This window comes from Leucoraja erinacea, chromosome 7 (assembly GCF_028641065.1).
Source record: "Leucoraja erinacea ecotype New England chromosome 7, Leri_hhj_1, whole genome shotgun sequence".
NCBI lineage: Eukaryota > Metazoa > Chordata > Chondrichthyes > Rajiformes > Rajidae > Leucoraja > Leucoraja erinaceus.
The window spans coordinates 5770782-6059139 of NC_073383.1; the positions used below are offsets into that span (position 1 = coordinate 5770782).

The following is a 288358-nucleotide window of genomic DNA, read 5'->3' on the forward strand; positions in this document are numbered from 1 at the left end:
GGTGGAGGCAGGTCATTGGTATCATTTAAAAATAAATTGGATAGGCATATGGATGAGAAGGGAATGGAGGGTCCACGAGTGCAGGCAGGTGGGACTAAGGGGAAAAAATGTTGTTCGGCATGGACATAGGGCCCCTGTTTCCATGCTGTGTTATATGGTTATATGGTCCACCATATCGTGACATGCTCCATGTGCCTATACACGCGGATCCTTAACACCACAATCATATCTGCCTCCACCACCACCCCTGGCAGCATGTTCCAGGCACCCACCACCCTCTGTGTAAAGTCCACTCGTGAGCTGTGCTGCTAAGATGCCAATGGTTTACAGGAATCTCCATCATAGAACAGTACTGCAGAGGCCCATGGGCCCACAATATCTGTGCCGAACATGATGTCAAGACCAACACTTATTTACCTGCACACAATCCCTGCGCTGCCGTTCTCTGCATTTGCATGTGCCTATCTAAAAATCTCTTCACTGTCGTATTTGGCAGCGCAATCCAGGCCACTAGGGTTGCCAACTTTCTCACTCCCAAATAAGGGACATAAGGTCAAAATAAGGGACAAATTCCCGACGGCAATTTGTTGACCGACTCGGCCGTGGCTGGTTGAATGATGAGTTTGACCCGGGTGCTGGACTGCACACAAAGCCCAGCCGGCGGGCCAGCTGAGGAGTTTTGGCCCGGGCCGCCACCCAACTCATGACCCGAGGATCGGCCATGAGAAGGAGGGGTGGTGGTGGTCTGCGGTAAACGAAGGTCCGAAGGTCGGACAGCTGGCCGGGCTGCCGACCGACGGGGCCACGGGCGAGGCGCTGCTGCTGCTGCTGCACTCCATGGGCTGCACTACGTCGGGACGGGTGGGGCTGGGGCCGGACGCAGCTTTCCGACCCGACAGTCCCCTCGAACCGAGTAGTGGCAGTCAAATACGGGACAAGGGCGGTCCCATATGGGACAAAGCAATTTAGCCCAATATACGGGATGTCCCGGCTAATACGGGACAGTTGGAAACCCTACTCATGCTTGCCTCCTCTGTGTAAAACAAAACTTGCCCCGTACATCCCCTGTAAACTCTGCCCTTCACACCTTAAATCTATGCCCACTAGTCTTTGATTATTCCACCCTGAGGATAAAGGTTCAGACTGTCTACCCTATCTGTGCCTCTCATAAACTGATATACTTCTATCAGGCCTCCCTACAACCTCTGGTGTTGCAGAGAAAACAATCCAAGTCTGTCCAACCTCTCCTTGGAGTTGAAAGCCTCCCAACCAGGCATCATCCACATAAACCTCCTCTGCACCCTCTCAGAAGCCTCCACCTTACTGTAATGGAGGAGCAGAACTGTATGCAATACTCCAAGTGTGGCCTTGGCAGCAGCAGGCAGAGTGTCAGCCTGCCTGATACTCAATGGAAACTGCAATGCAATCAATTCCCCGTATCCGGAGTATCACGGCTGCAGAACCTTGATTCCTCAGCAGATGGCAGTCCAGTGCCATCACTGGCCAGTGCACAGATGCAGCTGTGAGATGTGGACGCAAGGAACTGCAGATGCTGGCGTACGAAGAAAGACACAGAGTGCTGGAGTAACTCAGCGGGTGGGGCCTTACCTCTGGAGAACACGGATAATGCAATGTGCAAAACCTTGCCATCATTAAAGGGCAGAAAGGAGGAACTGCAGGTGCTGGTTTACAATTACAACAATAAAAAAGACAAAGTGCTGGAGTAACTCAGTGGGTCAGCCAGCATCTCTGGATGTTTCTGATCAGGACCCTTCTGCAGACTGGTTGTAGGCAGTGTGGGGATGGGGGATAAACCCTGGTGAGTAATAGATGACATCAAGTTCTAGTTTGCAATTATTGTCACTTCCAGCTCAGATACAGTGAAATTTGAGTTGACATACAGCCTCATCGAGTGAATACCATTTAACACAATTTAACATAGACATGCACCACAGTAGATGTCTCACTGTGATGGAAGGCAATAAAGTTCAGCCTTTGATCCCTCAGCAGTTTTCCGCTGCTAACGGTACGATGTCCGAAGCCCACACGTCGGGATCGATCAGAACACTCCGCGGCGTGGAGCTCCCGAGTCGGCAGCTTCTTACCGGAGACCGCGGTTTCACGGTGTTAAAGTTCACAGGCCCCGCGGTCGGAGCGCTTTCGCTGGTGATCCTCGGCAAAAGATCGCAGGCTCCGAGATGGTAAATCCGCGCCACGCCCACGGCATGAAGTTCCGGGCTGGTCTTCAGGAAAGGCAGCACCAATCCAAGTTGTTAAGCCGTAGGTGGGGACGGAGATGTCACACGGAAAAAAAATCACATCTCCGTCGAGGTAAGTGGCTGAAAACAGTTTCCCCCGATTCCCCCCCCCCCACACATAAAAAACATACCAAGAAACACTAAAACATGCCCTTAAGGCACACTCAAAATAACAAATACTGAGAAGGGACAGGACAGGCTGCTGGTGAGGCAGCCATTATAGGCACCACCCGGGCTATCAGGAACCAACTTGGCCTGAGAAGGGTCTCAAGCTAAAACACATCACCTATTCTTTTCTCCAGAGATGCTGTCTGACCCATCGAGTTACTCCAGCATTTTGTGTCCATGAGTGGATAGAGGTGAGGGGTGGGAGGGGGGTTTAGATCGACAGATAGCTGGACAAAGGCCAGCGCTGGAGAAGGTTTCTCCCTTTGGCTTCAGGCAACGTTTGTGGATGTTGCTCTTCACTGCCAGAGCCACACCTCCCACTAAGGAATGTGCTCCCTCCTCACCACCACCCCAGGGCCCTGCCTCACGCCCTCATGCCTCACCCACCTTCCACTGCTTCACCAGCCAATCTTCTTCCCATCAAGGAGCCGGAATTGTGGACTATGTTGGTATTCGTGTGATATCAGGATGCATCACACCATGGTTTGGGAACAGCTCCATCCACGGACCGCAAGAAATTGCATGAATTGTGGACGCAGCCCAGGCCATCACACAAACCAACCTCCCTTCCATTGACTCCATCTACACTTCACGCTGCCTCGGCAAGGCCAACAACATAATCAAGGACCAGTCTCACCCTGGCCACTCCCTCTCTCTCCCCTCTCCGATCAGGCAAGGATTACAGAAGTGTGAAAACGCACAGCTCCAGATTCAGGGATAGTTTCTTCCCAGCTGTTGTCAGGCAATTGAACTGTCCTATCAATGACAAGGGACCAGCCTGAGCTGCCATCTACCTCATGAGGGACTATCTTCAATTGGACTTAACTGGACTTTATCTTGCACGAAACATTATTCACGTTATCATGTAACTGTACACTGTGAACTGCTTGGTTGTAATCATGTGTTGTCTTTCTGCTGACTGGTTAGCACGCAACAAAAAGCTTTTCACTGTACCTCGGTACACGTGACAATAAACTAAATTAAGTTCTATAATAATAATAATAATAACTTTATTTATAAAGCACTTTAAACAACTGCAGTTGCCACAAAGTGCTGTACGTGAGAACTCATGAACAAGAAGTTATTACAAACCATTTAAAACTGTAAAACAAAGGACTATAAAACAGTAAAAATTAAAAGACATTACAAGCACTAAAAACAGGAGCAATGTCCCAGCCAGTGTCGAAAGCCAGAGAATAAAAATGAGTTATTAGGGTGGATTTGAAGATGGACAGTGAGGGGGCCTGTCTGATGTGCAACGGCAGGGTGTTCCAGAGTGCCGGAGCAGCAACAGAGAAGGCTCTATCCCCTCTGAGCTTCCGCTTAGACCTTGGTACCGGGCAGGAGCGTATGGGTGGAGCAGCTCAGAGAGGTAAGGCGGGGCGAGCCCATTCAACAATTTAAAAACAAATAAAATAATTTTAAAATGAACTCGAAAATGCACTGGGAGCCAGTGAAGGGAGGCCAAAATTGGCGTAATGTGCTCCCTCTTTCGAGTTCCGGTTAAGAAGCGAGCGGCCTCTTAGTTAGGGCAGCTCAGTAGCACAGTGGTAGAGTTGCTGCCTCACAGAGTCAGAGACCCCGGTTTGATCCTGACTACGGGTGCTGTCTGTGCGGAGTTTGTGCGTTCTCCCCGTGACCACGTGGGTTTTCTCCGGGTGCTCCGGTTTCCTCCCACACTCCAGTGATGTACAGGTTTGTAGGTTAATTAGCTTCTATAAATGACCCCTAGTGTGTAGGGAGTGGATGAAAAAGCGGGGCAACATAGAACTAGTGTGAACGGGTGATCGATGGCATCTCTTAACTAAACTAAAAACCATATTTCTGAAAATGGGACGTCCTTTCCTGATTGCATAGACAACCGCCAGCCTGACTGATGAACATAGAACATAGAACAGTGCAGCTCAGGTACAGGCCCTTCGGCCCACAATGTCTGTGCTGAACATGATGTCAAATTAAACTAATCTCCTCTGCCCACACATAAACCATATCCCTTCACCCATGTGATCAGTCTGAAGATGGGTCTCGACCCGAAACGTCACCCATTCCTTCTCTCCAGAGATGCTGCCGAATTACTCCAGCATTTTGTGTCTACCTTCGGTTTAAACCAGCATCTGCAGTTCCTTCCTACACTGCCCAGCACAACACTGTGTGTGTGTGTGTGTGTGTGTGTGTGTGTGTGTGTGTGTGTGTGTGTGTGTGTGTGTGTGTGTGTGTGTGTGTGTGTGTGTGTGTGTGTGTGTGTATGTGTGTGTGTGTGTGTGTGGGGGTGTGTGTGTGTGCGGGCGTGTGCGTGTGTGGGGGTGTGTGTGTGTGTGTGTGGGTGGGGGGGGGGGGGGTGTGTGTGTGTGTGTGTGTGTGTGTGTGGTGGGTTTGTTGTGGTGGGGGGGGGTGTGTGTGTGTGTGTGTGTGGGGTGTGTGTGTGGGGTGTGTGTGTGTGTGTGTGTGTGTGTGTGTGTGTGTGTGTGTGGGGGGGGGGGGGGGGTTGTTAGTGTGCATGTGACACCACAGGCTACCCTCCCCCCTCCCCCCCCACCGCAACCGCGCATTGAGGGGACGAGACCCAATGGGTCCCCTTGTTCTAGTCTCCTTTAAACTTTGCCTCTCTCACCTTAAAGGTATGATTTCCAGTATTGGACATTTCCACCCTGGGGAAAAAGGCTCTGCCTGTCCACTCCATCTATGCCCCTCATAATGTTATATACTTCTATCAGTTCTCCGGCCACCAGCATTCCAGAGAAAACAATCCCAGTTTCTCCAACCTCTCCCAGTGGTTGAATCCTTCTGATACAGGCAGTAATCCTCCTCTGCACTCTCTCCAAAATCTCCACATGCTTCCTGTAATGGGGGCACCCAGAACTCCACTCATGAGCACAAATACCTCTTCAAATTTATCCTCCAATACTTCACCGGGTAAAACAACTTCTTGTTTGTGGGCCGAAGGGCCTTCCCTGTGCTGTACGCTGTCGGGTAGGTTGTGGGGGTTTTGGAGGGAGGGTGCAGAAGGGTTTACCAGAATGATGCCTGGATGAGGGGGTATTAGCTACAGGGAGAGGTTGGACCAGGGGTTGCCAACTTTCTCACTCACAAATAAGGCTCAAAATAAGGGACAAATTCCCGACGGCAATTCGTTGACCGACTCGGCCGTGGCTGGGTGAATAATGAGTTGGCCCGGGTGCTGGACTGCACACAAAGCCCAGCCGGCGGGCCAGCTGAGGAGTTTTCACATCGCACGCAAAGTCAGGCACACCATCCAACTCATGAAAAAATGATCGGCCATGAGAAGGAGGGGTTGTGGTGTCGGCGGGAAGCGAAGGTCCGAAGGTCGGACAGCTGGCCGGGCTGCCGACCGACGGGCCCACGGGCGAGGCGCCTGCTGCTGCTGCTGCTGCACTCCATGGGTTGCACTACGTCGGGACGGGTGAGGCGGGGCCGGATGCGGCTCTCCGACCCGACAGTCCCCTCGACCCGAGTAGAAGCAGTCAAATATGGGACAAGGGCGATCCCGTATGGGGCAAACCAATTTAGCCCAATATACGGGATGTCCCGGCTAATGCGGGACAGTTGGCAACCCTAGGTTGGACAGACTGGGATTGTTTTCTCTTGAACGCTGCATGTTGATGGGAGACTGGATAGAAGTAGATAAAATTATATAGTATACTAGACAAAGTGGGACCCGTTGGGTCCCAGCATCACACAGGAGGCTGGTCATCCAACGCAATATTCCACCTCTCCAACAATTCTAATATTGGTGGCCAGTTGGGGGGGGGGGGGAGCTTTCTGGAGCGCTAGTATGGGTGTTGTGGGCTGAAGGGACTGGTTTCCAGAGGGCTAGTATGCAAATTGTGCGCCAAATAGATTCTTGGGTTGGCATCTCAGTCAATCAAGCCTGTTATGCTGGCATCTCACTCACTCACGGCTGGTGGGCTAGTAGTTGACTCACGGCTAATCCTTGAAATTCTATTTCAAGCAGGGTATAAGACCACCAAATTTAAGTGCAGTTTCTTACCACTTCTAGCAGGGTGCAAGGCCACCAAATTCAAGTGCAGTTTCATACCATTTGAAGTAGGGTGTAAAGCCACTAAAGACAGCGAGTCGTGACCTCTCCCTCCTCCATCTTGCAGAGACTGAGCCACATCCACATTTCCGGGTTTTATAACCCCTCCCCCCCCCCCCCCCCACCGGAAAAGGTGTGGCTTTCATGGAGTGATTGACAGGAGAGAGATTCTCAACATTTTTTTAAAAACTAATAACACTTTTATTTTTCATTAATGGGAAGAATTCTCTGCATCTGCTCAGCGGAGGGGGGCTGAGTAAGATGGCCAAAAATCACAGCCGTAAGTGGTAGCGTTTTATCTAAAATCAATATACAGTGCAAACAGGAAGTAAGTGCATTTACAGTAGTGCCTTTTAACTTCAAGCCAAAGCACCCAAGCCACCATTTGCAGTAAGTAGTGCCTTTTAACTTCAAGCCAAAGCACCCAAGTCACCATTTGCAGTAAGTGGTGCCTTTCAACTTCAAGCCAATGCACCCAAGCCACCATTTGCAGTAAGTAGTGCCTTTTAACTTCAAGCCATTGCATCCAAGCCACCATTTGCAGTAAGTGGTGTCTTACAACTTCAAACCACATACAAGCCACACCCAAGCCATCATTTGCAGTAAGTAGTGCCTTTCAACTTCAAACCAAAGCAACCAAGCCACCATTCGCAGTAATAGTGCCTCTCAACTTCAAGTCAAAGTTCCCAAGCCACCATTTGCAGTAAGTAGTGCCTTTCAACTTCATGCCACCGTTTGCAGTAATTGGTGTCTTTCAACTTCAAGCCACACCCATGCCACACCCATGCCACAACCAAGCCACCATTTGCAGTAAGTAGTGCCTTTCAACTTCAAGCCAAAGCAACCCACGCCCTTTCCTTCATGCCACCATTTGCAGTAAGTAGTGCCTTTCATGCCTTTCATCTTCAAGCCAAGCCACGCCCCCCATTTGCAGTAAGTAGTGCCTTTCAACTTTATGCCACCATTTGCAGTAAGTAGTGCCTTTCAACTTCAAGCCAATGCACCCACACCCCCCATTTGCCGTAAGTAGTGCCTTTCAACTTCAAGCCACACCCAAGCCACCATTTGCAATAAGTAGTGCCTTTCAACTTCATGCCACCATTTGCAGTAAGTGGTGTCTTTCAACTTCAAGCCAGCTTTAGAACCAATAGACATATTTTTGTAAGCTTAGAACCAATAGAGACATTTTTTTGCAAGCTTTAGAACCAATAGAGACATTTTTTTGCAAGCTTTAGAACCAACAGAGACACGTTTTGCAAGCTTTAGAACCAATAGACATTTTTTTGCAAGCTTTAGAACCAATGGACATTTTTTGCAAGCTTTAGAACCAATGGACATTTTTTGCAAGCTTTAGAACCAATGGACATTTTTTGCAAGCTTTCGAACCAACAATAGACAGACTTTTTTTGCAAGCTTTAGAACCAATAGACATTTTTTGCAAGCTTTAGAACCAATAGAGATACATTTTGCAAGCTTTAGAACCAATAGACATTTTTTGCAAGCTTCAGCACCAATAGACATTTTTTTTGCAAGCTTTAGAACCAATAGACATTTTTTTTTTGCAAGTTTTAGAACCAATAGACATTTTTTTGCAAGATTTAGAACCAATAGACACTTTTTGCAAGCTTTAGAACCAATAGACATTTTTTGCAAGCTTTAGAACCAATAGAGACTTTTTTTGCAAGCTTTAGAACCAATAGAGATTTTTTTGCAAGCTTTAGAACTAATAGAGATGCAAGCTTTAGAACCAACAGACACATTCTGCAGGCATTTTAGAACCACTAAGGGCACTTACATTTGAGTAGACATGTGTTCAGTGTTATTCACAACTCAGAGAAACGTGACCCTCTGCCTTTCCTCCATCTTGCTGGTTTTATAGTCCCTCCCCCCTGCCACCAGCGGGGGCAGCGGAGAGAATGGGGAATTTTGTAAAAACATTAATATCTCTGTCATTTTTAATCGACGGGAAAAATCCTCGGCACATATGCGGCGGAGGGGGGCTGTGAGCGAGGTGGCCAAAAATGACGGCCGTAAGTGGCGGCGTTCTCTCGGAAATCGCAGCACAGATGGCCAAAACCGGTCAAGAACAGACTTTTAGTAATATAGAAGATAGATAGATAGATAGATCGTGTTTTTGCATTTCGAACTGCATTTCATTGTCTCTGTACTGTACACTGCACAATGACAATAAAGTTGAATCTGAATCTGAGTGTTTAGTATAAAAGTATATAAAATTCTGAGAGGTATAACTAGGATAGATGGCCAAGAACTTTTGCCATGAAGAAAATATCAAAGATTTTACTTCGGAGTCACGTGAGTGACTATGCATGAAGAACCCGTCCAGCACGCATGCGCGACATGAGTGTTCACGCAGTGCAACAGCGACGAACGGGAGTACGGGCGCTCCCGCTACATGCTTGAAAGAACGGACCATCAGATAAGTGCTTACCCACAGGTTCGAATTCACAAACTTTGCTCCTCTTTGTGCACCAGAGGAAAGCTGAAAAGAGCAAAGCAGCACAGAGAAAAACCGCCCCCGTTCGACTCCAGGGAAGGAGCGTTCCATCAGTGGAGGGAACGAGAGGTGGCACCTGGAACACACACGCTGCGGTCCACAGTCACGGGTACCGAGCCCAGCCCAGCCCGCTAGCGCTGCCTGACCGACAGCAGCGGGCTGGAGGCAAATCAAGATACAGACCGGCCGGTAATCCCTGCACACTCCGCCAAGGAGACTCGCCGCGACAACGACAGAGGCAGCCGCCTGAGCAAAGTTGGTGACCAGTCGCAGCGGGCTGGAGACAGACACACGGAAGACGGACAGGCCGGCTCATTCAGAGAGCCGGCACTGCAAACTACCGCCCGAGAGTGAGAATGTGTCTGTTTTCAAGCCTTAGAGAAAGGTCATGGAGTAAAAACTCCAGCGAGACTTGCCTCGGTAGCTGGGGGAAGCTCACCAAGAGAGCACAAACACTCCCGCTCCAGTGCACTAACAGCACTGGCCATCGCATCTCCCTCATCAGAGGGGATCGATGGCGACCAGGGCTGGGCTGGTCAAGAAGAGGGGTCACTGGCTGAACAACATGGGGAGTATGCTTGAGGTACAGGACCAGGAAGAGCTGCTGGGTGTGAGATACCGCTACGTGGCTACACCACGAGCGAGATGGCCGTTACAACCTAATCTGGCGGCCAGCTTACTACCTGTCTTTTAAAAACCTCTCCAAGACAGGTAGTCATGAGGCGTTGGACTTTATCACGCCTCCCCAAAATTGCATTTGCTCAAAGTGCCTACCATTATTGGGGGTACATTGAGCAGGGCATTTAAAACCCAAAATCTTAATTTGCAATATTGATACCCCTGACGTCGGCTATCATTTTGCATGCTCATTCCAGAGGGGCAGGGTAGTATGGCAAAACACCTGACCCTACTGTTCAACACAGTATGTGATCCGCAACCTCTGGAAGGAAGTCATAAAACCTGCCCTCAACCTAAAAAATTCACAGGACTGTGAGAACGCCGACCTCACAACCACAGATCCTGCTATCTGGCAAAGTTACCAAATCAAGCCTATAAACTGGACGAAGTATCCAAGATAGTCGGCCTCATGAGGGCAGGACCTGGAATGAGCAAACCGCACAAAACCAGACAGCAGTACCTCCATGCATCCACCAGTAGGCGTCTACTTCATGGTACTGGTGAAAGCTCGGGGCCCGCATGCCATCCCCGCAAGTCTTTCAGGACAGGGCCCAGAGCGGGCCCCATGGAAAATGTGCCACCCCCCAACAACACCATCCCGAAGGACAAGGAACCAGAAACCGAATAAATGAACACACCACGAAACAACAGTGGAGGTAGGTGAGTACGGTTCCTACCATCACATAAAAGGTGAGGGGATTGCGCTAACAGAGAGGGGGGGGGGGGGGGGGGGGGGGGCACACCTGGTTTTGGAAGCATGAAGAACTATCACACTTGGTAGTTATATACCAAAAGTATTCAAGGATAAAAATTGAATTTAAGAAAAACTTGCCACCAGTTCAGCATGCACCCCAAAGGGGTTTTACCCTCTCACTAAAAAAGAAAACATGAGGGACAAGCTGAACTGGAGAAGACATACAAAGGGGTCATAAAGAAGTCTTTGGAACTGTTTTAATTTACCAAAAAAACAAAAAAGATGGTGAATGTCGCACCATCATTGACTTAACCACTTTGAATACTTTCACCAGGTATACACACTTTAATGGAAAACATTTGTAACTGCCAAACATGGATTTCCTAAAGATACTTTATGGTAGGCATCGACTTAAAAGATGCATACTATTCAGTACCCATTCATAAAGATCATCGGAGATACCTAAAATGTACCTGGATGGGGTAACTATGGCAGTATAAATTATTAACTAATGGGCTAAATATGAGCCAAAACTGTTTTCCAAGATGTTCAAACCTGCCCTGACACTATTAAGGAAACATATTGTCATGGCATATCTCGATGATATTTAACAACAGACAAAACCATGGAATTAGCTAAATCAGCAGCATTAGCTACTAAAAACTTATTTAGCCTGGGCTTTGTCATACAATCCAGATAAATCTACATTGACACCATCCACAACTATGGACTAACTGGTAAATTAACTCAGTCCACATGTCTATTACGTTGCCAAAAGGGAAATCAGCATAATTGGCACCAACCTGTAACAAATTAATGGTTAACAATCGACCAACCATTCGACTAAGTGGCAAGAGTAATTGGGAAATTAGTAGCAGCATTACCAGCTACTTAACTTGGACCTTTCCATTAGAGCTAAGGTGCTAGCGTTTATACAAAATAACCCATATCTAGAACAGGTGGTAAATGGACTAATCTAGAGTATATCACCAATACAGACACTGGACATAAAATCTAGTTGGAAATGTTGGGTGCGTTCTATGGGTTAAAACCATATTGTTCAATAGTGCACCATTTTGCATGTTTGTTTATAATTTGACAATGTCACAGTGGTGGCCTATACTAAACCACATGGGCGGAATAAAATCGATATCATGTGACAATTTGATTAACACAATTTGGTAATGGTATGTCGTCAAACATACCTACTTACCTACCAGGCAATTTACCTACCAGGTAAGCTAAATACTGTGGCAGACATGTTAAACCAAAGTATTTGCTGAAATTACAAAGCAATATGGAACATCAGATATCGATTTCTTTGCATTCCGACTGATTCACCACGTACCGATATATGTCGCATGGGAACCAGACCTTGAGGCAGCGGCGATGGATACATTCTCGCTGAACTGGGGGGGGGGGGGGGGGGGACTAATCTCTATGTTTTCTCCCCTTTTCTGCCTCATCAGTCAGGTACTACGCAAAATACAGATGAATTTTGCTTCGGACTTTTGGTAGTACCCAACTGGCCTACACAGCCATGGTTCCCAGTGATCCTTGAGGTCACTGAAACCCATGACCATTCCCCACGGACCAGATCTACTGATCCACCCTGTATCAGGCGAAAGTCACCCATGCCATGACAGAATAAGTCTACTGGGTTGCAGATTCCAAAAAGACCTTTTGATGGACCTGGGATTGTCAAATAGGACCTTGGACACGATGACAGCATCTCACCGACTTCACCAAGAAACAATATCTCTCCAGTATAAGAAAATGGGAAACTTACTGCTCGAGAACAGGGACAACCTACTAATCAACCACCATACCTATGTACCAGAGTTCCTGGCCAGCCTTCGCCACGGTGAAGGTCTGAGCTATAGCACTATCAAATGAGCTAGAAGTGTACTATCAGCCTATCTAAGACAGGCACCAAGGGAAACAGGCCATAGGTCTCGTCCACTGGTGGCCAAATTAATGAGAGTTAATTCATGAGAGTTTAAGTCTATTCAAAACCCCATAGACCTAGATATACCAAGATCTGGGATGTCAGCGTTGTCCTGACATACCTAAGGGATGGCCACCAGCCAGATTCCTTACTCTGAAAACAGCTACCCTGTATACGGCCATGCTGATTACTTATTCTCAGCATAAGGGTCCAGTCTTTTTACCTACTCAGACTGGACAATATGGTCGTAACATCAGACCAAATAACATTCACCGTTCAGGAGCTGGTAAAACAGAGTAGACCAGGAACTTCAGGACTCATTATGGAATTCCGGGCGTACCCACCTGACCACCGTTATGTGTCGTGACTCACCTTCTACAATGTATCAACACAACCTAAAATTCCCGAGGGAGACAAAATGGGTCAGTCATAAAAAAGCCACTGGGTCAGGGTACCGAGTCAAACCTTCTCTAGATAGCTCAAACAGCTATTGGGAGCTGCTGGAGTGGATACCGATGTTTACACATCTCACTCCACCAGAGCAGCATCCACGTCAGCGGCTAACAGTATGGATGTGCCACTGGACCTAACCTGATAACAGCGGGGTGGTCCATGGGAAGAACTTTCAAACATTTTACAACAAGCCATTAAAACCTGTTTCATTTGCAGAGAGAATTTTAGACGCTGCAAACAATATATAATTTAGCCCGGGGGAGCATTAATTTATTTGTTATTATTTTCAAATAATACCATTGTTGTTTTACAAACAGATTCAGGTTTGATTACGATAACATACTTCCTCCCTTGGATGGCTTCGGCAGCGAGTGAAGTATGGACTGTTACACGGTTTGAAATCACAAAGCATTAAAATCTTCACGTAGTCACTCACGTGACTCCGAAGTAAAATAGTAAGATTAAACGAGAACTTACCAGTTTGAAGTTTGATCTGTATTTTTATGAGGGGTTACGATGAGGGATTACGTGCCCTCCGCTCCCACCCTCAATTATAGAGATCAACTGGTATTTTAGTTCTTCTTTTCTTTATTATGTTTATTTCAATTATTGTGTTTAACTGTGATTCCACACCGCTGCTTTGAAGTATGTCGCGCATGCATGCTGGACGGGTTCTTCACGTAATCCCTCATCGTAACTCCTCATAAAATACAGATCAAACTTCAAACTGGTAAATTCTCGCTTAATCTTACTATTTGAAGGCAGAGGCTTTAAGGTGAGAGGAGTAAAGTTCAAAGGAGACGTTTGCAAGGTTTTATACACTGAGCGCTCATGCCTGGAATGCCTGCCAGGGGTGCGTAGTGGAGGAAGATGTTTCCCTCTGCACCCCGCTGTTACAGGTATCAAAGTCTTCGCTACATTGTTTGACCAAGCGCAGGCTCGGCAATCGTGTGATTCCACACCTCTGCTCAGTCCAGTATCCGCGCCAACCTGCTCCCGATGGCTCTTCACGTAATCCCTCATCGTAACTCCCATAAAATTCCCATCAAACTCTCTGTCCTGGGCCTCCTCCATGGCCAGAGTGAGGCCCAGCGCAAATGGGAGGAACAGCACCTCATATTTTGCTTGGGTAGTTTACACCCCAGCGGTATGAACATTGACTTCTCCAATGTCAGATAGACCTTGCTTCCTCCATCCTTCCCCTCCCCCTTCCCAGTTCTCCTTCAAGTCCCACTGTCTCCGCCTACTTTCTAAATTTTTCCCGTCCTCCCCCCCTCTTCCCCGACATCAGTCTGAAGAAGGGTCTCAACCCCAAAACATAGAAACATAGAAATTAGGTGCAGGAGTAGGCCATTTGGCCCTTCGAGCCTGCACCGCCATTCAATATGATCATGGTTGATCATCCAACTCAGTATCCCGTTCCTGCCTTCTCTCCATACCCCCTGATCCCCTTAGCCACAAGGCCACATCTCTACTCCCTCTCTAAAATATAGCCATGAACTGGCCTCAGATAGACCTTGCTCTCCCTCCTTGGCAGAGAGTTCCAGATTCACCACTCTCTGTGTGAAAAAGTTCCCACTGTCTCGTTTTAAAGGATTTCCCCTTTTCCTTAAGCTGTGACCCCTTGTCCTGGACTTCCCTAACATCGGGAACAATCTTCCTGCATCTAGCCAGTCCAACCCCAAAAAGGTCACCTATTCCTTCTCTCCATAGATGCTGCCTCACCCGCTGCATTACTCCAGCATATAGTGTCTACCTCTTTTAGATAAGCATTTGGGTGTGCAGGGAATCGCAGGATATGGATAGCGGTAGGCAGAAGATAGCAGTTTATCTTGGCCTCATGTTTTGTGACGGACATTATGGGATGGAGGGCCCTGTTCCAGTGCTGTACCGTTCTATGTTCCAGTTTCATTTTGTTAATGATGCCTTCGGAGTCTACACTGAGTAAAAGGTCTCAGTTCAAGAGGTGTCATTCTAATGTTATTTTATGCAGCAATCATAGTTTGTTGGCTCATAGGCTAAATGCATCATAAACTACAAATAAACTTCAATTAGCACTTATCAAGCTTTGATCATCAGGGAACCATAAATATCTGGTTATAATGATGTATGAATATATATATTCCACATGTAATCTCTTCAGACTGTTTATTAGAATATAATCTGTGCTTGGAGCAAAGGCAGGATTCAACACGATTGCTAACATGTCAGTGAATGTTGGCTTAATCGAGAATAAATGTAACAATGATGGCTTAAAATAGTACCGCACTAAATAGATTCTCCTCCGAACCTTTGTGTTCAGATTATCTCAGCCACTTTCTAAAAATACACACGCACACAGTTCCAGACGTGGCAGATGAATATTCATCAGAATTACTAATCTTAACACTTGCGTGCTGACTACTGATGAGTATCGTACAGGAAGGAACTGCAGACGCCGGTTTAAACCGAAGATAGGCACAAAATGCTGGAGTAACTCAGAGGGACTGGCAACATCTCTGGAGAAAGGAATGGGTGACGTTTCGAGTCGAGACCCTTCTTTAGACCTGAAGGTCTCCTATTCTTTTTCTCTGGAGATGCTGTATGACTCGCTGAGATAATCCTGCTTTTTACAATCCTATCTTTAGTAATGAGTATTGTTGCCTAGTAGAAACAAGGAACTACAGAGACTGGTCTCCAAATGAAAAGACAAAGTGCTGGAGTAACTCAGCGGGTCAGGCAGCATCTCCGGAGAACATGGATAGGTGACATTTTGGGTCGGGTCCCTTCAACATCAAAGGGTGATGTTTCGGGTCGAGACCCTTCTTCAGGCCTATTTTAAGGGGGGGGTGGGGGGGAGCATAAGACACAGAGAGTCAGACTATGTGGTGTTGGAGTCTGGAGTGGTTTGATTGAATTATCTGAGAAGGGCTGGGAGAAGACGTGTAGTGTACACACCATCATGGACTGATTGTGTTGAATGGCCTGTTTCAGAACGATATCATTCAAAGTTTAGTTTAGTTTAGAGATACAGCGTGGAAACAGGCCTTTTCGGTCCACCGGGTCCGTGCCGCCCAGCGATCCCCGCACATTAACACTATCCTACAACCAATAGGGACAATTTTTACATTTACCAAGACAATTAACCTACAAACCTGTACGACTTTGGAGTGTGGAAGGAAACCGAAGATCTCGGAGAAAACCCACGCAGGACACGGGGAGAACGCACAAACTCCGTACAGACGGCACCTGTAGTCGGGATCACTCTCGAGCATGCAGGAGAGTTACAAAGACCTCCTATGACCTCGTGTCGACAATTCTGTGAATATGAGTCGAGGGCAAACTCGCCAGAACTCGCGGATCAGATCGCCCAAGTGGGACAGCCTCTTTAAGATAGTTTAAGCACAGGATTAAATTATAAAACCATGAAACTCCCATTCTTTGCTCACTTCTTTACTCATAGCTGGCCCAGGACTCTGCAGCTAAGCACAATTCACAGACGACACCACTGTGTTGGGCCGGATATCAAATAATGAAGAACACTGTACAGCTACTGCACGCTGGCTTAACAGCTGCGGCCCACCTGCAGTCCGTCTGTTTTTTTTCTTTCGTTTTGTTCCTTGTCATGTTTTAGTTAATTTTGTTTTATTAAGTTGTGTATGTGTGTGGGTGGGGTGGGAGAAACATGCTTTGGTCTCTTCCTTCGGGGGATGCGACTTTTTCTTCGGTCGTATCCCCCGTCTCCGTCTGCGCCGAGGCCTAATGGCGGAGCTGGCGGCAACGGAGCTGTGGCGGCGGCAGCAGCAGCAGCGGAGACCTGACTCGGCCCCGAAGCTGTAGCGGCGGCAGCGGCAGCAGCAGCGGAGACCCGACTCGGCCTCTGAGCTGTGGCGAGGCAGCGACCACCCGCGGAGTTTGAACCGTCACCTCGGCGCAGAGCGAGAACAAAGAGGGAAGAGCCAGAGACTTTAAGATTTTGCCTTCCACCACAGTGAGGAGGTGTTTGGTGAACTCACTGTGGTGGATGTTAAATTTGTGTTGACTATGTGTTTTGTCATTTTTTTAATTATATGTATGACTGCAGGGAAACAAAATTTCGTTCAGACCGAAAGGTCTGAATGACAATAAACGAATCTAATCTAATCTAATCTAATCTAATACATTCTGCATTCTGGTATTTTTCTGCTTGCACTACCTGTTGAAGCTGTGTATCACTTGATTGTACTCATGTACTTTTAGTTTAGTTCAGAGATACATTGCGGAAACAGGCCCTTCGGCCCACTGAGTCCATACCGACCAGTGATCCCCGCACACTAACACTATCCTCCACACACTCGGGACAATTTTACATTTATACCAAGCCAATTGACCTACAAATCTATACATCTTTGGAGTGTGGGAGGAAACCGGTGTACCCGGAGAAAACCCACGCAGGTCACGGGGAGAACGTACAAACTCCGTACAGACAGCACCTGTAGTCAGGATCGAACCCGGGTCTCCAGCGCTGTAAGCGCTGTAACGCAGCAACTCTACCGCTGCGCCACCAATTGTAGGGGGGCTATGATTTGATTTATTTGGATAGCATGCAGACAAAAGCTTTTCACTGTACCTGGGTACACATAACAATGACAAGCCACTACACCGGGCCAGTTTCTGTGGCCAACTTGAACAGACAGCCGCTGACCAGACTCCTGATATTTCATGGCCTGCTGTAGTCATCCAATGACTGAAAAACTGCAAATCCTTTCTGAGTGACTTTAAATCTCCAGCATCTGCAGTTCTTTCTTAAACATTCCATCTCCACTGAAACTTTAGAACTTTTACTTTAGACTTTGGAGAGGCAGCGCGGAAACAGGCCCTTCGGCCCACCTTGTCCGTGCCGACCAGCGATCACCCCCTACACTAGCACTATCCTACACTCACCAGGGACAATTTCCAATTTACAGAAGCCAATTAGCCTACAAACCTGCACGTCTTTGGAGTGTGAGAGGAAACCGGAGCGCCTGGAGAAAACCCACGTGGTCACGGGGAGAGCGTATAAACTCCGTACAGACAGCACCTGTAGTCGGGATCAAAGCCGGGTCTGTGGCCCTGTGAGGCAGCAACTCTACCATTGCTCCACTGTGCCACCCTGTGCAAACTTTTAACCAATTGGACTGAAGACTCATTGATCACCACTGCGTCAGCTACTATCATCTCAAGTGTTCAAGTTCAAGTGAGTTTATTGTCATGTGTCCCTGTATAGGACAATGAAATTCTTGCTTTGCTTAAGCACACAGAAAATAGTAGGCATTTACTACAAAACAGATAAATGTGTCCATATACCATGATATAAATATATACACACATGAATAAATAAACTGATAAAGTGCAAATAGCAGAAAGTGGTTATTAATAATCAGAGTTTTGTCCGAGCCAGGTTTAATAGCCTGATGGCTGTGGGGAAGTAGCTATTCCTGAACCTGGTTGTTGCAGTCTTCAGGCTCCTGTATCTTCTACCTGAAGGTAGCAGGGAGATGAGTGTGTGGCCAGGATGGTGTGGGTCTTTGATGATACTGCCAGCCTTTTTGAGGCAGCGGCTGCGATAAATCTTCCACAGTCTTCCACAGACTGTGTCTTTGGTTGTACTGTAGACTTCGGTTTGTGAACCATTATGGTCACCTAGTATTACGGATATTAATTTACTGTATTATTGATTATTATATATTGATCTGTGTATTATTGTGTATTTACAGGCTTGTCGATTTGCAGCAAGCTTTTTTGTTCCGTTCTCAGAACATCCCAGCACTTACCGACTGTAAAGGGCCTGTCCCACTTGGGCATCATTTGCGCGTAATTTACGCGACATCATTTACGTGTCACGACTCACGACGCGCGCATTGTGACGCGCACATAATGCGCACATGGTGCGTGCGTGACTCGCAAATGACGCCCAAGTGGGGCAGGCCCTTAAGGATTTGCACTCTTGCTGCTCCACTATCTACCACGATGCTCCACGATCTATACGCTGCACCTTATGTTGTAGAGTCACAGTCATACAGCATGGAAACATGCCCTTCGGCCCAACTCGCCCACGTTGACCAACATGTCCGTTCTACACTAATCCCGTATCCGTTTGGCCCATATCCCTCTAAACCTATACTATCCATGAACCTGAGCAAATGACTTTTAAATGCTGGCACAGTATATGCCTCAATTACCTCCTGTGGCAGCTTGTTCCGTGCACCTACCACCCTCTATGTAAAAAAGTTGCCCCTCGGGATCCCATTAAATCTTTCCCCCCCCCTCACCTTAAACCTGTGCCCTCTGGTTCTTGATTCCTCTACCCTGGGTAACATAGAAAATAGGTGCAGGAGTGGGCCATTCGGCAGTCCAGGACAGCACCGCCATTCAATATGATCATGGCTGATCATCCAGAATCAGTCACCCATTCCTGCTTTTCCCCCATATCCCTTGATTCCATTAGCCCTAAGAGCTATATCCAGTTCTCCTTTGAAAACATCCAGTGAATTTGCCTCCACTGCCTTCTGTGACAGAGAATTCCACAGATTGACAACTCTCTGGGTGAGAAAGTTTTTCCTCATCTCAGTCCTAAATGGCCTACCCCTTATTCTTCAACTGTGACCCCTGGTTCTGGATTCCCCCAACATGGGGAACATTTTTCCTGCATCTAGCCTGTCCAATCCCCTTTTGTATGAATTTTGTATGTTTCTATAAAATACCCTCTCATCCCTCTAAATTCCAGTGAATGTAAGCCCAGTCGATCCTTTCTGTGCACTCACCCTGTCTATGCCCAGTCCCATTGCCTTCCTGGTGTGATCAATATGCAGTTTCCATTTGTATCTACAAGCCGTGTCTTACAGCTCAGCCTAAATGATCTGTCGATGGCCTTCATTGATCATCATGCGTTGGAGTGACCTGTAAACAAGATACACATCCAACTCAGGACTCAGTGACCCATGGCTGCCTTGGTATTCACTGCTGACTCCCACAAGCACATTTTGTACAGTGGCATGCTGTTGAGGGCAGTGTGGGGAAGTTACCATCAACAAAGAGGTTATGAGTGAGTAGGAAGGAACTGTAGATGCTGGTCTACTGTATACCGAAGATAAACACAAAATGGTGGAGTAACTCAGCGGGACAGGTAGATTCTCTGGAGAGAAGGAACAGGTCAACAAAATAGAGAGAGTACAGAGGAGATTTACTAGATTGTTGCCTGGGTTTCAGCAACTAAGTTACAGAGAAAGGTTGAACAAGTTAGGGCTTTATTCTTTGGAGCGCAGAAGGTTAAGGGGGGGACTTGATAGAGGTTTTTAAAATGATGAGAGGGATAGACAGAGTTGACGTGGAAAAGCTTTTCCCACTGAGAGTAGGGAAGATTCAAACAAGGGTACATGACTTGAGAATTAAGGGACTGAAGTTTAGGGGTAACATGAGGGGGAACTTCTTTACTCAGAGAGTGGTGGCTGTGTGGAATGAGCTTCCAGTGAAGGTGGTGGAGGCAGGTTCGTTTTTATCATTTAAAAATAAATTGGTTAGTTATATGGACGGGAAGGGAATGGAAGGTTATTGTCTGAGCGCAGGTATATGGGACTAGGGGAGAATATGTGTTCGGCACGGACTAGAAGGGTCGAGATGGCCTGTTTCCGTGCTGTAATTGTTATATGGTTATATGGTTATAAGGTGAGGTGTCTGAAGAAGGGTTCCAACCAAAAACATCACCTATTCCTTTTCTCCAGACACTCTGTCTGTCCCACTGAGTTACTCCAGCACTTTGCGCAGGAAGGAACTACGGATGCTGGATTACACTGAAGATAGACTCAAAATGCTAGAGTAACTCAACGGGACAGGCAACATCTCTGGAGAAAAGGAATAGGTGACGTTTCTAGTCGAGACCCTTCTTCAGACATGAAGGTCTCCTATTCCTTTTCTCCAGAGATGCTGTCTGACACCTCCAGCTTTTTGTGTCTATCTTTTGTATTGTTGCCTAGTATAAACAAGGAACTGCAGTTGCAGGTCTGCAAATGAAAACACAAAGTGCTGGAGTAACTCAGCGGGTCAGGCAGCATCTGTGGAGAACATGGATAGGCGATGTTTCGGGTTGGGACCCTTCTTCATCAAAGACCCACACCATCCTGGCCACGCTCTCATCTCCTTGCAACCGTTGGAGGAAGATGTAGTCTAAAGAAGGGTCCCGACCCAAAACGTCACCTATCCTGGCCACGCTCCTTGCAACCGTTGGAGGAAGATGTAGTCTGAAGAAGGGTCCCGACCCAAAACATCACCTACGCATGTTCTCCAGAGATGCTGCCTGAGACCCTTCTTCAGCACATGTACATTTGATGTGAATGCTGAATGAGATCCAGGGTGAGGGGAAGGACTTATCAAGGCAGCGCAGTCTCAGAATGATCTCAAGCCTTTCACAATGGCAATGTTGCAGCACCATGCCGTGCACAGGTCCAACGCCACCATCGCAGAGTGTCTGAAACATCTTGGTTCTCCACCGCATACTGCCAGACAACGGGGCCTCCATGGAGGCAACAGTGAATAGCAAGGCATGCAACAACCTTCTCAATAAGCTTGTGGTTGCAAAGGCCTCCAACCTACACTGAATATCTGAAGTCCAAAGCAAAATCTAAACCTCTGGAATCATCGTCTTAGTGCATAGCATGCAACGTATCAGTCTTGATGCTGCATTAAGAGTTGCAGGATTGCGATACAGCATCAGATGACTTTTGAATTTGGAAGCTGAATAAATTAAAAACTAGGACATTGAATGGTACTGTGGAATAGAAGAATGATCTTGGAGTATGACACAGAATGCTGGAGTAACTCAGCGGGACAGGCAGCATCTCTGGAGAGAAGGAATGGGTGATGTTTCAGGTCGAGACCCTTCTTCAGACCTGGTCTTGACCTGAAACGTCACCTATTCCTTCTCTCCAGTGATGCTGCCTGTCCCCTCTGAGTTACTCCAGCTTTCTGTGTGTATCTTCGGTGTAAACCAGCATCAGCGGTTCCTTCCTACACATTCGGTCTTGGAAGATCTTTAAAGATAGCAGGTCAGAATAATAAAGTTTGTTAAGACAAAAAAAGATGCCTTAGGGTTAGGGTTAGGGTGACGGTTGGATTAAGATGCTGTGCCTTATCAGGCAAGGCAATGAGCATGACTGTAGGGAGGTTATACTGGAACAGTTACAACACCAGTTAGGTGACTGAGTATGGGTCTGGTCACCATATATGATTCTACAATGAAGTGTGCAGTGTAGATGACCAAATGACCAGGAGTGGAGGAGTGTACCTGTGACTGAGGAAGGGTTGTTTTCTTTGGAATAGGGGAGATTGAGGGAAGATTTGGGACTTGAGGCCAAGTGGTTGGGTATTGTTCAAGCGGAGGTTGACAGATTCTGGATTAGCACGGGTGTCAGAGAAAAGGCGAGAGAATGGGGTTGAGAAGGAAAGGTAGATCAGCAGAGTAGACTTGATGGGCTGAATGGCCAAATTTTGCTCCTATATCTACTCAACCTATGAAGATAACAGGTGTGTGAATCTTCGAAGAATCTTCAAATGTGTGAAAAGGCCTTTGTGGAGTAAATAGGAAGGACTTCATCCTTCTGCAGTTGTACAGGGCCCTAGTGAGACCACACCTGGAGTATTGTGTGCAGTTTTGGTCCCCTAATTTGAGGAAGGACATTCTTGCTATTGAGGGAGTGCAGCGTAGGTTTACAAGGTTAATTCCCGGGATGGCGGGACTGTCATATGCTGAGAGAATGGAGCAGCTGGGCTTGTATACTCTGGAGTTTAGAAGGATGAGAGGGCATCTCATTGAAACATGTAAGATTGTTAAGGGCTTGGCCACACTAGAGGCAGGAAACATGTTCCCGATGTCACATCTCGTATGTGTATGCGACAAATAAACTTGACTTGACGATGTTGGGGGAGTCCAGAACCAGGGGCCACAGTTTAAGAATAAGGAGTAAGCCATTTAGAACGGAGACGAGGAAACACTTTTTCTAACAGACAGTGGTGAGTCTGTGGAATTCTCTGCCTCAGAGCGGTGGAGGCAGGTTCTCTGGATGTTTTCAAGAGAGAGCTGGATAGGACTCTTAAAAATAGCGGAGTCAGGGGATATGGGGAGAAGGCAGGAACGGGGTACTGATTGGGGATGATCAGCCATGATCACATTGAATGGCGGTGCTGGCTCGAAGGGCCGAATGGCCTACTCCTGCACCTATTGTCTATTGTCTCTTGTCTATTCACAAGTCAAATCCATGACTTCTTAATATTCCTCATATTTCTCTTTTGCATTGAGGCATTTCATCACTCAGTGAACCAGCGTCCCTTGTTTCCATGGTGATGTTCTTCTGACCAGCCTCTGAGCTGTTGACTTTTGTAACTTTGTCCTGAGCCAACTCTTTGCCTGCTTTCTGCATTGTATACAGAGTCAAGGAGTCTCACTGTGCCTAGGAACATGTGACAATAATGTATCATTAAATTGTACCAAATGAGAGCATAGAGAGTGCAGAATATAGATCTCAGGATTGTAGCGCATCAGTTCCATAGACAATGCCCAATGTCAACAGTGGGGTAGAGGTGACTCAGACAGTACCCTAGCTTACCATATAACCATATAACCATATAACAATTACAGCACGGAAACAGGCCATCTCGACCCTTCTAGTCCGTGCCGAACACATATTCTCCCCTAGTCCCATATACCTGCGCTCAGACCATAACCTTCCATTCCTTTCCCGTCCATATAACTATCCAATTTATTTTTAAATGATAAAAACGAACCTGCCTCCACCACCTTCACTGGAAGCTCAACCCACACAGCCACCACTCTCTGAGTAAAGAAGTTCCCCCTCATGTTACCCCTAAACTTCAGTCCCTTAATTCTCAAGTCATGTCCCCTTGTTTGAATCTTCCCTACTCTCAGTGGGAAAAGCTTTTCCACATCAACTCTGTCTATCCCTCTCATCATTTTAAAAACCTCTATCAAGTCCCCCTTTACCTTCTGCGCTCCAAAGAATAAAGCCCTAACTTGTTCAACCTTTCTCTGTAACTTAGTTGCTGAAACCCAGGCAACATTCTAGTAAATCTCCTCTGTACTCTCTCTATTTTGTTGACATCCTTCCTATAATTAGGCGACCAAAATTGTACACCATACTCCAGAATTGGCCTCACCAATGCCTTGTACAATTTTAACATTACATCCCAACTTCTATACTCAATGCTCTGATTTATAAAGGCCAGCACACCAAAAGCTTTCTTTACCATCCTATCTACATGAGATTCCACTTTCAGGGAACTATGCACTGTTATTCCCAGATCCCTCTGTTCACTTACGGAAGGACGGTTCAGAATTCTGTTATCAGAGGGGAAGAAGCTGCTCCTCATTCTGACGGTGCATGCTTATCGGTTCCACAGACAAAGTCCAATGTCTTCAATGGGGTCGAGGTGACAACTCCTCTGAACCAGCCCTCTTGCTGGTGTACTCTGCAAAAAAAGAGATTGCTGGTGCTGGAATCTTGAACCAATTGTTGGAGGAACTCAGCGGGTCAGGCAGCATCTGTGAAGGGAATGGACAGATGGCATTTTGGGTCAGGACCTCTTCTCAGACTGTTGTCTTGCATGTCAATACTGGATGTCAATACTCAAACAACAAATTCTAAAACTACCAATTTGGAGCACAGGAGAAAGAGTGGGTGATCTTACAGAGGTATATGAAAAATCGATGGCCAGAGTCTCTTGGCCAGAGTAGGTGAATCAAGGAACAGAGGACATAGGTTTGAGGTGAAGGGGAAAAGGAATCTGAGGGGTAACTTTTTCACACAAAGGGTGGTGGGTGTATGGAACAAGCTGCCAGAGGAGGTACTTGTGGCTGGGACAGTTCAGAAACAGTTAGACAGGTGCATGGATCGGATAGGTTTGGAAGGAGATGGACAAAACGCAGGCAGGTGAGACTAGTGTAGCTGGGACATGTTGGCCAGTGTGGGCAAGTTGGGCTGGGGTCTGTTTCCACTCTGTGACTATGACTTGAACTGAATTGAATTTCATGCAATCTCTAAACCCCCTCCCTCACTAGCATCCAGGTCGGTGTCAGAGACTCCAAACCATAGGCTTCATTGTGTGAAAATGTTCTGTTCTTTAGCTTATCCTCTGTCTTGCTTGCCACAAGGCACCTGTACTTGGTAAAGTCACCAACAATACACATGATGCGGTGCTGGCTCGAAGGGCTGAATGGCCTCCTCCTGCACCTATTGTCTATGATACGTTATGTTTCCTGACTATTAATAATCACATGATAGAGCTTCGAGTCATACAGCACGGAAACAGGCCCTTTGGTCCAACTTGCCCATACTGACCAAGGCACGTCATCTACTCTGGTCCCACCCGCCCACATTGGGCCAATATCACTCCAAACCTTTCCTGTCCATGTACCTGTCCAAATGTCTTTGAATGTTGTTATAGTCCCTGCCTCAACTACTTCCTCGATCCATATACCCACCACCCACTAAGTGAAAAGGTTGCCCCTCAGGGTCCTATTAAATCTCCCCCCTCACCTTAAACATGTGCCCTCTGGTTCTTGACTCCCCAACCAACAAGGGGAAAAGTAATCACCTTATCAAGTCCACTCATAATGTTACATACTTCTGAAAAACCACCTCTCAGCCTCCTGTGCTTCAAGCAATAAAGCCCTAGTCTGCCTTGAACAAGGCACGGTGGTGCATCGGTAAGAACAAGGCACGGTGGTGCTCGACCCTGTCTGTACGGAGTTTGCACGTTCTCCCTGTGACCGCGTGGGCTTTCTCCGGGTGCTCCGGTTTTCTCCCACACTCCAAAGACGTGCAAGTTTATGTTAATTGGCTTCAGTAAAATGTCCCCAGTGTGTAGGATAGTGTTAGTGTATGGGGTGATCGCTGGCCGACACGGCCTCAGTGTGCTAAGGACCTGTTTCCGCGCTGCATCTCTAAAGTAAATGTAGTCTGAGGACCTAAGGAACTGCAGATGCTGGAATCTTGTGAGAAACACCAAGTGCTGGAGGAACTCAGCGGGTCAGGCAACACCATTGGAAGAAATGGACAGATGACTTTTCAAGTCATTTTCCTTCTTCAAACTGTGTAGGAAGGAACAGCAGACACTGGTTTAAACCGAAGATAGACATAAAAAGCTGGAGTAACTCTGGGTCAGACAGGAATACTGGAGAAAAAGAATAGATGCGGTTTCGGTTCGAGACCCGAGTCTGAAGAAGGGTCTCAACCTGAAATGTCACCTGTTCCTTTTCCCCAGAGATGCAGTCTGACCCGCTGAGCTACTCCAGCCCTTCATCAAACTGATGGGAGTAGGGGGAAGAAAGCAGCAGGAAAAATCGTGAAATGACCAGAATAAAACAAAATACCAGAAATTTGAATAGATTGGGTAAATGCATAGGTATAGAAATAGGACGTGCAAAGAGTCTTTGCGCCTTAGGGGGATCAAGAACCTGCGGATTTAGGTTTATGATGAGGGGGGAAAGATTTATAATGCCCCTGTCCCACTGTACGAGGTAATTCACGAGTTCTCCCGACTTTTCCCCTGATTCGAACTCGGAGAATGTCCGTAGCGGGTCCGTAGGAGTTAGTGGATGTCTCGTAGCGGCTCGTACGAGTAACGGTAGGTAGTCGGGAAATCCCGTAAACTCGTGAAGTTTTTTCAACACTGTAAAAAATGTCCACGAGTAAAAAAATACTCGTGTTGAAAAAAATAGTTACTTTTTACTCGTACGAGCCGCTACGAGACATCCACGAACTCCTACGGACCCGCGACGGACATTCTCCGAGTTCGAATCAGGGGAAAACTCGGGAGAACTCGTGAATTACCTCGTACAGTGGGACAGGGGCTTTGGGAATTTGAGAGGCAACTTTTTCACACAATGAGTGGTGGGTGAATGGAACAATCTGCCGTAGGAGGTAGTTGAAGTAGGTACTATCACAACGTTTAAACAATGAGGGGTGATCTAATGGAGGTGTATGAGCTCATGAGAGCAATAGATATGGCGAATGCACAGAGATTTAACCCAGAGACTTTTACCTCGAGCACCAGAGGACATAGGTTGATGGCGAAGATTTAATGGGAACCTGAAGGGCAACTTTTGTACACAATAGGCGGTGGCTGTATGGAAGGAGCTGCCAGAGGGGGTAGGTGTGGCAGTAACACACGTACAAGAAACATTTAGACAGGTACATGGATAGATAGGATGGGTTTAGAGAGATGTGGGCCAAACACAGGCAGGTGGGACTAGTATAGATGGGGCATATTGGACGGTGTGGGCAGGTTGGGCCAAAGGGCCTGTTTCCACAGTGTAAAACTCTAAATTAATCTTTCTGGAATAATAAACCTGAAACAGAAAGGTTTTAATTTTTTTTTTAAATTTCAAAAACAAACAAAAAAATCAATATCTGGAAATAGAAAAATGTAATCCAGTTGTATTTAATCGGTCAAAACATGCCCCACTGTTACGATTTGGGCATTATGGTGATGAAAAAGATGTTGGCATCGTAAATAGAGTAACATCATTGAATGAATACAAAGGTGGAGACGGCAGGGTGCTGTTCTAAGCATATTTTACCATCGCTATTATATCTGCAGCTGGTGAACAGAAAGGTCATATTTTGTTATAAATATGCATTGGAATATCTTTTCATGGTCCGACTTGGAGGTGGAGCAGCGACGTGTGTGTGTGTGTGTGACAGTTCTAGCGACCAATCTCTTGGTCTTGGCTGGATGGTGTGTGACACTTCCCGGTCGAGGGAGGGAGGGAGGCTGTGTGTGTGTGTGAGAGAGAGGGAAGCAGCCATCCGCCGGCTGCTCGGCCAAGCAATCAGGGCAAGAGCATCCAGAGAGAAGCGAGAGGGGGTGTGGGAGACACAGAGAGTGGGAGAGACAGAGAGGGGCAGAGAGAGACAGAGGAGGTGAGATACAGAGAGCAGTAGAGTAAGAGAGGAGTAGAGAGGGGGGTGAGCTACAGAGAGCAGTAGAGAGAGGGGCAGAGAGTGAGGGGGTGAGACACAGAGCAATAGAGAGAGAGAGTGTGAGAGGGGCAGAGAGGGGGGGGTGAGGGAGATACAGAGAGCAGGAGAGAGAGGGGCAGAGAGACAGACAGAGAGAGAGGGGGCAGAGACAGAGAGGGGGAGAGAGACAGAGGGGGGGGGGAGAGACAGAGAGCAGGGGAGAGAGAGAGGCACAGAGAGTGGGGGAGACAGAGAGAGGGAGAGAGAGACATAGAGAGATACAGAGAGAAGCGAGAGGGGGAGAGACTGAGAGATACAGGAAGCAGCGAGGGAGCAACTGTGCGACTTGCAGAGAGAGAGAGAAAGAGAGAGAGGGGGAGGGAAGGTAAGGGGAGAAGAGAGGAAGGTTCGGGAGCTGCAGGGAGGTGTGGAGAGACTCGGGGACAGGAGAGAAGGAAGGGGAGGTGTGGAAACCACAGGGAGAGGGCAGAAGGGAGGCTGGGCAGCACTGGGGAGTGCGGAAGAGAAGTGGGGAGAGGAGGTGTGGCAGCTAGAGAGAGAGGGAAGGAGAGAGAGAGGGATAGAGAGAGAGGGAGGGAAGGTGGGAGAGAATGAGATAGATAGAGAGAGAGAGAGAGGGAAGGAGGCAGAGAGAGGAGAGGAGGTGTGGTAGCTAGAGAGAGAGGGAAGGAGGGAGGAGAGGAGAGGAGGTGTGGAAGCTAGAGAGGAGGGGAGGTGGGGGAGCTAGAGAGAGAGGGAAGGAGGCAGGAGGGGAGAGGAGGTGTGGTAGCTAGAGAGAGAGGGAAGGAGACAGGAGAGGAGAGGAAGTGTGTGGTAGCTAGAGAGAGAGGGAAGGAGGACAGGAGAGGAGAGGAAGTGTGGAAGCTAGAGAGGAGGGAAGGAGGCAGGAGAGGAGAAGAGGTGTGGAGCTAGAGAGAGAGGGAAGGAGGGAGGAGAGGAGGTGTGGAAGCTGGAGAGAGGGAAGGAGGCAGGAGAGGAGAGGAGGTGTGGTAGCTAGAGAGAGAGAGGGAAGGAGACAGGAGAGGAGGTGTGGTAGCTAGAGAGAGAGGGAAGGAGGCAGGAGAGGAGAGGAGGTGTGGTAGCTAGAGAGAGAGGGAAGGAGGCAGGAGAGGAGGGGAAGGAGGGACGGGCCGGAGATGGCGGGCATCCTGGCCTGGTTCTGGAACGAGCGCTTCTGGCTGCCCCATAACGTGACCTGGGCAGATCTGAAGAGCACGTCGGAGGGCAGCTTCCCTCAAGCCCAGGACCTGTACCTCGCCTTGCCCCTCGCCCTCTGCATCGTCCTCGCACGCCTCGTCTTCCAAAGGTAGGCGGCTGACACCCCCTATCCCTCTCCCCCTGCTCACTCTCTCCCCTTCTATCTCTCACCCCTGCTTTCTCTCTCTCTCATTCTCTCTCCCCCGCTCCCTCCTTCTTCTTCTCTCTCTCCCCCTTTCTCTCTCTCTCTCTGTCTGTCTCCGTCTCACCCTGCTCCCTCTCCCTTTCTCCCCTGCTCTCTCTGTATCCCCCTGCTCTCTCCCTCTCTCTCTCTGTCTCCCCTGCTCTCTGTCTCTCTCTCTGTCTCTCTCTCTGTCTCTCCTCTCTCTCTCTCTCTCTCTCTCTCTCTCTCTCCCTCTCTGTCTCTCTCTCTCTCTCTCTCTCTCTCTCTCTCTCTCTCTCTCTCTCTCTCTCCCTCTCTCTGTCTCCCTCTCTCTCTCTCTCTCTCTGAGTCTCCCTCTCTCTCTCTCTCTCTCTCTCTGTCTCTCTCTCTCTCTCTCTCTGTCTCTCTCTCTCTCTCTCTCTCTCTCTCTCTCTCTCTCTCTCTCTCTCTCTGTCTGTCTGTCTCTCTGTCTGTCTCTCTCTGTCTCTCTGTCTCTCTGTCTCTCTCTCTCTCTCTCTCTCTCTCTCTCTCTGTCTCTCTCTCTCTCTGTGTCTCTCTCTGTCTCTCTCTCTGTCTCTCTGTCTGTCTCTCTCTCTCTGTCTCTCTCTCTCTCTGTCTGTCTGTCTCTCTCTCTGTGTCTCTCTCTCTCTCTCTCTCTCTCTCTCTCTCTCTGTCTCTCTGTGTCTCTCTCTCTCTCTCTCTCTGTCTCTCTCTCTCTCTCTCTCCTTAGAGAGGAGGTGGTTGGGGGGGGGGGGGGGGGTGGGGGTGAGGTGGGGGAAGGGGGGGGGGGAGGTAGGTCTAAGATATGGGGAGTGGGGGTCTGTGATATCGGGGGGGGGGGGGGGGGGGGGGTCTGAGGTTTCCACTCATGGGAGAGTCTAGGACCAGAGACCGTAGCCTCAGAATTAAAGGACACACCTTTGGTGAGTGTGGAATTCATTGCCACAGATGGCTGTGGAGACTAAGTGAGTGGATAATTTTAAGGCGGAAATGGATAGATTTGACTAGTACGGATGTCAGAGGTTATGGGGAGAAGGCAGGAGAATGGGGTTAGTAGGAGATAGATCAGCCATGATTGAATGTGTAGGAAAGAACTGTAGCTGCTGGTTTAAATCGAAGGTAGACACAAAATGTTGGAGTAACTCAGCGGGCCAGGCAGCATCTCTGGAGAGAAGGAATGGGTGACGTTTCGGGTCGAGACCCATCTTCAGACCTCTCCCTTATCTCCAGAGCTGCTGCCTGTCCCGCTGAGTTACTCCAACATTTTGTGTCTGGCCATGATTGAATGGTGCAGTAGACTTAATGGGCCGAATGGCCTAATTCTGCTCCTATCACATGAGCTTGGGGGTTGAGATGTGGGGGAGGGGAGTGAGTTGGGGGAATGCAAGAGAGGGGGTCTGAGGTTCGGAGGGGAGGGGAATGAGATGTGGAGGGGTATGAGATGCGAGGAGGCTTCCAGCCAGCACCCCAAACCACTCCCCCCCCTCCCCAGCCTTGGCCAGTATGTGTGCCTGGGCATTCTAGTTTCATAAAGGCTACCAAGGAACGTCAGTCCCCAGCAGCAAGCAGTTTTAGTTCAGTTTATTATCACATGTGTAAGAGAGAACTGCAGATGCTGGACAAATCGAAGGTAGACAAAAATGCTGGAGAAACTCAGCGGGTGAGGCAGCATCTCTGGAGAAAAGGAATAGGAGATGAGGAGCGAAGGAAATAGGTGACGTTTTGGGTCGAGACCCTTCTTCAGACTGAAGTTTATTGTCATGTGTACCGAGGTACAGTGAAAAGCTTTTGGTGTGTGATACATCCAGTCAGCAGGAAGACAATGCATGATGAGCATCCAGCTATTTACATTGTACCGATACACGATAAGGGGAATAACACGTCGGTAATAATGTGTTGATGCAGATGCTGGTTTAAACTGAAGATAGACACAAAAAGCTGGAGTAACTCAGCGTGGCAGGCAGGAACTGTGGAGAGAAGGAATGGGAGATGTTCTGGGTGGAGGTTCTTCTTCAGACTGATCTCCCGGTTGCCAAACACTTTGGCAAATGCTTTGTTCTGTGTCTTTGGCAAAGTGTCACGGGTCGCAATGCAAGGGCAGTGGCGAGATTGTGCGGAAAACCGTGCCATTGGCAATTCACCCTGCCCTGCGCTACCAAATGGTGCACGTTTTCCAAATCAGGCTGAGTCTCTCCTGCTTGTGGCCTCTTGATGATGTAGCTAAGAAATGCCTTCAACGTTGTCAAAGGGAAGTGATGTCCCACCTAATAAATCAACCTGCAGCTGACGTCTGACATGCAGCTGCTGTTTAAACAACCCCTTCCATCTTTAGACTTGAGATGCAGAGTGGAAACGGGTCCAGCAAATCCGCGCAGACCATAGATCACCAGCGCTCTCCTAAACACTCGCAGCAGCTTTACAATTTTACAGAAGCTCATTAACCTACAAGCCTGTACGTCTTTGGAATGTGGGGTGGGAAACCCAAGCACCTGGAGAGAACCCACATGGTCACGGGGAGATGGTACAAACTTCGCACAGACAGCACCTGTAGTCCGGATCGAACCTGGGTCTCTGGCGCTGTAAGGCAGCAACTCTACCAGTCAACTTCTGTGGGTCCCTCATGTATTATGTTCCTCAGCCTTGTGTCAATTGTCACTGGGTAGTTCGGAGAGGAAAATCATTGTTCAATTTTCCCTTCTCATGCCTGGAACACATAGGTGATATTGTGCATGATAACTATACCATGAGAGATTTTTAGCTTTCATGAATCAAGAGTGTTTAATTGTCCTATGTACCAACATGGGAACAATGAAATTCCTATTTGTTGCAGTTTGCAGGCCTGCAAAGGCAAGAACCTAGAGATGAATGCATAATAATAAATTAATATCCATAATACTGGGTAAGCATAATAGTACAAACACTGTCTGTAATGCAACCCATCAAAGATCACAGTTGCTGAGGTTAGTGTTGTGCAGCGTTCAACAGCCCGAGGGTTGCAGGTAAGAAGCTGGTCTTGAACCAGGAGGTTGCGGCTTTCAGCATCCTATACCTTCTTCCTGAAAGTAGCAGCGAGATGAGAGAGTGGCCAAGGATGGTGTGGGCCTGTGATGATGCTGGCTGTCTTTTTGAGGCAGTGCCTCCTATAGATCCTTTCGATGGTGGGGATGTCAGTACCCGTGATGGACCGGGCAGTGCCCACCTCTCTCCCGTAGCCTCCATCATTCCTGGGCATTCGAGTTGCCGAACCAGGCCATGATGCAACCAGTCAATATGCTCTCTACTGTACACCAGTCGACGGTCAATAGGGCATTCGTTAACATGTCGAGCCTCCTCCATCTTCTAAGGAAGTTGACATTTTATGTTGACAGATATATTTTCTTAAACTAAGGACTGAATTTTTAAGAGGCTGTTTGCAGTCTTTAATTAGACTACATATACCAATAACTTAATGCAAACATTATAGACAATAGACAATAGGTGCAGGAGTAGGCCATTCGGCCCTTCGAGCTAGAACCGCCATTCAATGTGATCATGGCTGATCATCCCCAATCAGTACCCCGTTCCTGCCTTCTCCCCATATCCCCTGACTCCGCTATCTTTAAGAGCCCTATCTAGCTCTCTCTTGAAAGTATCCAAAGAACCGGCCTCCACTGCCCTCTGAGGCAGAGAATTCCACAGATTCACAACTCTCTGTGAGAAAAAGTGTTTCCTCATCTCCGTTCTAAATGGCTTATCCCTTATTCTTAAACTGTGGCCCCTGGTTCTGGACTCCCCCAACATTGGGAACATGTTTCCTGCCTCTAGCGTGTCCAAACCCTTAACAATCTTATATGTTTCAATAAGATTCCCCCTCATCCTTCTAAACTTCAGAGTGTAAAAGCCCAGCTGCTCCATTCTCTCAGCATATGACAGCCCTGCCATCCCGGCAATTAACCTTTTAAACCTACGCTGCACTCCCTCAATAGCAAGAAAGTCCTTCCTCAAATTAGGGGACCAAAACTGCACACAATACTCCAGGTGTGGTCTCGCTAGGACCCTGTACAACTGCAGAAGGACCTCTTTGCTCATATACTCAACTCCTCTTGTTATAAAGGCCAACATGCCTTTCGCTTTCTTCACTGCCTGCTGTACCTGCATGCTTACTTTCATAGACTGATGAACAAGGACCCCCAGATCCCTTTGTACTTCCCCTTTTCCCAACTTGACGCCATTTACATAGTAATCTGCTTTCCTGTTTTTTATACCAAAGTGGATAACCTCACATTTATCCACATTAAACTGCATCTGCCATGCATCTGCCCACTCCCCCAACCTGTCCAAGTCACCCTGCATTCTCAAAGCAATGCTGTGAACTATCTTCAATTTGCAAATTAATTCTATTGTAACATAAATGGTTTAGGTTTATTATTGTCGTGTATACTGAAGTTGAGTGAAAAGCTTTGTTTTGCATGCTATCCAAATAGATCAGACATACCATACGTTTAAGAAGGAACTGCAGATGCTGGAAAATGGAAGGTGGACAAAAATGCTGGAGAAACTCAGCGGTTGAGGCAGCATCTATGGAGCGAAGAGAATAGGCGACGTTTCGGGTCGAGACCTACCATACAATCTGGTCAAACTCAAGTACAATAGATGGGGCAAAGGAGAAGATACAGAGTGCAGAATATAGTTCTCAGCATGGTAGTGCATCAGTTTCAGTATCCACAATGGGTTAGAGGTGAATCAGACCAACGTATGGATGGACCATTCGCAAGCCTGATTACAGAGAGGAAGGAGCTGTGTGAGAGAGAACTGCAGATGCTGGATAAAATCAAAGGGAGACACAAACTGCTGGAGTAACTCAACGGGACAGGCAGCATCTATGGAGTGAGGGAATGGGTGACGTTTCAGGTCGAGACCCTTCTTCAGTCTGAAGAAGGGTCTCGACCTGAAACGTCACCCATTCCTTCTCTCCATAGATGCTGCCTGTTCCGCTGAGTTACTCCAGCAGTTTGTGTCTACCCTGGGAGGAAGTTGTTCCCGAGGGTGGTGGTGGGAGCTTGCAAGCTTCGGCACTTTCTTTCTGGACGGGAACAGGTAGAAGAAGGAGAATGACCGGGGTGGGAGAAGTCTTTGATTATGCCGGCTGCTTTTCCAAGGCCTCATGAAGTGTAGATGGAGTTGACTGTGGGGAGTCTGGTCTGTGTGATGGACTGGGCAACATCCACAACTCTCTGCGATGCCTTGCGGTCTTGGGTAGAGCTGCTCCCACACCAAGCTGACAATATGCTGTTTGTTTGAATAACGTGTTCTTTTATGAGCCTGCGGCACTTACAAATGCAGTACTTCTTGCCACCATATAGTTTTACTTCTAGTAACCAGCAAGTATCAGTCTTTTGTGCAACAAGATGGTTGATGAGTTAGCTGTGCCCTGGGAGCTGCAAGTGTGGCTGGACAGCACGGACTCGGTGGGCCGAAGGGACTGTTTCCTCAATGCATCTCTAAACTAATTGCCACTCAGTTTTCAACTACTGAAGCCCTATTTCAAAAATCCATCATTTTAAAGTCATAGCCATGCACCGCGGAAACAGGCCCAACTTGCCCCCAGCGACCAACATGTCTCATCTACACTGGTCACACCAGTCTGCCTTTGGCCCAAATCCCTCTAAACCTGCCCTATCTATCCATGTCCCTGTCTAAGTGTTTCTTAAACCTTTCTTCAACCAATAGAAAGTTGCATACTGACTTTGGTTGAAGGTTTTTTTTTCAGTGTGAAATCATTCTTTTCCTGCTAATTCTCAGAGCAAACATTTGGCATTTTTTTTGTATTTTCCACACAAGGAGAACATTTGCGAGACATTTGGACAGGTACATGGATGGGCGAGGTTTAGAAGGATGTGGGCGAAACAGTAGCATAGATAGGCATCTTGGTTGGCAAGGAAGAGTTGGGCTGAAGGGCCTGTGGTCAGTGCTGTATGACTCTCTGACTATCTGCTTTGATTTGGAAAATAAATCTCGGTTCATCACATTGACTGAGGGTTTAGTGTTAATTTAGAATAACGCTATCATTTTTATACATGTTCAAGCCTTAAAATACAAATGATGACACTAAAATCACTTTGTCTTTGAACTTTAAATTACATGAGAGAATGCTTAGTTCAGTTAAGTCAGAACAAAATGGATTATCTCTGACTGCTGTTTGATGTTAGGTTTCAGGCACAACGATATGGCAATGATATGTTTAGGTACAACATTTTTTGCTCCTCTATTAATAAATATTTAGCCAGTTGAACTCAACTAGATTATCTTTATTTGCTTTAGTGTTTTTCACTTATCAAAATGACGCATTTATGTTGAACAGAATTTGAATATTTTAAACTTAAAATGGAAAATTATATTAAAGGGCCTGTCAGACTTGGGCGATTTTTCAGCAGACTGCCGGTGAATGTCAAGTTTGCAGCACTCGCTGAAAGACCGGCAACTGGAACGGCGACTGTCAGAGTGGAACACACTCTCACTCTCACTCTCACTCCCACTCCCACTCCCACTCCCACTCTCCCACTCCCACTCCCACTCCCACTCTCACTCTCACTCTCACTCTCACTCTCACTCTCACTCTCACTCTCACTCTCACTCTCACTCTCACTCCCACTCCCACTCCGACACTCACACATCGCAAAGGTGGGGACCAGGGAAAGTGGGGGAGCGCTGTCTGAAATTCACACGGTGCAAAGCCAAGGTGATACAGACACACACCGCGATGAACAGGAAGGTTAACACAACTAGCACAGTGTACGGTAAGTCCTTTAAAAGAGGAGGGAGGGGAGAAGGGGGGAGACAGTCTGAAGAAGGGTTTCGGCCCGAAACGTTGCCTATTTCCTTTGCTCCATAGATGCTGCTGCACCAGCTGAGTTTCTCTAGCATTTTTGTCTACCAACACTTTTAATAAACCAGCCAACTTTAATAACCCAGAGATGAACAGCTGTGAAGTTTAGCGGGCATTTAACATTACCGGTCGGTTATCCTTGGTTCTGAAAACTCGTGCTTATGTTTTTTTCCCCCATCAATTGAGCCGATGAAAATGCCCGGTCAGCAAAGGAGACTACCTAGAATTACCCACAACTACATGGCGACCCCACCACAACTGCACCAACGACTACAAATGTATCGATTTCCTCCATGGCGACCAGTTTTTGGTTGCAGAAAGTTTTTCAACATGTTGATTAATTTGCAGCGACCATACTAGTTCCCAGAATGCAGGAACTCCTCGCGACATGATGGCGACTCGCCAGAGACCACCAGCAAGCGTATGGTGACCATGTGGAGACCACATGACAAGCGCCGAGTGGGACAGGCCCTTTAGGCGACTGCAGGAGACTCTGCGGTTGTCACATGTTGGCGGGTGGTTGCCGGGGAGTCGCCTTCATGGTCGTGAGGAGTTCCCGCATTCTGCCTCATTATGGTCGCCGTGAAATTTTCAACATGTTTAAAAATTAGCGGTGACTAGAATGAAGCCGCCATGGAGAGTAGCGAGAATTCTCGTGCCGTAGGTGGGTCGCCAGGAGGTCGAAGGTTCTCGTAGGTTGGAGCCGGTGTTGACGGGTGAATTTCATTGGCTCATTGGGAAAAAAAGGTAAGCAGTAGATTTCAGAACCAAGGATAACCAACCGGTAATGTTAATGTCCGCCGGGATTCACAGCCATGTATCTCTGGCTTCTTAAAATTTGGCTCCACCCCTTCTCTCCCCCCCCCCCCTCTTTTAAAGGACTTACCGTACACTGTGCTTTAGCTGTCTTAATTACAGCACCAACCTTCCTGTTCATTGCGGCGTGTGTTTGTATCACCTTGGCTTTGCACCGTGTGAATTTCACTCAGACAGCGTTCCCCCACTTGCCCTGTCCCCCGCCTGCATAACGTGTGTGTGTGTGTGTGTGTGTGTGTGTGTGTGTGTGTGTGTGTGTGTCTCTGTGTGTGTCTCTGTGTGTGTCTCTGTGTGTGTGTGTGTGTGTGTGTGTGTGTCTGAGTGTGTGTCTCTGTGTGTGTGTGTCTGTGTGTGTGTGTGTGTGTCTGTGTGTGTGTGTGTGTCTGTGTTCCACTCTGACAGTCGGCGTTCCGGGTGCCACTTTTTCAGGCAACTGCCAGCAACCTGAAAGTCCCCCGAAAAATCGCCTAAGTGGGACAGTCCCATGACAACTCATCAGGGAAATTATATTAATTCTATGCTCTGATGGATGTATGGATATTTAGTAAAGCACAGTGCTCGAGAGAAACTCAGCGGGTCAGGCAGCATCTGTGGACGGAATGGACAGCTGATGTTTTGGGTCGGGTCCCTTCTTCAGACTGATGGAATAGGGGGGGAGAGAGGCTGGAAAAGAGAGTGGGAGCAGGACAAAGCCTGGTGAAGGATAGGTGGATGCAGGGGAAGGGGTGGGTGTGAGTGGCAGATGGGTGGAGTAAGTGCCAAAGGCTGGAGGTGAAAAGGAGACAAAGGGGTGTCAGTTAAGGAGAGACGAGGAGGATTGAAATGTAAAGCTGGAGGGAGGGGATGTGGAGAGGGAAATAAGTGGAGATAAAAGGGAATTTTGAGACGAGGTTTCAAGGTCAGTGTATTGTCACGTGTACTGATTAAGGTACAGTGAAATTTGAATTACCATGCATCCATAATTTAAAAAAAGACACACAACTGCATAAAAGTTAACATAAACATCCACCACAGTGGATTCCCCACATTCCTCACTGTGATGGAAGGCAATAAAGTCCAATCCTCTTCATCTTTATTCTCCCGCGGTCGGGGCTGTTGAACCAACCGCAGTCGGGGCAGATAAAGCCCCTGTGTCGGAGCGGTCGAAGCTCCCGCAGTCGTGGCGGTCGAAGCTCCTACGGCTTGTGGTTCCCGATGCCGGCCTCGGACCAGAGACCATGTCCACAGCGATGTTAAGTCCGGAGGCTCCCGCCATTTGACCTCCCGAAGTCGGTCTCCAGCACGGGCCACCAACTCCTCGGTGTTAGGCCGCAGTGGGGACGGAGATACGATACGGGATCGCATCTCCGTCGAGGTAAGAGATTGGAAAAAGTTTCCCCCAACTCCTCCCCACCCCATAAAACAAGCTAAAGAACACTAAAAACATACATTTAACGCACACAAACAAACAGCAAAAGCAGGAAGGGACAGATAGACTGTTGGCAAGGCTGTTGCCGGTAATGGGAGGCGAATGTATGGAGTGTGCATCGTACATAGTGAGAGAGATGTCCGTGTACCAGGGTGGGTGGAGGAGAAAGAGAGGGACAGTAGGGAGGGGGTTGAATTGAAAATGGAGAATTCAACATTCATAGCATTGGGTTATAAGATGCCCATTATGGATATTTACTTGGGTTGTTCAATATATATTTATCCAATCATCTGTAACACTATTTATTAAGTTAGTCTTTGAGAACTTGGAATCTGTAATTATTTTAGACAATCTTGGGAAAAAATGGAAAGGTTGTGATTTAGAAGAGTTGAGTTCTAACAACCCTTTAAGTTGCCTAATAATAACACTATTGTGTCGGTAGCTACTGGGTGTATTTATATCACAGCCCAATATATAAGCATTAAACATGCCAGCTTGGCTGCTCTTGATATACTGGTACATTGGTGAAAAAGGTAATATATGCACGGGTTACTGAATATTATTTAGTGCAGACCTCACTGTCTGGATCTAATGCCCCTGTCCCACTTGGGAAACCTGAACGGAAACCTCTGGAGACTTTGCGCCCCAACCAAGGTTTTGTGTGGTTCCCGGAGGTTGCAGGTGGTTGCCGGAGGTTACAGGTAGTGGAAGCAGGTAGGGAGACTGACAAAAACCTCCAGGAACCGCACGGAAACCTTGGGTGGAGCGCAAAGTCTCCAGAGGTTTCCGTTCAGGTTTCCTAAGTGGGACAGGGGCATTAGTGTCTAGAATCTAGAAGAACTTTTTTCACACAGAGAGTGGTGAATCTCTGGAACTCTCTGCCACAGAGGGTAGTCGAGGCCAGTTCATTGGCTATATTTAAGAGGGAGTTAGATGTGGCCCTTGTGGCTAAGGGGATCAGAGGGTATGGAGAGAAGGCAGGTACAGGATACTGAGTTGGATGATCAGTCCAGGATTTGAGTATAGGAGCAGGGAGGTTCTACTGCAGTTGTACAGGTTTTGGTGAGACCACACCTGGAGTATTGCGTACAGTTTTGGTCTCCTAATCTGAGGAAAGACATTCTTTCCATAGAGGGAGTACATAGAGGGAGTACATAGAGGGAGTACAGAAAAGGTTCACCAGAATGATTCCTGGGATGTCAGGACTTTCATATGAAGAAAGACTGGATAGACTCGGTTTGTACTAGCTAGAATTTAGAAGATTGAGGGGGCATCTTATAGAAACTTACAAAATTCTTAAGGGGTTGGACAGGCTAGATGCAGGAAGATTGTTCCCGATGTTGGGGAAGTCCAGAACAAGGGGTCACAGTTTAAGGATAAGGCGGAAATCTTTTAGGACCGAGATGAGGAAAACTTTTTTCACACAGAGAGTGGTGAATCTCTGGAATTCTCTGCGCAGAAGGTAGTGGAGGCCAGTTCATTGGCTATATTTAAGAGGGAGTTAGATGTGGCCCTTGTGGCTAAGGGGATCAGAGGGTATGGAGAGAAGGCAGGTACGGGATACTGAGTTGGATGATCAGCCATGATCATATTGAATGGCGGTGCAGGCTCGAAGGGCCGAATGACCTACTCCTGCACCTAATTTCTATGTTTCTATGTTTCTATGTAATGCAGCACATGTACTTCCTTGCATTTGAACATAGGGTAAATACAATTTAATTTTTAGGAGATGCATGGAACTGCAGGCACTGGAACTTGGACAAAATACGAAATGCAGGAGGAATTCAGCGGGCCAGGCAGCCTCTGTGGAGGGAATCTGTGGACAAATCACGTTACGGGTCGGGGTTTAGTCCTTCATCAAAATCAAACGGATTAATTATCAATAGTCGAGTCTGTGAAGTGCTCTCACCCAAATGTTATCGTTCCGTAGCAACCGTAAATTAAACTTGATTTATGGTCAACTGAAAATAATGACCCTGCAGATTATTAACTGCGATGGAAATGTCAAATGAGAGGGCATAGTTTTCAGGTGAGAAGGGCAAAGTTGTGCGGGGCAAGTTTTTTTTCGTACACTGAGGATGGTGGGTGCCTGGATCACACTGCAAGAGGTGGTGGTGGTGGAGGCAGATATGATAGTGGTGTTTAAGAGGCTTTTGGATAGGCACGTGGATATGCAGGGAGTGGAGGGTCAAACACAGGCAGGTGGGACTAGTGTAGCTGGGACATGTTGGCCGGTGTGGACAAGTTGGATCAAAGGGCCTGTTTCCATTTTCAATGACTATATGAGATGCTGCCTGACCCGCTGAGTTACTCCAGCACTTTGTGTCTATCTTCAGTGTGAACCAGCATCTGCACTTCCTAGTATCTATGTCAGTTGTCATGAAAGGGAATGATCAGCCATGATGAGAAAGCTCTTACATGTTTGAGCCAAATATATCTTTTGCTCATTTTTATTTTGTTTTAATTCTATACAGTGTTGAAACTTAAAGATTATAATACTTTTTTTTTTTTTTTTTATGACTTTGTAATTTACAATTTAATAAACTCAAATTAGTTATCTCCATACTGAGATAATGTTTTATTAAACTCACATGTGGTCCTGCAGAGAGGAAATAAATATTTATTTAGATTTCAGCAGATTATTTAGTTACTGATTACAATATTTCATAGATTTCAGGTAGATAGGGTGGTCAAAAATACTTTTGGCACATTGGCCTTCATCAGAGTATTGAGTATAGATGTTGGGAGGTCATGTTGCACTTATACAAGATGTTGGTGAGGCAACGCTTTAGAGTATCATGTTCAGTTTTGGTCACCATGGTACAGGAAAGATGTTGTCAAGCTGGAAAGAGCGCAGAGAAGATTTAAAAGGACAAATAGGACTCTACTCCTTGGAGGGTGGGAGGATGAGGGGTGATCTGATGGAGGTTTACAAAATCGTGAGAGGAATAGATCGGGTAAAAGCACGGAGTCACCTGCACAGAGTATGGAATCAAGAACCAGGGGACATGGGTTTAAGGTGAGGGGGGGATGATTTAATAGGAACCTGAATGTAAAGGGCCTGTCCCACTTACAAGACCTTTACAGGCGCCTGTGAGAGGTCTCCTATGGTGGTGAGAGGTCATCTGCGACATGTCGCCAGGGGTCACCTGTATGGTCGTGAGAGGTCTCCTATGGTCACTTACAAAATTCTTAAGGGGTTGGACAGGCTAGATGCAGGAAGATTGTTCCCGATGTTGGGGAAGTCCAGGACAAGGGGTCACAGCTTGATAAGGGGGAAATCCTTTAAAACCGAGATGAGAAGAACTTTTTTCACACAGAGAGTGGTGAATCTCTGGAACTCTCTGCCAGAGAGGATAGTCGAGGCCAGTTCATTGGCTATATTTAAGAGGGAGTTAGATGTGGCCCTTGTGGCTAAGGGGATCAGGGGGTATGGAGAGAAGGCAGGTACGGGATACTGAGTTGGATGATCAGCCATGATCATATTGAATGGCGGTGCAGGCTCGAAGGGCCGAATGGCACCTAATTTCTATGTTTCTATGTTTTTATTGTCGTGAGAGATTTCCAAAGAGTCGTAGCGTCTTGCTGGTCGCCGCTGAATTTTCAACATTGGGACAGGCCCTTAACTGTTTTACACAAAGGATGGTGGGTGGCTGTGTGGAACATGCTGCCGAAGGAGGTAGTTGAAGCAGGTACTATCACTACTTTTAAGAAGCATTCAAACGGGTTCATGCCTAGGAAAGGTTCAGAAGGATATAGGCCTAACGTGGGCAGGTGTGATTAAAGATGGAGAATGTTGGTCGGTGTGGGCAAGTTGGCTGTAGGGCCTGTTTCCATGCTGTATGACTCTATGCCTCTAAAGCAATCTAACAGTGAAATAAAATCTCAAATGGCAGTAAAACTCATGAAGACACACCAGACAATAAAAAAATAACTTGATTTAGATTGTTTCCATTGATAGTTAACCGAGGTCTGTGCATACTATAAATATTCCCTTCAATTTAATGAATTCGTTTTTTTTATTACAGTGGATAGTTTTTTTTTTTTACCAATTAAAAAATATAAAAGTCTGGATAAGACGCTTCCCAATGTGGTAGAGCTGCTGCCTCACATCACACATACCCGGAACAGGCAGCATCTCTGGAGAGAAGGAATGGGTGACATTTCTGGTCGAGACCCTTCTTCAGACTGATGTCTGAATCTAGTTCTGCCTTGATCAAAACGCAAACATAGAAACATAGACAATAGATGCAGGAGTAGGCCATTCGGCCCTTCGAGCCTGCACCACCATTCAATATGATCATGGCTGATCATCCAACTCAGTATCCTGAACCTGCCTTCTCTCCATACCCCCTGATCCCTTTAGCCACAAGGGCCACATAACTCCCTCTTAAATATAGCCAATGAACTGGCCTCAACTACCTTCTGCGGCAGAGAGTTCCAGAGATTCACCACTCTCTGTGTGAAAAAAGTTTTCCTCATCTCGGTCCTAAAAGATTTCCCCCTTATCCTTAAACTGTGACCCCTTGTTCTGGACTTCCCCAACATAGGGAACAATCTTCTTGCATCTAGCCTGTCCAACCCCTTAAGAATTTTGTAAGTTTCTATAAGATGCCCCCTCAATCTTCTAAATTCTAGCGAGTACAAACTAAGTCTATCCAGTCTTTCTTCATATGAAAGTCCTGACATCCCAGGAATCAGTCTGGTGAACCTTCTCTGTACTCCCTCTATGTACTTCCTCTATGGCAAGAATGTCTTTCCTCAGATTAGGAGACCAAAACTGTATGCAATACTCCAGGTGTGATCTCACCAAGACCCTGTACAACTGCAGTAGAACCTCCCTGCTCCTATACTCAAATCCCGGAGTGCTGGAGTAACTCAGAGGGTCAGGCAGCACCTGGGGAGGGAATGAGCAGATGATGTTAGGGGTCGGGACTCTTCTTTGGACTGATGGGGTGGGGTTGAGAGAGCTGATCGAAAGAGGTGAGGGTTTGAGAGGCAGATCCTTGTGTCCAGCAGCATTCTGCAGCACTACCTTTAGTTTCAACTGCTATTTATTCATTTGTCATTTCACCATTTCCAAGTCCAAATCCAACTCCAGTCTTCCCTTCAAGTAAGTAAGTAAGTAAGTTTATTGACCAAGTATTCACATACAAGGAATTTGCCTTGGTGCTCCGCCCACAAGTAACAACATGACATACAGTGACAGTTATGAATGACAAACACTAAACATTAATAATAATAAAACATTAATGATAAAACACCATTGACCAAGCATGTGAACCAACAAAATACCAGATCAAAGGGAGGCTACAGATTTTTGGCTGTTGAGTAGAGTAACTACTCGTGGATAAAAACTGTTTTTACATCTGGCTGTGGCAGCTTTGACAGTCCGTACTTGCCTTCCAGAGGGAGTTTGTGGCCAGGGTGAGAGGGGTCAGAGATGATCTTGCCCGCTCCCTTCCTGGCCCACAAAGTAAGAGGTTTAAGTAAAACCATGAGACAAGGAACTGCAGGTGCTGGAATCTTACGTGGAACACAAAGTGCTGGAGTAACTGAGCGGGTCAGGCAGCATCTCGGGAGGGTGTGGACAGTCTGAAGAAGGGTCCCGACACAAAACGCCACATATTCCTTCTCTCCAGAGATGATGCCTGTCCCGCTGAGTTACTCCAGCACTTTGTGTCTCACTTTAGTGTAAACCAGCATCTGCAGTTCCTTCCTGTACATATAAACCAAAGTACTATTTTTTGAGGGCAGGCCACGATGGAAATAGATAGTTGGAGAATGTATATTTTCTTTGTCCGTGCTTTGGAAATCAGCATTTTCTTACAAGGGCACCTGATAAGTTTCAGTATTTTTAGATACAGCGCAGAAACAGGGGCCACGCTGACCAGTGACCACCCGTACACTAGTTCCATCGTCCACCCACATGGGGGCAATTTACAAAAACAAATTAACCTACAAACCCGCACGTCTTTGGGATGTGGGAGGCAACCAGAGCAGCCAGAGAGCCTGTAGTCAGGATTGAATCTGGGTCTCTGGCACTGTGAAGCAGCAAGCCTACCACTGTGCCACCCTCCATGCGAGGAGTGACTTGTCCTCTCATCTCCTTTGCGCCTGCTCAGTATTTTTACTAACAATGGCTTGCTTGCTGTCTGGGGTTAATTTCATAACATAGAAACATAGAAAATAGGTGCAGGGAGGAGGCCATTCGGCCCTTCGATCCAGCACCGCCATTCATTGCGATCATGGCTGATCGTCCCCAATCAATAACCCGTGCCTGCCTTCTCCCCATATTCCTTGACTCCACTAGCCCCTAGAGCTCTATCTAACTCTCTCTTAAATCCATCCAGTGATTTGGCCTCCACTGCCTTCCGTGGCAGGGAATTCCACAAATTCCCAACTCTCTGGGTGAAAACGTTTTTTCTCACCTCAATGGCCTCCCCCTGCTGCTAAGACTGTGGCCCCTGGTTCTGGACTCGCCCGACATTGGGAACATTTTTCCTGCATCTAGCTTGTCCAGTCCCTTTATAATTTTATATGTTTCTATCAGATCTCTCCTCCCCCCCCCCCCCCCCCCCCCCCCCCCCCCCCCCCCCCTCCTTCTAAACTCCAGTGAATACAAGCCTAGTCTTCTGGAGTGTTAAAGTGCCAAATGTACTTTTGTCTTTGTCCTCAGTAAGCATCTATCTTGATCTATACAATATCGAGCAGAAATCTAATTTGGGTGCCGTGGTGACATTGTTGGTGATGGGAATGGGGATTTTAAAACCATGGATTGTGTCCTGGCAATTAGTCGGCCTGTTGCCAGGCAGATTCATCTGCGTCACCAAGTGCATCTAAAATTGGGTGCATGTTAAAAATATTGTATATTGGAGAGCTGGAATAGATCGGGTGAACACACAGTCTTTTTGCCCAGAGTAGGGGAATCGAGAGCCAGAGGTTTAAGATGAAGGGGCAAACATCGAATAGGAACCTGAGGGGTAATGTTTTCACACACACACAGGGGGTGGGTGTATGGAACGAGCTGCCAGAGGAGGTAGTTGAGGCAGGGACTATTGCAACGTTTAAGATGCAATTAGACAGGTACATGGATAGGACAGGTTTGGAGGGATGTGGGCCAAATGCAAGCAGGTGGGACTAGTGTAGATGGGGCATGTTGGTTGATGGGCAGGTTAGGCCAAATATCTGGATTACTCTGCCGTATTTATAAATTATGTCTTCCTGTAAAACTGGAACACCACTAATTTTATGTACAATACTCGACTAGGACCTGGTGTCTGTGCCAACGCACGGAGATGCTTGGTTTTACCATTAACCACCATTGTTGTGCAGCAGAAACTGATGCATGCATGCACCAGAAATGCATGCAATATTCCACGGCCAGCCTCACCAATGATTTGGGCAGTTGAATCATAATGCCTGATCTTTTGTACTCCATACCCTTCCCAAAGGAGGCAAGTGTGTCATGTACTGTCTGCATAGAATAAAAATGATTGCAAAGAGTTGTGGATGCTGTCCAGACTAACACATGAAATGGTCTCGATCTGAAACGTCACCCGTTCTCTGTGCTGGAGTAACTCAGCGGGCCAGGCAGCATCTCTGGAGAACATGATTGGGTGACGTTTTGGGTCCGAAGAAGGGTCCCGACCCGATATGTCACATATCCATGTTCTCCAGAGATGCTGCCTCTCCAGCTGAGTTACTCCAACATATTGTGTTTATCTTTGGTTTAAACCAGCATCTGCAGCTCCTTCCTACACAAACCAACCTCCCTTCCACTGATCCTATTTACACCTCGTGCTGCCTCGGCAAGGCCAGCAACATAATCAAGGACCAGTCTCACTCCCTCACTCCCTCTTCTCCCCCATCGTACAAGAGGTATAGAAGTGTGAAAACGCACACCTCCAGATTCAGGGACATGTTTCTTCCCAGCTGTTATCGGGCAACTGGACCATCCTCTCACCAACTAGAGACTGGTCTTGACCTCCCCTCTACCTCACTGGAGATCCTCGGACTATTTTTAATTGGGGTTTGCTGGTCTTTATCTGGGAGTAAATGGAATTCCCTTCATCCTGTTTCTGTACACGGTGAATCATGTATTATCTTTCCGCTGACTGGATAGCGCTCAACAAACGAGCATTTCACTCTACCTCAGTACATGTGACAATAAATTAAACTGAACTACACTACTCGGCCCCAGAGAGATATGAGTTGAACACTTGTGTGGCACAATGCTTGTGCCTTTAGGCCTCGTCTGCGGTGAAGTTCTGAACTGTGGACAGTGAGGAAGCTGCTGAAAGTGTGGCAGCTTCACTCTGGGCAGTGTTAGCGCGGACACCCTGTGACAGGTCCGTCTTACATCTGGCTTTGTGACCAATATTGAAGAGTACTGCAGATGTATTCAGAGCACACAGAGTGCTGGAGTAACTCAGCAGGCCAGGCAGCATCTGTGGAGCAACAGGTGATGTTTCACAGAGTGCTGGAGTAACTCAGCGGGTCAGGCAGCATCTGTGGAGCAACAGGTGATGTTTCACAGAGTGCTGGAGTAACTCAGCGGGTCAGGCAACATCTGTGGAGAACATGGATAGGTGACGTTTCACAGAGTGCTGGAGTAACTCAGCGGGTCAGGCAGCGTCTGTGGAGAACAGGTGACGTTTCACAGAGTGCTGGAGTAACTCAGCTGGTCAGGCAGCATCTGTGGAGAACATGGATAGGTGATGTTTCACAGAGTGCTGGAGTAACTCAGCGGGTCAGGCAGCATCTGTGGAGAACATGGATAGGTGACGTTTCACAGAGTGCTGGAGTAACTCAGCTGGTCAGGCAGCATCTCTGGAGCAACAGGTGACGTTTCACAGAGTGCTGGAGTAACTCAGCTGGTCAGGCAGCATCTGTGGAGAACATGGATAGGTGATGTTTCACAGAGTGCTGGAGTAACTCAGCGGGTCAGGCAGCATCTGTGGAGAACATGGATAGGTGACGTTTCACAGAGTGCTGGAGTAACTCAGCGGGTCAGGCAGCATCTGTGGAGAACATGGATAGGTGACGTTTCACAGAGTGCTGGAGTAACACAGCGGGTCAGGCAGCATCTGTGGAGAACATGGATAGGTGACATTTCGGGTCAGGACCTTTCATCGGACTCAAAACATCACCCAATCATGTTCTCCCGCCCCATTTAGCAATTTACAGAAGCCAATTAACCTGCAACCCCGCATGTCTTTGGGATGTGGGAGGAAACTGAAGCACCCGGAGAAAACCCACGCGGTCACAGGGAGTACGTGCAAACTCCACACCGACAGCAGCCGAGGAGTGGATCGAACCTGGGACTCTAATGCTGTGAGGCAGTGTCTCTACCAGCTGCACCATCCCATCAGATTTGATTAGAGCTTTCTATTGTTTGAGGAGATATTCTCAGACTTCTGCTTCACAACATTGCTTTGCAGACTATATTTTTGGCAGACCCTGGAGAATGCAGATGCTGGAATCTGGAACAGACCTATATTTTGTATTGATTGCCGTTATACACAGTTGTAGGAATGCAGAGCATTGGAAACCTGACACCTCCTTGGTCTCTAGTCTTCACCCGTGGCTATTTCAGAAGTCGTAGGAGCAGAATTAGGCCATTCGGCCCTTCGAGACTACTCCTGATGGCTGATCAATCTCTCCCACCTAACCCCATTTTCCTGTCTTCTCCCCATTACCCCCGACACCTGTACTAATCAAGAATCTATCTGTATCTCCACCTTAAAAATATCCACTGACTTGGGCCCCCACAGCTGTCTGTTGGAAAGAATTCCACAGATTCACCACCCTCTGACCAAAGACATTCCACCCCATCTCCTTTCTAAAGGTATGCCCTTTTATTCTGATTGTTATTTTTGCCTCACCACTGCTATGCTTACCCTGTCCTCTTCCAATATGCGGCACCTCAGATGTCTGGTGGTTGAACATAGAACATGGGACACAGAATAATACAGCACAGGTCCCTGGGGGAGCGTGCAAACTTCGCACAGACAAAGCCTGGCAAATGATAGGTAGATACAGGTGAGGGGGGGGGAGGGGGTGATTGGCAGATGGGTGGAGGAAGTGACCCCCCACCCTCCCTCCAGCTTTACCTTTCACTCCTCCTCTTCTCTCCGCACTTGCCACCATTTTGTCTCCTTTTACACCTCCAGCCTTACTCCACCCATCTCCTCCTCACCTTTATCCACCGCACACTTGCCAAGCCATTTCCTGTCCCTCCTCATTTTCAAGCCCCCCCCCCCCCCCCCCCCCCCCATTCCATCAGTGTGAAGAAGCCCTACAGATGAAACATGTAAGATTGTTAAGGGCTTGGACACACTAGAGGCAGGAAACATGTTCTTCATGTTGGGGGAGTCCAGAACCAGGGGCCACAGTTTAAGAATAAGGAGTAAGCCATTTTGAACGGGGACGAGGAAACACTTTTTCTCACAGAGAGTGGTGAGTCTGTGGAATTCTCTGCCACAGAGGGCGGTGGAGGCAGGTTCTCTGGATACTTTCAAGAGAGAGCTAGATAGGCCTCTTAAAGATAGCGGAGTCAGGAGATATGGGGAGAAGGCAGGAACGGGGTACTGATTGTGGATGATCAGCCATGATCACATTGAATGGCGGTGCTGGCTCGAAGGGCCAAATGGCCTACTCCTGCACCTATTGTCTTTATGACTGTGGAGGCCAAGCCAACTGATATTTTTATTGCAGAGAGAGATGGATTCTTGATTAGTACGGGTGTCAGGGGTTATGGGGAGAAGGCAGGAGAATGGGGTTAGGAGGGAGAGATATTGAATGGCGGAGTGGATTTGATGGGTCGAATGGAATAATTCTGCTCCTATCACTTATGACCTTATGGCCCCGACTGTGCCCATTCCCTCCACAGATGCTGCCTGACCCCACTGAGTTACTCCAGCGCTTTGTGTGATTTGCTCATGCTTTTATCTCACAGCTATGAGTGATATGCTTAATTTAGTTATTTCCTCGCAAGTGTGTGGTGGCAGTGAACTTTTCATCCCTAATGCCGAGGAGAGATATTTAGCAGAAGAACGATAGGCTTTATCGCTGAATTCAGCTTTCAGCGTGCACAGTTATTGTGATACGTTTATCGGAGGCAAGCAGATGGAATAATTTCACACTTATCAGGGATACTAAGATGATACCAGACAAGTGGCCGACAAAAAACTGCCTGCAAATGAGCCTGGAACACCTCCGCCATGGAAGGAAATTGCAAATAAATATTTGTCCGATTATTTTTGAGGAAGTTAGAATGGTAATCTCTGCAAGAAAATGCGCAGATTAAACGAATCCAAATAAGATTTTTTTTTTAAATTCTGCAGTGAATCTACAGATTACATTCCTTTTTAATTTCCCAACATGGACCTTGGTGGGTTTAGAAAGATGCATAAACCCTTCCGTTGACTCCATCTACACTTCACGCTGCCTCGGCAAGGCCAGCAGCATAATCGAGGACCAGTCTCACCCCGGCCACTCCCTCATCTCCCCCCTCCCATCAGGCAAGAGGTATAGAAGTGTGAAAACGCACACGTCCAGATTCAGGGACAGTTCCTTCCCAACTGTTATCGGGTAACTGAACCATCCTATCACCAACTAGAGAGCGGACCTGACCTCCCATCTGCCTCATTGGAGACCCTCGGACTATCTTCAATCGGACTTTACTGGGCTTTATCTTGTGCTAAAGGCTATTCCCATCACCCTGCATCTTTACACAGTGGACGGCTCGATTGTTACCATTGGTGGTCTATCTGCTGGCTGGACAGAATGCAACAAAAAACTTTCACTGCCAGAAAGTAAACTAAACTAAACTAAACTAATCTGCTTTGCCTGCAAGTGATTCATATATTTTTTGGCAGTATCTTTCCCCTCGTCCTGATGTCTTGAAAGCCTAGTGTGTAGGAAGGAACTGCAGATGCTGGTTTACACTGAAGATAGACACAAAATGCTGGAGTTGCTCAGCGGGACAGGCAGCATCTCTGGAGGGAAGGAATGGGTGACGTTTCGGGTCAAAATCAGCCGTTCAAGCAGAAATCAATTTGAAAGAATCAGACTTCATCAGTCTGAAGAAGGGTCTCCGCCTGAAACGCCACCTATTCCTTCTCTCCAGAGATGCTGCCTGTGCCGCTGAGCTACTCCAGCATGGCTGACGTTTTTGGGTCGAGAAGGGACTCGGCCCGAAACGTCACCTATTCCTTCTCTCCAGAGATGCTGCACAAACATAGTACTCTGTTAACAATGAGTTAAATGGCCTGTCCCACTTTCACGACCTAATTCACGACCTATTTTACTCGTGGACATTTTTCATCAGGCTAGAAAAACGCCCCGACCTACTTGATGCCACCAGTACCAACAACTAGCATCACAACCTACCTATGAACTTGTGACGATCATGCTGCGAGTATGAGTCGAGGGCAAACTCGGCAGAGGTCGTGAATTAGGTCGTGAAAGTGGGACAGGCTCTTAAATTTATCGTCACATGTACCGAGGTACATTGAAAAGCTTTTTTGTTGCGGGCTATCCTGTTAGTGGGAAGAATATACATGATTACAATCAAGCCGTCCACAGTGTACAGATGCAGGATAAGGGGAATAATGTATAGTTGTGATATTTGTTCTTTTGCTTGGTTAGTCAGTTCAAGGTGCAGCTTTTAACGGGAATGTTTAACAATATCTGTCTGTCTGTCCGCAGGTTCATTGCCAGGCCGTGTGCTTTAAGCCTCAAAATCCAAGCCAATGGGCCCCAGAGAGCTCAGCCTAACGCCATCTTGGAGAAAGTCTTCACTGCTATCACAAAGGCAAGTATTTTACAGCCTGAGACATAAAATCATGCTTAATTATCAAATTGAGAATCTTTATAGAATCCTAGTGATACAGCGTGAAAACTGGCCCTTCGGCCCAACTTGCCCACACCGACCAACATATCCCAGCTACACTAGTCCCACCTGCCTGCGCTTGGTCCATATCTCCAAACCTGTCCTATCCATGTACGTCTAACTGTTTCTTAAATGTTGGGATAGTCCCAGCCTCAACTACCTCCTCTATCAGTTTATTCATTACACCCACCATCTGTGTGAAAAGGTTACCCCTCAGATTCCTATTAAATCTTTTCCCCTTCACCTTTTCACCTTCACATGTCCTCTCGTCCTTAATTCACCTAATCTGGGCAAGAGACACTGTTCATCGACTCAGTCTAGTTTATGCACCTCTATAAGATCACCAAGTACAACCTTGGGTCAGGGCCCGTGCAATGCCCTCTCAATGGAAGGTGTAGACGGGGTGACTTGTTCATTAGGTCATTAGTGATAGGAGCCATGTTAGGCCATTCGGCCCATGAAGTCTACTCCACCATTCAATCATGGCTGATTTATTTCCCTCTCAACCCCATTCCCCTGCCTTCTCCCCATAACCCCCGACGCCCGTACTAATCAAGAATGTATCCATCTCTGCCTTAAAAATATCCATTGACTTGGCCTCTGTGGCAATGAACTCCACTGACGTACTGTGCTGTCACAGTCAACGGTTATTTCTGTTAGCCAAGAGCAGATAAAAGACTGATCAATTGATAAACTTCCTTCTGTTACCACTCCAGATAACGAGAGCACGTGTGATGTTTGGTGCTGTGTCTTATCGCAAAGAACGTTTGCAACATGGAATTAGTGGTTTCTTATGTGTTGCTAAGTGTTTAAATAAACACGTTTGGAACTCGCCAGTGGGGAAGGTTCACTTTCTATACATTTGCAATAGACTTCGGACTTTAGAGATACGGCACGGAAACAGGCCCTTTGGCCCATCGATCCAAAAACGATGCCACGAGTACCTATGCCGACCAGCAATCACCTCATACACTAGCACTATCCTACAAACTAGGGACCATTTTAACAACTTACCGAAGCCAATTAACCTGCAAACCTGCGCATCTTTGGGATGTGGGAGGAAACTGGAGCACCCGGAGAAAACTCACGGGGAGAACGTACAAACTCCGTACAGACAGCACCCGTAGTCACGATCGAACCTGGGTCTCTGGCGCTGTGAGGCAGCAACTCTACCACTGCGCCACACTGCCATGTATTATTTCATTTCAACAAGTATGTAATCCGGAACAGAGTGCAATTATTGATTTTTTTAAATGATTTTGTTTTACCATCGTTGTTTCACTGCCCCCATTTACTTGGCAATATCTACACTCTTAATACACACCCACACTGTTTCTACTCTCAATAAACTAAACTAAACTCTTGGATATATTAGAGGCTGCTAATATTGCTCTGCATATTGTGGTCACATCCAGCGGTGGAGTAGACGTCTGAAGAAGACCCAAAACGTCACCCATTCCTCCTATCCAGAGATGCTGCCTGTCCCGCTGAGTGACTCCAGCATTTTGTGTCCATCTTCGATGAAGTACTAAGTTTCTTTTATGAGAAACCGAGGGAAAGATTTAAGGGCCTGTCCCACTTTCACGACCTAATTCACAACCTCTGCCGAGTTTTCCCTGGACTCGTACTCGCAGCATGGTCGTCACAAGGTCGTGGGAGGTCATAGCAGGTCGTGATGCTGGTCGTAGGTACTCGTGGCATCAAGTAGGTCGGGGCATTTTTCAAGCCTGATGAAAAATGTCCACAAGTAAAAAAGGTTGTGAATTAGGTGGTGAAAGTGGGACAGGCCCTTTACTGATGAAGATGCGCAGGCCCGTTTCAAGCCTTGGCCTTCATGTGGTCAAAGGAGATATGAGAATCCGCGACGCGAGTGTGAAAGGTCAACGAGCTGGAAGTCAAGGAGAGGTCAACTAGGAGGCAAGGCTGGAGAATCGTCGTAAATACAAGTTTTTCTTTGCAAAGAATGTAACTGGTTCATGAGCATTCCTGCTCACAGCCTGTCATCAAAATACATTGCATTCTGCTTATCTTGCTCTGGATCGCTTGTGTATCTCTGTACAGGGCTGCCTTCATTCAGAGCAAGGACGGGGGAGAGAGAACTAGCAGGACAAGTCTTTCCCCTCTCACGGCGCTCCTCAGCTGTAATTATGTGCCGTGGCAGGGCTGATGGATGTGCCGGTGCTGAAAGTCCCACCTCCCCGCCCGCCATTGTACGAATATAACCACATATTGGTGTTTATTGATCTACAGTTTCGCAAATATAGTTCAATAACTAAGCACTTGTTGTGCAGAAAAAGATCCAGTGTTTGTACTGTATGTACCAACAGCCCTAGCTCTCAACATCACCCTCGTTTCCCTTTCCTCCAGTCTAAAGAACGGTCACGACCAGAAACGTCACCTTTCCTTCAGAGATGCTGTCTGACCCGCTGAATGACTCCAGCTTTTTGTGTCCATCTTCGCCCCAGCTTCAGTATTTCTTTTCTTTCTACTCTTAGGCAAGAGATGTTCTTCTCAATGCTAGAACCCTAGATGTTCCTCTCAATGCTAGAAGCCAACAATAGCTCAGTGGGTCACATTTCAGTCTTTGAGTCCGAGGTTGTAGATTCAATTCCCACTCTGGGAATCTGAGCATAAAGATGTAGACGGATGCTCCCACATATGATGGATTCTCTCTGCACGGTCGGTCACGGTGGCGCAGTGGTAGAGTTGCTGCCTTACAGCGTATGCTGCACCGGAAACCCGGGTTCCATCCTGACTACGGGTGCTGTCTCTACGGAGTTTTCATCTCCCCGTGCCCTTCTTGGGTTTTCCCCGAGATCTTCGGTTTCCTCCCACACTCCAAAGACGTACAGGTTTGTAGGTTAATTGGCTTGGTGTAAGTGTAAATTGTCCTTAGTGTATGCAAAGCAGAGTTAATGTGTGGTGATCGCCGGTTGGCGCGGACTAGGTGGGCCGAAGGGCCTGTTTCCGCGCTGTATCTCTAAACTAAACTAAAGCTGTGGAGGCCATGTCAATGGATATTTTTCAGGCGGTGAAAAAATTGTCCCTGGTGTATGTAGGATAGTGTGAATGTGCGGGGATCGCTGGTTGGCATAGATCTGATGGGCCGAAGGGCCTGTTTCAGCGCTATATCTCTAAACTAAACTAGTGTGAACGGGTGATCGATGGATGGTGTGGACCCGGTGGGCCGAAAGGCCTGTTTCAACGCTGTATCTCTAAACTCAACTGTAACATAGATATTTCCCTCACAACACACAATTTCATCTCCACATTGAGCAGACCCCTACACAGAGACAGGGATGGTGGTCGGTGTGGTTCAGTGGTGGAAACATAGGAGGACTTCTCATGTGATGGGGGCTCATGTGATGGGGGCAGGAGCAGAGGATGAACAGCAACTGTTGGATGGAAACCAAGCACCGTCCAAAGCCCGGCTGGAAGCACGAGGCGATCAGATGAAAGATTCTTCATCAGCAGAAGAATGAATGGATGGCTCCAAAGAGCCCAAAGTGCTGGAGTAACTCAGCGGGTCAGGCAGCATCTCTGGTGAACATGGATAGGTGACGTTTCACAGAGTGCTGGAGTAACTCAGCGAGTCAGGCAGCATCTGTGGAGAACATGGATAGGTGACGTTTTGGGTGGGGACTCTTTTTCAGACTAAACAGCATCTTTTTCAGACTAAACAGTATCTGCAGTTCTTTGTTTCAACCGTGGGGGATTCAGTTTGCAACCAGTTTACTCTCTGCAATGAAGAAGGTTCTCGACCCGAAACGTCACCCATTCCTTCGCTCCATAGATGCTGCCTCACCCGCTGAGTTTCTCCAGCTTATTGTCTACCTTCCATCTTTATGGAGATCACCCTCAGCGGGAAAGGTTCAGTGGTGACAGAGGGAAGGGAAACCTTTTTGCATTTGGATGGAAAAGGCGTTTTCCGGGAACGTTTCTCGGGAACGTTCCTAAAGATGATGCTCAAGGCCCACACTCCATCCTGGTCGTTCTGCAGTTGTACAAGGCCCTAGTGAGACCACAACTGGAGTATTGTGTGCAGTTTTGGTCCCCTAATTTGAGGAAGGAAATTCTTGCTATTGAGGGAGTGCACTCTGGAGTTTAGAAGAATGAGAGGGGTTGTCATTGAAACATATAAGATTGTTAAGTGCTTGGACACGCTAGAGGCAGGAAACATGTTCCCGATGTTGGGGGAGTCCAGAATCAGGGGCCACAGTTTAAAAATATGGAGCAAGCCATTTAGAATGGAGACGAGGAAACACTTTTTCTCACAGAGAGTTGTGAGTCTTGTGGAATTCTCTGCCTCAGAGTGCGGTGGAGGCCGGTTCTCTGGATGCTTTCAAGAGAGAGCTAGATAGGGCTCTTAAAAAATAGCAGAGTCAGGGGATATGGGGAGAAGGCATGAACAAGGTACTGATTGGGGATGATCAGCCATGATCACATTGAATGGCGGTGCTGGCTCGAAGGGCCAAATGGCCTCCTCCTGCACCTATTGTCTGAAATGAAATGAAATGAAATGATTCAATTTATTGTCATTGTCAGTGTACAGTACAGAGACAACGAAATGCATTTTTAGCATCTCCCTTGAAAGGGAGACACAGGGCGTCGCGGTGTGCCCGCGCCTGCCGCCGTAGTTGTCTATTGTCCATCATGTGGCTCTGGGGGGTTTCAACAAACTTAGCTCGTGGGCAGACTGAGAACCAGTGGATGTTCCCACTGATCACCCACCTGCTCTCTGCAGCCCCTTCTAACAAGTACACTTGCCCGGGGGCTGAGGGCAATTTGGTCAACACTGGAAGACCAGCACTGGATGCAGCATGGAAACAAGCCTTTCGGCCCACCAAGTCCGTGCCGCACCTTTGGGATGTGGGAAGAAACCGAAGCACCCGGAGAAAGCCCACGTGGTCACGGGGAGAACGTGAAAACTCCGTACAGACAGCACCCGTAGTCGGGATCGAACCCGGGGGGGATCTCTGGCGCTGTAAGGCGGCAACTCTACCGCTGTGCCACCGTGCTGCCAGCAGGGATACGTGATTCTTCCACAAGTCAACAGATGAAGAACAAGCAGGATGTGTAGGAAGGAATTGCAGATGCTGGTTTAAATCAAAGATAGACACAAAATGCTGCAGTAACTCAGCAGGGCAGGCAGCATCTCTGGAGAGAAGGAATGGGTGACATTTTCAGGTCAAAATCAGCCGTTCAAGCAGAAATCAATTTGAAAGAATCAGACTTCAACAGTCTCAAGAAGGGTCTCGACCTGAAACGTCACCTATTCCTTCTCTCCAGAGATGCTGCCTGTGCCGCTGAGCTACTCCAGCATTTTGTGTCTATATTCAAGCACAAGCAAGGTTGAGGAACAGCTTCTCCCCAACGACTATCAGGCTCTCAAACACTACAAAATCCAACTAAACTACAAACTGCCTGGGGTGCACGAGGGACTTTTAGCTTTGTATTGGCCTTGCACTCTGTTTTTTGGTTTTATTTATTAATTTTTTTTTGTCTGTTAATTACATTATCTATCTAGTACTGTGTTTGCAAACGTGTCGGGCTCCTTCTGCTGTAAGTAAGAATTTCATTGTTCAGTTTCGTGACATAAAGGGCCTGTCCCACTTGGACGACCTAATCTACGAGTTTAGAAGACCCTAGACGTGTTGAAAAAAATGTCAAGGTCGTGTTGACTCGCCGAAGTAAAAGACCTCCTACGACGATGTCTACGACCTCCTACGACTATGTCTATGACCTCCTACGACCCCTCTCGACCTCAGTCTTCCACACCTAAGACCAACTATGACTAGTTACGAGTGGAAAATGATAAAATGATGTCATGTTTGCATTTTTTTTCTCGGGCCAGTTACCGACCTATGACTATCCACGACTACCATCACGACCTACCTATAAGTAAAGAGTGTCAATTTTTTCCATGCTGACCTTATTTTGCTCGTGGACATTTTTTATCAGGCTGGAAAAAACGCCGCAACCTACTTGAGGCCACGAGTACGCGGGGACCACTCACGCGGATGAGGAAGAGTGACCTACGACCTCCTACGACCTCATGGCGACCATGCTGCGAGTATGAGTCAAGGGAAACATAGAAATTAGGTGCAGGAGTAGGCCATTCGGCCCTTCGAGCCTGCACCGCCATTTGATATGATCATGGCTGATCATCCAACTCAGTATCCCATCCCTGCCTTCTCTCCATACCCCCTGATCCCATTAGCCACAAGGGCCACATCTAACTACCTCTTAAATATAGCCAATGAACTGGCCTCAACTACCTTCTGTGGCAGAGAATTCCACAGATTCACCACTCTCTGTGTGAAAAAATGATTTTCTCATCTCGGTCCTAAAAGACTTCCCTCTTATCCTTAAACTGTGACCCTTAGTTTTGGACTTCCCCAACATTGGGAATAATCTTCCTGCATCTAGCCTGCCCAACCCCTTAAGAATTTTGTAAGTTTCTATAAGATCCCCCCTCAATCTTCTAAATTCTAGCGAGTACAAGCCGAGTCTATCCAGTCTTTCTTCATATGAAAGTCCTGCCATCCCAAGAATCAGTCTGGTGAACCTTCTCTGTACTCCCTCTATGGCAAGAATGTCTTTCCTCAGATTAGGAGACCAAAACTGAACGCAATACTCCAGGTATGGTCTCACCAAGACCCTGTACAACTGCAGTAGAACCTCCCTGCTCTTACACTCAAATCATTTTGCTATGAATGCTAACATACCATTTTCTTTCATCACTGCCTGCTGCACCTGCATTCCTACTTACAATGACTGGTGTACCATGACACCCAGGTCTCGTTGAATCTCCCCTTTTCCTAATCGGCCACCATTCAGATAATAATCTACTTTCCTGTTTTTGCCACCAAAGTGGATAACCTCACATTTATCCACATTATACTGCATCTGCCATGCATTTGCCCACTCACCCAACCTATCCAAGTCACCTTGCAGCCTCCTACCATCCTCCTCACAGCTAACACTGCCCCCCAGCTTCGTGTCATCCGCAAACTTGGAGATGTTGCATTCAATTCCCTCGTCCAAATCATTAATATATATTGTAAATAGCTGGGGTCCCAGCACTGAGCCTTGCGGCACCCCACTAGTCACTGCCTGCCATTCTGAAAAGGACCCGTTTACTCCTACTCTTTGCTTCCTTTCTGCCAGCCAGTTCTCTATCCACATCAATACTGAACCCCCAATACCGTGTGCTTTAAGTTTGCATACTAATCTCTTATGTGGGACCTTGTCGAAAGCCTTCTGAAAGTCCAGATATAACACATCCACTGGTTCTCCCTTATCCACTCTACTAGTTACATCCTCCAAAAATTCTATAAGATTCGTCAGACATGATTTACCTTTCATAGATCCATGCTGACTTTGTCCAATGAATTCACCACTTTCCACATGTGCTGCTATCCCATCTTTAATAACTGACTCTAGCAGTTTCCCCACTACCGATGTTAGACTAACTTGTCTGTAATTCCCCGTTTTCTCTCTCCCTCCCTTTTTAAAAAGTGGGGTTACATTAGCTACCCTCCAGTTCTTGACCCGGAACTACTCCAGAACTCCTCCAGGCAAACTCGGCAGTGGTAGCTAATTAGGTCGTGAAAGTGGGACGGGCTTAAGTCTATGGAACGCTCTTGACTCTTGCTGAGGCCGCACGTAGAGTATTGGGTTCAGTTTTGGACACCTTGTTATAGTAAAGATGCCTTTTAAGCTGGAAAGAGCACTGAGAAGATTTACGAGGATGGTGCCAGGACTTGAGGGCCTGAGCTCCAGGGAGAGGTTGAATAGGCTGGGACTATTCCTTGGAGAATGAGTGATCTTATAGAGGTGTATAAAATATTGAGTGAAATACAAAGGTTGCATGGACAGAGTCTTTTACCCAGGGTAGGGGAATTAAGAACAAGAGGACTTGGGTTTAAAATAAAAAGCCCCTGTCCCACTTGCGTGTCCTTGGCATGCTAATTACGCGACCTCGTCGTCGCGTTGAGCTGCGACGGTCCCACGAGAGTCGCGTGCAACTTCATGCGCCCGCAGAGCCGTCTGGATCACGCGACATCATTTGAAGATGGACACAAAATGCATGAGTAACTCAGCGGGACTGGCAGTTTCTCTGGAGAGAAGCAATGGGTGATGTTTTGGGTCGAGAGCCTTCTTCAGTCTAAAAGAAGCGTCTTGACCCGAAACGTCATCCATTGCTTCTCTCCAGAGATGCTGCCGGTTCTGCTGAGTTACACCTGCATTTTGTGTCTATCTTCAATTTACTTGGCCCCGCGCTGGGAGTCGAAGTGGGGGCGGATCCGGACCGCAACGGCCGTGAGCCCCAGGCCGAGCTCGGCAATCGTTCACCTGCTTCTGCTGCTGTTGGAGGTGAGATGTTACGTCACGCCAGGGTCTTGGGCCTGTCCCACTTTGGCCGTCAGTTACGCGACAGGTTCGTGTCTATCGAGAGAGAATAGAGTTGGATTAGATCAGTGTAGGATCAGTGTACAATGGTGGGCCTACAATGACAGGCCCCCCTGTCTCCACGCTATATCTCTCTATCTATCTTAAGGTATTGGCCTTTCATTATTTTTGCTCAAATATTGTCTGAAGAAAACAAGCTCTATCAACCCCTAAAGATCACACCTTCTTCACTGCCCTTAAGGCCTCAGGTGGAAAACTCAACTCTTAGAAAAGTGAATTCTTAAGAATTGATAGATTCTTGATCAGTGCACGTGTCGGGGTTGTGGGGAGAAGGCAGGAGAATGGGGTTGAGAGGGAAAGATGTTAGAACGTATGAACTTACGCTTGCATCAGTGTAACAACGTGGGTGGGAATCGCTCTGGCGATCTATAAATGTGGACTGTTATTGATTATCATGGAGAAATCCATGCTTGGCTAAATTGCCTTGTTATTGTTTCCCCAGCACCCGGATGAGAAGCGGTTGGAAGGGCTGTCCAAGCAGCTGGACTGGGACGTGCACACCATTCAGCGGTGGTTCCGCCAACGCAGGAATCATGAGAAGCCCAGCGTCCTTACCAAATTCTGTGAGAGCATGTACGGATTTAACCTGTTGTGTTTTACCAGTGTCACACTGAAGGCAATTTATTAATCTGCTGTGTTTCAATGCAGAATTGAGATGTTGCAATGCAGCATTGAGCTGTTTTAATGCAGAATTGAGCTGTTTTAATGCATAATTGAGCTTTCAATGCAGAATTGGGCTGTTTTAATGCAGAATTGAGCTGTTCTAATGCAATATTGAGCTGTTTTGATGCAGAATTCAGCTGTTTCAATGCAGAATTGAGCTATTTCAATGCAGAATTGAGCTGTTTCAATGCAGAATTGAGCTGTTCTAATGCAGAATTGAGCTGTTTTGATGCAGAATTGAGCTGTTTTGATGCAGATTTGAGCTGTTTTGATGCAGAATTGCTGTGTTTTAATGCAGCTAAGGCGGTATTGAGTTGTTTTATTGCAGAATTGAGCTGTTCTAATGCAGAATTGAGCTGTTTCAATGCAGAATTGAGCTGTTCCAATGCAGAATTGCTCTGTTTTAATGCAGCTGTTTTAATGCAGAATTGAGCTGTTTTAATGCAGAATTCAGCTGTTTCAATGCAAAATTGTGTGTTTTATTCAGAATTGAGTTGTTTGAATGCAAAATTGTGTTGTGTTTTATTCAGAATTGAGGACTGTTGTTATCAGTTATGTTTTAATGCAGAATTAAAGACAGCTTTTAGCTCTTGTATTTTACTGCAGAACTGACAACAGTTTATAACCTACAAGCAAGGAACTGAAGATGCTGGTTTACAAAACAAGACACAAAGTGCTGGAGTAACTCAGCAGGTCTGACAAATCTCTGAATAAGTGACGTTTCGAGTCGAGACCCTCCTTCTGAAGAAGGGTCCTGACCTGAAACATCACCTATCCATGTTCTCCAGAGATACTGCCTGACCCGCTGAGTTACTCCAGCACTCTGTGTCTTTTTTATAACGTGATGTGTTTGAATGCAGAATTGAAGACAGTTTATTATCAGACTGAAACAGGATTTTATTTCTTGTGATATTTAAAAATAATAAATTGATTACTTCTTGTTGGTGGTTCAGCATGTTAGCAGGTGAGCAAAACACAGTGCTGGAGTAACTCAGCGGCTCGGGCAGCATCTGTGGAGGGAATGGACAGTTGACAATTTGGCTCAGGACGCTTCATCAGAGTAGAGTCTGACTAGAGACACTTGGGACTCTGAAGAAGGGTCCCAACTCAGAATGTGGCCTGCCCATTACTTCCACACATGCTGCCTGACCCGCTAAATGCTTCCAGCAGTTTGTATCTTTGCTCAACATTCCAGCATCTGCAGTTTCTTATCATAGACTCGTACAGCACGGAAAAAGGCCCTTTGGCCCAACTTGCCCATGCCAACCAAGTAAAGTCAAGTCAAGTTTATTCGTCACATACACATATGAGATGTGCAGTGAAATGAAAAGTGGCAATGCCCGCGGACTTTGTGCAAACAAAAACTACAAAACAGAATGGAATAGAATCAGTAATTACATATTTGTGGGAGAGAAAAAAAAGAAGAAACAGCAATTTAAAAAGACACCACACAACAGTAAATTGGTTCAGTAAATGTAGTCCCTGGTGAGATAGGAGTTTACAGTCCTAATATCCTCTGGGACGAAACTCCTTCTCATCCTCTCCGTTTTCACAGCATGACAACGGAGGCGTTTGTCTGATCGTAGCAGCTGGAACAGTCCATTGCTGGGGTGGAAGGGGTCCCCCATGATCTTGTTGGCTCTGGAGTTGCACCTCCTGATGTATAGTTCCTGCAGGGGGGGGGGCGAGTGTAGTTCCCATAGTTTGTTCAGCCGAACGCACTACTCTCTGCAGAGCCTTCGTGTCCGGGGCAGAGCAATTCCCAAACCAAATCGTGATGTTTCCAGTCAAAATGCTTTCCACAGCCGTTGAGTAGAAGCACTGGAGGATCCTCAGGGACACTCTGAATGTCCTCAATTGCCTGAGGTGGTAAAGGCGCTGCCTTGCCTTACTCACCAGTGAGGCAGCGTGTGATGCCCATGTCAGAACCTCTGAGATGTGGACTCCCAGGTATTTACCAAGATGCCCCATCTACACTGGTCCCACCTGTGTGGGTTTGGCCCATATCCCTCTAAACTATTTCCTATCCATTTACCTGTCCAAATGTTTTAGAATGTTGTTTCGTACATCCCAACTCCCTCCTCTGGAAGAGTCTCGACCCGAAATGTCGGCAATTCCTTCTCTCCATAGATGCTGCCTCACCCGCTGAGTTTCTCCAGCATTTTGTTTATATCTCCTCTGGCAGCTACACCCACCATCCTCTGGGTGAAAAAGTTGCCCCTCAGGTTCTTATTAAATCTTTCCACTTTCGCCTTAAACATATATCCTCTGGTTCTTGATTTCTCAACCCTGGGTAAAAGACTCTGTGCATTTACCCTGTCTATTCCCCTCACGATTTTATACACAGCTTCTGCAGGTTCTGTGTCTCCATATTAGCAGGTGAGGTCAGGTTCACCATTTAGAAAGGAGATGAGGAGGAGTTTAATTTGCCAGACTCTGATGAACCTGTGGGACTCATTGCCACAGACTGCTGCGGAGGCCAAGTCATTGGGTATTTTTAAAGCAGAAATTGACAGGTTCTGGATTCATCAGCGGTCACTCGAAGCGAGTATGACTGTCCTCTCATGGAGGATGTCTGTGCGTGACTTTGTTTAACGTGGGGAGACTGGTGTACAGACAGCCACCCCTCGTTCCTTGACAGATCTGGGTCAGGATCCAGTGGCATGGAGTCCAAGGCGACCAGAGACCCTTTTCTGCCGCAGCCTTCATCCGCCTTCCCAGCTGTTGTGATGCTCCACTAAGAGCCATCGTCCTCCGCCTGTTCCACCGTTGAGGTCTTGGTTGGATTGCTCTTTGTCAGAGACCTCCCCCTCGACCTTACCACCATGGGAGGCCCTACCAGGAGCGGAGCCCCAGAAGGCATCGCTCTCAGGATCTCAGGTCCACACAAGCTTCTCCCACCGCGACAAGGTGACAATCCACGGAGAAGGGTTCTGGATTAGTAAGGATGTGACAGGTAACGGGGAGAAAGCAGAAGAATGGAGTTGAAAGGGAAAGATAGATCAGCCATGATAGAATGGCAGGGTAGACTTGATGGGCCGAATGGCCGAATTCTACTATGACATGAATTTGGTACATTAATGTGGCTATCTGCAAGTTCTCCATGTGAATATATGGGTTTTCTCCGGGTGCTCTGGTTTCCTCCCACACCCCAAAGATGAGCAGGTTTGTCGGCTAGTTGTCCTCCATAAATTGCCCCGAGATTGTAGGGAGTGGGTGTAAAAGTGGGATAACATAACATTAGTGTGAACGGGTGATTGATGGCCAGCATGGACTCAGTGGACTGAAGGGCCTGTTTCCAAACTGTATCTCTGAACTGAGAGGGAAAATTGTTCAGCCATGATCGAATGGCGGAGGAGACTCGATGGGCTGAATGGCCTTATTCTACACCAATGTCTTATGGCCTTGTTCTCTATAGTCTTAACAACTAAAGATACATTTTTAACTAATACAGTATTTTAGATTAGAATTAGAATTAGATTCCTTTATTGTCATTCAGACCTTTTGGTCTGAACGAAATTATGTTGCCTGCAGTCATACACAGAACCAATAAAAACAAAACATACAGTAAACACAAATTAAACATCCACCACAGTGAGTTCACCAAGCACATCCTCACTGTGATGGAGGCAAAGTCTTAGTCTAATGCTCCATAACAGCCTGTTTGTGTAAACAAATGAAATTAATTCAAATCTGATGAAAACTGTGAATGAATGAAGTGTTTAATGTTGTTGATGATGTCAAGTCAAGTCAAGTCAAGTTTATTTGTCACATACACATACGAGATGTGCAGTGAAATGAAAGTGGCAATGCTCGCGGACTTTTGTGCAAAAGACAAACAACAAAACAACCAAACAAATTATAAACACAATCATAACACACATATTCTTTTACATAATAAATAATAGAAGGAAAAACGTTCTGTAGAGTTAGTCCCTGGTGAGAAAGGCGTTTACAGTCCGAATTGCCTCTGGGAAGAAACTCCTTCTCAACCTCTCCGTTCTCACTGCATGGCAACGGAGGCGTTTGCCTGACCGTAGCGGCTGGAACAGTCCGTTGCAGGGGTGGAAGAGGCCTCTCATGATTTTGATGTATATTTGATGCTCCCTCTGATTAGACACAATGACAAAAACCAACACAGCAAGTAGAATGGCTTGTAGACAAAAATGCTGGAGAAACTCAGCGGGTGAGGCAGCATCTATGGAGCAAAGGAAATAGGCAACATTTCGGCATCTGCAGTTCCTTCTTAAAGAAGTAGAATGGCTTAATGATTTAGACCAGGAGTCGGCGACCTTGTGCAGCATCGGGGCCAGGACCCATGTCTGAGCGGTTGGTGGGCCACATCTATCGTCATAGTGTTGCACTTGGTGCTGTTTCTCGCATTAGTTTTCACGTGTTTTTCAATGAGTTTTCTGCAGTTCCCAGTTCTCTTCCCTGCCCTGGGACCGACTGTAGCGCCCAGGTTGCCTGCGTGCCCCGGGACGAGCTGTAATCCCCAGATCAGTTCGCGTCCCCGGGACTGGCTGCAGTTCCGTTTCGTTGTCTAAATGCATTTCGTTGTCTCTGTACTGTACACTGACAATGACAATTAAAATTGAATCTGAATCTGAATCTGAGTTCCCAGGTCGCGAAAAGTAATAATACGCCTGCGGGCCGGATGATTTTGGGTTACGGGCCGGATCCGGCCCGTGGGCCGTAGGTTGCTGACCCCTGAAAAATGAAATGAAATGATTCAATTTATTGTCATTGTCCGTAGGTGCATTTTTAGCATGACCCCTGATTTAGACTTTAAAGATACAGCGTGGAAATGGGCCGTTCAGACCACTGGGTCCGCGCCGCCCACTGATCACCCCGTACACCAGCACTATCCTACACGTATCCTACACGCCAAGGACAATTCACAATTTTACCAAAGCCAATTAACCTACACACCTTTTGAGTGTGGGAGGAAACCGGAGCACCCGGAGAAAACCCACATGGTCATAGGGAGAATGTGCATACTCTTTACAGACAGCACCCAGAGTCGGGATTGAACCTAGGACTCTGGCGCTGAGAGGCAGCGACTCTACCACCGAGTCACTGTGCCGCCCTTAAAGCCAAGAAAGCCAAGCTAAGCTGAGAAAGCAGCAGGAGCTAAATGGGCACTGTTACCTTCTGATAACTTTACCTTCCTGAATTATTTCGGAAAAGCAACGGTGCCCTGCAGGGCAGCAGCAAATTACTGTGATTCTGCAAATCTGACAGAACATCTGAAAATGCTAAAAAAAAAACTCAGCGGGTCTCAGAGAATCCGTGAGGAGAGAAACAGTTTGTAGTTCAGATTTGTGACCTCTCATTACAACTAGTCTTTCGCCCGAACTTCAGTAAAAGCTTAAATTGTGGTTTAGAGATGAAACTCAAGACTAGTTCATATGTTCTAGGATCAAAATTAGGCCATTCAGCCCATCGAGTCTATTCCATCATTCAATTGTGGCCAAACTATTTTCCCCTCTCAACCCCATTCTCCTGCCTTCTTCCCGTAACCCCCGACACGCGTACTAATCAAGAATCTGACAATCACCGCCTGAAAAATATCCATTGACATGGCCTCTACAGCATTAGTTTAGAGATACAGCGCGGAAGCAGGCCCTTCAGCCCACCCGTTCTGACCAGCGATTACCACACATTAACACTGCCTTACACACACTAGGGACAATTTACACTTACACCAATTAACCTACAAACCTGTACGTCTTTGGAGTGTGGGAGGAAACCGAAGATCTCGGAGAAAATCCACGCAGGTCACGGGGAGAACGTACAAACTGCGTACAGACAGCACCCGTAGTCGGGATCGAACCCAGGTGCCCGGCGCTGCATTCGCTGCAAGGCAGTAACTCTACCGCTGCGCCACCGTGCTGTCCCTTAAACAATCCAAGGCTTCCTACTTTTAGTTTAGTCTTCTGTGGTAATTAATTCCACCGATTCACCACCCTCTGACTAAAGAAATTCCTCCTTATCTTTCTAAAGGTACGTCCTTTGATTCTGTGTCCTGCACTCTCCATAATCTAGACTAATCCATCAGAGAATTGGACAATGAGCAAAGTTACAGTCGTACAGCACAGAAACAGGCCCTTCAGCCTAACATCCATGTTGTCCAAGATGTCCCCTCTAACCTATTTGCCCACATTTTATCCCTCTAAACCTTTCCTATCCATGTACCTGCCCAAATATCTTTAGTGCTGTTCCTGTACCTGCCTCAACTGCTTCTTCTGGCAGCTCGTTCCATATATCCACCGCGCTCTGTGTGCAAACGTTGCCTCTCTGGTCACTATTAAATCTACCCCCCTCTCACCTTAAACCTAAGTCCTCTAGCACTAGTCCAGACCTCCGATGTACAATTAAATAACAAGCAGTAAAGAGTGCAGAGAAGATTAACAAGGATGTTGCCTGGACTCAATAGACAATAGGTGCAGGAGCAGGCCATTTGGTCCTTCGAGCCAGCACCGCCATTCAATGTGATCATCCTCAATCAGTACCCCGTTCCTGCCTTCTCCCCATATCCCCTGACTCTGCTATCTTTAAGAGCCCTGTCTAGCTCTCTCTTGAAAGTATCCAGAGAACAGGCCTCCACCGCCCTCTGAGGCAGTGAATTACACAGACTCGCAACTCTCTGTGAGAAAAAGTGTTTCCTCATCTCCGTTCTAAATGGCTTACTCCTTATTCTTAAACTGTGGCCCCTGGTTCTGGACTACCCCAACATCGGGAACATGGTTCCTGCCTCCAGCGTGTCCAAACCATTAACAATCTTGTATGTTTCAATAAGATCCCCTCGAGGCCCTAAGCCACAGGTTGAGGTTGAGCAGGCTAGGACTTTATTCCTTGGAGCACAGGAGGATGAGGTTGACCTTACAGATCTGTGTAATATAATGAGGGGAATATATAGCTAATGCAGGATTGGGAAATCAAGAACCAGAGGGTATAAGTTGAAGGTGAGAGGGGAAAGATTTAATAGGAACCTCCTCTGGCAGATCACTCCATATACATACTGCCCTCTGAGTAAAAAATGCTTTAAAGAACCATTAAATGTGATGTAAGTTATTTCATGCAGAGTCATTCTTACAATTCTGCTAAGCTCTGCTTAGTATTGCATGTTCCCATTGAACACAGCATTGTCATTTCATGTGCTTGATGACCTTTTAAGATGTTTCAAAGATTGGATGTTTATTCTATATTTGGTTCCAACATTTCCAAAAATGGAACTGCGGACAAACGTAAAGCAACAAATTGCTCAGAGTCTTGTTGGTCTAATGATACCTTGTTAACTTATCCACACAAGACATGGTTGGCAATGCATTGTGCCATTGTATGCACAGCAATTAACTTGTGGCATTAGACGGAAATAACCTTGAGTTGGTAAGGAGCATTCCTTCAGATTGGATGTCCTTCAGATTGGATGTGCTTTGAGCGGTGAGTTACACAGTTCAGCGTGATCTAATTGTGTTTAGCCCTGGGAGACAGTTGGACTCATTAGAACATAGATATGGACGAGTGCAGCTCAGGAACAGGCCGTTCAGCCCGCAATATCTGTGCTGAACATGATGCCGACCAACTCTTATCTGCCTACATGTAATTCATATCCTTCCATTCATTACATATCCATGTGCCTATCCAAAAGCCTCTTAAACACCACTATCAAATCTGCCTCCACCACCATCCCTCCAGACACCCACCACCCTCTGTGTATAAACATATAACTTGCCCAGAACATCTCCATTAAACTTTGCACCTCTCAATTTAAAGCTATGTTGAGTTTAGTTCAGTTTAGTCTAGAGATGCAGCGCTTGGGCCCACTGAGTCCACACCGACCAACGATCCCCGCACATTCACACTACCCTCCACACACTGGGGCCAATTTACATTTATACCAGGCCAATTAGCCTACAAACCTGTACGTCTTTGGAGTGTGGCAGGAAACCAAAGATCTCGGAGAAAACCCACAGAGGTCACAGGGAGAACGTACAAACTCTGCACAGACAGCACCCGTAGTTGGGATCGAACCCGGGTCTCTGGCGCTGTAAGGCTGTAGCTTTGTCGCTGCGCCACCATGCCACCCTTTAGCTTAGTCAGTAAACTTACTTTAGTTTAGTTTATGTCACGTGTACTGAAGTACAGTGAAAAGCTTTTTTTGTGTGTTATCCAGTCAGTGGAAAGGGTCTACAAGATTACAATCAGATTCAGATTCAATTCAGATTCAGATTCAATTTTAATTGTCATTGTCAGTGTACAGTACAGAGACAACGAAATGCATTTAGCATCTCCCTGGAAGAGCGACATAGCACATGATTTGAATAAATAATAATAAGTGTCCGGGGGGGGGGTGGTGATTGGCAGTCACCGAGGTACGTTGTTGAGTAGAGTGACAGCCGCCGGGAAGAAGCTGTTCCTCGACCTGCTGGTTCGGCAACGGAGAGACCTGTAGCGCCTCCCGGATGGTGGGAGGGTAAACAGTCCATGGTTGGGGTGAGAGCAGTCCTTGGCGATGCTGAGCGCCCTCCGCAGACAACGCTTGCTTTGGACAGACTCAATGGAGGGGAGCGAGGAACCGGTGATGCGTTGGGCAATTTTCACCACCCTCTGCAATGCCTTCCGGTCGGAAACAGAGCAGTTGCCATACCATACTGTGATGCAGTTGGTAAGGATGCTCTCGATGGTGCAGCGGTAGAAGTTCACCAGGATCTGAGGAGACAGATGGACCTTCTTCAGTCTCGTCAGGAAGAAGAGACGCTGATGAGCCTTCTTGATCAGAGTAGAGGTATTGTGGGTACAAGAGAGGTCCACAATCAAGTCGTCCACTGTGTTCAGATACAGGATAATGGGAATAATGTTTATTGCAAGATAAAGTCCGATTAAAGGGAGTCCGCATGTCTACGATGAGGTAGATGGGAGTTCAGGACCACTCTTTGGTTGTTGGCAGAATGATTCAATTGCCTGATAACAGCTGGGAAGAAACTGTCCGTGAATCCGGAGGTGTGCGTTTTCACACTTCTGTACCTCTTGCCTGATGTGAGAGGGGAGAAGAGGGAGTGACCGGGGTGGGACTAGTTCGTGATTGCGCTAGTCCTTGCCGAAGCAGTGTGCTCACTAGTATTTGATTTTTCCATCCTGGGGGAAAAGGTTCTGGCTGTCTATGCTATCTGTTCGTATCATGTTGCCTCCTATCTGTGCCTCTGTCTTTGACAGTAGAAAGTCCCACGTATGCCACAGAATACTTAGTGTTGCTATTCCAGCCTGAGTGATGATTCCCATTCTGCAGTGCAAGCATATTGTAACGTCTTTCATTTGCTGAGGCTCTGCGATGCAATTCACTTTGTAAGTAGCTTTTACAGTTGACTACTTGGAAAAGTAATTATAATGACCTAGATTTCGACGCCCCACTTGGCGTATAGTGTGTCCGTTTTGTTCATCCTGCTGACGGAAAGATCCCATTAAGCCGGAAGAAGTGCCGGGAAGATTTACGAAGATGTCGCCAGGGATCGAGGGACAGGTAGGGAGATAGGGAGAGGTTGGGCAGGTTAGGACTTAATTCCTTATAGCGCAGGAGCCTGAGGAGTGATCTTATAGAGATGTATAAAATCATGAGGGGAATAGATAGGGCGAATGCACAGAGTCTTTAGCCCAGGGTAGTGGAATCAACAACCAGAGGACATAGGTTTAAGGTGAAGGAGGGAAGATTTAATAGGAACCTGAGAGGATTTTGTACACAGAGGGTGGTGATAATATATATTGTTTGAAGGAACTGCAGATGCTGGTTTACATCATAGATAGCCACAAAATGCTGGAGTTACGCAGCGGGACAGGCCGCATCTCTGGAGAGAAGGAATGGGGTTAAGACCTTTCTTCAGGATATATGGAATGAACTGCCAGAGGAGTTAGTTGAAGCAGGTACGACAACAATATTTAAAAGACATTTGGACATCCTCGACCTACGATGGGGTGATGTTCTGATAAATCCATCGTAAATTGAAAATATCGCGTCGAAAACGCATTTAATACACTGCAACCACGTGACCGGGAGCAACGTGCGGCTCGCTGCCGTTGTCGAGCGTTTGCCGATCGTAAAGTCGAAATATCGTAAGTGGAAACATCGTGAATCGGGGAGCACCTGTACATAGATAGGAAAGGTTTGATGGGTTGTGAGTCAAACGTGGGTCTAATGTGACTAGCGTGGATGGGGTATCCTAGTGGTCATGGACAAGATGGGCTGAAGAGCCTGCTCTATGGTATGATGTGGTAGGGTATGACTCGATGACCCTAGTTTTGCAATTAACGATGAAGGGATGGCGCCCATTGCTATTATCGTAAGGAGTTATCCATAAAGAACCAGCAGGCTTACTTATTGAGGAGTGAAGGCACCAGGAACAGTGGCACGACCGATCATACTAATTATCCGTTCAAATCAAAGAATTCCCACGGCTATGGAGACACAAGAAACTGCAGATGCTGGGATCGTGAGCAAAACGCAAAGTGCTGGGTGGACTCAGCGGAGCAGGCAGCATCCGTGGGGGGAATGGACAGACGATGTCTTTCATTAACCTGAAGAAGGGTCCCGACCCAAAACGCCAACCGTCCAGTCCCTCCACAGATGCTGCCTGACCCGCCAAATTCATCCAGCACTTTGTGATTTAATTCTTACAACTAGTAAAGCAGAAAGTAAAATTCAAGGATGATCTCGCACTCTCTTCCCTCTCCTCAGTCCCCTCCACCCATATCCTTTCCTCCAGCTTCGCATTTCACTCCTCCTCGTCGCTCCTTAACTGACACCCTTTGTTGTCTTCTTTCCACCTCCAACATTGGTCACTTATTCCACCCACTTAGTCCACCAACCCCCCCCCCCCCATCACCTGTATCCACCTATCACTTGACATTGAAGACACAAAGTGCAGGAGTAATTCAGCGGGTCAGGCAGCGTCTCTGAAGAACATGGATAGGTGAAGTTTTGGGTCAGCACCTTTCTTCAGATCACCTGCCAAGCTTTGTCCCACACCCCACATCTGTTCTTTTCCAGCTCTCTTCTCCCCCCCCCCCCCACCCCCACCAGTCAGAAGAAGGGTCCCAATTTGAAACATCGCCTGTCCTCTCGCTCCACAGATGCTGCCTGACCCGCTGAGTTAATCAAGGTAGCAGGCATTTTAAACTGGTACATTTGGATTTGCTTTGTTAATATGGTTATTTGCACGTTACGTTATCCCTGGGACCTGTGTGGGTTTCCTACGGATGCTTCGGTTTCCATCTACATCCCAAAGACATGTGGGTTTGTAGGTCATCACCCCCTAGTGTGTAGAGAGTGGATGAGAAAGTGAGATAACATAGGATTAGTGTGAACGGGTGATCGGATGTTAGCATGGGCTTGGTGGGCCGAAGGGCCTGTTTCCATGCTGTATCTCTTTTAATCGAAACTAAACATTTAGGAAGGCATTGATGCACCATTATCACATTTATAACTTTTTTTATGAAACCTAATAATGCTTAAGTGAGGAGATGTAAAATATTTTTGCACCATGGTTTTCATATATTCCATCATTAAATTAAATTAATGAAAATGAACAATGGGCCCTCGGGTGTAATTTTGCACTGAGTGCATTTTCATGATTATGATTCATTGGTCAAGTTTGTCACAAGCTTTAGAAGCTAAAATTAGCCTGTGTTAATTGTGGATACATTTCTGATGGAAAGGTTTTCCCAACTGGATACTTAACTTAATTTTTGGTTGGCAATGAAAATGTTGCTCTATTTTAAAATGTATTTTGTAATCTTCCTAGAGGGCTAGTCCATGAAAATAATTCCCCTCTTCCACCCCGTCCCCGTCCCATTCCACCCATATCCCTACTTCCAGCTTTACATTTCAATCCTCTTCTCTCCTTATCTGGCACCCTTTTCACCTCCAGCCTTTGCCACTTACTTCACCCATTTGCCAATCACTCCCTCACCAGTATCCACCAGGGCCAGATTTAGATGAAGAGAGGCCCTAAGCTATTTCACTTGTGCGCCCTCCCCAACCAATCCCCCTCCTCCACGACTAGAGGACCATGACTACCGGACAGTGACAGTGTGACACTTTTAGATCCTGCTGTATATTGTCATTAAACAATTGGTTTTAAAATACATATTGGATTCATCGCGGAGCGGGCGATGCCTTACCTGGATCGCCGTTTGAAGCTCTGGATTGTTGGGCCTGTGGTAGGGATGGGGGTTGGGGCCGGAGGAAGACAGGTGAGTGGACTGAGGCCGAGGCGATGCCTGGTGGAGGAGTGATGGGTGGTCGGGGGGTAGGGGGGTATGAGGACTGTAGTGTGGGTGGGGAAGAGCTGGGGTTACATGGTTTGAGGGGAATGGGGAATGGGGAAGACCTAGTGGAACAGCCACTGAGGTTACCAGGTTTGGAGGGACTGGCACTAGGACCCAGCGCAGTCAAACCCAGGGCAGTGAGAATATGCAGCGTGGAAACTTCAGGCCCGGTGCTGAGTCCAGGCTGCAGGTATGGCGACGGCTGCTGGAGGGAGGGCGGTGGAGTGGCCAGGGTCAGCGGGCAAAGGGTAGGAGGTCCCGGTGGGCGGATGGTCAGGTGAGGCAGCGAGGTGAGGAGGTCCCCCTAGATCTCGAGGCTCTAAGTTTAAGCTTGTCTAGCTTATACGTAAATCCGGCCCTGGTATCCACCAAAGATCCTGTAGCGGAGCAAGATAGACCACTCCTTCTAAATGCAATGGGCTGACGTGTAATACGCAACGGAGCGGAACGTGGGCCTTTTTTTCATCCATTTCAGTAACCCAACCCGACTCGCAGTGTAATCAACGTTGTGGGGGAACAATTTGTGTTAATAAATTATAATTCTGAAAATGAGGAGAAGATTTTTACCAAAGAACTTTTATTATTACGAGGATGTTTCTGTCTCTGCTCTAGTATCTTTGCTCCGCTATGGGATCTTTGGTGTGGAGACGGAAGCCGGTTACGGAAATGGGGCCTAAAATGCCCATGAATCTGCCCATGACCGTACTACATCTTTTTCGTCGAGTGATCTATCTTGCTTGCTATAGGATCTTTGGTATCCACCTGTCACTCACCTGGCTTTGTCCAGCCCCCACTTCTCTATTCCAGCTTTCTCTCCTCCCCCCTCCCCCTGCTCCATCAGTCTGGAGAAGGATCCCAACCTGAAATGTGTCGTGAACATTTACCTCCTCAGATGCTGCCTGACCTGCTGAGATCCTCCAGCACTTTGAGTTTTGCTCAAGATTCCAGCATCTGCAGTTCTCAGTGTCACATAGAAACATAGACAATAGGTGCAGGAGTAGGCCATTTGGCCCTTTGAGCCAGCACCGCTATTCAATATGATCATGGCTGATCATCCAAAATCAGTATCCCGTTCCTGCTTTCTCCCCATGTCCCTTGATTCCATTAACCCTAAGAGCTAAATCTAACTCTTTTTAGAAAACATCCAGTGAATTGGCCTTGACTGCCTTCCGTGGCAGAGAATTCCACAGATTTACAACTCTCTGGGGACAAAGCTTTACCTTATCTCAGTCCTAAACGGCCTACATAGCAACGTCTTTAGGTTCAAGGGCACTGTTTCTGTGCTGTATGACTCAAATACATTCATGCTTTTGTACCAAGTGGCCACCTCCGTGACATCCCGCAAACTGACAAAGAAATTGGGGGACATCATGATATTCACTGCTTTGAGTTTCATCATGAAAACCAAAAGCTCAATGAAATATTGAATGATCATTAGACAATAGTTTCAGGTGTAGGCCATTCGGCCCTTTGAGCCATTCAATGTGATCATGGCTGATCATCTACAATCAGTACCCCGTTCCCGCCTTCTCCCCAAATCCTCTAACTCCGATATCTTTAAGAGCCCTATCTACTGGTCTCTTGAAAGCATCCAGAGAACAGGACTCCACTGCCCTCTGAGGCAGAGAATTCCACAGACTCGCCACTCTCTGTGTGAAAAGGTTTTTCCTCATCTCCGTGCTAAATGGCCTATCCCTTATTCCTAAACTGTGGCCCTGGTTGTGGACTCCCCCCAACATCGGGAGCATTGGAATTACACCAATAAATGGAATCATTGGGAAGTTTAAAACAACAACCAATTTGCTGGCTGTACTATGCAGGGAGATGATGGTAACGCAACATTTAGTCTGGTCCATCTACAATAACATGATTATTATGAAATGAATTTTGGCCATTCGGCTCGTCAAGTCTACTCTGCCATTCAATCATGGCTGATCTATCTTCCCCTCTCAACCCCTTCTCCCCGTAACACCTGACACCTTAGCAGCTGGAGATTATTTTCTTCCCATTCCCTCCATCTCTCTCTCTCTTCCCCATCCCCAACCCCATTGCCTCAAGAACACTTTCCCCCTGTGTCGTCACTTCATGTCTGCATGCCTACAACTTGTAATTGGCTTTTGTACTGAAACCGGAACAATGAAAATCGTTCATGCAGCAGCATAATAGCTTTGTAAATACCACCCTTCTTCTGATCAATTCCACATCACAAGATTAGAACTTGTTCAGCCAGAGCTGAACACATTTCTCGGCATCTGCATACAGTGGCTTCTTGTGCATGGTGGCGGAAAGGTTGGTGGAAACAGGGCCACGACGTGAACGCTCTTTCCTTGACTCCAAATACCACACTCGTAGGTGACATAATATACAAAAAAAGTTCAATCAATCTATAACCCCAATATTAGCCTGCAAATAAACGCCTGAATTCCTTAGTGCAAACAAGACAGTTCCGAGTTTAGTTATAGTTTGTGATGTTCAATAGCCTGATGGTTGTAGTGAAGATGCTGTTCTTGAACCTGGCTGTTACAGTTTTCAGGCTCCTGTACCTTCTTCCCAATGGTAGCAGTGAGATGAGAGAGTGTCCAGGGTGGTGTGGGTCTTTGATAATGCTGGTTGCCTTTTTGAGCTCGCACCCCTTCGATGGTGGGGAGGTCAGTACCTGTGATGGACCGGTCAGTATCCACCACTCTCTGTGGATCCCTTCCACAGTGGGGAGATCGGCAACCATTGCAGTCTTCATTCCTGTGCATTCCTGTTGCCGAACCAGGCCGTGATGCAACTAGTCAACACGCTCTCTGCTGTACACCTGTAGACGCTCAAGGGAGCATTCGTCGGCATGTCGATCCATTCAATCTTCTGAGGAAGTAGAGACATTGATGGGATCTCTTTAAGTTGCATCAATGTACTGGGTCCAGGCTCTCCATTGGATTGCAACCTTGTCGTGGTCGGGGAGCTTGTGTGTCTCAGTGACCCCTAGAGCTATGCCAGCGGAAGATTCGTCTCCTGTTAGGGTCTCCCATGCTGGACAGGTCGAAGGGTAGAGGTGAGACAAAGAGCGATCCACTGGTCCTCCAGGTTGGGGGTTGAGCACAGGGCTAACAAACCCCGTCTCGTAAAACAAATATGTTACGGAAACAGCAACTGAAGGAAACAACACTACTGGGCGTGATGGACTTCCAGGGGTATCGACAGATGTAGGATGTAGAACCAGACAGCATCCCAAGAATAGCCCTGCACTGGACACCGGAAGGGAAAAGAAAAAGAGGGAGACCCAAAACCACCTGGCGTTGAATTGTCGAGGAGGAAATTAAAACAATGGACCTGATCTGGGGTAGTGTCCAGAAGCTAGTCCAGAACACACAGGAGTGGAGGACATTGCTTGCTGCCTTACATGCCAGGAGGCATAATAGGCAGTAAGGTAAGTAAGTACTGGGTCCAGGACAGATCTTCAATGATGTGCAGACCCAAGAACTTGAAGATGTTGACTCCATAGGAATGACTCCACTAGCAAATGCTATTGTTTATCCTGAGCTGAATAAGTTGGATGATGTGGACTGGATGATTATTGATTACATGCAGAAAATTGCTCGCGATCTCTGTGAGTGATCAATCTTCCCACTAATTGTAATCATCCCCTAGTTTGATCTCTGCAAAAACATGTTGTGTAATTCCAGCAGTCATCTGGGATAGGATTTAAGGATGAATCAATTATTTTTTTTATACATCAAGTCAAGAGTGTTTCATCGTCTTATGCACCGGCAACGGAATTCTTACATGCTGCAGCTTAACAGGCCTGTAAATGCAATCACACATAGCGTGGTCAGTGTGGTTTAGTTTAGTTTAGAGAGCGTGCGTGCGTATGTGGAGCAGACCAGCAAACAGCGCAACACGTAATTTTTTCGACTGCGCTGTCCACCACCCCCCAGTGGAGGGATGGACCTCATGGCCCTCGACAACAGCACATTGAACTGGCTACAGCGCCTGTGGACCGTTACATAACCTCTGCTGCCTCAAACGCACCAAGAAGAAGAGATGCAGCGCGGAAACAGGCCCCACGGGTCCGCGCCGACCAGCGATCCCCGCACACTAACACCATCCTACACCCACTAGGGACAATTTTTACATTTATACCAAGCCAATTAACCTACAAACCTGTACGTCTTTGCAGTGTGGGGGGAAACCGAAAATCTCGGAGAAAACCCACGCAATCTCGGTGAACTCCCACGCAAACCCACCTAGTCATAAAGGCAGCCAGCATCTTAAAGACCCACATCACCCTGGCCACGTTCCCATCTCGCTGCTACCGCTGAGAAGTAGGTACAGGAGCTTGAGAACTGTGACCTCCAGCTTCAAGAACAGCTTCTTCCCAGCAACCACAGGCTCTTGAACGCTGCACAACACTAACCTCAGCAACTGTGAGCTTCTATGGACTGAGTCTGTGGTTGCACTACATACTTCAATTTTGCAGTACAGTATTGTGAGCTGGTTTCATAGCACATCTGCATTTAATTTACTGTATTATTAATTATTGTAATCATATATTGTCTTTCTGCTGACTGGTTAGCACGCAACAAAAGCTGGTCACTGTACCTCGGTACACGTGACAATAAAACACACTTATCTCTGTGTGATTGCATTTCTGGGCCTGTTAAATTGCAGTAGGTAAGAATTCCATTGTTCCATTGCCGTTATATAAGACGATGAAACACTCTTGACTCTTGAAGTATCAAAAAATAATCGATTCATCCTTCAATCCTATCCCGGATCCAACCTTCCAGAGCAGCCTACCATGTGGAAGCTTATCGAATGCCTCACTGAAATCCATCCATACAGTGTCTACCACTCTGCCTTCATCAACCTTTTTGGCCACATCTTCAAAAAACTCAATGGTGGGTAGACAAAAATGCTGGAGAAACTCAGCGGGTGAGGCAGCATCTAAGGAGCGAAGGAATAGGCGACTTTTCGGGTCGAGACCCTTCTTCAGGCTTATGGCAGAGGGGGCGGGATAAAGAAAGGAAGAGGCGGAGACAGTAGGGTGTGGGAGAGCTTGGAAGGGGAGGGGAAGGAGGGAGAAAGCAAGGACTACCTGAAATTGGAGAAGTCAATGTTCATACCACTGGGGTGTAAACTACCTAAGCGAAATATGAGGTGCTGCTCCTCCAATTTGCGGTGGGCTTCACTCTGGCCATGGAGGAGGCCCAGGACAGACAGGTCAGATTCGGAATGAGAGGGGGGGTTGAAGTGCTGAGCCACCGGGAGATCAGGTTGGTTAATGCGGACCGAGCGGAGGTGTTGGGCGAAGCGATCGGCAAGCCTACGCTTGGCCTCACCGATGTAGAGCAACTGACATCTAGAGCAGCGGATGCAATAGATGAGGTTTGAGGAGGTGCAGGTGAACCTCTGCCTCACCTGGAACGACTGCTTGGGTCCTTGGATGGAGTCGACGGGGGGAGGTAAAGCGACAAGTGTAGCATTTCCTGCGGTTGCAAGGGAAAGTATCAGGGGAGGGATGGTTTGGGTGGGAAGGGACGAATTGACCAGGGAGTTATGGAGGGAATGGTCTCTGCAGAAAGCAGAAAGAGGAGGAGATGGGAAGATGTAAACTGAATAAGGGGGGTGGGGTGTTGAATGGGACAGTGGAGGATGGAGTTAAAGGGAAAGGGTTTCTTAAATGTGTGAGCGTAGAGACCGAAGGGTGTAAAATGAGGGTAGAAGAAATAGGTAGCAAGGTGAAAAGTAAAAGTGGCAGGCAGACAAAACCAGGGCAAAAATCAAAAAGGGCCACTTTTCAACATAATTGTATAAGGGGTAAGAGTGTTGTAAAAACAAGCCTGAAGGCTTTGTGTCTCAATGCAAGGAGCATTCGTAATAAGGTGGATGAGTTGAATGTGCAGATAGCTATTAATGACTATGATATAGTTGGGATCACGGAGACATGGCTCCAGGGTGACCAAGGCTGGGAGCTGAACATCCAGGGATATTCAATATTCAGGAGGGATAGACAGAAAGGAAAAGGAGGTGGGGTAGCATTACTGATTAGAGAGGGGATTAATGCAATGGAAAGGAAGGACATTAGTTTGGAGGATGTGGAATCGGTATGGGTAGAGCTGCAAAACACTAAGGGGCAGAAAACGCTGGTGGATGTTGTGTACAGGCCACCTAACAGTAGTAGTGAAGTTGGGGATGGTATCAAACAGGAAATTAGAAATGCGTGCGACAAACGCAAAACGGTTATAATGGGTGACTTCAATCTACATATAGATTGGGTGAATCAAATTGGCAGGGGTGCTGAGGAAGAGGATTTCTTGGAATGTATGCGGGATAGTTATCTAAATCAACATGTAGAGGAACCAACGAGAGAGCAGGCTATTTTAGACTGGGTATTGAGTAATGAGGAAGGGTTAGTTAGCAATCTTGTTGTACGTGCCCCCTTGGGCAAGAGTGACCATAATATGGTTGAGTTCTTCATTAGGATGGAGAGTGACATTGTTAATTCAGAAACAATGGTTCTGAACTTAAAGAAAGGTAACTTTGAGGGTATGAGACGTGAATTGGCCAAGATTGACTGGCAATTAGTTCTAAAAGGGTTGACGGTGGATATGCAATGGAAGACATTTAAAGACTGCATGGATGAACTACAAAAATTGTTCATCCCAGTTTGGCAAAAGAATAAATCAGGGAAGGTAGTACATCCATGGATAACAAGGGAAATCAGGGCTAGTATCAAAGCGAAGGATGATGCGTACAAATTAGCCAGAAAAAGCAGCATACCGGAGGACTGGGAGAAATTCAAAGACCAGCAGAGGAGGACAAAGGGCTTAATTAGGAAAGGAAAAATAGATTATGAAAGAAAACTGGCAGGGAACATAAAAACTGACTGCAAAAGTTTTTATAGATATGTGAAAAGAAAGAGATTAGTTAAAACAAATGTAGGTCCCTTGCAGTCAGAAACAGGTGAGTTGATCATGGGGAACAAGGATATGGCGGACCAATTGAATAACTACTTTGGTTCCGTCTTCACTAAGGAAGACATAAATAATTTGCCGGAAATAGCAGGGGACCGCGGGTCAAAGGAGTTGGAGGAATTGAGTGAAATCCAGGTTAGCCGGGAAGTGGTGTTGGGTAAATTGAATGGATTAAAGGCCGATAAATCCCCAGGGCCAGATAGGCTGCATCCCAGAGTACTTAAGGAAGTAGCTCCAGAAATAGTGGATGCATTAGTAATAATCTTTCAAAACTCTTTAGATTCTGGAGTAGTTCCTGAAGATTGGCGGGTAGCAAACGTAACCCCACTTTTTAAGAAGGGAGGGAGAGAGAAAATGGGGAATTACAGACCAGTTAGTCTAACATCGGTAGTGGGGAAACTGCTAGAGTCAGTTATTAAAGATGGGATAGCAGCACATTTGGAAAGTGGTGAAATCATTGGACAAAGTCAGCATGGATTTACGAAAGGTAAATCATGTCTGACGAATCTTATAGAATTTTTCGAGGATGTAACTAGTAGCGTGGATAGGGGAGAACCAGTGGATGTGGTGTATCTGGACTTCCAGAAGGCTTTCGACAAGGTCCCACATAAGAGATTAGTATACAAACTTAAAGCACAAGGCATTGGGGGTTCAGTATTGATGTGGATAGAGAACTGGCTGGCAAACAGGAAGCAAAGAGTAGGAGTAAACGGGTCCTTTTCACAATGGCAGGCAGTGACTAGTGGGGTACCCCAAGGCTCAGTACTGGGACCCCAGCTATTTACAATATATATTAATGATCTGGATGAGGGAATTGAAGGCAATATCTCCAAGTTTGCGGATGACACTAAGCTGGGGAGCAGTGTTAGCTGTGAGGAGGATGCTAGGAGACTGCAGGGTGACTTGGATAGGCTGGGTGAGTGGGCAAATGTTTGGCAGATGCAGTATAATGTGGATAAATGTGAGGTTATCCATTTTGGTGGCAAAAACAGGAAAGCAGACTATTATCTAAATGGTGGCCGATTGGGAAAGGGGGAGATGCAGCGAGACCTGGGTGTCATGGTACACCAGTCATTGAAGGTAGGCATGCAGGTGCAGCAGGCAGTAAAGAAAGCGAATGGTATGTTAGCTTTCATTGCAAAAGGATTTGAGTATAGGAGCAGAGAGGTTCTACTGCAGTTGTACAGGGTCTTGGTGAGACCACACCTGGAGTATTGCGTACAGTTTTGGTCTCCAAATCTGAGGAAGGACATTATTGCCATAGAGGGAGTGCAGAGACGGTTCACCAGACTGATTCCTGGGATGTCAGGACTGTCTTATGAAGAAAGACTGGATAGACTTGGTTTATACTCTCTAGAATTTAGAAGATTGAGAGGGGATCTTATAGAAACTTACAAAATTCTTAAGGGGTTGGACAGGCTAGATGCAGGAAGATTGTTCCCGATGTTGGGGAAGTCCAGGACAAGGGGTCACAGCTTAAGGATAAAGGGGAAATCCTTTAAAACCGAGATGAGAAGAACTTTTTTTCACGCAGAGAGTGGTGAATCTCTGGAACTCTCTGCCCCAGAGGGTAGTTGAGGCCAGTTCATTGGCTATATTTAAGAGGGAGTTAGATGTGGCCCTTGTGGCTAAGGGGATCAGGGGGTATGGAGAGAAGGCAGGTACGGGATACTGAGTTGGATGATCAGCCATGATCATATTGAATGGCGGTGCAGGCTCGAAGGGCCGAATGGCCTACTCCTGCACCTACTTTCTATGTTTCTATGTTTCTATGTGGCTAATGGTGGCATCCCGTTGGAGGTGGAGAAAATGTTGGAGGATTATCTGTTGTATGTGACGGCTGGTAGGGTGGAAGGTGAGGACAAAGGGGGACTCTTCCCTTGTTACGAGTGGGAGGATGGGGAGAAAGTGTTACGAGGTATTGAAGAGACCCTGGTGAGAGCCTCATCTATAGTCAAAGAGGGGAACCCCCGTTCCCTAAAGAATGAGGATATCTGCGATGCCCTGGTGTGGAACACCTCATCCGAGGTGCAGATGTGGCAGAGACAGAGGAATTGGGAGTGGGGGGATAGAGTCCTTACAGGAAGCAGGGTGGGAAGAAGTGTTGTCCAGATAGCCATGGGAGTCAGTGGGTTTATAGTGGATGTCGGTCAGTAGTCTGTCACCTGCGATGGAGATAGTGAGGTCTAGAAACGGTAGGGAAGTGTCAGAAATGGTCCAGGTGTATTTGAGTGCCGGGTGGAAGTTAGTGGTGAAATGGATGAAGTCAGTGAGTTCTGCATGGGTGGAGGAGGTAGCACCAATGCAGTCTTCAGTGTAGCGGAGGTAGAGGTCGGGGATGGGGCCCTAGTACGCCTCGAACAAGGATTGTTCATCGTACCCTACAAAGAGGCAGGCATAGCTTGGGCCCATGCACGTGCCCGTAGCTACCTCTTGTATTTGGAGGAAGTGAGAGGAGTCGAAGGAAAGGTTGTTGAGGTTGTTGTCAAAAAACTCAGACCTCCCACATCCAAAACCATGCTGACCACCCCTTATCAGCCCTCGTCCATCTAAATGCCTGTGTTTCTTATCCCTCAGACTAACCTTGTAACTTTCCATAGCACAGATGTTAGGCTCACTGGCCTGTGGTTCCCTGGCTTTTCCCTGCCACCCTTCTTGAATAGAGGCACAACATTTGCCTGCTTCCAAGTCTTCCCTGTGTCTTTTTTTGTAAACCAGCATTTACAGTTCCTTGTTTCTAAATTTTAACACATATTGCCTGTCGTAGAGGGGATGGAGGATTTCATGTGGTAGTGTCAAGGTAGGCAGTTCCTATAACTATCGGGTACGTGCTTCCTCCGACCCAGCTATACTAGTGTCTGCTGCCAGTCTAGCTGAAACAGTCTGAAGAAGGGTTTCGGCCCAAAACGTTGCCTATTTCCTTCGCTCCATAGATGCTGCTGCACCCGCTGAGTTTCTCCAGCTTTTTTGTGTAACCTAGCTGAAACCGTATGTTAGTTTAGTTTATTGTCAGGTGTATCGAGGTACCATGAGTAGCTTTTTGTTGCGTGCTCTCAACTCAGCGGAAAGACTATACATGATTACGATCAAGCCGTCTACATTACAATGATGCAGGAAACATGGTATAACGTGTATTGCAAGGTAAAGTCTGATTAAATATAGTCCAAGGGTCCCCAATGAGGTAGACCAAAGAAGGGTCTCAACCCAAAACGTCACCTATTCCTTTTCTCAAGAGATGCTGCCTGACCCGCTGAGTTATTCCAGCAATTTATGTCTATTTTAGGCAGACGGGAAGTCAGAACCTCTCTCTAGGATTTCAGGATGGTTCAGTTCCCTGATCTCCTTCTTCTTTTCGTGTCCGTCTTGTTACAAATGTTGACCTGAAAAGGACGCAAGTTTCCGGCGACAATCAGTGGGAGCCATCACTTGTCGCAGTAGATGATGGTGGTAGCAGAATTAGCTCAGGATACTACCAGTTTCCAGCTCTGCGACGTGGATGCTTCTGCTATGGGGCCAGTTGCCTGATAACAGCTGGGAAGAAACTGTCTCTGAATCTGGAGTTGTGCGTTTGCACACTTTTGCACCTCTTGCCTGATGTGAGGCGGGAAAAGAGGGAAGAGGAGGTATTGCTTATTGAGGTTCCACTAGTCTCTTTGGACTCCAAAGGCATTTAAATGGTCCCCTGAGTGCTCCCTCGATACATAGGAACATAGACAATACGTGCAAGAGTAGGCCATTCGGCCCTTCGAGCCAGCACCGCCAGTCAATGTGATCATGGCTGATCACCCACAATCAGTACCCCATTCCTGATCACTCCCCATATCCCTTGATTCCGCTAGCCCTAAGAGCTCTATCTAATTCTCTTTTGAATGCATCCAGTGAATCGGCCTCCACTGCCTTCTGCGGCAGAGAATTCCACAGATTCACAACTCTCTGTGTGAAAAACGTTTTCCTCATCACAGTTCTAAATGGCTTGCCCCTTATTCTTAAACTGTGGCCCCTGGTTCTGGACTCCCCCAACATCAGGAACATGTTTCCTGCATCTACCGTGTCAAATACCTTAATAATTTTATATGTTTCTGTAGGATACCCTCTCATCCTTCTAAATTCCAGTGAGTACAAGCCCAGTCACTACATTTTTTCATCATATGACAGTCCCGCCATCCGGGAATTAGCCTGGTGAACCTACACTGCACTCCCTCAATAGCAAGAATGTCCTTCCTCAAATTAGGGGACCGAAACTGTACACGATAGCTCAGGTGCGATCTCACCAGGGCCCTGTACAGCTGCAGAAGGACCTCTTTGCTCCTATACTCAACTCCGCCTGCTATGAAGGCCAATATGCCATTTAACTTTCTTCACTGCCCTGCTCAGCAAATCATGGCAAGGGAGGGAAACGTCCTTGGAGATAGATTAAGCGCATTCATTAGTTAGGCAAGAGAAGCAAGCATGTTTCATCAGGGTATACACTCGGCACCCAGGGGATGCTGCAAAATTAGCCACGAAATAACACTTGCATTGAAAAGACTCCGGGGATTAGTGGGAAATAATAGACTCTGTGTAATGAACCATCAGGAAATTGTAGTATTACAGTTTGAAATGCAGTGGGAATAAGCTTCAACGGTGCTGCATACAAATGTGTGCAAAACTAAACAAGAAGCAGTTACTGATTAATAATTCCAACTCTGAAAATTGTCTTTCAAAATTATCCGTTCATTGTGTAATTAATCTCTGGAACTGCTCCATTGAATGCTACATAATATATTCTAATAGTTTATCACTGTGCCAATTGGAACTTCTTTCTCTTTGACTCAATGGAATTGCAGAAGGTATCGAGTACAAATATAAATACGGGGTCTGTCAATTGATGCAAATTGTTTTTCCATAGACTTTAGACGTTTGTGATACAGCGTGGAAACAGGCCCATCGGCCCATTGAGTCCACGCCGACCTGTGATCTCCGTACACAAAAGGGCCTGTCCCACTTGCATGCGATTGCATGCGTTTGGCGCGACCAAACGGAAGCAGAGTTCGCGCGTGACGTAATGTGCGTCATACTTACCAATCAGCTGGGCAGGAGGCGGGCCGACTGAATTTGGGCGTCGGGCAGGACGTCATCGCGCAACGCCACGCGCTCGGTGAACGCCATCAAGACGCTGCATACCCCATAAGACACTGCATACGCCATCAAGACACTGCGTGCGACCGCAATGCGCCTGCGTGCTGACAGGCCGTTGGCGCGCGAAGATTTCGGACACTGTCAGATTTTCGGAGCCTCACGCGATGTCGGGACCAGCCCCACACAACTCCGCGCTTCTACATGGGACCGGCCCCGCGCGGCCATACGGTGCCCGTACGCCTCAAGCAACCACGTTTGGTCGTGCCAAACGCATGCGATCACATGCAAGTGGGACAGGCCCTTAACACTACCCTACACGCACTAGGGACAATTTGGAATCTTACCACGCGACTTCACCTGCAAACCTGTACGTCTTTGGAGTGTGGGAGGAAACCGGATTACCTGGCGAAAACCCACGCGGTCACAGGGAGAACGTAGAAACTCCACACAGACAGCACCCGTAATCAGGTTCAAACCCGGGTCTCTGGTGCTGTGAGGCAGCAGCTCCACCGCTGTGCCACCGTGCCGCATTATTTACAATAATTTAATTAGATTCAGATTGTCACTATAAAGTGAGCGACACTTCATGTGGACACCCTAGAAATGTTGCCATTCCCTCGCTAATACCGCAGTGATGGTGATAAATAAAATATTAGATTCAAGAAAATCAAAGATATAAGAAGCTGTGTGAGACTCATAGAAATTTATGGCACAGAAATTGATTTGATTTGATTTGATTCTACTTTATTGTCATTGTTCATAGTACAAGTACTTAGACAACAAAATGCTTTTTCCCCATACAGCCATATTTGAATTTAAAAAAAATAAAAGCACAGAACACGATATTCCATTACACAAATATCCCCACAGTGGTACCAAAGTTTCCCACTGTGAGGGAAGGCACCAAAGTCCTGTCAACCTCCTCACTGATGTTCCCCGATGTTCACCCGTTAGTCGTGGCCTCCCAAGCCCCCCGCAGTTGCCGCTACGGCGGCCCGATGTTCAGGCCCTCTCGCCGAGATGATGGAACTCTGACCTCGAATGGAAGAACATCCTCAGCAGCTTGGACCTCTGAATCGGCCACTTCCTACTGGAGTCCGAGGCTCCCGAAGTCCACAGGCCGAGCTGGGCGGAGATTCAACGCTGGCGGCCCTCGGCAAAGGGACCCAGGACTCCGCGATGTTGGTCAACGCCGCCCGCGCTGGGAGCTCCGCAAACCACAGCTCCGCGATGTTGATGCTGCAGGCCCAGCACTCCGGAGCTTCAAACGGCGATCCCAGGTGAGGCATCGCCCGCTCCGCGATGTATCCAGCGCTGCGCCGCCGCTGCTGAAGCTCTGGTCCGGTCCCGGCAGGAAAGGCCGCGCCAATCCAGTTGGTAGGGCTGCGAGGAGGGGGACTCGGAAAATAGCCACATTCTCGCCAGGAAGTGACTGAAAAACGGTTTCCCCCCCCTTACCCTACCCCCCTCCCCCGCACAAAATACCAAAAAAATCCTCCAAAACATACCCCAAACAAACCAAAAATTTAAAAAAAGACAGAAAAAAACAGACTGTAGGCAGAGGCAGCCATCATGCAGCGGCCCCGGATGTAATGTGTCTCTACTGCCAAAATCAGGCATCTGTGTAATACGGCTCTCCTTCCCATCTCCATTGGCTTGTTTAGTTTACTGTCATGTTTATCGAGGTACAGTAAAAAGCATTTTTGTTGCGTGCAATTTAGTCAGCGGAAAGACTATATATGATCACAATCAAGCCATCCACAGTGTACAGATACAGGATACAGGGTTTAATGTTTAGTGCAAGGTAAAGTCTGATTAAAGAGAGTCCAAGGGTCTCTACTGTATAAAGGGAGTTTCTTGTGTCTGGACTGTATAAATGTGGTGACATGTTTGCTGCCACCACCACATTCTGTCCACTGAGTTCCAAAGCATCACCACTCTAGACTTTAGACAATAGAGATGCAGCACGGAAACAGACCCTTCAGCCCACAGAGTCCATACTGCCCTGAGATCACCCTACACGCTAACACTATCCTACACATTAGGGACAATTTACAATTTTTCCCGAAGCCAATTAACCTTCAAACCTGCACATCTTTGGAGTGTGGGAGGAAACCGGAGAAACCCCATGTGGTCACGGGGCGAACGTACAAACTCCGTACTGACAGCGCCCATAGTCAGGATCGAACCCGGGTCTCTGACGCTGTAAGGCAGCAACTCTACCGCTGCACCACCGTGCCGCCCACCCTGATCTTCAATCAAGTTCCCAACATATCCATCACCTGATGTTTAAGAAAGAACTGCAGATGCTGGAAAATTCGAAGATGGACAAAGATGTTGGAGAAACTCAGCAGGTGAGGCAGCATCTATGGAGCGAAGGAAATAGGTGATGTTTTGGGTCGAGACCCTTCTTCAGACTGATCGTCACCTGATGTTGATCAGTTGGGCTGGCAATCAGTTGTGTGTGTGTGTGTGTGTTCAGGGGAAGATTAAGGAGATTTGGCGTGTCGCTGAATTCAGTATTCCAGGTGCACGGTGAACAGCGGACTGGCTGGTTGCATCACAGCCTGGGTCACTAATCAAACACCCAAGAACTAAAGAGGCTGCAGAGAGTGGAGGACATTGCCCGGCCCAGCACGTGTACTGACCTCCCCACCTTCGAAGAGATCTACAGAGAGTGGTGGACACTGGCCGGACCATCACGGGAACTGACCTCCCCACCATCAGAAATGAGTCACTGGGCTAGTAAAGCTGCAGCAAATAAGAGTTTTGTTGCACCGATGCTGGTACATGTGACAGATAATTCTCTTGGCTCGTGACACTTGAGACATGCTGGTGAAATAAAGTATGATTGTGGCTGGCATCAGCTCAGATGTGAAAATTGGTCGGCTGTGACCTGTAATAAAACTCCCCCAAACTTGGTCTGATTGAAATGCATGTTGGAGGCCAATACGGTTCTGCCTCTTAATTCATATCCCACTGTGAGTACGGTTTGGTAGAACAAATCTAATTTGCAGAAGTTAATGGCCTCAGAAGGAGGTGGGTGTTTGAGATAGATTTTGATGCTGGGCCAAACTTCTAGCAATGTTAGAATTATTGAGAGGCATAGAACTGTACAGTACGGAAACACGCTCTTTGGCCCACATAGTCTGTGCAGGCTCTTTTATAGTGGGTGGAAAAGTTACCTTTGTACATAAGGTCAAGTTAATCTGAATCTGAATTAATGAGTAGTCACAAAGTGGTGCAAAGTTGCGCAATAGAGTGCTATAGCAGTTTACGATGCACTGGGATTGGTGACTGACACAAGATGGACTCTGTCTTGAACTTCTGAACAATATTAACTTGTTCACAAAACCCTGCACTTTTTATTTCCCATGAAAAGTCAATTGTTTGGATTTAACAGGGAATTCCAGTTAGAATTGTAAAATAAAAGTTGTCAATTTTTATTTTTAACTAGATCAAGCATCACACACACACTAACCACCCCCCACACACACACAATAACCACCCTTTTGGTATTTGAGAGAAGGGAGGAGGGAGAGGGGGAGGGGAAGAGGCGGGGAGAGGAGAGGAGGGGCGGTGGAGAAGAGGAGGAGGGGGGGAGAGGAGAGGGAGGAGGAGGGGGAAGAGGAGGCGGGGATGGAGGGAGAGGGGGAGAGGAGGAAGGGGAGAGGAGCATAAGACATCCGAGCAGAAGTAGGCCATTTGGCCCATCAAGTCTGTTCCATCACGGCTGATCTATCTTTCCTTCTCAAACTCACTCTTCTGATTTCTCCCCATAACCTTTGAATCCCGTACAAATCAAGAATCTGTCAATTTCTATTTTAAAAATACCCAATGACTTGATCTCCACTACTGTCTGTGGCAATGAATTCCACAGATTCACCAGCCTCTGACCACGGAAAATCCTCCTCATCTCCTTTAGATATAGATATGCCATTTATTGTCACTATACATGTACAGTGAAATTGAAAGCTGCTCATATTCAGTGCATACATATAATTTAGTACAAAAAACAAGAAACAGAAAAACAAAAAACAGAAGGGAGGGGGGGGTGGGGGGGGGGATAGGTGCACAATTCTGCGGCGCTATATACATATATACAGATGGAAGTCCGGGTGTTGGGCTGTGAAGTCAGTGCATGTGTGAATTTGAATTAAGAGTAGTTATAATTTTCGGAAAGCAACTATTTCTGAGTCTATTTGTCCTGGATTTGATGCACCTATAGCGCCTTCCAGAGGGCAGCAGGTCGAACAGTCCAAACGCAGGATGGGAGCTGTCTTTGATGATATTCTTTGCCCTGCTAAGGCAGCGGGAGGTGTAGATATCCATCAGGGAGGTCTAAAGGTATATACCTTTCTAAAGGTATATACTTGATTCTGAGGCTATGACCATTAGTCCTAGACTCTCCCACTAGTTGGAACATCCTCTCCACATCCACCTCCATCCAGGCCTTTCACTATTTGGTACGTTTCAATGAGGTCCCCTCTCATTCTTCTAAACTCTAGCGAGGACAGGTCCAGTGCCGACAAACGCTCATCATATGTTAACCCACTCATTCCTGGGATAATTCTCGTAAACCTCCTCTGGACCCTCTTCAGCGCCAGCACATTCCTACTCAGATATGGGGCCCAAAACTGCTCACAATGCTCCAAATGTGGTCTCCTCAGTGTCTTCTCAAGCCTCTGTATGAGGCTTCAACATGAAGGCTGCAAAATCTGCAGCAACCCTGCTGAATAGATCATCACCAAATTAAATTGGCCCATTATGTGGATGGATTTAGGACTTCCAGATAATTTTTTATGTGAACCACAATGAGACTGAGCACTGCAGATTGAGCAGAAGTCAAAACATGGAATGCTTCATGATATAAGATCAACAAATGGGGAGAATAAGGTTATGGCCGATCCTTTATCCATCTCCCGATGCTCGCAAATACACTGGTTAATTTGCCCAACAAATCCTCTGATCTCTGCATTAAATAAATGTAGGTGTGTAAAACCATGAGGGGTATAGATAGGGTGCGGAGAAGATTTACCAGGATGTTGCCAGGACTTGAGGGCCTGTGCTATAGGGAGAGGTTGGGCAGACTTAGATTTTATTCCTTGGAGCACAGTAGTCTGAGGGGGGTCTTATAGAGGTGTATAAGATCACGAGGGGAATAGATAGGGTGAATGCACAGAGTATTTTACCCCAGAGGAGGGGAATCACAAACCAGAGGTCATTGGTCTCAGGTGAGAGGTGAGAGGGGATAAGATCTAATTGGAACCTGAGGAGCAACTGTTTCACTCAGAGGGTGGTGAGTGTATGCGACGAGCTGCCAGAGGAGGTAGTTGAGGCAGGCACTGCAACAACATTAGAAAGACACTTGGGCAGGTACATGGTTTTGAGAGATATGGGCCAAATGTTGACGAATGGGACTAGCTGAGATGGGGCATCTTGGTTAGCATGGACAAGTTGGGCTGAAGGGTCATAAATAACTCTATTTGATCATCTTCCTGCAAATTCATGCGGGCACAGCTGGTCACAATCAAAGTAAGCACAAGTTGGAAAACAGAGAACATCGTACAGTGCAGCACAGGGACGTTTCTTCAGCCCACAATGTCCTAGGTGAACACGATGACAAGATAAACTAATCTCATGTGCTTGCACATATCCATATCCTCCCATTTCCTGCATAGACGTCTAAAAGCATCTTAAACACCACTATCTGTCTCCACTTCCACCCCAGGCAGTGCGTTCCAGGCACCCACCACTCTCTGTGTTAAAATACTAGCCCCAAACAATTCCTTAAACATTGCGCCTCCCACCATTAGGTTAGTCTGTGACATTTTCACCCTGGGATAAAGGTTCTGACTGTCTACCCTATCTATGCCTCTCAGTGTGAAAAATATACATCTTCTAGATGCTCTGGGACGCATCCTCAGTGATGTGATCTGGGGTCATCGGGTGTTTTGGGTCTCACAACATCAGACACCCTCGCCCAGGCGACCCAGCCGGGGTTGATCAGGCCCCGACTTGTGTCCCAGCAGCAACCGCCCACGGATCAGCCATCTTAGTAACCACTCTGCAGGGGTTGGGAGACTCTAGTGCGTGGAGGGACTGGGCTCTGTGGGGTGAGTCCTGGCCGGGCTCCTCCTGCCTCACCAGGTTCAAGGCCTGTGCGCTGCACCTCTTTCTCCTTCTCCGAGCATTTCATTCCCGCCTGATGGATTTTTAGGCCACGGTGGTTCATTAGGCCTTTCCGTAGCTTTATTGGTTGACTTTCTCACGAAAGACACAGACTGGGGTGCTAACCCAGCCTGTCCCGAATACCGCCTTTCCGTGCTGTCAACTGTCCATAATTTAGCAGGGAAATATCCTACTATATATTGATCAATGGTTACCAGGAGAATGGGGTTGAGAGAGGAAGATAGATCAGCAATGATTGAATGGCAGAGTAGACTTACTGGGTTGAATGTCCTCTATCATTTCCGATGACATCATTATATAATTCCCAAGATCTATTCTGAATGTATTTCATGAAAGGCTTCAACATTTTGTAAATTTACAATATCCAGTCCCCATGGACTAGCAATGTTACAAAATTTTGAGATTTAAAAAATCAAGTCTGCAATTTATCCCATCAGATAAAGCATAACAATAAGTTTAATTTGACACCTAATTCACCTTCATATCTCAAGTAATAAAAAAGTTATGCCAATTTTCATACTCGGAAATTAGCATCTTGTTCCCTATTGATTTCCTATGGACATAACAAAAAAGCTGTGATCATGGACAGTCAAAAGCCCATAACCTTCTTAAAAATTAAGAGAACTGAATGAAATTTTCAGTTATCATGGATTGAACCATTCTGAAACAAATATAAAATAATCTTACTTGGATGACCTGAAATTAAAGCATATAATTAGTTAGTTACCCAATTGTAGCTAATTTCAAACTTCAATTACTAGATCTAAACATCTATCAATTTCTTAATAAATGATTAACATTTTTAAATAGCCTAAGTGTCCAAATAATATTCACAAATAATTCACAATAAAACATGATTTTTAAATCTCATTTACATCAATTTATAGGCCAAATGGAAGGAATTTAATGTCCAATTGCTGTAAATTAAAGTCATTTTAAATCGGCTTTCTAGGGGGTTCCTGTGAACGCGCTGGTTTAGAACGTTCACATTGCGCTGGATTTGTGCCCTCAAACGCCCAGAAAAATACTGCGGGATATAAAGAGCCCAAAATGAGCTACTCGCTATAGAAAATGTTATAGACAGGGTTCTTAAGAAGCCCCTTTTAATGTAAAAATAAGGTACATACCTTTAATTGTTTGCTTTATAAAACCCTGGGGCTGCGAGAGGTTGCGGGTTGAGAGAGTGATTTTTAAACTACTATAACTATTATACAAGGCCATAAAAACCAATAATACCTTTTGCGACGGGGTCTTTCAGCGATTTTCCGTTAATGATTTACTAGGCTGAACATTTTCGATTGCAACAGCCTAGTAAAAATCGCGTTTTAAACCCGCCCCCTCTAAACAGCGCCAAAATCACACACACGGGGCTGGGACAGATTCTCAAACAACGCTCAGGTAGGTTTTGTAACATACCTACATGGAGAATAAAATAGCAATATGCAGGAAGGAACTGCAAATGTTGGTTTATACCCAAGATAGACACAAAATGCTGGAGTAACTCAGCGGGTCGCACTGCCTGGCCCACTGAGTTATTTAAAATAGTGCTGGTTGTGTTGCTACATTGGTGTTTGTTTTGTAATTTCCTTTCATTCTCACCACTATTAGGGATACGAATACGCTTGCACTGTTCTCCTCTTTACTGTTTCTTAGCTCCATCCAAATGCATTCTACCCTTGTAGTTCCCAGCCAAAGGCATCTCTCTCCCTTGCCTTCACCATCAACTTTCCTGGTTCTCCGATCCCCTCCACCCATCCCGTCATCTCCAATGCCAAATTGGGCGGTCACGGTGGCACTGCGGTAGAGTTGCTGCCTTGCAACGGATGCAGCGCCGGAGACCCGGGTTTGTCCCCGACTACGGGTGCTGTCTGTATGGAGTTTGTACGTTCTCCCCGTGGGTTTTCTCCGACATCTTCAGTTTCCTCCCACATTCGAAAGACGTAGTTTGCGGATGACAAGTTTGCGGATGACACTAAGCTGGGGGGCAGTGTTAGCTGTCCGGAGGATGCTAGGAGACTGCAAGGTGACTTGGATAGTCTGGGTGAGTGGGCAAATGTTTGGCAGATGCAGTATAAAGTGGATAAATGTGAGGTTATCCATTTTGGTGGCAAAAATGGGAAAGCAGACTATTATCTAAATGGTGGCCGTTTGGGAAAGGGGGAGATGCAGCGAGACCTGGGTGTCATGGTACACCAGTCATTGAAGGTAGGCATGCAGGTGCAGCAGGCAGTAAAGAAAGCGAATGGTATGTTAGCTAGCTTTCATTGCAAAAGGATTTGAGTATAGGAGCATGGAGGTTCTACTGCAGTTGTACAGGGTCGTGGTGAGACCACACCTGGAGTATTGCATACAGTTTTGGTCTCCAAATCTGAGGAAGGACATTATTGCCATAGAGGGAGTGCAGAGAAGGTTCACCAGACTGATTCCTGGGATGTCAGGACTTTCTTATGAAGAAAGACTGGATAGACTTGGTTTATACTCTCTAGAATTTAGGAGATTGAGAGGGGATCTTATAGAAACTTACAAAATTCTTACGGGGTTGGACAGGCTAGATGCAGGAAGATTGTTCCCGATGTTGGGGAAGTCCAGGACAAGGGGTCACAGCTTGAGGATAAGGGGGAAATCCTTTAAAATCGAGATGAGAAGAACTTTTTTCACACAGAGAGTGGTGAATCTCTGGAACTCTCTGCCACAGAGGGTAGTTGCGGCCAGTTCATTGGCTATATTTAAGAAGGAGTTAGATGTGGCCCTTGTGGCTAAGGGGATCAGGGGGTATGGAGAGAAGGCAGGTACGGGATACTGAGTTGGATGATCAGCCATGATCATATTGAATGGCGGTGCAGGGTCGAAGGGCCGAATGGCCTACTCCTGCACCTAATTTCTATGTTTCTATGTACAGGTTTGTAGGTTAATTGGCTTGGTAAATGTAAAAAATGTCCCTAGTGTGTGTAGGATAGTGTTAGTTTACGGGGATCGCTTGTCAGCACGGACCCGGTGGGCCGAAGGGCCTGCTTCTGCGCTGCATCTCTAAACTAAACTAAATTAAATGCCTCAACTCTATCTTTCCATTTTGATTGTCCTTTCTTTATAGACAAAGAATGCCAGTGCACATGCGCTCCCCACATGCCCGGCCCGTCAGCCGCGCCTGCGCAGTTGGGTGAGGCGTCACAACGGGGACCCAACGGCTCCACGGATCCACGTCTAGTATCAATTAAAAATCAAGTTACATTTATCAATGATTTACTTTTTCATCCAACATTGCGGACACTTTAACTTGTAATATAATAAATAATTCTGCTCCCATGACATAATTATATCATTCTCCAATATCATTCTTAATACCATTAATAATTGTGGGCTGCAGAGCGGTAGAGTTGCTTCCTCAAAACGCCAGAGACCCGGGTTCGATCCTGACCTCGGGTACATTCTCCCTGTGACCGCGTGGGTTTTCTCCGGGAGCTCCCGTTTCCTCCCACATTACAAAGATGTGTAGGTTCTTAGCTTAATTGGCTTCAGTAAAAATTGTAAAACTGTCCCGAGTCTTCGTTGTCTGATTTGCTATCAGCAGCCCAAGTCTCTGTGTTGAATTATTTAAGGAGATATATTTGCATACATGTCCACATTGAGGAACAGTCATTGTAGAAATGTGTTTTATTGATTTGTGATGTGGACTTTTTATTAACATGTGTTGATCTGCATGGATTTATTAAAACGTTAGATGCAGTGCCCCGTGGTAGCTTATGCAGAAGATTATAAAGCATGGGATTCATACTGACTTGGCCGTGTGGATTTGGAACTGGTTTACTGATGGAAGACAAGGGGTTGTGGTGGAAGAAAAATATTCAAGCAAAGTTCAATCGAGATGAGCGGGGCAGGTTTTCTTTACACAGAGAGTGGTGGGTGCCTGGAACGCGCTGCCAGGGGTGATGGTGGATGCAGATACGATAGTGGTGTTTTAGAGACTTTTGGATAGGCACGTGGATATATTCAACAGCCAAAAATCTGTAGCCTCCCTTTGATCTGGTATTTTGTTGGTTCACATGCTTGATCAATGGTGCTTTATCACTAATGTTTTATTATTATTAATGTTTAGTGTTTTCTGAGTCATTCGTAACTGTCACTGTATGTCATGTTGTTACTTGTGGGCGGAGCACCAAGGCAAATTCCTTGTATGTGAATACTTGGCCAATAAACTTACTTACTTATATGGGGGGAATTAAGGCCGTAGGTTGTAGAGAGAAGGCAGAAGAATGGGGTTGAAAGGGAAAGATAGATCTGCTATGATTAAATGGCAGAGTAGACTCGATGGGTCAAATGGACTACGTCCCCCGCTGTGACTTATTAACTTATGATATGGATTATGTGTGGGCAGATAAGTGTTGGTCTTGGCATCATGTTCGGCACAGATATTGGGCTGAAGTGTATGATCCTGTGCAGTGATATTCTATGTTCAGTTTGGGAGTAGGTTCTCGATGCGGCCATCTTAATGGACACTGGAGTAATGGCCCTGTCCCATTGTACGAGTTCATTCCAAGAGCTCTCCCCAGTTTAAAAAAAAAGCAAACAAGTGGTAAGCACGTAGAATGCACGTAGCGGGTACGTCGGAGCTCGGGGGCGTCTCTTAGCGGCTCGTAACGCTAACGGCAGGTACTCGGGAAACGCGATAAGCTCGGGAAGACTGGTGAAGATTTTTCAACATGTTGAAAAGTGTCCACGAGAGCCCTGAGTACTTACAAGTGGGCATTACCGTAAATCTCCGAGTTCGAATCAGGGCAAACTCAGGAGAACTCTTGAATGAACTCGTACAGTGGGACAGGGGTTTAAGAGGCAGCAATGTGTCCTCTCGTACTGATCACTACAAGAGAACAAGATGGAGGCTCTCCGCAATACTCATTTTTCTAAACCCATTTAGCCTGCTCTGCCAGTCGTATTGTTTACTTGATTTATTACAGAAAATACATTGATTTATAAAGCTAATTTAATAAATATTATAGATTTCCATTTGCACAAAAAGATGACATCATGCTGAGGATATGGTGCCTTGCAAAAATAAAGATGACAATGTACATTGATTTTTTTTGATTGATTTAGAAATATTTTGAGTAGTTCAGTGTCTTGGAGAACAAATGAGTCATATTGGCTCGCACAGTAAACCTTGTGCCAGTAATTCCCAAAAATGATGCGTCAAAATTTCCTCTTCAGACCAAAGCATTAGTTACAGTAATCCAGTAATTCGAATGGCACGTGTAGCTTACATAAACCATGAATATTTATCAACTAAAATAAATATTGAAGGCACTTTGTATCCCCAGTGCAAATGTCAGCACGTGCTTTCTTAATATGGAGACACAAGGAACTGCAGATGCTGGGATCTTGAGAAAACACAAAGTGCTGGAGGAACTCAGCGGGTCAGGCAGCATCTGCGGAGGAAATGGACAGAGGACGTTTCGGGTCAGGATCACCCATCACCTGTCCATTCGCCCCACAGATGCTGCCTGACCCGCTGAGTTCCTCCAGCACTTTGTGGTTCTTTTTGGTGATGCAAAGAACCGCAAATGCTGAAAGGAATGGACAGACGATGTTTCGGGTCAAGCCCCTTGTAGTAAGGGGGAGAAGAACAGCAGACTTTTTTTAATATGCATTCTTTCTGTCAGTATGTGGAAATATCTGGCATTTAAAAGTATGATCCTCTTTGAGAAGATTAGATTTTAGAGACTGCGTGAAAACTGGCCCTTCGGCCCAACGAGTCCGTGCCGACCAGCGATCAACCCATATACTAGCACTATCCTACACACTAGGGACAATTTATAATTTTACTGAAGCTAATTAACCTACAAACCCGTACATTTTTGGAGTGTGGGAGGAAACTGGAGCACCCGGCGAAAACGCACGCGATCACAGGGAGAAGGTGCAAACTCCGTACAGGCAGCACCCATAGTCAGGATCGAACCTCTGGTGCTGTGAGGCAGCAACTCTACTGCTACACTCAGATGCAGAGGAGATTTGTGTGGCTATTGCTAGAACCTATTCCTATTTGAGGAAGGACATCCTTGTGATTGAGGCAGTGCAGCGTAGGTTCATGAGATTGATCCCTGGGATGGCGGGACTGTCATATGAGGAAAGATTGAAAAGACTAGGCTTGTATTCACTGGAGTTTAGAAGGATGAGGGGGACCTTATAGAAACTTATACAATTATAAAAGGACTGGACAAGCTAGATGCAGGAAAAATGTTCCCAATGTTGGGCGAGTCCAGAACCAGGGGCCACAGTCTTAGAATGAAGGGGAGACCATTTAAGACTGAGGTGCGAAAAAACGTTTTCACCCAGAGAGTTGTGAATTTGTGGAATTCCCTGCCACAGACGGCAGTGGAGGCCAAATCACTGGATGGATTTAAGAGAGAGTTAGATAGAGCTCTAGGGGCCAGTGGAGTCAAGGGATATGGGGAGAAGGCAGGCACGGGTTATTGATAGGGGACGATCAGCCATGATCGCAATGAATGGCGGTGCTGGCTCGAAGGGCCGAATGGCCTCCTCCTGCACCTATTTTCTTTGTTTCTAGGTTTCTATGTCACTGGGAAAATCAACATTAAATTATGGCTTGGACAGGTTTGGAGATCACACGCAGGCAGGTGGTACGTGTAGCTGGGACATGTTGGTCGGTGTGGGCAAGTTGGGCTGAAGAGCCTGTGTCCACACTGTATCACTCTATGATTCTATAAGAGGGATGGTTTACTTTGGGACAATGATGGGTGGAACAAAACACTTGATGAAGTGTACAAAGCTGGGAGCACGTGGAGACATCCTCTCTATGATCTCCAACAGTTGGGCAGAAGGGCCTGTCTGTTTCCCTGCTGTATGACTTTATGACTATGACTTCTTCACGGGTCTGAGGAAGGGCCTCGACCCGAAACATCACCTATCCGTTTTCTCCAATGATGCTGTCTGACTCGCTGAGTTACTATAGCACTCTGTGCCTTTCTCAGTGATTTGGCTGACAGATGAGAGGCCACAAGTGGCTATTGTTTCTGACCTCAAAACACTCTGTTTTAGAGGTTAGAGTTTAGAGATACAGCATGCAAACAGGCCCTTCGGCCCACCGAGTCCGCGCTGACCATCCATCACCTGTTCACACTAGTTCTATGTTATCCCACTTTCTCAGGCACTCCCTACACACTGGGGGGCAATTAACCTGCAAACCCACCCGTCTTTGGGATGCGGGAGGAAACCGGAGCACTTGGAGGAAACCCACGATGTGATAGGGAGAACGTGCAAACTCCACACAGACAGCACCAATAGTGAGGATTGAACCCGGGTCTCTGGCGCTGTAAGGCAGCAACTCTACCGCTGTGCCACCCCAGCGGGGGAGGGAATTAGGGTTGCCAAATGTCCCGTATTAGCAGGGACATCCCGTATATTGGGCTAAATTTGTCCCGTACGAGACCGTCCTTGTCCTGTATTTGACTGCTACTCCTCAGGTCGAGGGGACTGTCGCGTCCGGACCCGCCTCACCCGTCCCGATGTAGTACAGCCCATGGAGTGCAGCAGCAGCAGCCCCTCGCCCGTGGCCCCGTCGGTCGGCAGCCCGGCCAGCTGTCCGACCTTCGGACCTTCGCTTACCGCCGACACCACCACCCCTCCTTCTCATGGCCGATCATCGGTTCATGAGTTGGATGGGGCGCTGGACTTTGCGTGTGACATCGTGCGGCCTGGGCCAAAACTCCTCAGCTGGCCCGCCGGCTGGGCTTTGTGTGCAGTCCAGCACCCGGGCCAACTCATCATTCACCCAGCCACGGCCGAGTCGGTCAACGAATTGCCGTCGGGAATTTGTCCCTTATTTTGACCTTTAGTCCCTTATTTGGGAGTGAGAAAGTTGCCAACTCTACTCTATGAGGGGCAACCTTTTCACACAGAAGGCTGTGGGTGTATTGAACCAGCTGCCAGAGGAGATAGTTGAGGTTGGTACTATAACAACATTTGAAAGACACTTGGGCAGGTACATGGATAGGAAAGGTTTGGAGGGATATGGGCCAAATGCAGACAAATGGGACTAACTTAGATGGGGCATCTTGGTCACCATGGAAAGGTTGGGCCGAAGGGTCTGTTTCTGTGCTTTATAACTATGACTCTAAAAGACACTTGGACAGGTACATGGATAGGAAAGGTTTGGAGGGATATGGGTCAAACGCAGGCAGGTGGGATTAGTGGGACACGTTGGTCGATGTGGACAAGTTGGTCCTGTTTCCATACAGTATGACTGTATGACTCTAAGACACAGATTCCTATGAAATCTTTCCCCCACTCACTTTATGACTTGCACTGGCAATGAGCCTGTGCCTGGCCCATTGGTTGCAATCATCATTTGCCACGCATGGGAATTCAAGCATGAAGTCCATAAGTGATAGGAGCAGAATTAGGCCATTCTGCCCATCGAGTCTACTCCGCCATCTAATCATGGCTGATCCATCCTGCCCTCTCAACCCCATTCCTCCCTATAACCCCTGACCACTGTACTAATCAAATGAAGGCCAATAGCAAGCACATCATCTACAATAACAAGCCCGTACATTCTGCCGCAGTTGAGAGGGTGGTTCTTCAATTCACTTCTGTCCTACACTAGGATCCCAAAGTACCTCAGAATTGCGAGGCATATTGTTTGCAGATGGATTTAGCTGTGATCTCTTAATGAGAGTGTGATTTAATTGCAGCACAGGGCATCAATAGAGAAACAAACCGTAGCTGCAGCTGTGATATAATGATGCTGTTTTTAATTGCCTCCTTGAAGCAGTCAGACGTTTGCCTGCACGCTGATTTGTTGGAACTGATTCTATTTGTGAATGAGGTCGCACATTGAGCTGTCCAAGGCAGGCCTACAGAAAGAATCAACACCAGCGTCAGCCTGCTCTCCATTTTGACACAGTGTGGAACCTATACATAACTAAAGCTCTGATCTTGTTATCTTCCGGTTTGCGCGGTCATTCTATTTGCGCAAAAACGGTACGCGATAGCGCTACGATTTTTCGCCAGCTTACTCACCGTTCTCCTGTGCTGTGTGTTCTACGTCACAATGGGAACCCAATGGGCAGTAATGGCTGCATTGCCAGAGAGCTGCTAAGAGTGGATGCGGTTGAGGGGGTGAGGGGGGATGGAGGCCATGGGGGGGAGGGCAAGGAGCGGAGCGGAGGGGGGGTGAGGAAAGGAGGGGAGATCAGGGGCGTCACAATGGGAACCCGTCAGTCCCGCCTGCGCAGTTAGGGGCTATGGGTGAGTGGTGGAATATTGCATTGGGGGAACGGGTTGCATTATGGAATCGGGTGAGTGGTGGAATATTGAGTTGGGGAATGGGTTGCATTGGGGGACCAGGCCTCCCGCGTGACTGGGACCCAATGGGTCCCACAGTCTAGTACAAAATAAAAGCAGGGATCCTAAGGTTAAAGTGTCTTAGTTTTTTAGTTTAGTTTAGAGATACAGCGCGGAAACAGGCCCTTCAGCCCACCGAGTCCGCATTGACCATCGATCCCCATCCACTAACACTATCCTACACTCACAAGAGACAATTTACATTCATATCAAGCCAATTAACCCACAAACCTGTACGTCTTTAGAGTGTGGGAGGAAACCGAAGATCTCAGAGAAAACCCATGCGGTCACGGGGAGAACGTACAAATTTCCGTACAGGCAACACCAGCAGCCGGGATCGAACCCGGGTCTCCGGCGCTGCAAGCTGTCTAGGGCAGCCGGAAGGGAGAGTGTACGCTGGCGCGCTTTAGCTGCCGCTGCTCTCTCTTCATATTGTGTTTTTGATTTTTGTCTTTGGATTGAATTCTGTCTTTAATTTGTGTACTGGTGATGTCTTTACTATTTATTTCATTCCGCTTACATGTTTTTACACTATTTGCTAAATTTTGTAAAGGTGTCCTTGAGACTCTTGAAAGGCGCCCATAAATAAAATGTATTATTATTATTATTATAGGGCAGTAACTCTACTGCTTCACCACCGTGCCACCCTTATTGAAGTGTTATTGAAGAGTTCTAATTTAATGTACAAAACTGTTTTAGTTTGAAGATGCAGCAGAAAAACAGGCCCTTCGACCCAACAACCAATGATCAAGAGTCACAAGAGTTTTATTATAGTATGCCCCACACATTATAATGAAGTTCTCACCGGCAGCAGCACAACTGTTCACACTAGTTGTGTTATCCCACTTTCAAATCCACTCGCTGAGGACAATTTACAGAGGGCCAATTAACCTACAAACCCGCACGTCTTAAGGATGTGGGAGGAAACCAGAGCACCCAGAGGAAACCCACACAGTCACAGGGAGAACATGCAAACTCCACACAGGCAGCACCCAAGGTCAGGATCAAACCCAGGTCTCTGGCACTGTGAGGCAGCAGCTCTACCAGCTGCACCACTGAATCACCCTAACATTTCTGACATTAAACTTCAGAAGTCAAATATATTTTGATTTACATGTTTTCAGTCTACCAGCATAATAATTGAACATTGAGGCTGTAATCTCTTCTGTTTATAAACTATTTATCAAAACGGTTTATAATATAAAATGCAAAAAACAGTGATGTTACGCTGAGGTTTTATAAGACGGGCCAGACCTTATTTGGAATATTGTGAGCAGTTTTGGGCCCCATATCTGAGGAAGGATGTGCTGGCTCTGGAGTGGGTCCAGAGGAGGTTTATGAGAATGATCCCAGGTATGAGTGAGTTAATCTATGATGAGCATTTGACGGCAATGGGCCTGTACTTGCTGGAGTTTAGAAGAATGAGGGGGGACCTCATTGAAATTTACTGAATAGTGAAAGGCTTGAATAGAGTGGATGCGGAGAGGGTATTTTCACTATTGGGACAGTCTAGGATAAGAGGCCTCGGATAAAATAACGGATCATTAGAATGGAGAAGAGGAGGGATTTCTGGTGGTGAATAGTAAGATTAAACGAGAACTTACCAGTTTGAAGTTTGATCTGTATTTTATGAGGAGTTACGATGAGGGATTACGTGAAGAAGCCCGCCAGGCGCATGCGTTGTCATTCTTCAAAGCAGCGGTGTGGAATCACAGATAACTGGAATGACTATACATAGTAAGATTAGAGAAGAGGTACCAGTTAAGTATATGATCAGGGTGGAAGTGGAGGGCACGTAATCCCTCATCGTAACTCCTCATAAAATGCAGATCAAACTTCAAACTGGTAAGTTCTCGTTTAATCTTACTATTTTACTTCGGAGTCACGTGAGTGACTACGTGAAGATTTTAAAGCTCTGTGATTTCATGCCGTGGAACGAGTCCATGCATCACGTCTGCCTTGACTGTTGGGAAGAATTGTGTTAACATAATTTGGATATGAATTCGACATTGAAATCATAAAATATTTAACACAAGTTTATAACCCCTTTATATGGATTTAAATTAATTACAGAACTTAAATTGTTTCTGCAAATGTTCCAGGTTTCATTACTGGTTTATTACAAAATAATTGGAATGTTTTCCCCTCCAGGCCATCCTGCTGCCTCGAGGGTTTGGTCCACTGGTACATCCAACTGTATTGCTGCCGACGTAGCTGCAGCCCTGGTGGAAAGAGATTTTTAAAATTTTAGTATCCACCCCAGCCTGTGTTAGCAACTGTTTCAGCCATCTTGAGATGGTCTGGACCGTCACTCTTGGTGTGGTTGCTAGTGGCTGTACAGAAATGTGCCTTTTCATTGCCTCTTAGGATTCGTTTTCTCCATGTATAATGACAGATGTTTTATTATACACAGACGGTCATCTGCTGGGTATGACCTAATTGTATATTGAGGTCTGCTGATCCCTTTTCTGTTCTGCTTACTATCTCATAAATATGAAACAAAATATTTTCTGTTGAGAAAGTCATGTTGTCCAGTCTATTTTTTGCAGTGACTGTATCCTCTGTGCCGTGACCAATACCATTAGCATGACTGTTTAATGTCAGTCTATGTAGGGACAGAACTGTTGCTGGAGACCAATTCCAGCATGCAGTCTAGTTGTATTCCTTTGATACCCGACTGATCTCGCTGGATACACCATTGCCAATTTGTATAGCCAGATTGTCACAGATGTCAATTTGTTTCCACCCTGTGGTTAATGTATGCTACCACGGTGGTATTGGTTGCTCTGCACCCAAGGGTACTGGCATCAGATTGCAGTACAATGGAAAAGGTTACTGACAATGTTTGGATAGGAACAAGGCCAGATGTTATCTATCCACCATTTAGTTCCATTTTAGCCTGATTGGTAGTTTCACAGATCTGTCAAGTGACCTGCATAATTTAGAGTGCTTGTATTTTGCTCTCTATATGTTTTGGTAATGTAGAGGTCCAAATTTGTGTGGCTGGAAAGGCAGCCATCATTATGCAGGTTACTTTAGCTACCAATCTGATGGATGGTTTGCTGATGTCAGTGAGGTTATTATAAGCCTCTATTAAACCTGTAGCCTTTTCCTTAGGTAGAGTCACCGACATGTGAACTTAGTCAATGGTGAAAACCTCATGTAGTCCACAGTAGTGGAAGACGTTAGTTTAGATTTAACTGGATGAAATGAATCCCAGTTCCCCAAATAACTTTTTTGTGGCTGTTACAGTTTGTTTGGCCAATTCCAAAGTTTTTGCCCATAATGAGTATGTCATCTGAATATGCCATAACCATGTGTATACGTTTCCGTAGAAACGCTTGGGCTGGTTTCAAATTTTTTGTGAACAGCCTGGGCTGATGATTACCCATTTGGCAGTGCTTTGTACTGTTAGTTGTCCCATCCAGTTGAATTTAAGTAACATCTGTGGTCACCTCGTATAGGCACTGAATAGTAAGCATCTTTTAAAATTGATGCTGACCATTGAAGTGACCTTTGGGAATTAATAGTTAAGCAGTAACAAGGGTATCTATTTTGTCAGATCTATGATGATGCGATGACCATCATCTTTTTGTTTTGATAGATATATTGGACACAAATTTTAATGGTTCGTGTTGAGTTTTCTCAATTACACCTTTTATGCAAAGCCGTTTCAGTTCAGCTTGCACTTTTGATTTCCTTTATCAGAAAGCACGAACATTTGGTTCAGTATATGCTGAACTGGAGGGCTGTACTTGTGTATAAAGTCTGTTGTATATCCCTGGATACTGCTTAAGATGTAGGTATATTTATCATGCTCCATGCATTCAGAAGAGAGCGTATCTCCACCCAAATCTCCGTGCCCACTGTTTGTAGGGAACCAGACCCACCTACCTCCATGTTACTAGTGGCCGGTTTACCGTTTTGTCGGTTCTTCGCTGTTGTTGTAGCGCTGGGTCTGGATTTACGGTTTGGTTGGCGTTGGAGGTCCCGCATCTTCTAGGAAGGCCGGCCTGGGCCATGGCCTTAAAAAGACTCATGTTTTGAGTACCGGTCCTTCGAGCTTTCACCAGTTCTGCTGGTGGGTGCTTGGGGGTGCCAGTAGGTTCTCTTGTTCCTGCACCCCTCCACCTTCCCCAGCCAGCTTTACTAGCAGCACTATGGACAGTCCTTTGTCCAGCTTCCCCTCCTGTACATACCCAGTGTGGGGAAACATTAGTTTTTGCTCCCTCTCCCGCCCGTTGCGGGAGCGAGTCGGGATCGAGGGTCGGGCACAGCTATTACTATTACGGGAGCCGACTCCGGTCGCAGCTGTTGTCCCCTGTTGCGCTTACTCCACCTGGCTTAGCCACGGCAGGAGCGCAATCTCATATGGCCCCTAATTTTTAAAAAGGGGGCAGTGCACTAATACAACCTACCGTTGTGTAGGTTGTTGGCTCCGTTTTTCTCCACCCCGTATGGGGTGAAGTTGGCACTCGCTCCTGTTTATGGGAGATAGTGGTGCCGACGTCCGTTGCTGGCTGCCTGCTGCTGTTCAGCGGCAGCTCGGCAGTCTTCCTGGAAACAAGAAGAAAAGGTAAGGAAATCTCTTACCTGCTCCGCAGCCCCAGACCCATGTAGCGTCGGTCCTTGGGGCTGTTGTCCGAATTGTCGGACTGACGGCTCCGGAGTATTCCCTTGTCGTCGCCTCCCGGAGCTGAAGTCGCACGAACTCTAGCTAAGGGAGACTGTCGTGCCACCGGCCGTTGCTGGCTGCCTGCTGCTTGCAGACTCCTCCCCCGCCAGCTTTCAACAGCCTTCTGTAGAAAAAAGGTAAGTATGGAAACGATGTTCCCTTACCTTACTGTTGCAGGTTCGAAACCCTGCCGTTCGGGAGGAACGTCCTTCCTCCCGACAATGACGAGTTGCAATGCGTGTAGCGCAATGACAACGCATGCGCCTGGCGGGCTTCTTCACGTAGTCACTCACGTGACTCCGAAGTAAAATCTGTGGATTCCATTGCCACTGATGGCCGTGGAGGCAAATTCATTGGGTATTTTTAAGGGAGAGATTGACATGTTAAGGGCTTGGACACGCTAGAGGTAGGAAACATGTTCCCGATGTTGGGGGAGTCTAGAACCAAGAACACCTTTTCTCACAGAGAGTGGTGAGTCTGTGGAATTCTCTGCCTCAGACGGCGGTGGAGGCAGGTTCTCTGGATACTTTCAAGAGAGAGCTAGATAGGGCTCTTAAAAATAGCGGAGTCAGGAGATATGGGGAGAAGGCAGGAACGGGGTACTGATTTCGATGATCAGCCGTGATCACATTGAGTGGCGGTGCTGATTTGTATGACCAATGGCTTACTCCTGGCTTCGAAGGGCCGAATGGCCTAATTCTGCTCCAGTGAATTATGAACTCACAGAGCACAAGATTCATACTGAGATAAATGGATTCACTCTCTGTGGCTCTGTTTCAAATTTGATTCAATAGTGAGTTAATAAAACATCCTCCGATGCACCAAAAGTCATCCTCACCCAGAGAGTGGTGAATCTGTGGAATTCTCTGCCACAGAAGGCAGCGGAGGCCAATTCACTGGATGTTTTCAAGAGAGAGAGAGATTTAGCTCTTAGGGCTAACAGAATCAGGGGATATGGGGGAATAGCAGGGACGGGGTACTGATTTTCCATGATGAGCCGTGATCACATTGAGTGGCGGTGCTGATTTGTATGGCCAATGGCTTACTCCTGTACCTATGCTTCTATATGTCTATTCCTTCCACGGATGCTGCCTGACCCACTGGGACCCTCCAGTACTCATTCCCTTCACTCGATGATTCATGGGTGCCCAGGCCTCGAGCTCCCTCTTTCAACCTTTCCCCACCTTGTGGGGCGTGGACTCGCCATCAAATTCAGATTCAGATTCAACTTTAATTGTTATTGTCAGTGTACAGTACAGAGACAACAAAATGCAGTTCGCATCTCCCTGGAAGAGCGACATAGAATATGATTTCAATAAATAAATCTATTTACATGTATACATAGTGTTTTTCCTGTGGGAGGAGTGTCCGGGGGGGGGGTGATTGGCAGTCACCGAGGTACGTTGTTGAGTAGTGTGACTGCCGCGGGGAAGAAGCTGTTCCTGGACCTGCTGGTCCGGCAACGGAGAGACCTGTAGCGCCTCCCGGATGGTAGGAGGGTAAACAGACCATGGTTGGGGTGAGAGCAGTCCTTGGCGATGCTGAGCGCCCTCCGCAGACAGCGCTTGCTTTGGACAGACTCAATGGAGGAGTGCGAAGAACCGGTGATGCGTTGGGCAATTTTCATCACCCTCTGCAGTGCTTTCCGGTCGGAGACAGAGCAGTTGCCATACCATACTGTGATGCAGTTGGTAAGGATGCTCTCGGTTGTGCAGCAGTAGAAGTTCACCAGAATCTGAGGAGACAGATGGACCTTCTTCAGTCTCCTCAGGAAGAAGAGACGCTGGTGAGCCTTCTTGACCATCTGAGCTGATTCCTTGCCTGAGATCGATGCTCCAAAGGAATTTAATGTCAAGGAGCTCGCAGTCGGGAAGCTCCAAAACCCGACTCGGGGTAGATCTCCTGGCGCGGGGGAGCAGAGATTCCCCCCCCCATGCAGGAGCTTGATCGACCCGATGAAGAGGCCCGCCACCGGCTACGGGAGTGCGTCCCGTCACGGAAGGTTAGAAGCCCCCGACCACTGGAGGACAACGAAGGGAGAGATTTAATTTTTTTTTTCGCCTTCCATCACAGTGAGGAATGTGGAGGAGTCACTGTGGTGGATGTTTATGTTAAAATGTGTTTTTGTGTTCCGTTGCTTTTTATTGATATGACTGTATGGCAAATGAAATTCCTCGTATGTTGCAATACATACTTGGCAAATAAAGTATGAGTATGATTGTGATGAAAACTGTGTCTATGCGTCTACCACCTGCTGCCTCACAGTGCCGGAGACCCGGGTGCCGTCTGTACTGAGTTTCTGCGTTCCCCCTGTGACCGTTGTGTTTTCCCCCAGATGCTCCGATTTCTGGTGGGACTAGTGTAGATGGTCCATGTTGGTCAGTGTGGGCAAGGTGGGCCGAAGGCCCTGCTTCCACGCTGTCTGACTGCATGCATTATCATCAGAATTGTTGCCCGTTTACTCATAGGATCATAGCTTCTAAATTTAAAACAAATTACTTTCTACTCTCTATAATAGCTCTACTTACTGGGCATGTTAGCAGTGCTGGAGGCTTGAAAATCTCAATGATAATTCAGGACAATCATAACTGAATCAGCCAAAGGGGAAATTGAGTTCTATTTAATTTTAAGTGAAGATCTAATTCTTCCGAGACTTCAGTATTTCTAGCTTGCATTTTACCTTATTGGATATTTAATTAAAAACATTTGCTAATTAATATTTCAGAAGCAATATTGCAGTATTTTAAAACAATATGTTTATGGCAGACTGATTTGATTTGCAACAAATTTGTGCTGATCGAAAAGGCCAACAACATTGGTGGACAAGTTTGCTTTATTTAAACTGTAATTTTTATTGTGGTGCCCTCCAGTTTGAGTCCGAAGGTCGCCCAGCACGGAAAAGGGGCTGTCCCACTGCGGCGACATAATCTGCGAGTTTAGAAGAGTTTGCCCTCGACTCAAACTCGCAGCATGGTCAACACGTGGTCCTCGGAGGTCCGCTGAGGTTACTGGAACTCTCCTTCATGCTCGAGGGAAGTTCCCGCATACTCGCGGCGAGCCTCAACTAGGTCGCGGAAACATTTTCAGCATGTTGAAAAATTTTCGCCCAAAGAATTGTAGCATTTTTCTGGCCGGCGCAGGATTTTGAAATGTTCGAAACCTTTCGGCGACAGTTGACTTGACGCCAATGAGCGTAGCTTGACTTCTCCTGGCGTAGGTTGTCGCCGGTGCTGACTTTGGTGACTTCCATTAGCGACTACCTCCGTCAACCGGCGACCAGTATCGGCGACTGAATTGTCTTCAGTTGTCGCCAACAGGATCATACCTTGTCGTAGCTTGTCACGGGTGGATGTAGGTGGTCGTAGGTGTGGTCATAGGTTGATGTGGGACTTGCTAGCGCCCGCCGGGGGCTTTGACTTTGACTTCGGGAGAGGAATGGAGAGCAGGGGAGAGCCAAGACTTTGCCTTCCATCACAGTGAGGAGGAGATTCACTGTGATGGATGTTTAGAAACATAGAAACATAGAAATTAGGTGCAGGAGTAGGCCATTCGGCCCTTAGAGCCTGCACCGCCATTCAATTTGATCATGGCTGATCATCCAACTCAGTATCCCGTACCTGCCTTCTCTCCATACCCCCTGATCCCCTTAGCCACAAGGGCCACATCTAACTCCCTCTTAAATATAGCCAATGAACTGGCCTCAACTACCCTCTGTGGCAGAGAGTTCCAGAGATTCACCACTCTCTGTGTGAAAAAAGTTATTCTCATCTCAGTTTTAAAGGATTTCCCCCTTATCCTTAAGCTGTGACCCCTTGTCCTGGACTTCCCTAACATCGGGAACAATCTTCCTGCATGTAGCCTGTCCAACCCCTTAAGAATTTTGTAAGTTTCTATAAGATCCCCTCTCAATCTTCTAAATTCTAGAGAGTACAAATCAAGTCTATCCAGTCTTTCTTCATAAGACAGTCCCGACATCCCAGGAATCAGTCTGGTGAACCGTCTCTGCACTCCCATGATTTACCTTTCGTAAATCCATGCTGACTTTGTCCAATGATTTCACCACTTTCCAAATGTGCTGCTATCCCATCTTTAATAACTGACTCTAGCAGTTTCCCCACTACCGATGTTAGACTAACTGGTCTGTAATTCCCCATTTTCTCTCTCCCTCCCTTCTTAAAAAGTGGGGTTACGTTTGCTACCCGCCAATCCTCAGGAACTACTCCAGAATCTAAAGAGTTTTGAAAGATTATTACTAATGCATCCACTATTTCTGGAGCTACTTCCTTAAGTACTCTGGGATGCAGCCTATCTGGCCCTGGGGATTTATCGGCCTTTAATCCATTCAATTTACCCAACACCACTTCCCGGTTAACCTGGATTTTACTCAATTCCTCCAACTCCTTTGACCCGCGGTCCCCTGCTATTTCCGGCAAATTATTTATGTCTTCCTTAGTGAAGACGGAACCAAAGTAGTTATTCAATTGGTCCGCCATATCCTTGTTCCCCATGATCAACTCATCTGTTTCTGACTGCAAGGGACCTACATTTGTTTTAACTAATCTCTTTCTTTTCACATATCTATAAAAACTTTTGCAGTCAGTTTTTATGTTCCCTGCCAATTTTCTTTCATAATCTATTTTCCCTTTCCTAATTAAGCCCTTTGTCCTCCTCTGCTGGTCTTTGAATTTCTCCCAGTCCTCCGTAGGCTGCTTTTTCTGGCTAATTTGTACGCATCATCCTTCGCTTTGATACTATCCCTGATTTCCCTTGTTATCCATGGATGTACTACCTTCCCTGATTTATTCTTTTGCCAAACTGGGATGAACAATTTTTGTAGTTCATCCATGCAGTCTTTAAATGTCTTCCATTGCATATCCACCGTCAACCCTTTTAGAATTAATTGCCAGTCAATCTTGGCCAATTCACATCTCATACCCTCAAAGTTACCTTTCTTTAAGTTCAGAACCATTGTTTCTGAATTAACAATGTCACTCTCCATCCTAATGAAGAACTCAACCATATTATGGTCACTCTTGCCCAAGGGGGCACGTACAACAAGATTGCTAACTAACCCTTCCTCATTACTCAATACCCAGTCTAAAATAGCCTGCTCTCTCGTTGGTTCCTCTACATGTTGATTTAGATAACTATCCCGCATACATTCCAAGAAATCCTCTTCCTCAGCACCCCTGCCAATTTGATTCACCCAATCTATATGTAGATTGAAGTCACCCATTATAACTGTTTTGCCTTTGTCGCACGCATTCCTAATTTCCTGTTTGATACCATCTCCAACTTCACTACTACTGTTAGGTGGCCTGTACACAACACCCACCAGCGTTTTCTGCCCCTTAGTGTTTTGCAGCTCTACCCATACCGATTCCACATCCTCCAAACTAATGTCCTTCCTTTCCATTGCATTAATCCCCTCTCTAATCAGTAACGCTACCCCACCTCCTTTTCCTTTCTGTCTATCCCTCCTGAATATTGAATATCCCTGGATGTTCAGCTCCCAACCTTGGTCACCCTGGAGCCATGTCTCCGTGATCCCAACTATATCATAGTCATTAATAGCTATCTGCACATTCAACTCATCCACCTTATTACGAATGCTCCTTGCATTGAGACACAAAGCCTTCAGGCTTGTTTTTACAACACTCTTACCCTGTTTGTGTACATTGTGTTGGTGTGTGTCTTGGTTCTTGTCTTGTATGACTGCAGAAACCAAATTTCGTTTGAACTTAATGTGAGGTTCAAATGACAAATAAACGGTATTGTATTGTATTGTATGTCCTAATAGATCGCCGGTTGTGGGTAGCTTGCCGTAGCTTGATGTCGACTAGGTGGTAGGTTGTTGTAAACATTGTCATAGGCATTGTCGTAGGGGGGGTCCAATCTCCGGTTTTTCATCAACCTGCCACGACTATGACAGTCGCCGAAAAAATCGCCTAATTGAGACGGGCCTATCATTTTCCTCCCATTCCCACCCTGACCTTTCTGTCCTCCATTGTCAGAGTGAGGCTAAACGCTAATTGGCGGAACAGCATCTCATATTTTGCTTGGGCAACTTACAGCCCAGTGGTATGAATATTGATTTGTCTCACTTCAGGTAGTCCCGGCATTCCCTCTCTCTCCATCCCTCCCCCATCCCAAGTCGCACCAGCTTCTCATTTTCACCCAACAAACACCTTACAATGGCTTGTTTCCTTTATCATCGTTACTTATTTGCATATCTTTCATTCATTGTTATTTATCTCTCCACATCATATATCTCTCGTTTCCCTTATCCCTAACCAGTCTGAAGAAGGGTCTCGACCCAAAATGTCACCCATTCCTTCTCTCCAGAGATGCTGCCGGATTACTCCAGATGAATCCAGAGATTACTCCAGTATTTTGTATCTATCTACGGTTTGTAGGTTAGTTGGCTTTGGTAAAATTGTATAATTGTAAATTGTCCCTAGCATGTGTAGGATAGTGTTTTTGTGGTATTTTGTGGAACTAGTGCCATTTGTGGAATTCCCTGCCAATTTGTGGAATTCCCTGCCACAGAGGGCAGTGGAGGCCAAATCACTGGATGGATTTAAGAGGGAGTTAGATAGAGCTCTAGGGGCTAGTGGAATCAAGGGATATGGGGAGAAGGCAGGCACGGGTTATTGATTGGGGACGATCAGCCATGATCACAATGAATGGCGGTGCTGGCTCGAAGGGCCGAATGGCCTCCTCCTGCACCTATTTTCCATTTCTATGCTTGGCATGGACTCGGTTAGCCGAAGGGCCTGTTTTGGCTTTGTATCTCTAGGCTAAACTAAACTAAAACAAAACCTCTCCCTTAGGCATTGTGTCCAAGGCAAACTTGGTATGGAATGGTTTCTACAAGCTTCATTCTACAGCAAATCTTTACCCTCATAACTGTTTAAATGAACGGTATTTATATAGTGTAACTGATTATGAAAGTTGTAGCTGTGTGGCAAAACTCTTGCTTTCTTATGATTGTTTTCTGTTCTCTCCTACAGGTGGAAGTTCACCTTTTATCTTTATATATTCTCCTACGGTGTGCGGTTCCTGAAGAAGGTAGGTGATTCACAACCTGAAAATAGTTTGGGATCGTCTTTTTATTCTGTTCTTCAATGTTAATAATAAGGTATCGACACAAGGAACTGCAGATGCCGGTTTACCAAGGAAAGGCACAGAGTGCTGGAGTAACTCAACGGGTCTGGCAACATCTCTGGAGAACATGGATAGGTGACGTTGCAGGTCGGGAACCTTCTTCAGATTGATTGGAGGATGGTCCTGGTCAGAAGAATGGACGCGACCCAATGCTGCCTGACCCGCTGAGTTACTCCAGCACTCTGTGAAACATCACCTATCCATGTTCTCCAGAGATGCTGCCTGACCCGCTGAGTTACTCCAGCACTCTGTGAAATGTCACCTATCCATGTTCTCCATAGATAATGCCTGACCCGCTGAGTTACTCCAGCGCTCTGTGTCGTCCCATAATAATGATGTTCAAGGTTCAAGTTGATTTGGCACATGCACTCATTAAGGTAGAGTGAAATGATTTACCATGCAGCGAGCCATTCAAAAACAGGACAATACACAGTAGAAAATAACACAAACATTCCCCACAGTGGAATCAACATTTCTCACTGTGATGGAAGGCCATAACATTCAGTCAATCTTCCTCCTTTGTTCACCCGTGGTCAGGGCCATGAACCCTCCGCAGTCGCCGCTATGGAGGGCGGGCCGGATGTACAGGCCCTCTCGTCGGGATGATCGAAACTCCGATGTCGGGACGGATGGGAACACACACTTGGAGTTCCCGAATCGGCCACTTTCTTACCTGGCTTCACGATCCGGTGGGCAGCGCGACTCTGGTCAGCAGCGGCCTCTGCAGCCTGTCCGCGTTTTTATTATTTTTTGTCTATGTTTATATGTAGTTTTTGTTATTTTATGTTGGGGGTGTGTGTGTGTGTGGGGTGGGGTGGGGTGGGGTGGGGTGGGGGGGGGGGGGGAACTTTTAAATCTCTCCCTGCACTGGAGACCCGACCTTTTCTCGTCGGGTCTCAGCTGTCGTTGGGGCCGCAACGAGGAGCGGCCTCCAACAGGAAGAAGCCGGGGACTCAGGTGCCGACTCACCGTTGCCGTCGCGGAGCTGGCCGAGACCGGAGCGGGTGGAGCGGTGGAGGAGCGTTGCCGCTGCCGCTGCTGCTGCTGCTGCTGCTGCTGCCGCTGCTGCTGCTGAGTCGGAGGCTGCTGCTGCGGGTCTGCGGACAGCGGCACCGGGAGCCCGCGCTTCCCTGGAGGGAGACCGCTTTTCGGGGCTCCTGCAACGGCGACTTCTCCCGCCCGAGTTGCGGGGTTGAAGAGCTCCTGGAGCGGGGCCTGACACCACTGCCCCGCGCGGCTTGGAATGCGGGACTTTGCGAGCGCACGCCGGGGGCTCCAACACCAAGACCCGGTGTGCGACCTCGCACCACCCGGCGTGGCTTTAATGGCCGCGGGACAATCGCCATCGCCAGCCGGGGGCTATGACTTTGACTCTGACATCGGGGGGGAGAGAGTGCAGTGGAGAGATAAGTTTATTTGGCCTTCCATCACAGCTATGTGATGGATGTTTATGTAAAATGTAATTATGTTGTGTCTGGGGTCTATTTGTGTGTAATGTATGGCTGCAGAAACGGCATTTCATTTGGACCTCCAGGGGTCCAAATGACAATTAAATTGACTCTTGACTCTTGACTCTTGATGCCATAGTCCTCAGGCTGGCGGTCGGAGCTCTACTACTGGCGTACCCCGGCAAGGGATCGCCCGGCTCCGCGATGGTAAATCCACAGCGACTGCTGCTGAAGCTCTGGGCTGGCCTCCGAGAAAGGCCGCATCAATCCAGTTGTTTGGCCGCGGGGGGGGGGGGGGGCGAAGTTGCGACAAAGGAAAAAGTCGTATCTCTGTCGAAGTCCACACTAAAACATACTAAAACATACATTTAGACATACATTAGACATACTAAAAAACAAAAAAAGTCGAAAGGTTGAACACGCTGCTGGTGAGGCTGCCGCTCACGGTGCCACCCATGGTGTACATGGACCAGACTAAATGTTGCATTACCATCTTCTCCCTGCGTAGGACAGCCAGCAAATTTGTTGTTTTCAATTTCAAAATGACTACATTTATCGGTGAAATTCCAATGATCATTCGATATTTCATTAGCTGCTGTTAGCTTTCGGTTTTCATGATGTAACTCAAACCAGTGAACATCATCATGTCCCCCCAATCTCTTTGTCAGTTTGGGGGATTTCACTGATTGAATGTATTTGAGTCATAGAGTCAGCAGGACCTTCAGCCTACAAACATTGCCATGTGACACTGAGACACCGGGGAACTGAATCTTGAGCAAAACACAAAGTGCCGGAGGAACTCAGTGGGTCAGGCAGCATCCGTGGAGGGAATGGACAGGCGACATTTCGGGCCGGGACCCTTCTTCAGGTTGATGAAGGGGGTGGAAGCTGGGAAAGAGAAATGGGGGTGGGACAAAACCTAGCGAGTGATAGGTGGATACAGGTGAGGGGGGTGATGGGTGGAGTAAGTGACTAAGGCTGGAGATGAAAAGGAGACAAAAGATATCAGATCAAGGGAAATGAGCGGTGAGAATGATTTGGATGAGAACATACCGGGCAAGATTAGCAAGTTTGCTGGTGATACAAAGGTTAGTGGTTTTGCAGATAGTGAAGATGGTTGTGAACGATTGCAGCAGGATCTGGATCAATTGGCCAAGTGGGCAGAGGAATGGTTGATGGAATTTAATGCTGAGAAATCTGAGGTGTTGGATTTTGGGACGTCGAACAAGGTCAGGACCTACACAGTAAATGGTAGGCCTCTGGGTAGTGTTGTAGAGCAGGGGGATCTAGGTATACAGGTGCATGGTTCATTGAAGGTCAAGTCACAGGTAGATATGTGGTCAAAAAGGCTTTTGGCACTTTGGCCTTCATAGAAACATAGAAACATAGAAATTAGGTGCAGGAGTAGGCCATTCGGCCCTTCGAGCCTGCACCGCCATTCAATATGATCATGGCTGATCATCCAACTCAGTATCCCGTACCTGCCTTCTCTCCATACCCCCTGATCCCCTTAGCCACAAGGGCCACATCTAACTCCCTCTTAAATATAGCCATCATTCAGAGTGTTGGGTATAGAAGTTGGGAGGTCATGTTACAGTTGTATAAGACGTTGGTGAGTCCGCATTTAGAATATTGTGTTCAGTTCTGGGCACCATGTTATAGGAAAGATATTGTCAAGCTTGAAAGAGTTCAGAGAAGATTTACGAGGATGTTGCCAGGACTAGACGGTGTGAGCTATAGGGAGAGACTGAGTAGGCTGGGTCTCTATTCCTTGGAGCACAGGAGGATAAGGGGTGATCTTATAGAGGTGTATAAAATCATGAGAGGAATAAATCGGGTAGATGCACAGTCTCTTGCCCAGAGTAGGGGAATCGAGGACCAGAGGACATAGGTTCAAGGTGAAGGGGAAAAGATTTAACAGGAATCTGAGGGGTAACTTTTTCACACAAAGGATGGTGGATGTATGGAATGAGCTGCCAGAGGAGGTAGTTGAGGCAGGGACTAACTATCCCAATGTTTAAGACACAGCTAGGCAGGTACATGGATAGGACAGGTTTGGAGGGATATGGACCAAGCGCAGGCAGATGGGACGTTTTGGCCGGTGTGGGTGAGTTGGGACGAAGGGCCTATTTCCACACTGTATCACTCTATGACTCTTAAGAGGAGGAATGAAAGAGAAAGCCAGAGGGAGGGATGTGGATAAAATGGGATGGCGGAGGAGAAAGAGGGGGGTCAAAAGGGAACTGTGGGACTCGGGGATGGGATATGAGTGTCAGGGGTTATGGGGAGAAGAGAAGGCAGGAGAATGGGGTTCGGAGGGAGAGATAGATCAGCCATGATTGAATAGCGGAGTAGAGATGACAGGCCAAATGGCCTAATTCTGCTCCTATTACTTATGCCCGTTTGTCTTTTGACCTTATGAGTGTACGGTGGAGGGGAAAAGAACAGGGTGACCAGGGTGGAGGGAGATGGTGGGGGAAACATGCACTTATTGGACTGTGGGTTGGGGGAAAGAGGTTTGATGCTTCTGAGGAGTTTATTTCACATTTCTAGTTCAGTTTGTAAGCACTAAAAAAAAATTGTCAAGCTGATTTTGTAATTCCACATTTCCAGTGAGTAATTATGATTCTAGAAGGATCTATTGGAAAACCATCACAACTTCCTCCAAGAACCACCCAATATCAGCTTCTGTGTCTGAAGCATATAATCACAAAATCAATCCATGTTTGTTCAAGCTGAGCACCTTGAAAATCACTGTCGACAAAAATGCTGGAGAAACTCAGCGGGTGAGGCAGCATCTATGGAGCGAAGGAAAGAGGCGACGTTTCGGGTCGAGATCCTTCCTGTGGTTCTTTTAAATAAAGCAACCAGCAAACGCTAGCGTGGCGTTTACAGAGGAGACTTGTGCCTCTGACATTGCACCTCTGTTCACTGGATGTGGCAACACAAGTAAACATAGTGATCATGCAGGCATATAGAGACCTAGAGCAGGGAAACAGGCCCTTCAGCCCAACTTGCCCACGCAGACCAACACATCCCACTGGCCTGTGTTTGGATCATATCCCTTTCCCATCCATGTACCAGTCTAAATTCCTTGTGATAGTACCTGTCTCATCTACCTTCTCTGGCAGCTCATTCCAAACACCCACCACCCTTTGTGTAAAAAAAGTTGCCCCTTAGGTTCCAAATAAATCTTTCCCCCCCTCGCCTGAAACCTATGTCCTCTGGTTGTTACTTCCCCAACTCTGGTTAGACGACTGTGCATTGACCCTATCTAATCCCCTCATGATCTTATACACCTCTATAAGGTCACCCCGCATCCTCCTGTGCCCCAAGGAATAAAGTCCTAGCCTGCTAAACCTCTCCCTAAAGTTCAGACTCGTGAGTCTTGGCAACATCCACGTATAGGTATGCTCATCTTGATATAGAATGCTTGCCTTCATCGGTCGGGGCATTGAGTATAAGAGTCAGGAAGGCAATGTGCATCTTTCTAGGACTATGGTTGGTCCACATTTGGAGTATTGCATGCAGTTCTGGTCCCAAGAGGAATGTGAGGGCTTTGGAGAGGGTGCCGGGGATGTTGACCGGAATGATACCTGGATTAGATGGTATTAGCTACTGAGACAGGTTGGACAGACTGGAATTGTTTTCTCATGAACACTGGTGGTTGATGGGAGACCTGACAGTATATCAAATTTTGAGCGGCATAGATGAGGTAGACCGTCAGAACCTTTTTCCCCAGGGTGGAAATATCACAGACTTGAGGGCATAGCTTTAAGGTATGTTAGCTTTCATAGCAAAAGGATTTGAGTATAGGAGCAGGGAGGTTCTACTGCAGTTGTGCAGGGTCTTGGTGAGACCACACCTGGAGTATTGCGTACAGTTTTGGTCTCCAAATCTGAGGAAGGACATTATTGCCATAGAGGGAGTGCAGAGAAGGTTCACCAGACTGATTCCTGGGATGTCAGGACTGTCTTATGAAGAAAGACTGGATAGACTTGGTTTATACTCTCTAGAATTTAGGAGATTGAGAGGGGATCCTATAGAAACTTACAAAATTCTTAAGGGGTTGGACAGGCTATATGCAGGAAGATTGCTCCCCATGTTGGGGAAGTCCAGGACGAGGGGTCACAGCTTAAGGATAAGGGGGAAATCCTTTAAAACCGAGATGAGAAGAACTTTTTTCACACAGAGAGTGGTGAATCTCTGGAACTCTCTGCCGCAGAGGGGAGTCGAGGCCAGTTCATTGGCTATATTTAAGAGGGAGTTAGATGTGACCCTTGTGGCTAAGGGGATCAGAGGGTATGGAGAGAAGGCAGGTACGGGACACTGAGTTGGATGATCAGCCAGGATCATATTGAATGGCGTTGCAGGCTCGAAGGGCCGAATGGCCTACTCCTGCACCTAATTTCTATGTTTCTAAGGTGAGAATGGCAAAGTTTAAAGGAGATGTGCTGGGCAAGGTTTGTGCACAGGGGGTGGTGGGTGCCTGGAACGCGCTGCCAGGGTTGGTGGTGGAGGCAGATACGATAGTGGGCATTTAAGGGGCTTTTAGATAGGTACATGGATATGCAGATTAGTTGGTCGGCAGGGTTATTGTGGGCCGAAGGGCCTGTTCCTATGCTGCACTGTTCTATGTTCAGTGCTTGTTTATAGACAAAAAGATGTTGGTACGCACATCAATTAAATATTAATGGTTCAGTGATGCTTTATTTACAATCGAGCTACATTTAAGCAATTACATTAAGCTAAATTAAGCCACATTTATCAACAATTTTTCTCCATCAATGTTTTCTCCACCCAACATTTTAACCTGTAAGATAGTGTTCTTGAATTCTAAGTCAAAACAAATATATGTTCTCACGTTATCCATTAACTGAACATGGTTAATAAACATATGTGTTACATTAGAGGTGCCCGTAAACCGTGCCAGTCCGACACGTCAACAAAGGGCAGTGGGATTAGTTCTACATTTGCCTTTTCTGATAAAGTATGTTCCTTGAAAGGCAATCAACTGATATAGAAACATAGAAACAGAAAGTAGATGAATTTGTAGGCCAATCAGCCCTTCGAGCCAGCACCGCCATTCAATCTGATCATGGCTGATCATCCAGAATCAGTACCCTGTTCCTGCTTTCTCCCCATATCCCTTGATTCCTTTACCCCCTAAATCTAACTCTCTCTTGAAAAGATCAAGTGAATTGGCCTCCACTGCCTTCTGTAGCAGAGAATTCCACAGACTCACAACTCTCTGGGTGAAAACATTTTTCCTCTTCTCAATCCTAAATGGCTACACCTTATTCTTAAAACTGTGACCCCCTAGTTCTGGACTCCCCCAACATCGGGAACATTTTTCCTGCATCTAGCCTGTCCAATCCCTTAAGAATTTTATGTTTCTGTAAGATCCCCTCACATCCTTCTACATTCCAGTAAATATAAGCCCAGTTGATCCATTCTTTCATCATATAAATATGCAAAGTGCATTTTCAGGAAGAACCAGGAACCGCTGATAATATTTTCAACAATTAATAATTACAATTGAAACACAAAGTACTTGTGCTGTAACACCAGGATAAGCACTCAACCAAGAAAACCAAGGCCATAGCCTTCCATCTTCATGCCGTCATCTCCTCCCGACTGGACTATTGCCACTCACTTCTCCTTGGCATCAGCTCCACCTACATCAACTGACTCCAACTGGTCCAGAACGCAGCCGCCCGACTCATCACCCACACCAAATCCTGGCATCACATCACTCCAGTCCTCAAACAACTTCACTGGCTTCCCATCTCCCACCGGATCACCTACAAAATCCTGGTCCTCACCTACAAAGCCCTCCACCATCTGGCCCCCACATATCTCACTGACCTCCTCTCCCCCTACCAACCCTCACGGTCCCTCAGATCCACATCAGCCGGTCTCCAACCATCCACAAGTCCAACCTCCGCAGTTTTGGGGACAGAGCCTTCTCCAGGGCAGCTCCCAGGCTCTGGAACTCCCTCCCCCAACTGATCCACAATTCCATGTCCCTCACCATCTTCCAGTCCCGCCTCAAGACCCATCTCTTCACCTCTGCCTATCCTTAGCCCCACGTCCCCCTCCCTTTTCATCTGTGCTTGAATTGCCTCATATTGTGTTTTGAATTGAATTCTGTCTTTACTTTGTGTACTAGTCATGTCTCTACTATTTATTTCATTCCCCTTACATGTTTTTCCTCTACCTGCTAAATTTTTGTAAGGTGTCCTTGAGACTCTTGAAAGGCGCCCATAAATAAAATGTATTATTATTATTATTATTATTATAGCCAAAGCACTATCTAAACTGATTCTACTGTGCTAAGGACAATAACTGACTCCATATGCAACAATCAGCTACCCACATGTTAACAAGCTCATTAAAAAAAAACTGGTCGTGTATATCATTGGGGTTATCAAGTGGGCATCTCCCTTCACTGATGTTTCATTGAGTTAGGCCCACGACACCTCAGGAAGGCTCAACAGTTGGTTCTGGAGTCCCAGAACCATTCCCCACAATACCTGCTCTCACCACCTATGCTACCAGTATCTACTAAAGAAAGGAAACTACAGATGATAAATTCACTCAAATAAATGCTATATACTCATGTCCTGATATGTGAAGTCCTTAATTCCTTGGAGCGCAGGAGGATGAGGGGTGGTCCTACAGAGGCACACAAAATCATGAGAGGAATAGATTGGGTGAACACACAGAGTCTCTTGCCCAGACTCAAGAATCAAGAATCAGAGGACATAGGTTTAAGATGAGGGGAGAAAGATTTAATAGGTACCTGAGGGGTAACGTTTTTACACAAAGGGTGACGGGTGTATGGAACGAGCTGCCGGAGGAGATAGTTGAGGCAGGTACTATCATAACGTTTAAGACGCTAAAGAGGGGTCTTGAACCTAAACGTCACCCATTCCTACTCTCCAGAGATGCTGCCTGTCCCGCAGTTATTCCAGCATTTTGTGTCTATAGCAGAAACATTTAGACAGGTACATGGTTAGGACAGGTATAGAGGGATACGGGCCAAACGCAGGGAAATGGGACATATTAGTCGGCATGGGCAAGTTGGACCAAAGGTCCCTTTTCCATGCTGTATCATAGAAACATAGAAAATAGGTGCAGGAGTAGGCCATTTGGCCCTTCGAGCCTGCACCGCCATTCAATATGATCATGGCTGATCATCCAACTCAGTATCCCATTCCTGCCTTCTCTCCATACCCCCTGATCCCTTTAGCTACAAGGGCCACATCTAACTATTAAATATAGCCAATGAACTGGTCTCAACTACCTTCTGTGGCAGAGAATTCCACAGATTCACCATGAAAAATGTTTTTCTCATCTCAGTCCTAAAAGATTTCCCCCTTACCCTTAAACTGTGACCCCTTGTTCTGGACTTCCCCAACATCGGGAACAATCTTCCTGCATCTAGCCTGTCCAACTCCTTAAGAATTTTGTAAGTTTCTATAAGATCCCCCCCTCAATCTTCTAAATTCTAGCGAGTACAAGCCGAGTCTATCCAGTCTTTCTTCATATGAAAGTCCTGCCATCCCAGGAATCAGTCTGGTGAACCTTATCTGTACTCCCTATGACTAAACACGTTACCAAGGTTTTTGATGCCTTTTCGCAACAACTCTGAATTAAACTTACATAAAACCTCATGCCATTCAGCTGCAAAATATTGAGCATAATAACTGGCAATTTCCTCCAGCAAATAGTGTGTCTGAATTAATTATGTATAACAAATAATCCCAGGTAGTGCGGCTGGTGATGAAATGAGGACCTCAGGAGCAAAACTGTGCAGATGGTAGAGAAGCTTAAAAGCACGCGCCATCAGACTCAGACAGCCTCTTCCCTCTGTTGTCAGGCTTGTGAACGGACCTTCCATAAGCTGGGGTTTAGTCCCTGGTGATATCCCGCCACATAATAGCCATCCATCTTCCCATGAAACAAAGACTAGAAGTTGCTCATGTGTCGCATTCCATTCAATTACCCATTACTGTCATAATGTCATACAGCACTGAAACAGGCTCCTCGGCCCAACTCGACAATGCCGACCAATGTGCCCCATCTAGGCTAGTCTCTCATTTGCCTGCCTTTGGCCCATACCCCTCTAAACCTTTCCTATCCATGTATCGGTACAAATGTTGTTCTCATCCCTGAGTCAAGTCAAGTCAAGTCAAGTTTATTTGTCACATACACATACGAGATGTGCAGTGAAATCAAAGTGGCAATGCTCGCGGACTTTTGTGCAAAAGACAAACAACAAAACAACCAAACAAATTATAAACACAATCATAACACACATATTATTTTACATAATAGATTTAAGAGGGTTTCCCTGTCATACTTTGTTAGTACTAGGGAGTTAGAACTTAGAAATAAGTTAAAAAGGAACATAAAAGTTAAAAACACACACAATTTTCGCGGAGCTGCCACAACGGCGACTGGACAGGGCCGCGGCATTTTTTTTTTCTCAGTCAACCAGCTTCTCTGGCAGCTTGTTCCACGCACGGATTTGTAGGTTAATTGGCCCTCTGTAAATTGTCCCGAGTGTTAGGATAGGACTAGTGTACGGGGGGGGGGGGGGGGGGGGGGGGGGGTACACTAGTTCTAGTCTTTTGGTGTGGACTCGCTGTATCTCTAAAATAAACTCTAAAGAATTAATGACATTAGTTGATGGTGAGAGGTCCAGGGTTGCAGATATTAAAATAGTCAGCCAGTAAATAAGATGGGATTGTCAGGATGTGATGTTTGCCGTTGTATCTGCCATCGTTCTGCATCATGCAGGGACTTGATTGGTACGTACTGGTTAGTATGGGATTCAGGGGTTATGGGGAGAAGGCAGGAGAATTGGGGTAGGAGGCAGAGATAGATCCGCCACGATTGAATGGTGGAGTAGACCTGATGGGCCGAATGGCCTAATTCTGCTCCTATCAGTTATGACCTTAATTAACATCCCGCCCATATGTGGGTACATTTTATGATTTAACATCATTTGATCTTTCCATCTGAAAGATATTGAACAGTTTCTGTTCTCCTCTTAGACAGGCCATTAGTTTGTTCACTGATATCTGTGGGATTTTTTTGAAAGATCAAATGATATTACTCGTCATACAAATGCAGGAAAAACAGTTACAATGTGCTGAAGAGAAATCGGTGTCAGACGCGAACCAGCCATTTCTGTTTAACCTCGTAGTTAAACAATGGTTTAATTGTGTAGCAGGGTATTGTCTTTGGGCTAGGAGGTTTAGGTACGCTGAAAAAGCTTTGTTTTGCATGCTACCCATTCAGATCAGACAATGCTACACATGAATACCATCAAGTGACACTCGAGTACTATAGGCAGAGCAAAGGGGAAGACACAGAGTGCAGAATATAGTTCTCAGCATTGCAGCGCATCAGTTCCAGAGACCAATGTCCAATGTCCACAATGCAGTAGATGGGAATCAGAGAGTACCCTAGCTTATGGAAGGACCGTTCAGAAGCCTGATAAAAGAGGGGAAGAAGCTGTTCCTTCATCTGGTGGTGCACACTTTCAAGCTTCTGTACCTTCTGCTGGATGGGAGGGGAGTGGGGAGAAGAAGGAATGACTGAGGCGGGACAAGTCGTTGGAGTCTGAAGAAGGGTCTCGACCCCGAAACGTCGCCCATTCCTTCTCTCCAGAGATGCTGCCTGTCCCGCTGAGTTACTCCAGCATTTTGTGTCTACCAAGTTTTTGAGATGTTGGTTGCTTCTCTGGCACAAACCTTTTGCACCATTAATGTCCCTGCACCTTTTTCAGAGAACATTGCAACAGAAAAATGGAAGCAGGAGTAGACCATTTGGCCCTTTGAGTCCGTTCTATCCTCCAATATGATAATGGTTGCCCCTTTGCTTCACACCACGTTCCTGCTCTCCCCTCATTCATCCTAACGCCTATTGTGTCCCCAGCATCTTTGCTTTCGCCAAAAGACTATTACATCTGAGATAATAGTAGACCTGTTGTCCAAGATTTACTGTTATTGCTTGCTGCAGTTCTGAGATTTTCATTTGCATTTCTATTGCACTTTTGTTCTCTTGCGGTTCATCAAACGTGTCCTGTCGGCGCCGCTAAAAGCTTTTTAAATCTGGTGCTTTGATGCCAGAACGATCATTTGGATGACTGGCTCAAAATGCTAATAAGATAAAAGATATTAGCTGTTTCAAATGCCTTTTAAAAGAAATCCTCTGTCATAATTTTGTCAGGGTAAAACAACAAGTCCCTCATCCGAGTCCCACCAGGCAGATGCTTTCAGTTCCTTTTAAAAATATTCTTAAAGACAGAATATTTTTAAGTTCCTTGCACATTAAGAAGTTTTAATAACTTCCTAGCTTGTTGGTCCAATACACTTTCCTTAACAGATGTAGAAAATGACAACATGTGGTGGGCCTCGGTATCGAAAAATCCCTTTGGGGATTCAGATGGCAGATTAGCTACAGTATGGCTTCTAACAACATCCTATATTTCTTTGGAGTTGGCACATTGGCGCAATGGTAGAGTTACTTCCACACAGCGCCAGAGACCTGACTATGGGTGCTGTCTATACGGAGTTTGTACGTTCTCCCCGTGACCGTGTGGGTTTCCCCCGGGTGCTCTGGTTCCCTCCCACATTCCAAAGGTTTTTTGGTTCATTGGCTTTGATAAAAAATTGAAAATTGTCCCTTGTGTGTGTAGGATAGCGTTAGTGTGCGGGGATCGTTGGTCAGTGCGGACTCGGTGGGCCGAATGGCCTGTTTCCGCGCTGTATCTATAAACTAAGCTAAAGATTTATCAAGGTGCTCTCGTGTCTTTAAGCATTCAATGGATTCCCTCTGTCATGACAACCTCTCTGCCCGTGTCAAGCTGTCTTGAACTCGTATGTATGGCGATTTCGTGCCAGTAATTGTTATAGATTAACCATGAAGAGTTGCATGCAAGTGTTACAACACTTGCCCTCCAGCACACATGTACAGTCTAGCCTCTGTTAGATGATGGATGGATTGCATCCAACGCTGCAGCACTGCATCTATTTCGACACGCGACATCTGGAGCAGTGTGGTGCAGCAGTTTGCTGCCCTACAGCACTTGCAGCGCCAGAGACCCGGGCTCGATCCCAACTACAGGAGCTGTCCGTACGGAGTTTGTACGTTCTCCCCGTGACCGCGTAGGTTTTTTCCAAGATCTTCGGTTTCCTCCCACACTCCAAAGACGTACAGGATTGTAGGTTAATTGGCTTGGTATAAATGTAAATTGTCCCTAGTGGGTGTAGGATAGTGTTAGTGTGCGGGGATCAGTGGTCGGTGCGGACTCGGTGAGCTGAAGGGCCTGTTTCAGCGCTGTATCTCTAAATTAAACTCCGCTGCTGAAAGTTCCATCTGTCAGATGAAGCATGAAGCCAGCACCTTGTGTCATTTCCCGACTGGCCGCTGCCAATCCATCGGCACTGCCTTTGACTCAAAACATGCGAGTTTTGTTCAGAGATTAGAGAAATCTCACGTGGTCACATGTATAAACTCCGTACAGACAGCACCTGTGGTCAGGATGGTACCCGGGTCTCTGGCACTGTGGGGCAGCAACTCTACTGCTGCACTGCCCCTACTGCTGCAGTGCCTTGCCACCCTCTGTGGGTTCTTTGGAAGCACATAAGCTGCATGTGGAAGGTATGTATCTCTGGAGTTTGGCGGATTGACCTCAACGAAGAAGAAATGGCCAGACATTAAGAAGAATGCTTTATAAAAGGAGACACATTTGTGGTTTTAACCTCTGTGAAATGATTCTTTCATTCTCATGCCTCTTATTTTATTTACCAAAATAACTGTGCAGTGAAGAAGAGCTATTTGGCACTTCTGTCAAAACAATAAGAGAAGTTATTTTCTAAGTGCGGAACAATTTGTTGCCTAGTAATAGTATGTCAAGCTGTCACAGATTCTTTAGCAAAAGATACAAAGAACCCATTACAATAGAAATCTGTGTTTATTTATCCTGGAACCTGTAATTTATAAAAGGAGATGTTTTCTTTTTCCGTTTTATTTTTAAGTTTCTATTAAATGTTGGTTCTGTCAGTGTTATAGATTGGAGTCATACAGCACGGAATCAGGCCCTTCGGCCCAGCTTGTCCTTGCTGACCCAGATGCTCCATTTACTACATCAGTTCACAATGGATTGTTCCCTGTTTTCGGTAATACTGATAGAACTCTCCAAAATTGGCATTTTTGCCAAAGATAACTCAGCAATGTGTTTAATTGTCATATATATCATCAACCGAACAATGACGGACCAGGACTCGAGGTCGCCTGAGCTGCAGGGAGAAGCTGAGCAGGCTGTGACTTTATTCCTTGGAACGCAGGTGGATGAGGGATAGAGAGAAGTGTACAAAAACTGGAGAAGAATAGATAGGGTGAATGCACAGTCTTTTATCCAGGGTAGGGGAATCGAGAACCAGAGGATGTGGGTTTAAGATAAGGGGAAAGATTTAATAGGAACCTGAGGGGTAACTTTTTCAGAGTGTGGTGAGTGTATGGAACGAGCTGCCGGTGGAGGAAGTTGTGGCAGGGACTATTTCAATGGGTTAAAAACATAGAAACATTTTAGGGCAGGAGTACATTCGGCCCTTCGAGCCACCGGTTTAGAAGGATGATGGGCCAACTGTAGTACCTGCATACCCTCTGATCCCCTTGCGGGACTAACTATAGATGGGACCATGTATTTGTGGCAGAGAGTTCCAGAGACAGGAGGGGCCAAAGGGTTCTCCTCATCTCGGTTTTAAAGGATTTCCCCCCTTTTCCATGCTGACTATCCTGACTTCCCCAAACATCCTCTTGCTATCTAGTTTCCCAGAGTTAAGTTATCTCTGACTGTGACCATAGAAGATAAACCAAGCTATCGCAAACAATGATGTTCACAAGGAATCATTCCTACTATTATAAGTTTAGGTTGAACTTTTTATCACACAGAGAGTGGTGAATCTCTGGAACTCTCTGCCACAGGGGGTAGTTGAGGCCAGTTCATTGGCTATATTTAAGAGGGAGTTAGATGTGGCCCTTGTGGCTAAGGGGATCAGCGGGTGGGGTTTGCTGCTAATACATCCTCTTGCTATAGGTCAGTATGGAGAGAGAAGGCAGGTAAACGGGGTTTCGACCCGAGTTGGATGATCAGCCATGATCATATACTGAATGGCGGTGCAGGCTCGAAGGGCCGAACAGGGCCTACTCCTGCACCTAATTTCTATGTTCCCATCTATATTTGTTGTCTAAATACCATAGATGTTTGGCAGAAATGGAACTGCAGATGCTGGAAAATCGATTGTAGACAAAAATGCTGGAGAAACTCAGCGGGTGAGGCAGCATCTATGGAGCGAAGGAAATAGGCAACGTTTCGGGCTGAACGTTGCCTATTTCCTTCGCTCCATAGATGCTGCCTTACCTGCTGAGTTTCTCCAGCATTTAAATATTATAGATACCTTGGAATCCTCCATCTCATCCCTCTCTGTTTTCACAGCTTGACAGCGGAGGCGTTTGTCTGACCGTAGCAGCTGGAACAGTCCGTTGCTGGGGTGGTAGGGGTCCCCCATAATGTTGCTGGCTCTGGATCTGCCCCTTCTGATGTATAGGTCCTGCAGGGGGGCGAGTGTGGTTCCCATAGTGTGTTCGGCAGAACTACTTACTCTCTGCAGAGACTTCTTGTCCTGGGCAGAGTTGTTGCCAAACCAGTTTGTGATGTTGCCGGACAAGATGCTTTCTACAGCCCCAGAGTGGAAGCACTGAAGGATCCTCAGAGAGACTCTGAATTTCCTCAGCTGCCTGAGGTGGTAAAGGCGCTGCCTTGCCTTACTCACCAGTGCGGCAGTGTGTGTTGTCCATGTCAGATCCTCTGTGATCCTGTGGACTACCAGGATGTTGTGCCCTTCTAAAGTCCACAATCAGCTCCTTAGTTTTTGTGACATTCAAGAGGAGGCTGTTGTCCTGACACCAGAGTGCCAGATCAGCCACCTCCTCCCGGTAGGCCTTCTCATCGTTAACGGAGAATAAAACATCAGAGAATTACATAGAATTCAAAGCAACTGGACAAAGTTTTTTGTAGAATTACCTGCAGTTTTGTGCTTTGTCTCTTCGCAACTGTAAACTGGTCTTGGAAAGTCTAGGTTGATATCTGTGATGAACAACATGCCTCAAGAGCAGCAATAGTCCACTTCCAAAGGAGTTTTGAAAAATGAGGACTCTAGGAGTATATGAGGGGATGTTTCCTCTGCCTGGATAAGTATCAAGACATCAGTGAGGGAACATTCGGAGTATAGTGTTCAGCTTTTGGTGTCCCTGCCACGGGAAAGATGTTGAGCTGGAAAGAATGCAGAGAGGATGTACGAGGATATTGCCTGGACTATAGAGAGAGGTTGGGCAGGCTAGGATTGTATTCCTTGGAGCGCAGGAAGATGGGGGTGATCTTAGGGAGCTGTACAAAATCATGAGTGTGTTGAGCAACCGGGAGATGGCATAGGCCTAGGCGGACAGAGCGGAGGTGTTCAGCGAAACGATCGCCCAGCCTGCGCTTGGTCTCACCGATATACAGGATTCCACACCTGGAACAGCGGATACAGTAGATGATGTTGGAGGAGGTGCAAGCCCCATCTGAAAGGACAGTCGGGGTCCCTGGACAGAGTCGAGGGAGGAGGTATAGGGACAGGTGTTGCATCTACTGCGGTTGCTGGGGAAGGTACCTCGCGAGGGGGTGGTTTGGGTGGGAAGGGATGAGTTAGAAGGGAGTTATAGAAACATAGAAATTAGGTGCAGGAGTAGGCCATTCGTGGCCCTTCGATCCTGCACCGCCATTTAATATGGATCATGGCTGATCATCCAACTCAGTATCCCGTACCTGCCTTTTAGGGGGGACCTCTGATCCCCTTGGCCACTGAAGGGGGAGCAAGATCTAACTCCCTCTTAAATATAGCCAATGAACTGGCCTCAACTACCCTCTGTGGCAGAGAGTTCCAGAGATTCACCACTCTCTGTGTGAAAAAATGTTCTCCTCATCTCGGTTTTAAAGGATTTCCCCCTTATCCTTAAGCTGTGACCCCTTGTCCTGGACTTCCCCAACATCGGAAACAATCTTCCTGCATCTAGCCAGTTGACCAGGGAGTTATAGAGGGAACGGTCTCTGCAGAATGCGGAAAGGGGTGGAGATGGGAAGACGTGGCCAGTAGTGGGATCCCGTTGGAGGTGGCGAAAACGTTGGAGAATTATGTGCTGTATGCGACGGCTGATGGGGTGGAAGGTGAGGACTAGGGGGGCTCTGTCCCAGTTGGGACTGAGGGGAGGGGGAGCAAGAGCGGAGCTGTGGGGTACCGAGGAAGACCCATGGTGGTCTGAGCTGCGTCCACAATGTAGGGAACGGAGGGATATGGATCATATTCAGGCAGACGAGCTCATGTTAACTTGGCATGTAGGCATGTAGCATATTGATTAGGCATATAGCAGCTGAATCTATAGGCCTTACACATACTCAGTGATGGTGTGAAGACCTAACAAAATACTATAATTATTCTGGCTTTGTTAAAAACTAAATTAATAATCCAGATTGAACGCAGAAGCGATGTGCTGTATTTTTTTTCATATTCAAACAGAGAATCTTTTTGATTGAAAATCATTACCTCATAGTATATTTGCAGTTTTTATTTTACTGGTTTGGCTTTGATTGCCTGTGTGATAAACTAAAGCCAATTTAAAATGCCAAAATACATGGGGTGATATTAGTTTGAGGTAGTAATATAAAGGTATGATTTTACAGTATATACGTGTGTGTGCAAGCATGTGTAGGTGTGTGTGTTTATATATCTATAGAGATATATATACACACACACATATATATACCCACACACATACTGTATATATAGATGGATATATGTATAGATAGAGAGATACGGAAATATAGTTACTTTTATAGATATACACGTATATATATATATACTGTATAGAGATGGATAGATAGATATAGATATATGTAAAATACTTTTATCTTACGAACTCCTGTTATTCTTGCCCCGTGTATTAAAATTTTGGCACCAAACAAAATGCTTAATCTGATTTGTTAAATAGCTAAATTTAATATAAGGGTTTGTTTATTGTGTGTGTGTGTGTGTGTGTGTGTGTGTGTGTGTGTGTGTGTGTGTGTGTGTGTGTGTGTGTGTGTGTGTGTGTGTGTGTGTGTGTGTGTGTGTGTGTGTGTGTGTGTGTGTGTGTGTGTGTGTGTGTGTGTGGTGTGTGTGTGTGTGTGTGTGTGTGTGTGTGTGTGTGTGTGTGTGTGTGTGTGTGGTCTCCAAACCATCTTTGAATATGTGTTCTCTATTATTAATTCAACGGCTATATGCCTAGACTAGTCATACAGCACAGAAACAGGCCCTGCGATCCGTCTTACACAATTTACTCCACTGCTCAGTTATTTTGCAGGGATGCTGATTCCTGGAGTCTACAACTTGCCCAAGCTTTCATCATTCATGGGAAGTACCTTCTCGCTGAATATATGATCAAGCCAAGGTTACTCCACCTCACTTGTTGTTAAGTTGTAAATGGTACAGAGAAGATTTACGAGCATGTTGCCAGGACTCGAGGGTCTGAGCTGTAGGGAGAGGTAGAGTAGGCTGGGGCTCTATTCCTTGGAGGGCAGGAAAATGAAGAGTATAAAACCATGAGAGGAATAGATCGGGTAGACACACAATCTCTTCCCCAGATTAGGGGAATCAAGAACCAGAGGACATAGTTTTAAGGTGAGGGGGAGGGAAGATTTAATAGAAAATAGAGGGGTAACATTTTCACACAAAGGGTGGTGGGTGTATGGAACAAGCTGCCAGAGGAGGTAGTTGAGGCTGGGTCAATTTGCAAAATGTAAGAAACCATTCGACAGGTACATGGATAGGACAGGTTTGGAGGGATATGGGCCAAATGCAGGCAGACGAGTGTAGAAGGGGCATGTTGGTCGGTGTGGGGCAAGTTGGGTTGAAGGGCCTGTTTCCATGCTGTATGACTCTAAGCAGCTACAATTTGTCAGATATATAGATGTGAAGGGTTTAGAGGGATATGTAGGCAAATGAAACCAGTGCTTTATGTCAACTTGGTCAGCATGGACTAGGTGGGCCGAATGGCATGTTTCCACAACTCTATGTCTCTAAGCCACATATCCAAACTCAAGGACTCCCCTCATCCAAATATTTCTGCACTGATTTAAAAATAGAGGAAGCATGTATTAAAGTTAATCCTTGCAATATTCTTTTAAACAAGTATTGTTAAAATATTAAATGTATAGAAGGAAAAAAACATAGAGTAGAAAAGACACAAAATCTGGAGAATGTGGATAGGCGACATGTCTTGGAAAGAACTGCAGATAGACAATAGACAATAGGTGCAGTAATAGGCCATTTGGCCCTTCGAGCCAGCACCGCCATTCAATGTGATAATGGCTGATCATCCCCAATCAGTACCCCGTTCCTGCCTTCTCCCCATGTCCCCTGACTCCGCTATTTAAATCGAAGGTAGACACAAAATGCTGGAGTAAGCTACCCAAGCGAAATATGAGGTGCTGTTCCTCCAATTTGCACTGGGCCTCACTCTGACAATGGAGGAGGCCCAGGACCGAAGGTGTGACCACTAGCGGGATCCTGTTGGAGGTGGCGAAAATGTTGGAGGATTATATGCTGTATGTGATGGCTGATGAGGTGGAAGGTGGGGACAAGGGGGGACTCTGTCCTTGTCACGAATGGGGGGAGGGGGAGCAAGAGTGGATCTGCAGGAAACCCCCGTTTCCTAAAGAATGAGGACATCTCCGATGCCCTGGTATGGAACATCTCATCCTGGGCGCAATTGCGGCGTAGACGGAGGAATTGGGAGTAGGGGATAGAGTCTTTACAGGAAGCAGGGTGAGAAGAAGTGTAGTCTAGATAGCTATGGGAGTCGATAGGTTTATAGTAGATGTCGGTCAATAGTCTGTGGATAGGTGACATTTCGGGTCATGACACTACAGTCCTGACCCGAAATGTCACCTATCCATGTTCTCCAGAGATGCTGCCTGACCCGCTGAGTTACTCCAGCACTCTGTGTCTTTTTTTGTAAACCAGTATTTGCAGCATCCAAAAAAAAATAAGAGTAGAATGATTTTTACGTTAGTTGGAATATTTGAACAAATGGTCCCATTATATTGTACCTCGTAATTTGGCTAAACATGTCAACCTTTTAAATAGAATTAGGTCGTGACTGAGAATCAGTTTGAAATCCATCGCCTAATTTTCAGCCAATTCATCCACCACCAGTTTTTAATTATCATTGACAATTAGAGCAATGTAATTAAAATTAGGCAATATTGGAGCCATCATTGTACAGGATCTTGGTGAGACCACACCTGGAGTACAGTTTTGGTCTCCTAATCTGAGGAAATACATTCTTGCCATAGAGGGAGTACAGAGAAGGTTCACCAGACTGATTCCTGGGATTTCAGGACTTTCATATGAAGAAAGACTGCATAGACTCGGCTTGTACTCGCAAGAATTTAGAAGATTGAGGGGGGATCTTATAGAAACTTACAAAATTCTTAAGGGGTTGGACAGGCTAGATGCAGGAAGATTGTTCCAGATGTTGGGGAAGTCCAGAACAAGGGGTCGTAGTTTAAGGATAAGAGGGAAGTCTTTTAGGGCCGAGATGAGGAAAACATTTTTCACACAGAGAGTGGTGAATCTCTGGAATTCTCTGCCACAGAAAGTAGTTGAGACCAGTTCATTGGCTATATTTAAGAGGGAGTTAGATGTGGCCCTTGTGGCTAAGGGGATCAGAGGGTATGGAGAGAAGGCAGGTACAGGATACTGAGTTGGATGATCAGCCATGATCATTTTGAATGGTGGTGCAGGCTCGAAGGGCCGAATGGCCTACTCCTGCACCTATTTTCTATGTTTCTATGTTTCTATCATGATGTTAGTCACTGGAGTTTCTAAGGGAACTAACATGTTGGGATGCAGATGGAGCTGATACAAATCCCGGGTCTCTGGCGCTGTGAGGCAGCAGCTCTACCGTTGCACCACCCTGCCGCCCCTCAATCCTCAGAGGGAAATCATAGAGGTGGTGCTCCTCCAATTTGCGCTGGGCCTCACTCTGGCAATGGAGGAGGCCCAGGACAGAAAGGTCAATGTGGGAAAGGGGAGTTGAAATGGTTGGCAACTGGGAGATCCAGTAGGCCTTGGCGGACAGTCGATGTTTGATTCTTAATCTTCATAAATCATAGGAGCAGAATTAGACCATTTGTCCCAACGCCTACTCCGTCATTCAATCATGGCTGGTTTATCTTTCCCTCTCAACTCCATTCTCCTGCCTTCTCTCCAGAACCCTTGACTAGAATGTGAACATTTCAGAGACTGCTACGGACAATCTGTTTCAGGTTTTGGCACCGTATCTCGTCAATCACATTGATTAATTGCACATTTAGTATCAATGTAACATGGAAGTTCATGGCTGGGCAAGGCCGCAGTTCACAGCTCACCCAGCAGATGGAGTCTGACACGCGCGCAATATTCTGCATGGAGGGTTGACGAGATATTAGTCTTGCTCAACGGAATCTGACTACAAAATAAATCACCGCGATGCTTTGTCACCAGGATAAATATGGCACTGTGAGATGACAGTTAACAGCGTAAAAACAGATGAATTTTAACAGGGAAAAATAGAATTGGCGATGTGAATAAATGGCACATTTTGAAGTTATTCCAATCAAAGAACAGTACAGGTGAGGAGGAATTGCCGATGTTTCTGAAGAAGGGTCTCTACCCGAAACATCGCCAATTCCTTCTCTCCATAGATGCTGCCTCACCCGCTGAGTTTCTCCAGCATTTTGTGTCTACCTTCGATTTTGCCAGCATCTGCAGTTCTTTGTTAAATAAATAGAACAGTACAGCACGGGAACAGGCCATTCGGCCCACAATGTCTGTGCTGAACCTGATGCCGTTAAGCTAATGTGTGTACACATGATCCATATCCCTATGCGGTCCTGAGCTACCATCTACCCTCACTGGAGACACTCGGACTATCTTTAATCGGACTTTCCTGGACTTTATCTTGCCCTAAACGTTTTTCCTTTTATCCTGTAACTTTATACTGTGGACGGCTCAATTGTAATCATGTATAGCCCTTCCGCTGACTGGATAGCACACAACAAAAAGCCGTTCACTGTAGCTCGGTATACGTGACCATAAGCTAAACAAATCCATTCCTTGCATATCCATGTGCCTCTTACATACCATTATTGTGTCTGCCTCTCCCACCAGCCCTGGCAGCACGTTGTAGGTACCTGGGGATATGTTTATGTGGTGGGAAAGGTTGAGGAAGGTGTTAGAAACATATATGGGCGGCACTGTGACAGAGTGGTAGAGTTGCTGCCTTAAGGGCCTGTCCCACTGTGGGGACCTAATTGGCGAGTGTAGAAGAGTTTAGGAGAGTATGAAAAATGTCATGTTGAAGACCTCCTTCGACTAGCTTTGACTATTTTCGGGAAAATTAGACACGGAATAGTGGAGAGTGAAGTCGACCTCCCTTCGACTTTGATGAAGACTATCTACGACTACCTTTGATTACCTTCGACTAACATGCCGACCTACTACGACCTACTTCGACTAAACCTACGAGTAGAAAATATCGATTTTTTCTATGGCGACCTTTTATACTCGCGGGCATTTTTCAGCATGCTAAAAAAAAAAACGCCGCGACCTAGCTGAGGCCTCGAGGATGCAGGGACTACTCTTGAGCGTGAAGGAGAGTTACAGAGACCTCCTAGGACCTCGTGTCGACCATGCTGCGAGTATGAGTCGAGGGCAAACTCTTCTAAACTCACCAATTAGGTCACCACAGTGGGACAGGCCCTCTACAAGCGCCAGCGACCCTGGTTCAATCCTGACTACGGGTGTTGTCCATATGTACGGAGTTTGTACGTTTCCCGCCACAACCACGTGGGTTTTTTTGGGGATCTTCGGTTCCTCCCCCACTCCAAAGACATTCATTGGCTTGGTATAAATGTTAAATTGTCCCTAGGATAGTGTCAATGTGCAGCGATCGCTGCTCAGTTGGACTTGGTGGGCCAAAGTGTGTGGTTCAGCACTGTATCTCTAAACTAAACAATAATATATGAGGCATTTGTCTTTATTAATAGAAAAAGTGACAAGAGCAAGTAAACCTTGCTAACCTACCTATGTGACGCACTTGTTGGTTAGAGGTTGGAGTATTATGTTCCGATCTGGCACAACACAAAGGAATCTGGATGGCTCGAGAGAAGATTATTAAAATCTAATTAAAATTAAATGAGGGACATCGTGGTATGAAGGATAGTGCTAGTGTACCTTGTGATCGCTGGTCGGTGCAGACTCGGTTCCAAAGGGCCTGTTTCCACGCTGTATCTCCAAAGACTAAACAGCCTAGCAACAGGCCCTTTGGCCCACTGATTCCATGCCGACCATCGATCACCCGTTCACGCTAGTTCTATGTTTTCCCACTTTCTCATCCACCCCGCCACACACTAGTTAGCAATTTACAAATGCCAACGTGCAAACTCCCCACTGACAGTACCGGAGGTCAGGTCTCTGGCACTGTTAGGCAGCAACCTTACCACATTGTCGCACTAAGGGCACAAATTCATGCCAGAGGTACATAGAGTCATATGGTCGCACAGCACGAAACAGGCCATTCGGCCCAACGTATCCATGCCCAACCCGACTATCATAAGTTGTAGGAGCAGAATTAGGCCATTCACACTATAGATTTGTGCTTGTAAACTTTCAGAGATTGTCACACCGATTTTGCCATTCATTGTTGTACAAAGCTTTGGTGTGATTCCTGACACTTTGTTCTGTTCCATGTGCAGGTCCCCTGGCTTTGGGATACAAGACACTGTTGGTACAGCTACCCTTACCAGGTAAGGTCCACGGATTCTTTGCAGCACCTTCCAGTTTTACGTCGGATTTCCGGCATCTGTTTTGGTCACCGTCTTATCGGCAGGAAGTTGCCAATTTGGAAAGCAAGGAATGCAGAAGCGATTTCCTGTATCAGGGTGACCAAAACCGAACACATTACTCAGCCACGGTGCCGCAGCGGTAGAGTTGCTGCCTTACAGCGCTTGCCGAGCCGGAGACCCAGGTTCAATCCCGACTACGGGTGCTGTCCGTGCGGAGTTTGTACGTTCTCCCCGTGACCTGCATGGGTTTTCTCCGAGATCTTCTGTTTCCTCCCACACGCCAAAGACATAGAAACATTGAAAATAGGTGCAGGAGTAGGCCATTCGGCCCTTTGAGCCTGCACCGCCATTCAATGTGATCATCCAATGTACAAGTTTGTCGGTTAATTGGCTTGATGTATGTGTAAATTGTCCCTAGTGTGTGTGTGTTGGATAGTGTTAATGTGCAGGGATCGTTGGTCAGTGTGGACTCGGTGGGCCGAAGGGCCTGTTTCCTCGCTGTATCTCTAAACTAAACTAAACTAAAAGCGTGGCCACTCCGTCATAGTCAAACAGCAAGGAAACAGCCCTTTTGGCCGATGTTGTAGCAATGTTACAAAATTTTGAGATTTAAAAAATCAAGTCTGTAATTTATCCCATCAGATAAAGCATAAAAAGAAGTTTAATTTGACACCTAATTCACTTTCATATCTCAAGTATTTAAAAAGTTACGGCCATTTTCATACTCGCAAATTAGCATCTTGTTCCCTATTGATTTTCTATGGACATAACAAAAAAGCTGTGATCATGTGCTGTCAAAAGGCCATAACCTTCTTGATTTTTAAACTACTATAACTATTATACAAGCCCATAAAAACTAATATTACCTTTTGCGACGGGATCTTTCAGCGATTTTTCGTTAATGATTTACTAGGCTGAACATTTTCGATTGCAACAGCCTAGTGAAAATCGCGTTTTAAACCCGCCCCCTCAAAACAGCGCCAAGCATGGGCAACACACACGGGCTGGGGCAGATTTTCAACGACGCTTCAGGTAGGCTTTGCAACATACCTAGATGTTGCCCATGCAAAACAAGGTGCTCCATCTACACTAGTCCCACATGCCCATGGCAGGCCCATATCCCTCTAAACATGTCCTATCCATGTACCCGTCCAAGTGCCATGAAGGAAATATGTCTGGTTACAATAGTTGCGGAGGCTGTCACACGCTCCCTATCATGGGCATAGCAACAATCTTTGGACAACTTTCTAGTCAAGATGTTCAACAATTATAGGATTGAAAACCCTGTCAACATAAATCTGCTTGTTGGTGTTGTAATTAGATAACTGATGCTGATCTCATTGCTGCTGATTCGCAATGAGTGGTGATCTTTAGAGAGGAATCATGAGAGGAATCGATCAGGTAAACCCAGAGGAGGGGAATCGATAACCAGAGGACATGGGTTTAAGGTGAGGAGGGGAAAGATTTAATAGGAACCTGAGGGGCAACTTTTTCACACAGTGGGTGGGTGGGTGTATGGAACGTGCTGCCGGAGAGGTAGTTGAGGCAGGGACTATCGTAACGTTGAAGAAACATTGGGACAGTTGTATGGATAGGAAAGGTTTGGAGAGATATAGGCCCAACACAGGCACGTGGGACTAGTGTAGACATAGAAACATAGAAAATAGGTGCAGGAGTAGGCCATTCGGCCCTTCGAGCCTGCACCGCCATTCAATATGATCATGGCTGATCATCCAACTCAGTATCCCATTCCTGCCTTCTCTCCATACCCCCTGATCCCTTTAGCCACAAGGGCCACATCTAACTCCCTCTTAAATATAGCCAATGAACTATCTCAACTATCTGCGGCAGAGAATTCCAGAGATTCACCACTCTCTGTGTGAAAAAGGTTTTCCTCATCTCGGTCCTAAAAGATTTCCCCCTTATCCTTAAACTGTGACCCCTTGTTCTGGACTTCCCCAACATCGGGAACAATCTTCCTGCATCAAGCCTGTCCAACCCCTTAAGAATTTTGTAAGTTTCTATAAGATCCCCCCTCAATCTTCTAAATTCTAGTGAGTACAAGCCGAGTCTATGCAGTCTTTCTTCATATGAAAGTCCTGACATCCCAGGAATCAGTCTGGTGAACCTTCTCTGTACTCCCTCTATGGCAAGAATGTCTTTCCTCAGATTAGGACGGGACATGTTGATCGACATGGGCAATTTGGGTACAATTGTGTACAATTGCTGAGAGATTTATTGGATCACTGATGAAGGTGAAGTGTTTTTTTTTTTGTTTGTTTAATTTATTATTGACTCGTGTACCGAGGTACAGTGAAAAGCTTTTGTTGCGTGCTATTCAGTCAGTAGAAAGGCTATATGTGATTCCGATCGCACTATCCACAGTGCACAGATACAGGAAAAAGGGGAAAACATTTGGTGCGAGATAAAGTCCAGTAAAGTCTGATTAATGATAGTCCGAGGGTCTGCAATGAGGTGGATGGGAGATCAGGACTTCTCTCTAGTTGGTGATGGGATGGTTCAGTTGCCTGATAACAGCCGGGAAGAAACTGGGCCGAAGCTGGGAATTATCACCAGAGTTTTCATTATCGACATTCGTGAAAGGAAACGACAGCTGGTGAAGTGATATATCGCAGGGTTTGTCATCAATGCCCTCCCACGTCCCCATACAAATCGTGAAATTGGTCAGGGTAAAATAACATTGCAATCTCTCCTCACCAAAACTGAACACAATACTCTTGAGCACGGCCTCACCAACAGTGTCAAACAGCGTGGAAACAGCCCCTTCATGCAAACACTCCCATGCTGAACACTCAGAATGGTGTTTACACAAAGGGTGGTGGGTGTACGGAACCAGCTGCCGGAAGAGATAGTTGAGCCAGGTGCGATCAGAACATTTAAGAACATTTGGACAGGTGCAGGGATAGGACAGGTTTAGAGGGACATTGAGCAAAATAGGTGCAGGTGGGGCTGGTATAGAAGGGACATGTTGGCCGGTGTGGGCAAGTTGGGCCGGAGGGCCAGTTCCTGTGCCGTCTGGTTTAGTTTAGAGATACTGTGCGAAAACAGACCCTCCAACCACTGAGTCAGCGCCGACCAGCAATCCCCATACACTAACACTATCCTACACACTGCAGCCCAATTTACAATTTTTAACACAATTTACAATTTTTAACAAAGCCAAACTTGTACGTCCTTGGAGTGTGAGAGGAAACCGGAGCACCCGGAGAAAACCCAATGCAGTCACGGTGAGAACATAAAACTCTGCACAGACAGCACCTGTTGTCAGGATTGAACCTGGGTCTCTGGAGCTGCAAGGCAGAAATCCCCCATCTCGATAGATTAAAACATAATTATCAAGTCTTACAATCTTAAAAGTGGCAACATTAAATTTACTGTAGGTGAGGTGATCTGGAAATAAGTAATGAGCAGACATTTCTGTGATGTAGTCATATTTCAATCATGTTTCTGTATTTCGGTAGATTATATCAATTATGGAATATATCTCATGATTTGATAATATAAGCGAGTTGGGAATTTACCAGCATTGCACTAATATTTGGGGCATATAAACATAATGGGCTGAAATCTACTGACCAATTGTAATCCTTGTCACATTGAGGATGAAACAGGCTCATTGCGTCATTACAAAATCTAACAGCCATTCATCAAATGAAATTTAAAATCATTACAGACTGTGAAATGAGATGTCACCTCTTACAAAAAGCTCTTTAAAATTCAGACTGCTTCCTGGAAAGTCCATACATCAAAGATGAAAACTAAGAGTCTGGGTGATAAAACTGATCGGAGGGAGCATTTTACCAACTTTAGGATATCATGCATTGTGTATGAAGGTTGACAAATCTCCAGGGCCTGATCAGATATATCGAGTCTTACTCTGGTTAGGTACAATTTATTATATCCCAATTGTGCTCAGCTTGGTATCTGTATTTTAAGCTCCTAATAAAATATGATGGGGTGGAGGGGGAAGAAAGCAACATTTCTGACCCAAAACGTTACATATTGTTACCTACGTTGCCTAAACATTATGACAAAAGCTCAGGATGTGTACGCCCCCGTTAGAGTGAAGGGCAAAGCAGGCAAACGTAAGGAAGCTTGGCTGACGAGGGAAATTGAGGCATTGGTCAAAAACAAGCAGGATGCATGGGACAGGTATGGGACTGGGATCAAGTGCATCCCTGGAGGAGTTTCGGGAACTAAGGAGTAAACTGAAAAAGGAAATCAGAAGGGCAAAAAGGGGCCAGGAGATAGCTCTGGTGGGTAGAACTAAGGACAATCCCAAAAGATTTTATAAATACATAAGAGGAAAAAAGGTAACTAGAGAGGGAGTGGGACGTCTCAGGAATCAAAGCGGTCACCTCTGTGTGGAGCCACAGGAGATGGGCAAGGTGCTAAATGAGTATTTGTATTTACAGAGGAGAAAGACAGTAGAACGGATGAACTTGGGGCAGTCAATGGATGTGTCTTGCGAGCAGTCAGTGTTACGGTCGAAGAGGTGCTGAACGTACTATCGTGTTTGAAGATAGACAATTCTCCAGAGCCTGATCAGATATATCCGAGGACATTGTGGGAAACTAGAGAGGAAATTGCGGGAGCCCTGGTTGAAATTTACGAGTCGTCCTTAAATACAGGAGAGGTGCCGGAAGACTGGAGGGTGGCAAATGTTGTGCCTCTTTTCAAGAAGGGCTGCAGGGAAAAGGCTGGGAACTATAGGCCAGTGAGCTTAACATCTGTAGTTGGAAAGTTACTGGAGAGTATTCTGAGGGATAGGTTATACAGGCATTTGGATGGGCAAGGGCTGATTAGGGATAGTCAGCATGGTTTTGTACGTGGGAGATCATGTCTCACAAATCTGATTTTGAAGACGTGACCAAAAAGGTCGATGAGGGCAAAGCTGTAGATGTTGTGTACATGGACTTCAGTAAGGCGTTCGACAAGGTTCCGCATGGTAGGCTGCTCAGGAAGGTTAGATCGCATGGGATCCAAGGAGAGATAACTGAATGGATAGCAAATTGGCTCCATGGAAGGAAGCAGAGGGTGATGGTGGAAGGTTGCTGCTCGGACTGGAGGCCTGTGACTAGTGGTGTGCCTCAGGGTTCAGTGCTGGGCCCGTTACAGTTTGTCATCTACATCAATGATTTGGATGAGAACATACAGGGCAAGATTAGCAAGTTTGCTGATGATACCAAAGTGGGTGGTTTTGCAGATAGTGAAGATGGTTGTGAACGATTGCAGCAGGATCTGGATCGATTGGCTAGGTGGGCGGAGGAATGGTTGATGGAATTTAATTCAGAGAAGTATGAGGTGTTGCATTTTGGGACGTCTAACAAGGGCAGGACCTACACAGTGAATGGTCGGCCTCTGGGTAGTGTTGTAGAGCAGGGGGATCTAGGAGTACAGGTGCATGGTTCATTGAAGGTCGAGTCACAGGTAGATAAGGTGGTCAAAAAGGCTTTTGGCACTTTGGCCTTCATCAGTCAGAGTATTGAGTATAGAAGTTGGGAAGTCATGTTGCAGTTGTATAAGACGTTGGTGAGACACCATTTAGAATATTGTGTTCAGTTCTGGGCACCATGTTATAGGAAAGACATTGTCAAGCTTGAAAGGGTTCAGAGACGATTTGCAAGGATGTTGGCAGGACTAGAGGGTGTGAGCTATAGGGAGAGGTTGAGGAGGCTGGGTCTCTATCCTTGGAGTGCAGGAGGATGAGAGGTGATCTTATTGAGGTGTATAAAATCATAAGAGGAATAGATCAGGTCCCTTGCCCAGAGTCCCTTGCCCAGAGTAGGACCAGAGGACACAGGTTCAAGGAGAAGGGGAAAAGATTTAATAGGAATCTGAGGGGTAACTATTTCACACAATGGGTAGTGGGTATATGGAACACCCAGCGGAGGTAGTTGAGGCAAGGACTATCCCAACGTTTAAGAAGCATTTAGACGGGTACATGAATTGGACAGGTTTGGAGGGAATATGGACCAAACGCAGGCAGGTGGGACTAGTGTAGCTGGGACATGTTGGTCGGTGTGGGCAAGTTGGTCTGAAGGGCCTGTTTCCACGCTGTATGACTATTTCTTTTCTCCAGAGATGCTGCATGTCCCGCTGACTTACTCCTGCATCATGTGTCTATCTTTGGGATAAACCAGCATCTGCAGTTCCTTGCTACACATGTTCACTGCAATTTCTTTCCGTTTAGTTTAGAGATACAGCACGGAACCAGACCATTTGGCTTACCGAGTCCGCGCTGACCAGTGATCCCCGCACACTAACGCTACCCTGCACACACAGTAGGGACCACTTACAATTACACCAAGCCAATTACCCCACAAAGCTTTACGCTTTTGGAGTGTGGGAGGAAACCGGAGATCCTGGAGAAAACCCACACAGGTCACGGGGCGAACAGACAAACTCTGTACAAACAGCGCCCGTAGTCAGGACTCTGTCGCTGTAAGGCAGCAACTCTATCGCTGCGACACCCTGCCGCCCTCTTGGGCAGAGCTGTTCTTGTACTCTTCTTGTGTTCTTCCCCCTATCTTGTGGTCCTAGACAATAGACAACAGCTGCAGGAGTAGGCCATTCGGCCCTTCGAGCCAGCACTGCCATTTGCCGAAACATAGAAAATATGTGAGAAGTAGGCCATGGCCCTTCGATTATCGCCATTCAATGATCATGGCTGATCATCCAACTCAGTATCCTGTACCTGCCTTCTCTCCATACCCCCTGATCCCTTTAGCCACAAGGGCCCATCTAACTCCCTCTTAAATCACTCCCTTTTAAATATTTAATGTGATCATGGCTGATTATCTACAATCAGTACCCCGTTCCTGCCTTCTCCCTATATCCCCTGACTCCGCTAGCTTTAAGAGCACTATCCAGCTCTCTCTTCAAAGCATCCAGAGAACCTGCCGCCACCGCCCTCCGAGGCAGAGAATTCCACAGACTCACCACTCTCTGTGAGAAAAAGTGTTTCCTCATCTCTGTTCTAAATGGCTTAATCCTTATTCTTAAACTGTGGCCCCTGGTTCTGGAGTCCCCCAACATCGGGAACATGTTTCCTGCCTCCAGCGTGTCCAAACCCTTAACAATCTTATATGTTTCAATAAGATCCCCTCTCATCTTTCTAAACTCCAGAGTGTACAAGCCCAGCTGCTCCATTCTCTTGGATAGACCTCCCAAACCAAGCTGAGTATGCATCCGCAAAGACATTCCAGAAGTGACTGTACCAGTCGATTCGCAGCGGGAACTGACGTGTGAAATGTTTTCCTATCTTCCACAGCCTCTCCCCTCCGATCTCCATTACTACTACATCGTGGAGTTGGCCTTCTACTGGTCCTTGATCTTCTCTCAGTTTACGGACATCAAACGAAAGGTCAGAATATTCCACATAATAATAGTTTGAGCTAAAACCCTTATGTCACAAGAATCCATTGTGAGTACGAAGCATTCTTTATACTGGTGTTAAGGAAATCCCAAAGAACAACAATTTAAAAAAAAAATCCATGCTTCCATTTATCCACTGTCTAATTCAGTGGTTCCCAACGTGGGGCGTACGCCCCACAGGGGGGCAATTTGATTTTTAAGGGGGGCAATTGAGCGCGACTGAGGAGGTCTGGGTCCAAATTTTCGATTTTTATTTTTTTGGATTTTCCATCAGGTAAACATATCAAGTCAATGTCAATGTCATTTTGAGTAAATATTTTTTTTGGGGTACACATACGAGATTGTGTAGTGAAATGATAATCACCGTGCCACGCGGACTTTTCATGCAAAAGACAAGCAACGAAACAACAACCTATGTATTTATGTTTCAGATTTTATTTGCGATTCAAAGAATTTTTTTGGGGTTTAAAAAGGTCTTTTTTGTCCGTTTTTCTCACATAATCAAGGGGGGGGGGCTCTTCATGCACGTCGCACGAAGTGCGCGGTGGGGCATGGGAAAAAAAAGGTTGAACCACTGGATTTAGAAATGCGATTCAAAGAGCTTTTGCTAAGTTACCCTTATAATATCTATTTCCTCCGTTTTCTCTCAAGGGAAAGCAAGGGGGGGGGGGGGATCAGGATTTTAGAGGTGATTAGGTGGGGCATGGCCAAAAAAAAGTATAGAACCAACTGGTCTAATTAGTCATGCAGCACCAAAACAGGCCACTCAGCCCAACTCCTTCTAACCCAGCGTTTCTCAACCTTACCATGGTGGAACCCTCGAAATAATGTTCCTGTCTCAGGGAACCCCTACTTAAAAATTATTTGATCTCTTTATTAATCTCTTTCTCTCTCTTTCATAAACTTAAAAGTTCATAAGGCAAACATAATATATATTTTCTGATGCCTGGTTTTGTTTTTCTCAAGTTTATTGACAATTCCAAAAAAAATGAACTGAAATCAAACTGCTTGTTCAAAACTGAAGCAAATAAAGGCAAACAGAACTGACCTTGGAGGAGAGAGAGGGAGAAAAAAAGAGAGAGAGAGAGAGAGAGAGAGAGAGAGAGAGAGAGAGAGAGAGAGAGAGAGAGAGAGAGAGAGAGAGAGAGAGAGAGAGAGAGATGAGAGAGAGAGAGAGAGAGAGAGAGAGAGAGAGAGAGAGAGAACAACACGCATAAACTTTTGATCAACTAACAAAAATAAACATAAACATACTTAATTAAAAAAAAATTCATATAACATCCCTAAATGATAGGTAAAAATTACTAAATAACGTGGGTGAATGAGGGACTGTTCAGGACACATCAGGAAGCCCATGCACGACCACCGGAGCACTTAATGGCCGCCGACCCCGACTTCCGCCGGAAGTCGGGGTGGGCGGCCATTAAGGGCCCCGGTGGTCGTGCACGGGCTGATAACTGCACCGACCTGCTGGACGACCACCGCCAGATGCATTAGAAATGCTGCACTTATCGCTTTACCCCCCCCCCCCCCCCGACTCTATTCAAGGACCCAAGCAGTCGTTCCAGGTGCGGCAGAGGTCCACCTGCACCTCCTCCAACCTCATCTATTGCATCCGCTGCTCTAGGTGTCAGCTGTTCTACATCGGTGAGACCAAGCGCGGGCTTGGAGATCGCTTCGCCCAACACCTCCGCTCGGTCCGCATTAACCAACCTGATCTCCCGGTGGCTCAGCACTTCAACTCCCCCTCTCACTCCGAATCCGACCTTTCAGTCCTGGGCCTCCTCCATGGCCAGAGTGAGCAACACTGGAAATTGGAGGAACAGCACCTCATACTCCACTTGGGCAGTCTGCACCCCAGCGGCATGAATATTGACTTCTCTAATTTCCGGTAACCCTCACTGCCTCCTCCCCTTCTCAGCTCTCCCTCTGCCCTCTGGTTCCTCCTCTTCCTTTCTTCTTCCCGCCCCCCCTCACACCCTCACATCAGTCTGAAGAAGGGTTTTGTCCCGAAACGTTGCCTATTTCCTTCGCTCCATAGATGCTGCTGCACCCGCTGAGTTTCTCCAGCACTTTTGACTACCTTCGATTTTCCAGCCTCTGCAGTTCCTTCTTAAACATACTGCATTGCGGATGCCTCCGCTCCCTCGACACAGTCACCGGCCACGGTTTCCGTTACCGCCGCCCGGTTTCTTTGCGTCCTCCTGGAAGTCACCTGCCGTCACAGTTTATTAAAGTCGGTTTATTGAAGGCCTTAATAGTGTGCACTGACAAAGGCTCCGATTAGCATATTTATCACTGTTTCCCTCGGAACCCCTAGCGCCCTCTCGCGGAACCCTGGGGTTCCGGGGAACGCTGTTCTAACCTCTACCTAAACTTGTTCCTGTAAAAGAATCTTTTAAGTTTTGTTATCGTGTCTGCCTCAACTACCTCCCCTGACAGCTCATTCCATACACCAACCACCCTCTGTGTGGAAAAGTTACCCCTCAGGTTGCCATTGCATCTTTTCCACTTCACCTTAAACCTATGTCATCTTCTCGATTCCCCAACTCTGGCCAAAAGACTCACCCTATCTATTCCCCTGTGCATTCACCCTCTCTATTCCCCTCATGACTTTGTACATCTCTATAAGATCAGCCCTCATCCTCCTGCACTCTTTAAGAATTGAAGTCCTCCTTCTCATAACATAAAACTAGAGGTTGTACATAGAATGGATTACGGTATTACATAGTTGGCACCTAAAATTAGGTTCCACTGTACTGTTTTGTGCTGTATTAACTTCTAATAAAATAAACAAAACAAAAAAAAAAAAAAAAGAAATGAAGTCCTAGCCTACCCAACCCCCAAAGACGTACAGGTTTGTAGGTTAATTGGCTTTGGTAAAATTGTACATTGTCCCTAGCGCGTGGAGGGTAGTGTTAGCCCCCTCTCACCGTAAACCCACGTCCTCCAGTTCTTGATGACTGTATGTCTTGCCTGATGGGAGAGGGGAGAAGGGGGAGTGTCTGGGGATGGGACTGGTCCTTGTTTATGCTGCTGGAGTCAATAGAGATTTGGACCAGTTGGGACGTCTATGAAAACTGAGTTCACTGCTCGCGGCGATCCCTGGCCATCACAATATCCGGTCCATTTATACGTCTACCCGCTAACACTTGGAACGTTAACCCCATCCCCCGTCCAACTGTGTCCCACCTCGTTGTCAGCGCGATAAAGCCTCACGATTACGGGCCTCTGTATAACGGAGTCATGAGTGTTTCATTGCCATATGGACTGACAACAGCAGTTAAATGAACAGTAAATGATCACTGAACTCTCCAATTTTAGATAACTAACGTACAAACCTCCCCCCACCCACCTTTTTTTCCCCCGCTCTCTTTCCCTGTTCCCCCCATGGATGCGCACCCACTATTCACCCCCCCCCCCCCCCCCCCCCCCCTTCCACTTATATCCTTCCTCTAGCTTCACAATTCGCACCTCTTCTCTCCTTACCTCACACCTTTAGTCCCTTTTTGTTTTCGGACTTTATCTTGCACCGAACATTATTCCCTCGGTACACGTGACAATAAACTAAACCTTTCATCTGTGGCCTTTGTCCAACCATCTATCAAAAAAACTCCACTCACCTGTATCCACCTATCACTCACCAGGCTTGGTCCTGCCACTCCTCCCTTGCAGACCCCACCCTCTCCGTCAATCTGGAGAACGGTCCCTATCCATGTCCTCCACAGATGCTGCCTGTTCCGCTGAGTTACTCCAGCACTTTGTGTCTTTTTTTTCCCCAAGTCCAGAGAATACTCTGCGGGTCAGGCAGTATCTATGGACGGAGAAAAAGTGGGTTAACATTTCAGGTCAGTGAGGCTCCACCAATTAGCACAGCCACTGCCTGACATATCGTGCAGAAAAACATGTTGAGTATAAATAGCATTGTCCTTCCAGCAAGTAGCAATAGCTGCGAGAGACTGAATCGTGACAGGAGGAACTAAATTGGAATTTGCAGGTTACATCGTGTTCTTGTAAATGTGTCTCGTTTGATAACAGCCTGCTGTAAGATCACACTTCACAATCACAGCTTGTTAGTCATTGACTGACTTAATCTGACGCCATTGTTCCTAATAGATTCACATTGTCATGTATTCAGCTGCTGTGCATCTAACACTAGCCATGTATTATAGTCATAAGCCCTGTCTAACCACGCAAGTCCCAGTTGCCAGAGTCTGACCCAGATCCATGTACCTGTTTAAATATCTTGTAACTGTTATTATAGTCCCTTCCTCAACGACCTCCCCATGGCAGCTCTTTCCATATACCCACCACCCTCTGTATGGAAAAGTTGCCCCTCGGGTTTGTATTAAGTCTTTCCCCTCTCACCTTAAACCTTTGTTCTCTGGTTCTTCCTGGGGTAAAAGACTCTGTGCATTCGGACGATAGAGACAAAATACTGGAGTAACTCAGCGGGACAGGCAGCATCTCGGGAGAGAAGGGATGGGCGATGTTTCGGGTCGAGACCCTTCTTCAGACTGAACCCAAAATGTCATCTATTCCTTCTCTCTAGAGATGCTGCCTGTCCCGCTGAGTTACTCCAGCTTTTTGCGTCTATTTTTGGTTAAAAGCAGCATCTGCAGTTTCTTCCTACGCAATCTGTGCATTCACACCATCTATTCCACTCATGATTTTAAACACCTCGATAAGATCACCTTGGAAATTCAGGTCTTCCAGTGGAACCTGTGAAGTGTGCAACGTACTGACAAGGGGATGGTTGCCGTGAAATTTGCGCTCACTTGATACCCAATCTTTACTTGTTCTTCTTCATGTTTTAGGACTTTGCCATTATGTTCCTGCACCACACTGCAACAATAGCGCTGCTAATGTTCTCGTACATCAACAACATGGTGCGTGTCGGTACACTAGTCATGTGCCTTCACGACGCATCCGACTTTCTGTTGGAGGTAAGGAAAGAGTTTGTGATCCCTGATGGTGCCGTAACTGGCCATAACCAAACCCAGCGTCTTGTAAAAAGAATCATCTTCTCGTGGCGTGGCGTGACGCGTACCTTCGATTTTCCAGCACCATCGGTTCCAGAGCCTTGTTGCATTGTCCGATGTGCCAGACCAACAGAGGCGGTCCCGCCCCGCAAATTGGGCCGCGGGAGTCGGCTGTGGGAACGGATCCGCCGGCTCTGGCTGGGCCGGAGTTCCAGAGCCCAGGCCACAGGGGGCTAATTCATCCCACCGATCTGCTGTGGAAGTCCCGGTCGGCCTCCTCTCCCGGCCTAGGCACCACATCACACCACGGGGGGACCACCAGGGGGGATTTTGTCCAGATTAAAGAGGGGGGCAGACCACGAGTTGCCAGGAAATCAGTGGTGGACCTGGAATAATATTTAGTGAAATGACAAAGGGAAAAGTCACTAAAGCAAGGTTATATTTCCATTGGTTTTGCTTCCTTATTTCTATATAATTGAACACTTATTGGGACAGTTATAGCCCTGTCCCACGGTACGAGTTCACTCCAAGAGCTCTCCCGAGTTTAAAACAAAATCAAACTCGTGGTAAGCACGGAGAATGAATGTAGCGGGTCTGTCGGAGATCGAGGACGTCTCTTAGCGGCTCGTAACGCTAACGGCAGCTACTAAGGAAGACTCGCTAATGGCAGGTAAGCTCGGAAGACTGGTGAAGATTTTTCAACATGTTGAAAATGTTGTTCTCTGTTGAAAAATGTCCACGAGAGCCCCGAGTACCGACGAGCGGCCATTACCGTAATTCACCGAGTTCGGATCAGGGCAAACTCGGGAGAACTCTTGGAATGAACTCGTACCGTGGGACAGGGCCATTACATGGATAGGATAGGTTTAGAGGGGTAAGGGCCAAACATGGGCAGGGACTAGTGTAGATGGGGCACCTTGGTCAGCATGGAAAAGTTGGGCCGAACGGCCTGTTTCCGTGCTGTATGAATCCATGACATGGTTTGTCTTCCGAACCTCTGCCTCTAATGCTCCCTTCCTCTTCTTCTTAACGGGGCACAGTGGTGCAGCAGGTAGAGCTGCTGCCTCACAGCGCCAGAGACACGTGCTAGATCCTGACCTCGGGTGCTGTCTGTCCGGGTGCCCCGGATTCCTCCCACATCCCAAAGGCGAGTGGGTTTGTAGGTTAATCGGCCCTCTGTAAATTGCCCCTAGGGTGTAGTGAGTGGATGAGAAAGTGGGATAGCACAGAACAGGTGTGAACGGGGGTGATCGATGGTCGGCATGGACTTGATGGGCCGAAGGGCTTGTGTCCATGCTGTATCTTTCATTCCTTCAATGTTTGGTCTGACTAGGGTTAATTTTCCCTAGTTTAACATCATCATGCATAACACCAAGTTGTGTGTACCAACCATATAGTGCCAGTCACCCTTGTTAACACACTGTCTGTCCAACATTGGTCAGTTCATTGGCAGCCCACAATAATCCTTGTGTTTTAACTGGGAAAAAATACAAACAAAAATTGTTTGAGCAGTAATGCAGTTTTAAGTAACAATCATCCTATCCCAGTGCTGGAGTAACTCAGTGGATCAGGCAGCTTCTCAGGAGAACATGGATAGGTGACGTTTTGGGTCGGGACCCTTCTTCAGACCCACTGACTTTCTCTAGAACTCTGTGCGTTTCTTTGGCAAACCTGCATCTGCAGTTCCTTGTTTCTACGTCATCGAATGAGTGATCAACATCATCATCGACATCGTTTTGAACATCTACGGGCACGGTGCCATGAACATCTATGGCCTTACGATGCCATGTACGACAGTGATCGCAACTTCTACTGAAGTGTGGATGGCCGTTGGCTCGCTAGGAGCTCATCCGCCCTTTGACAGCTCTTGTTTTTGGTCCTGCTGGGGGTCCACAGCCCCCTCCTCACCTGGTAAACCAGGTGGGGGAGACGGTTTAGTCGCCGACTATCCAACCATGGAGCAGGTAGCACGGGATCACATGGTACCCGTGGCGGGGGAAACTCACCCCCAACCTGACACAATGATCGCTGAAATAAACACTGAGAGGTTCAGTGGAAGTATACACTGGGACAGAATACAGTAGATTAACGGAGTTTGACTCTGTCTTGAGTGTGTTCCCGAGAGACCTGGGCCGATACTGAATGTTAAAGAAAACAATGTTCTAATTCCTGGGATATGATCATCACTCACTTGGCAAATAGAACGGTCCAAAAGTGCTTTTACGAATATGAAATGTTGACATCACCTTTTTTTAAAATTCAGTGAAACACAAAGTGCTGGTGTAACTCAGCAGGGTCCATCAGCAAGTCTGGAGAACATGGTTAGGTAACGTTTCAGGTCGGAACCCTTCTTCAGTCTGAAGAAGCATCCAACCTCCAACGTTGACTGTCTATTTCCTTCACAGAAGCTGCCTGACCCTCTGTTTCTCAAGAACGTACTCAGGATTTCAGCACCCGCACCTCATTAGGCCTCTTTTTCTTTACTCATCTTTTAATGAAAGCACAGTTGATTAAGAAAAATGAATGATATGACAGAGGGTGAACTCAGAACAGCTCTTTTGTAGAGTTGGAATTCACAATCCCTGCAGCTTTTCTGCAAAGATGTACAAAAGGTGTAGAAGAGATCCACTAGGATGTTACCTGGGCTTGCGGGCTTGACTTACAGGGAGAGGTGGGACAGGCTGGGACTTTTTCTTTGGAGTGCAGGAAGCTCAGGGATGACCTTATTGAGGTGTACAAGGTCATGAGGGGCATGGATACAATGAACGCTCATATACTTTTTCCCCAAAGCAGATGAAGTTTAATGCGGATAAATGTGAGGTTATTCACTTTGGTACAAAAACAGGAAGGCAGATTACTATCTAAATGGCATCAAGTTGGGAAAAGGGGAAGTACAACAGGATCTGGGGGTCCTTGTTCATCAGTCTATGAAAGTAAGCATGCAGGTACAGCAGGCAGTGAAGAAAGCGAATGGCATGTTGGCCTTTATAACAAGAGGAATCGAATATAGGAGCAAAGAGGTCCTTCTGCAGTTGTACAGAGCCCTAGTGAGACCACACCTGGAGTATTGTGTGCAGTTTTGGTCCCCTAATTTGAGGAAGGACATTCTTGCTATTGATGGAGTGCAGCGTAGGTTTACAAGGTTAATTCCCAGGATGGCGGGACTGTCATATGCTGAGAGAATGGAGCAGCTGGGCTTGTACACTCTGGAGTTTAGAACGATGAGAGGATATCTCATTGAAACATATAAGATTGTTAAGGCCTTCTTGAACAAGATTGTTAAGGGTTTGGACTCGCTATAGGCAGGAAACATGTTCCCGATGTTGGGAGAGTCCAGAACCAGGGGCCACAGTTTAAGAATAAGAAGTAAGCCATTTAGAACAGACATGAGGAAACACTTTTTTTCACAGAGAGTGGTGAGTCTGTGGAATTCTCTGCCTCAGAGGGCGGTGGAGGCAGGTTCTCTGGATGCTTTCAAGAGAGAGCTCTTAAAAATAGTGGAGTCAGAGGATATGGGGAGAAGACAGGAACGGGGTACTGATTGGGGATGATCTGCCATGATTACATTGAATGGAGGTGTTGGCTCGAAGGGCCGAATGGCCTACTCCTGCACCTATTGTCTATTGTCTATTCTCTATTGTGGATGATTCTAAAACTAGAAGGCCCAGGCTTAACGTGAGAGAGGAGTGATTTAAGGTGGGCCAGATGCAGGCAAATGGGAATAGCCCAGTCTGCCAACCAGGTCGGCATGGACAAGGTGGGCTGAAGGGCCTGTTTCCATGCTGTACAGCTCCCCTGGCTCTAAGGCCATTAATGTTACAATTGCATGAAATCACTGCCAATTCGCTACTATTCACATGGTAAATGATAGCGAATTGAGGAACGCAGTTGAACAGAGGGATCTAGGAATAACTGTGCACAGTTCCCTGAAGGTGGAACCTCATGTAGATATGGTGGTAAAGAAAGCTTTTGGTGTGCTGGCCTTTATAAATCAGAGCATTGAGTATAGAAGTTGGGATGTAATGTTAAAATTGTACAAGGCATTGGTGAGGCCAATTCTGGAGTATGGTGTACAATTTTGGTCGCCAAATTATAGGAGAGATGTCAACAAAATAGAGAGAGTACAGAGGAGATTTACTAGAATGTTGCCTGGATTTCAGCACCTAAGTTACAGAGAAAGGTTGAACAAGTTAGGTCTTTATTCTTTGTAGCGCAGAAGGTTAAGGGGGGACTTGATAGAGGTCTTTAAAATTATGAGTGGGATAGACAGAGTTGACGTGGATAAGCTTTTTCCATTGAGAGTAGGGAAGATTCAAACAAGAGGACATGATTCGAGAATTAAGGGACAAAAGTTTAGGGGTGACATGAGGGGGAACTTCTTTACTCAGAGAGTGGTAGTTGTGTGGAATGAGCTTCCAGTGGAAGTGGTGGAGGCAGGTTCGATTTTATCATTTAAAAATAGATTGGATAGGTATATGGACGGGAAAGGAATGGAGGGTTATGGTCTGAGTGCAGGTAGATGGGACTAGGTGAGAGTAAGTGTTCGGCTGGCCTGTTTCCGTGCTGTAATTGTTATATGGTTATATGCAGAGAGAATGATTGCAGGGATTAATTTAGTATTTTTTTAACAAACAGCAAACAACCAGTTCAAAGTTAACAGACTTTGAGCTAAGTTTCTCAAGTAATTCCACTGACGTGGTTATCCTGACCTTATGTTTCCAAAGATCAGTGTCAATAATTTATTCTGGGCAGTGAACGAAATTAGTAATTGATTAAGAGATCAGCAACTTGATTCATTGTTCTTTATAAAGTGTTTATGTACAAGCTGGCTGCATCATTTATCTTCTTATTTCATCCACAGTATTTCCATTTTCTGTACTGAACATGGTGGCAATTGCATGTTCGTGCTTGCGACTGCAACTGTAGAACTCCTCCCCCCTTCTGTCGTGGGGTAGACTGGCACCCCTTTCCCCCCTCCCCAATCTTTGCACACCCCCAATCCTGGACTTTCCACTGGTCACTTTCACTTCATATTGGCAAACCAATTTCCCTCCTGGGGTGACTAAAGTTCGATCGTATCATATCATGAGTTTGATGCAGAGATTGTATTTAAATATACCCACCCTGTGACATTTGGTGCATGGAATCATTCTGCAATCTAATATTATTGGTGACTGGCCACAGATCAAGAACTCTGGTGCCACTTTTGATCTGCTTGTGAGCCTCCGCTTCTGGAGACGAGCAAATTAAAGCTTTCATAATGCAGACACAAGGAACTGCAGATGCAGGATTACATAAAAAGAAGACACACAGTGCTGGAGTAACTCAGCGGGTCAGGCAGCATCTCTGGAAAGGTGATGTTTCGGGTTGGGGCCCTTCTTCAGTCTAAAGAAGGGTTCAACCCAAAATGTTGTCTGTCCATTCCCTCTACAAATGCTTCCTCACCCACTGAATTCGTCCAGCACTTTGTGTTTTGCTCAAGCTTCCAGCATCTGCAGTTCCTCGTCACTCCTTTTCTTTAGGTCAATTGGTCTGAAGAAGCGTCCCAACCCAAAACGTCTTTGCTCCATGTTCTCCAGAGACTCTGCCTGACCCACTGGGTTACACCAGTATTCTGTGGCTTGTTAAAGATATCATAATGTCAGTCAGATATTGAAAATCCGATACTAATGTCTTTTTTTTATGACAATTAAAATTGAATCTGAATCTGAATCTGAATCTAATGTTTGCAGGCAGCTAAGATGGCAAACTATGCCAAATGTCAAAGGCTGTGCGAGCTGCTGTTTGTAATATTTAGTTTGGTCTTCATAAGTACCAGGCTGGGTCTTTACCCAATATGGTGAGTAATGGGTTAATCTGTACCTCAATATCTTTAACAGTTAAATGCTTGATATCACAATCATAAGTGTGGCAAATAATGATAGTGTGTGTGTACCCAATGTGTGTGTGTAAAGGTGTGTGTGTGTGTGTGTGTGTGTGTGTGTGTGTGTGTGTGTGTGTGTGTGTGTGTGTGTGTGTGTGTGTGTGTGTGTGTGTGTGCGTGTGTACGCGTGTGTGTGCGTGCGTGCGTGTGCTTGTACATGTGTGTGCGTGCGTGTGTGTGCGCATGTGTGTGCGTGTGCGCATGTGTGTGTGTGTGCGCATATGTGTGTGTGCGCATATGTGTGTGCATATGTGTGTATATCACTCGAAAGCATAGTCTATATCTCTCGTTTCCCTTTCCCGTGATGTGTGTGTGCATGTGTGTGTGTACACTGAAGTTTTTGTTGCTTATTATGGTGTTTACAGAGTTATATGGTCACATATCTGTTGGTCTGTTTTGAGTCATATGACAATAAAACACTCCTGACTCTTGACACTTTGGGAAACTGCAACTGCAATTAGACAAGCTTGTTCAACACAAATCCTTGAAAAAGGCTTGTATATATGCTGCATTTTTTACACCAAGGAGTTGTCCCAAAGTTCTCCACAGCAAATGAAACTTACCGAATAGTGAAAGGCCTGGATAGAGTGGATGTGGAGAGGATGTTTCCACTAGTGGGAGAGACTAGGACTAGAGGTCATACATTTACTTAGCCTACTTACTTAGCAAACTTACTTTTGTAAAGAAAAAGTGCAACCTCACCAAGTTCCTATACAACTGCAACATAAGTGAAGAGGTTTGCAGTCTGAAGAAGGGTTCCAACCCAATACATCACCTATTCCTTTCCTCAGTGCTGCCTGGCCCGCTGAGTTATTCCAGCATTTTTTTTTCACGGGTGATAGGAGCAGAATTAGGCCATTCGGCCCATCAAGTCTACTCCGCCATTCAATCATGGCTGATGTAACTCTCCTTCCTAACCCCATTCTCATGGCTTCTCCCCGTAACCCCTGACACCCATCCTAATGAAGAATCTGTCTATCTCTGCCTTAAAAATATCAATTGACATGGCCTCCGCAGCCTTCTGTGGCAATGAATTCAACAGATTCACCACCCTCTGACGAAAGAAATTCCCCCTCATCTCCTTCCCAAAGGAACGTCCTTTTATTCTGAGACTAGTGGAAACATCCTCTCCACACGCACTCTATCCAAGTCCATCTTCAGTATAAACCAGCACCTGTAGATCCTTGCTACACAGCTCGATTATCAATGACTGTGAAGAGGTGCAGGCAATGGCCCGAGAGGAATGTAAATGGAAAGCTCTTATCACTATGCACACTTTTTAAACAAATTATATTAAATGGTTTTATTTATTTATGTGTGTACATCCTTAACGTTCAGGTTTAGGTTTGTTATTGTTACATATAGCAAGGTACGGTGAAGTGCCTTGTTTTGCTTGCTAGCCAAATAGAACAGATAATACTATCATAAGTATAGTTTATGGGTCTAGTTATGGGCCTAGGCAGAAGAAACGTGTAGAAGGGAACTGTAGATGCTGGTTTAACCCGAAGATAGACACAAAAAGCTGGAGTAACTCAGCGGGACAGGCAGCAGCATCTCTGGAGAGAAGGAATGGGTGACGTTTCGGGTCGAGACCCTTCATCGGACTGAACCCGAAACGTCACCCATTCCTTCTCTCCAGAGATGCTGCCCGTCCCGCTGAGTTATTCCAGCTTTTTTGTGTCTATCATAGACAGGCAGTGTTTGTACACACAAAGTGCTGAAGTAATTCAGTGTGCCGGGCAGCATCTCTGGAGAAAGAAGATGGCCAACGTTTCAGGTCGGAACCCGAATCTGAAGAAAGGTCTCAAACCGAAACGTCACCCATTCCTTTTTCTCCAGAGATGCTGCCTGTCCTGCTGAGTTACTCCAGCACATTTTGTCTATCTTCAGTATATACCAGCATCTGCAGTTCCTTTCCACACAGAAACTGTTCATGGTTGCTAACTATCTTTAGCCATTGTGAGTACAACATTGAAATCTGTATGTGGCAGATAGTTTCAGCTCTGCACTAGGGGGGGGTTTAGAGATATTTGAAGTTTCTGAAATAGGTTTCTATCAAATGGATGGTTGTGTATACTGGTAAGGCAGAGACTATAAAGTAGCACAACAAGCTGTCAGAGAGTTTACAGCAGCAATTCACCATTTGGCCTCCCTCTTGACATCTATAGCAATTCAATGGATTTCCTGTCATCGAACTTATTGCCAGCAGATTTATATCATAGATTACACCTCACAGCAATCTCAGCACAATGTCATCTTTAGTGTTAGAATTCTGTTTCAAACCGTTAGCTTTAACCATTTCTACTGAGGAAATAACTTCAGTGCCTATAATCTATGTTCATTTCTATTAAAAAAATCTAGCAGCTGTAAAGATATGAATTTAAAACATGTGCAGATGCAGCTTTATACCGAAGATAGCTGGAGTAACTCAGTGGGACGGGCAGCATCTCTGGAGAGAAGGAATGGGTGACATTTCGGGTCGGGACCCTTCTTCAGACTGAGAGTCAGGGGAACGAGAGATATCGATGGTACTGAGGAGAAATGAATGGAAAATATGCAAAATATGCAAAAATCACTGATGATGGAGGAAATGTGGAGGAAAAGTGGAGCACATGATATGCCATTGTTGGCTGTGGAATAGGTGATGACGGGAATACAGACAGAGGAACTCGCCAGATGGACAATAGTTCGACAACTAGGGCGGGGGGCTGGGGGGGATGAGGACAAGGGGGAAGCAAGGGTTACTTGAAGTTAGAGAAGTCAATATTCATACCACAGAGTTGTAAGCTGCCCAAGCGAAATATGAGACACTGTTCCTCCAATTTGCATTTGGCCCGGGACAGAAAGGTCAGTGTGGGAATGGGAGGGGGCGTTAAAGTGTTTAGCATCAGGAGATCGCATAGGTCCAGGCAGACTGAGCGGAGGTGTTCAGCGAAATGATCGCCCAGCCTGCACTTGATCTTACCGATATATTCGAGTCCACACCTGGAACAGCGGATACAGTAGATGAGGTTGGAGGAGGTGCACGTGGACCTCTGCCTCACCTGAAAGGACTGTCGGGGTCCCTGGACAGAGAGTCGAAGGAGGAGGTATAGGGACAGGTGTTGCACTTCCTGCGGTTGCTGGGGAAAGTACCGTGGTTTGTGTGGGATGGGACGAGTTAACCAGGGAGTTGTGGGGAGAATGGTCTCTGCGGAGAGTGGAAAGGGGTGGAGATGGGAAAATGTTGCTAGTGGTAGGATCCCGTTGGAGGTGGCAGAAATGTCGGAGGATTATGTGTTGTATGCGACGGCCAGTTTGCAGGTTAATTGACCTCTGTAAATGGCCCCCTATTGTGTAGGGAATGGGAAAGTAGTTCAGCATAGTGTGAGCGGGTGATTGATGATACACACACATTTTTCTTCCACCACCCCCCAGTCGCCCTGCTATTTTCCCCATTTCTATCCTCTCATCTCCCATCCCTCAGTTCCCCATTTCTCTTCTCCCCCCTCCCTCCATTGTCCCCTTCCACCCACATCCCTCCCTCCGGCTTTCCCTTTCACTCCTCCTCTTCTCTCCTTACCCGACACCATTTTGTCTCCTTTTCACCTCCAGCCTTTGTCACATACTCCATCCATCACCCCCTCACCTGTATCCAACTATCACTCGTCAGGCTTTGTCCCGCCCCCACCTCTCTTTACCAGCATTCTCCCCCCCCCCCCCCCCCCCCCCCCCCCCTCCCCACTCCATCAGTCTGTAGAAGGGTCCCGACCCGAAACGTCACCTGTCCATTCTCTCCACTGATGCTGCCTGACCCACTGAGTTCCTCCAGCACCTTGTGTTTTATCCTGGGTAAAAGCCTGGGACCATGCTGCTTTATCCATGTATTTAGCACTGAACAAGTTCCAGAGAAAAGTTTCAGTTTAGAGGGCGGCACGGTCGTGCAGCGGTAGTGTTGCTGCCTCACGGCGCCGGAGAGCCAGGTTCAATCCTGGCTGCGGGTGCTGCCTGTACGGAGTTTCTACGTTCTTCCTGTGAACTGCGTGGGTTTTCTCCGGGTGCTCATGTTTCCACCCACACTCCAAAGACGTACAGGTTTGTAGGTTAATGAGCTTCGGTAAAATTGTAAATTGTCCCTAGTATGTGTAGGATAGTGTTAGTGCACGTGGATCGCTGGTCGGCGCGGACTCGGTGGGCCGAAGGGCCTGCTTCCGCACTGTATCTCTAAACTAAACTAAACTAAAAGATTTATACGACAGATAAAATCGAATTAAAATATCTCAAATGAATTGCGCATAATTTGACTCACTGCATCAAATTTGCATTTTGACGTCATTTTAAATAATAATAATAATAATAATAATACATTTTATTTATTGGGCGCCTTTCAGACATCTCAAGTTCACCTTACATAGATTAACAGGAAATATAAACATATAATCAGAGTAAAATAAATAATAAAGACATCACAGAGACAGAAACTATAAACAGAATTCAGTCCAGAAACAGAAAATCAAAAACACAATGTGAAGAGAGAGCAGCGGCAGCCAAAGCGCGCCAGCGTCCACTCTCCCTTCACGGCAGCCATCTTGGACAAAGACTAACAGGATTACATAGAGACAGAAAATCATTCCCCCGCAATGGTTACCACTGTGGGGGAAGGCACAATGTCCAGTCCCCAACCCAAGTTCACCCCAAAGTCAGGCCTATTGAGGCCACCGCAGTTGCCTCTACGGAGGCCCGATGTTCCTGGCTGTTCTCACCGGGTGGTGTTGACCCGGCATCGGGAGAGTCCTCTCAGTGGCTGGGCCACCTGGAACGGCCGCTCCCACGCTGTAGACCGCGGCTTCCGGAGCCGACAAGGCCGCGCCGGTTTGGAGCTCCCAGGCTCCCGATGTTGAAATCGGCGCCGCCCGCACCGCTCCGCAGACCCACAGCCCAGAGGTGTTGCTCTCGGCGGTCCAGCTCACCGGAGCTCCAGCGCGTCGATCCAGCGCGGCGACCCAGGCAAGGCATCGCCCGCTCCGCACCGCGATAGCGCTCCAGCGCTGTGCCGCCACCGAGGCCGAGGTGCTGGGCGGTCCCCGCCAGGAAACGGCGCTCCAAGCCCGCTGGTAGGCCGCGAGGACGGGTCGACGGGGCAGCCTGGAGAAAAAGCTGCCTCACCGACCAGGTAGGGACCTAGAAATAAAATTGCCCCCTTCCCCCCCCATTTCTCCAAACGGACGAGACAGGACTAACTAAAAACAAACATTTAAAAAAGCGAGTTTAACGGGCAGCTGCTGGTTAGCAGCCGTTCCTCCAAGATGGCTCCTCCTCAATGGACTGCTTTCCTTTAAGGCTATAACTGGGAGCTCAATATTAGGATAATTGATTTCATAGCAACATTGTTAAATGCAATTTATAACTTATTTTGACCAAATGTAAACCTCAGGGTAAAGAAAATGGATTGCACAAAATAAAACGATGAAAGTGATTTATAGTTTACAAAACAAAGACATTGCTAGTATTGATTCTGACTCTGAGAAATAAAAGATGAAACCGGTTACTGCCAAAAGATTCTCGTTGTATTTGTCAGAATGGGCACAACTATCAATAACATGGGTAAGATGATCTAAAGTCTATGTTTGAGTTTCCCCGACAGAGGTCGTGGAGCGATGTTGAAAGTGGGGGGGGGGGGGGGGGGGGGGGGGGCTGAGTGATCACTGATCACCAGTATTGGGGGTACTCAGCGAGCATGCAAAACCACCAAGCGGTGGGAGGGGGGACATTTTGAAACTTTATGTATTAAAATCATGTTTTAGTGCAGTGTAGAAGTATGATTTTTATGGTTTTTGTTTGAAGTATTTTTAAGATAATGTAGGGCCTACATGAGAGATAGGAGCAGGACATTATTATTTTTGACCCAAAACGATAAGCCACCCATTCATTTTCTCCAGAGATGCTGCCTTACTGAGTTACTCCAGCATTTTGTGTCTATCTCCCCTATTGCCTTGCCCTTCCGCCCAGACTTTTACAAGGTTTCCCCTTCAGCGCTAGGCCCAGCCCTCTTTGGGAAGGGTCTCCTGAAGCACTGTCTCTCCACTCTCTCCCGAGTTTGTCGTCTGCCGTTGCCTCTGGTGTGATCTGATCACCCGAAGTCCATGTTGTACGTCTCTTGGAACAACTTCTCCTTGTTTGTTCCACCACAGGATTGTGAGCATGCTCTCAATGTCCTACTCCCCTCCCCTGCAGTGTAAATAGCCCGAGAGTCTACACATGACTGAGACCTTTCATTGCTCACCCATTCTAGCTTCCCTATGAACTCTTGACATCCTTCCTGGTGTGAGACCAGGGCTGACCCTGGAATCTATCCTGGGGTTAGCCAGTGTTTCACATGGCAGCTCTCTGCGTTTTTTGTTCCTGATTCCTCTATAAATAGGAACAGGAAGGTTGGGTTGTTCAGCAGCGTCCTCCATTGGTCTGACCCCTTGACCTCGTGCCCTCAGACCCCGGCCCCCTCCTCCCGTCGCTCGCTTCCACACGGCTCCGTGTGTGAGTGTGGGAAGCCCTCTACTCTCCCTCCCTCCACCCCCCCCCCCCCCTTCACAATCACCGGCCCGCCAGCCCGCCCCAACCACGGTGAGTTGCTGACCCCCACCCCCCCCTCGCGGTGTGATACGGGTGAAGTTGGCGCTTCCTACAGACACTGAAGTCCATGTTGGTCACTAAAGTACATCCGCTGGACTGGCCGCTAACTCTCAGGGGAAACAAGTGGGGGGACAGCCCAGCCCCCCCCCCCCCCCCCCCCCCCACAGCCCATGCATGAAGTGAATGCATGATGATATTTTTTACAACAGTGATTTGGTCGTATGGATTCAGAACTGTCTTACAAACAGAAGGCAGTGGCTTGTGGTGGATGGACAATAATATTCACGCTGGAGGTCTGACCAGTGGAGTTCTGCAGGGATCTGTACTGGGACCTCTGGCTGTTTGTGATATCGGCAAATGACTTGGACGTAACCATAGACGGGTTGGTTAGTAAGTTTGCAGATGACACGATCGCGGTCACTTGAGTCGCAGTCTGTGAGGAAGGTTGTCAAGGTATACAGCGGGATGTAGGAACGGGCAGAGGAATGGAAGACCAGTCCAAGAGAGTGTGAGGTGTTGCACTCTCAGAGATCAAATGCGAATGGAAAAAGTACAAATAATGGCTTGACCCTCAACTGCATCGATGTACCGAGAAATCTCGGGGTCCAAGTCCATAACTCCATGAAAGTGGCAGCACAAGTAGATGGAATATTAAAGCAGGCATATGTCATGCTTGCCTTTCAGGGCGTTGAGGGCGTTGAGTACAAGAGTCGGAAAGCTGCAGCCTTATAGGGCTTTGGTTAGACTGCAATTGGAGTATTGTGTGCAGTTCTGGTCGCGCCTTTATACAGGAGGGATGTGGAGGTTTTGGAGAGGGTTCAGAGGAGGTTTACCAGGATGATGTCTAGATTAGCGGGTATTAGCTACAGGGAGAACTTGCACAGACTTAGATTGTTTTCCCTGGACTGCCAGCGATTGTGGGGAGCCCTGATAGAATGATATAAAATTATGAGAGTGTAGCGAGTCCAAACTTTGTGATCAAACGGTTACTTTATTCGGTGAGATAAGTTTGCCACACATGTGCGTTTGGGACTCTCTAACATATTGAGTCATTGCTGCAGTCGCTGAGGGAGGGTGTTGACTTGAGCTCCGCTACCTGTTGACTCACAATCTCAAGGCAAGAACTGCTGATGCAGCAGGACACTCCCCTTGACCTATGATGTTCAAAGGTTTATTAGTCACATACACCTAGGTGAAGTGAAATGCTTCTTGCCAATGCAGCACATAAAAAAACGAATACAGACATAACAATGATAAAGAAATTTAAACATAAAAAACATCCCCCCACAATGGTTCCCATTATGAGGGAAGGCACAATGTCCAGTCTCCATCCCATGTCCACCCATGGGCAGGCCTATTTTGGCCTCTGCAGTCGCCTTTACGGAGGCCCGATGTTCCAGGCCGTTCTCGCCGGGTGATGGTGCTCCGGCGTCGGGAGAATCCTCACAGCAGCTTGGGAAACCTGGAACGGCCGCTTCCTTACCAGAAACCGCGGCTTCCGAAGCCGACAGGCCGTGCTGGATGGAGCTCCACCACTGTAGCAATGTTACAAAATTTTGAGATTTAAAAAATCAAGTCTGCAATTTATCCCATCAGATAAAGCATAACAATAAGTTTAATTTGACACCAAATTCACTTTCATATCTCAAGTATTAAAAAAGTTATGACCATTTTCATACTCGGAAATTAGCATCTTGTTCCCTATTGATTTTCAATGGACATTACAAAAAAGCTGTGATCTTGGATAGTCAAACGCCCATTTCTTAAGGAAAGATTAACATTTTTAAATAGCCTAAGTGTCCAAAGCTTATTCACAAATAATTCACAATATAACATGATTTTTATATCTAATTTACATTAATTTATAGGCCAAATGGAAGGAATTTAGTGTTCAATTGCTGCAAATAAATGCCCATTTAAATCGGCTTTCTAGTGGGTTCATGTGAACGCGCTGGTTTAGAACGTTGACATAGCGCTGGATTAGTGCCCTCAAATGCCGAGAAAAATACTGCGGGATATAAAAAGCCCAAAATGAACCTCTCGCTATAGATAACTTTAATTACAGGATTATATATATGCCCCATTTAATGTAAAAATAAGGTACATACCTTTAATTGTTTGCTTTATAAAACCCTGGGGCTGCGAGAGGTTGCGGAATGAGACAGTAATTTTAAAACTATTAGAACTATATTATCGAGGCCTATAAAACTAATAATACCTTTTGCGACCGGGTCTTGCAGCGATTTTTCGTTAATGATTTACTAGGCTGAACATGTGCGATTAGTACAGCCTAGTAAAAATCGCGTTTAAAACCCGCCCCCTCCAAACAGCGCCAAAATCGCCGACATGGCTGAGGGCAGATTCCTAATGACGATTCAGGTAGGTTTTGTAACATACCTAACCACTGGTGATCTCGGCGAGAGATCCCAGGCTCCCGATGTTAAAGTCAGCGCCGCAGCTGGCCGCTCCACAGTCCCGCAGCTCCGCAATGTTTTTATCGGCGGGCTTCAGCTCACCGGAGTTCCAGCGCGGCGACCCGGGCAAGGCATCGCCCGCTCCGCGATAGCGCTCCAGCGCTGTGCAGCCGCGAAAGCCGAGGTTCTGGCGGTTCCTGACAGGAAAACGCCACTCCAGGCTCGCTGTTGGCCACGTGGACGGGTCGAAGGTGCTGCCCGGAGAAAAGCCGTCTCTCCGACCAGGTAGGGACCCTGAAAAGCAGTTTCCCCCTTCCCCCCCCCCACATAAAAAAGACTAGAGCTCCAGAAACTAAACACTAACTCACTAAAAATAAAAAGAAGAGGTTAAAAAACAGACAGCTGCAGGCTGGGCAGCCATACCCATACAGGACAGCGCCCCCTGTCACGTGACAGCCCTCGTAACTACTGACGAGGGTTCGACAGTAAGCAGTCTGACCACCAGGTGATGCCATAAGAGGCATAAATAAGGTAGAGTCAGAACCTTCTTCTCAGGATGGAAAATAATAAACACTAGAGGGCATAGCTTTAAGGCAAAGTTTAAAGATGTGCAGGGCAACTTTTTCTGCAGGGTCAGGTGGGTGTTTTCTACGGGGTGGTGGTGGAGGCAGATACGATAGTTGTGTCTAAGAGTCTTTTGGATAGGCACGTGGATATGTAGGGAATGGAGGGATATGGATCACGTGTAGGCAGATAGGAGATGGTCTTGGCATCATGTTGAGCATAGGCATTGCAGGCCGAAGGGCCTGGTCCTGTGTTCATTGTTCTATGTTCTCAAGTCAAGTCAAGTTTACTCGTCACATACACATACGAGGTGTGCAGTGAAATGAAAAGTGGCAATGCTCGCGAATTGTGCAAAAAACAAACAAACAAACTATAAACAGAATGGAACAGAATCACATATTCACATATTACATATTTGTGGGAGGGAGGGAAGAAAATTGAAAATAAGCTGCCACCACAGCAATGAACATTCGGGACAATATCTGTCCTTGTGCTGTGATACTACGATAAGTTTTAATCTGTCTTCTCGGCTAATGAAACTGGACTCTCTGATGGCCATTGTGTACCTTGTTTCAGGATATTAAACACGACCTTGTTTGAAAGTTGGGAGATAGTTGGTCCCTATCCATCCTGGTGGGTCTTCAACCTGCTGCTGTTGTTACTGCAGCTACTGCACAGCTTCTGGTCGTACCTCATCGTCAGGACTGCTTGTCGAGCCCTCGCTAGAGGCAAGGTAGGTCCTCCTCACTCCTCACTCCTCACTCCTCACCTCTGTGTCTTTCCACTGACTGATAGCTCGCAGCAAAAGCTTTTCACTGTACCTCGTTACACGTGCCAATAAACCAAACTGAAACTGACTGTCACAGTAATCCTTATTAACTTTAGTTTAGTTTATTTATTGATATAAATTAAATATTTCTCCTTTCTAAAAGTACACCTTTTTAAGGGCCTGTCCCACGGGCGACCTAGTCCGCGAGTTCTAGCGAGTTTGCCCTCGACTCGTACTCGCAGCGTGGTCGACACGAGGTCGTAGGAGGTCTTCGTAACTCTCCTTCATGTTCGAGAGTAGTACCCGCGTACTTGAGGCCTCAGCTATGTGGCAGCGTATTTTTCAATGTTAAAAAATGCCCGCGAGTAAAAAAAGGTCGCCATGGAAAAAATCGATACTTTTTTTACTCGTGGGTTTAGTCGTAGTAGGTGGGCATGTTAGTCGTGGTAATCGAGGGTAGTCGAAGGTAGTCATAGATAGTCTTCAACATAGTCGAAGGGAGGTCGAAGGGAGGTCGAAGGGAGGTCGAAGGAGGTCGTCTTCACTCTCCACTATTCGGCATCCAATTTTCCCAAAGTTATTCGTAGCTAGTTGTGGCTACTTAGCCAGTCTTCAACATAGTAGAAAGAGGTTGAAGGAGGTCTTCTACAGTGGAAGGAGGTCTTCAACATGACATTTTTTCAAACTCTCCTATACTCTTCTAAACTCACCAACTAGGTCGCCCAAGTGGGACAGCCCCTTTATTCTGAGGCTAGTGGAAACATCCTCTCTATATCTCTAATATAACAGAGATACAGTGAAGAGCTTGTTCTGGGTGCTATCCAGTCATATCACACTGTACATGAGTACAATGGATGCTCTTCTGGAACAGCAGGGAGTCGCCATCTTGCAACGTCCAAGTCTGTGAAAAGTCTGATCTTGTTCCAAGGAGGTCTACAATTCCTTATTTCCTCACGTTAAGGCCCGGTGTCCTATCGGCACTGGATGGGTGAAGTAGGGGTGGGCCTGGCCCAGCGAGATGCCGTCGGCTCCATCCACCGCTGCTCCGTGCAGCTGCCGCAGTCTGCGCTCCATCACCCGCCCAGCTGCAGGAGGGTCTCCCAGGCACGAGCGCCCATGGTCACCTCCACCACCGCCCACAACCACGACCAGCGCAAACCCGCCACTAGTCGCCTCCAGCAGCCGGCCCCTCTGCTCCCGTGCGCCGGGAGTCTCCGGGTCCCGCTTCCCGAGCTGATAACGGAACTTTAGGGGGTTTCCAAGACCTCGGGAGGTGAGTTCACAGACGGTTCACAGCCGCCAACTTTACCCTTCAACTCCCACCGCCACCGCCGCCATTTGGAAACATGCTCCTTCATGCTTCTGTCCCATTCCAGAAGCCACATTGGGTCGAACAAATATCAAGCATGTTCTTAACCTTCTCAACAACTGCTCTGCGAACGTCCACCATTACTGGGTGAAATGCCCTGCACCTTCTCAGCAAATTGCCCAAGTAATGAATGCATCAAGTCTTGTCCAAAACCTCGCCCACATTTGCTGGTCTGAGCTCCTTTAACGAATATTATCCCTGGAATAATTTCTATGTTGAGCGTTTGACAGCACTGGGCCTGTACTCGCTGGAGTTTAGAAGCATGAGGGGGAAACCTCATTGAAACTTACAGAATAGTGAAAGGCCTGGATAGAGTGGATGTGGAGAGGATGTTTCCACTAGTGGGGGAGTCTAGGACCAGAGGGCACAGCGTCAGAATAAAAGGATGAACCTTTAGAAAGGAGATGAGGAGGAGATTCTTTGGTGAGAGGGTGGAATTCACTGCCACAGACTGTTGTGGAGGCCAAGTCAATGGATATTTTTACAGCGGAGATTGGCAGATTCTTGATCAGTACGGGTGTCGGGGGTTATGGGGAGAAGGCAGGAGAATGTGGTTGAGAGGGAGAGATAGATCAGCTATGATTGGATGATGGAGTAGACTTGATGGGCCGAATGGCCTAATTCTGCTCCTATGACTTGGGGACATAAAGTTGACTCTCCTAACTGGGTCTCTCAGCTTCACCATCTGACTGGGAGGAACAGACCCCAATTTGTTTTGTGAAGAGCAGATTGAAACTGGCCACTCCTGGCTCCAGCCAATGTGCTTGACTCCAATCCACTTTGAGTAACATTTGATTGGTGGCAGGAAATTGTCATTTCCTCTGTCAGGAATGAACTGCCTGACAATGTCAAGCCCAGGCCGCCACTGCAAGGGAATTTTCAGCGAGTTGTAATAAATACGGCCTCGGTTTCCTGAGGATCCAAGGACAGTGTCCAAACAGGACCAGTCAACAAGGTTTCCTGCCATTGTGTTCCCGCTGCCGATTCCTGTCGGAAACATCCACCCGTGTTTCCGCCCATGCATACGGCCGTTTGGTCACGCTGCATTCGGGGGCGAGGCTATCTCTCCAACCTTGATACCGCCCTCCGAGGAATCACTCATGCCCAAGGAGAGACTAGTAGTCTACAGTTGTAAGATGCCGCCCAAATCCAGGCGGCTCTCTGTGAACCGGTCCCAGCAGTGAATCTGCCATCACTTATTACAATTGCTCCACTCTTTTAAACCTCTAAACGTTATCCCTTTATCCTGTATCTGTACACTCACTGTGAGTGGCTTGATCTTAGTCACATATAGTCTTTCTGTTGATAGCCACAAAATGCTGGAGTAACTCAGTGGGACCGGCAGCATCTCTGGACAGAAGCAGTGGGTGACGTTTTGGGTCAAGGCCCTTCTTCAGGCTGATGTCAGGGGAGTGGGCGGTACATAGATAAGGAAGGGTAAGGTGTGAAAACAGGACAAAGGGAATGGGGATCAAGGAAAATATTGAATAGATTATTGTTATTTGGGAGAAGGTAACAACAAAGCAAACAGAGATAAAATGTAATCAGGGACAGTAAGACTTCCGTGGCAGAGAATTCCACAGATTCACAACTGTGGCTGAGAAGTCCTCTTCTCAATCATAAATGGCCTACCCCTTATTCTTAAACTGTGACCCCCCCCTGGTTCTGGACTCCCCCAACATCAGGAACATTTTTTCCTGCATCTAGCCTGTCCAATCCCTTAAGAATGTTATATGTTGCTATAAGATCCCCACTCATCCTAAGTTCCAGTGAATACAAGCTCAGTTATTTCATCATTCTTTTGTCGAGACCCTTGAAGAAGGGTTTTGACCCAAAACTTTCCCTATTTCCTTCGCTCCACAGATGCTGCCGCACCCGCTGAGTTTCTCCAGCATTTTTGTCTACCTTCATCTATCATTTGCCAGGCTTTGTCCCACCCCCACCTCTCCTCCACCTTTGTTCCCCTTACCCTATCAGCCTGGAGAAGGGTCCAGACCCGAAACGTCGCCTGTCCATTCCCTCCACAGATGCTGCCTGGCCCTTTGAGTTCCTCCAGCACTTTGTATTTTGTGCAAAGTTAAGCAACTGGTTTTAACAAAGTATTTCATTTACAGTGGAGGTCAAATGAAACAGACATTGTGTAGAATTGAATGACTTTGTCTCAGGATTGCGGCATCTGCAGTTCCTTGTGCCTCCACTATTTTGTTGAGTGTTTCTTGGTAACTCAACGCCAATGTTTCCCTTGTCTTCCTTTCTCACTTCTTTCCTAATCCCCTTCACATTCTTGTTCTTTTGGCATCATGTTCTACCTCCTCTCCCCAACCTCAACCCGCCCTTTCTCCCAAACGATCATTCTTCCATCCCAGCCACCATACTTCCTCACCGCTTCCCTGTGCCTTGTTTTACCATGCCAATTGTTCCTTGATGCCTCAATTCCTCTTTACTATTCTCACTAGGGTGAAGCTTTATAACAGATCTCCCACCCCAGTCATTCCTCCTTCAGAGGGCGGTAGAGGCAGGTTCTCTGGATACTTTCAAAAGAGAGCTAGATAGGGCTCTTAGAAATAGCAGAGTCAGGGGATATGGGGAGAAGGCAGGAACGGGGGGGTACTGTTTGGGGATGATCAGCCATGATCACATTAAATGGCGGTGCTGGCTCGAAGGGCCGAAGGGCCGAATGGCCTACTCCTGCACCTATTGTCTATTGTCTATTGTCCTTGTTCCTGTCCAGCAGCAGGTTCAGAATCTTGAAAAGCACACTTAGGAACAGCTTCTTCCCCTCAGGCTAATAATCAGGCATCTGAACAGTCCTTCCACAAGCTAGGGTACTGTCCGATTCACCTCTACCCCATTGTGGCCATTACACTTTGGCTCTGGAACTGATGCTCTACAATGCTGAGAACTATATCCTGCACTCTGTATCTTCCCCTTTGTTCTGTCGTACTTGACTTTGACTTTATTGTATTTATGTATAGTATTATCTGATCCGTTTGCATGCCATGCAAAACATAGCATGCAAAACGTAGCTCGGTACATGTGACATTAATAAACCCAAGCCCAACCCGCTGAGTTCCTGTGTTTGAGCAGTAAAGTGTCTTGTGGTTGCACAGCTGATCATGTTACTGCCCACCAGAGGTGTAGACAAGGCACTGTACCTCAAGAGTGATAGTCCATAAGTTCATAAGCCATCGCAGCAGAATTAGTCCATTCGGCCCATTGAGTCCATTCCACCATTTGATCATGCCTGATCTGTCATTCCCTCTCAACCCCATTCTCCTGCCCTCCCCCTAACCCCTGAAACTTTATGGGCAAATCCCACTTAGGTGATTTTTGGGCGACTACAGATGACTGCCACAAAATTTTCAACATGTTGAAACATTTTTGGCGACATTGGCCACAATTTTTGCTGTTGTAGGGTCGTAGGTGAATTCCATTAACATTAGTCCCTGGCAGTCGCCTAAACAGTCGCCTAAGTGGTACAGGCCCATTATTAATCAAGAACCTTTATTAATCAAGAACCATGCTTTAAAACTACCCAATGACTTGGCCACCATCTATGACAATGAATTTCACAGATTCACCCCCCTTTGACGAATGAAATTCCTCCTCATCTCCATTCTAAAGGCATGTCCGTTTATTCTGAGGTTGTGCCCTCTGGTCCGGGGCTCTCCCACTGGTGGTAATCCACTCCACATCCACTCCATTCAGGCCTTTCACTATTAGGTAGAGTGATAGAGATATACTGCATGGAAACAGGCCATTTGGCCCAACTGGTCCATGCCGTTCAAGATGCTCCATCTGAGCTAATCGACGAGGAGGTTACAGTACTAGTTAGTCTGGCTTGTGTCTGGAGCTCATTAGTGATGAACATTTGTGGAGGTCGCTCCATACTAATTGATTCTCGCACTCTCTCTGTCCTTTCTCTTTGTTGCACACACACGGAAGTCTGGGAAGTGGAACCCTTTGCATGTAAGTTGTACTGGTTGAACCCTTGCAGTCCGTCGCAATAGTGCTTTCAATCTTTGTCTTTGATCAGGGGCAATTTACCCCATGGATCATTGCATTTCCAATGGGATCTTGCTCTCAGATGTTAATGGTCATCGTCGGTCTGCAGGCTTCTAGTCGGCCTGCGCTGTGAGATATTCCCCCTCGGCAGCTTGCATTGTAATTGCCGACGGGAGGTATTGGGTGTGTTCAGCAGACCTGCTGCACTTAGCTGGGGTAAAAGATTATGGGGAGAAGGCAGGAGAATGGGATTGAGAGGGATAGATAGATCGGCCATGATTGAATGGCGGAGTAGACTCAATGGGCTGAATGGCCTAATTCTGCTCCAAGAACTTACAAACAAAATATTTGACATTCATCCTATTATAAAGTAAAAGTTAGAAGGCATTTCATGCAATCTCACAGACCCACTTGGTCAGTGAATGTGCTTCTGAACAGTGAACAGTATCTGGCTGTGGAGGCCAAATCAATGGGTATTTTTAAGGCAAAGATAGATAGATTCTTGATTAGTAGGGGTTTCAGGGGTTATGGAGAGAAGACAGGAGAATGGGGTTAAGAGGGAAAGATAGATCAGCCATGATTGAATGACGAAGGAGGCCCGATGGGCCGAATGGCCTAGTTCTGCACCTGTGATTGATGAACACATTGCAACACTCTACTGAGGAGTGACCTGGCTACTCACACATCATCACCATGTCAAAAGGTTCTTGATTAGGTTGGCTGCTTTCCTGAGGAGGGATTTGTTTACTCAGAGGGCGGAGAATCTGTGGAATTCATTGCCACAGACCAGTGGTGGAGGCCAAGTCATTGGGTATTTTTAAGGTAGAGATAGATAGATCCTTGATTGGTGCGGGTGTCAGGGGTTATGGGAGGAAGGCTGGAGAATGGAGTTGAGAGATAGATCAGCCATGATTGAATGGCGGAGTAGACGCAATGGGCCAAATGGCGATGACTTATAAACGTATGAACTTTGTAGGTTAATTGGCACTCTGTAGATTGTTTGTGGGGAGTGGATGACAAAGGGGGCTAACATAAATCTAGGGGCAGCACAGTGGTGCAGAGGTACAGGTGCTTTGCTTTGCTCCCACGTCCCAAACACTTACAGGTTTAAAAACATAGAAAATAGGTGCCCATCGAGCCAGCACCGCCATTGTGATCATGGCTGATCATCCACAATCAGTAACCCGTGCCTGCCTTCTCCCCATATCCCTCGACTCCACTAGCCCCTAGAGCTCTATCTAACTCTCTTTTAAATTCATCCAGTGAATTGGCCTCCACTGCCCTCTGTGGCAGAGAATTCCACAAATTCACAACTCTCTGGGTGAAAATATTTTTCTCATCTCAGTTTTAAATGGTCTCCCCTTTATGCATCGACTGTGGCCCCTGGTTCTGGACTCCCCCAACATTGGGAACATTTTTCCTGCATCTAGCTTGTCTAGTCCTTTTATAATTTTATATGTTTCTATAAGAATACCCCCTCATCCTTCTAAACTCCAGTGAATACAAGCCTAGTCTTTTCAATCTTTCCTCATATGACAGTCCCGCCATCCCAGGGATCAATCTCGTGAACCTACGCTGCACTGTCTCAATCACAAGGATGTCCTTCCTCAAATTAGGAGACCAAAACTGTACGCAATACTCCAGATGTGGTCTCACCATGGCCCTGTACAACTGAAGATGGGCCTCGTTACTCCTATACTCAACTCCTCTTGTTATGAAGGCCAACATGCCATTAGCTTTCCTCACTGCCTGCTGCACCTGCATGTTTACTTTCAATGACTGGTGTATAAGGACACCCAGGTCTCGTTGCACTTCCCTTTTTCCTAATCTGGCACCATTGTGATAATAATCTGTATCCTTGTTCTTGCCACCAAAATTCACATTTATCCACATTATACTGCATCTGCCATGCATCTGCCCGCTCACCCAACCTGTCCAAGTCAACCTGCAACCACCTAGCATCCTCTTCGCAGTTCACACTGCCACCCATCTTTGTGTCATCTGCAAATTTGCTAGTGTTACTTTTAATCCCATCATCTAAATCATTAATATATATTGTAAATAGTTGCGGCCCCAGCACTGAGCCTTGCGGCACTCCACTCGCCACTGCCTGCCTTTCTGACAGGGACCCGATTATTCCTACTCTTTGTTTCCTGTCTGCCAAATAATTATCCATGTCAATACCCTACCCCCAATTCCATGTGCTCTAATGTTGCCCACTAATCTCCTGTGTGGGACCTTATCAAAGGCTTTTTGAAAGTCCAGGTACACTAAATCCACTGGCTCTCCTTCATCCATTTTATTTGTCACATCCTCAAATAATTCCAGAAGATGACTCAAGCAGGATTTCCCCTTCGTAAATCCATGCTGACTCGGACCGATCCTTTTACTGCTATTCAAATGTGCTGCTATTTCATCTTTTATAATTGATTCCAGCATCTTCCCCACCACTGAAGTCAGGCTAACTGGTCTGTAATTCCACGTTTTCTCTCTCGCTCCTTTCTGGAAAAGTTGGATAACATTAGCTACCCTCCAATCCACAGGAACTGATCCAGAATCTATAGAACATTGGAAAATGATCACCAATGCGTCCACAATTTCTAGAGTCACTTCCTTAAGTACCCTGGGATGCAGACCATCAGGCCCTGGGGATTTAACAGCCTTCAGTCTCATCAGTCTACCCAATACCATTTCTCGCCTAATGCAAATTTCTTTCAGTTAGGTTAATTGGCTTTGGTAAAAAAGATTGTAAATTTAATTTAGTTTAGTTTAGAGACACAGCACGGAAACAAGCCCTTCAGCCCACTTAGACCGTTCCGTCCATCGATCCCCGCATACTAACACTATCCTACACACGAGGGACAATTTACAATTATACCAAGCCAATTAGCCTACAAACCTGTGTGGGAGGAAACCAGAGCTCTTGGAGAAAACCAATGCAGTCAGGGGGGGAACTAACAAACTCTCTACAGACAGCACCCATAGTCAGGATCAAACACGGGTCCCTGGTGATGTGACGCAGAAACTCTACCGCTGCGCCACTGTGCTGCCCCTAGTGTGTAGGATAGTGCTAGTGTGTGCGGTGATCGTCGGTAAGCATGGACGCGGTGGGCCGAAGGGCCTGTTTTTGCGCTGTACCTCTAAAGTCTAACGAACTAGCCGTGTGAACGGGCGATTGATGTTCGACGTGGACATGGTGAGCCGACAGGCATGTTTCCACACTGTATCTCAAAACAAAACTAAAGTGAACTTCATTCTTCAGGTGTTGAAGGACGACCAAAGTGATATTGAATCCAGCTCTGACGAAGAAGATTCCACAGGGTCGGCCGCAAATCGCAGGTACATCGGTGCCACGAACGGCACCAACGGATACCTTAGCGGCGGAGTCTATTTAGAGGAGCACTAGCCCCTTGGCCGGGGATTGCTGTACAGTGTTGTGGATCTGGTCATTCTAAGCATTGCACGGACAGGCTGGCAACTCTACCCTGGGAGTATCTCACCAAATGTGTTTCGATGCATTCTATTCATGTCTCTCCATGTCACACGAAGGTTTAGGAATATCAAACTCATCCGGATAGTGCACTGCCGTCACCTGTATGAGAATGAATGGCAATAAACTTGTTGATGTGGGCATGCCCTGTATGTAATGTCGTCCAGCGCAAAATGGGAACAGTATTTTCATATGTATTGTCTTTGTATATTACATTATTTATTTTTATATGTTTGAGATTTGTGGGAAAAGGGGAAGTGTTCAGTGTTTTGCTCTTTGGGAAGAGTAGAGCCATTTTAGATAATCATGTTATGCGCTGCTCCAACTGCTGCAGACCTGTCTTACGCAGTGGGTCACGTCTAGTTATCCACTCCTGTGGTTTAGGCAGCACTCATAGTGATATGTTTTAGTGCTTTTGTTTGGTGTCTTTCTACTTCTTTTATTTCAATGGTTCCTTTGGTCTGATGTTTTGCACAAAGGTCTTTTTGTCCCCAGTGAAAGTCAAAATCAAAATCGCTTGAGATGACGAGCTAAACCTTCTGGCAAGATTGCTTTCAGTATATATCTGGTGAACCTCACACCACTTCTGAACTTCTGACACTGATTCCTGATCAATAAAAGCCGTCGTCCTGTGCCACACCAACAGAAAATGTCACCTTTATTTTTGCGTCACTTGCAGTCTGGGTTGATTATTGTCACGTACATACAGAGGTACACAGTGGGAAGTCTTGTTCTCCATGCTGTCCAAAACTGATCAGATATGCTGTGGAATTCTCTGCCTCAGAGGGCGGTGGAGGCAGGTTCTCTGGATGCTTTCAAGAGAGAGCTGGATAGGGCTCTTAAAAATAGCGGAGTTAGGGGATATGGGGAGAAGGCAGGAACGGGGTACTGATTGGGGATGATCAGCCATGATCACATTGAATGGCGGTGCTGGCTCGATGGGCCAAATGGCCTCCTCCTACACCTATTGTCTATTGTCTATTGTCTATACCGTACATAGATGCAGTCAAGTCAAACTCATAGCTGGAGCAAAGGGGAAGATACAGAGTGCAGGATATAGTTCTCAGCATTGCAGAGCTTCAGTTCCAGAGACAAAGTCCAATGTCCACAATGGGGTAGAGGTAAATCGGACAGCACCCTAGCTTATGAAAGGACTGTCCAGAAGCCTGATAACAGAGGGGAAGCAGCTGTTCCAGTGTGGTGGTGGGCACTTTCAACCTTCTGTACCTCCTGCCTGATGGGAGCGGGGAGAAGAAGGAGAATGACCGGGACAAGTGGGATAGGTCTTTGATTATGCCGGCTGCTTTCCCAAGGCAGCGTGAAGTGTGGATGGAGTTGATGGTGGGGGGTCTGGTCTGTGCGATGGACTGGGCTACATCCACAACTCTGCAATGTCTTGCGGTCTTGGGTAGAGCTTGGTTCCCGAACAAAGCAGTGATGTGACCTGACGGTAGTCAAGAGTGTTTTATTGTCCATATGTCCCAGATAGAACAATGACATTCTTACTTGCTGCAGCACAACAGAATATGCAAACATAGTACGATATAACAAACGAGAGCGAAAAAAGAAAAGCTCTGTGTGTATATATACACATGCTCACAACATACCCATATATACACATATATATATATATACACATACACACATACACACATACTCAAAACACAAACTAAACTGCAACTATAATAATAACAATAATAATAATAATAGTCCATTGTAGTTCAAAGCCTAAATGAGGTTGTCGTGTTTAATACCCTGATGGCTGTAGGGAAGAAGCTGTTCCTGAACCTGGACGTTACAGTTTTCAGGCTCCTGTACCTTCTTCCCGATGGCAGTGGTGAAATGAGTGTGTGGCCTGGATGGTGTGGGTCTCTGATAATGCTGGCTGCCTTTTTGAGGCAGCGACTGCGATAGATCCCTTTGATGGTGGGTAGGTCAGTGATGGATTGGGCAGTGTTCACAACTTCTTGCAGCCTTTTCCGCTCCTGGACGTTCAAGTTGCCAAACCAGACAATGATGCAACCAGTCAGAATGCTCTCTACTGTACACCTAAAGAAGTTCAAGAGAATCAAGACAAGTCAAGAGAGGTGTTCAAGAAGGAACTGCAGATGCTGGAAGATTGAAGGTACACAAAATTGCTGGAGAAACTCAGCGGGTGCAGCAGCATCTATGGAGCGAAGGAAATAGGCGACGTTTCGGGCCGAAACCCTTCTTCAGACTCAAGTCAAGAGAGGTTATTGTCATGTGTCCCAGATAGGACAATGAAATTCTTGCTTGTGTGCAAGAATCCTCTTTGACATACCGACTCTCCGTAATCTTCTCAGGAAGTAGAGGCGCTGATGTGCTTTCCTTATAATTGCATCAGTGTGCTGGGTCCAGGAAAAATCTTCGGAAATGTGCACACCCAGGAATTATGCTTTCTATGTTGCATCTGTAGATGACGGTGGGCAGCAAATGTAGCACCAGCCTTCAATTCCTATTGTCCCAAGGAGAAACTGAGGGGGAGAGAGAACTCTTTATCCATCTCGACACCCTGGAACTCTTCCAGCAGATAGGTAAATATTAAGGCAGGATTTTAAGAACGGAGCTAACAGAAAATGGCAACAGCAGTGGTGGAGCTGCTGCCTCACACCGCCAGAGACCCGGGTTCGATCCTGACTACAGGTGCTATCTGTGTGGAGTTTGCACGTTCTCCCTGCGACCACATGGGTCTTCCAGGTGCCCTGTTTTTTTTCCAACGTCCCGAAGACATGCGGGGATTGTAGGCTAATTGGCCCTCTTATAAATTGGCCTTAAAATGTAGGGAGTGGATGAGAAAGTGGGAGAACATAGAACCAATGTGAATGGGTGATCGATGGTTAGCGTAGGCCGAAGGGCCCCGTTTTCATGCTGTATCTTTCAATTTAATTGTAAATGAGGAACCATAAACCAAGTACATTAACATTGAGTGTATTTAATATGGACTAGCAATGGGGCAATAACTTTCTTACCTGCTGCTGCTGAAAAAAGGTTGATTAATCCCACAACACTAATATACAATAACTAGCAATAAAATGAATCCGTAACCAGTAACTAACAATCACAATAATACTTTATTAGCCAAGTATGTTTTGCAACATACGAGGAATTTCATTTGCCAAGTCAGTCATACAAATAAAAAGCAACAGAACACACAAAATACATTTTAATATAAACATCCGCCACAGTGACTCCTCCACATTCCTCACTGTGAAAAAAAAGTTCAATCTCTTCCCTTCTTTGCTCTCTTTGGGGGCCTCGAGCGCTCGGTTGACGGGATGATCTTGACTCCCATAGTCGGTGGTCGGGCACTCCGCATTGGGGCGATCAGCTCCTGCATCGGGGGGATGTCAGCTCCCCCGTGATGGACGATTGGACCCCGCGTCGTGGCTGGCCGAACCTCTGCGTCGTTGGAGCTTCCGGACTAACCTCTCCCGAGACTGCAAGCTCGATGGTAAAGTCCCAGGCAAGGGATCGGCTCCAATGTTAATTCCCTGCCCTGCGGTGGGGCACAAGGTCAGTTCGAGGAGGCCGCCAGCTCCATCGATGGTAGGCCGCAGAGCAACCGGTGATGCGATCCGGAAAACAATCGCATCTCCAGCAAGGTGAGAAACTGAAAAAAAGTTTCCCCCTCCCCATCCCCCACATAAAACAAACGGGACAACATTTACACAGACTTTCAACACACACTCAAAATTTAAAAAAGACGAAAAACAGACAGACTGTTGGCAGGGCTGCCAATTGTGTAGCGCCCCTGGTGGTAACATGAGGTAACCTGACCATAACTGTGCAAAACTAGTCGGCAGTGTAAACAAAGACATTGACTATAGAAGATCACAGTTGGTGAGTTTAGTGTTGTGCAGTGTTCAAGAGCCTGATGGTTGCTGTAAAGAAGCTGTTCTTGAACCTAGTCGTCACGGACATCCATTCATAAAGAACATAGGAACTGCACACAAAGTATTTTTTGGAGGAACTGAAGGAAATTCACATTCGGCAGGAAATGGTGTTGGATAGACTGATGGGACTGAAGGCTGATAAATTCCCAGGGCCTGATGGTCTGCATCCCAGGGTACTTAAGGAAGTGGCTCTAGAAATTGTGGACACATTGGTGTTCATTTTCCAATCTTCTATAGATTCAGGACCAGTTCCTGTGGATTGGAGGGTAGCCAATGTTATCCCACTTTTTAAGAAAGGCGCGAGAGAAAAAACAGGGAATTATAGACCAGTTAGCCTGATATCGATGGTGGGGAAGATGCTGGAGTCAGTTATAAAAGATGAAATAGTAGCAATGTTACAACATTTTGAGATTTAAAAAATCAAGTGTGCAATTTATCCCATCAGATAAAGCATAAAAATAAGTTTAATTTGACACCTAATTCACTTTCATATCTTCAGTATTAAAAAAGCTATGGCCATTTTCATACTCGGAAATTAGTATTTCCGAGTATGAAAAGTTCCCTATTGCTTTTCCATTGACAACGCAAAAGCTGTGATCAAGGACAGTCAAAAGCCCATAACTTTCTTAAATATTAAGAGAACTGAAAGAAATTTGAAGTTTGAAGCATTCTGAAACAAATATGAAACAATCTTACTTGGATGACCTGAAATTAAAGCATATAATTAGTTAGTTACCCAATTGTAGCTAATTAAATAATTCAATTACTAGAACTAAACACCTATCCATTTCTTATGAAAATATTAACATTTTTAAATAGCCTAAGTGTCCAAATAACATACACACAAGAATTCACAATATAACATGATTTTTAAATCTCATTGTCATGGATTTATAGGCCAAATGGGAGGAATTTAATGTTTATACCTGTAAATTAATGGCCATTTAAATCATCTTGCGAGTGGAATTTTCTGGAACGTGATCATTTGGAACGTTGCGGTTGGGGTGAATTTAAACCCCATATCGGCAGGAAAAATACTGCCGGTTCGTATGGGGAAAAAATCACCATTTCGCAACATAAAATGTGAATTAAAGGCATCTTATGGAGTACTTTTATACATAAAATATGCGGCTTTCATTTACCTGTCCCGTACGTGAAATCCGTCCCCGTTGTCGGCGTTGACGGCTTTAGAAGCTGATTTTTAAATTACTCCAGCACTGAACTTGTCGGGCGATTAAAAAAAAAATCCACAGAACGCCCGTTGGAACAATTCTTTAGCAAAAGCTTGCACTCCGAGAAAATATAATCCAGGACAGATAGGTGAAAACCGCATTTTAACCCCCCCAGAGGCGCCAAATTTGCGCACACGGCCAGTGGCAGAACTGCAGCGCCACTGAAGGTAAGTTTTGTAACATACCTAGAAATAGCGGCACATTTGGATAGCAGTAATAGGATCGGTCCGAGTCAGCATGGATTTACGAAGGGGAAATCATGCTTGACTAATCTTCTGGGAATTTTTGAGGATGTAACTAGGAAAATGGACAAGGGAAAGCCAGTGAATGTAGTGTACCTGGACGTTCAGAAAGCATTTGATAAGGTCCCACATAGGAGATTAGTGGTCAAATTTGGAGCACCTGGTATTGGGGGTAGGGTACTGACATGGATAGAAAATTGGTTGGCAGACAGGAAACAAAGAGTAGGGATTAACAGGTCTTTTTCAGAATGGCAGGCAGTGACTAGCGGGGTACCGCAAGGCTCGGTGCTGGGACCGCAGCTATTTACAATATAAATCAATGATTTAGATTCAAAGTAACATTAGTAAATTTGCAGATGACACAAAGCTGGGTGGCAGTGTGAACTGTGAGGAGGATGCTATGAGGATGCATGATGACTTGGACAGGTTGGGTGAGTGAGCAGATGCATGGCAGATGCAGTTTAGTGCGGAAAAATGTGAGGTTATCCACTTTGGTGGCGAAAACAGGAAGGCGGATTATTATCTGAATGGGGTCAAGTTGGGTAAAGGGGAAGTACAATGGGACCTGGGGGGTCCTTGTTCATCAGTCACGGAAAGTAAGCATGCAGGTACAGCAGGCAGTGAAGAAAGCGAATGGCATGTTGGCCTTCATAACAAGAGTTGAGTATAGAAGCAAAGAGATCCTGCAGTTGTACAGAGCCCTAGTGAGACCACACCTGGAGTAGTGCAGTTTTGGTCTCCTAATTTGTTGAAGGACATTCTTGCTATTGAGGGAGTGCAGCGTAAGTTCACGAGGTTAATTCAAGTTCAAGTTCAAATTTATTTGTCACATATGTGAAATGACATTTACCATGCAGCGTTACAATTCAAAAAAGGACACAACACACAACATAATCCAATACTGACATCCACCACAGCATTCTTCACTGGGTGGAAGGCAATACAGTTCAGACAATCCTCCTCCCTTGTTCCTTGACCCTCCGTAGTTGTCGCTACGGACAACCCGATGTTCAGGCCCTCTGGTCAGGGTGGTCGGAACGCCGACGTCGGGACAGGTCGGGCACACCCCGTGGCCCGGAGCTCCCAAATCGGCCACCACCTTACCGGAGTCCGCGACTTCCAGATGTTGTAGGCTGCAGGTCGGCGGTCGGAGCTGTTCTCCAGCGACCCCCGGCAAAGGGTCCGTGATGTTAACAAACCCGCTGTACCGCCATTGAAGCTCTGGGCCCGACTCTGGGAAAGGCCGCACCTAACCAGCTGCAAGGAGGGGATGAGGTGAAGAAGCAACAGGGAAGAAAGTCGCATCTCCATCGAGGTAGGTGCCTGAAAATGGTTTCCCCCACACAAGACACACAGAGAAACACTAAAACATACTTTTGGACATACTAAAAAAAATTAAAAATGTCGAAACCACTGCAGGCGATGCAGCCGACTCGCAGCGCCACCACTCCCGGGATGGCGGGACCGTCATATGTTGATAGAATGGAGCGGCTGGGCTTGTACACTCAATTTAGAATTTAGAAGAATGAGAGGAGATCTTATTGAAACATGTAAGATTATTAAGGGATTGGAAAGGCTGCTAGAGGCAGGAAATCTTCCTGAAGTTGGGAGAGTCCAGAACCAGGGGCCACAAGTTTAAGAATAAGAGGTAGGTCATTTAGAACAGAGATGAGGAAAAACATTTTCACCCAGAGAGTTCTGAATCTGGGGAATTCTCTGCCTCAGAAGGCAGTGGAGGCCAATTCACTGGATGCACCACCATCTTGGCTAAAGAAATCCCTCCTCATCTCCATTGTAAAGGTCCGTCCTTTAATTCTGTGGCTGTGCCCTCTGGTCCTCGACTCTCCCACTGGTGCAAACATCCTCTCCACATCCACTCTATCCAGGCCTTTCACTATTTGGTAAGTTTCAATGAGGTTTTCCCTTCATCCTTGTAAACTCCAGCTAGTACAGGCCCATTGCCATCAAACTCGCATCATGTGTTAACCCAGGTACCCAGACATGGCGTTGAAGGACGAGAAGCTGAAGCAAAGAAGTCGAAGCCAAATAGCCGAATGGAAACAAAGCCGAAACGGCAAATAACCGAAAGCATACGAGGCCGAACCGCCAACGAACTGAAAGGACGGGACGCCTAAAAGCCAACTAACCGAATGCCGCGCTACCTAAAAGTCAAATAACAGACCTGACGTAGCTGGGGGGGGGGGGGGGGGGGGGGGGACTTGTCAGCGATTGGTCCAGACCCCCGCGTACATCACATCACTGGCTGGTGGAGACGGGAGGGTGGGGATCATTTTCCCACACAAGACATTATTTGATTTTTCCACAGAGCGGCATTCAGTTAGTTGGCTTGTAGGCAACACCGCTTTTCGGTTCGTTGGCGTTTCGGCATCGTATGTTTTCGCTTCGGTGGCGTTTCGGCTTCGTTTGCTTTCGGCTATTTGGCTTTAACTTCTTTGCTTCAGCTTCTAGTCCTTCGACGCCACGTCCGCACACAATTAACCCAATCCTTCCTGGGTTGAGCCGCTGGAATCCTCCAGTACTTAGTGTTTTGCTCTGGTTTATCCAAGTTTGTTAGGATAGAGTTCAGAGGTCACAGCTTTAAGACCACCTGTCGGGGAACGTGATCATGAATGGAAATCACCACTTCCTCTCAACCCCCGAATGTTGCGTTTGGTCTAAAGTCCCAGGTTGTTCTAAAGATGCGGAAACTTCACCATTTAATGATACTTTCAGCACCAGGTATGATTCAGAAACATTGAGCTGTGAGATAACCTGACTAAAGATAGACGTTTATTTGGCCTTCCATCACAGTTATGTGATGGATGTTTATGTTAAATGTAATTATGTTGTGTCTGGGGTCTATTTGTGTGTAATGTATGGCTGCAGAAACGGCATTTCGTTTGGACCTCCAGGGGTCCAAATGACAAATAAATTGATTCTGATTCTGATTCTGAGACACAAAATGCTGGAGTAACTCAGCGGGTGACGTTTCAGGTCGAGATCCTTCTTCAGTCTAAGAATCAGGGGAGTGGGAGACACAGATATAAGGAAGTATAAGGTGTGAAAATGAGACATCAAAGGGGATGGGAACGAGTACAATGTAGAATAGATCATTGTTAGCCAGGAGAAGTTGACAACGAAGCGTACAGAGATAAAATGTAACCAGGGGGACAGTCAGACTGGTTGGAGAACTAGGAAGGGGGAGGGATGAAGAGAGAGGAAAAGCAAGGGTTACCTGAAGTTAGAGAAATCAATATTCATACCATTGGGGTGTGTAGGCTGCCCAAGCAAAATATGAGGTGCTGTTCCGCCAATTTGCGCTGGGCCGCACTCTGACAGTGGGATCTAACAGTGGCAGCTCCACTACAATAACATGGCTAATATTTATATTCAGTCAATTTGAACAATAAGATCTGACCAATTATAATTTAACAATCAGATCCTAATGGGGACACAAGGAAATGCAAATGCTGGAATCTTGAGGAAAGAACAAAGTGCTGGAGGAATTCAGTGAGTCAGTCAGCATCTTTGGAGGGAATGGACAGACAATGGTTTGGGTCGGGACCCTGTTTCAGGGTGAATGGAATCTGAAGAAGGAACCCAACCCAAACCATCACCTATCCATGTTGTCCAGCGATGCTGTCTGACCCGCTGAGTTACTCCAGCACTCTGTGAAACATCACCTATCCATGTTCTCCACAGATGCTGCCTGACCCGCTGAGTTACTCCAACACTCTGTGAAACGTCACCTATCCATGTTCTCCAGAGTTGCTGCCTGAACCGCTGAGTTAAGGGCCCATCCCACTTCCACAAATTATTCACAAATTCTCCCGTTTTCCCCTTGATTCAAACTCGCAGAATGTTCGTAAAGAGTTCGTAGATATATCGTAGCAGCCCGTTATGGCAGCTGTAGGTACTCGTGGAACGCTTTTTCCAGCCTGATAAAAAATGTCCACGAGCAAAAGAATAGTCGGGAGGAGAAAAATTGCAACTTACCTGATGCCCCCGAGTACCTACGGCTGACATAACATAACGAGCCGCTTCGATATATCTACGGACTCCTACAGACTCGTTACGAACATTCTGCGAGTTTGAATCAAGGGGAAAACTCGGGAGAATTCGTGAATAACTTGGGAAAGTGGAACAGGCCCTTAACTCCAGCATTCTATGTGTTGAACTGAATCTTAATCTAGGAACTGAACACCAGGATAGGCTGGGTATCCTATGAGCCCATCATTCACACCTTCTTTATCCTCCATCGTTTCCAATCTTGACAGATCCTTCTTGCTTTCTTGTTGTGCTTTGTAATGAAGAATGTTTTGTTTTATTTTATGTGTATTTTAGAGATAGAGCGTGGATGCAGGCCCTTCGGCCCTTCAAGTCTGTGCTGACCAGCAATCACCAATTCATGCTAGTTCCATCGTACATGCTAGAGACAATTTGCAGAGGCCAATTAACCTACAAACCTGCATGCCTTCGGAGTCTGGGGGGGAAACCGGAGCACCCGGAGAAAACCCACGTGGTCACAAGAAGAATGTACAAACTCCGTACATACAGCACGCGGGGTCAGGATCGAACCTGGGTCTCTACCGCTGCGCCACAGTGTTGCTCCATGTACACTGCAGTATCAATGTCTAGAATGTATCCTGGCCTGTGGCACTACACAGGCTCCTGAGTAACATCAGCACGTTACAATCGGTACTTTTCTCCGGTACTAATGGGGAAGCATGTTGAAACACCAAGCATCCATACTTCAGTTGTGTGGGAAGTCAAAAGAAAAGCCCATAACTAATTGCAGATATTTCTCTGAAGAAGTTCTTCTGAAGAATATCTGAAAGATTAGTCTGGAGTGACTCAGCGGGTCAGGCAGCATCTGTGGAGAACATGGATAGGTGACGTTTCACAGAGTGCTGGAGTAACTCAGCGGGTCAGGCAGCATCTGTGGAGAACATGGATAGGTGACGTTTCATAGAGTGCTGGAGTGACTCAGCGGGTCAGGCAGCATCTCTGGAGAACATGGATAGGTGACGTTTCACAGAGTGCTGGAGTAACTCAGCGGGTCAGGCAGCATCTGTGGAGAACAGGGATAGGTGACGTTTCAGGTCGAGACCTTTTTCAGACGGTCAATCACACTGAAGAATTGTCCAGATCTGAAATGTCACCTATCCGTGTTCTCCCAGGATGCTGCCTGACCCGCTGATTACTCCAGCTTTTTGCTTCGTTTTTTGTTAACCAGCATCTGTAGTTCCCTGTTCCTGCTGATTTTCCATCTCGATTTAAGGAGCTTTGTTTACTTTTCAAGCCATGACAATGGGTATTTTGAAAGCAGAGATTGTACGGGTGTCAGGGGTGATGGGGAGAAGGCAGGGGAATGGGGTTGAGAGGGAGAGATAGATTGGCCACGATTGAAAGGCGAGGTAGACTCGATGATACCGAATTGACCTAATTCTGCTCCTATAGCTTATGAAGTTCTGAAGTTATTTGTTAACTAAATTCCTCCAACTGAAAAAGCAACACTGTTCGCTTCCAATGCAAATATGTGAATACAATTGAAAACAGAAGTATCACCTTTCCAAACCTAAAGGACACAAAATGATTGCTAATCACTTTAATCTCTTCAAGGTGGTGAGTCTTTAAGGTGGCACATTTAGTGCCATTGGCCAGGATACATTTCCTGACATTAATACCAACATACGTTCATCATTACAGAGTACAATTTAAGAGGTGTGTGGTTGATCTGATTGTGATCAGACATTCCACCTGCCTTCAATAACCCTCATACCCCTACGTAGCACAAGTGTGTAAGTCAGTGGAGCACACAGTCAGTGCACAAGAGTCGCCACTTTACAGGAGCCATCTTCGACCCTTCAATACTCAGAAGAGCCTCAGATTAAAAGCAGAAGGGTCTTGACCCGAAACGTCACCCATTCCATCTCTCTGAAGAAGGGTCTCGACCCGAAACGTCACCCATTCCTTCCATCCAGATATGCTGCCTGTCCCGCTGAGTTACTCCAGCATTTTGTGTCTATCTCAGAATAAAAGGAGGTACCTAATGATTTTAAATATATATATATATATAATGGGGTCAGTGTTTTACTGAAGCTTTTCGGGCTTTCTCACCAGCACAGAGATTCCCAGCTGATCTGGGTAGCCTGGGTCAGAATTGTTTGTTTATTTGTTCCCCTCCCCCCCGCTGTTATTTTGGCTCTCTCGATCCCATCAGTGGAATCTGCAGAATGCACTCCAACACCACATCTTATTTTAGAGATAAAAGATAACATCCACTATTTTGTTGCATGCTTTCAATCCTTGTCGTAAGTATTAAGTTAACACTAAGCTATCCCACAGGGTTATAACCAAATCTTAGGATGTCTTGTAATATTTTAAACACTATTGGAAGCATAGAAACCTAGAAAATAGGTGCAGGAGGAGGCCATTCGGCCCTTTGAACCAGCACCGTCATTCATTGTGGTCTTGGCTGATCGTCCCCTATCAATAACCCGTGCCTGCCTTCTCCCCATATCCTTCGATTCCACTAGCCCCTAGAGCTCTATCTAACTCTCTCTTAAATCTAGCCAGTGACTTGGCCTCCAATAGTCAATAGTCAATTTAATTGTCATTTGGACCCCTGGAGGTCCAAACGAAATGCTGTTTCTGCAGCCATACATTACAAACAAATAGACCCCAGACACAACATAATTTACATTTTACATAAACATCCATCACATTGCTGTGATGGAAGGCCAAAAAAAAAAACAAAAACGTATCTCTCCACTGCACTCCCCCCCCCCCCCCCCCCCCCCCCCCCCCCCCCCCCCCCCCCCAACCCCCCCCCCCCCTCTCCACGCACGTCAGAGTCAAAGTCAAAGCCCCCGGCTGGCGATGGCGATTGTCCCGCGGCAAGGTCGCACACCGGGGTCTTGATGTTGGAGCCCCCGGCGTGCGCTTGCAGAGTCCCGCGGCCATTCCAAGCCGCGCGGGGCAGTGATGTAGGCCTCGCTCCAGGAGCTCTTCGACCCCACAACTTGGGCGGGAGAAGTCGCCGTTGCAGGAGCCCTGAAAAGCGGTCTCCCTCCAGGGATCTGCGGGCTCCCGGTGCCGCCGTCCGCAGACCCGCAGTTGCAGCCTCCGCATCAGCAGCAGCAGCAGCAGCAGCGCTCTACCACCGCTCCACCCGCTCTGGACTCGGCCAGCTCCGCGACGGTGAGGTGAGTCGGCACCAGAGTCCCCGGCTTCTTCTGTTGGAGGCCGCTCCTCGTTGCAGCCCCAACGACAACTGAGACCCGACAAGAAAAGGTCGGGTCTCCAGTGCAGGGAGAGATTTAAAAGTTTCCCCCTCCCTCTCACCCCACCCCCACCCCCCCCACACACACACCCCAACAAAAAATAACAAAAACTACATATAAACATAGACAAAAAATAATAAAAAAGCGGACCATCTGCAGAGGCCGCTGCTGACCAGAGTCGCGCCGCCTACCCACTACCCTCTGTGTTGAAAATTTGTTTTTTACCATTATGTTCTTTTAGGAAGGATATGAGGGGGGAATTTCTTTAGTCAGAGGGTGGTGAATCTGTGGAATTCTTCACCACAGAAGGCTGTGGAGGCCAAGTTAGTGGATATGTTTAGGGCAGAGATAGATAGATTCTTGATCAGTACGGGGTTATGGGGAGAAGGCAGGAGAATGGGGTTGAGGGGGAGAGATAGATTGGCCATGATTGAATGGTGGAGTAGATTTGAGGGGCCGAATGGCCTAATTGTGCTCCTATCACTTCTGACCTTCTGACCACCAGCACGTCCCCCAGTATCTGCATCTTGTAAACTATCCCACCTGTTCCCAACCAAAGGATATGGATCACATATCTGCCCCCTCCCCGCCCTGCATCCTGTTTCTGCTCTGCTGGCAGCCTTTCAATACAGCGCTGGGTACAAGTTGAAAGGCAGACTCTACTTTCTTCAAAATAATGCTCTGTGCCTGCGCTGTGGCAGGTGTTGGCAATCCCTTGCTCTCGGCACTCTGTGTCGGCAGAGGTCACGGAGTCACACGGCACAGATACAGGCCCAACTTGCCCATGCCGACCAACAGGCCCCATCCACACTTGGCCCACCGGCCCACGTTTGGTCCATATCCCTCCAAGCCTGTCCTATCCATGTACCTGTCCAAAAGTCTTTCAAATGCTGTTCTCTGAGTATGATTTGAAAAATGTGCAGACTATTCAATAGACAATAGACAATAGGTGCAGGAGTAGGCCATTCAGCCCTTTGAGCCAGCACCACCATTAAATATGATCATGGCTGATCATCCCCAATCAATACCCCGTTCCTGCCTTCTTCCCATATCCCCTGACTCCGCTATTTTTAAGAGCCTTATCTAGCTCTCTCTTGAAAGCATCCAGAGAACCTGCCTCCACCACTCTCTGAGGCAGAGAATTCCACAGACTCACCACTCTCAGGGAGAAAAAGTATTTTCTCGTCTCCGTTCTAAATGGCTTACTCCTTATTCTTAAACTGTGGCCCCTGATTCTGGACTCCCCCAACATCCGAAACATGTTTCCTGCCTCTAGCGTGTCCAAACCCTTAATAATATTATATGTTTCAATGAGATACCCTCTCATCCTTTTAAACTCCAGAGTGTACAAGCCCAGCTGCTCCATTCTCTCAGCATATGACAGTCCCGCCATCCCGGGAATTAACCTTGTAAACCTACGCTGCACTCCGTCAATAGCAAGAATGTCCTTCCTCAAATCAGGTCAGTACATGTCATTGTCATTATGTGTAAACATAGGACATTGAACAGTACAGCACAAGAACAGGCCCTTCGGCCCACAGTGCCTATGCTGAACGTGATGCCAAGTTAAAGTGAACTTTCCCCCTCTCACCATAAAGCTATGCCCCCGAGCATTTGACATGTCCTCCCTGGGAGAAAGGTTCTGACTGTCCACCCTTTCTCAGCCACTCATAATTTCTATCAGGGTCTCCCCTCAACCTCTGACGTACCCGAGAAAACAAATCCAAGTTTGGGTTGAGGAATACTCCCATATAACCCTGCGGAACATTTCACAAACTTGTGGTACTTGTTTCTCCATAAGCAATGTCGTCTCAGTTGTGCGGCATGGTGGCACAGCAGTAGAGCCACTGCTATCCATGTAGAGCCACTCCCTCTCCATCCAGAACATCCAGTAGAGCCACTCGCTCTCGAGAGAAGGAAACCCGGGTTCGATCCCGACTACTGGCGATGTCGGTACGGAGTTTGCATGTTCTCCCCGTGACCATGTGGGCTTTCTCCAAGATCTTCGGTTTCCTCCCACACTCCACAGACCTACAGGGTTGTAGGTTCATTGGCTTGGTATACATATAAATTGTCCCTAGCGTGTGTAGGATAGTGTTAATGTGCGGGGATCGCTGGTCGGCACGGGCTGAAGGGCCTGTTTCCGCGCTGTATCTCTAAACTGAACTAAATAGTTTATTTTCACTATTGAGTTTGTGCACAAGGATTTGAATTTGATCAAAGGAAATCTAAATATTTTCTGAATCAAAACAAAATGCTTGGCGAATGCTGTGGAGAATGGGATCCAAACTCATAACAGGAAATGCAAGTCATTCCAATCATAATCATTTAAACTCGGGGGAATTCAGGCAACGAGCCCTGGGCTGTTAACTACATGTTTGCATTGAATTCTGTGGAAATGTTCAGCCTCCGTGTGGCCAGTCGTAAAGCAAGAAGGGTGGAACACCACGAATGACCAACAAATTCATTATGTCAAAATAACCTTGCAGGTACCATCGTTACATTAACGAGACTCTTGGACAGGTAGCATGTAGGAAGGAACTGCAGATGCTGGTTTAAACTGAAGATAGACACAAAGTGCCGGAGTAGATCAGCTGGATAAGGCAGCATCTCTGGAGAGAAGGAATAGGTGACGTTTCAGGTCGAGACCCTTCTTCAGACTCAGGAAGGGCCTCAACCCGAAGCGTCACCTATTCTTTTTCTCCAGAGATGCTGCCTGACCCGCTGAGTTACTCCAGCATTTTGTGTCCATCTTGACTTGGACAGGTACATGGATAGGATGGGCTTTGAAGGATATGGGCCAAACACAAGCAGGTGGGACTAGTGTAGAAGGGGCATGTTGGTCGGCGTGGGCATGTTGAATCACAGGGGCTGTTTCCTCGCTGTATGACTGTGACTTTATGACGCGATGAGGTCTTCCAACATTGAAAAATTCATTATCAATACCAAACCCTTACTTATTTTGCAAATGGCACGAAAGTGGGTGATATCGGAGATAGTGAAGATCGTTGCAACATCTTGATTAACTGGGCAAATGACAATGAAACACTCTTGATGTTTGGCTTTAGGTTGCAGGACACAGAGGAGGTGGAGATGGTAGTCCACGCAACAGAATTTGTTCCTGGTCCTGAAGAGACTGCGCTGTGGAGTTCTTAAGTGGACATTCAGGAAAGGCGGTAGATAAGATATAGCACAGACATTGTGGACCGAAGGGCCTGTTCCTATCATAGTATCAACTACTATCAAAGTCAGTGGTGCAGCTGGTAGAGCCGCTGTCTTTCTGAAACTGAGACTAAAGATACAGCATGGATACAGGCCCTTCGGCCCACCAGGTCCATGCCAACCATCAATCATCAGCCATTCACACTAGTTCTCACCCACTCTGTACACGCCAGGGACAATTTACAAGGGCCAAATTCACCTACAAATCCGCACGTCAGGAAACGGAGGAGCCAGGAGGAAACAAACGCACGCGGTTTCATGGGGAGAACGTGCAAACTCCACACAGTCAGCACCCGAGGTCAGGATCGAACCGGGGACTGCGGCTCTGTGGCTTCACTGCGATGAGCAAATGAGATTGGGCGCTGTAGTCATCTCCGGTGTGTGTCAGACTCAGCCAGCATGCAGCGATGTTGCTAGGAGCCGAGATCCATGCAGAAAGGAAGAGACTGCGCTCGGGTTCACTGTTGGCCATGCTGACGGGGGAGAGCACTCTTGTGGGAGCAGCAGGAAGTATCTCTGACACGTCCGACCTAAAGCACAGACAACTCACACATCCTGCTCTCCTCTCGGCTTCCAGTGGAGTGGTCACACACACACACACACAACAACTCCCGCTGCAGATGTGGCCCCGAGCAATCCTGGACCTCTCTCCTCCCCCAACCTACCTCCCCCAGCAGCCAGTCAGCCCGACTGGGGCAGCAGCTCAGCGGTAGAGGGACACAGGCGGGTGGGACTTGTGTAGATGGGGCATCTTATTCTGCATGGGAAATTTGAGCTGAAGTCCCTGTTTCTGAAGAAACAAGGAACTGCAGGTGCTGGTTAACACAGAAGACAGACACAACATGCTGGAGCAACTCAGCAGGTCAGGCAGCATCTCTCTCGAGAGAAGGAATAGGAAATATTCATTTTTTCCAAGGAATTGCATACGCTGGTTTACAGTTGCATGTTCTGACTCCAGAGGTTTAGTGGTGCAGCGGTAGAGTTGCTGACTCGCAGCGCCAGAGACACGGGTTCGATCCTGACAACGGGTGCTGTCTGTGTGGAGTTTGCACGTTGTGCTCGTGACCGCTCGTGTGGGTTTCGTCCGGGTGCTCCGGTTTCCTCCCACATCCCCAAAAAATTCCAGGTGAATTAGAAACGTAGAAAATAGGTGCAGGAGTAGGCCATTCGGCCCTTCGAGCCTGCACCGCCATTCAATATGATGATGGCTGATCATCTAACTCAGTATCCCGTACCTGCCTTCTCTCCATACCCCCTGATACCTTTAGCCACAAGGGCCACATCTAACTCCCTCTTAAATAGAGCCAACGAACTTTCCAAATGTGCTGTCCCATCTTTAATAACTGACTCTAGCATTTTCCCCACTACCGATGGATGGCTTCTGTGACTTGCCCCTAGCATGCAGGATAGTGTTAGTGCACAGGGTGATTGCTGGTCGGTGGGCCAAAGGGGCCTGTTTCCACGCTGTAATCTCCAAATTAAAAAGTAAAGCTAAATGCTGCTCCGTGTCGTGAAACGCCTTGTTTTGCAGAGCTAGCACTCACTATCACTCTGTGGCTGGGAGCGACTGGTCTGGACACACCCTTCATTTTAATACACATTCCTCACCACACACCCGCATTCAGCTTTTATCAGCTTCAACAATTTCACAAACTTGTGGGCAGAGGTGGGTTGTACCAGAATGTTACTAGGACTCACGATGCTGGAGTAACTCAGCAGGTTCAGGCAGCATTTCTGCTAGGGCTGCCAACTTTCTCACTCCCAAATAAGGGACAAACGGTCAAAATACGGAACAAATTCCCAACGGCAATTCGTTGACTGACTCGGCCGTGGCTGGGTGAATGATGAATTGGCCCGGGTGCTGGACTGCACACAAAGCCCAGCCGGCGGGCCAGCTGAGGAGTTTTGGCCCACGCGACATCACGCGCAAAGTCCAGCGCCCCATCCAACTCATGAACCGATAATCGGCCATGAGCTGGAGGGGTGGTGGTGTCGGCGGTAGGCGAAGGTCGGAAGTTCGGACAGCTGGCCGGGCTGCCGACCGACGGGGCCACGGGCGAGGCGCTGCTGCTGCTGCACTCCATAGGCTGCACTACGTCGGGACGGGTGAGGCGGGGCCAGATGCAGCGCTCTGAGCCGACAGTCCCCTCGACCCGAGTTGTAGCAGTTAAATACAGGACAAGGGCGGTCCCGTATGGGACAAACCAATTTAGCCCAATATACGGGATATCCCGGCTAATACAGGACAGTTGGCAACCCTAATTTCTGAGGACCAAGGATAAGTGATACCCTTCTTCAGCCTCTGCCAGAATGCTGCATGGGTTAGGGGGTATCAGCTACTAGGAGAGGTTGGTCAGACTTGGATTGTTTTCTCTGGAATGTTGAAGGCTGAAGGGAGACCTGATAGAAGGATGTAAAATTATGAGTCATAGATGTGGTAGACATTCAGAACCTTCTTCCACCAGGGTAGAAATGTCAAAGACGAGAGTGCATAGCTTAAAAGTGAAGGGTAAAGTTTAAAAGCGATGTGAAGGACAGGTTTATTACACAGAGGGCGCTGCCAGGGGTGGTGGTGGAGGCAGATTCAACAGTAGTGTTTAAGACACATATGTGAAGGGGGCGCTGTTCTGGCGGCAGCCATGGCAGCAGCGCGTCAGCCTTTCAATTTTATTTTTTATTTTTAGTATGTTTTAAAGTGTGTATTTAGTGGGGTTTTTGTGTGTTTTGTGTGGGGGGTGGTGTGGGTGGTGTAAGGGGGAAACCGCTTCGGTCGCCTCCTCCATGGAGAGACGACTTTTTCCAGGTCGCCTCCCCCGTGGCCTACCATCAAGGATCGGCGAGGTCTTCCCCGGAGACGTGCCCGGGGCTTCAGCGGCGGGCGCAGCGTGGACTCTCGGTGTGGGGCGGGTGAGCCCTCGCTGGGGCTCGCCGGAGGGGAGCGCTCCGTTTCACTGGCCCGGGGCAGCCGGCAGCCTGAAGTCGCAGCCTGAAGCCGCGGTCTGCAGAGTTCCAGCTGCTGCGGCGTCTACAGCCCGGGATCCCTCGTGGGGGACCCGGGGGAAGAAGAAGCCATCACTGCCGGCCCGCGGATAACTTCTACCGCGGGCCCGGCAAGGACTTACCATCACCCCTGGGGGGGAGCTTCGACCGCCGGCCCTGCAGTCTACGGTGCTTCTGGCTGCGGCGGGGACTTTAAATCTCAACCGCCGGCCTGCGGCCTACACAATCTTGAAGCCGCGGTCTCCGGTGAGGAAAAACCGATCCTGGACTGGACTCTGGACTGGTCTTGTCCACGGGGGGGGGGGAATGGAGGAGGACGGCCAAAATGTTTTGTGCCTTCCACCCTAGTGATGAATGCTGTGGTGGATGTTACATGTTGTGTCCTGTTTATGCATTTTATTATTTTGTTAACCCATCTTTATGCTTTGTATGGAACTGATTTTTAAATTATGTAAAGCACTTTGGGGTCAATGAAAATTGACTATAAATGTTCTATATAAATAAACTTATTATTATTATTATTATTAAGAGACTTTTAGATAGGCACATGGATATGTAGGGACTGGGTGGGTGTGGATTATGTACAGGCAGATGAGATTAGTTTATCTTGGCATCGAGTTTAGCAGAGACATTGTGGGCCGAATGGCCTGTTTCTGTGCTGTGTTGGTTACTTCAGGCACAGCATGGCCCTTCGGCCCACCAATTCCGTGCTGACCAGCGATCATCCCGTACACTAGCACTATCCTACACACTAGGGACAATTTACACTTTAAGGAAGACAATAAACCTACAAACCTGCACGTCTTTGGAGTGTGGGAGGAAACAGTACAGACAGCATCTGTAGTCAGGATTGAACCCGCTTCTCTGGCACTGTAAGGCAGCAACTCTACTGCTGCGCCACCGTGCCGCCTGGTTCTATGTTCCATTACAGCAGCAAACAGCAATAATTAAGGAGGAACTTATTTAAAAAGGAGTTGGTGATCCCTTCAATAGCACTGGTGGGGACAGGATGGGTGGTCTTTGTACTGCTGTCCTGGGGCCATAATTAGAAACATAGAAACATAGAAAATAGGTGCAGGAGGAGGCCATTCGGCCCTTCAAGTCAGCACCCCCATTCATTGTGGTCATGGCTGATCATCCCCAATCAGTAACCCGTGCCTGCCTTCTCCCCATATCCCTTGATTCCACTAGCCCCTAGAGCTCTATCTAACTCTCTCTTAAATCCATCCAGTGACTTGGCCTCCACTGCCCTCTGTGGCAGGGAGTTCCACATATTCACAACTCTCTGGGTGAAAAAGTTTTTTTCTCACCTCAGTCTTAAATGGCCTCCCCTTTATTCTAAGTATGTGGCCCCTGGTTCTGGACTCGCCCAACGTTGGAAACATTTTTCCTGCATCTAGCTTGTCCAGTCCTTTTATAATTTGATATGTTTCAATAAGATTCCCTCTCATCCTTCTAAACTCCAGTGAATACAAGCCTAGTCTTTTCAATCTTTCCTCATATGACAGTCCCGCCATCCCAGGGATCAATCTCGTGAACCTACGCTGCACTGTCTCACTTGATAAAGGGATGCACCGTGTCACCTCGGTTTGGGACAACAATTACAGTCAACATTGCCTACAAGTTGGACATACAGCCCTGCACATTCCAGAGTGTTACTGCATCTACCATCTGCTTCATCTTGAGGCATTTGGACCACCCATAATTTCCAGGTGAAATTGTGCCGGTCACAAAGTTGTGGTCAGGATGTCTGCATGACTGAGACTCGTGGAATGGAAGGCGATGGAGTCTGGAACAAAACCCACAAAGTACCAGAGGAACTCAGCGGGTCAGGCAGCTTCTGCGGTGGTAATGCCAGAGAGAGGAGAACGTCTTACAAAAAGGGTGGCCTGACCCAATATGAAGTTGGTTCAGGATAGTAGAAACAAGGAACAGGCAGCATCCCTGGACAACATGGAAAGGCGACATTACGGATCAGGACCCTTCCTCTGACACTTTAGATTTGTGTAGGAATAGCATAAATGGGTCGGCAAGGATTCGATGGGCCGAAGGGCCTGTTTCCATACTCTATCTCCACATCTCTGCAGTAACTGCTGTGTATTGGAAATATATACAATTCTTAAGGGATTGGACAGGCTAGATGCAAGAAAAATGTTCCTGATGTTGGGGGAGTCTAGAACTAGGGGTCGCAGTTATGAATAAGGGATAGGCTATTTAGGACTGAGATGAGGAAAATTAACCTTTTTCAGCCAGAGAGTTGTGAATCTGTGGAATTCCCTGCCACAGAAGGCAGCGGAGGCCGGTTCACTGGATGTTTTCAAGATAGAGTTATATTTAGCCCTTAGGGCTAAAGGAATTAAGGGATATGGGGGAAAAGCAGGAACGGGGTACAGATTTTGGATGATCAGCCATGATCATATTTGAATGGCGGTGCTGGCTCGAAGGGCCGAATGGCCTACTCCTGCAACTATTTTCTATGTTTCTGTTTCTACATGCATACGCATACTCATACTTACTTTATTAGCCAAGTATGTTTTGCAACGTACAAGGAACTTTGACATATTCAGTTTGATTCTGAGGGGCAATCTTGATCTAGTTGTACAGTCAGCCTGTTAACTAAATGACAGCTCTGAACTTGTATGTGCGGCAGATCGGCGCAGTGTCGACTTGCATTCATACCAATCCTTGTCCATTACGTAATTGTGGGTTACACCCATCCACATACAATCCCAATCGGATGAGTAATTTCACTCCGTAAAAGCCACAACGCCAGGTGATATTCCTTATGGTTTATTTCACATTAGAATCCACCAAGACCACCTCCTGTGAACCATCTGGTCCATCAGACCCACGCCACACAATGCGTTTAGTTTGTACCCCGATATCTAGGTGTATACTGAATACATTTATACATTTCCGTAGTGTGGGTGGGATGAGTAATAACTAGAATGGAAAAGCCACAACTCGTGTTTTTTTTTCTCTCTCTCATGGGAATTGAACTAAAGTTGGGAGGTGAGGGAGCAGGGGGGCGGGTTATATGTTGACAGACAGAGTCCCCTCCTCGTTGCAGAGGTGTCTGTCTAGTCGTGGCCTCTCTGTGCCCAGGGCTGGAGAGGGTTGGACTGGGTTAGTGATGGTGGGCGGGCACTAGGACCCGGCGGCCGCGCTCCTGCTGCCCGTATCTTTATCAGAGACGACTGCTCAAAGTTCAAGTGGAAACTCGCTGCCTGCACCTTTTCCCTTAAACGTGTGTGTGTGGGTCCGCGGGGGGAAAGGGAGAGAGAGAGGGGGGCGAGATGAAAGACCCCGTCACTGGATGCACTGTAAGTTCTATCAATGCGTTTTTTTTGTCCATGCTTCTTGCTAAACCAGTGGGGAAATTGGAAATCTCTTAATGTAGAGGTGGGCAAAAGTTTGGGGAAATTCTTAAACTCTGTATTGCAGATGTTAACAATGTCAAAGTTGTTTTTGCCCCAAAGATAGGTTGCTGCATTGCATGCTATATCCAAACTGTGTCATTTTCCATGCAAGTATAAAGGGATTCGCCCATTAACTGCGTTTCCACAGTCATAGATAGGCGTTGTATCCCGCAGGATGTTGCTTGCTCCATGAAGAAACTCGTTGGGAGGGTGCAGGAAGGAACTGCAGATGCTGGTTTAAACCGTAGATAGACTCACAACGCTGGAGTAACTCAGCGGGACAGGCAGCAGCATCTCTGGAGAGAAGGGAATGGGTGATGTTTCGGGTCGAGACCCTTCTTCAGAGAAAAAGACCACCGGTCAGTCTACATTTCAGCACAGAGCTGGGGACAGATAGAGCAGGGGAACAGGCCATTCGGCCCACCAGTGACTAGATGAGGGGATTGAAGGCTGTGTGGCCAAGTCTGCGGATGATACGAAGATAGGTGGTAGGGCAGGTAGTGTAGAAACATAGAAAAGAGGTGCAGGAGTGGGCCATTCGGCCCTTCGAGCCACTTCAATATGATCATGGCTCATCATCCAAAATCAGTACCACGTTCCTGCTTTCTCCCCATATCCAGTGATTCCGTTGGCCCTAAGAGCTGAATCTAACTCTCTCTTGAAAACATCCAGTGAATTGGCCTCCACTGCCTCCTGTGACAGAGAATACCACAGATTCACAACTCTCTGGGTGAAAAAGGTTTTCCCTAAATGGCCTACCTCTTATTCTGCAGAGAAAGCGTGGACTCTGCAGAAGGACTTGGACAGAATGGGAGAGTGGGCAGAGAAGTGCCAGATTAAATACAGTGCAGCAAAGTGTGGAGTCATGCATTTTGATAGTAGGAATAAAGGTGTGGACTATTTTTCTAAATGGGGAGAGAATCCAGAAATCGGAGGTGCAAAGGGACTTGGGAGTGCTGGTGCAGGATTCCCAGAAAGTTAATTTGCAAGTCGAATAGGTAGTAAAGAAAGCAAAGCAATACTAGCATTTATTTCAAGAGGGCTTGTGTACAAAAACAGAGAAGTAATGCTGAGGTTCTATGAGGTGCTGGTAAGACCACATTTGGAATATTGTGAGGAATTCTGGGCACTATAATCCGAGGAAGGATGTGCTGGCTCTGGAGAGGGTCCAGAGGAGGTTTACAAGAATGATCCCAGGAATTAGTGGGTTAACCTATGATGAGCGTTTGTCGGCACTGGGCCTGTACTCGCTGGAGTTTAGAAGAATGAGGGAGGGACCTCATTGAAACGTACAGAATAGCGAAAGGCGTGGATAGAGTGGATGTGGAGAGGATGTTTCTACTAGTGGGAGAGTCTGGGACCCGAGGTCATAGCCTCAGAATTAAAGGATAGTCTTTTAGGAAGTAGATGAGGAGACATTTATTTAATCAGACGGTGGTGGATCTGTGGAATTCTTTGCCACAGAAGGCTGTGGAGACCAAGTCAGTGGAGGGATAAGGCAGAGATAGATAGATTGGTTATTGATTAGTATGGATGTCAGGGGCTATGGGGAGAAGGCAGGAGAATGGGGTTAGGAGGGAGAGATAGATCAGCCATGATTGAATGGTGGAGTATTGACTTGATGGGCTGAATGGCCTAATTCTACTCCTATCACTTCTGACCTTGCCTGTACTCACCAAAAGACTGCATTTGAGCAACGAGTTAAGGAGCAGTGTAGCAGGGAAACTGGGCCTTCGGCCCACCTTATCCGTGCTGGACCAAGAGTGTGCATTTGAGCACAGAGTCTTGGAGCAGTACAGCTGGCTAACAGGCCCTTCGGCCCACCTTGTCTGTGCTGACCAAGCTGGCATATTTGCCTGTACGTGGCCCAAATCACGGGCCATGATTAATGAATCTAGCCCAATGTTTTTCAGTAGATTCTTAACGTGTTGAGGGGGTGGCCTTGGATAGTGCCTGCGGACAATCCCAGATTGTATTTATTTAGGGGGGCAGATAATTATTACCGTCCTAGCCTATAATCTAGCTCATTGGAGAACATCGTACTATCTTTAATCAGACGTTTTCTTGCACTAAATGTTATTCCCTTTACCCTGCAAACGTACACTGTGGACGGCTTGATTGTAATTGTGTACAGTCTTCTCATTGACTGGATAGCAGGCAACAAAAAATTTCTAGCTGTACCTCGAACACATGACAATAATAAACAAAACTCTCTAACTAGCTGAAGTACTATATTGCTGGCAACTGTAGCAAACGATCTGATAGTTGAGACCCGGGTTCGATCCTGACCACGGGTCCTGTCTGTTCATTTGCTGTTTGTATGTTCTCCCTGTGACCACGTGGGTTTCCTCCGGGTCATCTGGTTTCCTCCCACACTCCAAAGACGTGCAGGTTTGTAGGTGAAATCACTTTGGTAAAATTGTAAGTTGTCCCCAATGTGTAGGATGGTGCTAGTGTACGGGGTGATCGCTGGTCGGTGCGGACTCGGTGGACCGAAGGGCCCGTTGCCGTGCTGTTTCCCTTAACTAAACTAGACTGGTGAAGGGGAGAGAAGGCAGATTGTACTCCAACAGGAGCTATCTCAGAGTAGATTAAACTTACTTGCAGCCGACTATTACGCCTCCTGGCATGTAGGGCAACAACGAAGGTCCTCCACCCAGTAGTTGCTGTTTCCGTAACATATTTGTTTTACGAGATGAGGTTTGTTAGCCCTGTGCTCAACCTCCAACCTGGAGGACCAGTGGATCACTCTTCGTCTAGCCTCTACCCTTTGACCTGTCCAGCATGGGAGACCCTAACAGGAGACGAATCTCCCGCTGGCAGGGCTCTAGGGGTCACTGAGACACACAAGCTCCCCGACCACGACAAGGTTGCAATCCAATGGGGAGCAGAGTTGATTAAACAAGGGGGTAAAATTCTGACCGATGAAGAAGTGTTTTATTGTCACGTGTCCTGAAATGGAAAAATGAAATATTTACTAGCAGCAGTAATACAGATATGTGAGCGTGTAGGGAGGAACTGCAGATGCTGGTTTAAACCAAAGATAGACGCAAAATGCTGGAGTAACTCAGCGGGTCAGGAGGGGGAATGAGTGACGTTTCGGGGCGAGACCCTGCTTCAGTCTAGTCGGGGGAAAGGGAAATGAGAGACGAGAGACATGACGATGATGTTCCAGAGAGATGAAGAACAATGATATGCAAAAAAGTAATAATGATAAAGGAAACGGGCCATTGTTAGCTGTTTGTAGGGTGAAAAGGAGAAGTTGGTGCAACTTGTGTGGGGGAGGGATAGAGAGAGAGAGAGAGAGAGAGGGAATGCCAGGGCTACCTGAAGTGAGACAAATCAATGTTCATACCACTGGGCTGCAAGCTGCCCAAGCAAAATATGAGATGCTGTTCCTCCAATTTGCGTTTAGCCTCACTCTGACAACGGAGGAGACCTAGGACAGAAAGGTCAGTGTGGGAATGGGAAGTAAAGTGTCCAGCAACCGGGAGATCAGGTTGGTTTAAGGCGGGCTGAGAGAAGGTGTTCTGCGAAACGATCGCCCAATCTACGTTTGGTGTCGCCGATGTATAAGCGTCCACACCTTGAACTATGGATACAGTAGATGAGGTTGGAAGAGGTGAACTTCTGCCTAACCGGAAAGGACTGTCGGGGTCCCTGGACAGAGTCAAGGGAGGAGGTAAAGGGATAGGTGTTGCATCTTCTGCAGTTGCAGGGGAAGGTACCTGGGGAAGGGGTGGTTTGGGTGGGGGAGGGATGAGTTAACCAGGGAGTTGCGGACAGAACGGTCTCCTTGGAAGGTGGAGATGGGAAGATGTGGCCAGTGGTGGGATCCCGTTGGAGGTGGCGAAAATGGCGGAGGAATGTGTTGTATGCGATGGCTGATGGGGTGAAAGGTGAGGATTAGGGGGACTCTGTTTCTGTTGCGACTGGGGGGAGGGGGAGCAAGAGCAGAGCTGTGGGGTATCGAGGAGACGCATGCGAGGGCCTCATTGATGTTGGGAGAGGGGAACCCCCGTTCCCTAAAGAATGAGGACATCTCAGATGTCTTGATATGTGGGACGACAGATGGCGCAATGGGCTAAGTGTTCGGCTGGCGACCGGAAGGTAGCCGGTTCGAATCCCGCTTGCAGTGCATACTGTCGTTGTGCCCTTGGGGCAAGACACTTCACCCACCTTTGCCTGTGTGTAAATGTAATGTAATTATGTGAAGCACTTTGGGGTCAATGCAAGTTGACTAAAAATGTGCTATATAAATAAGATGATTATTATTATATTGATATGGAACACCTCGTCTTGGGTGCAGATGTGGCTTAGACGGAGGAATTGGGAGTAGAGGATAGAGTCTTTGCAGAAAACAAGGTGGGAAGAAGTGTAGTTGAGATAGTTGTGGCAGTCAGTGGGTTTGTAATGGACGTCAGTTGATAGTCTATCTCCTGTGATGGAAACGGTGAGATCAAGATAGGGGAGGGAGGTGTCCAAGTGTGTAGTACTCTGTGAAGAAAGTAATAACAAAAATATAAGTTCTGTGTGTGTGTGTGTGTGTGCGTGTGTGTGTCTGTGAGAATGGCCCCAAGTCTATATAGTTCGGAACTTATTTGGAGGTTGTTCTGTTTATTAACCTGATGGTTGTTGGGGTTACAGGAAGTGTAAGTAAAATCATTCTATATTCAGAGATAAAGGACAAATGAGTAACCTTCCCCTTTGGGGGTAACCAGAAACTGGAGCAGTGAGGAAGTAGCAATATCCAGTTCCACTAGATTATGACAAATAAAAAGTATTTGAGGGTTAAAGGAACACGTACTGTTATCCCCGGAGGTTTGGTACACAATGGTGAGGAAGTAACGTTTCAAGTCAAGTCAAGTCAAGTTTATTTGTCACATACACATACGAGATGTGCAGTGAAATGAAAGTGGATATATTTAAGACTGAGATGGATGGATTATTGATTAGTACAGGTATCGGAGGTTATGGAGAGAAAGCAGGGGAATGGGGTTAGGGGGGGAGAGATGGATCAGCCATGATTGAATAGCGTAGACTTGATGGGCCAAATGGCCTAATTCTGCTCTTATCACTTATGATCTTATAATTGAATGGACTGTTGCCGTCTCCTATCTGGAGTGTTGATGGGCACATAAAATGCTAGCATGGAAACAGGCCCTTCGGCCCAACAGGCCCATGCTACACTAGTCCCACCAGTCCATGCTTGGACCATATCCATCTAAACCTTTTCCAAACATTGTCTAAATATATTTTAAATGTTATAGTCCGTGCCTCAACTACTTCCTCTGGCTGCTCGTTCCATACCCCCACCACCCTCTGTGTGGAACAAGTTGACCCTCGGGTTCCTATTAAATCTTTCCCCCTCACATTAAACCTATGTCCTCTAGTTCTTGATACCCTTACCCTGGGTAAAAGACTGTGCGTTTACTCAATTTATTCCCCTGATGATTTCATACACCTCCATGAAGATCGCCTCTCATCCTCCTGCACTCCAAGGAATAGTCTGATCCTGCCCAATCTCTCCCTATAGCTCAGGCCCTCGAGTTGCATTGTATTGTATTGAATTTTAATGACCACACAGCCAGGCTGGTGGAATTTGTTATCAGTACAGCTCGGTACAGGTTCCAACATTTCATCAAACATTAAACATATAGCATAGATATACATACAGACAGACGCATTACATAATACATAAGGGCCATGCTTATTCTTATTCCTCTCCGTACAGAGTTTAAAATGTTAATTGCAGTGGGAATGAAACTGTTTTTGAAGCGGTTTGTTTTTGAGGCAATTGTCCTGTAGCGCCTCCCAGAGGGCAGTAGCTGAAAGTGTGCAGGGTGAGTAGGATCAGAGATGATCTTGCGGGCTCTGTGTAATGTCCGTTTGTGATAAAGTGATTCAAGGGATGGTAGGGGTAAGCCAATAATTTTAGATGCTCTGTTGATGATGCGCTGTAATTTCTTCCGGGAGAGTGAGTCGAGACTGCCGAACCAGACTGTGATGGATGAAGTGAGGATGCTTTCGATGATGGCTGTATAGAAGCGGAGCATGAGATGAGACCTTACTCTGAACTTCCTGAGCTGTCGGAGATGGAAAAGTCTTTGCTGGGCTTTTCCATAGATGTGGTCTGCGTTTGTCCTCCATTTGAGGTTGTTGCTGATGTGGGTTCCAAGGAGTTTGAATGTGTCAGTGATGGAGATGGATTCACCTTTAATGAGCACAGGAGTTTTGGGGGATGGCTGGCGTCTTGGGTCGATGATGAGTTCTTTTGTATTTGATGTTGAGTAAGAGATCATGGTCTGTGCTCCAGGTCACTGCTTGGTTGACCTGTGCATGGTATTCAGTTTGTTGGTTGTTGGTGATGAATCCAATGATGGTTGAGTCGTCCGCGTACTTGTACAGGTTGACGGAGCTGTGGTGGGATGTGAGCTGGTTTGTGTAAAGGGAGAATAGCCAGGGTGAAAGAACACAGCCTTGGGGTGTGCCTGTACTGAGGAACAGAGGGGATCATGCAAAGCAGCGTCTTGTCAATCTTTTCTGCCTTCTTTCACTTTGTGACTTCCTTCTTATAGCGCAGTGACCATAGCTGCTCACAATACTCCGATAATGGCTTCACCACCATCTTGTGCAACTGTATGACGGGTCGCCCAAAATGGACGGGCAAACTATTGCGCACAGTTTTGGTCCCCTAATTTGAGGACGGACATCCTTGTGATTGAGGCACTGCAGCGGAGGTTCACGAGATTGATCCCTGGGTTGGCGGGACTGTCATATGAGGAAAGATTGAAAAGACTAGGCTTGCATTCACTGGAGTTTAGAAGGATGAGGGGGATCTTATAGAAACATATAGAATTATAAAAGGACTAGACAAGCTAGATGCAGGAAAAATGTTCCCAATGTTGGGCGAGTCCAGAACCAGGGGCTACAGTTAGAATAAAGGGGAGGCCATTTAAGACTGAGGTGAGAAAAAACGTTTTCACCCAGAGAGTTGTGAATTTATGGAATTCCCTGCCAAAGAGGGCAGTGGAGGCCAAGTACTGGATGGATTTAAGAGAGAGTTCGATAAAGCTCTAGGGGCTAGTGGAGTCAAGGGATATGGGGAGAAAGCAGGCACGGGTTATTGATAGGGGACGATCAGCCATGATCACAATGAATGTCGGTGCTGGCTCGAAGGGCTGAATGGCCTCCTCCTGCACCTATTGTCTATGTTTCTATGAATAAGCAAGCCTTGTGTGGTGAAACAAAGGGACCTTTATTGGCAAAGTAAAGAGAACACACACACACGCGAATGGGGGAAGGTCACCCAGGGTTCATGATATATACTAACCCCCAAACCCCGTGACCACTTCTTCCCACCAAACCCAGCCAAGTGACCCTGCACCCGAATGCCGCGAGTTCGCACAGAAAGTGGCCTAACCACCAGGTGGCGCCACAACTGTAAGATAACATCCCAACTTCTCTACTCAATATCCTGAATGTTGAAGGCCAATGTACTGAAAGCTTTCTTCACCAACCTATCTACTTGTAATGCCACTATCAGGCAACCAGGTACCTGTACTCCTAGAATCCTCTGCTCCGTAACACTCCCCAGACCCCTTCACTGTGAAGGTGTTGCCCTGGTTTGACTTCCAAAAATGTGAAGGGCTGTACGAGCTAATTCGAGAGTTCTCCCGAGTTTCCCCGATTCGAACTCGGAGATTTACGGTAATGGCCGCTCGTAGGTACCCGGGGCTCTCGTGGACATTTTTCAACATCGTGAAAAATCTTCACGAGTCTATAAGAGTTTACCGCATTTCCCGAGTACCTGCCGTTAGCGTTACGAGCCGCTAAGAGACGTCCCGAGCTCCAACGTACCCGCTACTTACATTCTATGTACTTACCACGAGTTTGATTTTTTGTTTTTGAACTCCGGAGAGCTCTTGAATTACCTCGTACAGTGGGACAGGCCCTTTAACACCTTTATACTTATCTGCATTAAACTTCATTCGCCATTCCCCAACCCACTTGCCCAGCTGATCAAAAACCTGCTGCAATATTTCATAACCTTCACTGTCTATGATATCACCTACTTTAGTCTCACCTACAAACTTACTAATCATGCCTTGTGCATTCTTATCAAATCATTGATATCGATGACAAACAGCAATGGGCCCAGCCCAGAACCCTGAGGCACACCATTAGTCACAGGCCTCCAGTCTGGAAAAAGCAACCTTCCACTATCGCGGGGATAGACACAAAATGCTGGAGTAACTCAATGGGCCAGGCAGCATCTCTGGAGAGAAGGAATGGGTGACGTTTCGGGTCGAGACCCTTCTTCAGACTAGTCGGGGATAGATGAATGATGTTAGATAGATATAGATATAGATATGCCATTTATTGTCACTATACATGTACAGTGAAAGTGAAAGCTGCTCGTACTCAGTGCATACATACAATTTAGCACAAAAAACAAGAAAAAGAAAAAACAAAAAACAGAAGGGGGGGGGGGGGGGGGGGTGGGGGCGGGAATAGGTGCACAAATTCTGCGGCGCTACATACATATATACATATATACAGATGGAAGTCCGTGTTGGGCGGTGTAGTCAGTGTATGTGTGAATTTGAATTTATAGTAGTTATAATTCTCGGAAAGCAACTATTCCTGAGTCTGTTTGTCCTGGATTTGATGCACCTATAGCGCCTTCCAGAGGGCAGCAGGTCGAACAGTTCAAACGCAGGATGGGAGCTGTCTTTGATGATCTTCTTTGCCCTGCTAAGGCAGCGGGAGGTGTAGATGTCCATCAGGGAGGGGAGAGGGCAGCCAATGATCCTCTGCGCTGTCCTGGTTGCCCTCTGAAGCCTCTCCCTGTCTGCCATGGTGCAGCTGCCATACCATGCTGTAATGCAGTATGTCAGCAGGCTCTCGATGGACGAGCGGTAGAAGGTCAGCAGCAGGTTAGAGTAGGTTAGAGCAGGTTTAATAGACATTTGGATGTTGATCATTGATACAGATGACAAACAGCAATGGGCCCAGAACCGATCCCTGAGGCACACCACTAATCACAGGCCTCCAGTCTGAAAAACCAACCTTCCACTACCACGCTTGGTCCATAATCCTCGTGCGCCCCTCGTAAAGCGTTGTGGGCGGCCATGGTGGCACAGTGGTACAGTTGCTGCCGTTACAGCACTTGCAGCGCCGGAGACCTGGGTTCGATCCCGACTACTGGTGCTGCTTGTACGGAGTTTGTACGTTCTCCCCGTGACCGTGTGGGTTTTCTCCGAGATTTAGCTTCCTCCCACACTCCAAAGTGGTACAGGTTTGTAGGTTAATTGGCTTGGTATAATTGTAAATTGTCCCGAGTGTGTGTAGGATGTTAGTGAGCAGGGACCGCTGGTTGGCGCAGACTCGGTGGGCCGAAGGTCCTGTTTCCATGCTGTATCTCTAAACTAAACTAAGTCGCCCTGTGTTTCCTTGAAGCCAATTCTCTATCCAGTCAGCTAACTCTCCCTGGATCCCGTGCGATCTAACCTTCCAGAGCAGCCTGCCATGCAGAACCTTACCAAAGGCCTTATAATAGTGTACAGAGACTACATCTACTATCCTGCCCTCCTCAACCTACTTGCTAACTTATTCAGAAGTATCTTCATCAAATTTGTGACATAATCTGCATCAGCAAGCTATGGAGTGGCTACTTTGCAGATTGGCCTTCAGGATATTTCATGCTAAGAATTGGTGGCGTCTATTTGTCTATCTTTAATTGAACTTTTTCACTCTGATGGTAGTCCGTATGCGGAACGAGCTGCCAGAGGACGTTATAGAAGTGGATGCAATGACGACTTTTAATAGACATTTGGACAGATCTATGGAAAGGAAGGGTTCAGATGGGTTTTGGCCAAATGCAGGCAAATGGGACTAGCCCAGTATGCCAACTTGGCATAACATGGACACAGTGGGCTGAAGGGCCTGATTCTGTGCTGTACGGCTCTGCGAGTCTAGTTAAAGGTCCTGTCCATGCATTCCAATGACTGAGCTGTAAAGGGTTGCTGTGTGGGGAAAATAAATGATGCTAATTTGACGTAGACATGGTGGGCCGAAGGGTCTTGTTTTTTGCCATGTACAACCAGTGCCTGTTTTTTTGAAAACTTTGAAAAATTAATGTATAAAATGAGTAGCAATCATTTTAGAGTGTGATGAGACTGGGCGCCCATTCTGGGTGTTCGGGAGTTTATGGGGAGAAGGCAGGAGGATGGGGTTAGGAGGGAGAGATAGATCAGCCATGATTGAATGGCAGAGAGTAGACTCGATGGGCCGAATGGCCTAACTCTGCTCCTATCACTAATGAACATGACCTAATTCACTGGTCTCTGATTGTTTTCAGTACGACCGCATCTATCGGCACATCAAGAAGTTTGCCAAAACCGGCGACAACTACTGCAAGGAGCTCATCTCCGTCCTACAGCAGAGGTAGAGTACGTCTGGTTGGCGGTGACATTTTCCCGTGTAACATCAGCCATTTCACTGTGGAACGGATGACTCCATTAATTATTGCAAGCACCTTTTATCCCGGACCCTGCTGGCCCGTTTACAGCCAGATGAGAAATACTCTTGTGTGGTTGTAGAGTCCCAGAGCTGTGCAGCCCTGCAGAAGGCCCTTCGGCCCACCTTGTCCATGTCCCCTCTATTACTGGACTTTATCTGGCACTATCAAAAAATAATTTATTTGATTACGAACACGATATAAAACCACCATATTACAAAATCACCAAACTATTCGGACACTGAATACTAAACGACTAAGTTACAAATATACTACTAACTACAGTACAACTTTGTCCCTCTCTAACCACACCCGGGCGCGGACGTAACCCCGGTAAAGCGGCAAGGCGCTGTGACTCGTGGATGGCCAGCTTGACTAGGCCTAGGAGCAACCCAACCAGGACATCTTCAGCCCTGCCCACTCCCTAGATCCCATCACCAGTCCTTCCTTCGGGCACTGACAGCAGAGCCGCTCCTCCCACCACTAGGAGGAGTGGCGGTGCTCCTTGCACCTCCAGACCACCATTGTCCCCTTTATCATGTAACTGCACACTGTGGACGGTTCGATTGTAATCATGTATCGTTTTCCCACCGACTGGGTGGATGGCACGTAATGAAAGCTTTTCACTGTAGCTCGGTGACAATAAATGACAATAAACTAAACTAAACCAGTTGGCATGTTGAACTAGTCCCATTTGCCTGCATTTGGCCAACATCCCTCTAAACCCCTCCTATCCATGTGTCCGTCTAAATGCCCTTTAAATGTCATAATTGTATCAGCTTCCTTGGCTTCCTCTGGCAGCTTGTTCCAGATACAGACTACCGTCTGAGTGAAACAGTTGCCCCCGAGGTCCCTCTTAAACCTCTCCCTTCTCAACTTAAAGCCCCCGTCCCACTTTCTCACGAACTCTCCCGAGTTTTCCCCTTGATTCGAACTCGGAGAATTACGGTAATAGCCGTTCGTAGGTACTTGGGGCTATTTTTTTTAACTCGTAGACATTTTTCAACGTGTTGGGGAAAAAACGTCCCGACTTACCTGATGCCCCGAGTTCCTACGGCTGGCATTACAAGCCGCTACGGGCTCCTACAGACTCGCTACCGACATTGCCCGACATTCCCCGAGTTGGAATCGTAGGGAAAACTCGGGAGAGTTTGTGAGTAACTCGGGAAAGTTGGACAGGGGCTTGTGCCCTCTAGTTTTAGAATTCTCTACGCTGGGAAAAAGACTGTGAGCGTTCACGTTATCCACGACCCTCATGATCTTGTACACTTCGATAAGGTCACCCTTCTTTCCACGCTTATCTCTAAACTAAACTAAAAATCTCTGCGTAAAGGGAATGATCATCCATCTGGTCATTGTTACCGCGGTGATTCATTTAGTCCGAGTGGCAAAGTGTTCTTTTCTGTTAGCGTGTGTTTGCAGCATGCCCCCCCCCCCCCCCCCCCCCCCCCCCCCCCCCCCCCCCCCCCCCCCCCCCCCCCCACCCCTGTAGCTGGATGTCAACGCCCATTGTTAGAATTGAATTGAATAGTTTATTGTCATATATGAAATTCGTTGCTTGCATACCCAAGGTATGCAAATAGTCGCTACATCAAGGGCGCTGCCAAAACATGGATGACAGGAAGACTTGCATAGCTGTTGCCCCTTCCATGGGTCACGATGGCTGTTTTGGTACATCTAAAGTCTAGTTGCCCTGGTATCTGGGAGACTTATTTCTCCAACACAAAAATGTCCTTCCCCTTCATCTTTTTTAACAGCTGAAATGTTACCCTTGGCTTAGTTTCCATTTGTAGGAAGAATGTTTGAACGGGGTACTGATTGTGGATGATCAGCCATGATCACAGTGAATGGTGGTGCTGGCTCGAAGGGCCGAATGGCCTCGTCCTGCACCTATTGTCTATTGTTTAGCCATCAGTGTTGTATGTGGTCCATTGCTGCGATATTAATATCAAATAATGATTCTCTGCGGCGTTCCTTTGGTGAAAGGATTGTCAGCACTGGTCCCAGTGTGTTTTAACTGAGCTTTGACATTGCATTCCATGCTGTGGGCCAAACGTTTAATTATTTTTAATGCCAGGAACCAAGATCTCGTGATGCAATTTTAATGGCTTGGAATGAGAAATCAGTCTTTGGTGTGTCTCGGGAAGTGATAAAATTCCAACGCACCAAGTGCCGCAGATTCTGAGGATTGATCTGTGGTTAAACCACCGAACACCGGTTTCAGTTCGGGTGTAACAATAGCCAATAGGTGGAGGAGTAGGCCATTGTAGGTCACAGCTTAAGGATAAGGGGGAAATCCTTTAAAACCGAGATGAGAAGAACTTTTTTCACACAGTGAGTGGTGAATCTCTGGAACTCTCTGCCACAGAGGGTAGTTGAGGCCAGTTCATTGGCTATATTTAAGAGGGAGTTAGAGGTGGCCCTTGTGGCTAAGGGGATCAGGGGGTATGGAGAGAAGGCAGGTACGGGATACTGAGTTGGATGATCAGCCATGATCATATTGAATGGCGGTGCAGGCTCGAAAGGGCCGAATGGCCTACTCCTGCACCTAATTTCTATGTTTCTATTCGGCCCTTCGAGCCAGTACCGCCATTCAATGTAATCATGGCTGATCATCCACAATTAGTACCCCGTTCCTGCCTTCTCTCCATATCCCCTGACTCTGCTATCCTTAAGAGCTCTATCCAACTCTCTCTTGAAAGCATCCAGAGAATTGGCCCCCACCGCCTTCTGAAGCAGAGAATTCCACAGATTCACATCCCTCTGTGTGAAAAAGTTTTTCCTCATCTCCGTTCTAAATGGCTTAACCATTATTCTTAAACTGTGGCCCCTGGTTCCAGACTCCCCCAACATCGGGAGCATGTTTCCTGCCTCTAGTATGTCCAAACCCCTAATAATCTTATGTTTCAATAGGATTCCCTCTCATCCTCCTAAACTCTAGAGTGTACAAGCCCAGCCACTCCATTCTATCAACATATGACAGTCCTGCCTTCCTGGAAATTAACCTCGTGATCCTACGCTGCACTCCCTCAATGGCAAGAATGTTCTTCCTCCAGTTTGGAGACGAAAAATGCACACAATACTCCACGTGTGGTCTCACTAGGGCCATGTACAACTGCAGAAGGACCTCTTTGCTCCTATACTCAACTCCTCTTGTTGTGAAGGCCAACATGCCATTCGCTTTCTTCACTTCCTGCTGTACCAGCATGCTAACTTTTAGAGACAGATGAACAAGGACCCCCAGATCACGTTGTACTTCCCCTTTTCCCAACTTGACACCATTCAGATAATAATCTGCCTTCCTGTTTTCGCCACCAAACTGGATAACATCACATTAAACTGCATCTGCCATGCATCTGCCCACTCACCCAACATGTCCAAGTCACCCTGCATCCTCATAGCATCCTCCTCGCAGTTCAAACAGCCACCCAGCTTTGTGTCATCTGCAAATTTGCTAATTATTTATGTATATTGTAAATAGCTGCGGTCCCAGCACCGAGCCATGCGGTACCCCAATTGTCGCTACCTGCCATTCTGAAAGGAACCCGTTTATCCCTACTCTTTGTTTCCTGTCTGCCAACTAAGTTTCTATCCATGTCAGTGCCCTACCCCCGATACCATGCGCTCTAATTTTGCCCACTAATCTCCTATGTGGGACCTTACCAAAAGCTTTCTGAAAGTCCAGGTACACTGCATCCACTGGCTCTCTTTTGTCTATTTTCCTAGTTACATCCTCAAAAAATTCCAGAAGATTAGTCAATCATGATTTCCCCTTCGTAAATCCATGCTGACTCGGACCAATCCTGTTACTGATATCCAAATGTGCCGCTATTTCATCTTTTATAATTGACTCCAGCATCTTCCCCACCACCGATGTCAGGCTAACTGGTCTATAATTCTGTTTTTTCTCTCTCGCGCCTTTCTTAAAAAGTGGGATAACACAAGCTACCCTCCAATCCACGGGAACTGATCCTGAATCTATAGAACATTTGAAAGTTATCACCAATGCGTCCACGATTTCTAGAGCCACTTCCTTAAGTACCCTGGGATGCAGACCATCAGGCCCTGGGGATTTATCAGCCTTCAGTCCCATCAGTCTATCCAACACCATTTCCTGCCTAATGTGAATTTCCTTCAGTTCCTCCGTTATCCCATATCCTCTGGCTAGTGCATCAGGAAGATTGTTTGTGTCTTCCTTAGTGAAGACGGATCCAAAGTAGCTGTTCAACTCATCTGCCATTTCCTTGTTCCCCATAATAAATTCACCTTTTTCAGTGTTCAAGGGTCCAACTTTGGTCTTAACTATTGTTTCCTCTTCATATACCTAAAGAAGCTTTTACTATCCTGCTTTATATTCTTAGCTAGTTTACCTTCGTACCTCATCCTTTCTCAACCCGATTGCCTTTTTAGTTATCTTCTGTTGCTCTTTAAACATTACCCAATCCTCTTGCTTCCTGCTCATCTTTGCTATGTTATATTTCTCGTTTATTTTTGTACTGTCCCTGACTTCCCTTGTCAGCCACGATCGCCCCTTAGTCCCCTTGGCATCTTTCTTCCTCTTTGGAATGAACTGATCCTGCACCTTCTGTATTATTCCCAGAAATACCTGCCATTGTTGTTCCACTGTCATCCCTGCTCGGGTATCTTTCCAGACAACTTTGGCCAGCTCCACCGTCATGCCTCCATAGTCCCCTTTGTTCAACTGTAACACTGACACCTCCGATTTTCCAATCTCCCTCTCAAATTGTAGAATAAAACCTATCATATTATGGTCACTACCTCCTAATGGCTCCTATACCTCGAGTTCCCTTATCAAATCAGGTTCATTACACACCACTAAATCCAGAATTGCCTTCTCCCTGTGGCTCCAGTACAAGCTGCTCTAAGAATCCATCACGGAGGCACTCCACAAACTCCCTTTCTTGGGGTCCAGTACCAACCTGATTTTCCCAGTCTACCTGCATGTTGAAATCTCCCATAACTTTGTATTGTATTCAAATTTATTATCATTGTCTCAATTAGAGACAACAAAATGAATTTTCCTTACAGGCAGTATCATAAAAATAAATAAATAATAAATAATAAAACATATTAAAAATAAAATTGAATTGAATTAATAAAACAAAAGCACAAACACAGAAAGTCCACGACACAACACAACACAGTGGCACCAAGGTGAGGAAGGCACCATAGTCCAGCCAGCCTCCGCTCCGATCTTCCCATATGTTCATCCGTGGTCTGAGCCTTCCGAGCACCCGCAGTCGCCGCCCCAGGTGGCCCGATGTTCAGGCCCTCACGCCGGGCTGGTGGAACGCCGACGCCGATCCCCGACGGTGAACATCCTCCTCCTCAGCGGCCCGGACCTCCTGATCAGCCGCCTCCCGCAGCCGGAGTCCGCAGCTCCCGACTCCGCAGCTCCTGAGTCCGCAGCTCCCGAGTCCGCAGGCCGAGCCGGGCGGAGTTGCAGGACCCCGCGTTGTGTTGAACAGCGCCGCCCGCGTTGGGAGCTCCGCAAACCGCAGCTCCATGATGTCGGTGCATAACCACCTTTACGACATGTTAATTTTAACTCTTGATTCAACTTGCATCCTATATCCAGGCTACTGTTTGTGGGCCTGTAGATAACTCCGATTAGGGTATTTTTACCCTTACAATTCCTCAGTTCTATCCATACTGTTTCTACATCTCCTGATTCTATGTCACCCCTTGTAAGGGACTGAATTTCATTCCTCGCCAACAGGCCAGCCCCACCCCCTCTGCCCACCTGTCTGTCTTTTCGATAGGACGCAAACCGTTGAATATTCAGTTCCCAGCCCTGGCCCTCTTGCAGCCATGTCTCAGTAATTCCCACAACATCATACATGCCAATTTCTAATTGAGCCTCAAGCTCATCCACTTTATTTCTTATACTTCGCGCATTCATATACAGCACTTTGATCTCGATATTCACCTCCCCTCTCACACCACTCACAATTGGCCCTGCCCTTACTCTCTTATCCCTTCTTGAACTTTTCTTCCCATTTATTTGGGGGTCTTTTGTAATTTTTCCTGTATTCACTTTGCCGTTAACTCCATCTTTATACTCCCAATTTGTCAATCCCTCTCCCCCCCGCCCCCCCCAATATTTAGTTTAAACCCACCACGTGTAGCACTTGCAAACCTGCCTGCTAGAACGTCGGTCCCCCTACAGTTAACCTGTAACCTGTCCCTATTGTACAGGTCACCCCTACCCCAAAAGAGATCCCAGTGGTCTATAAATCTAAATCCTTGCTCCCTGCACCAGCCACACATTCAGATCCACTATCTCCATGCTCCTGCCTTCACTGGCATGAGGTACTGGAAGCAATCCAGAGATATCAGTTCATTTCAGTTTAGTTTATTGTCACGTGTACCGAGGTACAGTGAAAAGCTTCTTGTTGCGTGCTCACCAGTCAGTGGAAAGACTACACATGATTACAATCAAACCATTTATGGTGTATAGTTGCATGATAAAGGTATAATGTTTAGTGCAAGGTAAAGCCAGCAAAGTCCAATCAAAGATAATCCGAGGGTCACCAATGAGGTAGATAGTAGTTCAGCATTGCTCTCTGGTTGTGGTAGGATGGTTCAGTTGCCTGACAACAGCTGGGAAGAAACTGTCCCTGAATCTGGAGGTGTGCGTTTTCACACTTCTGTATCTTTTGCCCAATGGGAGAGGGGAGAAGAGGCAGTGGCCAGGGTGTGACTCGTCCTTGATTATGCTGCTGGCCTTGCCGAGGCAGCGTGAGGTATAAATGGAGTCAGTAGAAGGGAGGTTGGTTTGTGTGATGGTCTGGGCTGCGTCCACAATTTGCTACAATTTCTTGCGGTCCTGGATGAAGCTGTTCCCAAACCAGGCTGCGATGCATCCCCCTATGACCACCGTACCTACCTGTGACGCCACTTTCAAGGAACTATGTACCTGCACTCCTAGATCCCTCTGTTCCACAACACTACCCAGAGACCTATCATTCACTGTGAGAGGTTGTGTAATCACCAAGTCTACACTCTGGAATATTTTTGAATATTGCCCAAGTCCCTGCCGTGAGTCATCTCCCAGTCATGCAGTTATTTTGTTTCTTGCCAAGTTCCCATGAGCAAAAGGCATCGGACTTGCAGTCATCTGCATTCATTTGATACTCTCCATCAGCCTAAAGCCTCTCTGTGTGTAACATCATGAGAGGAATAGATGCGCAGAGTCTCTTGCCCAGAGTGGGGGAATCAAGGACATAAGTTCAAGGTGAAGGGGAAAAGATTGAATAATAATAATAATAATAATAACTTTATTTATAAAGCGCTTTTAGACAACATCAGTTACCACAAAGTGCTGTACATGGGAAGTCAACGAAAAGTTATTACAAACTACTAAAACCATTAAGACGACAGGACTATAAAACAGTAAAAATTAAAAGACATTAAAAGCACTAAAACAGGAACAATGTCTCAGCCAGTGTCGAAAGCCAGTGAATAAAAGTGAGTTTTTAGGGAGGATTTAAAGATGGACAGTGAAGGGGCCTGTCTGATCTGCAGCGGCAAGGTGTTCCAGAGTGCCGGGGCAGCAACAGAAAAGGCTCTATCCCCTCTGAGCTTCCGCTTAGACCTTGGTACCTCAAGGAGCAGCTGATCCGCTGACCTGAGGCACCGGGTAGAAGCATATAGGTGGAGCAGCTCAGAGAGGTAAGGCGGGGCGAGGCCATTCAATGATTTAAAAATAGGATTCCGAGGGGTGACTTTTTCACACAAAGGGAAGTGGGTGTATGGAACGAGCTGCCAGAGAGGTAATTGGGGCTGGGACTATCCCAACGTTTAAGAAACAGTTAGGGATATGGACCAAAAGTGGATAGGTGGAACTAAGTGTAGCTGGGACCTGTTGGCCGGTGTGGGAAAGTTGGGCCGAAGGGCCTGTTTCCATGCTGTATCACTCTATGACTCTCTCCTTCCACCGTTCACAAGTATCCCCCAAAGAACAGGAACCAGGAACATCAGGGTGGGACATGCGGTGAATGAAAGGATGACTCTGAACTGAGGTTGAGAGATGACAATACTTGACGCATGGGTTTGGATGTACAAGCCTCTGCTTCCAAAGAGTGGATGTCCACCCAGCACCCAACATAACCAAAGACTTAAGACACAAAAAGCTGGAGTAACTCAGTGGGTCAGACAGCTTCTCTCGAGAAATGGAATAGGTGACATTTTAGGTTGAGACCCTTTTTTTGTTGTTTTTTTTTAGTTTAGAGATACAGCGTGGTAACAGGCCCTTTGGCCCACCGCGTCCGTGCCGACCAGCGATCCCCGCACAGTAACATTATCCTATACCCACTAGGGACATTTTTTGCATTTACCAATCCAATTAACCTACAAACCTGTACGTCTTTGGAGTGTGGGAGGAAACCGAAGATCTCTGAGAAAACACATGTAGATCACGGGGAGAACATACAAACTCCGTACAGACAGCGCCCGGAATCAGGATCGAACCTGGGTCTCCAGCGCTGCATTTGCTGTAAGGGCGGCAACTCTACCGCTGCGCCACCGTGACTGCCCTACTTCACATAAAGACTTGTCAAAGACGTCCCACGCCGGCCATTCCTTCTTCTCACCGCTCCCCTCCGACAGAAGGTACAGAAGTGTGAAAGTGTGCTTTCACGACCTAATTCACGACCTCAGCCGAGTTTGCCCTTGACTCGTACTCGCAGCATGGTCGTCACGAGGTCGTAGGTGCTCGTGGCATCAAGTAGGTCGGGGCGTTTTTCTAGCCTGATGAAAAATGTCCACGAGGAAAAAAGGTTGTGAATTAGGTCGTGAAAATGGGACGGGCCCTTTAGGAACAGATTCTTCCCCTCTGTTAACGAGTCTTCGAATGGTCCTTCCATAAGCGCTAGGGTACTGTCTGAGTCACCTCCACCCCATTGCGGGCATTGAACTTTGTCTCTGAGACTGATGAGCTGCAATGCTCTGCGTTGGAATGGTCAGACTCATCGTGCAACAGTGAAAGCAACAGGTGTTCTAAACCTTCTGAGGTGCAACTTTCATCATTGTTCAGCTTCTGTCATGGAGAAGCTATACTTCACCCTCTTTAGACCTCATTTGGACTACGCAGTTGCAGCATGGGACCCATACACAAATAAAAACATTTCATCCATCGAACGTGTCCAAAGACAGGCAGCTCGATTTGTTACTAACACCTATGAGAGAGAAGCGAGTGTCACCAAACTTCTGAATTCTCTAGGGTGGAACCCTCGCCAAGACAGACGTGAAGCTCACCGTTTGACCTGTTTTTACAAAATGGTCAGCTAGACATAGATCACAAGACCTACACCAACCCCAAACCAATTAGGAGCAGACAAGGGCATTCGATCCAATTTGTGATCCCAGTTACAAAGACAGATGTGTACAGCAATTCGTTCTTCCCCCGCACAATTAAAGCATGGAATAATCGCCACCCAACTATAGTTACCCAACCAGATGCAACTAAATTTAAAGTAGCACTTTCTTCCCAATAACCCTTTCTGGCTTAATCCCTCCCTTCACCACCTCCAGTTTAAATTCCAGTTGGAATATTTTGGAGGACCAAGAAACCAAGAACCAAGAATGCTGAGTATATTCTGCACTCGATATCGTCCAGTTTGCTCTACCTATCACACTTCTGTTTGGCTTGACTGTATTTATATATGTTTGGATAGCATGCAAAATGAAGCTTTTAACTCTACCTCAGTGCATGTGAACCTGAAGTAGTCCTGAACCTCAACGCACTCTCACGGGTGGGTATGTGGTTGTCTCTGCAGTTCCAGTGTGAGCAAATAGGTCCCTCTGCAGTTGTACAGGGCCCTAGTGAGACCACACCTGGAGTATTGTGTGCAGTTTTGTTCCCCTAATTTGATGGACATTCTTGCTATTGAGGGGGTGCAGCGTAGGTTTACAAGGTTAATTCCTGGGATGGCGGGACTGTCATATGCTGAGAGAATGGAGCGGCTGGGCTTGTACACTCTGGAGTTTAGAAGGATGAGAGGTGATGTCATTGAAACATATAAGGGTTTGGACATGCTCGAGGCAGGAAACATGTTCCCGATGTTGGGGGAGACCAGAACCAGGGGCCACAGTTTAAGAACGGAGTCATTTAGAATGGAGACGAGGAAACACTTTTTCACACAGGGAGTTGTGAATCTGTGAAATTCTCTGCCTCGGAGGGTGGTGGAGGCAGGTTCTCTGGATGCTTTGAAGAGAGAGTTAGATAGAGCTCTTAAAGATAGTGGAGTCAGGGGATATGGGGAGAAGGCAGGAACGGGGGGTACTGATTGAGGATGATCAGCCATGATCACAGTGAATGGCGGTGCTGGCTCAAAGGACCGAATGGCCTCCTCCTGCACCTGTTGTCTACTATTAGCAGTTCCACACCAACAAGAAAGGCCCATCTCTGAGAGGGTGACGGATTAATGGATAGAAATTCCAACCCATGAATAAGGCTTTGGAAAGTGTGCCAAGTGCATTGGCCACACAACTCACTGAGAGGAGGACAGCACACTGTTTCTATTGGAGGCACAAGAGACTGCAGATGCCAGTGTGTGGAACAGCAAACAAAGTGCTGGAGGAACTCAGCAGGTCAAGCAGCATCTGTGGAGGCAATGAACAGGCAACATTTCTGGTCTGGACCTGTCACCTCTCATGGCACATGGTGGTGCAGAGTTCGAGCTGCTGCCTGACAGGGCCAGAGACCCGGGTTCGATCCTGACTACGGGTGCTTGTCTGTGTGGAGTTAGTACGTTCTCCCCGTGACTGCGTGGGTTTTCTCCGGGTGCTCCGGTTTCCTCCCACATTCCAAAGACGTGTGGGTTTGTAGGTTAATTGGCTTCTGTAGTGTAAATTGTCCTGATTGTGTAGGATTGTGCGTTTGGCAATCGAGGGTGGGGAAGGGAATGTACCATTGGTCACAAAGTGCTGGAGTAAAGGGCCTGTCCCACTTGGCTGTAATTTACGCCTCATTTACGCGTCATATGTAAAATAGGTCGACACGTTGTTACGCGCGACGTCGCGCACAAATCACGTGTCATCTTCCCGTCTGGTGCGCTTGACGTCACTAGAATACCCTGTGGCGCGTGGCGATGCATGGTTACGCACGGTGGCACCATACTTCACCTTGCGATACACGTGAGACATCGGGACGTCAGCGTGCGAGGCCAATGCGTCACCGTGCGTACCCAATGTGTCAGCGATGCATAACGCAGATGGCGCGCGAGGATTTCGCGATGCCGCGCACAACTCCACACTCCACCCCTCTCCATGCACCCGTCCCACGCTACCCACACGCTACCCGTGCGTCCCAACGTGCCTACCACATTTTTGCAGGTCGCGCAAATGACGGCCTGGTGGGACTGGCCCTTTACTCAACAGATCAGGCAGCATGTGAATGGTTCTTTACTATCATGTGTACAGTGAGATTCTTTTTGTGCATATGTTTCAGTAAGATTATTACCATACATAAATACAATCCTAGGTTAAGTACAGAATGCATGGAAACGGCCCACTGAGTCCATATACAAGAGTCGCCAGGTTTTGGCGCTAATCCACAGTCCCAGCTACAGCTGGCCAGAAAGGCCCATTGCAGCCGTCACCTTTGTGCGTATCATCCTGCGAGTCATCGTCCCTCTCCTCGCCCGACCACCTTCAGCCTTCCTGCCTCCCACAGATGGCCTAGAGGGCACGGAAGGTAAATCCCCCCCTCCCCCCCGGTTCTTCTTACAGGCCCTTTGTTCTAGCGTCTGCTGCCGTCGCCAACTGCCTCCACCTCCTCTACGGATCTGAAGAAGGATCCCGACCCAACATCACCGATCCATGTTCTCCACAGATGCTGCCTGACCTGCTGAGTTACTCCAGCACTGTGTGAAACGTCACCTATCCATGTTCTCCACAGATGCTGCCTGACCCGCTGAGTTACTCCAGCACTCTGTGAAACGTCACCTATCCATGTTCTCCACAGATGCTGCCTGACTCGCTGCGTTACTCCAGCACTCTGTCTGTGTCTGTGTTCTCCTTCCAGGTCCTCCCTCTGCCGAGATGATTTTTCCACTTCCCACCCTGGTATGTCCGCTGTGTTTAATGAACGGAGCAGGGACATTTCTCTATCCGTTTGTAAGTGGGTGGATTTGGATTTGAATGGAAGGTCCCGATAGACGTACAGGCGACAACCAACAGCGACACATAACCTCTCTTCCCACAAGTGGTCGCTTCACACCAACAACAGACAAATGTGTAGCATTGAAAAATGGGACAATGAGCATCAAAGCTGGAGTAACTCAGCGGGACAGGCAGCATCTCTGGGGAGAAGGAGTGGGTGACGCTTCGGATCTGTAGAAGGGTCTCCACCCAAAACGTCAACCATTCCTTCTTTCCAGAGATGCTGCCTGTCCCGCTGAGTGACTCCAGCATTTTGTGTCTATCTTCGGCGTAGACCAGCATCTGCAGTTCCTTCCTCTGCATCAATGCATACGTGCTGGTCTTCGAAGGAAATGGGCTGGTTGATCAGCACGAGTATATTAATCGTTGATTCGAGATGCACTAAAATCTCCTTCTGGTTTGTGATGTTTCTAGGGTTGACCTGGAGAAAATGTATGCGAAAGGACTGCACCGGCTGGCAAACAAGGTCACCAAAGCATCCAAGGACATGATCAAAAAGTAAGCACTGTCTTTTAAATATATTTCTTGGTTTATAATCTTATGAAATTAGGAAGCAGCAGCAGGACTGATCGTTGTGAAGAATGGTCCTGATCCTCAAAATCATCTGTCTATACCCTCCACAGTTGCTGCCTGGCCCATGCGCTGAGTTTAGTTTAGTGTAGAGATAGATCGCGGAAACGGGCCCTCCAGCTCACTGAGACCATGCCGACCAGCGATCACCACCGTACACTAGCACTATCGTGCACTAGGGACGATTTTACAATTACCAACAATTAGCCTAGAAACCTGCACGTCTTTGGAGTGTGGGAGGAAACCGGAGCGCCCGGAGAAAACCCACGCAGGTGTCTGGGAGATAGAAAAAAACTTTGTACAGGCAGCATCCTGGGTCAGGATCGAACCCTGGTCTCTGGCGCTGTACGTCAGCAACTCGACCACTGTGCCGCCCTCCAGCACTTTGTCTCTCGCCCCCCCCCCGCTTCTGATTGTGATCCAAGATTATACGCCAGGAAAAATTAATCTAAGGAGCTTCATTTTTAACCTTCCTCTAATCAGAATAGTATCCAGTTCTTTCACGTTTACGAGTTTTTAAAAAAAAATCTGTCAGGGTGTCAACCCGAAACGTTGTCTCCGCAGATGGAGCGTGACCCACTGAGTTCCTCCGGCACTTTGTGTTTTGCATGAGGCTGCAGTTCCTTGTGCCTCTTTGTTCCCACACCACAGGCCCTGTATTCATCTATATGAATGTCTTCATCGTCCAAAGACGTACAGGTTTGTAGGTTCATTGGCTTGGGTAGTGTTAATGTGCGGGGATCGCTGGGCGGTGCAGACTGGCTGGGCCGAAGGGCCTGGTTCTGCGCTGTATCTCTCAACTTAAAAACAAACAAGAATTCTTCAATAAAGGGTTCAAACCTGACATTAGATTCTGGTCAAGGGGCTTTATCATTTGTTTATGATCTGCTGATTGAGTGGAGGCCTGGAGATCTGTAGACGAGTTCCCTGGGAGCAGGGAGGGGACGTGCAGTGTTGCGTGGGCTGGAGTTGGCAACAAGTCTATCATCCACCAGTGCTCGGATTTAATCTTCCTGCACAAAACACAGGCCAGATATCAGCTGGCATCCCAGATATCCTATCTCAGCTGGGAATTTATGTAATCTGAAGGCCCGAGGAAGGGGACAAAACCTGCAGAGAAAACCTGGCAGCGTTACATGTCTCCATGGAAACAAATTCCTTTCCGTCAAAATAATCTAATACACAGCTCTTGCAATTTATGTGGAAATATTCTGTGCCAGCGCTTTAGTCAAATGTTAGTCATAGTCGTACAGAATGGAAACTGGCCATTCGGCCCAACTTGCCCATGCCGACCAATATGTCCCATCCACACTCGTCCCATTTGCATCGGCATTTGGCCCATATCCCTCTAAATCTTTCCTATCCATGTACCAGTTGAAATGTCTTTTAAATGTTGTTATAGTCCCTGCCTCAATGACCTCCTCTGGCAGTTCGTTCAATCGGCACTGCTCTCTGTGTGGAAACGTTACCCTCGGTTCCTATTGCCAGCCGGGGACTCTGGTGACTTTGCGGAGCTGGCCGAGACATAGAGTGCAGTAACCTGCACTCTCTGTGTGGAAAAAGTTACCCTCGGGTTCCTATTAAATCTTTCCCCCCTCACCTTGAACCTTGAACCTACCTATGTTCTCTGGTTCCTGATTCCCCTGCTCTGGGTAAAAGACTCTGCAATTTACCACATCTAACCTGTATGATTTTATACACCTCTATAAGATCACCCCTCAGTCCTGTTGTGTATTTTTTTTAAATGTCAGTCCACAACTAAGTATTTCACTGGAATGTTTCTGGATTGTTGTAAATATTTGTTTTCAAGTGCAAGCACATTGTGATTGTTATGGACAAAACACTGGAGAAACTCAGCGGGTCGGGCAGCATCTGTGGAGAAAATGGACAGCTGATGTTTCGGGTCGGGACCCTTCTTCAGATGGCAGTCTGAGCTCTGAAGAAGTGTCCCATCCCGAATCATCCTGAATCTGGAGAAGGGCTCCGACCTGAAACGTCGTCTGCCCATTCCCTCCACAGATGCTGCCTGACCCGTTGAGTTCCTCCAGCACTTTGTGTTTTGCTCAAGCTTCAAGCATCTGCAGTTCCTTGCGTCTCCATGCTAATGTGTAGGGAGGAACTGCAGATGCTGGTTTAAACCGAAGATGGACGTGAAAAGCTGGAGTAACTCAGCGGGTCAGGCTGCATCTCTGGCGAGTAGGAATAGGTGGTAGGGAAGAACTGCTGGTGGTGGAAACCATTTCATCAGAGATGCTGCCTGACCCGCTGGGTTACTCCAGCACTTGTTCTCTCTCTCTCTCTCCATAATTATTCTGGGTGTTTTTTTCTTGATGTTTCGCTTGTCCCTTTGCAGCTCCATATTTGAAAGCTGGAAGTGTATTGCTCAAGAGATGACCTTCACTGCGGACTTACACACGTGAGTTTAATGCTGGCTGTCGGTGGTCTGGTGGGCAATTGGGGTGAGGGTCTTGGAAAACAGGAGTAGGAGTAGGCCATTCAGCCCTTCGAGCCGCTGCCTCTGACATGGCGCTCCATGGACGTGTGTGTGTGTGTCTCTTTTAATCTTTACTTACATTATTAAAGGTATTCCCGCTAATCCTGGGTTAAACACTCTATGCTGCCTATGCCTCTCATGATTTTCTACATTGCTATCAGGTGCCCCTTCAGCCTCTGTTGCAGAGAAAACAATCCACGTTTGTCTAACCTCTCGCTGCAGTTTATAACCTCTACTGCAGGCAGCATGCTGGTGAACCTCTACTGCACCCTCTCCAAAGCCTCCATGTAATGGGATGACCAGAACTACACACAAAACCCCACTTGTGACCTAGCCACAGTTTTATACAGCTGTAAAGGGCCAGTCCCACTTTCACGGCCTAATTCACGACCTTTTTTTACTCGTGAACATTTTTCATCAGGCTAGAAAAACGCCCCAACCTACTTGATGCCACGAGTATCTACGACTAGTATCACGACCTGCCTACGACCTCGTGACGACCATGCTGTGAGCATGAGTCGAGGGCCAAGTCGGCAGAGGTCGTGAAAGTGGCACAGGCCCTTAACCCGCCTTCCTGATTCCTGTACTCCATTTCTTGTAGTTTTGGAGTAATTTTGAAAGCTTTGAGCTGACATTTATACAGTTTCATATCTTCCATTCATTTGTCCTATATCTATCCACATCACCGTCTATATCTCTAATTTCCCTTTCCCCTGAAGAAGGGTCTCGACCCAAAACATCACCGATTCCTTCTCTCCAGAGACGCTGCCCAACCCACTGAGTTCCTCCAGCTATTTTGCATTGGATATTTTGTCTATGCTTTGATGTATCACTTATTCTATCAATCTGAGTGTGATGTCTCGAGCGGTATGTAGAAACCATCTTCTGTGCTTTCATTCTGCAGTGGCTGTAGTAGATTATTTTGCTTTAGACTTTAGAGATACAGCGCTGAAACAGGCCCTTTGGCGCACAGAGTCTATACCGACTAGCGATCACCCGTTCACTAGTTCTATCCCACGCACTAGGAACAATTCACAGTAGCCAATCGACCTCCAAACCCCACACATCATAACGTGTTCTGGGCACCATGTTATAGGAAAGATGCTGTTGAGCTGGAAAGGGTGCAGGGAAGATTTACAAGGATGTTGCCAGGTCTCGAGGGCCTGAGCTATAGGGAGAGGTTGAGCAGGCTGGGTCTCTATTCCTTGGAGCGCAGGAGGATAAGGGGTGATCTTATAGAGGTGTATGAAATGATGAGAGGAATAGATCGGGTAGACGCAGAGTATTTTTCTGAAAGTATGAGAATTGAGAACAGGAGAACATAGGTTTAAGTTGGGAAGGGGGGGGGGGATTTAACAGGAGTCTGAGGGGTAACTTTCTCACGCAAAGTGTGGTGGGTATACGGAACGAGCTGCCAGAGGAGGTAGTCGAGGCAGGTACTATGCATCATTTATGAAACATTCAGACAGGTACATGTATAGGATGGGTTTAGAGGGGTAGAAACATAGAAATTAGGTGCAGGAGTAGGCCATTCGGCCCTTCGAGCCTGCACCACCATTCAATATGATCATGGCTGATCATCCAACTCAGTATCCCGTACCTGCCTTCTCTCCCATACCCTCTGATCCCCTTAGCCACAAGGGCCACATCTAACTCCCTCTTAAATATAGCCAATGAACTGGCCTCAACTACCCTCTGTGGCAGAGAGTTCCAGAGATTCACCACTCTCTGTGTGAAAAAAAGCTTTTCTCATCTCGGTTTTAAAGGATTTCCCCCTTATCCTTAAGCTGTGACCCCTTGTCCTGGACTTCCCCAACATCGGGAACAATCTTCCTGCATCTAGCCTGTCCAACCCCTTATGAATTTTGTAAGTTTCTATAAGATCCCCTCTCAATCTCCTAAATTCTAGAGAGTATAAACCAAGTCTATCCAGTCTTTCTTCATAAGACAGTCCTGACATCCCAGGAATCAGTCTGGTGAGCCTTCTCTGCACTCCCTCTATGGCAATAATGTCCTTCCTCAGATTTGGAGACCAAAACTGTACGCAATACTCCAGGTGTGGTCTCACCAAGACCCTGTACAACTCTCCCTGCTGCTCCTATACTAAAATCCTTTTGCTATGAAAGCTAACATACCATTCGCTTTCTTCACTGCCTGCTGCACCTGCATGCCTACTTTCAATGACTGGTGTACCATGACACCCAGGTCTCGCTGCATCTCCCTTTTTTCCTAATCGGCCACCAGACCAAATGCAGAAAGGTGGGGCCAGTGTAGATGGGACATGTTGGCCGGTGTGGGCAAGTTGGGCCAATGGGCATGTCTCCACACTCTATAACTCTATGATCATAATCCATGCAGCTTCCAGCCCTTCATTGCCTGCTGTACGAGCGATTCTCTCATTGATCCGCCTCTTGTTTTGCCTGCCATCCTTCACTGCAGAGTGTGAGTGAGTGATGTGTGTGTGTGTGTGTGTGTCTGTGGCAGCCTTGCGACTAAATATAGATTCAATTCTGGGAATGGGGAGTTTTGGAGATGTGACAAAGTTTGTCTGAATGATCAGAAGCCGGCAATGTCAAATGTGACTATTTTTGAGATTGCATGAAATTCTTGCCATGTAAGGCCGAACGTTCCATTGTCATAGTCATACAGCACGGAAACAGGCCCAACTTGTCCGAGCCGCCCAAGATGCCTCCGATGACCAACTTTCAATCACGCATCTATCTGCTCCTTCCACCCATATTCCCTGTTTACCCCCTTTTTCAATATCCCTCTGTATGAGGGAATGTTGTGCTACATCCATACACTGTATTTCCCTTTACTTAGATAGGCACAGACACAAAATAAAACAGCTCATGTCCATCATCTATGTTTCAAATGTTCGACCAGGCATAGATCAGTGGTGAGTCTATCTAACAAGTCGGTTTATTGAAGGTCTTATCAGTGCACACCAGGAAACACTCTAAGAGAACCCAAAGTGTTTCATAGATACAAAGTACCTGCAGCATTTTTATATTCTCACGACACAATGGTTATTTGTGGATCTGAAATGTCATCATTAATCAATGTCTCCACAATCTTTCATCGTTGTTTTAACCTTTTTATAACGTTTCTTGTTATTTTGGACACCCCTCTCCCATATCTGACAAATGGGCAAAAGATCCATTTCCTGGGTATTATATTACTCTCAGCCTGGTTTACCACCTCCAATAGACAATAGGTGCAGGAGTAGGCCATTTGGCCCTTCGAGTTATTCTATCTAAGCTAGCTTTGCCGAGAGCTAAAGACATTGACACATCTAATTACCTCTGACTACCCATGCTGGCTATTTCTCCCATCTTATTCCCCAGTTTGTGAGCTGTAAGGTTGAACAGACTATAACCTACTGATCTTACTTATCATTTCCTATATTTCCGACAACACCCTCCCTCTGGCTTAACATTTCACTCCGCCTCTTCTCTCCTTATCTGACGCCCTTTTGTCTCCTTTTCGCTGCTAGTCCTAGAGTCATACAACGCAGAAACAGTCCCTTCAGTCCAACTCGCCCATGCTGACCAAGATGCGCATCTATTGCTAGTTCCAGCTGCCCGCATTTGGTCAATATCCCTCTAAATCAGTCCTATCGTTGTACCTGTCCAAGTGTCTTTATAATGTTGAACACAAAGTGCTGGAGTGAACTCGGCAGGTTAGGCAGCATCTCTGGAGGATGTGGATAGGCGACTTTTCAGCTTGGGACCCTTATTCAATCTGGACGTCACCTGTCCATGGACTGCAGTGATAGCACCTGACCTGCTGAGTTACTCCAGCACTTTGTGTCCTACACAAGATTCCAACGTCTGCAGTTCCTCCTGTATGCCTTTTAAACGTTGCGTTAGCACCTGCCTCAACTACCTCTCTGGCAGCTCATTCCACTCATCCACCACCACCACCCTCTCAGTGGAAAAGGTTGCCTCTCGGGTTCTATAGATTATTTTCGCTAACAAGTTCTTGTTGTTTTGAACAGGGAGTTAGGCGGCGCTATTCAACAGGAAGCTGTGAAACCCATCTGTAAGATGCTGGAAGAACATACAAAAAGGAGAAAGTCAGTATGTATTGCCCTTTCCTGCAAATTAAATCTGTATCACCTTGTTTTGAGACGACTTATTTCTAAGTTCAAAGTTCAAAGTAAACTTTATTGTCAATTCAATTATGCAACAGTAGTTACACAGAGGATTGAAATTACGTTTCCCCATACTCCAAATGTGCAAGTAATATTAAAAACACAGACAGACAACATACCAATAAAAATAGACAATAGACATTACATTATTTAAAATATTAAAATATTCACAGCGTGCCAAAATGTAGCAAAAACGTTGAGGTATTTTAAACAGGGTGCAACAATGAAAGGTGCAATATAGAAAAAGTGCAAATTTCGTACTGGAGACATTGAGCCAAAGTTATTTTCACAGTTTGTTTGTCTTTGTTTGGGTACTGTTCATGGAATTTTCTTAAGTGTGTTGAGTAGTCTGATGGCCTGAGGGTAAAAGCTGTTTTTGAATCTGGTGGTTTTGCTCCGCATGCTGCGGTAGCGCTTACCGGAAGGTAGGAGGGTGGACAGTTTGTGTGCTGGGTGGGTGGTGTCTTTGATGATATTGCTTGCTCTCTTGCGACAGCGAGATGGGTATAGGTCCTGGATTGCTGTTTGCATTAATCTTTCACGTACTTTCCAATCCTGAATTTCCAACCCCTCCCCCCTCCCCTGCCCCCCCCCCCCCCCCCCCCCCCCCCCCCCATCAGATGGACGGTGCTGTGGAGAAATCTTCCAAGCTTGTTGTGGACAACTGGAATCAGCAGATCCGGGTACGACATAACATTTTTTAATAGTCCCCGCACATGCAACTGCAGAGGCTAGCTGACAGAGAGAGAGACAGAGCGCTGGACTGACTCGGCAAGTCAGGCGGCATCTCTGGAGAACACGGCCAGGCGACGTTTCGTGTCGGGACACTTCTTCAGACAGATTGTAGTTGGGTGGGGGTGGGGGGGGGAGTTGGAAGAGAGGTGGGTGTGGGACAAAGCCTGGTGAGTGATAGGTGGGTACAGGTCCAGGGGATCGGATGGGCAGATGGGTGGACGAAGGCCAGAGATGAGTTGAAGACGAAAGGGTGTGAGATAAGGAGAGAAGAGGCACAAAATGTGAGGTCGGCGGAGATTGGATCTGCAGGAACTTTTTTCATTGGAGTGTAGGAGGCCGAGGGGTGACCTTATTGAGGTGTGCAACATCATGAGGGGCACGGATACAATGAACGCTCACAGTCTTTTTCCCAGGGTAGAGAATTCCAACACTAGAGGGCACAGGCTTAATGAGAGCGGAGAGATTTAAGAGACCTCAGGAGAACCTTTTCACTCAGAGGGTCGTCCGTATGTGGAACGAACTGCCGTAGGAAGCTGTAGAATTGGATAGGATTATGACTTTTAAAAGACATTTGGACAGATATATGGATAGGAAGGCTTTGGAGAGATATGGGCCAAATGCAGGCAAATGGGACTATAATGCAGTATAATGTGGATAAATGTGAGGTTATCCACTTTGGTGGCAAAAACAGGAGAGTAGACTGGTATCTAAATGGTGGCCGATTAGGAAAAGGGGAGATGCGACGAGACATGGCTGTCATGGTACACCAGTCATTGAAAGTAGGCATGCAGGTGCAGCAGGCAGTGAAGAAAGCGAATGGTATGTTAGCATTCATACCAAAAGGATTTGAGTATAGGAGCAGGGAGGTTCTACTGCAGTTGTACAGGGTCTTGGTGAGACCGCACCTGGAGTATTGCGTACAGTTTTGGTCTCCAAATCTGAGGAAAGACATTCTTGCCATCCAGGGAGTACAGAGAAGGCTCACCAGACTGATTCCTGGGATGTCAGGACTTTCATATGAAGAAAGACTGGATAGACTCGGCTTGTACTCACTAGAATTTAGAGGATTGAGGGGGGATCTGATAGAAACATACAAAGTTCTTAAGGGGTTGGACAGACTAGATGCAGGAAGATTGTTCCTGATGTTGGGGAAGTCCAGAACAAGGTGTCACAGTTTAAGGATAAAGGGGAAATCCTTTAGGACCGAGATGAGAAAAACTTTTTTCACACAGAGAGTGGTGAATCTCTGGAATTCTCTGCCATAGAAGGTAGTTGAGGCCAGTTCATTGGCTATATTTAAGAGGGAGTTAGATGTGGCCCTTGTGGCTAAAGGGATCAGAGGGTATGGAGAGAAGGCAGGTACAGGATACTGAGTTGGGTGATCAGCCATGATCATATTGAATGGCGGTGCAGGCTCGAAGGGCCGAATGGCCTACTCCTGCACCTAATTTCTATGTTCCTATCCCAGTGGCCAAGGTGGGCTGAAGGGCCTGTTTCCATACTGTGCTGCTCTATGACACAAGATAACTTGTGTCATAAAGCGGGAGGCTGAGGGGTGATCTTATAAGAGCTGTACAAAATGAAAAAGGGGAATAGATAGGGTGAATGCAGTCTTGTACCCAGCGTAGTGGAATCAAGAGCCACGGGACATGGGTTTAAGGTGAGATAGGAACTTGAGGGGCAACTTTCTCCACCCAGAGGGTGGTGGGTGTACAGAACAAGCTGCCAGTGGAGGTATTTGAGGCAGGGACGAGAACAACATTCAAAGGACATTTGAACTGAGGTGTACAAGATCACGAGGGGCATGGATAATCTTTTTCTCAGGGTAGAGGATTCTAAAACTAGAGGGCACAGGTTGAGAGGCAGGAGCAGAGGGGAGAGATTTAAGAGGGACCTCGGGAGGGACATGGATAGGAAAGGTTGAGAGGGATGTGGGCTAAACACATGCAGGAGGGACCAGCTTGGATGGGGCATCTTGGTCAGCATGGATGCGATGGGCAGAAAGGCCTGGCTCTGTGCTGTAAAAGACTGCATCAATATATTCCAGCTTCATTAGATGTTTTCACAAAGTGTGTCGTCCACTTTCTAATGCCGACTCTGATTTGTTGGAATATTTCAGTGCAAGAAGAAGATGTTGGGACTGACCAAGAGCCATGAAGCAGTGCATCGTGCCGTGGAGAACAATAAGCAAATAGTGTCTGAAAAAGAGAAAAGAAAGGTTCTGGTGCTTGTATTAGAGTCATTCAATCCAGCACGGTCCAGTCTGTTTTGTTTGACCTCCATTGCTGGAGGAACTCGGTGGGTCGGGCAGCATCAGTGGAGGGAATGGACAGATGAGGTTTCGGGTCGAGACCCTTCTTCAGACTGATTGAGTGGGGGGGAGAAAGCTGGAAAAGAGAGGTGGGAGGGGGGCAAAGCCCGGCAAGTGATAGGTGGATACAGGTGACTGGAAGATAGGTGGAGTAAGTGACAAAGGCATTTAGACAGGTTTCAACAACTAAGTTACAGAGATAGGTTGAATAAGTTAGGTCTTTATTCTCTGGAGCGCAGAAGGTTAAGGGGGGACCTGATAGAGGTCTTTAAAATGATGAGAGGGATAGACAGAGTTGATGTGGACAAGCTTTTCCCTTTGAGAATAGGGAAGAATCAAACAAGAGGACATGACTTCAGAATTAAGGGACAGAAGTTTAGGGGTAATATGAGGGGGAACTTCTTTACTCAGAGAGTGGTAGCGGTGTGGAATGAGCTTCCAGTGGAAGTGGTGGAGGCAGGTTCATTGGTATCATTTAAAAATAAATTGGATAGGCATATGGATGAGAAGGGAATGGAGGGTTATGGTATGAGTGCAGGCAGGTGGGACTAAGGGGGAAAAAAATTTGTTCGGCACGGACTTGTAGGGCCGAGATGGCCTGTTTCCGTGCTGTAATTGTTATATGGTTATATGGATAGGACTGGTTTAGAGGACCAAACATGGGCAGGTGGGACTAGTGTAGACGGGGCATGTTGGTTGGCTTGGGCAAGTTGGGCCGAAGGGCCTATTTCCTTCTGCATGACCCGATGGCTGTAGGTGAAAAGGAGGCTAAAGGGTACCAGATAAGGAGAGACGAGGAGGGGTGAAATGCTGAGCCAGCGGGAGGGAAATGAGTGGAAGGCTATGTGGGGAGATGGAGGGGAAAAAAAGGAATCTGGGTGGAAGGAGCAGGGAAGCCTGATTGCCTGCAGGTGGATGGCTGATGAGTGTTGGTTTTGTGTAGTTTCAGTTGAGTTTATTGCCACGTGTACCGAGGTACAGTGAAAAGCTTTTGTTGCGTGCTATCCAGTCAGTGAAAATACCATACATGATTCCAATCAGGCCATCCACACTGCACAGATACAGGATTAAGGGAATAACATCATAATTTGAGAAGAATTTATTACTTTTTGTTTTATGATTATTAATTGGACTTTAAAGCCATATAATTATACTTGTGAACTATTGTCTGATAATGGCGGCACGGTGGCGCAGCGGTAGAGTTGCTGCCTTGCAGCGCCAGAACCAGGTTCGATCCTGAATACGGGTGCTGTCTGTACGGAGTTTGCATGTTCTCCTCATGACCTGCGTGGATTTTCTTCAAAATCTTCGGTTTCCTCCCACACTCCAAAGACGTGCAGGTTTGTAGGTTAATTGGCTTGGCGTACGTGTATAAACATAAAATTGTCCCTGTTTAAGAAGGAACTGCAGATGCTGCAAAATCGAAGGTGGACAAAAGTGCTGGAGAAACTCAGCGGGTGCGGCAGCATCTATGGAGCAGCCATAAACTAAGATTCAGATTCAGATTCAATTTTAATTGTCATTGTCAGTGTACAGTACAGAGACAACGAAATGCATTTGTTCAGACTAAGGAGTCTGAAGAAGGGTTTCAGCCCGAAACGTTGCCTATTTCCTTTGCTCCAAAGATGCTGTTGCACCCGCTGAGTATCTCCAGTACTTTTGTCTATCTTCGTAAATTTGTCCCTAGTGTGTGCAGGATAGTGTTCGTGTGCGGAGATTGTTGGTAGGCGCGGTGGGCCATATGGGTTGTTTCCGCGCAGTATCGCTAAATTTCAAAATATATATATTTTTGTTCTATCTAGCGCTGCTTCTAATGGTGTGACTAACTCTTTGCTGGGAATGTTTTGATTCCACAGCTGGAAAAAAAGCTGAAGAAGTCGACGGAGATGCTGCTGAAAGTGGACGAGCAGTACTACGAGATGAACCGAGCCGGTGAGGACGTGCGGCTGAAATGGGAGTCCATCTTTGAACAGTCTTACCAGGCAAGTCCAACCTTCTCTTCAGAAATCCAGTAGAAACGTTTGCAACAATAATACAAGTTGAGGGCAGCTTTTTCCTCAGAGGGTGGTGGGTGAATGGAACGAGCTGCCAGAAGAGGTCGCTGAGGCAGCTACCATCACAACATTTAAAAGACACTTAGACAGGTACATGGATAGGAAAGGTTTAGAGGGATATGGACCAGGCGCAAGCAGGTGGGGCATCTTGGTTGGCTTGGGTGAGTTGGGAGAATGGTCCAATTCCATTGCAGATGACCAGAAATATATTCTTGCATTAATAAAAGTCTTCACAAAGGGTCAACCTTGTGTATTGGCCTTGTGTGAGAGGGGAATGATTTAATGGGAACTTGAGGGGCAACCTTTTCACACAGAGGGTGATGGGTGTATGGAATGAGGAAGTAGTTGAGGCAGGTACCATCACAACATTTAAAAAACACTTTGGGCAGGTACATGGATAGAACAGCTTTAGAGGGATACTGGACCAAGTGGGACCCGTTGGGTCCCGGTCCCACGGGAGGCCTGGTCTCCCAACGTAACCCATCCCCAACGCAATATTCCACCACTCACCCATAGCCCCCACGGGAGGCCCGTTTCCCCCAACGCAATATTCCACCACTCACCCGTTCCCCCAACGCAATATTCCACCCCTCACACATTACCCCAACGCAACCCGTCCCCCAATGCAATCCCCCAATGCAATATTCCACCACTCACCTGTTCCCCAACGCATTATTCCACCCGTCACCGTTTCCCCCAACACAACCTGTCCCCCAATGCAATATTCCACCACTCACCCGTTCCCCCATATTCCAACTGTGCAGGGAAGTATCCCCCAAGCACTGCCTTCCCCCACCTCTTGCTTTGAGGACAAAAAAAAATGCAATTGCTCCCATCCCACTCCTGTTCAGCTAAACACTTGCTGGAAGGACTCGGTGTTCTTCGATTACTGGGCCAGCAAGCAAGTTAGTTGCTAAATTGATCTTAAACTTGAATTTCTAAAGTTTAAAATGATGAACAACTATGACTTGGACACTTGAAGTTTTAGAATGATCTTCTGCTCCTGGGGGGGGGGGGGGGGGGGGGGGGGGGGGGGGGGGATAGTGGAGGCTCAGTGCAAGGGCAATCACCACAGACATTGAGAGGCTTTTGGATTTGAAGGGAATTGAGGACTATGGCTTCAGAGCAGGAAGTAGCTGAGATCTTATTGAATGATGGAATACAGGTCGCCCCCGATTATCTGGCAGCTGGTAGTCTGGCACCTCCTTTAATCTGGACAGAATGCACTTGAAATCCCCTTCTGCCCCTTCTGGAAGTCCACCCAAAAATGTGGTGCCTAGGCTGGGAGAGGTGGCCAATCTCTACTTCATCGGGACTTCTGCGGCCGATTTTCCCCTTGCAGACGGGGCACTGGAACTCCGTCCCGACCAGAGCTGGCAGATCTCTTCCCATAGCCGACTTCCCCGGCACACAAGGCCGTGACCTCTGTCGGTCCGGTAAAACGGATAATCCAGCAAGGCTCTGGAACCAAGGGTGCCGGAAAATCGGTGGAAGACCTGTATTTGCGAAGGACTTTCTTGTGGTCTTCAGCATTTGGACCTTGCAGTAAGCACGTGAAGCGATGACTATGCATCGTGTCCTTGGCATTAATACCAAAGGTAGACACAATTTGCTGGAGTAACTCAGCCTCTCTCAGGGGAGAAGGAATGGGTGACGTTTTGGGTCGAGACCCTTCTTCAGACTGGCACTAACACTAGCAGATGCAACAAACTCTCAACCAGGACTTGTGTATATGTGCGTACAGGCTACTTGCCAGCCGAAATATTTGACAGCAAGTAGTGTAATTTAATACTGTAGTCTCTCCATTCCTGCTGAACAGGAATTACAAGCACAGTACAATCCTGATACAACATTGAACAGTACAGCACAGAAACTGGCCCTTCGGCCCACATCATCTATGCATGCCAAACGTGATGCAATTGCAGATGCTGCCAGACCTATATGTTTAGTTTACTTATTGTCGAGTTACGGACCTTTTGGCCCACCGAGTCCGCGCCAACCAACCATCACCCCTGCGCTAGTTCTAACTACACATTAGGGACAATTTACAGAAGCCAATTGACCTACAAACCTGTGCATCTTTGGAGTATGGGAGGAAACCGGACCCCCCCGGAGAAAACCCACGCAGCCACAGGGAGAACGTACAAACTCCACACAGACAGCATCCCAGAACCCAGTAGAGTTACTCCAGCACTTTGTGCCTTTTGACTTGGTAAACCAGCACCTGCAGTTCCTTGTGTCTGCAAGTGAGTGGTTTGCATCATAAATTGGATGCTTCATTGTCACGAGCGTTTAGTCAGATTTATTTAATCAATTGAATTTAAATTTCCATGGTGGGTTGTGCTCTGACGTCGAGTCATAGAGTGATACAGCGTGGAAACGGGTCCTTCATCCCAACTTGCCCACACCGGCCAACATGTCCCAGCTACACTAGTCCCACCTGCCTGCGTTTGGCCCATATCCTTCTAAACCTGTCCTATCCACGTACCTGCCTCAACGACCTCCTCTGGCAGCTTATTCCATCCACCCACCACCCTTTGTGTGGAACAAGTTGCCTCTCGGGTTCCTACCACTCGCATGCCTCATCTTTCCACCACGCAACTCCAATCATTTATAATCATTGTTACCTTTTTCACCCTAACAGGTAATTCATGATCTGGAGAAAGACAAAATAAATCTCCTGTGCAATATCTTAAATAAATACAGCCGGCACATTACTTATTTTGGAAGAACACTGATGAGAAACATAGAAACATAGAAACATAGAAATTAGGTGTCAGGAGTAGGCCATTCGGCCCTTTGAGCCTGCACCGCTATTCAATATGATCATGGCTGATCATCCAACTCAGTATCCTGTACCTGCCTTCTCTCCATACCCTCTGATCCCCTTAGCCACAGGGGCCACATCTAACCCTCTTAAATATAGCCAATGAACTGGCCTCGACTACCCTCTGTGGCAGAGAGTTCCAGAGATTCACCACTCTCTGCGTGAAAAAAGTTCTTCTCATCTCGGTTTTAAAGGATTTCCCCTTTATCCTTAAGCTGTGACCCCTTGTCCTGGACTTCCCTAACATCGGGAACAATCTTCCTGCATCGAGCCTGTCCAACCCCTTAAGAATTTTGTAAGTTTCTATAAGATCCCCCTCTCAATCTTCTAAATTCTAGAGAGTATAAACCAAGTCTATCCAGTCTTTCTTCATAAGACAGTCCTGACATCCCAGGAATCAGTCCTGGTGAACCGTCTCTGCACTCCCTCTATGGCAATAATGTCCTTCCTCAGATTTGGAGACCAAAAACTGTACGCAATACTCCAGGTGTGGTCTCACCAAGACCCTGTACACTTGGCAGCATAATACAGCATGGAAACAGGCCCTCTGGCCCAACTCGTACACACTGACCAAGATGCCCCATCTAAGCTAGGTCCATTTGCCCACATTACGCCCATATCCTTCTTAACCTTTTCTATCCATGTACCTGTCCAAATGTCTTTTAAATGTTGTTATTGTAACTGGTTCAACTACCTCCCCTGGCAGATCATTCCATACACCCACCACCCTCTGTAGAAAAGTATATCAAATATTTTCCTTATCACCTTAAACCTAGCCCCTCTGGTTCATTTTTTTCCCCCCTACTCTGGATACAAGACTCTGCGCATTTACCCAATCCCTTCCCCTCATGATCTTGTACACCTCTATAGGATCACCCCTCATCCTCCTGCATTCCAAGGAATAGAGCCCTAGCCTGCCCAACCCCCCTCTAATAGCTCATTCAGGCCCTCGAGTCCTGGCAACATCCTTGTAAATCTTCTCCCTGCACCCTGAATTGTGGCACTTCATTCCCAGAGTTCCAGGGAAGGATTATTGCAGCTGAGCAGTAATGAGCTTGGTGATGTTTTAAACCTTGTTGGATCTCTGTGGATGTACAGATTGCGTTGTTTGTCGTTGTGTAGCGTCAGATGCAAATCCATGAAGTGGTGCAAGGGATTGGTGTTGATCAAGATATCCAGGCACTGTTGGACAACACGTCCGGTTTATCCAATGAAAACAAAATAGGATTTCTGTTGACGGATTATTATGTAAGTACGCACTTTAACACGGTGGCGCAGCGGGTGGAGTTGCTGCCTCACAACGCCAGAGACCCGGGTTCGATCCTGACTACGGGTGATGTCTGTGCCGAGGTTTTACGTTCTCCTTGTGACCATGCGGGTTTGCTCCAGGTACTCCGGTTTCCCCCCACACACTACAAAGACATGTGGGTTTGTAGTCTAATTGGCCCTCTTTAAATTTCCCCCTAGTGTGGGGGAGTGGGATAACATAGAACTATGTTGGTCGGTCATGACCAGCTGCATCTCTATGTGGTGCAGCAGCTGTACAGCTGCGGACTGGAAGTGCATTCAGAGAATGGTGAGGACAGCGGAAAAAATCATTGGGACTTCTCTTCCTTCCATCATGGACATGGGGTACAAGCGCTGTCTGATTAGAGCTAAGGGCATTACCAGAGCCCCCACACACCCACAATTTGGACTGTTTATACTGCTTAACTCTGGGAGGAGGTACCGCAGCATGAAGAGCGGGACAACCAGGTTCTGCAACAGCTTCATCCCCCAGGCCATAAGATTACTGAACAATCAACAAAACCGAGGCTAGAACTTTTTAAATATCGACGCTTTTTAAAAAACTTTTTATATATATTTATTTTACAGAACCATGCACATGAGGCATTTTTATAGACGCACCTAGCACTTTTTACTATTACCTGATTTTGGAGAGTCAAATGCAACGAAATTTCGTTCAAGGTGCACTGTGTCTAGGTGTATATCTGAATGACAATAAAGTTTTCATTCATTCATTCATTCATTCATTCAATCATTCATTCATTCATTCATTCATTCATTCATTCATTAAACTAGTGTGAACAGGTGATCGATTGTCGGCATGGACTCGGTGGGCTGAAGGGCCGGCCTTCTTTCGCACTCCATCTTTAAAAAGCTTTTTAAAAAACTAACGCGCCGTTATTCAATGTCTGCAGGTATATTGCTCTTTAACTTCAATTGTTAATGTGGCATGGGAATTCAAATATCTGAATACTGTAAGGTCTACTAGAAAAGCACCAGGAAAAAAAATAAACCAGAGTGAATCGGTGGCTGAAAGTCCTAAACCGAGGGTATGTCACAAACTCGGCCTCCTCCACTGCCAGAGTAAGGCCCCACGCAAACTGGACGAACAGCAACTCGCATTCCACTTGGATAGCCTACGATGATGATTGGGTTAACAAGTGATGAGCGTTTAACAGCGCTGGGGCTGTACTCACTGGAGTTTAGAAGAACGAGGGAGGGAGGGGGGGGACTTATTGAAACTTACTGAACAGTGAAAGGCTTGGATAGAGTGGATGTGGAGAGGATATTTCCACTAGCGGGAAAGTCTAGGACCAGAGGGCACAGCCTCAGAATAAAAGGACGTACCTTTTAGAAAGGAGATGAGGAGGAATTTCTTTAGCCAGAGGATGGTGAATCTGTGGAATTCATTGCCACGAACGACTGTGGAGGCTGTCAATTAATATTTTCTGGGCGGAGATTGACAGATCCTTGGTTAGTATGTGTGTCAAGGGTTATGGAGAGAAGGCAGGAGAATGGGGTTGAGAGGGAAAGATAGATCAGCCATGATAGAATGGGGGAGTAGACTCAATGGGCTAATTCTGTTCCTAAAACTTATAAGCTTACGAAGCCAGCATTGAACATTGAATACTCCATTTTCAATTAATACCAGAGCACCCGGAGAAAACGTATGCAGTCACGGGGAGAACATGCAAACTCCATACAGACAGCACCCATTGTCAGGATTGAACTCTGGTCTCTGGCACTGTGCAGCAGTAACTCTATTGCTGCCCAACAGTGCCATCTATTGGGGCAAATCCTGTAAATGTACACTTGAGTAATAGTAGAAAGAGAAATGATTGTTAAGTGGGAATGTTTGCATTTTTAAAATAATTATAATATCTACAATCTGAAAATTAATCATAATTTGAAAGTTGAAAGAAATGGAACTGAATGTACAAATTTACATCAACCTTGTGTCACACTGTGTGTGTGTGTGTGTGTGTGTGTGTGTGTGTGTGTGTGTGTGTGTGTGTGTGTGTGTGTGTGTGTGTGTGTGTGTGTGTGTGTGTGTGTGTGTGTGTGTGTGTGTGTGTGTGTGTGTGTGTGTGTGTGTGTGTGTGTGTGTGTGTGTGTGTGTGTGTGTGTGTGTGTGTGTGTGTGTGTGTGTGTGTCATCATCATCATCGCTGGCTTTTGTCCAACCCATCAAACCTACTCCCCCCTCACCTTTGTTCACCTATGACCTGCTGGGCTTTGCCCTGCCCCTACCCTCTCCCACCTCTGCAATCAGTCTGCAGAAAGGTCCTGACCCAAAACGTCACCCTTCCATGTTCTCCCGAGGTGCTGGCTAACCCGCTGAGTTACTCCAGCACCTTGTGAAACGTCACCTATCCATGTTCTCCAGAGATGCTGCCTGACCCGCTGAGTTACTCCAGCACTCTTTCCAAATGAAGTTGAGTGCTGTTGCTATTCTTGCATTGCGATGTTGACTATGATTGGCAACTGGAAGCTTTGCTACATGTTGGGCGGTGCAGTCAGGTGGATGTAGTTGTCATGTCTTCTCCACGTAGGAGGAAGATAGTCGGAACACGATGGATAAAGAGAGAAGAAAGATCGGACTGGATCTAAAGATACAACGGCTTCAGGATGACATCAGCAAAGTCAAGAAGGAAAAACAAGGTTGCTTTGTACCTACTCTTCATAACTTAACTAGATATGAGCAGAATTAGGCCATTCAGCCCATCGAGTCTGTTCCACCATTCAATCATGGCTGATCTATCTTTCCCTCCCAAACCCATTCTCCTGCCTCCTCCCCATAACACCTGACACCCGTACTAATCAAAAATCTATCTCTGCCTTAAAAATACCCATTGACGTCCTCCACCGCTGTCTGTGGCAATGAATTCCACAGATTCACCACCCTCTGACTAAAGAAATTCCTCCTCATCTCCATTCTAAAGGTATGTCCTTTTATTCTGAGGCTGTGCCTTCTGGTCCTAGACTCTCCCACTAGTGGAAACATCCCTTCCACATCCACTTGGTCCAGGCCTTTCACTATTCTGCAAGTTTCAATGAGGTTTGCCACCTCATTCTTCTAAACTCCAGCGAGTACAGGCCCAGTGCCGACAAAACGCTCATCGCATGTTAACCCAATTATTCCTGGGATCATTCTTGTAAATCACATCTGGACCCTCTCCAACGGCAGCACATCCTTCCTTAGATATGGGGCCACAAACTGCTCACAATGTTCCAACTTGTCTAAAATTACAGGACACATCGGAATGAATGAATTCTAAACGTAAAGATGTTTGATCTTCTCACTCTACAGGTTTGGAGAGGATGAGTAGGACAAGTTTCACAAGTCCAACATTTTTTGATTTGAAAACTGAGGCGCCAAATGCAACGATGAGAGACGAGGTATTGTGGTCTTCAACAGAAAATGGTCTACGGGCTGTGGGAAAAGGGATTAAAGACATATTATTGAACAATAACTAATAGCATGTAAATTATTAGATCAACAGTACTAGCATGTAAGCAAATCCAATGCACAGAGTAAATATGGAAGTTCTGATTTTCCGAATTAGATCGGTTTTATATATTGCTTAGGAAGGAACTGCCAATGTTGGTTTACACCGAAGATAGACACAAAATGCTGGAGTAACTTAGCGGGACAGGCAGCATCTCTGGGTAGAAGGAATGGGTGACGTTTCAGGTCGAGTCCCTTCTTCAGACTGAGATTCAGGGGAGAGGGAAACACAAAGGTAAGGAAGGGTAAGGTGTGAAAACGAGACATCAAAAGAGACAAAGTTCAAGGAAAATGTTGAATAGATCTTTGTTAGCTGGGAGAAGGTGACAACAAAGCAAACGAGATAAAATGTAATCGGGGACAGTCAGACTGGTGGGAGAACTGGGATGGTGGAGGGATGGAGGAAGAAGGAAAGCAAGGGTTACTTGAAGTTAGAGAAGTCAAAGTTCATAACGCAGTGGTGTAAGTTGCCCAAGCGAAATATGAGGTGCTGTTCCTCCAATTTGCACTGGGCCTCACTGCCATTATTTATTGCTTACATTTTCTTGTTCAGGTATTATCTTGAGATTTGTGAAACTATCTGCTCCTACTCTTAATCAAGTTGAAATGAAAATGCTTAATCCAGTGTATCTATTAGTCAGGAGAAGTTGGGTTGTTTTCTCCAGCGTGTCGGAGGTTGAGGGGAGGAGACCTGATAGAACAATTGTGAGACGCATAGAAATGGTAGACATTCAGAACATTTTTCCCTCGGGTGGAAATGTCAAATACTGGAGGGCATTTCCTTAAGCTAAGAGGGGAGGGGTGGGAGATTGCAACCTTCATTTGGTCCACTTTGTTTCGATGCATGCAATCAACCTGGTCTGCACAATGAAATAGAACTCGTTGTCCTACAACTTTAGGCTGTGCACGCCATACGCAAGACGAAGAGGGGAGAAAGAAAGATGTGCAGAGCAAGTTGTTTTGTTTTTTTACACAGAGAGTGGTGGGTGCTTGGAACGCGCTGCTATAGGTGGTGGTGGAGGCAGATACGGTATTGGCATTTAAGAGGCTTTTAGATAACCACATGGATATGCAGGGAATGGAGAGATATAGACCATGTGTAGTTACTCTTGGTGAAAATAGACACAAAATGCTGGAGTAACTCAGCAGGACAGACAGCATCTCTAGGAATAGGTGGCGTTGTCTATCTTTGTTTTAAACCAGCATCTGCAGTTCCTTCCTAGTTTTCTTGGCATCGTGTTTAGAATGGCCATTGTGGGCCGTAGGGCCTGTTGCTGTGCTACAGTGCTCTGTGTTCACAGCGAGCTGGTTCTGCAGCAGTCCAGTGTCCCCGAGTGTCTCACTTGTGCTTTATCTGCACGGTTTATGCCGAGATCTCCCCGCACCACCATTGTCATTGTGGCGATGTCACTGAACAAACCCATTTGGTGAACTGGCTTCTTTGTGAGAATGGAATTAAATTAACACCAGTGAACGTCACCAATACATGGTGCTCTAAAGGTTCACCTTTGTGCCAGCATTGGATCAGCTTTATGTGGAAAAGTGGAACTGCAGATGATGGCTTACAAAAGGTTTTAGACACTAAATGCTGGAGTAACTTCAGCGGGACAGGCAGCATTTCTGGAGAGAAGGAATGGGTGACGTTACGGGTTGAGACCCTTCTTCAGAAACGTCGCCCGTTCCTTCTATCCAGAGATGTTGCCCGTCCCACTGAGTTACTCCAGCATTTTGTGTCTATCGTTGGTGTAAACCAGCATCTGCAGTTCCATCCTATACAAAAAGTTTTAGTTTGGTTTAAAACAAGTCTTGCATGTTGGAGAAGGGTAATGGGAGAATTGGCCAACAGAGAACTTAAAGGTCATGTTAGTTTAGTTTATTGTCACGTGTACTGACGTATAGTGACGTTTTTGTTACGTGCTATCTAGTCAGCGAAAATACTATACGTGACTACAATGTAGCCGTCCATAAAGTACAGATATAGGAGACGGAGAATAATGTTTAGTGCAAGTTAAAGTCTGTCGGCAGCAGCCTCTGCAGTCCGTCTGTCTTGTTTATTTGTATCCTGTTAAGTGGATGTCTTGGTTTTAGTTTTTATATTATTTTTAGCTGGGGGGACGGGGAACGTTTTAATCTCTTCCCTGTAAGGGGACCCGACTTTTTCCTTGTGGAGTCTCTGTTGTCGTTGGGGCCTAACATGGTGGAGCCGGCAGCCTCCAACCAGAATCGACCTGGGGCTCCAGTTGCAGAGCCTGCGGATTCACCATCGCGGAGCTGGCTGACTTCGGAGTGCGGAGCGCTGTTGTGGCGATCGGCTGTGACCAGACGTCGGAGCTCGAAGGCTTCGGCTGCAGGCCCGGTGGACGGTAACATCGGGAGCTCGCGGGTCCTGGTGGGAGACCGCTTTGCGGAGCTCCCGCAATGGCAAACTTCGCCCGCCCGAATCGAGGGGATTAAATCGACCCGGAGAGAGGGCCTTACATCGCCCGGCGCGGCTTAAACGGCAGCGGGACTTACCATCGCCCACTGGGGGGGGGGGGGGGGAGGAGGGGCTCTGACATCAGGAGCCTCGATCTGCTCGCTGCAGCAGTTTTGGCTGCTTGACTGCGGGAGAGGGATTGACACAGAGAACAGGGAAGAGATAAGTCTTTGCCTTCCATCACAGCGAGGATGTGTTTGGGGATTCACTGTGATGGATGTTTTGTGAGTAATTGTGTGTTTTGTTTGATGATGACTGCAGAAACGCAATTTTGTTTGAACATATGTTCAAATGACAATAAACAATTCTGATTCTGATTCTAATTCTGATTAAAGATGGTCCGAGGATCTCTAATGTGGTATATGGGAGTTCAGGACCAAAGTGCTGGAGTAACTCAACGGGCCAAGCAGCATGTCTGGATATGTGCCCCTCTTAAGAATCTAGAGTCTGAAGGAGGGTCCTAACACAAAACGTCACCTCACCATGGTCTCCAGAGATGCTGCCTGATCCGCCGAGTTCCTCCAGCACACTGGGTCTTTTTATTGTATCAGTTTTATGGGGTGTTTTCCATTTTAATGATTATATACATTTGCTTTCAGGCAGCACTGAAACTAACCCTCTTGGAAGTGAATTTCTACAAACTTGCATCGTCCATGGCAGAACTGGACGGCAATCCCAAACCATCCCACCCTCTCAGTGACTGCATCACCAACTGGAAAGATAAGGTGAGGTTGGTTTCGTTTAGAGATACAGCGCAGAAACAGGCCCTTCGGCCCCTCCAGGTCCGCGCTGACCAGCGATCCCGTACACTAGTTCTACCCTACACACAGGATCCAATTAACCCGCACGCCTTTGGAGTGTGGGAGGAAACTGGAGCACCTGGAGAAAACCCACACGGTCACAGGGAGAATGTAGGCAGCCCCCAGTAGTCAGGATCGAAACTGGGCCGCTGGCGCTGTGAGGCAGCAACTCTATGCTGGTGATGGCTCGGCTTGGGATAGCCCCGTACAGATAATCTCATCCAACAGAAGAGTCTGTCGAACAAATTGGTTTATTCGGGCCTTGACAGGGCGGCACGGCAGTGCAGCAGGTAGAGGCCCTGCCTCACAGCGCCAGAGATCCCAGTACGATCCTGACCTCGGGTGCTGTCTGTGTGGAGGTTGCACAAGATTGTATCTCCTGATGTTTCGGGGGAGGGAGGGGGGGGGGCAGAGGGAGGAGCCGGGAGGGGCAGGGATGAGCAGGCCAGGGATTCACAGAGTTGTTTCTGCAGAAGGGATGAGGAGAGGAAGCAGTTTACTCCTGCTGAAACGAAGAAAAGTTTACTGTGTCTGGTCATCGGATCAACAATGACATTTTTTTTAGGCATTGATCGAGCCTTGTTTGGATGAAGGGCCTGTTTCCATTCTAGAATGAGTGATACAGTGTGGAAACAGGCCCTTTGGCCCAACTTGACCACACCAGCCAACATGTCCCAGCTACACTAGTCCCACTTGCCAGCATTTGGTCCACATCCCTCCAAACCTGCCCTATCCGTGTACCTGTCTAACTGTTTCTTTATTGTTGGGATCGTTCCAGCCTCAACTACCTCCTCTGGCAGCTCGTTCCATACACCCACCACCTTTTGTGTGAAATAATGCGTAGACATTTATTGTATGACCATCTTAATAAGACTTGCTGATTAATTTAGAAACCTTCTGATGAGGTATAGTGTTAATGTGCGGGGATCGCTGGTCGGCGCGGACCCGGTGGGCTGAAGGGCCTGTTTCCGCGCTGTATCTCTAAACTAAACTAAACTAAAAGGTAGCATGGCAGCACATGTATCAGAATAATATACGCAACAGTCATCTAACCACCAACTTTAATTTAGAAACTTTAAGTGTATACAACAGCTTGCAGCTTTGCATTGAGTCATACAGCATGAAAACAGGCCCTTCAGCCCAACCTGCCTGTGCTGACCAAGATGTCCCATCTGTGCATTTGGCCCACATCCCTCTAAACCTTCATATCCATGTACCTGTCCAAGTGTCTTTTAACTCAATGAATGAATGAATCTCTTTATTGTCATTGCACATGGTACAACGAAATTTAAAAGTCAATCCCACGATGCGATTCACAATAGCAATTTTAAATATATAAGAAAAGGTAAAAATATATACATATTAAAAAATTAAAAAATTACAGATAAATAATTTCTGCCATTGTGGTACCTGTGAGGGTCAGTGTTTTCGTGAAGTGGCTGGACCTTCCCAATTGTGGCATATCAAAACCATTCAGTACATCATCGCGACGTGTAAGAATCCTTCTGGTAGTGCAAGCTATCCGTAATGGAAATGGCCCACAACAATATTCAGTGGTGGTGTTTTAAGCACGTCAAAGTACAACTCCGAGAATATTCTTTCGGTAGAATGCAATGAAAGTTTACCGTTTGGTTGCCATAGTTGCAGGTTGTCCTATTAGGGGAGATTAAGATGACCATGCCTCAGAATAAATAAAAGTGATCTCAATGAGAAATACATTCTTGATTAGTTGTCAGGGCGAATGTGTTGCCTGTCTGCAGGATCTAGAACCAGGGTGCTAAATCTTTCTGATTCTGGACCAAAGATTGGTACCACAAGGAGGAGGACAGGCTGAACTTTGTGCCTTCCACCACAGTGAAGAATGCTGTGGTGGATGTTTGTGTTAAATCTTATTGTGTATTGTGTGTTCTTTTTAAGTGTATCGCCACTGGAAAATTCATTTCACTGCACCTTCAGGTGTATGTGACGAATAAAATTGACTTTGGAGTCATAGTTATACAGCATGAAACAGGCGCTTCGGCCCAACTTTCCCATGTTGACCAAGATGCCGCATCTACACTAGTCCCACCTGCCTGCATTGGCCCATATCCCTCTAAACCTGTCCTATCCATGTACCTGTCTAGGTGTCTTAAATGTTGTTATAGTGCCTGCCTCAACTACTTAGTTTAGTTCAGAGATACAGCGCGGGAACAGGCCCTTTTGGCCCACCGGGTCCGCGCCGACCAGCGATCCCCGCACATTAACACTATCGTACACCCACTCGGGACAATTTTTTTTACATTTACCACAAGCCAATTAACCTACAAACCTGTACGTCTTTGGAGTGTGGGAGGAAACCGAAGATCTCACAGAAAACCCACGCGGGTCACAGGGAGAACGTACAAACTCCGCACAGAGAGCACCCGTAGTCAGGATTGAACCCGGGTCTCCAGCGCTGCATTTGCAGTAAGGCAGCAACTCTACCGCTGCGCCACCGTGCCGCAGGCTGAAGAAGGGTCTCGACCCGAAACGTCACCGATTCCTTTCCTCCATGGATGCTGCATGACCCGCTGAGTTACTCCAGCTTTTTGTGCTTACCCCCTCTTGCAGCTCATTCCATGTACCCACCACCCCGTCCAAGTCTATTCACGATGGAGATTTTTAAATGTTAAAGGAAGCAAGGGAAATCTGGTCAGTACAGGTAGCATTGGGAGAACCATGATCTTATTGAGTGCTGGAACAGACACTAGGGTTTACAATGCTCCCTGCTGCTATTTTTAAGGGGCATTCAATGGTGCTTTATCATCATGTGCCTACTTCACAAAGATCGCTGATCTCAAAGCAAACTGATAATCATGTTACAAAGAAGACCGAACACAAAATGCTGGAGTAACCTCGCGGGTCTGGACCGATCATCAGCTGGAGAGTAAATTGCTATAAACATTGGTATATTGCATTCGAAAATTGGTAGTTTAGAGAAACAGCATGGAAACAGGTCCTTCAGCCCACTGAGTCCGTACCCACCAGCGATCCTCGCACATTAACACTATCCTACACACACTAGAGACAATTTACACTGATAGCCAATTTACTTACAAGCCTGTAGGTCTTTGGAGTGTGGGAGGAAACCGAAGATCTCGGAGAAAACCCACGCAGGTCACGGGGAGAACGTACAAACTGCGTACAGACAGCACCCGTAGTCAGGATTGAGCCCGGGTCTCCGGCGCTCTAAGGCAGCAACTCTACCGCTGCGCCAAACGTGCGGTCCGAGCTTCACCTCGTTATTACATTTCATTTATATTTGGCAGGATTATCATCACAGCCTGGTGCAGATATCTCGTCCTGTGAAAATGAAAAGCAGGCAGCAGAACAGCACGAGAAGCTCTGTATTTGTGGAGCCGGGTGAATATCATGAACCCTGTCCCGTGCACATGGAGGAGCCGATCTATGCAAACCATTGCAATCATTTACCGATGCCAGTGGACCCACCTAAAACCAACGTGGGGACAGCTGACTATGGTAAGTGAGGAAAAACAGGCACTTCCGGGGAGAAATGGGCTTTGTACTCCCAGGAGATGTATTAGTTTGGTTTTGAAAAATGACACTTCCTTATGGGGGGGTGGGGGGGGGGGGAATCACCCCAAGTAGATTAAACCTATTAAAATTAATTTTTGTTTTCAGTTTGCATTTGCCTTTGTGTGTATTGTATTGTATTTTAATGACCACACAGCCAGGCTGGTGGAATTTGTTATCAGTACAGCTCGGTACAGGTTCCAACATTTCATCAAACATTAAACATATAGCATAGATATACATACAAACAGACGCATTACATAATACATAAGGGCCATGCTTATTCTTATTCCTCACCGTACAGAGTTTAAAATGTTAATTGCAGTGGGAATGAAACTGTTTTTAAAGCGGTTTGTTTTGGAGGCAATTGTCCTGTAGCGCCTCCCAGAGGGCAGTAGCTGAAAGGCATAGTGTGCAGGGTGAGTAGGATCAGAGATGATCTTGCGGGCTCTGTGTAATGTCCGTTTGTGATAAAGTGATTCAAGGGATGGTAGGGGTAAGCCAATAATTTTAGATGCTCTGTTGATGATGCGGTGTAATTTCTTCCGGGAGAGTCAGTCGAGACTGCCGAACCAGACTGTGATGGATGAAGTGAGGATGCTTTCGATGATGGCTGTATAGAAGCGGAGCATGAGATGAGACCTTACTATGAACTTCCTGAGCTGTCGGAGATGGAAAAGTCTTTGCTGGGCTTTTCCATAGATGTGGTCTGCGTTTGTCCTCCATTTGAGGTTGTTGCTGATGTGGGTTATAGTGTTTGTACTTAGTTTTAGTTTGTTATGTGTACCGAGGTATAGTCAACAGCTTTTTGTTGCTTGCTGTCCATTCATTGGAAAGACAATACACGATTACCATCGAGCCATTTACAGTGAATACATACACAATAAGGGAATTCCAAGTATTTCAAATTTAAAAAAAATTCCTAGTGTCATTAAGCAGGGAAACGGGCCCTTCGGCCCAACTTGTCCATGCCAACCAAAATCCCCCATCTACACTACTTCCTTGGTCCCACCTGCCCACATTTGGCCCACAACACTCTAAACCTGTCTGATCCATGTAACTGTCCAAGTGTCTCTTAAATGTTGCGATAGTACCCGCCTGATGGCTTCTTCCGGCAGTTTGTTCTATATACCCATCATCTTTAGTGTGTTAAAAAAAAATAAAAAAATGTGGCCCTTCAGCAGTCCATTAAATCTCCCCCCCCCCTTACCTTAAACCTATGTTCCCTGGTTCTTGATACTCCTGTTCTGGACAAAAGACTGTACATTTACTCTATCTATTCCTTTCATAATTTTGTACACCTCTGTAAGATCACTACTCATCAAAAGATCATACGATTGGAGTGGAATTAGGCCATTCGGCCCATCAAGTCTACTCCTCCATTCAATCAAGGCTGATCTATCTCTCCATCCTAACCCCATTCTCCTACCTTCTCCCCATAACCCCTGGTTCTAATTAAGAATCGATCTATCTCTGCCTTGAATATATCTACTGACTTGGCAAAGAATTCCACAGACTCGCTCATCCTCCTGCACTCCGTGGAGTAAAGACCTAGCCTGCCCAACCTCTCCCTGTAGCTCAGGCACTCGAATCCTGGCAACATGCCCGTGAAAATGCAAATGGTTGCTTTGTGTTGCATTTGGAGCTCTTATGCATTGGCAGCGATTCTGAACAAAATATAAACTACACATTATTTTTCCAAGAAGTTGCACATTAATTAAAATCTCTGTTGGTTTTGGCATCCGCTTTGGTTCCAAACACTGGGATTCGTAATCTATGATGAGGAAGAAGGGAGTCACAAATTGTGAGATGCGTGTAAATTGATGTCAAATCCTTTTAAAACAAAGCCATTCGGAGAGATATTTTAAAGATTAGTTTAGGTATATGTCGAGTCCACGCCAGTCATTGATCACCTGTTCACACTAGTTCTATGTTATCCTACAATTTACAGAGGTCAATTAACCCACATGTCTTTGGGACGTGGGAGGAAACTGGAGTACCCGGAGGAAACCCACGTACGTGGTCACTGTGAGAACCATGCAAACTCCACATAGACAGCACCTGTGGTCAGGGTCGAACCTGGATCGCTGGTGCCGTGAGGCAGCAGCTCTACCAGCTGCCCCTAAGAGGCTAACAGTGAGAAAAGGGAGCGTGATGGTTCAGGATAACTGCTACATATACAAAACAGGTCACTCTTGCTCAGTGAAGCAGTGAATGCGTTTAGTACTCGAAGGAAACGCGGGAGAACGTGCAAACTCCTCATGGGTAGCACACGTAGTCTAGGTTGAACCAGGATGGCTGGTGCAGTGATGCAGGCAGCTCTACCAGCTGGAGAATGTTGTGACAGCATAAAGCTCTATTTTGTGTAAAAACAGTAGGTCGTGAGTTTTATGGGTTGTGACACAGACCAACAACTTCAAATTATAAAGGTCAAATGTATAGATCAGTAAATATGTTCATACGTGCAGAGGCCTCTGGCTACCATGTGAGCAATGCTGTGAAATATAAGTATTGAGGCCTCTAAATTTCTGCGCATTGAGTATAGAAGTTGGGAGGTCGTGTTGCAGTTGCATAGAAAATAGGTGCAGGAGGCCATTCGGCCCTTCAAGCCAGCACCGTCATTCATTGTGATCATGGCTGATCGTCCCCAATCAATAACCCGTGCCTGCCTTCTCCCCATATCCCTTGATTCCACTAGCCCCTAGAGCTCTATCTAACTCTCTTAAATCCATCCAGCGACTTGGCCTCCACTGCCCTCTGTGGCAGGGAATTCCACAAATTCACAACTCTCTGGGTGAAAATGTTTTTTTTCTCACCTCGGTCTTAAATGGCCTTCCCTTTATTCTAAGACTGTGGCCCCTGGTTGTGGACTCACCCAACACGTTGGTAAGAGCACATTTAGAGTATTGTGTTCAGTTCTGGGCACCATGTCATAGAAAAGATGTTGTCATCTCGTGCTCTTAAAGATAGCGGAGTCAAGGGATATAGGGAGAAGGCAGGAACGGGGTACTGATTGGGGATGAACAGCCATGATCACATTGCATGGCAGTGCTGGCTCGAAGGGCCAAATGGCCTACTCCTGCACCTATTGTCTATTGTCAAAGCTGGAAAAGGGTGCTGTGAAGATTTACGAGGATGTTACCAGGATTGAAGGGTCTGAGCTTCAGGGAGAGCTTGAGTACGCTGGGATTCTATGCAGGAGGATGAGGGGTGATCTTATGGAGGTGTATAAAATCATGAGAATAGATCGGGTAGATGCACAGCCTATCGCCCAGAGTAGGTGAATGGAGGACACAGGTTTAAGGTGAAGGGGGAAAGATTGAATAGGAATCTGAGAAGTAACTTTTTCACACAAAGGGTGGTGGGTGTACGGAACAAGTTGCCAGAGGAGGTAGTTGAGGCTGGGATTATCCCATTGTTTAAGGAACAGTTAGACAGGTACATGGATAGGACAGGTGTGGAGGGATATGGATCACACGCAGGCAGGTGAGACAAGTGTAGCTGGGACATTGTATGCCAGTGTGGGCAAGTTGGGCTGAAGGGGCTTTTTCCACACTGTATCACTCTAGGACTCGGATTCCAAAGTAATTTGTGGGTTCAGGTATCACCACAGTTTCTCCTCTGCTCTTGCCCTCTTGATCGAAAGCTTCAAATTGCTGAGGAGATGGAGGGTACAAGTGGTAAAGGGTAAATTGGGACTCCACAGAAAATAAAGTTGCATGATGAAACCAAGATGTTTCACTGCGAGCACTTTACTTGCAAATAAGGAGTGAAGGCAGCACACCGATTCAATGGAGGTAGAATTTTAAGACTTCATATATCGTTCTGACTACATTTTTAAGGTTTAATGTGATTAGATATTTAAAACAATAACAAATAAAGCAATGGGATTTGGACTAATTTTAGCAGCTTCTGAAGCATTGATCGTAGCATTTTAGAAAATTGACTGGACAACACACGTTTAAAGTGGGAGAGACAAAGTTGAATGGGAAAAGGATGATGGGGTGGAATATTATAGAAACATATAAAATTATAAAAGGACTGGACAAGCTAGATGCAGGAAAAATGGTCCCAATGTGGGGCGAGTCCAGAACCGGGGGCCACAGTCTTAGAATAAAGGGGAGGTCATTTAAGACTGAGGTGAGACAAAACGTTTTCATCCAGAGTTGTGAATTTGTGGAATTCCCTGCTAGGGGCTGGTGGAGTCAAGGGATATGGGGAGAAGGCAGGCATGGGTTATTGATAGGGGACGATCAGCCATGATCACAATGAATGGTGGTGCTGGCTTGAAGGGCCGAATGGCCTCCTCCTGCACCTATTTTCTATGTTTCTATATTCAGGGCATGTTTTTTGTTTACACAGAGAGGGTGGTGGGTGCCTGGAGTGTGCTGTCAGGGGTGGTGGTGGAGGCAGATATGACAGTGGGGTTTAAGTGGCTTTTGGATGGGCACATGAATATGCAGGGAATGTATGAGATGATAGCAGGTACATGGATAGGACAGGTCTGAAGAGATATGGACCAAACGTGGGAGAACAGAGGTGGACCTGGTGCTGGATACTTTGTTACTTTGTCGGTACCCTTTATGTGGCGACTATTTGCATACCTTGGGTATGCAAGCAAAGAATTTCACTGTGACTTGAGACGATAAAGTATTCATTCATTCAGGTGGGACTAGTGTAGCTGGGACATGTTGGCCGGTGTGGGCAAGTTGGACCCAAGGGCCACACTGTATCACTCTCTATGACTTTTGCAGCATTAGAAACACTCCAACCATTCTACTCCAGTCTAGTCACAATAAGTTAGTTTCAACTAGAAGTTTTGTCAGTGAGAATAAGGCCGAGCATGCACTAAGATTGTCGTTTTACTCTGCAGTAAATGACCTTATTCTGGAGATTGGAACGTGTAAGGTCCTGTATGACTATCAGGCTGCGAGAGATGATGAACTTAGCATGCAACAAGGTAAGGACTCTCGTGCCTAAGAGGTTTTACCGATAACCTCTAGGTTTAATTACTGGAGACACCCTTGAAACCAAGTGATCTGGTAGCATTGAGAGAGAATGGTATTGAATAGTGGCATTATACATAGGTTAAATACAGTGGCTCAGGCAGCATCTTTGGAGAGAAAGGACAGATAACATTTTGGGCCACGACCCTTCTTCAGACTCTGAGGAAGGGTCTAGACCTGAAACATCGGCTGTCCATTCCCTCCACAGATGTTGCTTAACCCCCTGAGTTTTTTTTTTGAAAATATTTTTTATTGGAGATAGGTACATAACCTATTACATCATTACTGTCTTACATTTTTAAATTGATAATATTGTCAGTTATTATTACATTGTCTCCAACACTTTTTGCCTTTTTCTTCATTTTTTTTTTTTTAAACTAGATAGAACTAAAGAGATAGATGAAGTAAAGGAAGAAAAGAAAGGAAAGAAAAACAAAAAAAAAGGGGAAAGAGATAGTTAAAGAAGAATGGAAAAATTTATTAAAATAAAAAACATCGTTCGAGATATGTTCGTACATTTCAGAGTGTAGCATTTCATCCAATCTTTAGCCCGAGTGCTAGTCAGGTTCCTGTGCTGAACTGTTCTGACCCTTTAAGTAATCAATAAAAGGAGACCATGTTCCAACGAATAATTCCTGTTTGTCCAACAGGGAAAATCTGATTCTTTCCACGTTTAAGGTCTCCGTCATTTCTATAGTCCACATTTTGATTGTGGGGACCGTAGGGCCTTTCCAAAATTTTAGAATTCATTTTTTTCCTGTTATTAAACTATGATCAATAAAGTTTCTTTGTGTTATTCTAAATGTTTGATTTAATTCTAATATTCCGAGTATTATTAATAACCCCCTGAGTTACTCCAGCACTTAGTGTTTTGATCAGGATTTCTGCAGTTCCTGGTGCCAGCATTGTAAGTTGGGTTTATTCCTGTCACCTGTACTAAGGTACAGTGGGAAGCTTTGCTTTGCTTTGCTGTCAGCACAGATCAGGCCACAGTGAGCACCACCGGTAATTGGAGGAGCAGCACCTCGTATTCCGCTTGGCAGTCTGCACCCTAGCGGCATAAACATTGACTTCTCCAATGTCTGGTAGCCCTTGCTGCCTCCTCTCCTCCTCCCCTTCTCAGCTCTCTTAGCTCTCGGGCTCCTCCTCTTCCTTTTTCCGTTATTCACCAATTAACCTACAACAGTCACTGTGGCGCAGTGGTAGAGTTGCTGCCTTACAGGGAATGCAGCGCTGGCCGGAGACCTGGGTTTGATCGTGACTACGGATGCTGTCTGCCCGTTCTCCCCGTGATCTGCGTGGGTTTTCTCCGAGATGTTGGGTTTCGTCCCACACTGCAAAGACGTACTGGTTTGTAGGTTAATTGGCTTGGTAAATGTAAAACAATTGTCCCTAGTGGGTGTAGGATAGTGTTAATCGCTGGTCGGCGCGGAAAGGGCCTGTTTCCGCGCTGTATCTCTAATCTAAATTAAGCTAAACCGACATATCCTGGGATGTCAGGACTGTCTTATGACGAAAGACTGGATAGACTTGGTTTATACTCTCTAGAATTTAGAAGATTGAGAGGGGATCTTATAGAAACTTACAAAATTCTTAAGGGGTTGGACAGGCTAGATGCAGGAAGATTGCTCCCGATGTTGGGGAAGTCCAGGACAAGGGGTCACAGCTTAAGGATAAGGGGGGAAATCCTTTAAAACCAAGATGAGAAAAACTTTTTTCACACAGAGAGTGGTGAATCTCTGGAACTCTCTGCCACAGAGGGTAGTCGAGGCCAGTTCATTGGCTACATTTAAGAGGGAGTTAGAGGTGGCCCTTGTGGCTAAGGGGATCAGAGGGTATGGAGAGGAGGCAGGTACGGGATACTGACTTGGATGATCAGCCATGATCGTATTGAATGGCGGTGCAGGCTCGAAGGGCCGAATGGCCTACTCCTGCACCTAATTTCTATGTTTCTATATCTTTCGGATGTGAGAGGAAACCCATGCATCACAGAGAACGTGCAAACACTGCACAGACAGCACCCGTAGTCGGGATCAAACCCAGGTCACTGGTGCTGTGAGGCAGCATCTGTGGGCCACCATTGAGCAGACACAGACACCAGAGAACGGTAGTTTTGTTTTGGGTCCAAGATGTGACTTTTGATATTTTCCCCCTCCGCAGGTGATGTGCTTAGCATTTACAAGAAAGAAGTGACCGGCTGGTGGGTTGGCAGCCTGCGAGGAAGAAAAGGCATTTTCCCAGCCACCTATGTAGAGGAAATACCGCAAGCTCACGACACATCAGAAGCATGAAGGGTTCGTGACATTCCTGCCCTGCGGGGAATCACAGGAATGAACACCCATATACTTGTGGCCCGGTAAAGAAAATACTGACGTGTGGATTTGTAACATTTAAAATCAAAACTTGTCTGTATTTTGGACACAGATTTACTACACTGTCGCTCTGCATCAGTTTTCTCTTAAAACACAGGCAAAATGTATCCATTGTGGAGGATGGTACAAATGATGCAAATGTTGTTCGGGAGGCGTGCAGACGGTGCAACTAAAATCTACATCCGGCTGAACGATTTGAACCAGGAATTGACAATCCAATGTAAATATTAAACATAAAAGGTGGGCAAGGTTAACAAAAACGTTCATTCTTAAAACATGAGGTAGGAGGAATTCACACTGATTGTTTGGTATTTCAACGATTGGCATAGATTAAGGTTTACCGTGAGATTGGAAGGCATTCAGAACCTGTTTCTATTATGAAGTGCAGGAACGTTACATTCTTCAGCCCACTCGGACACAGAGGCAGGCGTGAAAACATCATTTACAAGCAACTTGGAGAGGACTGGCATTCTCCAGGGCACTAGTATTCAGGCTCACTGACAGATCACCAGCCATTGCTGTATCCAGTGTTACTGCGCTCCACTCTACATTGCAGCCAATTCTAGGCAACATCAAGTGATAAGTGCACATCCTCAACCACTTTCAAAATATAATTGAAATACTTTTTCACGTCACAACACAAGCAAGAGATGTTTAAATTATGTTTTATTCTGTGTTTGTTTATTGTATTTCAAAGTAACACCCCATTTATATACTGTTGCCTTAAACAATTGTGTGTTCTGTTGCCTTAAACGCTTAGTTGGTCACTGTTCGCCATCAAAACAGAAGCAATATTTTACCCAAGTACACTGAAAGATAGATTAAGTAAACTGGGGTGTCAGTGACAACCCCACAGCACAATTAACCGGAGCTCAATCACAAATAAAAGTGTTAAATATCTGTTGATGCTCATACTTGCGCAAATCTTACACAAGTTCTCATTTCATGCAAGATTCGCAGGCGCTATTTCATTCTTCTAAAATCAAATTAAATGTTTTGGCACATCAGCATAATCATAAAAGAAAAACATAGAAAATAGGTGCAGGAGGAGGCCGTTCGGCCCTTTGAGCCAGCACCAATAAACATTGGCATTAATCTAGTAAAACATCTATAACAAAATGAAAAGGCACACAAAGCTGGAGTATCGGTGGAGAAAATGGACAGGTGATGTTTTGGGATGGGACACTTTTCTTTGAATCGATTGGGGGGGGGGGGGGGGGGGGGGGGGAAGGGGGGGGGGGGGGTGCGGTGCATACAGGCAGGCGAAGGATTTTTTTAGATTGATAGATGATTGGACAAAGGCCAATGACAAAAGGCCAAAAAGGTGCGAGGTAAAGAAAGGGGAAGGTGCAAAATTAAAATACCGAGCACTTAAACAAACATTAATTAAGTCTGACAGACACAAAAAGCTGGAGTAACTCAGCAGGTCAGGCAGCATCTCTGGAGAGAAGGAATAGGAGGCGTTTCGGGTTGAGACATTCTGAAGAAGGGTCTCGTTCCGAGATGTCACGTGTTCCTTTTCTCCAGAGATGCTGCCACAACCTGCTGAGTTACTCCAGTTTTTTGTGTCTATCTTCGATTTAAAGCAGCATCTGCAGTTCCTTCCCACACAGATAAGTCTCACATTTATGCAGATGGCGAAAGAAAACATTGATCAATCACAGCTGGAGCAAACTTTGACGTCAAAAGTATTTTGAATTACTGTCAGAAATGGTTGAAATTACCACTGACTTATAATCAGCAAAAATAGACAGGCACAAGAGTGTATTTACATGGTCTGTGGATGGCAAATATAATAGCCGAAGCTTACATTTCTTAAGTTGAACACAAATCACAAATGTATCTTGGAGTTACACCAGTGCAGTAAAGGCCTTCCTGACGTTTGCAAGAAATGCAGAGAAATTGTTGTTCTCCTTGAGCTTCTCCTGCAGTAGAGGCATACATTCCAGCGGAGGGTCACAGGACACGACTAGAAATGGGAAAGCAATCCAGCGTCAGTAATGGACCGTTACATTTGGAACAAACCACATCTTCCACAGTGATGGCGGGGGCTTCCCTTTTGTACAAACAACAAGCTATGGGAATGATGCGCTATGGGAACGAAGCACTTTGGGCTAATAAAAGGCGTCACGGTGGCGCAGTGGTAGAGTTGCTGCCTCAAAGCGCCAGCTGCACAGGGAGACCCGGGATCGATCCCTGCTATGGCTGCTGTCTGCACGGAGTGTGTACGTTCACCCCGTGATCGTGTGGGTTTTCTCCGAGATCTTTGGTTTCCTCCCACACTCCAAAGACGTACAGGTTTGTAGGTTAATTGGCTTGGTAAATGTAAAAATTGTCCCTAGCCTGTATAGGTTTGTTTTTTTTGTTTGTTTTTTAATTAGAAGCCGTGTACAGTAGTATAGACTGTGGCATATGACAAAATACATTTAATGTACATCTTCTATTTTTAATTTAACAAGAGAAAAATAGAACAAGAGAGAAAGAACGAAAAAGAGAGAGTGAAAGAAATAGTGATGTGTAAACCCCTAGACTAGCAGATAGTGCAGTCCACGAGTAAAAGCCTATAGAAAAGTGAGAAGACAAAAAACAAAAATACTCTTATCAGCCTGTGTAGGTCAATGTTAACATTCGGGGATCGCTGGTCGGCTTGGCCCCGGTGGGCCGAAGGGCCTGTTTCCGTGCTGTGTCTCTAAACTAAACTAAAACATGTTTCAGTATTAGTTCAAACAACAGTGACTGGAGATCAAGTGAACCAAAACATGAGACATATTTAATTTGTCTAGTATAAACAACCAAAATTGTGTTTGTTTTAATTCAAAGTACAGCTCCACCACCGACTTTCCGGCACCATTGGTTCCAGAGCCTTCCTGAATTATCCGTTTTGCTGGAGCAACAGAGGTCACAGCCTCTGTGAGTAGTCCAACGGTACCCCGGAGTGGTCTGCTGGGCCATGATACCGGTCCGCAAAGTCTGCCTCGGATGTCGGCTATGGGAGCAAATCTGCCGGCTCCGGCTGGGCCGGGGTTCAGGAGCTCCGACTGCAGGGGGCAAAGCCCCAATGAGGTTGAGATAAGTTGCCTCACCGGAATCAGGCGCCATGTTTTCTGGGGGGGAGGAGAGAGACTTCCAAGGGTGATTTCAAGTGTGCTCTCATAAATGTATCCGGATTAAAGGAGGTGTCGGATTAAAGGCAGTGCTACAATTCTCTGTATGACTATCAGGCTGCGAGAGATGATGAACTTAACATGCAACAAGGTAAGTACTCTCGTACCTAAGACTGAAAGAGGTTTTACCGATAATCTCTAGGTTTAATTACTGGAGATATCCTCGAATCAAGTGATCTGGTAGCATTGAGAGAGAATGGTATTGAATAGTGGCTTTATACATAGGTTAAATACAGTGGCTCAGGCAGCATCTTTGGAGACTAAAGGACAGATAGCGTTTTGGGCCACGAACCTTCTTCAGACTCTGAAGAAGAGTCCCGACCTGAAACATTGGCTGTCGATTCCCTCTCCATACAATTCTCCTGCTTGTCTTTAATTCAGAGTACAAGGTCAACCACATGCCACATTTTATTTTCCACCTCCGATCACTTAGAAAATAGAACAGTACAGGGACAGGCCCTTCAGCCCACGTACTGTTCCTGTTTGTGCCGAACATGATGCCAAGACCAACTCTTGCACATAATCCACTCTCCTCCATACCCTGCCTATCCAAGTCATTCAAACGCCACTATTGTAGCTGCCTCCACCACCACCCCTGACAAACGCGTTCCACGCACCCAAGACCATCTGTGTAAAAACACTTGTTTGAACTCGGGTGAATTACTGAGGAAGTACAAGGGCAGCAGGACTAACAAATCGACACCACTCTATTGAGGACAAAATAATCATTTTAGATCTACAAAAAGACATGTGGAACAAACTTCCATCTAATGTTGCTCACAATTTTGAGGGGCAATGAAAGAAGACATAAAACAATTCTAATGACAGTATGCAACTACACACAAGTTATTAACTATTCGCGGGGCACAATTCCTAGGACTTTATTCCTTGGAGCACAGGGGGCTGAGGGGTAATCTGAAAGAGGCATCATGAGGGGAATAAATAGGGTGAATGCACAGTGTCTTTTACCCAGTCTAGGGGAATCGAGAACCAGAGGACATAGATTTAAGGTGAGAGAGGAAAGATTTAATAGGAACCCGAGGGGCAACTTTTCTTTTTACACACAGAGGGGTGGTGGGTATATGGAACGAGTTGTCAAGGTTAGGAGAAAACGAGCTGTGGAAGCAGCACCCTCTCTATAACCGAGAAAAATATGGTCGTCAGGTGTGAGGTGCTCTCAGGGCTGCTGTACTTGGCGCAAGTGTGGCCTGTCCCTCCCTCCTACGCCACAGGGATCACCCGGGCCGTCTTCCAGTTCATCTGGGGGTCGAGGATGGCCCGGGTGCGATGGGGCAGATGCCAGTCAGTTGGACATTGCCGCACCATCTCTCGTTTGTGGAAATATTCTTCCGGACAAACACCCTTGACCACAAGTCCATCGGGCAGTGGTCAGCACGGAATGTCCTGCAGGCACTGCAGGGAAAGGACTCGATGGATCCGGTGGCGTGGTTCCCAGAGCAGACTGCCCAGCTTGTCTGGCAAAATGCCTCATCGCCAGAACTCACCAACAAGCACCAAGACCTGGCTTGGCTGGCGGTGAGGGGAGCCCTCCCAGTTAGATCCTGCACCGTCGGAACCTCGCTACCAGCGCACGCTGCCCCCGGGACACCTGCTATGGAGAGGAGACGGTTGTCCACCTCTTTGCAGAGTGTGGATTTGCAAAGCGGGTCTGGAGAGGTTTGCAAGGGTCCCTGCCACGATTTATTCCAAACAGCTTTGTCACAGAGGGCTCTGTGATTTACGGACTGTTTCCAGGGACACATTCAGAGACTGACATCGAGTGCTGCTGGAAGGTCATCAACTTAGTGAAAGACGCTCTTTGGTCTGCCCGAGCTTTGTTCACCACCCAGCGGAGCGAGATGTCCGTCAGGGAATGTTGCCGACTGGCCCACTGCGGACTGCAGGAGTACGTGCTGAGGTGTATGTGACTAATAAATAACCTTTGAACTCTGATCATTAATAGCCCATTGGACTTTATCTGTTTATTTATGTGTATATATATATATATATATATGGTCACACTGATCTGTTCTGTATTTATTTATGCTTACTATATTCTGTTGTGCTGAAGCAAGGCAAGAATTTAATTGTCCAATGTGGGACATGACAATAAACTCTCTTGAATCTTGAATCTCTTGAACTCCACAGCCTCACGATGCTCATTGGAGCTGTGAGAATTGTGTTATCTTTAGCTATCAGGAAACATTTAAACACAAACAACTGCTGGAATGTGACTGCAACTTCACGATGGGATGGGGTGGAGTCTGACTGCCTTTGGTTTTAAATACCATCGTTACCAACAATGCCATACCTTCATAATTCCCTTCTTCGTTAAATTTCAGTAAGAATGTAAACAGCTGCCCGGGGTCTTTGCTGTTGACGTTTTTGAAGATGAATTGCAGTTGTTCACCTTTTGACAGCCAAAAAAAATAAATAATTTGATATTAAATAAGCATGCCAAGACAATATGTCAAAAATGTGATGCGTACGTACATTCAGGGACACTGCACAGCAGAGGTCTCTTTGCGATTTTCTTTCATGGCGTACAAGTATATTTTAACGTTGATCAAATGAGAAAAGTAAACCGCGATTTAGAAACAGAGAAAATAGGTGCAGGAGTAGGCCATTCGGCCCTTCGAGCCAGCACCGCCATTCAATATGATCATCTAAAATCAATACCCCGTTTCTGCTTTCTCCCCATATCCCCTGATTCTGTGAGCCCTAAGAGCTAAATCTAATTCTCTCTTGAAAACATCCAGTGAATTGGCCTCCACTGCCTTCTGTGGCAAAGAATTCCAGATTCCCAACTCTCTGGGTGAAAAAGCTTTTCCTCATCTCAGACCAAAATGGCCTACCCCTTATTCTTAAACTGTGTCCCCTGGTTCTGGACTCCCCCAACATTGGGCACATTTTTCCTGCATCTAGCCTGTCCAATCCCTGGCCAGAATGTTATATGTTTCTATAAGATGCCCTCTCATCCTTCTAAATTCCAGTGAATATTGTACAAGCCCATTCTTTCATCATACGTCAGTCCCGCCATCCTGGGAATTAATCTGGTGAACCTACGCTGCACTCCCTCAATAGCAAGAATGTCCTTCCTCAGGGGACCAAAACTGCACACAATACTCCAGGTGTGGTCTCACCAGGGCCTTGCACAACTGCAGTAGGACCTACTCAAATCCTCTCGCTATTTTATTTTTTAAATATTGCCCTGCGGAAAGGTATAACAAGACAAAGACGTGTGGGTGTGTAGGTTCATTGGCCAACATTGACACCAAGTATAATGCCCCAAGCGTGCGCGACAGAAAAGGCGGGTGGAGTTGAATCTGAGCAAGTGTACTTTGGGAGCATGTACAGCAAGACCAAAAACCTAATTAATGGCAGGGCTCTTATTGGCATCGTTGGAGAAAGGGATATTGGGGTCCAAATCCATAACTCCCCAAAAGTGGTAACATTAGTAGATAAAGTGGTAAAGGCAGCATATGGTATGCTTGCTTTCATAGATTAGGGCATTGAGTATAATAGTTAGGAAGTCATGATGTAACTTATTGGGACTTTGGTCAGGCTGCGTTGGGAGTATTGCTTGCAGCTCTGGTCACCCTTACAGGAATGTTGTGCAGGATTCAGAGAGGGTGCAGAGGAGAATGCTGCCTGGATTAGCGAGTGTTAGCTACAGGGAAAGGTCGGACAGACTGGGATTGTTTTCTCTGGAACGCCAGGAGTTGCAGGGAGACTTGATAGAAGCAGATAAGATTATGAGGTGCATAGATAGGTCAAACGTTTTTTCCCCAGGATGGAAAAATCAAGGCAAAAGTTAAAGGAGATGTGTGGGGCAAGTTTTTTTTACCCAGAGGGCAGTGATTGCCTGCAACGCGCTGCCAGGGTTGGTGGATGACGCAGATACATTAGGGGCACTTTAGAGACTTTTGGATAGGTGCATGGATACGATAGTATTATGTTCGGCACAGACATTGTGGGCTGAAGGGCCTCTTCCGTTCCTCTAGTGTTCTCATGCACTGTCTACACAGAGCATAGAAAATGGGATAACGTAAAAATAGTATATACAGTTGGTCGGTGTGGACTGTGGGCCAAAGGGCCTCGTTTTTTTTTCAATTAAAACATGAAGTTAACATTTCAAAATTAACGAGGTTTAATTTTAGAGATACTGCATGGAAACAGGCCCATTAAGTCTGTGCCCGGCCATCGATAGTTCTATGAAGACAAGGAACTACAATCGCAGGTTTACACTAATTCTAAAGTTTGCCCCACTTCTGCATTCTACACACTAGGAATACAAGGACATTCTTGCTATTGAGGGAGTGCAGCGTAGGTTCACAAGGTGAATTCCCGGGATGGGGGGGGGGCTGTCATATGTTGATAATATGGAGCGGCTGGGCTTGTATACTCTGGAATTTAGAAGGATTAGAGGGGATCTTATTGAAACATAACAGATTATTAAGGGTTTGGACACGCTAGAGGCGGAAACATGTTCCCGATGTTGGGGGAGTCCAGAACCAGGGGCCACAGTTTAAGAATAAGGGGTAAGCCACTTAGAACGGAGATGGAGGAAAAACGTTTTCACCCCGAGGGTTGTGAGTCTGTGGAATTCTCCGTCTCAGAAGGCGGTGGAGGCAGGTTCTCTGGATGCATTCAAGAGAGTTAGATAGGGCTCTTAAACATAGGGACAAGGGATATGGGGAGCAGGCAGGAACGGGGTACTGATTGTGGATGATCAGCCATAATCACAGTTAATGGCAGTGCTGGCACGAAGGGCCGAATGGCCTATCTCTGCACCTATTGGCTATTGAGTAATTTACAGAAGCAATGAATCTACATACCCACATGCCTTGGGATGTGGGGGGAAACCGGAGCACCCGGAGAAAACCCACGCGATCACAGGGAGAACGTGCAAACTCCACATAGACAGCACCCGTGGTCAGGATTGAACCCAGGTCTCCGTTGCTGTGGTGAGGCAGCAACTCTACCGCTGCACCTCTGTGATTGCAACCAGCTTTGCAGTTCAATTTATTTTAGAGAGAAACTCCATGTTCCTACCATGCACTCTGCGGATTTCCAGACCCATTCTCTTCTTGAACATCTCTGCCGATGTATTCAGTTCCTTCAGCTTTGCTTTGTTCTCCTGCTTTTGTGTAGAAATTGCTATTTGTGGAGGGTGGGAAAAAGGCCATTACTTTCATGCCAAACAAAACCAGAAAGCACAGTTTCCAATCAACGAAAGGTATGGACACTCATTTTTTAGTTCAGTTCAGTTTAGTGATGCAGCATGGCAACAGGCCCTTCGGCCCAAGTACACACCGACCATCGTGTGAACCAACCGTTGTGTGTTATCCCACTCTCTGTTTGAAATCTTTTTGGTTGAATTTCAAATCAATTTGCATACATACAATGATAACAGACAGTGACACTCAAGGCATAACTGTGCAACAGTATGTAAGCGGCCCTCAAAGCCCTTACCCGTACCCACCTTCAACCCACCCGAATCAGGTCGGAACCAAACGGGGACAAACAACACTCACATACGTACACATCCACACAAATACATAGAGATTAACAAAACAAAATGTACTGGGGGAAAAAAAAAAAGACACTAATAACAGTAAATAAGTAGGTAATTAAATAAATAAGTGTGGGGAGGGGGGGCTAAGGGGGGAGCAGCTGCAGTAAAGCAGGACAGTGATGGAAAGCACTCATTATGTGTTATCCCACTCTCATCCACTCCCGACACACTAGGAGCAATTTGCCTACCAACCCGCACGGCTTTGGGGATGCAACAGGAAACCAGTGCACCCAGAGGAAACCCACGGCGCCACAGGGAAAACCTGCAAACTCCGCGCAGACAGCACCCGTAATCAGGATCGAACCACCTGCGCCATTGAGCTGTCCAAATAATCCATTTGATGGCACGTTTTCCATGGAGAATGGAACTGCAGATACTGGAATCCTGAGTAAAACACACAGTGTTGGAGGAAGTCAGGCAGCATCTGTAGAGGGAATGGACAGATGACGTTTCGGGCCGTGACTACTTTTCGGACCTTCATCGGGGTGGAAGATTGCAACCTTCACGTGGTCCGCCCTGTTTCGACTAATGCAATCAACTTGACGTGCACAAACGGAAGATCAAATAGAACAAGTTGTGCTACAACTTTAGGCTGTGCACGCCACATGAAAGAAGAAGACCTTCATCCATCTGAAGGACCATGACCGTAAAACGTCGCCTGTCCAATCCCTCCACAGATGCCGCCTGACCCGCTGAGTTCCTCCAGCACTTTGTGTTTTTTTTTTAAAACAACAGATTTTCCGTCTCATTTTTTGAAATTGTGATTAATTAAACCAGTTACTCCCTGAACCAGAAACATACGTACATTCCTGCTTTTTGACAAGTTCTTCTTTCAGTTGCTTGATCTTTTCTACCAATTCCTGCTTCTGCTTTTCACAACTTTGAAAGTGTTGGTTTGCGACGCGTATATCTTCCTGCATCGTCTGCAACAAGGTGCTCTGCTCAGCAACAGCTGCAGGGAAATGGCAGCTCCTGTTACACATGGGTAATTCCAGGCCAGATACAGCATTGCGGATCAGCAGTTTACGCCTACCTACCCTTTTTTGTTAATTGGACTTTATCACGCATCTGTTTCTCTTCATCATATATTTCGAGGCACCTGTCTGCAAAACAGATTAATACTTCAACACTTTTCAGGGGAAAGAACATTAATTCTTATAAATTAGCAGAGTTTAATGCAGGTAGGTGCAAGGTGGGAAGACAAACCATCGCCGGGCTTGGCAGGGCCCTGGGGAGTGTAGTGGAGCAGAGAGCTCTCGAAGTGCAGGTACATAGTTCGCTGAACATGGACAGGTGGATAGGGTGGTCAAGAAGGCTTTTGGTATGTAGGGCTTCATCAGTCAGGGCATTGAGTATACCAGTTGGGATGTTACATGACAGTCATACAAGATGTTGGTGAGGCCACATGTACTAGTATTGAATTCAGTCACCCTGCACCCGGGCCAGCGGCTGCGTCTGCAGGTCTGGGTGGGCGGCAGCTAAGACCACCCCGGGCCGCGGTGTTGAGCCGCGGGACTGTTATAACATCGCCCGGGGGGGGTATCGCCTCAGCGCAGAGGGAGAAGAGGAGGGAAGAGACTGCTGCAGACCTAAGACTTTTGCCTCCATCACAGTGAGGAGATGTTGGGTGGTCTCACTGTGGTGGATGTTAATATGTGTTTATTGTTGTTTTTTTTATTGTATGTATGACTGCTTAAATTTCATTCAGACTTCGGTCTGAATGACAAATAAAAGGCTATTCTATTCTAGAAGGATGCCATTAACCTGGAAAAAGTGTGGAGAAGATTTACGAGGATGTTGTCAGGACCTAGGGCCCAAGCTATAGGGGGAGGTTGGGCAGGCTAGGACCTTGTTCCTTGGAGTGCAGGAGGCTGGGGGGTGATCATAAGCAGGTATATAAATTCATGAGGGGAATACTGTAGATAGGGTGAGTGCACAGAGTCTTACCCAGGCTAGGGGTATCAAAAAATACAGAAGACATAGATTTATGGTGTGGGGGGGGGAAAGGTTTAATAGGAACCTGAGGGACAACTTTTTCAGGGGTATGAGACAGGAACTCCCTCAAGTTGACTGGAGTAGATTAATGGAAAAGGAACATCAGGAAAGTGGGATGTTTTTAATAAGTGTGCTAACAAGCGTTCAGGATATGCACATCCCTGTTAGTGAAGGGCAAGGCAGGCAAACGTAAGGATGGCTGGATGATGAGGGAAATTGAGGCTTTGGTCAAGAGTAAGAAGGAGGCATGGGACAGGTATAGGCAGCTGGGATCAAGTGTATCCCTGGAAAACTTTCAGGAACTAAGGACTGAGCTAAATAAGGAAATCTGCAGGGCAAAATGAGGGCAGGTGATAGGCAGATAGCATTAAGGGTAATCCCTAGAGATGATATAAGCATATAAAGGGGAAAAAGGGTAACCAGAGAGAGAGAGTAGAACCACTCAGGAATCAAAGTGGTCAACTCTGTGTGAAGCCACAGGAGATGGGCAAGATCCTCAATGAGTATTTTTCCTCTGTTTTTACCGTGGAGAAAGACAGGAGAACGTGGGATCTTGGGGCAGTCACTGGAAGTGTCTTGAGAGATGTCGCAGATGTGCTGAAAGTCCTGACGCATATGAAGGTAGACAAATTCCTGGGCCTGATCAGATATATCCGAGGACACTATGGGAAGCTAGAGAAGAAAATTTCAGGAGCCACCGCTGAGATGTACGAGTCATCGCTAAATACAGGCGAGGTGCTGGAAAACTGGAGGGAGGCAAATGTTGTGCCTCTATTCAAGAAGAGCTGCAGGGAAAAGGATGGGAACCACAGGCCAGTGAGCTTAACATCTGTGGTCGGAAAGTTACTAGAGATTATTCAGAGGGATAAGATAGACATGCATTTAGATGGACATGGAGCGATTAGCGATGATTAACATGGTTTTATATGTGGGAGGTCTTGTTTCACGAAGCTGATTGTTTTTTGATGATGTGTTGAAAAAGGTTGATGAGGGCAGAGCTGTAAATGTTATATATATATATATATATAGACTTCAGCAAGGCATTTGACAAGGTTCCGCATGGTAGGTCGCTCTAGAAGGTTAGATCAAATGGGATTCAAGTAGAGATCAGGATCAAGTCTATCCCAGGTTCAAGTGGATCCCAAAGACCCGGGTTCGATCCTGACTATGGGTGCTGTCTGTACGGAGTTTGTACCTTCTCCCCGTGACCTGCGTGGGTTTTCTCCGAGATCTTCGGTTTGCTCCCACATTCCACAGACGTACAGGTTTGTAGGTTAATTGGCTTGGTAAATGTAAAAATTGTCCCCAGTGTGTGTGTAGGATAGTGTTAATTGTTAATGTGCGGGGATCGCTGGTCGGCACGGACCCGGTGGGCCTGTTTCCGTGCTGTATCTCTAAACCAGTGGTTCCCAACGTGGGGCGTGCGCCCCACAGGGGGGCAATTTGATTTTTAAGGGGGGGCAATTGAGCGTGACTGAGGAGGTCTGGGTCCAAATTTTCAATTGTTATTTTTTTGGATTTTCCATCAGGTAAACATATGTAGTTTATGTTTCAGATGTTATTTTGAGTAAATAATTTTTTGGGGTAAAAAAGGTCTTTATTGTGTAGTTATTACATAATCCAAGGTATTGGCGTTTTAAGCTTCTTCAGCTGAAACGGAGGTCACTTTTTAAATGATAAGAATTATATATCACCACATGGGGGGGGGGGGCATCAGGATTTTAGAGGTGATTAGGTGGGGCATGGCCAAAAAAAGGTTGGGAACCACTGCTCTAAACTAAACTAAACTAAAGATAGCTGAATGGATTTTTTTTTAAATGGCTGTATGGAAGGAAGCAGAGGGTGATGCTCGAGAGCATTGAGTATAGAGGTTGGATGGTCATGATGCAGTTGTATAAGATGTTGGTGAGGCCGCATTTAGACAATTGTGTTTAGTTTTGGGCACCATGTTGTTGGAAAGATGTTGTCAAGTTGGAAGGGTGCAGAGAAGATTTACCTGTACGAGGATGTTGCCTGGGCTAGAGGTCTGAGCTATAGGGAGAGGTTGAGTAGGCTAGAACTTTATTCCTTGCAGCGCAGGAGTATGAGGGGTGAATTTATAGAGGTGTTCAAAATCATGAGAGGAATAGCTCGGGTAGATGCAGAATCTCTTGCCCAGAATAGGGGATTCGCGAACCAGAGGACGGGTTTAAAGTGAGGGGAGAAAGATTTAATAGGAACCTGAGGGGTAACTTTTTCACGTAAAGGGTGGTAGGTATTTGGAATGAATGGCCGGAGGGGGTAGCTGAGGCAGGGACTATCGCAACATTTAAGAAACGTCTAGACAGGTAAATGGATAGGATAGGTTTAGAGGGATGGGCCAAATGCAGGCAAGTGGGACTAGTATAGATGGGACATGTTGGCCAGCGGCTAACATGCGGTGAGATTCTGTGGTCCTTTTCTATCCAGATACCTGTCCAAGGGTCTTTTCAATGTTGTTATAGTACCTGCGTCATCTACCTCCTGTGGCAGTTCGTTCCACTTACCCACCACTTTTACTCAGAGACAACTTTTTCTCTAAGATGTCTCTTGGTTTCCTATTAAGTCATGACTCTCGCACCTTAAACCTGTGTCCTCTGGTTTTTGATTCCCCACAAGATTCTATACATCTCTCTCAGATCACCCCTCCCGCGCTCCAAGGAATAAAGTCCTGTCTTGCCCGGCTTCTCCCTGTAGCCGGGGCCCTCGACAACTAGCAACATCCTCGTAATTCTTCTCGTAAAACAGCATCTGCAGTACAAGAGGAATCGACAGCAGCAGACCATACACACACTAATACTTTCCTACCAAGGATCTAAACAATTTTTCAAATGATGTGGACATAATTGTGGAGTACAGGAGATTTGAGATCAGCCATGATTTAGATTTAGTTCACTTTATTTTAGTTTAGAGATACAGTGCGGAAACAGGCCCTTCGGCCCACCGAGTCGGTGTCAATCAGCGAAGACCCCCGAAAACCCACGCAGATCACGGGGAGAACGTACAGACTGCGTACAGACAAGCACCTGTTGTCGGGATCGAACCCAGGTCTCTGGTGCTGTAAGGCAACATCTCTACCGCTGCACCAATGGCCACGTGTTTGCATTTCGCATGTTCAACCTCCAGAAAGACTTCCAGATTATGAGAAGCTATGATTTGGATCATAGAAACATAGAAATTAGGTGCAGGAGTAGGCCATTCAGCCCTTCGAGCCTGCACCGCCATTCAATATGATCATGGCTGATCATCCAACTCAGTATCCCGTACCTACCTTCTCTCCATACCCTCTGATCCCCTTAGCCACAAGGGCCACATCTAACTCCCTCTTAAATATAGCCAATGAACTGGCCTCAACTACCCTCTGTGGCAGAGAGTTCCAGAGATTCACCACTCTCTGTGTGAAAAAAAGTTCTTCTCATCTCGGTTTTAAAGGATTTCCCCCTTATCCTTAAGCTGTGACCCCTTGTCCTGGACTTCCCTAACATCGGGAACAATCTTCCTGCATCTAGCCTGTCCAACCCCTTAAGAATTTTGTAAGTTTCTATAAGATATGCTTTTATGATATTATGCTTCAAGGAACAGAAATTTAAAGCTATTAGGAAAACAATTAGTGAAAGGAAGAATTTACACAACATATACCCTGTCAGTCCAGCAATGGAGTGCAAAAGAAACAAGATGCTGGAATCTTGAGCAAACCACAAAGTCAGGCAGGTATACACAAAATGCTGGAGTAACTCAGCGGGACAGGCAGCAGGTTCCTTCCGCTGCTGGGCATGGGGGGCAGGGTGTGGCAGAGATGCCCCTCAAAATAAGGGAAGCGATTCCACGCCAGTGGGCCACATGAGCGGCATGGGTGTGGGGTAAAATTGTGATTCGTGGAAACATTATTGTATGTATGTATAGCCTCCGCAAATGTCGGATGGAGTTTTGTAAGGATCATGTATTGTATATATTTATTTCTTGAATTTTGAAATTTTAAAAAATGGGACAGGCAGCATCTCTGGAGAGATGGGTGACATTTCGGGTCTGAAGAAGGGTCTCGACCCTAAACATCGCCCATTTCTTCTCTTCAGAGATGCTGCCTGTCCCGCTGAGTTCCTCCAGCATTTTGTGTCTCCCTTCGATTTTAACCAGTATCTGCAGTTCTTTCTTACACACAAGGTCAGGCAGTATCTGTGCAGGGAATGAACAGGTGACATTTTGGGTCGGGATCTTTCCAGACAGATTCTCGGTCTGAAGTAGGGCCACAGCCCGAAATATCACATGTCCATTCCTTCCACAGATGCTGTCTGACACGATGAGTTCCTCCGGCACTTTGTGCTTTGCTGCAATGAAGTACCACTTCCTATCCTTGGGATTTAAGTCTGTGATCTTCTGACTCTGCAAAGAAGTATTAACAACTGAGCAACAGCAAATGTTCACCTTTCCAAGAAAGCACTTCCCGGGAGAATTAAACTTATACTATCACGTCTATTTAAAATTAAACCAGGGAATCGAATGTTCATCAAACATTGTGCCGATCCTGTCCTACATAGCTACTTTAAAAGATTTTACTTTTTCATGTTCATAAGTTGCTAGACTCTGACTAAAGAAATTCCTCCTTATCTCCTTCCAAAAGCTATGTTTTTTTATGCTGAGGCAACGACTTCTGGTCTTAGACTCTCCCACTCGTGGAAACAACCTCTCCACATTCACTCTATCCAGCCCTTTCACTATTCGGTAAGTTTCAATGAGATCCTCCCTCATCCTTCTCAACGCTCGTCATGTTCTAACCCAATCATTCCTGGGATCATTCTCATAAACCTCCTCAGAACCCTCACCAGTGCCAGCACATCCTTCCTCAGATACGGGGCCAGGAACTGCTCACAATACTCCACATTCTGAGGTTAATTTTTGCATACTGGAGGAGCCATTTGTGTTTAGGCTAGCTACGGTTGGCACATTATATTATTTTGTCTAGATATATCTTACAGTATTATTTTAGACACTTGGGGCGGTCATTAGAGTTACAGAGTGGCGTATATGGGCATAGAGGACAGGAAGCGACAGACACACGGAGGGAGAGCATACAGTTTTCGTCAGACCGGGGAGAACAGCCAGCTACAACTTGTATGCAGAATAAGGAAAGCCTGGTACATTCATGTCTTTGTTTGTACTGGATATAACGATTGGAAGTTCTGTTCTATTTGGTCTGTGTAAGACCACACGAACTTACTAATGGCAACGGAAAAGAGGGCAACGGAAAAGTGGACAACGGTAGTCGGAAATTTGCCATTACACATACAGTAGATATGGCAGCAAAATGCAGACTGTACCTCTGGTGATTTTCAAGGATTCTCCATATCTCGATTTGAATCCTTCGGGATTACAGCTCTCCCACAAACTAAAAAATTTTGCTCTGGTTTCACTCAGCTTTTCATCCAGCTGACTTTGCATATCTTCTTTAAAATTATCCATCGATCTACGGCAAGTGTATAAAAAGTTATTTCACATTTACAAAACGGGAGGTATCGAATTTGTTAAGATGTGTAGACCAACACATAGCAACAGATGCTGGTTAATACACAAAGGGACACAGGATGCTGGAGTAACTCAGCGGGTCTGGCAGCATCTCTGGAGAACGTGGATAGGTGACGTGTTGGTATGAGACCCTTCTTCAGACTGATTGGTAGGGAAGAAAACTGGAAAAGGAGAGAGGCAGAGCAAGGCGTGGCAGGTAATAGCTTGACACTAACGAGTGGAGGGTTAGGATTGTAACAAAGCAAGAGATGAGAACAATATGTGTGGGGCAGGTGTTAAGGGGGGGAGGGAGAGAGGGGGATGGAGAGAGGGGGAGGGAGAGAGTGTGTGTGTGTGGGGGAGGGGATGGGGGAGGTGTGTGTGTGTGTGGGGGGGGGGGGGTGTGTGAGAGTCTGGAGAGAAGGGTCCAGATCCAAAGCGGGCCATTCCCTCCATAGACGCTGCGTGACCCACTGAGTTACTCCAGCACTTTGTGTCTGGCTCAGATGGATAATTCCAGACTGTACACACACACTCCCCTGCACTCTACACACTCCACCACCGTCCCCTTCACTCACTCACTCACCTCCCGCTTGAATTTGCCGCCAATCTTCAACCCGCGGAGACGGAGCGACCGCTGGCGGAAGTGCTCGGGGAAACCGGAAGTAGAGAGCGAGCGCGCGCATCTAGAGCGAGGGAGAGAGAGAAAGGAGTGGAGATGGAGAGAGGGAAGGAAGGAAAGAAAGAAAGAAAGAAAGAAAGGGGAAGGATGGAAGGAAAGAAGGAGGGAGGGGGGGAGGGGAAGAAAGGAGGGAGGGAAAGAAAGAAAGGAAGAAGGGAAGAAGGAAAGGAAGGAAGGGTAAATAACTGCAGGTGGTGGAAATCGGACATCAAGCCAGAAGAGTATGCGGGGAGGAACTGAAGGGAGTAAACAGAGAAACTAAACAGGACAACAGTAAAACGTACGATGACCATGATCAGAGAGAGACAGAGTTACTTGAAGTTAGAGAAATCAAACATACTAGCAATGTTACAAAATTTTGAGATTTAAAAAATCAAGTCTGCAATTTATCCCATCAGATAAAGCATAACAATAAGTTTAATTTGACACCAAATTCACTTTCATATCTCAAGTATTAAAAAAGTTATGGCCATTTTCATACTCGGAAATTAGCATCTTGTTCCCTATTGATTTTCAATGGGCATTACAAAAAAGCTGTGATCTTGGATAATCAAAAGCCCATTTCTTAAGGAAAGATTAACATTTTTAAATAGCCTAAGTGTCCAAAGATTATTCACAAATAATTCACAATATAACATGATTTTTATATCTAATTTACATTAATTTATAGGCCAAATGGAAGGAATTTATTCAATTGCTGTAAATAAATGCCCATTTAAATCGGCTTTCTAGTGGGTTCATGTGGAACGCGCTGGTTTAGAACGTTCACATCGCGCTGGATTAGTTCCCTCAAATGCCGAGAAAAATACTGCGGGATATAAAAAGCCCAAAATGAACTACTCGCTATAGATAACTTGATATACAGGGTTATATATATGCCCCATTTAATGTAAAAATAAGGTACATACCTTTAATTGTTTGCTTTATAAAACCCTGGGGCTGCGAGAGGTTGCGGAATGAGAGAGTAATTTTAAAACTATTATAACTATATTATCGAGGCCTATAAAACTAATAATACCTTTTGCGACCGGGTCTTGCAGCGATTTTTCGTTAATGATTTACTAGGCTGAACATCTGCGATTAGAACAGCCTAGTAAAAATCGCGTTTTAAACCCGCCCCCTCCAAACAGCGCCAAAATCGCGGACATGGCAGTGGGCAGATTCCCAATGACGATTCAGGTAGGTTTTGTAACATACCTACTCATACCTCTAGGTTATAAGCTGCCCAAGCGAAATATGAGACGCTGTTCCTCCTATTTGCATTTGGCTAAATCAGAAGATGACCCTTGGTATAGAGTGATTTCACGAAAGGTCACTGGAGTGTAGATCCGCACCCACGTGAACGAAAATCTGAAGTGGAGTACATGCTATACATCTGGTACATGTTAGTGAATGGGAAAACACACACTTTCACACCCGTTAAAAACATCGAAAACGGCCAGTTTTTGAGCTGCAATTTACTGTGCCAGTCGGGGTGACCGTGAGGCACAGCTACCTAAATTTACAGTCCAAAAAAAAGATAGAAACTAAGGTAAATTCAAGAGGGAGCTGAAGGTGCCAATCCAGTGGAAATGACCAGCGGACATTTGCCGTGGAGATTTAAAGATCCAAAATATCGGGAATTATCGCTATTGCTCGCTGCATTTCATCAAAAGTAAGGCATTATTGACTTTTTTGATGAAATGCAGCGAGCAAACGCAATAATTCCCGATATTTTGGATCTTTAAATCTCCACGGCAAATATCCGCTAAGCATTTCACCCTATAGGTCGGGAAGACCAACCCAGCAACTGCCTACTGTGGAAGCACCTTCACCACACAGATTGTAGCCCTTCCAGGTGCCATCTCAACGTTGTTAGAGCCCGTCGGTTATTCACATATTAATATTTAAAATAATGATTGTATCCCAGATTCAGAAACAATATGACAGTCCATTCAGACTGTCTCCGCTTAACGTTTATGGTTTTCAATGAAAAGAAGCTGGGAGGGCAATCACACCTATTTTATCACCAATTTAAAAAATATTCCTCAGTTCTATTATTTTCTTGTCTCACGGAACCTGCCTTTATCCCATGAAGTGCATCCTTCCAGCCCACATTACCACCTAACAGGACTCCAGATTGAATCTCACATACCAGTTATCAAACTGGAACATGAACCCATCACCTATTCCAGAGAATTCAGCTGTGATTAACCAGTCTTCACCAACCTGTCTCAGCTGACATCACCAGCATTCAGTCTCTCTCAGTCTCCATCCTATCACACATTCCCTTTGTTCTTTTCATTTCTCCTCAATTCCTGCAACTTAAAGCTTGCTTGATTTATAAGATACAATGCCCTCCATAATGTTCGGGTCAAAGACCCATCATTTATTTATTTGCCTCTGTACTCCACAATTTGAGGTTTGTAATAGAAAAAAAATCACATGTGGTTAAAGTGCACATTGTCATATTTTAATAAAGGCCATTTTTATACATTTTGGTTTCACCATGTAGAAATTACAGCAGTGTTTATATATAGTCCTCCCCATTTCAGGTCACCATAATGTTTGGGACACAACTATGTCTTGTAAATGAAAGTAGTCATGTTTAGTATTTTGTTGCATATCCTTTGCTTGCAATGACTGCTTGAAGTCTGCGATTCATGGACATCACCAGTTGCTGGGTGTCTTCTCTGGTGATGCTCTGCCAGGCCTGTATTGCAGCCTTATTTAGCTTATGCGTGTTTTGGAGGCTAGTCACCTTCAGTTTTCTCTTCAGCATATAAAAAGCATGTTCAATTGGGTTCAGATCGGGTGATTGACTTGGCCACTCAAGAATTGCCCATTTTTTTAGCTTTGAAAAACACCTTTGTTGCTTTAACAGTATGTTTGGGATCATTGTCTTGCTGTAGAATGAACTGCTGGCCAATGAGTTTTGAGACATTTGTTTGAACTTCAGCAGATAGGATATGTCTATAAACTTCAGAATTCATTATGCTACTATGTGTACTATGTCTCATCAGTCAACAAGACCTTTGTCCAGAACTTTGGTTACTCTTTTAAGCACATCTTGACAAACTGTAACCCGGCCATCCTATTTTTGCAGCTAACCAGTGGTTTGCATCTTGCAGTGTGGCCTCTGTATTTCCGTTCATTAAGTCTTCTGCAGACAGTGGTCATTGACAAATCCACACCTGACTCTTTAAGAGTGTTTCTGATCTGATGGACAGGTGTTTGGGGGAGTTTCTCTATTATTGAGAGAATTCTTTTGTCATCAGCTGTGGAGGTCTTCCTTGACCTGGCCTGCCAGTCCCTTTACAATTAGTAAGCTCCCCAGTGCTATCTTTCTTCTTAATGATGTTCCAAACAGTTGATTTTGGTTAGCCTAAGGTTTGACTGATGTCTCTAACAGTTTTATTCTTGTTTCTCAGTCTCATAATGGCTTTTTTGACTTTCATTGGCACAACTTTGGTCCTCGTGTTGATAAACAGCAATAAAAGTTTCCAAAGTGATGGAAAGACTGCAGGAAAGACTAGGTGCTGAGAACTGTCTTATACCTGCATTAATGAGGCATTTAAACACACCTGAACACTTAGAAATGCCTGTGAAGCCATTATGGTGCCATGAAATGGGGAGACTATGTATAAAAACAGCTGTAATTTCGACATGGTGAAACCAAAATGTATAAAAACACCCTTTAATAAAATCTGACAATGTGCACTTTAACCACACGTGAATTTTTCTAGTCAAGAGTCAAGTCAAGAGAGTTTATTGTCATGTGTCTCAGATAGGACAATGAAATTCTTGCTTGCTGCAGCACAACAGAGTATTGGAAGCATAAATACAGAACAGTTCAGTTTGTCTATATAGCATAGACCATATATATATACACATAAATAAACAGATAAAGTGCAAAAAGCTGTTATATTTGAGAGTTTGTTTGATGGCGAGTTTAATAGCCTGATGGCTGTGGGGAAAAACTGTTCCTGAACCTGGATGTACCAGATTTCAGGCTCCTGTACCTTCTACCTGATGGTAGCGGAGAGATGAGTGTGTGGCCAGGATGGTGTGGGTCCTTGATGATGTTTACAAATCTCAAATTGTGGAACACAGGTAAATAAATAAATGATGGGTCTTTGTCCCAAATATTATGGAGGGCACTGTATGGTGAAAGATCATGGACTTATCAACCTAAAGTGTTTCCCCTTTGTTTTTCTTTCTATACCACTTGACCTGTTCTATATTTCTAGTATTTTCTGTTCTAAATTTTGACTTTCAGAGGGTTGATTAAAAGTTTGACTAAAGAAATGTTTTAAGGTGCATCCATCTGTGCAGCTGAAGATATGGCTAATTAAAATTGCAGTGTTATTAGTTAGAATTGGAGGATTTCAAATGTTGTGTATGTTAGTATAGCACCCACTCTTTACAATCTCAGAACAAAGAATGAAATCACTGTGAAAAACTCTGCAACGTATTCACCAAACATAAAAGATTATTAAGGGTTTGGACATGCTAGAGGCTGGAAACATGTTCCCGATGTTGGGGGAGTCCAGAACCAGGGGCCACAGTTTAAGAATAAGGGGTAAGGCATTTAGAACGGAGATGAGGAAACACTTTTTCACACAGAGTTGTGAGTCTGTGGAATTCTCTGCTTCAGAGGGCGGTGGAGGCCAGTTCTCTGGATACTTTCAAGAGAGAGCTTGATAGGGCTCTTAAAGATAGCGGAGTCACGGGATATGGGAGAAGGCAGGAATGGGGTACTGATTGTGGATGATCAGTCATGATCACATTGAATGGTGGTGCTGGCTCGAAGGGCCGAATAGCCTACTCCTGCATCTATTGTCTATTGTCTATAAAATGGCGAGAGATTTGGTTTAAAAATGGCAAAGTATGTTTTGTGCAAGAAAGTGCTGCAGATGCTGGTTAAAATCAAAGGTAGACACAAAATTCTGGAGTAACTCAGCGGGACAGCCAGCATCTCTGGAAAGAAGGAATGCATGACGTTTCGTGTCGAGACCCTTTTTCAGACTGAAGTAGGGTCTCAACCTGAAACGTCACACATTCCTTCTCTCCAGAGATGCTGCCTGTCCCGCAAAGTATGTTTTGTTGGTTTGATGAAAGGAAGTATTATTGAAGATTTAATTTTTCATTATTTATGAAAAGGTTATTATAGCTGATTTGTATTGGGAAGAATACCTAAATTGATTGGTGATTTGATCTGGTGAATCAGGGTATTCACCAGATTATAACCATAATTTGGAAACAAATTCAGATAAACATGCTTTAGAGGTAGTTAATTTGATCATCATTCAAAGTCGGTGTGGGACTGGAAGATTTATGTGAGGAAAGTTGGTTTAGTAAATTATGTGAGAGAGTTCAGCTGAATGCCACATGGAGAGGGGGAAGTATGTTGCCATAGGTGGGGAGCAAGAGATGGCCATAGCATGCTGGGTTAAAGTAGATCTATCAGTTTCCCAGTGCCAGCCTGCACCTGATCAAGCACATTGGGACAAGCTGGTAGAGTTGCTGCCTCACAGCGCCAGAGCCCCAGGTTCGATCCTGACCTCGGGTGCTGTTAGTGTGGAGTTTGTACGTTCTCTCTGTGACCATGTCAGTTTAAACAGAGTGCATCATTTTTTTCCCACATCCCAAGAAGCTGCAGGTTAATTGCCTCTTGTAAAATTCCCATTAACATGTAGGGAGTGGATGAGAAAGTGGGATAATAGAGAACTGGTGTGAACGGATGGCCGAAGGACCATTTTCATTCTGTCTCTTTCCGATTAAAACTAAGTAGATCCCTCTTGTAAACGTAGGAGCAGCTTTCACAGCTGTGTTAGAAGAGTTAGAGGAATGAAGGAGACTGCAGAGAGTGGGAGACACTACATGGTCTATCACAGGCGCCAACCTCCCCACCATCTCGGGGATCTATAGGAGGCACTGCCTCAAAATAGCAGCCAATGTCATCAAAGACCCAGACTGCCCTGACCACACTCTTATTTCACTATTACCATTGGGAAGAAAGTGCAGGAGCCTGAAAATCGCTGGCTCGAAGGGCCGAATGGTCTCCTCCTGCACCTATTTTCTATGTTTCTATGTCCTGCAGTTTTGTTCTCACTCACCCTCCTCCGAGACGGACTTCCTTGAAACTTACAGAATGGTGAAAGGCTTGGATAGAGTGGATGTGGAGAGGATATTTCCACTGGTGGGAGAGTCCACGACTAGAGGTCATAGCCTCAGAATTAAAGGGCGTTCTTTTAGGAAGGAGATGAGGAGAAATTAATTTAGTCAGAGGATGGTGAATCTGCGGAATTCTTTGCCACAGAAGACTATGGAGACCAAGTCAGTGGATATTTTTAAGGCAGAGATAAAAAGTATAAAGTATAAAGTATCCTTTATTGTCATTCAAACTTAACAGTTTGAATGAAATTGCGTACCTTGCAGCCCTGACAGAAAATAAAGTAACAGACATAAAATCAACACAGTTTAACATCCACCACAGTGAGTCAACCAGGCACCTCCTCACTGTGATGGATGGCAAAAGTCTTAAAGTCCTTGGCTCTTCCTTCCTTGTTCTCCCTCTGCGTTGAGGCGATCCAGGCTTTCGATGTTGGGCCCCCCCGCCGGGTGATGGTAAGTCCCGCGGCCGAATCCAAACTCCGCGAACGGGCCGGTTCAATCTCCGTGGCCCGGGGCGGATGAAGCTGCCGCTCTCCAGTCCAGCGGATGAAGCTGTTGTTGCGGGAGCTCCGGACTCTTGATTAGTACGGGTGTCCGAAAGAATGGGGAGAAGGCAGGAGAATGGGGTTAGGAGGGAGAGATAAATCAGCCATGATTGATTGGTGGAGTAGACTTGATGGATGGAGCGAATGGCCTAATTCTACTCCTATCACATATGACCTTATGACCTAAGGATAGAGTTCTCCTGGTCCTCACCTTTCACCCCACCAGCCTTTGCATCCAGAACATTGTTCTCTAACATTTCCATCACCTCCAACGTGATCCCACCACCAGTCACATCTTCCCAACTCCATCCTTATTTTGCGCAGAGACTGTTCCCTTTGCAGCTCCTTGGTTCACACATCCTTCCCCAGGTACTTTGCCCCTCAACCACAGGAGATGTAGCACCTCTCCCTATACCTCATCCCTAGCCACCATCCAGGGCCCACACCAGTCCTTCCAGGTGAGATAAAGAGTTCACATGCACTCCCTCTAACTTCTTCTACTGCATCCAGTGTTCCCAATGTGGCCTCCTGTACATCGGCGAGACCAAGCGCAGACTTGGGGACCATTTCACTGACACACTTGTGCTCAGTCCCACAAGGCTTGGTAGATCTCCCAGTTGCCAACCCTTTTAACTCCCCTTCCCATTACTGACCTTTATGTCCTGCCCCCCTCCATTGCCAGCGTGAGACCACATGCAAACTGGAGGAAAGGCACGAGTAGCTTATGACCCAATGGTAAGAACATTAAAATATCCAATTTCATGTCACCTCTTACAACCCAATCCCCCTCCCCATTCTCCACCATAACTCTCCCTGTTCTCCCCCACCCTCCCTTGTGCCACACCTGGACTTGCACCTATTTTACCCTCCTCCTATTTCCACAGATTTTTATTTGTAAAAAAATTTGAAAACCATGTATCATTTTCCTTCCACCACAATTATGCACCACTTTGTGTTGGTCTATCACATAAAATCCCAATAAAATACATTTACATTTGTGGTTGTAACGTGATAAAATGTGGAAAAGTTCAAGGGGTATGAAAACTTTTGCAAGCCACTGTATAAAAGTGGTCCTTAAGATGCCTTTAGTTCACATTTTACGTTGCGAAACGGTGATTTAGTCCCCTATACGAACCGGCATGCCGATATGGGGGTCTAAATCACCGCAAACCGCAACGTTCCAATTGATCGTGTTCCAGAAAAACCCACTCGCAAGGTGAATTAAATGGCCATTAATTTACAGATATTAAACATTTGGCCTATAAATCCATGACAATGAGATTTAAAAGTTATGTTATATTGTGAATTCTTGTGGGAATGTTATTTGGACACTTAGGCTATTTAAAAATGTTAATATTTTCTTAAGAAATTGATAGATGTTTAGATCTAGTAATTGAATTTTGTAATTAGCTACAATTAGGTAACTAACTAATTATATGCTTTAATTTCAAGTCATCTAAGTAAGATTGTTTCATATTTGTTTCAGAATGCTTCAATCTAAAATAACTGAAAATTTATTTTAGTTCCCTTAATTTTTAAGAAAGTTATAGGCTTTTGACTGTCCTCGATCACAGCTTTTGTGTTAAGTCAATGGAAAAGCAATAGGGAACAAGAGGCTAATTTCCGAGTATGAAAATGGCCATAACATTTTTAATACTGAAGATATGAAAGTGAATTAGGTGACAAATTAAACTTATTTTTATGCTTTAACTGATGGGATAAATTGCAGACTTTATTTTTTAAATCTCAAAATTTTGTAACATTGCTAGATTATAAAAGTCAGCCATCATCCTCCGCCTGTTCCACCGTTGAGGTCTTGGTTGGATTGCTCTTTGTCAGGGATCTCCCCCTCAACCTCACTGCCATCAGTGGCCCTACCAGGAGCATAGCTCCAGATTGAATCGCTCTCAGGATCTCAGGACCGCACAAGCTTCTCCACCACGACAAGGTGACAATCCACGGCTGGAAGGCGGATGAAGGCTGCAGCAGAAAAGGGTCTCCGGTCGTCTTGGACTCCATGCCACTGGATCCTGAGCCAGATCTGTCAAGGACCGTGGGGTGGCTGTCTGTGCACCAGTCTCCCCACATTAAACAAAGTCACGCACAGGCGTCCTCCCAAAAGGGACAGTCATACTCGTTTCGAGTGACCGCCGATGATGGGTTATAGGCAGCCATCATGTACGGCACAGACATCGTGGTCTGAAGGTGTAGGAAGGAACTACAGATGCTGGTTTACACTGAAGATAGACACAAAATGCTGGAGTAACTCAGCGGGACAGGCAGCATCTCTGGAGAAAAGGAACGTTTCAGGGGAGAGGGAAGCTAGAGGTATGACAAGGTACAAAGAACAAATGAATGAAAGGTATGAAAAGAACAAATCAAAGCCAGCATTGATGCTCAAGGAGAGGTGGAGCCCACAATGGTCCATTGTTGGTTGTGGAAAAGGTGATAACAAAGTGACATGAACAGTGAAACTAGGCAGGACGACTGTGAACTTAGTAGCAGTGAAACAGTGAAACCCCTACAAACATTCTTTCTTGGCTGTGGAGAAAGGTATGAAGGGCCTGTTCCTGTGCTGTACTGTTCTATGTTCTACGTAGGCAGTTTAATTTATAACAATCAAACATGGACAGCAGCATTGTATTTGGTGCATGAAAAACAAATATCGTAAAAAACAGGCTGACTATTCCAGCAACTCTCTGGTTTCCACAAACTATGATTCACTTCTATTGAAATCATGGTCGAATATTACAGAAATTACAATGGCACACTGACGTTTTGCAATTTTGGTCTCCTAATTTGAGGAAGGACATTATTGCTATTGAGGGAGTGCAGCATAGGTTCACCAGGTTAATTCCCAGGATGGCAGGACTGACGTATGATGAAAGAATACGGCTGGGCTAGTATTCGCTGGAATTTAGAAGAATGAGAGGCGATCTTATGGAAACATATAAAATTCTTAAAGGATTGGATAGGCTAGATGCAGGAAAAATGTTCCTGATGTTGGGCGAGTCCAGAACCAGGGGCCACAGTTTAAGAATAAGGGGAGGGCCATTTAGATGAGGAAAAATGTTTTCAGCCAGAAAGTTGTGAATCCGTGGAATTCTCTGCCACAGAATGCAGTGGAGGCCAATTCCGTGCCTTTGCGGTTGCAGCTCCTAGACTGTGGAACAGCATCCCCCTTCCCATCAGAACTGCCCCCTCCATCGACTCCTTTAAGTCAAGACTAAAGACTTATCTATACTCCCAAGCCTTTCCTGACGTCCACTGAGCGAGGGCTATATGTATATATGTATGTCGTTTGTTTGTTTATACTATTCTTATAACAAATGTAAAGCACTTTGGCCAACGAGAGTTGTTTTTTTAAATGTGCTATATAAATAAATGTGACTTGACTTGACTTGAATTCACTGGATGTTTTCATCCTAAGGGCGAAGGGAATCAAGGGATATGGGGAAAAATCCAGAACGGGGTACTGATTTTGGATGATCAGCCATGATCATATTGAATGGCGGTGCTGGCTCGAAGGACCAAATGCTATTTTTTATGTTTCTATGAAGTCACAGCATGAGAAAAAATAGACAGACATCTTGCTTCAGTTGTGCTGTAACTTTTGTGCCATAAGTGGAGGATCTGGAGAAGGAGTGGTGGCAGAGACCCCTCGGTATCTTCTGCTCAACAGCTAACCCGGGCGGGCAGCAATGGATCAGGATATTTTTAGCGAGCACTGATACCCAGCAAACCTGACTACGGTCCGGTTAACCACCGAACAACACCAGGACCCGCCAACTGGCTCCGTATAAATAAAATTATCTGCGAACATCGGCAGAGGAATCGCGGTCTGGATTTAACAAGAACAGATTTAACAAGAATGTCAGTCAGATTGTACCAACTTGACACGAAGTTGTTGCTGAGTTTCCGATGCCTTGCTGTGCCTATTCTGACCAGCAGGTGGAGGCTGTGTACCATTGCCACAACTTAGACCCAGTAAAATTAACCTCAATGCACGAACAGTTCCTTTATGGAGCTGTCAGTAAGTCAAGTCAAGTCAAGTCAAGTCAAGTCAAGTCAAGCCAAGTTTATTCGTCACCTACACATATGAGATGTGTAGCGAAATGTAAAGTGGCAATGCCCGCGGACTTTGTGCAAAAAGACAAACAAACAAACAACCGAACAAACTACAAACAGAATCACATATTCTTTTACATATTAAATATGTGAAGTGTTTCGCCAATAGCATTCACAAATATCTTGCTTTACTTTGCGTCACGGTGTCTGCAAGGAGTTCACAAGTTCACGAGTTATAGTAGAATTAGGCCATTCGGCCCATCGAGTCTGCTCCGCCATTTAATCATGGCTGATCTCTGCCACCTAATGCCACTTTCCTGCCTTCTCCCCATCACCCTTGACCATTCCTGCTAAGGTCCCTTTCCAATCAACTTTAGCCAGCTCCTCCATCATGCCTCTGTAGTCACCTTTGCTCAGCAGTAATACGAACACATCAGATTTCATCTTCTCCCTCTCAAATTGCAGGTTAAATCTTATCATATTGTGGTCTCTACCTCCGAGTGGTTCCTTTACCTTGAATTCCCTTATAAACCCTGGATCATTACACAACACTAAATCCAGAATTATCTTTCCCTGACAGGCTCCACTACAAGCTGTTCTAAGAAACCATCTCAGAGGCACCTTACAAATTCCCCTCGTTGGGGTCCAGTACTAGCCTGATTATCCCAGTCTACCTGCTGATTCAAATCCCCAATGACCATTGTATCAGAGGCTTTCTTACATGCCGATTGTATCTGTTGATATAATTTGTAACCCATATCCTAGCTAGTGTTCAGGGGCCTGTAAATCTCCCATCAGAGTCTTTCCACCCTTCCACTTTCTGAGCTCGACCCACAAGGGTTCTACGCCTTCTGATCCTATGCCACCCCTTGCTGAGGACCGAATATCATTCCTTACCACATTCCTTACTAGTCATTAGATATATGGGAGAGAGATTTTCAAAATAAAAGGAAACAAGATTAAAGATCCTTCGCTCCATGGATGCTGCTGCACCTGCTGAGTTTCTCCAGCATTTTTGTCTACTGTTCTTTACTCAGAGAGTGGTGGCTGTGTGGAATGAGCTTCCAGTGAAGGTGGTGGAGGCAGGTTCGTTTTTATCATTTAAAAATAAATTGGATAGTTATATGGACGGGAAGGGAATGGAAGGTTATGGTCTGAGCGCAGGTATATGGGACTAGGGGAGAATATGTGTTCGGCACGGACTAGAAGGGTCGAGATGGCCTGTTTCCGTGCTGTAATTGTTATATGGTTATATGGAGAAAGACAAAAATGAAAGGTTGCAGATACATTGACCAATGATGACTTATTTCAAATCCACAAGTAATCATTGTGTCATGAGAATATAAAAATGCTCTAGGTACTGTGATTCTTTGAAAACACTCTCAGAGTGTTACCCAGTACGCAATGTTAAGGCCTTCAATAAACCGCCTTGTTCGATAGACTCATCCATAACCTGTTTAATTTTGGGGTTTTTGAGAGATACAGCGTGGAAACAGGCCCTTCGGCCCACCGAGCCCGCACCAATCAGCTATCCCCGCACATTAACACGACCCTACGCACACCAAGGACAAATTTACATTGATACCAAGCCAATTAACCTACAAATCTGTACGCCTTTGGAATGTGGAAGGAAAACGAAGATCTCGGAGTAAACTCCCGCAGGTCACAGGGAGAACGTACAAACTGTGTACAGACAGCACCCGTAGTCAGTTGTTGACTAGATTTCTGTAGCAGGAGCTGAACATATGTCTATTTTGCAGAGAACAGGATGTCTTTAGTCAGAGGGTGGTGAATCTGTGGAATTTATTGTCACAGAAGGCTGTGGAGGCCAAGTCAATGGATATTTTTAAGGCGGATCAGATTGTTGATTAGTAAGGGTGTCAGGGGTTAGAGGGAGAAGGCAGGAGAATGGGGTTGAGAGGGAGAGATAGATCAGCCATGATTGAATAGTGGAGTAGACTTGATGGGCCGAATGGCCTTATTCTTGCTTCTACAACTTATGAGCTTATGTTGGACACGTGCTGCAGAACAACGGCCATGAGATTATTGTGCAGATGTCCCTCCTGAAGTGTGCAAGGGCCATCTTGATGTGGAAAGGCAATTTTATGGAGAACAGGATCGATTACACCAGGAAGGATTGTTAATGGTATTATTTTATTAGTGTCATGTGTTTCTAGATACAGTGAAAAGTTGTTTTTGTGGTATCCAGGTAAATCATATATACACACGAGTACATTCAAACCATACAGAATGTAGTCTTACATCAGCAGAGAAAGTCCGGATAAATTAGTACAAGGCTCGCAATGATGTAGTTTAGGAGAATCGAGGATGTATGCATGGCTTATGTGAGGTCTGTTTAAGAGTCCGATAACAGATACGGTGGTGGAGCGGTAGAGTTGCTGCCTTACAGTGCCCGAGACCCAGGTTCGATCCTGACTACGGGTGCTGTCCTTACATAGTTTATACATTCTCCCCGTGACCTGCGTGGAATTTTCCCGGGATCTCCAGTTTCCTCCACACTCCAAAGGCATACAGGTTTGTAGGTTAATTGGCATGGTATGAATGTAAAATTGTTCCTAGTGTGTGTAGGATAGTGTTGCTGTGCGGGGAGCATATAACGAAAAAAGTTTTTCACTGTACTTTGGTACACGTGACAATAATAAACAAATGAATCCAAACCTTCCGATGGTAGACAAAAATGCTGGAGAAACTCAGCGGGTGAGGCAGCATCTATGGAGCAAAGGAAATAGGCAACGTTTCGGGTTGAGACCCTTCTTCAGACCCAAAACGTCGTCTATTTCCATCGCTCCATAGATGCTGCCTCACCCGCTGAGTTTCTCCAGCATTTTTGTCTACCTTCGATTTTCCAGCATCTGCAGTTCCTTCTTAAACCTTCCGAATGTGCTTCACAACTGTCTTGTTCAGGGGAATGATAATTGGTTGGGAATGTTGTCACCTTTTTCTCTTTCCATGTTTCCCTCCGGCCCTGATGTTCTGCTGTTAGTGGTAATTTAATGTAGGTCATAAGGTCATAAGTGATAGGACAGAATTAGGCCATTCGGCCCATCGTCTACTCAGCCAGTTTGTACATTGCTTTAATTCCTCGTTCAATTTGTTCCACACTCCTACTCCACAAACCGGAACACAAAAGGTTTTTCTAGTCATACGGACTCTTTGTTTCTTAAAATTAAATATTCCTCTTAAATTGTAACCCCCCACACGCTTGTTAAATAATTTTTGAATGTTTCCAGGTAAATTTTTATTTTTGGCCCTAGACATTATCTGAGCTGTTTTGAATGTAACCAAATCTTCTAATTTTAATCATTTTGACACTAAAAATAATGGATTCGTATGACCCAGATACTTGGCATTATGTATAATACGAATTGCTCTTTTTTTGCATCATGGTTAATGAGTGTATTGAATTTTTATAGTTATTGCCCCAGACTTCTGCACAATAGTTTAAGTAGGGTAAGATTAATGAACAATAAAGAATGCGGAGTGATTTGTAATCCAGAGCCTGCTTGGCTTTGTATAATAGATACTTTTTGACAATTTTAATTTTACATGTTTAATATGTGATTTCCAGCTTATTTTATCGTCAATCATAACCCCAAGAAATTTATTTTCATGCACTTGTTCAACTTCCACCCCATTTATCTTTATACTTACTAGTTTATTTATTCTGCAATTATCAAATAACATTATTTTAGTTTTACTCAAATTTAATGAAAGTTTATTCCTATCAAACCATATTTTCAATTTACCCATTTCTTTTATTATTTTATCCAATAGCTGTTTTAAATTCTCCCCAGAACAAAAAAATATTTGTATCTGTACACTGTAAATGGCCTGATTGCAATCATGTATAGTCTTTCCGCTGACTGGTTAGCACGTAACAAACCTTGGTACACGTGACAATAAACTAAACTGATTGTGCTCATCCCCATTCCCTCGTTTTCCTTCCATCCTTCTTTCCCCTTCCTCCCACATCACTCCATCCAACTCTGCATTTCCACCTCTTCCCAAATGCGGAAAATCTGCGACAATTTCTAATGCCCCTTCTTGCAGCAGAGCTGTAGTTTCTCAGCGAGCCTCCCAACAAGACCAAAGCTCTGTGGTGCCGATAGTTTGTTGCCCACGTTTCCAGCATGGGAAAAGAGTATTAAAGTATAACTACACCCACACAAAATTGAAATGTAAGCCATTGTGTTTTAGAAAGGTATTTGATTTATTTTGGATTTGAAGTTTATACATCCATAAACAGAATAATAGACTGTCTTATTGTACAGTAAAGGCATTAGAACTAAATAGCGGTTGGAAGATAAACATTGGAATGATTGCGGCTACATTTAATTTCGCAACTTACCTTCGATTAATCTCTCAAAATTATTGGAAAGGTCAAATTTCGTGTCATGTTTCCTCAACTTAACAACCAGATTTTCTGATATCGCATTTTTCTGAGGCTTCATTGCATGCAGACTGTCATTACACTAAAAGAGACAGCATTTGCATCAAGCAGTTTGACAAGTGCATCAACGGCAAAGTCCATTTTATTATTATCTCATCTAACAAAACAATTTTACAAATAAAATCAGTATGCAATTTTAAAATAATTCATTTCAAAATATAAAAAACTATACACCTTCAAGATAAAATCATTGTCTTGCTGTCTCCAAATTCATGCTAAAATGTACCTACACAAAAAGATCTCCATTGCCACATCGCTGAAGCGCATAGCCCAACACCTGTAAGATATAAGAGTACTCATGTTATACATTATACAGGTACTCCCCAATTTACGATGCTCGACTTGCGATATTTCCACTTTACGATCGGCAAACGCTCGGCAGCGGCAGGAAGCAGCACGTCACGTCCGGTCAAGTGATCACAATATATCGCAATGCATCTTCGACTCGTGATATTTTCGGTTTACGATAGGTTTATCGGAACGGAACCCCATCGTAGGTCGATGAGCAGCTATATATAAATGTGTGAATATACGCTAGGATGAACTATTTACAAAATATAGTCCACTGTGAAAGCACCTATTCAGTTAATATACCTCCATTTCTTACAAGCTTGCAACCAAAACAATACAAGCATGCCTTTGTGGGAGGGTGTTAAAACACCAAATTGCTTCAATTCTTAAATAACTCACACTGCAACACTGTCACAAAGCAAGATAATAGTTAATATGCAATACGAGGTATACATTCTTTGTTTGATTCAACTCTTATTCAAGATCAGATCCGTTGTGGAAAACAGAAGGCATCTTACCAGAACTTCAGTTGTATTTCTGGAGGAAGCCTTTTCACAAAGCCAGGTCATCACTTTACAAATGCAGCTTCCAAAGAGCTAGAAAAATAGATATTAAAAAATCTGAACATTTCCAAAACTCTAAGATGGCCGCAAAATACAATCTCAGTGCTTCAAACCCAAAGTTGTTGGAATTGATGTATACCGGCCGGTGAACGGAGCAAATCACGGCCAGTCGTAGATAACTTCCGCTTTGCTCTTCCCTCCATTGTTTCGGCCAGGTTGCTCTTCCCTCCATTGTTTCCCTCCCACCCTCCCTCTCTCTTTCCTTTCTCTTTCCCTCCCACCCTCCCTCCCTCTCCCTTCCTCCCTTTATCTCCCTTTATCTCCTCCCTCCCTCCCACCTTCTCCTCCCCTAACAGTCTGTGACCCATAGCGCTATGTGTAAAGGCAATAGTACTCCAGCCGGGAGCGCTATTTTCAGACCACCCAGAGCGCTAAACTGACAGCGCTGTTTAAACCTGTAGCGGGACAGGCAGATAAAAGCTTACAAAAATAACCATACAGATCTTGAAGTTTAAAATACCAATAGACTTATTAATCTGCTATAATTTTTAGAGCTAAATTACTTTTTATATCCTTGCATTTTTTAAGCAGCAAGATGAAACAGGAAGTCGGGCTGATTTTAAAAAAAAATCTGTATTTTACAAAGCAAATCCATACATCTGTATTCTGATCACATTTCGGTACAAAATACAGAAAATCCGTACTACTTGCAGCTCTGTTAGTCTCTCAAAATCATAGAAAAGTACAAATTTCCTGTCATGTTTCCTCAACTTAACAACCAAATTTTCTGAAATCACATTTTTTTGAGGCTTCATGCCATCGATTATTTTCATTTTCTATTTTTTGAACATTTATCTGTGGTTTCAGTACAAAAAGAACACATTCCATGATTCAATCTTTGATAGTTAAAACTTTAAAAAATGTAAATATTAAATGGTATATGGGCCAGTGTTATTTGACACTTCATTGTTTACAATTTGCAAAACGTGCATATTTTGGGGTCTAACCTTCCTAATGTATAGCTGAAAAGAATTCTTAACTTGTTTGGCCAGACAATAAATACAGACCTAGACACATCAAGCTGGAGTAACTCAGCGGGACAGGCAGCATCTCTAGAATCTCTCCAGAGATGCTGCCTGTCCTGCTGAGTTATTCCAGTTTTTTTGTCTATCTTCGGTTTTAAACCAACATCTGCAGTTCCTTCCTACACGTTAATTACGGCGGCAGGCGCGGGCACACCGCGACGCCCTGTGTCTCCCTTTCAAGGGAGATGCTAAAAATGCATTTCGTTGTCTCCGTACTGTACACTGACAATGACAATAAATTGAATCATTTCATTTTTTTTTTTTTAAAAAAAAAATACTTCCTTAATTCTTGCACATTCTACCACAAATGGATCATGAATATTCTGTCCCACCCTTAGCACTAGCAATACATTCACGTGGGTTGGTGGTGGTGCGTTAAAGCTACATCAACGGCAAAGTCCATTTTATTATTATCTCATCTAACAAACCAATTTTACAAATAAAATCATGATGCAATTTTAAAATAATTCATTTCAAAATATAAAAAACTATACATCTTCAAGATAAAATCATTTGTCTTGCTGTCTCCAAAATCACGCTAAAATTTACCTACACAAAAAGATCTCCATTGCCACATCGCTGAAGCGCACAGCCCAACACCTGTAAAATATAAGAGTACTCATGTTATACATTGTTCAGCACATACAGGTACTCCCCAATTTACGATGCTTCGACTTGCGATATTTCCACTTTACGATCGGCAACGCTCGGCACGTGATCGCAATATATCGCAATGCATCTTCGACTCATGATATTTTCGGTTTACGATGGGTTTATTGGAACGGAACTCCATCGTAGGTCGAGGAACAGCTATATATATAAATGTGTGAATACACGCTAGGATGAACTATTTACAAAATATAGTCCACTGTGAAAGCATCTTTTCAGTTAATATACCTCCATTTCTTACAAGCTTGCAACCAAAACAATACAAGCATGCCTTTGTGGGAGGTAGGCTGTGGGCCGAGGAGCTTTATTCTGCAGTTTCGTGACCCAAGTCACCAAACTACATGAAATTTTCACATATTGTGTAAAAAATCATATAAATCACCCCTGAAACTAGTCATGAACAAGACTTGCACATTTTTAAAAATTAAATTAGAGAAAAACCGGAACAATTTTGGGTAATTTTTAGTCCAATCAAAGCACGTTTAACATTGAGTTGTCTGCCAGTTGGCCAATCAGGCGCTTTGCTTCAGGCTAGCACACAAAATGGCTGAGGGGGCTTCACAGATGCCTGTTTTACTGGAGATTCCGATTTGTTGTTCTGTGGAATACATGTCGTGGAGAGTTGCAGCAGGTAATTGAATTTAGTGAGAAAAGCATTAAAAAGGCTGAAGAAAGTGCTGCTAAGTGGATGGAAGTGCAAGAAAGCCTTGAAAGCAAAGTCGCTGCTGAGGTGCTGGAACACAAAGATTAAGACAGCCAGGAATCAACTCTAACTGAAAGGTAAGATCTAAAGTCTGAATTTATGAAAATCTATCTGTATGGACTTTAATTAATTTAATCGCACCCTTTTATAATGTGAATAAATTCGTTCATTCACTTACCATCCATTCATCATTCATTCATGAAGTTGAGGGCCTAAACTATATGTTTCCATAAACAGTCAATTAAACATTGTCACTAATGCCAGCTTGTTGTAGAGTAATAAGTCTTTAACAGCTAATCTCGGAGCTGCCTGCGATAACTTACCGGGAAAAAGTGCTCCGATCGCGGGGCCTAGGTACCCGCGGTAAAGTGAAGCCGCGGTCTCAATTAATAAGCGGCCGATTGGCGAACGCGGAGCCGCGGATCATCTCCGCGGGCGGGGGGAGGGGAGGCTGTACATAGTGCCATCTGTAGCGGCCGTTTTCAGGCACCGACAACGGGAGAAAAACGGGAGGGATATCGATCGCACTTTATAGGTTTCCATTGCAGTGCGAAATGGTCAGAAATGGTTAATGTTTCTGTAGAAATGAATTGGTGATATGTGAACTTGAACTAGTTTTTCTATGGTAGTAACCTATTGTTATTCTCATTAACATTCTTCTTGGTTTCTTGGACCTCAACAAAATATTCCAAATTGAATTTAAA

The 288358-nt window shown here is 46.3% G+C and overlaps 3 protein-coding genes across 5 annotated transcripts; 2 read left to right on the forward strand and 1 right to left on the reverse strand.

Moving 5' to 3' along the window:
* Nucleotides 1-28728: 28728 nt before the first annotated feature.
* On the forward strand, nucleotides 28729-173662 carry cers6 (ceramide synthase 6). Of its 2 annotated transcripts, XM_055637686.1 has the most exons (11): nucleotides 28729-29067; nucleotides 50925-51030; nucleotides 60026-60156; nucleotides 111888-111945; nucleotides 135385-135435; nucleotides 142769-142861; nucleotides 147690-147818; nucleotides 153587-153693; nucleotides 163941-164097; nucleotides 169448-169471; nucleotides 172770-173662. In XM_055637686.1, the coding sequence occupies exons 1-11, from the start codon at nucleotides 28898-28900 to the stop codon at nucleotides 172911-172913; spliced, it is 1170 nt and encodes a 389-aa protein (XP_055493661.1). In that variant the 5' UTR covers nucleotides 28729-28897; the 3' UTR covers nucleotides 172914-173662. The 2 variants fall into 2 exon arrangements, with proteins under 2 accessions (XP_055493661.1, XP_055493662.1); XM_055637687.1 differs by lacking the exon at nucleotides 169448-169471 and having other exon boundaries at nucleotides 28732-29067; nucleotides 172770-173661.
* Nucleotides 173663-194981: 21319 nt separating this feature from the next.
* On the forward strand, nucleotides 194982-253135 carry nostrin (nitric oxide synthase trafficking). The gene is made up of 16 exons (XM_055637688.1): nucleotides 194982-195216; nucleotides 205676-205761; nucleotides 218435-218518; nucleotides 220944-221006; nucleotides 225085-225166; nucleotides 225861-225923; nucleotides 228095-228193; nucleotides 230143-230268; nucleotides 232985-233081; nucleotides 234288-234415; nucleotides 237006-237114; nucleotides 237764-237852; nucleotides 241037-241162; nucleotides 244525-244735; nucleotides 249663-249749; nucleotides 251956-253135. Exons 1-16 carry the CDS (start codon nucleotides 195190-195192, stop codon nucleotides 252084-252086), a joined length of 1608 nt encoding a protein of 535 aa, XP_055493663.1. The 5' UTR covers nucleotides 194982-195189; the 3' UTR covers nucleotides 252087-253135.
* A 297-nt stretch (nucleotides 253136-253432) lies between these two features.
* On the reverse strand, nucleotides 253433-269156 carry spc25 (SPC25 component of NDC80 kinetochore complex). 2 transcript variants are annotated; one of them, XM_055637689.1, is made up of 7 exons: nucleotides 269008-269156; nucleotides 268238-268383; nucleotides 261947-262012; nucleotides 261715-261861; nucleotides 260387-260491; nucleotides 257643-257741; nucleotides 253433-254136 (listed from the first exon to the last, which is right to left on the reverse strand). In XM_055637689.1, the coding sequence occupies exons 2-7, from the start codon at nucleotides 268377-268379 to the stop codon at nucleotides 254018-254020; spliced, it is 678 nt and encodes a 225-aa protein (XP_055493664.1). In that variant the 5' UTR covers nucleotides 268380-268383; nucleotides 269008-269156; the 3' UTR covers nucleotides 253433-254017. The 2 variants fall into 2 exon arrangements, with proteins under 2 accessions (XP_055493664.1, XP_055493665.1); XM_055637690.1 differs by having other exon boundaries at nucleotides 268238-268386; nucleotides 269008-269025.
* Nucleotides 269157-288358: the final 19202 nt, after the last annotated feature.

Excerpts from the sequence above, each read along its gene's own strand:
- spc25 (XM_055637689.1), bottom strand. The coding sequence starts at position 268,379 with ATGGATAATTTTAAAGAAGATATGCAAAGTCAGCTGGATGAAAAGCTG. Across the intron at positions 262,013-268,237 it reads ATCCTTGAAAATCACCAGAG|ACAGGTGCCTCGAAATATAT; the intron begins GTACAGTCTGCA and ends TCTGTTTTGCAG. Across the intron at positions 261,862-261,946 it reads AGTCCAATTAACAAAAAAGG|CTGTTGCTGAGCAGAGCACC; the intron begins GTAGGTAGGCGT and ends ATTTCCCTGCAG.
- nostrin (XM_055637688.1), top strand. The coding sequence starts at position 195,190 with ATGAAAGACCCCGTCACTGGATGCACT. Across the intron at positions 195,217-205,675 it reads ACCCCGTCACTGGATGCACT|TACGACCGCATCTATCGGCA; the intron begins GTAAGTTCTATC and ends GATTGTTTTCAG. Across the intron at positions 234,416-237,005 it reads TTCTGTTGACGGATTATTAT|GAGGAAGATAGTCGGAACAC; the intron begins GTAAGTACGCAC and ends TTCTCCACGTAG.
- cers6 (XM_055637686.1), top strand. The coding sequence starts at position 28,898 with ATGGCGGGCATCCTGGCCTGGTTCTGGAACGAGCGCTTCTGGCTGCCC. Across the intron at positions 51,031-60,025 it reads TCTTCACTGCTATCACAAAG|CACCCGGATGAGAAGCGGTT; the intron begins GCAAGTATTTTA and ends TTGTTTCCCCAG. Across the intron at positions 147,819-153,586 it reads CATCCGACTTTCTGTTGGAG|GCAGCTAAGATGGCAAACTA; the intron begins GTAAGGAAAGAG and ends TAATGTTTGCAG.